This window comes from Metopolophium dirhodum, chromosome 1 (assembly GCF_019925205.1).
Source record: "Metopolophium dirhodum isolate CAU chromosome 1, ASM1992520v1, whole genome shotgun sequence".
NCBI lineage: Eukaryota > Metazoa > Arthropoda > Insecta > Hemiptera > Aphididae > Metopolophium > Metopolophium dirhodum.
Window position 1 is genome coordinate 61324201 of NC_083560.1, and position 242495 is coordinate 61566695.

The following is a 242495-nucleotide window of genomic DNA, read 5'->3' on the forward strand; positions in this document are numbered from 1 at the left end:
ATGTTGTTATTTTTTCTTTCTAAAAAGTATTGTTTTGTGGGACTTAGTTCATATTATCATTTATCATGGATTCTAAAATAAAAACATTTGCCCCCGGCCCAACAGAGTGCAAGTACTGAAAGCGCATGGCTCCACACCCGTGGCATGTCTATAAGCTGCACATTTATGCACAAACGGAAATTAAAGCTTCGAATTTCAGTAGGAGGGGTGATAAAATGTATCTGATTTGAATTGAGGAATATATCGACATTTATGTTTCAAAATGATGAGGTGGGGAGGTTAACCCTTCGCGACGAAACAGTCGCGGCGAATGGTGCGGCGAAACGGTACGGCGGCGAAATGTCTGGCGGCAAAACGGTACGGCGAAGAAACAGTCCGCGGCGAAATGGTCTGCGTCAGCGAAACTGTCTGCGGCGAAATGGTCTGTGGCGAAACGGTCGCGGCGAAATGTCCTAGATTTATGTAATTAGCCTATATTAGTATATTACGGTCGCAACAAATATGTCAAATTACCAGAATTTTATAAATATTTTTAAACTATAATTAAAATACGAATAATAGAACAGATAGTAAGTTATAACCACCGCCGTCCCAAACAAAATTCCATAGAATATAATATTATTCATTGAGAAATAAAGATAAACCAGCCATCTATTCTTTCCGTATTTACAATGCGTCTGAAATTAATGACAATTGATAAGTCTGACGAGCAATACATGAGATGCTATTTATATATTTCGGGTTTTATGTTTTATATTATAAATCTATGGACTATAAACAATCTCAAAACCAATTTTAAATTTTAATTGCACATGACTTATAATAATAATAAACATTATTTCGTATACACAAATACACAACACTCGTAAATATCTTTTCAATGTTGTTAATTAATAATAATAAAAATAGTACGTGACACGAAAAGTGGCCGGTGACCCCACCACCAGCCCGGCAAGAACGGCCGTTAGCCATGGGCTTTCTTGTGTGTGTATTATTTTGCGTACTTACATGACAGTATATATATTTTTTTAAATTAGTTGTTCTAATTATAATTTCTAAAATTATCTGTTATTTAAATATTTAGATAATTATCTAGATAAAATATTTTTATCATTTATCTTTTTGTTATATGAATTTGATTTGTTTATCTTTTATTTGTATCTTAGATAAAATTTAGTGTTGTTATCTTTATCTTTATCTAGATGATTTTTTTGTTATCTGTTCCTAACACTGCTTATAATATATTAATATGTAGGTACTGTTATTTTTATGATAATCATAACAGTTAGGCATCTACCTAATTTTTATTACTAAAAATTAAAACATAATTATAAAAAAGGCGGATAAGTGGATGTCGCTCTGCTGTACAGTAGGTTACAAGTGGGTCACTGTAATGGATGGTGTTAAATTTGAATTCAATGATATAATATCATTGTATAAGAAAAACGATTCTGAGCGAAAACGGTCAGTCAGCCTATGATATTACCAAGTATATTTGATGATATTATTGTGAATAAAGTAATTTATATATAACCTATTTACGTGGAGCCTTGTTTTAAATTTTCAATCCTTGGCCATAAAAGTTAAACATTTTATACATTTTTAACTACATAATAATTAATAAATTATAAATTTGATAAATGTTGTCAACATTTGAACTTTAAATGCTTATAAAAAAAAAATTGTGCCTATGTATTTTTAATATTTTTCAACTGCTATTAGAACGATATATCAGGAGCCTTATATTAAATTTTCACGCTTTTTACTCAACAATAAAATTTTTATTGATATTTATAGAAAAAAAAAACTAAAAAAATTGAAAACTGACAATGCCCGTAAACCGCTCAAAAAGAGACAAAATATTTTCAAAATCTTATGGTGTATAGAAAATGCTAATATAAACATTCAGTGTTGTTTTAGTGTTACACGAAAAACCAAAATCGATTTTCATCATATTACATTCGTTTTTCAATTACAATAAAATAAGAAAATTGTTACATGAGAAATCAAGTGAATATCGAATGTTGTAAAAATATAAATTTCAGACGCTCATAAAAATTTAATTTAAGTTTCTTGTAGACATTTTTTTTTGATAAAGGTAGACAAACTTATGAGTAATCTTATATTACATTTTAAAAAAAAGAAAATTTTTTATGAATTCTCAACTCAAAATAATTTGCTAATTTTCGTGATTTTTCCGTATTTTGTCAAAATTTGAACTTTAAATGCTTATAAATAAAAACTGTGACTAAGGATTTTTAATTTTTTTCATCTGCCTTTGAAACAATAACCTAGAAGCCTTCTATTAAATTGTCAAGCTTTTTTACACAACACATAACATTTTATTGATATTTATTGAAAAAAAAACTAAAAAAATTGAAAACTGACAATGGCCGTAAACAGTTCAAAAAGAGTCAAAATATTTCAAAATTTTATGTTGTATAGAAAATGCTAATATAAACATTCAGTCAAAATTTCATGTCCCTACAGTCATTTGTTTTAGAGTTACACCAAAAACCAAAATCGATTTTCTCGAAAACAGATTTTGCGTAAAAATTCCCGTTTTTTCCTTAATTTTTCTTTGGTTTTTCACGTCGCTTTTGAAAACTACTGGGAAGTTTTTACTTTTGACCCCCCAAAGTACCAACTAGATTCACTTTCCTATCAGAAAAGTTACTGTTGAAGAAAATCCAAGCACTTTTTACTGTCCTAAAAGGTGATGACAGACACAAAAATATAAAAATTAAAAAATTAAAAATTAAAATATTAAAAATTAAAATAAAAAAAAAAACACACATCATTGTAAAATCAATACATTTATCGCTTCGCTCAGAATCTAAAATTATATACAGTTGTACTTATTTACTGGCTACATGCCTACATAATATAATATAAAATAAAATATACCTAAGTATTAAAGATTGGTAGGTAAACAAAATTGTATTTGTATAGTCGAAGTGCATGAAAAATAAAATGGGTTTTTAAATTACAAAATATTGTTTTAAATGTTGGAAAGTGCTATAAGTTATAACTATATTGGACTAAAACATAATTATATTATTGCAATTGTATGCATTTATCTGTCATTAACTATTCAGATTCTTAAAGTTAAATTAATAACAAATACAATTATAATCAATCATAGGTGGGAAAAATCCGTCATAAATATATCAAGGGAGTTATTGTTTATCTATAAAATTAAACTATAGGTATTCAAAAAATTTTAAATAAGTAACTATGTAAGTACCTACATATTATAACAATGTTGATTTCTCTAAACATATTTTTAGTTAATTATTCAAAATTATCCTAATTTGATCAGCCTTGTGAATAAGATGTAATTAGTACCTAAAATTATACTGTTATACACTTTTACTAATACAATAAATTTTTAATATAATTGTACATAATTATGCGTAAAAAAATGTGTCATGTAAAATCCAAAAACAATACAACTCAATGTATGTAAATATTATAATTTATAATTAAATCGAGTGTCAAGAAAATGTTCATTGACACAATGAATTTTATTTTAGCTAGGTAATAAAATGCAATTTATGTATATTTTTCAGATGAGTTGGATGTCATGATTCAAAATTTGATCATTAACCGATGTTTGCCATTCTCCTTAGTAGAAACTCCAGAATTTAAACCTATTTTACAAACAGGATTTCCTAAATTAATAATATTGAGCCGTCCAACATTAATAAAAAGGATTGATTTGAATGTAATTACCATGTTAACAAATTTGAAAAAAAAATTAAGTTTGGTCAATCACATTTCAACTACAGTTGATTGTTGGTCAATTTTTAAAAAGTTAGTATTTAAAAAAAAATAGATATTATAGATCCCTAGGGACCTATAGTACTATAATATATTAAAAATATTTTACTTCAAATTATAGATGTTACAGGAATATACAAATGTAAAAAAAAATGTTTCAGATCATATATAGGTTTAACTGGGCATTGGTTGAACAAAAATGATTTAACAAGAATTTCATGTCTACTTGCAAAAAAGCGCTTAAAAGGAAAGAATACATATGATGTTTTAGCGAAATCCATGGAGTTAGTTTATTCAGAATTTGATATTAGTCATAAAATTACATATTCAACCACAGACAATGGTTCCAATTTTGTTAAAAGTTTCAAGTTAGTTATTTTATTTAATTGTATTTTTTCTAATTTGTTATCAACATTGTATTCTCTAATAATCAATTAAATGTACCAGAATATATTTAAAGTTACAACTTAGAATACCATAAATTATGCCTTATAAGTCAAATTACCTATAAGGCATAATTCCTGCTTTAAAGTCAAACACCTTATGTTACCTATGTTACTATAGATAGGTAATGCTAAGCAAACAGTTAATAGTTTAATAATAATTGTATTTTTCAGAGTCTACAGTAAAAATGATAGTCAAAATATTTTAAATTTGGATACGATTTGTTAATAATATGATTGATGATGATGCTGATGATGAATTTGAAACGCAAATAACAAATGACGAAGATGACTTACGAGTGGATAATGATGAATTGAATGAAAACATATCTGTGATTTCTGTTTTTGATATTTTAGAAGACAATGCTAATATTCAGTATATATATAATTTTTATTGACAAATTTTAAAAAAAATATAAAGATTATTTCCTTATTACAGTTAGTTAATTTTTTCTGAATAGAAATTTAATTTATATTCATATTTGTATAAATGTATAATTTTTGATTTATATGAATGTTAAATTATATTAAGTATAAATATATAATGATGCTAAATTATATATTATTATATTGATAAATTATAAGTATATATTAGGTATAAATATATTATGATACTATATTATATATTGATAAATAGGTACCTAATATGAGCAGTATGTACTACATTTATGGATTAATTTGTAAGTTATTTCATGTTTATTAATAAACATGTTTGCAAACATCTACTATAAGGTGTAAAATTAAAAAAAAAAAAATTAAAAATATTTAGTATTTAAAAAAAATACTTGTATTCAAATACTTTATGAGTATTTGTAAGATACATTTTTATGTAAGTATTTTAAAAGTATTTTTATACTTTCTTATGCGAATACTAGTATTAGTATTTTAATACTTATTCAAAAGTATTTTTTGCAAGACTTCATGACTCTGACCCCCCCCCCCCCCCCCCCCCCCCCCCTATTACCCGTATAATATTACTTTAAAAAGAATATTTATCAAGTTTCAACTGTCAACTATAGTAAGCAAGACGTAAATTTCATATACATCTGACCAGAATGAATTCATTTTTGAAAAAACATTGTATTTGCATACCAATTTTCTTAAAATTATCTGTAATTTTTCGGTAAAAGTATGAACTATTTGTACGAAAGACCTTGTATTAAATTGTCTAGCCATACAAATTAACTGTAGTTTTGACGAAATTTGAACTTTAAATGCTTATAAAAAATAACCATGATACATATGTACCGTTAATATTTTACCTATAATAAAAACTTACATATTACATTTTTAAGCTTTTTGACCGGATAAATAATTTTTTATTGACATTTATAGAGAAAAAATTTAAACTAATCAAATACAAACCAAGCTGGTTACCAAACAATTTTAATAAATTTTCATTTTTTTTCTCCAATTATTTTAAAAAGCACTGATCATTTTCAATTTCAAACTGCTAAAAGTACCAACTAGATCCAATTTGCTTCCAAAAATATACATTTGGCATCGAAGCTTATGATAAGAGCATTTTTTCTACCAGAAAAGTTGAAAAGTTAAAAACATTTTAAAATACCTCGAATAAACGTCTGAAATTATTAGACTGGACAAAACAAAAATAAAATTGTAACTAATTTGAAATGAAATGTAATATAACTTTTTAGATAATTTATATATATTTTGGATAAATTAATTATAGCAAATATAATTAGTATAAATAACTATGTTTGACATTCAACAACTTTTTAGATATTTTATACAATAAATATTTTTTTTAGATATTTTATACACATTTTTGACATAGATACTATAATAAATAAAATAACTTTTATTTACTGATATATAATTTTTTTTTACGTCCAATTGTCCCCCACGTCTAAACAGCCACGTTCAAAAGGCTACGTCAATTTATTTTGTCCTAGATCGAGTTGATGTGTATTTATTGCATATCTCAACTAAATTTTAGGAGTATAATAATTTATTTGTCATATTTAAGTGAATATCAAATGGTTTTAAAATTCTATACAATAAATACAGTTTAACAGACATTGATTTAAAATTAAAATACATTTTTACCATTATATCTATATTATTTGAAGTGGTGTGCTGTTTACTTGGGTTTAGAGGATAAATGTAAATATATGTATTGAACAACGTTGAATTCAAATTTAACCGATAGATTGATAATTTAAGAATATTCTATATTTCAATGGTGTTATGAAAATATAGAAATTAGGAGGACTTCACACCTGAATATGTTGTTTACATCTTTTACCAAATTTATGTTCACTTGTTTCAATAATGTGCTGTCAGTTTTGATACTAGAATGAATTGACCTGTTACTAAACTTTTAGGTAAGAACATTATCTGTGTTCCCTAGTTGGTTTTTTACGGTATTTAAATTTTTTAGTGAGTTATGTGTATGTAAATTGTTTAGGGGATTGAATGCGATGATTTAATAAGGGGTCGCGTATAGGCAATTCGATGTTTTATTCTTGTTACGCAGTGTGGTTGTATTTGAAGTAAATGATCATTAGTGTGTGTAGATACGTTCGAATTCCACCATGTGCCACTCTCGCACGCACACGCTTATGTCAATAAATCGAGAAAAATGAAATATATTCTTCTATGCATTACCTATAAAAACTACGAAAAGTGGTAGTAAATTAACATACTTCCTGAAGTTTGATTGTAATTTCGAAAAAAGGGTTGAATTCGTAAGCATAAACTATGCTTTGTAAAAACTACTTTTTTGATATAAAACCCAACAAGCCCAAAATAAATACAAATGTAATGCAATTATTTCATGAGGATTTTTAAAAAAAATATCCAAATTTAATAGTCCTTTAAAATTGAAAATTGAAAATTGACTTCTTAGAAAGCCTAGTTATTTTTCCAAAGATTTCATACATATATTAAAAATTAAAATCGGACATTCAGAAGTATGTGTAATTTATCACCGCTTCTTGGTCTAAAACGTACGAAAAATACGTGACATGCAGTGATCCCCTTAATATTTGAAAATGCTGATAATTCACTTAAAATTAAAATATCTTAAAAAACCAACGAGAGAACACAGATAATGTTCTTACTTTAAAGTTTGATAACAGGTGAATTCACTCTAATTTTAAACGCACACTATTGAATTTGCTATGTCGTACGTGTGTAAGACGGAAACAGCATATGTTGGGCGACGTCCTCTCAAATAACTCATAAGACTATTTTCGTGAAATTTGTCATTTTAAAATTATAACAGAGTTAGCAAGTACCTAATTCACAAAAGTTTGCAAGGCTATTTTTAAAATTTTAAAGTTGGTCCCTTGGTTAAGACGAGATTTCAAAGTTTTATACCCGGCTTTTCAATGTCGACCCAGAAATTTCAAACCTATTTTAAAGTAGTTCCAACCGAGGGAGATTTAATCCTGCACGCAATTTGTACCTTCTAGATCCTTTCGCTAAGTAAATAACTATATACTATGAGCATTGAAGTATAAAAAGCATTTGAAAAAAAAATTCCGTTTTATGTTATTTACAATGAAAATGTTATACGAGTTTTGCGTTTATCGTTATTCGGAATAGTGTTAATACCTATCAAATTTATTAATATTAAGTAATAACTAATTCAGGCAGGTAATGGGTCTGGATACGGAATATAATATAATCAATTTTAATGCGCCTGTATGCATAAAATAAATATTTCTACGAAACCAATATAACTTAACTAATAAATCGATTTTAAATTATTTCGTTTAGCGTTATTTTTCGTCCAATGATATTCTATAAATTACGTTATGCGTTATGTTTTGTTTAATGATATATAATATATTTTGTTAATCGTTATGTTTTGTTTTGTGGTATTTAATATTTTTGATTATCGCTTTCCGTTATATTTATGTTTACAAATTTCAATCGTTTTTTGTCAAATATAACGTTATGATAATGTTTTCAAGCCCTAATAAAAAGTATTTTGGATAAAACATCCTAGGAACACAGTGAGCACGTGAATCTCTCTCTTTTCCTCCTCCTGAGTTTCCTTTTTGCTTTTAACACTATTTTTTTTTTTTTATACTTAATTAAATAAATACACATTTTTGTGAGTTTTTATTTTATTAGATTCTACCCATATAAGACATTAGAAGGTGACATACATTTAGTATGGATATGGAAAAAGGGAAAAGACATACTTACCAATAGACTGACTAAGCTTATAATTATATAATATGGGAGAGAATAGTCTTAAAAATTTTTATAATTATTGATTTGTATTTAATATGTATTATTGTACTATACATATATTATCACTATTATTATCACCTATTATTTTAGTATTTATATTTTATACTCATCTGATTTCATTATGTGTTATTCTAAGAGTGGACACAAAATCATGTTTCAGAAAAGAAATATCACACACTCAAAATAATATTTAATTACCTATATATTTTCTATTTTCAAAATTATTTCATGTAAATTATAATAGGTATATTGTAATATATTAATTGTATTGTACTGTTGTATATGCAACATAATATACTCAATGCCCAATGGTAGTATTATTATTGATCGACTGATTGTCCATTGACAGTGTATGTGAGGCACAATGGGGCAAAGCCACGAATCACGACGCAATCTAGTGGAGACGCCGGGAAACAAATTTGTATCTGTACAGTGGCCTACTACAGTAGGTGGCGCATGACTTATCGTACACTGTACGACGTTCACACTGGGATCCGCTTTCGACGACTGTTTGGAATTGTTTGGAATCAACGTTCATATAAGGTACGAGTATTACAACTGTTTGGGGAGTATTGAAACATTTAAGACCCATAAACCTGTGTTGTGTTTTTGCTTATTTTCAGTGCATAGTTTGTTTGATAGCAAAATAATTGTGTTGAGCTCAGCGTCATGGCTTTTTGTTATTTTGAAAATGTAGGCCACCAGAATGTCCTATGAAAAGCGGCATTGCACAAAAAAAAATCTGATAAAGTGACAAACCTGAGAAAGAATTTAAGAATCCAAATATTGTTTTGAGGATCGTTAGAACGCAGATGTTATTAATAATAAATTATGTGTGTAGTGTAGTTTTTTCTGGACTTACTAGTGGCTAACCCAGTGTTTTTCAAACTTGGTGCCACGGCACACTGGTGTGTTTTTCAAATTCAAAATAATATTGTTCATCTAATTATTTAGTGCAAAAAAAAAAATAGTTAGTGTGCCGTGAAAATTTGTTGAACAGTTCGCCGTGTTTAATGTAAGTTACCTAACTGAACGAATGTTGCACGTCGGATGTGATAGGATAATGATATATACAGTTATTGTAGGTACATGACTAATGCTCAATTATTACTATTCATACACTGCGTACAAAAAAGTGTAAACATAGGTAACAAGCAATAATAGTTGCCTACTCAATACTCCTTTTGTATTGACTCCCTACAATCCATCCAGTGTCATCTGAAAACTTGAAAGATTATATTATTATATTGTTGTGATTAGGTTATTGTCTTTAATTTTAGTAATCATGCTCTGTTCTTTAACCAATAATATTTTATTATAATTTATAATACAGTACATATTTTGTATTAGTAAAGCTGCTTTGATAATCAATTTTAGAGCGACCTATTGATGTCAGAGATATCTATTGACTGGACCATATTCAACAACCGTGTAATTTTCGAAAGCATATAACTATTATATACCATACATATAACCATCGGAAGGTAGCACAGCGTATTCCGATCCGTGAACGAGTTCTGTATCAAAAATCATAATTCTTGGGAGCGAATCGACCTTTGTCGATCAACTTCCTTTTGCATTCATATTCTTATGATTAATTTACTTTTTTTTTTTCAATTTTATTGGTATTTTTCAGTATAGTTAAGTGACCATGAATTCATGACTAGGTAGGTATAACAAAGGTATTTTTTGAATTTCATTATTAAAAAACTAAGTTGCCTATATGAATTTAAAAAATAATGATGACTGTATTACCTACTTTATAAAACTAGTTTACATTAATGCTTGGTGTGGTAAATTATGGTTATCAAACAACAAATTTAAAGTTTTGAATAGTTAAAGTAGGTTTAGGTACCTATATGTTTTCATAGGTTGAAAATTGATTCCTCTCAATCAAAGTCCAGGAGCGTCACTGACATGCAGTGATTTTATACAATAAAATGCGCAGAAACGTAAACGTTCAATTGTATTTATTTTGTTCATCGTTTTTCGGTTATCAGCTATAATAATATTTCACTTAAAAATCACGATTAGTCTATCATACCACAAAGTACAATACTACATACAATGCTGGATCCAGTGTATTTGTCACCCAGAGAAAAATTGCCGCCCTTCCCCCACCGGTTGAAACCTCTTTTACTATTGCGGCGCGGGTGCACTTAAGTTAACTGTCCAGAGGGGAGAGGGGGCATTAAATTATGTTTCAATAAAGGTCAAATTATATCAGGATTGAAAATGATCAACGTAAAACACTAGAGTAAAATTTTAATGTGTTATTATATCGTAATTTAAATTAATTTTCAACAGGAAAACAAAAAAATAACAGATGGTTTTGAAATGGATCAATGCGTTCTATTAGGAATACCAAAAGTTGATAGCAGGTAGTGTGAAGGGGTCATATCCACCAAACATAATTTATTTGATCTCAGAACAAAAGCAAAAAGTTGTACAAAAACTTAGAACAAAGTACCTAGGTATAGCTTATTAAAAGAATGGTTTAGCGGTCAATGTTTGAAAAAGTCAACAATTCAATTTTTTAGCGGTCACTGCTGATTAAGTTATTAAAAATGTAGAGTTTTTAGTGCGTGAAATGATTAAAACAATTTAGGAGAGGCAAGGATTTTTCTCTAGCCTTTGTGTAATGCAAATAACACCTTGCTAATTAAGAACGTGTGCAATGTGCATGTTTTAAAAATAACATGCAATTTTATATACAATTATTATATTGTATTGCATATTATATTTATATTAAATAGTCGATGTCAATAAAATAATATGTGCTTGAAGTACAATCAATTGTCGAGAAAAAAAATAATAATCTATAAAAAAATAACATAAAAAAAATGTCGACATACTGAAATTGTTTAATGTCTACTTAATAATTATATTCGTGTTTATATTTTATAACGTTCAAATAGTTGGTACAAGTAGATAAATGGGGACATAACATACATTTTTTATAACTTAATATTAATTGAAATAAATTCGTTATTATCAATCTTATTTAACAATAATTCAATTATTAAAAATACAATTGCTAATAATTATTATAAATTATACTATAGTAGGTATATTGTTAATTGTTATACTTTTGTTCATAAAATAATATAGGAAGTTAAAGTTTAAAAATCTTGCCGTAATTTGTTTTACTATAATAATTATACTAAGAATATACAATACAAGTACTTATTGTCGATTACATAAAATAAATATCTATTTCATGTATTTTCGTTAAAATGTACAATCTGCATATTATCCAATCCATGAAAATATTGATTTCACTAATTCACTAAGTGAATGTGTGATGTACATATATTATATATTTTATAGGTAGATAATACGCAACTATGGCACCATAGCCCAATTTCCCATCACAATAACAAATAGTGAATCTTGGTTTTTGACAGTTTTCTATTTGTCACATATTATACATTCTGTAATTTTTTAAAATATTGAACGATAAACTTATATTATGCAGGGGCGTACCTACTGAAGAGGATTTTATTAGGGGGTCAAACGATAAATATTGATCCGGGACAACTTGTTTTTGTCATCTTGTTGGAGTAATTTCATCATTAGGCTGTTAACATGCTATTATTATAAAAGTAAATAACAAATTCAATTTTTAATACTTATCAAGGTCCCACACTGCAGCGGTGGCGATTACCGCTGAACGCCGTAAGATAAAAATGAAGCCGGCCACAATTTACCGCCAAGACAAAATAATTTTCCCATAACCGCCGCAGTGTGTAAATTACTGTGAATACTGTAATAGTGCGTGAATACTCATTAACATTAATTAGGTATAAAAAAAAAGGTGGACAAGTGGGTACCGGTCTGCTATATAATAAGTGTCTGAGTGGGTCACTTTAATGCAGGGATCGATTTTTAGAGGAATAGTGGGGCGTATTAAAAATTAATTATACCAATATCCGTTGATCACGTGCTCAATCATAAAATGTAAGGCTTATAAACACACTTTTACGCTTTATACACAAAGTTAAGTATTTATTAGCGAAGAACAACACAATTTTCCTATGGAGAAATAATAAAAGAATATTATCATGCATACATGCTGCATGTAATAATATAAATAACGATATACTTATTATATACTTGATCATATAGTGGTCGTACACCAGGTATTTGTAACTTTTAAGTTTTAGCTCACTTATTGGAAAAGGTTGGCGACCCCTACTGTAATGGATGTGTTAAATTAGAATGATTTTGATACATTTTTTCAACTTTTGAAATTCAAATGCTTATAAAAAAATTGCACTGATGTAGGTATTTCCGATATTTTTGAATTGGTATATAAATCATTTATGAGGAATTCGTAATAAATTTTCAAACTTTTTGACAAAGCAATACAATTTCTACCGTCATTAATAGAGAAAGAAAAAAAAAATTAAAATTGACTAAAATTCAATTAAGATGTATCGTGGGACTAGGTTTCATTTTTGGTGTTATTAGACATCCCCTGATTATCAAACTCATTAATTGTATAATCAAATCCAAACAGCTAGAAAATACAAATTATATTGAGTCATCCTCGGCTTAGTATGATCAAAAATATTATGATATGATCACAATATTATTTTTTTCCAGCAAAATAAAAAGGTATAGTATTATTTCATTTGTTTTCCATTATATAACAAAATAAGAATATTTCATTTAAATATTTGAGGAACATGCATTTCGAATTCTACAAACGTATAAAGACTAAATGGGCTGGGGCCAATACGTATACAAAATGTAATAAATATAATTTTTGTAGGAAATGCCCATTTCAGGAAATAGGGAACAAAAGTTGATTAGTTTTCGTGCTTATTTTTCGAGTAAACAATTATTTAATTACGACTCTGGCACATTTGTGTGTTATGATGTATACGTACTCCATGAAATATTAATATGGGTAAGTTATTTTTGCTAAAATTGCACTGTAGTTCAGAAATTATAACAATCGAATTGTACCTATTCAGGTTAACAGGTAATGTTTGAATAGACGAAACCCATTTGGGAGAATAAGTATGAATATATGTGTATAGATATTATTTATATATTGTAAGCGATGTACATTCGTAAAACTCATAAATCTTAATATCACTATATACAATTTACGTAGGTACATACCTCCTAATTAATAACTATTTATGAACTCTAACTTTAAAATAATATTTGTACCTATAGTAATATTGTAATAGATACATAATATGTATAATGTTTATTTTATGATGTATAAAATATGTATAATATAGCAAAGTCTAGTAAAATATAATCACATGCGCATCAAAGACCATATCGCTTACGCAGATAAAAGTAATTTAACGACCGCTCTGCCCCGACTGTTTGAACTGTATCCCTTCCGATTATTACATAAAACACTTCTACCTAACGAATATCTGTATTATTTGTAAATGTTTAATATACTTTATTGTAATAATTAGGCACATATCGCTTACAATTTAAATAGATGTTCTTTTTCAAAATTAATGTTTTTAACTGGATAAACGAAAACAATAATAACCGTAGTCCGTATTCCGCGTTCAGCATAGATTGAGAGCTGTACCTACTGTCATACATAACTAGGAATCGTATATTTTCATTTCTTATTAATTAAATTTAAGTTTTTTATTATTACGACACAATAAACATATTACAATTTAAAACGCCACAACTGGAATAATTGCAAAAAAGCAATAAAAAAAAGCCGAAAGAAGCAAAATAAAAAAGTGAATTAGGTATTTTAAGTCAGTATGACATGATAGGAATTTATGTAGGTATACAAGTTAGATTTCTATCTTATATTATAGGAAAAGCTATAAAGTCCTGGCCTTAATAATGGCTGTAACAATTATTTTTTTCAAATTACAATAAAAACTGATGAGCGTCGTAGTTGTTAACAATACCTATATATGGGCTATGACATATGGCATGTGTATGTTATATAACCGATGTAACGCGCAGTAGTAATTTATAATATTATTATTAGTTATAAAATATAAAATCAGAAGCGCGTGCAATCACTGTTTGCAAGATAAGATTTGAGAAACTGGAAGACATATTATTAATATTGATGGATAATAATAGTATTATAAATACCTAACGATATTATTTCGGCGTTGAGTTTTATTCAACGATTAGTGGTCAACAGTGTTCAGTTAAGGCATTACGACAAAAAAAAAAACACACGAGTAGTCACTATGCTGTATAGTAGGTAAGTGTCGAGTGTAACTCGTCAATGAGTAAGTCACTGTAATGAATGTGTTAAATTTGAATTCAATAAAAACCATTGTATACAATGAAAAATGGAGACAGACTACCGTCAGCCTGTATTTCTAAAGATATTTTATTATAATATAATATAATAAATTATATTATTATATGATAGTAATATATTTGTCTATTAGTTATGCAACGGCGCGGCGTAATGAACTATTTTTTTGCTAAAAAAATTGCATATAATATTATGATGTATTATAGAATAGTATTGTCATATAATAGCGCATAACTTCAGTGTATCTAAATAAGTTCTACGTATAGAATATAGTTTAAAAGTATTCTAAATATATTTTTAAATGTATTGCGTAAAGAAAATAACAATATACGATGTGGTGAACAGTTTCAAGACTCTGTGACTATAGCATTTTTGAATTACCTACGTACGAAATAACTAAAATCGTTTTGTTTTCGTTCAAATATCCGATTTAGTCAACATTTGAACTTGAAATCCCTGTTATAACAGCATTTTGTGAATTTGTGTTTGTGTTTGGAAGACTTTCTGGTTTTAGCGAGTAAAACTTATAAGAAATATTGTACAACATTTTCAACCTTTTTTCTTCACAACAAAAAATAAAACTTAAAATATCCAAAATATTATATGATTATACTTAAATATTACAAATTGTAACAAAATCAATATTTTGAAAATTATTTAAACGTATCTTGTCTCATAAATTCTAATATAATTATTATATCAAAAATTCAAGTCTACTGCTTTCATTTTTGAATTAAAACAAAAGAAAATTTCGATTTTGTTCGAATATTGGTTTTGTGTAAAATCATTGTTTTTCCCAAATGTTTTTTTTAATTATTTTGAATAGGTACTACTGGACATTTTTACTTTTGATCCAACTAGATTCAGTTTTTAAAAACACGCTAAAAGTTGAAGGTCAAAGTATTTTTTCTATTCCAAAAGGTTACGACGGAAACAAAAAAAAAACAAGACTACAGATTATTGTAAGACCAATACAATATTCTCGCCACGCATAGAATATAAAAAAATATGAATAAAATATATCAATATCGATAATAAGAGTTTATAATGTCTAATTAATAATTATTATCTAGTTTCTCGTCGGTCCTAATCTGGATTCGGGTTTTTTCTTACCAAATATCGACCCGCGCGTGTTGATTAGATAGTGTACAACTTTGTACAAATAACAACCTCACCATGTTATCATGGGGTTAAGGTCCTCTCCGGATTCCCCTCGTTGGTCTCTCATCGCCATTACACATTTCCAAGGCACAGTTCTCCGAAATGTGGGGTGATGCCGACAATGTATAATAATACTTTTGTCGTATTCGAGTACACGCGCGCTAGTGCCCACACGTGTCGGTAAAAATCGTATACAGTGTGATTCACGTCAATCGTCAGCTGCTATCCATAAAATCATTTATATAATATTACAAAGCACGTGCGTTGCACTCGTTCAGTGACGTTGTTCACACGTCATATTGTTCCGCTCGTTCTCCTACACCCATCCTCAAATAAATATAGCAGGTAACAATATTTAGTAGCCAATGTACATAAAACTGAAACAACTTAGTGTGCGTATAAAAATATATGAAAAATATAATCTCCATTATATTAGAAAAAAAAAATAAAGGAATACATTTTTTTGTTTTCCATATTATTATATTGGAACCCTAGTTTCTGGCGTTTTATTTTTTCTTCAATATAAAAATTTACTGTTAATACAATACACCAAAAATGTCATCGTTTCGAAAACTATGGATGCTATTGCCAGGGGAAACTGCTATATCTTTGTCCATTACACGGCTCGATTTTATAACTCAAGTTTTCCCGAATCTCGATACGTGTTTTACGGATTTATGCGACGTGGGTACTACGAAACAGCCTACATTTATTATTCGCGTCACGGGACGTATTATAATATTATTATATTTTCGTCGTTTTATGTTTTTCCGCGTTTGCATATTATGTCTCAGAATAGAGGACCTCTAAGAGGTCATTGTCCTTTTGAAATATTCGTAAAAGAAAATCATCAGAATAACGTCATAATGTTGTTTACGAAAGCGGACTGAGTTTGTTTTCCTTATATACAGTTATACTTAAATGCTTTTGTCGAGGGAGCTGGTGAGACCCGGCGCGAAAACAAACAGAGGGTATCAATAATTACACGCTTTTGAGTAGAAAAGGCTCAAGATATTATTTAACGATCACAACGCGTGACGTAAGGTATATAGTAGGAGTAATGAGGTAAATACGAGTATACGTAGGGTTATACAGTTGAACAATACAAAAAAAATACAATGTTTGTACACGATGATGGTCTGCACGCGTTGAATTTGGTCACATTTAAAACAGAAATTAAAACATTGAAATAAAAAAAAAATTTAATATTCAAAAAACTGAAAAACCGATACAGCAAAATGAATTGTATCATTGAATAACCTATTATTATGGCTATAGCCAAATTGGCTCCCAATTTGTGATATGTTACTAATATTTGTGTAATTGTATGGTAAGCTATAATAAATTTAAAAGTATGTAAAGGAATACACAATTAATAAAAAATATTCTAAATATACCATTAATATTAAATTAATAATATGAGCTTTATCTTTAAGACAGCGGCCCTTCCTAGGATTTTGAAAACACTAAATATAAACTTTGAAAATTACCTAACCGGATTTTTTTATTACCTGCCATTATTAGGCCAAGCTTACTGTACTCTACTTTTTAGTAGTTTTAAGTTTTGAATATTTTGGTCTTCGCTTTTATGTCCGGATTTCATAACCGAGGATTAAATTACACTGTGTCCACAGCTCTGGGTGGTCGAGTATAAAAAGGATAAGAAAACCTAATTTTATTTTGCATATATATATTCACTTAAGGTTATTATTATATTTTTTTTAAATTTAAATAAATGTTTAATTTTCATTATTATTATAACGCATAATGTAATTGGTAGATTTATTTATCGGTGAGAGCAGGCGTTAATAACTATTTTCCCTTAGGCTGCCAACCTACTATTATAATAACCTATGTAGTACCGATATTTTAATATAATATAATCGATGACGGACAATATTTTGATTACAATATTTAGGTATGCAAATATTTGGGTATTTTAATTTTACATTCACGTGTATATCGTACGACTGAATATTTCAGTGTAATGTGCAAATATATATGAAATATTTTACGTATTTTCAAATAGTATAGAACCTATATACTATTATAATACTCCTATATATAACACAATATATTCCAGTGGTGCAACCAGAATTTCAAGGGGGGGGGGGGGGTCCATACTTGTTAGAACGTTACGAAACGTTTTTCATACACACTATTTGGGTAGTATACCCACCCATTATAGGTATGGCCCAAGAGGGGGAGATCGTTCTAGACTAGACCCTACCTTGGTTGTGTCACTGCAATATACGAACGGGTCCTACTGCGAAATTAAATCAACTTTTGTTCTCCATAAAGGAACATCAATTAAATATTTATATTTTATTTTATGACGTATCCCGTTATAAATCTTTAACCCTACTATAGCATACCAAAAAAAACATTTGTGCAATCGAATTTATACTTTATTTAGGGGGCTATGTGATGTACAAATTAACGTATATAATATTATTATCAATTAAATAAAATTGTTTTGAATCGTCATTGGCTTGGGCCACTCTGTCACAACGGGCTGCGCAATGCGCATGTCTATGAGTTTATAAGGTGCTTATAAGCATTAAGGTGTTCAATATCCGTGGTTTTTCACCATTCTGCGGTTCCATCCATTCCACATATCACCTACGTCCTACCATTATAATAATATGGTACCTAAATTATAAAACTTGGAATTCATTATCACGTCGACATTGTTTCAAAAGAACAGAACAAATACTTCATGACAACATAATAAAATAAAATTGCATTTCATCGCACAGATGTGAAAGTCATGCCGGTCACAATATATATATATATATGTAATTAATGTACTTTTAGAAACGTTCAGAACAGTTTAGCGATGACTAAACAGTATGTTCTCTCTAAGGCAGTGGTCAGCTCAAATATGCCCGCGAACCCTTTCAGTGTGGCCCTCAAAAAACATTTATTCCTTTAACAATTTTTTTAAAATACAAATAAATAGTTATTAAACGAAAAATAAATAAGTACACCCTTGTGATATAGGTATCTAGTATTAAACACAGATAAATTATAATAATAATTATAACCAATAGAAACAATAATAAATGTTGTCTTCATTTAATTTCTTTATTTTAGATTTAGTATTAAGTTGAGGAAAAAAAAAAGGTGTCCTGCCCGTGAACCTTTGATGTAAATATATGGTCCGTTGGTAGTTTAAGTTTTTAGACAACCGGTCTATGCGGTGTACAACTAAATATTTCGGTTAAATATTCTCAGATTGCAACAATACCATTATGAGGTGAAAGGAAGTATAGCTGTTAGGTATAACATGTAGGTACCGATTATACACGTTTTAGGAAAATTTCTAAAAATTTCTTGTTTATCCTTTCAGTACATGAACTCACAAAACTACTAGCTTACTTTATTTAAATAACTAATTACAAGTAGATAACTTTGAGGCACGTGTTCTAGCGTAACGTAACGCTAACACCCGTTTTGGGAAAACGATTTTTAAGTGGTTTAAGTGGTGACTTTTAAATTTGTATTTCGCGAATCGTTACGAATTTGTTACTAAAGCGTAGTATAAATTGCAAAGAAAAAAGTTTTGGTTATGGTGCTAGGGTAAGATTTGAATAGAATATTTTTTTCTAAACAATTGTTTTACCAAAAAGTTTCTAGAATTATTAAATGGACAAAATTATGTAGGTATGTTGAAATTTACAAATTATCTAATAATCTAATTTTTTATTTCTGTTTTGTGTAATTTACTCTAATTTTACTCATTGATACTAGCAATATAGGATAAAAAAAAATCACAAAACGTAATGACAATTATAAAAATTTACACATTCAAAATCTGTTTATTTAAATTTTTAGATTCTGAGCGGAGATTGGAAACTAGTGGTTTTACAATAGTGTTAATTTTTTTTTTTTTTTTTAATTTTTTTTTTTATATCCTGTATACAAAATTTCTACCAGAAGAAGTGCTTCGATTTCAACATAAAGTACCTTATCTTTTAAAAAATTGTATCAAGATGGTACTTTAGAGAGGTAATTTTTCGATTTTATTAATAGTTATTTAATGCCACGGGAAAAACCACCGAACAATTACGAACAACCTCTAAAAATTGGATTTTAATTTCTAACGCTTTGTTTATGAATATAAAATAATAATATTATAATATTAATTCAACTTACATGATATAATAAATAATAACAGTATAAAATATCCAGACTGACAAACCGTCTCCGCTCAGAATCGTTTTTCTTATACAATGATATTATATCATTGAATTCAAGTTTAATATAATGACCCACGTGTAACCTACTGTACAGCAGAGCGACGTCCACTTACCCGCTTTTTTATTAAATAATCATAATGGATTATCAGTTTGTTTACGTCTAATATGTGTACAAATAATACTTTAACAGTGTCGGGGATATCTCATATCTCGATTTCTCGATTATGAAATATAAAATAAACGTGGTTCATATTTTGTAAAAACAGATTATTCGTGAACTCCAATATAATTTGACACGGCTTTCATTTTTTTAAAACTTATTCTTGATTACCATTCCTTTTTTTAGCAAATTATATTTAAAAAAAACACATATGTTTTATATAATATATTGTGTTATGTAAATTCCACAATCAGAGTTTCTATTTTTTATAATGTTTCGTTGATTTTTTGTGAACATGTTATCGCAATGTAATCGATCGGTATAACGATCTCTTAAGAAGTGTTGGTGAGATCAAAGGTCAGAAATTAACGATCTATTATAACATTATATACCTAAATATTGTACCTATATTATAATACACTATAATGACTAAAGTATAGTTATTATAGTTGAACACGTGTTAGAAGTATAACATATACAAATTCATATATTACCACTATGTGCCTATGACCTATGTATGCATTATATAATAATAATGTTATGCAGTATTGTAGTATAATAAAATAAATTCATTGTTCTAAACAAAACCATAAGTATCTACTTATAAAACCTGTTGAAACAAAATAACCACTAGCTTATGACCTTCACCTCTTCCCATTTTAAATGCCCTTGTAGAGTGTGTGTGTGTGTGTGTGTGTGTGTGTGTGTGTGTGTGTGTGTGTGTGTGTGTGTGTGTATACTAGCTGCCTGCCTGATGTCCCAAAATTTGTGTTTTTATAAACAAAAAATGTACTTGCCGTAAAAATACTCTGGGTCAAGCTCCGGTCAGTTTCCGGGCGAGCGTATCGATCTTCAGACAGTTGCAGTGCATATCTTTGGTTGATCTACCAATGTTTGATTTTTAGGTGCCGTTTCAAATAATTTTGTGTACCTAATTAATGTTTGATGGAAGATGAGACGTCCAAAGTGTACAATACATTAGTTAAACAAAAAACTATTATTACACACACACACACACACACATATAATATGTATATATCTCTGCGAATTATGTCTAAATATTTTATAATCAGACGGAAGTTGGATATAGTATTAATATTACGTAGTGAACCGGTCACGTAATACAATATAACTATATATTAAGTATTATATCAGCACCTTTATAGGCGTATGACGTTACCTAAGCCATAAGTCGTTTTTATAACTCGTTTAGCTAGTGCATTAACTATAATAGTCACAGGTCCGGTTATCAGATATTATCTGTTATTGTTACCTAGCCACACAACACGTCGCTGGTAATAATATTGTAATAATATTATATTATGATACCTATGCATAGTTTTTTCGAAATTGAGTGTCGGTTGATTTGGTCAGAGTGTGCTAGCTATGAGGTTATCCCCCCAATAAATGTTGAACACCGATGATAAATCAAGTTTTATGCATTTGCCATGACTTCATGACATTAACCTGTAGATATGTATAAATATATATAATACGATTCAAAATATGCAGAGGAAACGGTATATACGGTAGGAAACGGTTAAAATTAGGAGAAGAAAAACGTGACATCCGAGAATATAATATAATCAAAACAGTCTGTTATAATAATTAATAATCATATTATATTAACAACAAAAACTTGAAAACATAAAAAAAAAAAAATACAAAATCTACACATAATACTATTAATATTATGTCGTTTGTTACAATTTACAACTTATAAACAATAAATAATGATTTTTCGTTTTAACATCTTTATGTTTTCATATTATTCTATTTAATAAATTATCATAAAATTACTATGTTCGGTTAAAATGTAAAACAAAAATGTAAATAGGTCGGTAATATACGAGATTGATTTATTTTAGGCCGGCTACATTTTATACGGAATTGTAATTATTGGATAAAATCGAATGTGGTTAATTTGGAATTGCCCACATGTAAAGTCGTCACCGTCGTCGTGACCACCCAAATAATATTATAATACGCTGTATTAAAGTCGGGAAAATGACATCAAAATATGGGAAAGTTTAAAAATACTTATACGATATTTAGATGTCTTAAACAGGGACCGTCGTCATATGTACGAAAATCGTTTTTAAATAATATTAAGTGCTAAGCAGTGTACTGCCGAACACCATATTATGACACTATAGCCTCCACAGACAAATAATTTTTAACATAAACTATTCCAAAGAGGACGTTTATAATAGATACTCCTGAATTTGTACTGTAAATATACATTGGTACCTACGGAAGATGGCTATTATGGCGTTCGATAGCGGTTTAAAAAAGTAAAATGCAAGTTACACATTTACAATTAATTTTTGTATTATTTAGATAATGAAATACCGTACTACAAAATACAGCGCAGCGCACAAACAAAAGAGTTATTTGAAAAAAAAAAACAAAAAAAAAAACGGACATAGATAGGAATTTTACAATATTTAACAATATTAATGTTTTATAATACGTTGGAGAAAAGTAGTGTGCCGCTGTTGCACAACCGGTCCAATATCTAACTTAATCTATTCGCGTCATTAAATCGTAACCGCGTCAAAATCACATTAGAAGAATCTAGCAGTATGAAATAACCGGTCTGTGTCATCGTCAGTTTAGGTGTAATTTTGTTACCTACATAATAATTTTTGATTTTTATTAGTTATAAAAAATCGTTGAAATTTCCATTTTCAAACCCGTCGAAAGCGTTGGTGAACAATTCCATACACTTCAATCATAATTTTGGTAACTGTCGTATCTTATTATGTGTATTGCAGTTAACTTGCAGGATGGAGACAAAACTGAGCCTCGAAATATGTAAACGATACCTCTCAAACTTCGTAAGTAATATAAAATAATTTATTTAATATGCGAATTTTAGTGTTAAACAAGGGCAAGGCGAATTGCTTGAGTATCCGTAGATCGTAAAGATTTAAACCGTATCACCTATATGACAGTAAAATGTGTACGATTATTAATATAGAATAACTATAATATAATATATGCTATGATATCTATAATATTATCTGTATATTCAAGTATAATTGTACAGAGTGATTCAAAAGTCTTCATCCGACTACACCTCAGTAAACACAAGTCGGAGGTAGACATCACCTTTATACCATTATTTATGATTATTGATTAGACAGTTGAGGTTATTTCGTTAACTTTTTATTTTATTTTTGTGGTCGATTATCATCACTATATGAGCGTTTGTAATGATTGGTGAACTGTTGTCGGTTAGTGCCGAGATAGAGGTACGAGAAAAAAACTTTATCATGTATGTGTACGTAACCTATAACCAGTGAGATCATAATATTGAATAATTAACACTTTATTGAAACTCGATTATTTACTATAAATCAATTATTCATCCTAACATCTTGATTTCTTAAATAAATATTCATTTTTGAAATCGGACGAAGACTTTTGACAGCTGTACAGCTGTTAAATCTGCCTGCGCCTGTATTTTGGACAGAACGTGCAACGGCATAGACTTGGGGCCATATTATATTTCGTGGGGGTGAGAGTGAATATCAAAAAAATAAATAAATAATAATAACAATAATATGTCCCTATACAATCTCATACATCACGCTGCCACACCGACCCAGCCCGTACGATATAAAATAATATGGTTATACCTTTCACCAAAGCCACCCTCAATCTCCACCCCCGCCCCTGTCCTTTATATGGACACCCGCTTCATGGACAGCAGGGGCTGTTCGGTCGGCGGACTGTTGTAGACCACGGCGGCCGCAGCCGCTGCGTTCGCGGCCGCCCTTTCCGCCGGCCGTATGTCCCGGTTGTAGTCGTACTGCACTGGTCCCACGCACGTGCACGAGCAGACGGACACCTGGTCCATGTCGTCACCCGCGTCCCGGCCGACCGTGTGTCCGGCCAACAGTTTTCCGTTGACGGACGTCACCGCTTCGCCGTCAACGGTGATGACGTGCTGTGACACGCCTTGCAGCTCGTTGTCCTCGCGCCTCACCTCCTCTGCGTTCCTGTAAATAAAGAAAAAAATTGAGCCGTTATTGACGCACGTCATATAATAAATTATAATAATGATAATAGTTATAATTATTATGACATGCCTCTGCGTAATGTCATATTACAGCGAGTTCGATGAAATAAATATAGCAATACAATAATAAGTATACAAGAAATTATATAAAAAGTGTTGTACATATTTTTATTTTTCAATATTTCAAATTATATATATCAAATTTCAAAATGTGACGGGGGGTGACCGTTGAACAGCCGGGGCGAAGATTACAAGGGGGTTCGGCATTATATGCGGAAAGCCCCCAAGTATATAAGCATAATAATAATAATACATAGGTATGAGTATTTAATTTTATTAATTTGTTTACGATAAATATATCAATAAATAATAATAATATACTTCTGTTAAGTAAAATAATTTTCTGTCACTTTCTTTATTTTGTGGCGTCATGCTCATTCATGTATAATGCAAATATTACGTAGTTGCCACAACACCGGTACACAAACTTAGAACCAGATAAAGAAATTGAATAAACAACTACAAGTGGCAAGATTATTTTGCTGATGGGATGAAGCATCAATGATCCCCAATCGTGCTTGATAATACTGATAAGACCTTTGGTGACATAATATTTGAGTCAAGTGTTCAGTTTTACACAAAATATTTTATATTTGGAGGGGACAGACGTACGATGACCCGATATATTATCTAGTTGTAGACCCAGAACTGGATTTAAAATACAAACCAAACATAATGACATCAAGATTTATTTTATTATATTTATTTTTCATGTTATAGGTAGGTAGTTGCGTAACCGACATATTGTTTGATATTTCATTTGAATTTCTTACTGTAACACGGTTATAACGTATCATCGACACTTGAGCGAAGCGATGATTTATTTCATGTTCGAAGTCCGTGAGGGGGGGCTGGGGGAGACAGAGCACCTAGTATAATAGTATTCCTAATAATAATATATTAAACATTTTTATACAAGAATAGGTAAACCTAACCATAACACGCTAATCTATATTTTTACTCGACAAGAAAAATCTATGAATCATAAATACGTTTTTGTTAACAAAAATATCCAGCCCATAAACATATTTATGTTAATATAGGAATTCTAATTTCGTTTCGTAAACTTCCAACATGGGAACAATTTCATATTTGTTTACCTATAATTGTAACCATCGGTAGAGTAGATAACCGTGATTGTAACCAAACCGCTTTGGTTTCTCGTGTCAATATTATGTACCTACGTGTAATTATATATTTACTCAATAGACAATTGTTAATACTCATAATATGTATATAATTTAATTTTAACGGAGTCTACATACGAAACGTGTATGTGAGGTACCTAATATCAACAATTTATTGTCTTAGAGTTTGAAATATAGTAGTAACATTATTACTGGTAGGTAAGTACATTATATTAGTCGATTATTAATACAATAATTACTATAACTATACTATAAGACTTGCGGAACGCTCTTTAAACTTTTTTTTTAACTTTTATAAATCACCGCCTCATTAAATATTATATTTTTATGGGTACCTATCTACAAATTATTAAAATATTTTATTATGATTATTATTTATTATAAGTAGTATTATGCGTAGTGTGCTATGATGGACTTAATTATTGTGGAAAATAGATTTTTTTCCAAATGTTCTTTTTTCACAGGCAAAACGATGTTTTACATATTTAAAAATCCTTATATTTTTTACTAACCCGACCCAACCTAATATACCTAATCGAAGTTTTAAAAATATCTCGTTTAGTCATAATATGCTATATTATAACCTTATTTGAAATTGTATACATTTTTAAGAACACGGTCTTTATTTCTATATTATTCAAATATTTTCCCCTACAAAGTAAAAAAATATAAAAAAATCGTATAATATCGGATAAAAAAAAATTCTGGGAGAATAACATTGTATATAATAATATTATATTATAGGTACAATATAATATTAATTTTGAGATTGGGTGAGGTAACTTCGACTACGGTTCTAAATATTTATTAATACATCAGCGGGCTATTATATTCAGAGGGAGTAAAGTTTTTGTTTACATATTATACTAAGTGTATAACATTGTAATAAAAATCTTTCGTTATTATTTTACAATTTTTAACCACTCGGGTATCTCGATAAATAACGAAAAGTGTATGTTATTAAAATGTTTAATTTATTTAACAAAATGTATATGCTTTAGAAGGATTGCCGATCATCACTCTAAAGCCCCATAGATAGCATTAATAATATTAATTTAATTTTAATATTCAAACAACATAGCTGGTCGTATATTTACACCAGCAATACCGGTTGAACCAATATCCATCAGATAAAAAATAACCCTCGAATGAAAATTTAATTTAAAAATGTGCGAAGGGAAGTGCTATTCTTTATGTATTTTGTATTAATTTGTTTTGTTTTTTACATTATATACCAGATACTTAACCAAATGGTGTTCTACCACACCTAATATTTCGCTCGCCATACGCATTATCCGACATCTGCACAGATGACGATTTCCCGAAAACCATTGGTACAATCGTCGGGTTAACAATATTTGTCCAGATACGAGTCTCTTGAACGCCGTATTAATCATTATAATATAATATATAAAGTTCATTATACTAATGAAATATTCCACCGACCAAGACAACTTCGCATTCATCCGACCGTTGAAAGAAGTATAATGTGTATTATGTATATACGAAATATACATTATCTCACTATACTCACTACTTCTATCCACATAATGAAAAAGTTAAAAAAAAATACCCCTACAAATGTTTAATGTGTACGATCCCCACGCTCTCGGTCGTATGCGCAAAGCAACTACATTCTCTAAGCGAACGGAGAATAGTTATTACTCTTCGTCACACACACGTATAATAATACATATATTATATTATGCATCTGGTTTTTTAATTTTTCTCAATGGCTTTCATAATATAATGTGTGTTCAGTTACAATCGTTAATGGGAAAATCATAACTCTTGTAACCAGTATAGACATTGTCATATTCGTATTATAGGTACCTGTAAATATTATAGGCAATTTACAGGTACCGGATGACCCAAGTTGCCCCTAAAATCATTATTATTACTTTTTTTTACTCAAGAAGCCCCCCGGGTTCTGAGGAGAAAATTCAAGTATTGTGAAATATCAGCTTATTTGCGTATAAGTATATTGGATACCTATATGTTATGTAATGTTATGAATTTGGTTTAACACCATTTTAATACTAGTTAAAACGTTTGTTAATGGAATGATAAATATAATAATGAAGAGGAGCATAATAATATAATAATAATTTTTTGTTACGCCTGCACAGGAAGTTTAATTTTCAATGTCGATTGAAGCGTTAGAAAATGACTATTTTACATCCAGCAGACAGTATTTAATTAATACTAAAAGTCATTATTAGTAACCTGATTTGAGATTGATATAAACGCATCTTACGTATCGGTACGATTTATCTAATTACTCTACTATATCATATAGGTACTACTACCTATACCTACTAGTCACTAGTGGGTAGGTGGAATACGTACTGTGCTATGAAAAAATTTGTCAAATATAGATACCGAGTGGATACAGAACGAACAGAATGAACTTTCCATTATAGGTTACCGTAATTTACATAGAAGAGCGACAACAAAAATGTTAGGAACCTATGTGTGGCTCGTGTGGGAAGGTATAATGTCAGATACTCGTGACTGCAGAAATAGCTCACTTCTCGCCTTTATCACACAATAATAAATTATATACTATAGTAGGTACCAATGTATTTCTTTTATTAAAATATCATAAAAATAACATAAATATGTTATCCTATAGGATTATGCGAATTATGTGATATAGGTACATTGCGATAAAAAAATGTTGTATGATGTCGTATGCGACCTGCAGTATATACTAATTTTGTTCATGGTATATAATATTAAAACATATATTGTACATGATTTACAAACCCTTCACGACAAAAACTTACAGGCTAGTAATTTTTCAAGCGATTTCCTTTCCCCGGCAACTATTTCTCGACCAAAACGAAACTATTTTATAGGTAGTATAAGTTTATATTATTAAGCAGGCACCCACGCGAGAGGATATACTATAGGTACGTCCGTCAAAAAAACACGGACGTTTATTTTTTTACCATTATTGACGTAGTTTCAATAGGTATATAGGGAAACGAGAATTTAATTATTTTGGACGTTATCTCGATCGTCACCGGTGCGTGATGGAAATTATAGCGAAATGACAAAGACCGATTAAACGATAGGTACCTAAGCATAATATTATTATTGCTGTAATGGAAATCGATGGGCTGATGGGTGCAAAATTGTCAACAATAATAATTATTGTCGATCAGGGGATGAAATTAAACCTGCCCCGAGTAATACCATCCATACATATTATATAAGCACACACACGTACCGATTTCCTGTAATTATACTATATACCGAGCGTCGCGCCGTGGTCGTCGTTGAGGTCGTCCCTCGATTTAATATTATAATTATTATTTGCTCGAACGCGCAATGGAACGTTGATTGACGACTGGCCAAATTATGTGTGACATCGATTCGATTATAAGGTTGGTCTCGGTCAGGTCCATTATATACAGTTGATAAAATTGTTGTGCAGTTATCTGGACAATAATTATAGACATGAGATTAATATAAATACAATGAAACGCGCGCAGTACATGCCTTCCCTAAACCCATTTGTACAAGAGAGGACAAAAGGAAAAGGTTTAAACTCGGTCTTTCTATTGATGGTTGTAATTTGTAAACTCTACCGATCGCATATTTTTATATGTGAATTCTACTTTATAAATATGTAAATTACATTGGCACTAACTTTTGATCTGTAATATAAACGTATAAACTCCATCAATATGAGTTTTTGCCAAATTTTTTTTATTTTAAATTTTAAGTTAAGACTTAATTTGATTATAATGTCATATTTTCTTCCCAATTTAAGGACTAAATGAAATTATGGAACGCATTCAATGTCAAAATCATGACATGTTTTCCCAACTTAAACCTAATTATATTTTCATTTTTAGTTTTAATCTAATCATTATTATTGTATAAATGTTATATAAGTAAATTATATATTTAAATGTATATAACTGTGAATAAAAACACAAATTTGGATTTACCCTACCATATCTGAATATCGGTAGAATCTACACGCATCCCATTGCACATAGCTTTAAATGTCTTATTAAAAAATAAAAACGTATCTATTTTTATAGGTATGTTTTTAAAGGACTTCATACTCAAATGTGTTGTCTTCGTCTTACTAACGCGTAACTTAGCTACCAATACTTCTAAACACAAGAGCAGTGTGCACATCGTTATGCTATATAATATGTACCAACAATCTCCTGCATAATGTAAACTAACTAAATACTACTTAAATTAATATAATCTGTTCAATGTAAAATATAGTGGTTATTTTTTTGTTTCTTCTGTCGTAGTCCTTACTACAGTTACTAAACGTTAATTCTTGGATACTAAAGGACTAAAGGTCTAAAGGTTTCCCTTTTTTTCATATTCAAAATAATTGATTTTGAAGAAGCTGCACAAGAAAATATTTAGGACAAGTATTCAAATATAGTTTAACTTTTCCCATGAAAGTAATCAGAAATTTTTAAAAACGGATTTGAATTTTACTTTTTCATTTTATATTACGGTCAATTTTAATTTTCCTATATTAGGTCTTGGTACATTAATTTGACACGTTATAATTTTATTAAGACGTATAGCGACGTAATGTTAAGTCAGTATGTTAATAATATATTATAGACGACTTGTATACAAGCAATGTAGGTAATTTTAATTTAAAAATACATTACACAATTTTATTTAACTTTGCATATTTCAAGGAATTAAAAAAAATTTGTTGAAAATTATATATTTTTTTTTGTAGTTTGGGGATTAACCTACTGCTTATAATATAAGGGGGAATTCGCCACTCATACCCTTAAAACACACAATTTAACATTTGGGCTATTATAGAGGCTTGTGGCTATTCGTTTCAAACGATTAATATTTAAAAGTGTTTTTCCAAACAGCTATAACGTAGGTATCATAATATTATAATTTATATTGTAATATTATACACGCAGTACGCACCGGATGTTCATCTTATCAGCAAACCCGAGAAGTCCTATCTCATGTTATGAATCGATAACTTTTTGTTTTTTGAATCGACTTAATTTCATCATCCAACATAAATGTATTATGTTAATCATTTTTTTTAATATATTATATAATATTAAAATACTCAGAATAGTACTTTGTGTACACATACTCATAATACTATATATTATAATATTATAACCGGTCAGACAACCAGCTGCAGGAATGTGCGTGTAATAAATTTTAATAATGGTCCACGTGTAAGGCACTGGCACACGTGTAAACCTAACATAACAAACACTATAACTCCGGTCAATGATCCGTACACGCATAATATATAGGACCAGGAAAAGAGTAGGGGCCGCTCAGTTTACACAAAACACGCAGTGACACGACTTCCGAATAGGTTTATACAGAGTGCGTTATATTATTATACAACACAAAATAAGTGATGTGCGCCTGTATAGAATTATGTTTAAAATGATGAATTATGATGTGCGCGTGCAAAACGTGTAATTATTATTAGCGTATACTATAAGTTTATTATTATTATGATGATGATGTTAACATCCCAATTCAACGGTGATTTTAGAGTCATAGTGGACGGGTGGGAAATCTACATGGGTCGATACATTTTGAGAGGTTGCCACTAATTCCACTATTTATTTTGATAAAATATGTTATACCTACTTTCCTTAACTATGATTTATAGAATTAAGTGTCCCTTCATCCTAATCCATTATAATTGCTATTTTATACGGATTACAGAATACCAGGAATAATATTTTGAGCATTATATTACAAACTGTTGACACGGAGGTATTGATGTGCATAACACTCATAAAAAACACAAACACCAACTATATAATAGTATTTACAAATATGAATTTTGTTATTTTAACTGTTATGGTGTAATCGTAGTTTTTTTGTATTAATATATAATACGTATAAAATTAAAGTATATTGTGCTTATTTTTTTCACGTAATTTATATAAAAAAAAAATAATAATGTCATACAGTTTTAATTGTGTTCATACTGGATTCTGACTTTTTCAATTTTATGTACTCCTATTCAGTAACTGTTAGTTTGTTATAATGAAAACAGTGTTCTGTTGTGAAAACAATTTTACTTCGTAGAATTTACTAAATATGCATAGTATTTATTCAAATCAGTATGAATAAATAAGTGTATGCAATGGATGTCTTAAAATCAAATTTGTGAACATTTTAAAAGTAAACTTTAAATTAGTTTATTTTAAAAATATATGAAATTTGTGTCCATTTCCAATTGATTTAAACTAAATTACTGTGATAAGCATTATATGCTATAAAAATTATATAAATTTCATACAGTTAATGTATTCTATTTCTAAAGCAAAAATAAAACAAGCCAAAAAAAATTGCCCAAATGCAACAATACTTCTGATAAATTACTAAATTATAATTGTTGTATATATTTAGCATGGTATGATGCAATACATATGAATGTATTTGTTTTTAATACTAAACTGATATTATAACTTAGACTTATAATTATTTATAAAAGTCAAAATGTAATCATAATATAATCGCATTAGTAAATATTTAAAATATGTATAATGTAGGTATATAGGTATTAATATTGTCTATTTGTTTGTATTTTTTTTGTAACATCCTTGAAGATTTTAAGCAAAGTAAGAAGTGCAGAAATTAATCGATTAAATGTACGAATCGTTTCAATTTTAGTAAAACTGTCTGCGTCGATGCCCTGATGTTTACCTACCCGATTATAATATATGGGCAACCTGCTAACCTCAACGATATAAGGAGTTGGATGTTTACTTTTTAATATCGTATCTATAGTCTAATCATCATTATTAACAAAGGCTAAGTAAGTAAAATGGTTACTAGTACAACTAAATACAAATTTACTACATAATATACATGGTGATTTAGCAACCATGCACACTGCTTTTGAATGGGTTGACCAATTCTTCTTCAATAATTCAGTTATTCAAAATCTAATTTTTGGAATTATTAAATGGACTATATTTTCGAATTCTTAAGATTTCTGAACTACTTATAGAGTGTGCTGTGGATGTACAAACTTCTATTTTTTCAAATGACAGCCCCCCTCACTTTTACTGTACATTATTTAGCAATTCATTTGTTGGAAAATGTTGACGTATCATAATTAAAATTTAAATAAGTAATTTTTGAGTTACATCTTTGTGTACTAGAGATGATAGATCTAGGATATTGAGTAGCAAGATATGGAGGCTATTATGATTTTAATAAAGTTTTAGTAATTTATATTAATCTATGAATAATGAATATTAATAATTTCAATATTTTATAATGGTTCAAACATCGTAAATACTGGACCCGATATTACATCTATTTTATATTTTTGGTAAAACCATTTTTAAGGATTATTATCCATACTACAAATATTTAAATGACTGAAAAACAACTCATTTAAATTTTGGATTATGCACATCAAAATTATAAATAAAAGTATTGTCCGCTTAATAATTTTAGTAAAAAAGAGGGGTTCCAATGTGAATAACAGAAGTTTGTATCGGAGCAGGGCCAATACCGGATCTAGAGGAGGGCGATCCGGGGCCCGTGCCCCGGGCGCTAATCATAGAGAGATGCAAATTTCAAATTTTAAACTCATAATTTTTATTACGTTTTAATTGACACATACATTTTTTATTGATAACTTTTAGGGGTGCTAATATTATGTTGTGCCCCGGGTTACATAATTTGTAGATCAGGCACTGAGCAGTGCTCTCCCTACATGTAGCATAAGAATTCTCAGGAATTTTAAAACATGCGGTCTTTAAGTATGTTGAAGAATTCCAAAAACCAGAATTTAAATAAATGCATGATTAAATAAAAATATACTTGTATTCACATACAAATAATATGTATATATATATAATATACCGTGACTATGTTACCAGACCATTATCAAAATGTGTATATTTCTACTGTCATAATAATGCCTTTATTACAAATGAAATACAATAACGATATTAAAATTCGAAGATATTATCTCTCAATACCCAACGAGATCCGTTTTGTTAGAAATCGTGTAGGTACCTCAACGATTTAAGCTCTAACTATAGTTATATTACGACAATACAATTTTAGAAACAAGAGTGTTGTAATTTACACTTAAAGGTGCTATAAATTACTACATGTAAATTTATATACAAAATAGTTGTGTCCCAGATAATACATTTTTTTCAGATAGGTAAATTTTATTTAACAAGTTATTTGCGTCCCAGGAATTTGGAGTAAGTACCTACTAATTTAATGATTTTGTTACATATTCTGTTTATGGAATATATTATCGAATAAATTAAAGTGGTTTAATTATTTAATTAATAAAGCTTAATAATTTAATTACAAACTGTCTTAATGGATTCGTGACGATAAAAAAACGAATTATTTAAAATATTATTAATAATATTTGAAAAAAATAAAAATGGAAAAAATACCCAATATAGAGTTTAAAAAAAAATATTAAATTATGTTGTGTATTTTTGCTAATGTTAAAAAATTATCTTTTGTACATTACATTTTGTATAGCCACTGAGTTTAGATGACAAATTCAGGATAACTTTATAATTATTATACATAAAAAATCATATTTTCATGACAATATATAGATTTATTAATATTTTTAATGGGCACTAACTAAGTATTTTTAATAACACAATTTATACAAAATATATCCCTTATAAGTAGCAGTAAATAACCTAGGTATAATAAATTTTTTTTTTGGTCATTTTTGGAAATGCAACTTGTCCCCTGATTGGAATATTAGGACGCAAGTCGTGTTCCCAAAAATTCCGTCCCAAAAATAACAGGTAAAAATTACAAAAATTATATTAGGTAATATTACGTATTTCTAAAGTGTAATTATTGCAAATCAAACGACATTAATAAAATTAACACTTTCGTCTTTGTGGAGTGACTGGACTTAATAGTCCCAGCTAAAATAAAATGCATATTAAGTTACATACTAGTATGCAATAGTTGTTATTTCACGACGGGACTTCTATGTCATTATATAATATGCATAATTTTATTTTAAAAAAATAGTTGGAATTTTTTTATAAGCAAAAAGTAGTAAGTAGTAACTATAGATAGTTTACATTCTGCCATTCTATGAAAGGACTTGATCATATATTATGTAGACAAGCTTTGTTCTTAACGCATTCACAACAAATTCTCTTGTAAACGGCGATACTTTACCGAAATTTACAATAGTATACTTTACTAAATATAATACTAAACTTGAGAACACTTTGCATTCACCAACATTATACTGAAGAATTTTTGGAATGCAATTAACTAACGACCTTCTGTTACCTGTCTATTTCATATGGACCAAATAATATGTCTACAAACAATACTAATAAAATAATATAAGGTACAATGTACATTGGATATGAACTATAAAGTAAAATAACGAGTTTACTTTCCTGGAAAAAAATATATAATTAACTAGAAATACAACGCATAATATAATAGTCATATTATTGAAATTAAAGTAATAATAATAATATAATGATCTCTTGCGCATAGCTTACACCGTGTAGTGAATTCAAGTAATGGAATCGTTGGCCAACCTGCGGTAGATGTAAGTATAATCTATTATTATTTTTTTTATCTCTTTTATCTTTTTCTATCGAGAATTTTATTTTCAGAACCCGTATTAGTCTTTGTATGTGAATTACCGCCATAACTAAACATCATGTTAGCTTTAACGGCTATAAGATGAAATATCTAACTGCCCCAAAACAATGATACTATCAATCATTGTTAAATCTTATTGTATATTATTTTACATTTGTACTAGAATACACCGAACGGCTTACGAGTTGGTCTAAGTTGTCGTGTGAAAAATATTCACGTATGTTCATTTTGAATTTTCCAACCGGCAAAGATAATAATATTATATTATTATTAATAGTAATAATAATAATAATAATAATAATAATAAAATACACCTGCAGTCGGATTGAAAACAATAATTAATTTATATCCGGACTTCCAGAGTATGCACAATAATGGGGTTATTAGGGATTATGCTGCTATTTCTATATATTATTATGTATAAACGTATTAATCAACAAAACATATTTGAGACTTTGAGATCACTCGTTGCATCTGGTTGGTCTACCAAAATCTACCCAACGTTTGACACAAATAAGGGTACGTCCAGAAATTATTATCATAACTACCTATATAATGTATATTAAGCACATTGAAGGTAGTCTGATATGAATAATTTTTACGTTAACTTATATCCGTTTCCACTATTGATCGAAACTTTCAACTTATTTCAATATGAACGTTTCATAAAATTAGCAGTTTAATGAAGTATTTCAAAGAGCTAGAATTAATCTAAATATTTTGAAAATATCAATGTGTACAAAAAAAAAATAACTTACATAATGGAAAACTGTTTTAGAGCTATATGAGTAATGTATTGTGAATTACAAATAATAACAAAAATAACAAAAAATTGTTTGATTAAAAAACATTTTTCGTTTAAATATCCAATTTTTCAATTATTTTATCGTACCTACACTATAGTATATATTATATTTTTACGCTGAAGTAATCACGTATAATTTAAAAATCGTTTATGATAATAACAAATTATAAAATAAAATGTGAATAAATGTTAAAGGGAAAAGTGAAAAGAAATATCAATAATGTTTACTTATTCATTTTTTACTTTCAGGCAAGTAGGTATTCATTTTAATTTAATTTTCCAGGAAGAATAGTATTCCCCTCGTCATAATATTTAAATTATTATTAAAAATAATACAAGGCTATACATTGAGAAAAAAACCCCAAGAAAAATGTGTGTAAAAATAATAATAAAACGTAATGTAGGTAGAGAGTTTTACGATCAGGTATAAAAATCAACAATATGATTGTCCAAAATCGTAAAGGTACTGTAGGTAAATAATACTGCATAATATTATATAAGGGAAATTAATATTTTTATTAAAAAAAAATAACATTTGTACTTGCATAAAACTAATGTAACAACTTTAAAACAATATTTAAATATTGAATATCACGTCCTGATCTCTTAGAATTTTTTGAACAAATATTGCAAGCACAATATGTCATATTGTGTCTATATAATATGTCTATCTATGTGTGTTGTTTTGATATAATAATATAATATAGCAAAAATAATGATAAACTATTTATACTTTTTTAATATTTAATGACCTGAATATTTTAGTTATTACTAGTAGTTCAAATCATATCAATACGAGGCCAGATATTATATAGTTAGTGAAATCATGCGACAACATCATTTGCGTGGAAAATGCTCTTAAAAATAATTATTTAAAAACAGTTGCCGGTTGAACGGTACGAAAAAAATGTATGAAACCATCCAAAATCATAATTGTATTACAAAAACTATAATAATATTAAAACATATTTATTTTTCAATCCTTACCCATGCACAATTGCGTAGGTAAATACGCTAAAAAACAACGAGTGGTCGTTCGGTGAAAAAAATACCACTTTTTCTACATCTTATTGATGTATAAATAATTGTATTTATGCATTGTCGAGATCCGAAAACCATACTGTTTTGAGGGTTAAAATTAATAACGTTCGTCATAAGTACTCGATTTTGATAAAATGTCACTATTATAATGCCTCATTTTAATTGAACGTCTACGTCGTAGACTCTACGATATAAAATATACAACAGTCGAAATATAAAAATAATATGCAAATATGACTCTTATAGGCCTACCTACAAACAATTTCACCCCTGCTGATAGTGCTCGATTGGCGGTGACTTTTATACCAGTGTCACACACATGACACGACTTTATCATAAAGGTCGGTTCAGTCGTATAATAGACCCAAAAATATACAATCCACAGATAAATTTGATTTCATACAATATTATTACCGGTGTAGAACTGTAGTTATAATAATAATAATATTATGTATGGCTTTATATTATAGTATTGTTATCATCAGCACGACCGTTAACGAGTTTTTCGTATAATATTATTATGTGTTATGAACGAATAATAAATTATTAATATTATGCATTCAGAATTTTCGTTGCACACACGTTGTACCTATGCATTATAATAATAATAATAATAATAATAATAATATTATTACCTAAAGGTACCTACCGTATTATAATAATAACGCTCTTCTACACTATAACCTATTGAACACGAGAAGTATAATAATCGTAGTACAAAACATAGGCATATAGGTACCCTACAACCATATACTCGTTTGGGCGGTAGTCAAACCAGTTATACATAATAATAATTATAATACCTACATACTATTTTAAACAAAGATTCATTCATAAAAGAAACACACACACACACACACGTTCACACATGCACTTTCGGAAATCCTTTTTCTTTTATTCCAACACGCGCGCATGATATTTTCTTTTTCCGTCCGAATAGGTAGGTCATACGTACCATTTCTACGTGTTTGTTCATATTATACGACGTCGTCTTCGCCCATGAATAAAACATGACACACATTATACTTACAATTTTTGTAATCGCGAAAAGAGGCGATTTCACACCGAGTGACGTGGACCGTTTCAGTAATATATCGCCGTGTAATGCAAAAAAAAGTATACGAGATTATTATACTGGGATGTGTACGAATCTGATCGTTTTTTACGATTAACGTCGGCGCTCCCCTAGCCAATCGAATGTCCTAAGTTTGGGTACACTCTGTCAGTCTGATTACTGTACAGATCATCAGATTACGGGGGGAAATGAGTTGAATTTTGTTCGGTATTGGATTGAAAATTGATCGAACGGTACCCTAAATTCAAAAACTTGTTGTCAAGCGGTTTTGCTGAATAAACATTAAAACATTTTAATGTTGGTTATTAAATACAATAGATCACGGTAAACTTTTTCAATCCATAGACAAACATTTTGGTGAATCTTAAAATATTAAAGACTCAGAATTATGACAATATTAATTTATCAGACAGAAAATTTAATAATAATTATGCATAGAAAACAGAAATAAAATATTGTATGCGTTTAGAATAAAACAATAATATAATAAAAGCTGTCATTGTTACTATTTTTCCTCTTTCATGACACGGCCCCGCTGACAAAAAACTCGCGATGCCCCTCTGAGCCGTTACGCAGTTTGAATACCCCTGTTAAATAGATGACTATGTGATTTATAAGTTATCTTATTGTTCACACAGCGATAAGCTTAATACATAATATAACCATCGGTTGTACCCGCGCATTCCATCCGAAATTGTATGATGTGGGTTTGATGAGTACATGGTATAGGTAATATTGGACAATAATATGAGTAGGTGTATACAGAAAAATAACTATGAAGAATTTATTAAAATGGAAATGGAACTCAATACTAATATTTAGGTACGAAGATTAGCTTTTCAAAGAAATGAACGTGATTTGGACAGTTATTAAGTTTGAGTGACATTATTTAATCGCATGTAGGTAGAACATTTAAATATATTATAATTATATAAAATAATATATATACTGTAGGTATATAAGAAAAAAATAACAAAAACGAAACATTCCTTCGTATACGAATGAATGATTTTTTTTACTTAAAAACGAACGCACTAGGTACCCGAAATAAACACACAGTCGTTGAACACGCAGACATTTATTTTGGTGGTTCGTGAAGGGTGAAAACAGGTTTAAAACCCCGTCTCTACAGATTACTTTTACAGATTACTTATTATATTATTCATGAATTGTATATAGGTTTATGCCATCGTTCTTGATTTTTTTTTTTTTTTAAAACACGCGTTGTTCATTGTGTTTGATTGTATGTATTGTACAGCATTCTATGATGTTAATATTGTATGAAATATAATAATAGGTATTTAGGTATTATATTTAGGTACTATAATGGTATTATTTTATTTATCATACGGTTCGTTTGCCGCCAGTCTTTATGGTATGGGCGGTGCATCATTTTTAAATGGGTGAATGGATTCGTTCGTTAATATAACATTTTAATAAAGACTACTTTGAACGTTAAGAAAATATTTTTGAACTTTTGAAGATAATGTCAAAAATCTAAACAATTTCACTTGGAATGTAAAATAGCGGACATTTTCGAATCTCCGAGGGATGGTGACTTTTTTGGTTCATCAAAGGCTCAGGGCTTCATAAACAAACTTTGTGCCACGTTTAAAAACTTAAGGATTTAGTTTTACCTCTCATATAAATGAAAACAAGTAAGTACAATATGCATGAAGTTAAATAAGTAATTTTTTTCGGATTTAAAATGTTCTAGGCAGATGAAAATACGAGTGTTCGTTTAGGTACTAGGTATTTATATGTAAGCAGTTAACCTAAATAATAACTAAATATTTAAAAAAATATCACTAATTAAATAAGTATACAATTATTAAAAGATATCTGTATACAGGGTGTTCATGCTAATAGGTACCACTAAATATTTCAGTTCGATTACCTTGTATTGAAATGGAATTTTCGCTGAATGACAGATAGTACTTAAATATACATTTTCCTGATAAATTTCAAATTTTTAACACTTTCGATACGCGCATGCGCGATACAACTTACTTTTTTTTTAAATGGTAACGTCAATTTTTTTTTAAATATTCGGATACAGTATATACCTATTATAATATTTCAATTTTATATTATTATATTGTTATATTATTACTTATTTGTATAATTAAAAAAAATCATTTTAAATTTCAATAATAAATCTGTAAGATTCAAAGAGCATCCATAAGGCTTAAAATTGTACATTAATAAAATTCTTAAAATTCATAAAATACAAAAATATGTTATCGAAACAATTTTTTCAAATCATATAATTAGATAAATTAATATTAAATATAAATTATATATGAAAGTAGCGATATGACAGCTGTTATAAAGCTACACAATATTTTCGGAATACTGTTGAAAAACTATATGTATGATTGACAATAAAAATCTAAAAAAATAATCAAAAGATAAATTTATAATGAAATCAACTTTCACAAAAAAATTTCTCCTGGAGACTAATCACTATCGAAATTGGTAGATTTAAACTAAATAATTTTTAAAATACAAATTGTACCTACACGTATTTAACACATACACTCAAAGTTTGATATTAATAATAGTTGTACATAACTAATTTAATAGGTAAGTATGTGTACTATATTGGTGGTATATAACAAACTAGATTTCATCTTTTATGAAATAATAAAATAAACCAAATATATTGAATAGTGAATACATTAAATGTACAGTTCTGTTTATGAATTATAATATCGTTTCTACCGCCATCCACCATCGTGAATAATAATTCTCATTATAGGTACCTAATAAAAAACACCGAATTACTTTTTTTGTATTTGTTAAACGGCCCCCAAAATATGACACTACTAGGCGTCGTTGGATAAGTCGTTGCTTTGAAGTCTTTGATATATTTCAACCAAACAATACAAATATACGTATTACATTTCCATTGTTAATACTGTTAAAAATGTTCTTATGTAAATTATATTTATTTATACACCATATTCACTATTCACACGAAACAAGTGAATACTACAGTGGATATTATATAATATATCGTGCGTCCGCTAAAACTAGGCACACACCCTAACTCAGTTACAATAATCTATAACTATAACTAATATCTATAACTTCCTAAGTACCCAACACATATTTTAGTCTGCGGTAGATTGATGATCCAATATTCTAGTTTCATATCCCGTAAACAGAATTAAAAAATGTGCACAAGTTACTGAGTAATATGGGTAATTTAAGTATATAAACTATAGTACACCCTGTTTTCGCAGACACGCGGTATACCTAAATATCAAACGATAATGGTGCCTCGTAGCCCGTAGGTCTCAATTATTTTACATTCTGAAGCGAACGCATGCGTAAAATGATCTAAGATTTACATTGTTTATAAATTAGCTAGTTATACAATCTATCAATTTCGTTAGCTTATATATTATGTTTAGCTATATTAGGTACACATCTGCCTATTCCAGTATTTATATATCTTGAATTTATTCACTATAATTTTTTAACTAACGAAGCTAAACGTGATTTTCTGAGTGCAAATTTGGTATGTTACGCACTTGTAAGACGGAGACACCAAATGCCAGTGTTACGTCCTCTTAAGCTATAATGTGTTATGGGAATTATGCATAATGGTAATAACTTTTAAATAATAAAGGCAGGTACTTGGGTACTCGTGTAAACTGGTTACAAAAAAAATTCTTCAGATCCCGTTCTAGGTAGACCTGAGAAATAAAGATGTATTGGTTTAAGATATACATATACACACAAACATACATTATAAATAATAACTGTATATACAGTAGGGTAAACGGCGTGACAATCGACTTCATCCACGTCCATAACAGCGTTCGACGTGGCGGGAGAAATCAATAAAACCGGCCTGAACAACGTCGGCTGTTGTTTAGTGACTTTTGCGTGTGCGCGTCACAAAAGAAGGAGACTTAAAAAAATCAGTGGAAAAGAGTCTGTAAGTCTGATAAGCCCCGAACCCCATACAGGTACCTTACATTGTATTTATGTGAGTATGTTCGCTATAACAATGTATTGTTATTCAAATCGTAAACGTATTGTTGATTGTTCGGGAACTGCGGCGTTACTAATCAAAGCAGTTCAAAGCCTTTATCACGGCCACGTCGGAGACATAAACTCATACAGATACAAATGGTAGTTAGAGCCATAAAAGTGCTCACACTAAAGCGGTCGTACCTACCCTAGTAAAATACCACCCCACATACCGTAAAAATGTGTAAATATATATATTATTCACATGAATGTTTTTAAGAACCTGTTGCGACGTCACATAAAGGACAACGTTTCTAAAATACATAAATTCTTAATTTCTTAGAAAAACCTACATGTCGTATACAATTTGAAATATATATAAAACCAAACTTGTGTGTAAAAATATTTATTATCTTATCTTGTGAATTTCTGAGGTACTAAATAAATAAACGAAACTGCAGGTTTAAAAAATATTTAATTAAAATATTTATTTATTTTTTAATTTCTTATTTTGTTAGTTTACCTATTTGGTGAGATTTCTAAAAACTTCAATGTACAGCTATACATTTTTTATCCTACGTGAAGTTACATTATCATTTTCAAGATTAACGTGTATAAATAAGGTACCTACAGTGTAAACATTTTTTTTTGAAAACTTGAAAGGTTTCACTCTTTTATACAATACCAGTTCATAAAAACGTCAAAACTCTTTTAGTTGATAATACATTTCACATATATAAAAGTATCAACTGGCTGTATAGGGTGTTTAAAATTCTATAACCGTCAATTCATAAACAAATATGGTATTGGTTTTTATCCAAGTCTATATAATATATTGAGTACATCCATAAATCGGGCGTGTGTTGTACTAACTGACCCATTGAAAGCGGCGTAGACGGGACCCCTGTTCAGATTATATTCTAATACTATCTTTGTATACATGTGTACAGATCTCCACGCATGCATCACCCCTGCCCCTCTACACCCCACGATTTTAATCAAACTCGTATATCTCGATCCTTTCTCGTTCCACGGCTTTCAACAGACACATTACTCCACGGACCCTCGACCAGGACGCGACCGAAACAGCCACCTCGGGGGACAGGTGGTTTTGTATGTTCATATTGTATTACAGCCGGAAATGTTAGGGTTGTGGTATGACGAGCCGTCCAGATAAGTGCATGACGCGCCTATAATGTGAGCCATACAAAAGATATTTATGGAGATAGTCGCCGTCGCTATATACGATTATAAACATAATACATTGTATTCTGTAAATCTAAAATAAGTGTTTCCAAATGTCTAAATAATGATTCCCAATATTTCCCACGATCGGTACTATGGGTGTATTGGCTGTAACAATGAACAAATAATAAATAACAATATAAAAATGTTATGTATGTTATAATAAATAATTGAATTAAAAATAAAATAAAACTATAGCCATATTAATTTGATGTAGGAAAAGTTTTCAATTTGTTTTTCAATATTTATCTTCCTTACATAAAATATTCAAAGCTTATACATCTTTATATTACAGGAATAATTGATTGGGTATGGATTTGGTCCAGAGTTAAATATCAAGAATTAATTAGATTTGTCTAGAATTAGGAATTACTCACTCCCACCAGATATTGTTTTTCTTAGGAAAATCCCATAGCTGGTAGTAATAAAAAAAGAGGGGAAAGTAGGTAACTGTTTATCCATTGACCGTTATAGTAGGTGTCAAGTGTACCTCGTCAGTGAAGAGCAAGTCACTGTAATTATGTAGGTATGTGTTAAATTTGAATTTAATGATAAATTATTGCATCATTTGAATAACGATTCTGAGTGAAGACGCGAGATTTGTCACCGAATATATTATTACTAAGTGTATATTATAATATTATATTAATATTGCTAAAGTAGTTTATTTTAATATTAGTAATACGGTAGCTTGAATTATATTTTGTCTAAAATGTTACATTTTAAAATGTTACTGTGTACTTATATAAAATATATTAATATACCTTAAAAATTTCTAGAACCAATGAATGAATTATATTTTTAAATTACAACAATAAATTAACTAAAATTTTTAATGTGTATTTGAATATTTAATTTCGTCCAAAATGTAACTTAAAAAGTCTATATAAAAAAAAATTTGGATGAAAATTGTATGAAGTTTTAATTACAAATCAATAAATACATTTTTGTAATATTGACGAATTTCAAAAAAATTCTAAATATAAACACATAAATATTTTGACTGGTGTATTTTTGATATATTTTTTAATAATATATAATTTATGAGAAACCTTGTATTAAAAACGAAAATGTTCTTATCAACAATTATATACAAAAAAAAAAACAAGAAAAAATCAAAAATGTATATTTTTTTACAAATTTAAAATCATTTCAGATGGATTCAGAAAAAAATATTTTTTTAATGAATAAAACATTACAAAAAAAGTATTTGAAATAAAATTCTAAAACAAAAAAAATATTACATTTTTATTTGTGTAGTATATAAGGCAATAGGTATGAATAGAATATCATATCCAAAGTATTATATTTTATTCTATACAGACATACTAAGAAGGCCGTAGTCAATTCCGATCATCCGAAAACCTGCATTTAAAATATGTATATATTCTAGTATTATACAGGCTCAACAACACATGTGTTCAGAACAAAAACTATACTCTGGAAACATTGTATAGTATTATACTGGTGGTATATTCATACAAGTCGTTTTGTGGAGATCTGATCTACGACCTATGCTCTATGACGTCACCGGATACGGCGTCAGAGTTTTTCGATTGGTGCATAATATTATAACAATTTACTATCAATCTTTATGGTATATTTTTTAATCGATAATTTATGACTTCTGACCTTATAATGTTAATATGCATACTGCATAGGATTATATTTTACACGTGTAGTCACTTTTAACGTCGTTAAATGGTTGAGTGTATTTAACATAATAATAATAGTACCAGCTAGTTTCGTTCAGCGGTCATTTCTGTGGCCACAGTAGCAAAATTAGGGAGAAAAATGAACGGGGAAGGGGGCTAACCCAAAAATAAATTGTGAATCGATTGTGTTCAATCTGTCAAAAATCGAAATATGGAACGTCGTAATAAATTAGATAAGATGGATAACGATTTTTGATATCGCCATATAATGGAGAGTAGTGCATTAAAATATTTCAATAGTTTAGAGACTAGTTTTTATTGCTCGTTCTTCTATTCAGTAATTTAATTTTTATATTATAATTACAATATTATAAAATAATGTAAGATAAAACATTTTTAGTTTAATGTTTTTAAAAAATCATCTGGCAAAAATAATTCACAGCTTTATGATAATTATTGAAACAAAATTTGTATTTAAAACTCACCTATAAATCTACAGAAGAAGTGGATTTATTTGGTTTTTCCAAAATAGCTATAGTTTTTTACAACACAAATTCCTTCCTTTATTCAAAAATGGGTTGGTGTTTTTTTAAATTTTATATTCTACCTATGCAAATATTATAAAAATTATATATTTGATATTGAGAATTAAAAATGATTTAATATTTTAAAATGTGTTTTTTAAATTTTAGTGTTAAAAAATACAAAAATATTGAAAGTTAAAAAATGTACATTGGGTAAATTTGGGTGAAATCTTTTTATGGGAGCCGTTTGAGAATAAGCAAACAATGGATGGGATCATCTCGTCACCTTTCGTATCTTACTGAATTATAGTTAAAATAATACAATATTATATTCTTCATATACTTTTTCAATTATGATATAGAATTAAAAATATATTTTAAAAAAAAAACATTTAAATAAGATTAAATCTTAACAAATCTTTTAAGATGGTTTTAATATATGCAATATCATATAAAAGTATAATGTATTGATTTTGGATTTTTTCATTGCAAAATAATATAGCAGAGCACTAATATAACTATTTTATACTTATATGGCTATATTCATAGCTCATTAGTGTTTATTATTGATTTGTATCGACCTAATTTATTTTTGAACACCAATATTTTACATTTATATGAACAATTGTAAAATCTTTAGATTACGCAACATTTAGGTGGTGTACCATTTGCATTCCTAATAAGTACCGCATTATTTTATTTTAATAAAATATTATATAACCAAGGTCCAAAAACAAACTAAATAGAATGGGTTAAGTATTTATCGATATAAAATCAAAAACATTTAAAAATTATATAGAGAATAAATACAATTTTTTAAACATTTATATATTTATTCGTTGGTTAATTATAATTAATTGACAAATGTTAACAGAAGTACAATAAGCGATTTTTAATAATACAATAATTACAATCGTTTTGATTTATAACAATATGCAGCCTTAGAAAATTACAGTCATCGCAGTATATTAAATAAGATAATATAGAAGATGAAAGAAACCTGGGCAAGTAGTAATTATAATATTATATTATGGCGTAGTTATAAATTATAATAATATACCTATTGTTTGAGGTGAATGAAGGACGTAATCCATTCCCACGTATACCTATAGGGACACGCACATAGGTTGGGGTTCAGAGGTCCGTATATGCGCTATGCATAGGTATAACTTTTCCCCAATCCTGTCACGGGCAATTCACATGTAATTCAATCGTTAAAATACGTCGTGACGAATGTCTTCACAAAACCGTTTTTACTACGGAAAAATGGTACCTTTAGTGATAAATGCATTTGGAACGGAGCAAAGAAGGTAAATTAGTGGACAGATGATTGTGATAACTTGATATTATTATATTAAGTATAATAATAAAAATAATTAATAACACATTTACAAGAACGTCAAAAAAGTTGGATAGTTAGATTCATATACTCGTATATCGACATTTGAAATTTGTTTTTTTAAATAAATAATTAAAACATACGCCCTTTACTGTACTTATATATTAAAAAAGTAACATTGTTTTCACACACACTTTTGTACTGCATCCGCTTATATTGAAAATTATTTACCATTATCACAGCCATAATTTGTTTGTTATTTGTCGATTATGAGTGTAATACATTTAACAGAAAAGTTTTTTTGCATGTATTTTGGAACGTCTGAGTAACATTTTCATCCAATGACTTAGATTAGTCATTTAAATATTATTAATTATTATTTATGTTCTGGATAAAAAACGTTGTTGAAAGTTTTTCGAAATAGATCACCATAAATATTATTATATTTTGGTTTCATTTTAAAGTACATATAAACACTTGAACTCAGCGTGGAGGTTCGTGTAATAAACAACGTCTACAGTCTACAATCATTGCTCGTATGTGCCCAAAAGGTTACTTTACCTTAATCGTTAACAAAAAGAAAAATCTAATTTTACGTCCTGTCTTATGCAAGTGACGCTCTAAGAGTCACTTTGATTTTTCAATAAATCAAAGTAATTTCAATGCCAGTGCGTCGTTTCAAAGACAACATAAACCTATCCAATTAGGTAGTTAGGTACATTATTAAAACGTTTTCCAGTGAATAAAACTTAATTTTGAACAAAAAAATGTCACTTAAATGTCTTTTAAACTTTAATCAAACCGCATTCACGATGTAAAATTACTTATACTAGCGGTTGAAAATAAAAACAATAATATACATACACGCAAACGCTCACATGGAATAGAAAACAATAATTAATGGGAATCCCGAATAGTCGCTTTGTCGTTGATTTCGGTAAAAAGGATAAGCCGTGTACATCGCATACATTGGAGATTATGTAAATCTTACAGATTCAATGAAATACATACAAATCTACGACATAGATACGTACGTCGTACACGTGGTCTGGCCGTATTTTCGGATGGATAACAAAAGGTCTATATTGTAATTATATACCTATCTAGGTAAGTATAACGCACTGTTTTACGACATGAAATACGGCAAAAATAAAACATTTCATTTTATTAAAGGCGTTTATTAAAAATTAAGAAATTCCACATTTTTGTTTTATTAGAAATAAAGTATTAAAAATGCATGTTGTCTTGTAAAAAGAAAGGATAACATTTAGAAAATCTCAACGATAAATAAAAGTAAAAGTGTAATAATTTTATTAAAAATGTTGTTTTTTAAACGACTTAAGGGGTTATGTAAAAATAATATTTTAAAAATATTTAATAGTTTTTGAAATAATCAGTACCTTACATTAAATTGATCACCCGGTATTGTATTTTATATCTATGTGTATGCCATATCGTCTATAGATCAATAATATCGCCCGAGAGACAGGTCGGTGATTACCTATTTGTAATAATTTGTGTATATTATTATTTATTATAGAGCTACAACCACTATAATGAGTCGTTCAAATACTCTCATATACGTTGTAATGCGTACACGCACCGTGTTTATAATGATGTGTGTGCCTGGGGATCTCAAGGGCACTTCTCCGTTTTCTTAAGGATAGGTGAATTGTGTTCACACATATTATACGTATAATGTATAAAATAATCGTTGTTTAGTTGTCTACTGCACGGCCCGATAAAATGCATCGAATCATTATTATTATACATGTACGGAATTTCGGTCTACTTATATGCGAGCAACTAGTTGAGAGTAATCGATAATAATATATCCGAGGCATCATTTCGGGTTGAATATTAAAATCAACTTCATCAAAGGGATTAGATTTTTTTTATCGTGAGATTCACAGTTTTTTTCTTTTATGTCAATGGAAAGATTATGTAAAATCATTTTTCACACTATACCTATAGAATCTATATAAATTGAAAGTAGTGTGGTAGGTATGTGCATAAAACATAAGATAAAAAGATATTACATTAAATGGTTTTACATCATCAATAGGTGTGTCATAGCTGACATTTAACATTAAATTACGGATTCCTTTACTACTGCCTATTTAATATTTATAAATAATAATAATAATTGCTACTCTAGTTTTTGAATACACAATTCTACATTTATGCATAAAATAATTAGGTACTTTAAATAGTTCAATAGTTCAATACCTACACTTTACAACTAAGTACTTAGGTATGTGACAATTTTGTTACTTTTTTTAATATCGATTGTTGGCTAACACTTATTTGTATTAAGTACATTCAAGTATTAAGGTCAATATTTTAAAAATATGATTAACTTTAGTGAATATTTTAATATTGGTGAATTTGATAGTATACCCTTACGATCAATTTGATCTTATATAAACAATTTAAATCTAGTATTTATTTTAAAAAGTATTTAATAAAATATGATCATAGCTTGGAATACATTCCTAACCACAATTCGGGCGCGCACGCGTAAAATTGCAACCAAATGCTAATCCTGCACCGATCGCCGTGCACGATTCGGATAGATTATATTATGGCGCGTGGCCACGACAATGCAGCGTTGGTAAATCTGATATTGACTATTATCATAGGAATAATAATATAGAATATCAGAATATTATTTCTATAGTACGTTGTGTTGAAAAATTTGACAACGCAGAAATACAGTCATAGCTGCGGGCGGTCATAGGTCATATGTCCGACAAGCACCCACACAAACGTTAACGGAATTCGTTTGAGCCTTTTAGCTCTACTTGTCTTTTTTTTTGTTCCCTCTTATTTGAATACCCGTGTGGGTATCCCACCTTACGGCCTCGTGTCGACTCTTTGCCAACACGGGCACATTATTGTTTGACACCTCTATCTTTTCATCGCTTATGCTAGAGTAATAAATCAGTGCAATTCAATCGACACATTCTGTGTTCTTTTTTTTTTGCTTACAATTGCTCATTAATCCATAAGACACGTCAAAACGGATACCCGCTCGCCCGTGTCAAAGTGACGCATTTACTAGTAAGTTGTTATAAATTAGTAGATTTTAATAATATTAACGTAAAAATGTATAAAGTACCAATTATTTTATAAAATAATATCACATAAACATAAAATTGAACAACAATAACGTCGTAAAGTCATCATTAACAGTAAACACAAATATAGTACCTAACCTAACCTAACCTAACCCAGGAACGCTTCAGGTGATAACTTTTTTATTGTTTAGTATACGACGTTTTTATATTGGTTACCTATGTCACACTAGTGTATCTAGGATTTATTGAAGGGGGGGGGGGGATTTACATTTTTAATAGATATTCTGTATACATATAATATTCATATATTATGTTCATATTATTATATACATGTTGTATTGTGTACAAATATTTTGGTCTCCGTAGATACGCCACTGCTATATCATACATACAAAATACGTACAAAATGTAATATATATTACGTTAATTTTATTATTAGGTATAAAATGTTTATACATAATTGTTTTATGGACAGACATTAATTACTATTGTTTATTATACAGTCGGTTTAGTTTCCAAGAATAGCTAGGTACTAAAACACAAATTTAATATTTTAGATAATTATGGAATAAAACGATACCTAGTGGTGTAACAGTTATAGACAACAATTATTGACGACCGACGCCGTTACATCGTTTGGAAATATGTTTTAAATTACGTCTAAAAATTAAAATCTAATGACGTAAAAACAAAAAACGGAAGATATGACATAATATGTTAATAACTTTTTTTTTTAAAGATTATAATAATAATATAATACATGCAAATTATATTCCATTAGGACCTACAACTGTTCACCGTTGACGCATATTTTTTTAAACTATAAGTAGTTCATACCATGTTGAATCTGGTTTTATCTGGACACCTGGCGCTATGTTAATACCGTGTACGCTTTATTATTATTATTACGGTGCATCCTAATCACATTCCGAGAAAATTAACATAATTTAAAGTAGGTACCAGAATCACCAGCCACATCTAAGGTCATATTTTGTTTTCAAAAAATGATTATGAGCGGAGACAGTTTCTCGGAAATATTATCCTATAGTAATTTATTTTTATTTTGGTAGTACAGAAGATTGATGATTTCTTTTCAGAAAACAAATTATAATTTTAGTAGGTAGATACACCTCCTACACATTTTGGACAGACAATGAATGACAGACATGCAATTTGTACAGACCCATCTAAGAGTTGGCCAGCACTATTGTTATTATTATCATTTTGCCTACAGCGTGCACACGATAAGTTCATAACTAAAACGACATGACCCATGTGCGGGTCTGCAGTTAAACGCAGACGCGCTAAGCCAAACCCTCAGCTCAAGCGGCTTTTGGATGTGGGTGATGAACAAAAATGTTAGGATTCGGGGGGGGGGGGGGGGAGGTACGAAAATACCATATTTATATCACACAAACACGCATTGAAGTGTGTAATATAGTGATACTTCCGTATTACAAAGTCTCAAGGTGCATGAAAAATTTTTTTTTTTACTATGGAAAATTTTGTTAAAAAGAATTGAATAAATTTGGTTTTCAAATATATTTCGTTAAACGGAAGTTGGTTTTATACGTTTCACTTGTATAATACATTTGTCGTACGCACGCATACGCTGTGCGATGAGCATGATGATTAGGGGTGGCGGGCGGTGTGTGTTATAATAATACGCGTATGCTATGTGTGCAGACGGCGTCGCCGGTTCTTAAAATTTTGTCCCGCCAGTCGGGCGCCGCGCGCCGGTAACGCGATTGGGTGGCCGCCGAGACCCGAAAATGACACAAAGAAATTTCGAAGGGGTGACGTTTTTAAAACCGTACATCGTATCGCATTACCTGCGATTTATTACACAAAATAACGTATATAATATACTACCTTGTGATGCGTATACATACTTATATATATATAGCATGTGTCGAAATGTAAAAATGTGTTGATATAGGTAATGAATAAAGTAACCTACGTTTCGGTTCTAAGATAGGTACCAGGTACTTAATGGTTTTTCGTTAGCCGAATCTAAACAATAAATCGCATGCATATGGCGTCACACGTCAGTAGCACCATTACCCGTCGCGTGATAAAGAGCGCCATCGCATTCCTTTTACGTCATCGAGTCGACATTTTTCACCGGATCTAAAACGCTTGTAGGTAAGACATATTTTTTTTTGTGTAAATACCGTGTCAGAGATAACCACGTAGTAAAAATATCTCGATTTCTTTTTTATTTATTCCAAGGTTACCTATTATATATCCGTTGTGGTTTTTCATAAAAGTTTTAACATTATTCTTGATTTCAACTGTCCTACTGTGAATGAGGTATTGTGTACCTATGCATCTATTAAAATAGGTGCTACGAAAAAACCTTCTACTTAACGATACATTTACATAAAGTCGCTAATATAATTATCAGGCACTGGAAACTCTATGATTTTTAAATTTCAATTTCAGTTTGGAAATTTAGAAAAATATACATTTTGGTATCTTTTATATTACAGTTTTAGAAAATACAAACATTTTGATTCCAGTTCATCAAAATAAAAAATGTTTATTTTAATCTAACCAGTTAAAATAATATGATAACAATATAACTGTTACTATAAACTCAATCAACGTTGAAAAATTACCTTAGTTAAGTCGAAATGTAGATTATGGTTTCTAAAACTATTATTTAAAGATTCTGGTGAGGTTGGTTCCGTATCCGGTTCCAATAATTTCATAGAGGACGTTCCTGGTATTTATTATAAGGCATTGATATTTAAATATAATTTTGCAGAGGAAATGTCTCTGTTCTAAAAAATATGTAAGCCATCAGTTAAATATTGTATAAGAAGTAATAACATAAAATAATAATACGAAGTATATTTTTCAAGTTTGTTTTCTCAATATTTAATTAAATAAGAACGTTGATATTAAAAGAGCCACAGTTGATAAAACCTAGAAAAACATTGTACCTAAGAATAAAATAATTTTAAAAAATGTTTTCATAAAAATGTAAGTATTAATGTTTTACTATTATGTTTTTACTGCTATATTTATCTTTGCATGTATGTAAATTTGTTTTTTAAAACACGAACATTTACCAAAAATATAGAGTTACAAAACTTCAAAAAAAATTCCAACTGTAAAAGGAATATGATAATGCCCAATTAATGTATAGAAGTTTTTATATATAGTGTAAACATAATATTTTAATCTATAGAGACTGAGTGAGTACTTACATAGTCATGAAACGCAGTACCAACAAGTTGATGCTGGCGGCAACAACGGCGAGTCCAAACAAAATAAACACCAAACTAAGTGCCACATACCCCGGCATTGTCGTCAAGGCTTGATCGTTCTAAAACAAAACATTTTACGTACGTGTAATAGGTAATAATATTAAGTGTCAATATTGGCATGTTATGCTCGTATGGGACAATTGGTACTTTTAGGAAATAATATTATATTGTTATAAAAATACAGTCATGCACTCCTGTGCAATATTCGTAATGTCACAATTTTGAAGTATCAAATCAAATTAGTTGAAAAAAATAAGCGCCTGTATACAATATACACACATCAAAACACCTGTGGATAGCGATATTATATTATTATAATACGTAACAATGTAACATGCATTATAATATTATACATTCAATCGAGAAATGTGTGTTATGTGTACTATTCGCATATAGGACTCACGGGACCACCGATTCAATTCCCCTCAGAATATTGTCTCGAGCTTAAAAAGTAAAATATATAATAATATCATCGATCATCATCATAGATACTTTGCTATAGTGCTATACTACCACGGGAAGTGAGCCCCTCCAACATATTATGTTTTATTAAAAACGTATTCAGCTGTCAAAATCGTATAATATTATATACTATTTATTTTTAATATTTAACAAATAGCAATGCGTTTTTCTAGATACGAAAAACAATTGTTTGCTGCGCGTAAAACTCTACTAACTCTACTATTGATTCTCAAAACATATCTGCTTACAGTATTTTAATTTCATAGCTTACTTTCAAAGTTGTTTCTCTATTTAAGCAGGAATCCGGTTGAAGTTTTCGTCGAAATCGACACATTTTTAAATTTATTTACAGATGGTTATTGGATTTTTAAATAACCAGTGACCATGTTTTAAAAACCAAAAGAAATAGGATATTAATATGTGTATACCGATAAACAAACATTCAACTCCCATTAGTGATCGAATAGTTTTTGGGGGTTTTTTTTAGACACACTCGTTTTTTGATGAAAAAAAAACCCGTTATTCAGATTCAACAGTTTAATTTAACATAAATTATGCACAATTCAATATTATATAATACTGAGGCATAGTGTGGTGCGGTCCGTACGCTCATCTATGGAATCTCTAGCTGTACGTATCGGCTGGTGTTGCTAACTTCCGGATGGGTGACCACCCGGGATTTTTAGCAACAAATCCTTGCCACACATACAAACGTGTTTCAACCAACCGTTCCAACCATTCCTGCCCCCCCCCCCCCCCCTACAAACAAGAAAAGAGCTAATGGCATAGTTGTCGGGCTCAATAATATTTTTAAAAAAAATTATAATATGTCGAAAAGACGATTAGGCCATACCTAATTGTATATATTTCGATGTACAACATATTTTATTTTAGTTTTTAATTTTATCTCAGTGTTGATGGTTTATAATATGCGGTTTTATCGGGAATATATAATTTCGTATATGTCAGGTTCCGAAATCAATGTCTTAATACCTACCTTATATTTTAATTTTTTACTGTAAAATGTTAATCAATGTGATATTATTATACAGTTTTACGATAAATAATTTTATTTATTTTTTTTTTTGATATTTGATGAATTTGCTTCAGCAAAGCGCGTGTGATTAAATCGCGCGAGATCAATACAATATTAATTTTTGGCTATAGTTGATGAGTTAAAAGTATAAATAATATTCGTAATATTATAATATAATATGCAATAAATGACCTATCGAGCAAGACGAATACTTTTTCACGATGCATGTTAAAATAATATAATACTACAGACAACATATTATAATAATATGTCGTAATATAAAATATCATTACAGAAACATTGTACTCGCTCACAAGGCACGTGGCAGCTGAGGTACTAAGACGATCAAAATAAAAATATTATAATGTCCCAGCTGAATCCACTGGTGGATAGGCGGGTGGCACCTACCCATCTGTGGCCGCCGTACGGGGTGACACGCGTCGGGCGGCCGAGAACCAAACTGAAATTATAATAATAATAATAATAATAATAATAATAATATGATACATCAACGTTTGACGTCCAGTGAATAGACACGTGCGCATCTGTATTACTATTTCGTGCTGCATTATTATTCGGTTGTATTATTAAAGGGTCAACTGCAACCCCGATGGTATAGACTATAGATACCATAACATATATAATAATATATATAGGTACTATAAATGTATATTACGGTTCTTCATATATTATTATCATGCCGTGTGGACTTTGAAGTATTTCTCGACGACGGGCTTAAGTGATCGGTCACTGGCATTGGATTTCGGTCCGATACACAATAAACAGTATACGAATACATGTTATTATAGTTACTGTTATGATATTACCGTGTACATTATAATGTACAGAATGACATAATATTATAATAATAATAATACGAATCGTCGATACCTATGTAATATATCATACTATATCACTGACAATGGTCTTTATTTTCATATTTCATTCCCGTGCTGCAAGACGCAACGACAAAGTATCGAGAGATGTGTGTGTGAGAGAGAGAGATAGTTTGATAGTGAGAAAGATAGAGAGAGTGAAAGGGAGAGAGAGAGAGAGAGAGAGACAGAGAGAAAGAGAGAGAGAGTGAGAATGTGTGTGAAAGAATACCGGTCTTAAGCGGTCCATCGATATTTATACATCTAATAAATAAATATTATATTTTACAACGCGTGTCTCTTCTGTCCCGCAGGTCACATTGTATTTCTTAGTTACGAAACGGATGATTTTTTACTGGCCGTCGTCCACGTTATTTTCTACTAATTAAATGATTAAAAGTGTAAAACGATATTATTTACTATACCAATACACCGTAATATAATTATATTAATTATTATTATTATTCACATACATACGTGTTATACATGATGTAACAGATTTGAGGCAAGATTAACCATCATAAACACAGCATCCGAAAACAATTTATTAATTTACATAATTGTATTTGATTGTAAAAATGAAATAAAATACAATATCATACAAATAGAAGTCAAAATTTCAATTTTATAATTTCATATTATTTTGTAATCTTGTAAACTTGTATATAATATTTGTATTTCGTGTGCAACATTATGATTGATATTATTATTGTTTCAAAATAAAAGGACTAAAATTTATTTAGAATCAATATGTGACTGAATTGAAATAAAATCCTTTCGAAATATTTTAAATATTAAATTAGCAAAATAATACCAATACTTACTAGTTACTACATTGCACGAGCCACTTTTTAAGATTATATAGGTACTTACTTCAAATTTTCAATATCTTGCACGCGTAATGCGTCACAGACACAATCAAATTGCTCATATCACAAATATTATACATAATATACGGAGTATTGTATGATAAAAATTAAACAAATGTATAAATACCGATTAACTTAGATGTACAATTTTTTAAGCTATTTTTTCTTTTTTAATGACCGCTAATTTTTTTTATTTAATATTCTGTAGCAAAATATAATAATATATTTATATATACTTAATGATTGATAAATAATATTGAACAAATAGTTCGAGAAATAAGTTATAAAAACGAACTAAGCTTAAGAGACTGAAAAAATATAATCGAGGTTTTTTTTGGTTTCCGAGATGTGGCAAACAATGTTTAATATATGATAAGTGATAACATATGAAGTAGGTGCATATAAGGAATACTAAAAGGAATAAAGAAAAAAATAAGGTGGAACTTTTTATCAAAATATCAAAGTTTTGAAAATAAAAAGAAAACATGGAATATTAATATACGAACCAAATAACGTCCAAATCAAAAAAGGATATTACAAACAAATGGTTTTCGAAGAACTGACTCCGTCGATGAAAATGTATGGAACCATTTCAAATTCGACAATGAGACTATAAATGATTAAATATCAATGAAACTATCTACTCCAAATACTACCAACATAATATACTTCTGAGATTTTGAAATAGTTTGTGTGCATATTATGTAGGTGTTCTATACATTGTATATTAGCATAGAATTATAAAGAAAATTATTATTTTTTAATATTTTCAACCGTTGCTATAATTATAAGATTACATGCATCAATATTTAATGACTATTTTCACAGTCAATGGTGTTATTCAATACTTATTAAATTATTTGAATATTTTTTTATTATGATATAGTACTAGGTATATAGTCTGTAAGTACCTACTGAATAGGCTACAAAAACCGGTTGTAGGTTACCTCACTGCTGTTGTATAGCTTAACTAGGATCCCTCATAAGTTTGGTATGCTGATACCGTAGGAATATCTATACCATTTTAGAATTCTGTAACAACCTTCATACAAATTATTTCACAGAACAGTGAACACATTTAAAATGTTTTGAAGTTTCAGGGAGGACTGCAGCTAAACTTTATTGCTGCTACTCCTATAACTTATTCTGTTATTATTTTAATAAACTCTATCGACTCGTAGTTAATTCTTCTCTTTATTTCACGAATCGATTTCAATGAAAGAGTAAGAAACCCCCCTGATTTTCACAAAATATTAACGAGTCAACCTCGAGGTAGTTAAAAAGCTTCATCGATCCAATTAAAAGTTTGGTAGGTACCTATAATATTTATATTTGTGACGCCAGAGACACTGGAGATAATTTGCTAATGGAAAATAGTACGGCCATTTTAAATAGGTATTTATTATTTCCGTGACGTTTACTTTTTGTCTTGTGACGGCGCGGATATTTGTGCATTTCAAAGAAAATTTTGGTATTATCAAAAATATATTAACTATATATATTTATGTGTATAGTGTTTAAATAATATACACGCCAGACCATGGGGCTATGTCAGAGTCTTATATAAAATACATCAGTAACATTCAGGCACAATAGAAACATCTGCTCAATCTTTGGGCATACCTACGCTATATTGTACAGAATTATACTTGTGCATCGTGCCGGTACAATAGTATTTGAGGACGGCTGAAATGTAGAAAAAAAAGCAAATTCTTTGTATAAGGCACAACCAATAAGGGGCCAGGAGCGTCACCGAGTGAATCTGCAGCTGTAATAATATAGTATATGCCTCGAGCAGATGTTTCGGACATACATACACATTATGAAAAGGACGGAAATCGTTTTTAGGTAGACCCTAAATTTGAATTTATAATATCCGAACTATAGATAGGTATATCATAATAAGCCAAAAATATTCAATAAACCGACTGCGAACAGCAACTACCAACACTGTCGACACGGTAATATGTATTATTAGGTGGTAGGTCATGGGGAGGGGGGGGATGAGAGCCCTGTGAGGTATTTTTTTAAAAAATAATTTGTGTAATATTTCAAACTAAGGTTATTGCGACATGAAGTTGGCACCGAAACCGTGTTGTGCAATAGGTACCGTAAAACGGTGTAAATAGGTTCGTGGTATAAACAGCTTAAATTTAATGTAAATATTTTTGAAAATTTCGATGGGTAAAAAATAATAATAATAAGTTATATTCATACATATTGCCGAAAAGTTTTAAGTATCAATGGATACATTTTTTAAATTTTAATTAAATAACTAAAATTGTTATTGAATGTGTAAATATGAACATATTGTTAGTACTTAGTACAAAATTTGAATTGCAATGTCTATAAAAAAATGTGCGTAAATGTATATAAAATATTTTAATATTACTATAAAAGTAAGTTTTGTGGAACTTAATTTAAATTTTCAAGTTTTAGCTATTAAAATAAAAACTGTTTAACATTTTTAATCACAAATTAGTTTTAAAATTTTCGTAATTCTTACAAAATAGTAAAAATTTTAAAATTTTAAAATTCAAACACATAGGTTTAAACAAAAATGATCTTATGTATCTTTAATCTTTTTTAATGCTATAAGTACAAATAATGAGGAATCTCGTTTTAACTGATTTAAACTTTTCGATAGAGCATCAAAATGTTCATTGTGTACAAATAATTCTAATTTAAGTCGCAATAAAATGCTTCAAGTTTCTATAAGAAATATATTTTTGAAAAATTTTGAAAATGTATTAATGATAATATAAATCATTTGTATTATACGTTTGAATATCAAGTGTCGTAAAAATTGTAACGTCAATCGTTCATAAAACATTTATGTTAGTATATGCCTAGTTATTTTATTTTAATTCCTATATAATAATTGACTTAGCAACTTTGGTATAATCTAAAAAGTAGTTGATAATTATTAATTGAAAGATGTACAAAATATAAAATGTTATTACATGAATAAATATAACTCTAAGAAAAATACCAATTAAAAATGTAAATCAATTCTTCGAACATTTTTTAATGAGGTTGTTTTGTGAATGTTTAGATAGCGTATTATAATAATTATTATTATCGGACACTGTAATAGCTATAATTTATTAACTGTATTTCATTAAGACGTGGGTTCCAGAAAAATAGATTTTTTTTGTTAATACATTTTCTACACGTATAATTGGATATAATATTGCCGTTAATTTATTATTTGTAACTGCATTTTTAGTTACTTATTTATTACAATATGAAAATGAACTCCATTAAACTAAAATTGAAAAATATTCCTAATTTCTATAGAAAACCATTGTGAGCCAAAAATGAAATAAATAACCAATAAAATAACACAATAACGACAATAATAATGCAGAACCCTAATCAAATTCAATATGTTAAAATTAAAATTAATAAAATACAATAACTGAAATAGTTGACTAAATTAAATTGATAAACAAATACTACGTAATTATTATTATGGAGAATAAGAATAAATTAATATGCCAAAATCAAACTACTGAACTTAAAACAACCATTGCAATAATAAAATACAATACTGAATCTACAAGTGTTAATGGGTGAAATTATAATATTACATAACATATTATTTCATATGTATTTCAATGTATATAAAATAACGATGATATTCGAAGATATTATGAAAAACATTTTAACAATTATAAAATTAAATACACATAATACATTAACATACCGAAATAGAAGGATAACACACTATATGCAGGTGCCACATGGATTAATATTGTTATAAATAATTATATATTATATAAATTAAAGAATTAGTTAAAGAATATATATCTTCATAGTATATGTATAATATTAAACAATAAAAAAAAATACAAATGCGAAATTCAAAACAGAAACGAACATTTTATATTATCAATGAAGAATAATAATAAACCAATAACTCTGTGAATCTTGGTGACACTAGCTATACTATAATATAGTACCTACACAATATAATATATTATGGTTTCTGAAGGACAAAGTTCATATTGCCAAATAATATATCTTTTTAAATCAAACATTGTGATAAAATATAGTGGCTATTGACTAGTGACTATAGAAACAAAAATCGTGACAGTTGAACACAACAGAAATAATAAAAGGCGTTTCAGCGTGGGAACGCAAACCTGGGAACCAGGCACCCTGTGTATACCGAAACAGTAAAATCAACATAATGGCCAATAGGGTGTATTATTTTTTCAACCACCTCCAAGAAACTGATGGATAATTTATCTTGTTTCAAATATTTGAATAATTCGTCAAACAAATATTTTCTCTAATATAAGTTATATTTTGTCTGAGTCAGAAAAAAATACACATAATAATATGATAGTAATAAGTAATAACTGATATAATATCTGGCACATGAGTTCTATGCTATATATTATTGTTAGAATTAAAGGGTTTAAAATATTTTTCATGTATTATTATGTTCATATGAAAAAAAAATTGAGTTCTACCATTTACGGTCATTATTATATACTATATTTATGTCCTGCACTCCTGTAGACTTATCTGACTATCTAACCGGGTTTACGTATATTGGACAATGGTTTAGGTTATATATGACATCTCTTGACACGTGCAGTGCATGTTTTTATTGGTTTTGTGTCCATGACTGATTTTTTGTTTCGATTATCACCATAGCTGTATACGACGCTCCCCATATAAAAATACAAACATACGAAATAACAACGATAACATTCATGATGGTACACCATTTAAAAAATAAATAAATAAATAAGTAAAAAAGGTCGAGGGTTACGAGTATAAGCATGGACAGACTGGTAAAAGTTATTTAGCTGTTGCACACCAGGCTCACCAAATATGTCAGCCTGAGCGAGGGGGAAGGGGGCAAAGCTCTTTTTCTAATACTACTCCTTAGTTATTACTTATTAGTTATTACTATTAGTTTATTGTAAAAAAACTCGACCTGATTATACCTCCTAATCCCACCACAGAGAATATGTATTCTGTTCGGGTAGAAGGGAAAGGGGTTAGTTGTTAAAAATGGCCAAGGATCATCCAGGAAGAAATTTAAAACGAAAATGGCCTAGAAAAAAAATTAGTAATACAAGTGGATAACAATTTATTACTTTAGTGACCCTATTTATTGATTAGTATATATCGTTCAAATTAATAATCCTGAGCCATTTATATGTTTTTAAAAAAATATGTAATTAGTAATTTATTATTTAATACTATTATTTTACGTTTCGTGGCATTTCGTAACTACGTATGCATTTTAGCACATTTGTGGCATCGAGATACAATTATTATTGTAGGTGCAATATTATCGTAATTAATTATTATAATACAGATTGTTCTACCACGTCGATTATCTAAAGCTTAGATGAAATATCTAAAATACACTTTTAGTGAAAAACCAGCATAATATTAGGAAACCTAAGGCCTTATCATTATTATTACTCGTTAGCCAGCTAAACGTTTTGATTGTAAGAACAGAAAAATAAATTTTGGACATCTGTAAAATATATTATATGCATTTAATAAAAAAATATAACACCCTACAAGTGTATAAGATTATAAGACGTCGTGTGTGTGAACAGCTGTGTGCGCATATGTCGTTCCACGTACTTGACAAATGTATATGACACTATGGTTGTCATTTTTTCTTTTTTTTGCGTCCTTATATTTTGTATGTTTAGTTCGGCCTTTGAATATTTATCTGCAACTCTTATTTCATAATATCACGGTTTTCATGAACAGGTAGGTAATTTAATTTTGCTACGATCTGGGATTCGGCCACAATATTTAGGATCATTAATAATTATTTAAACGGCCATTTCACCAACAAAACCAGTTGCTTGAACGTAATATTTACACATTTTATTTTATTATAGGCATATTTCACAATTTATTACAATCCGTTAATTATACAATTTTATGTTAAACTTGGAACAGATTGGGTCGTATATCGTTTCCATAAATGTAGCAGTCGCATCATATTTCACGTACACGATAATATCATTAGCAACTTCAAGTGGAGGGTGCAAGTTGTATTTAAATTAGTTTTAGGGTTTGTATAACTTTACCTTTAATAAGAATTCTCTGTGCGCTAATGTTATCTGAGTGTCCACCTTACTATTATGAATTGTGGGGTTATCATAATATTATGCCTGTGAATGGGTGGCAAGCCGGGGCATCATTTCAGTCTTTGAATATGTAGGCAAATATTTATTGAATGAATTAAAAGAATATAGCTGTACGATACACGGCCACTCGGCTCATGGTGGTCCACACTGTACAATTTACGTCGGGCGAGCGCGGCCACGGTGTCGCATAGTAGCAGGACGCAGGTAGAAATGTTACAGGTATACAATGTATACATGTACCCATAGCGTGACTCTTTATCCGAATAATTGGGTATGATTAATTTATGATTTATATTTTAAAATTAATTTGTGTGATTTAGGCTTTAAATATTTGTGCCGTAGAAGTAATTAATGAATTATTATGAGCAAAATTCACGCACAATGACAATAATAAACTAGGAAAATTATTATCATTATTATTAATAACAATTCTTAAATGCCAACACAATTATGTTTTATAATACCGGCAAGGCCGTAATCAAACACATATTCTGGAGAGGGGACTGGACCATTAGTAGGTACAACCTTAGATACAGGAGAAACATAAATATGATAAAAATAGGGAGGCAAAGGTTTATTATAATTCCTTTTAATAATGACCCTAGGCCCTAGGTCTCTGTGTCAACGTTATGAGGGTTTAACTCGACGGCAACGTATTTAAAAAAATGTTTTGATACCTATACTAGAACTTCTAAAATTATTGTGATGTACCTAAGAATTTTTTTTTCATAATCGTTCCGAGTACAAAATATGCCAAGGAGATTGTGATCTCAGTTTTATCTCTAATGCAGCTGTTAAACGCGTATAACATACACTAAACTAACAAGTCATAAACCTTTTAGGACCAAAATCAACATTCAATTTTAAAAGAATAGATAAACGTCAAATATATCTTAAATCTTTTACTTTATTAATAGATAAATTATAACACAAAACCAGATAAAAGTTAACAATAATTGTAGGTAAACTATAGTAGGTGACATACGACTCATACAACCGATTTTAAAATGTTTGTTTTTTTGGTAAATTAAACAATAATCATGCATAGTACAGACATTGTAGGAATTGACTGCCGAAGTTAAAATTATATATGATGCTCCCCTTTAGCAGTTACTAAGAAAAGTATACAGTAAGTTATATAAATATATAGGAACCTTATATGGACAATGAGTTGGAGATTTCTGAATAATTTGTATTTGTATTGCGATCTACAAGAATAATAAATTTTTGTAATGGTTAAAAAAAGGTTTAAGAGATCCCATGGCCCAGTCCCCAAACTGTTGTTATTACCTATTTACTATTGTAAAACCATATTTGACCTATATATGCATCGCAGTGCCGTATACGGAATACGTTTTATATTTTATTTCGATTGTTGGATTTGCGAGGACGTCGCAATAAAACCGACCGTTGGGTTCAAAATGCGAACGCCGATAGCTTGCAACTGCCCAATACGTAATAACATTTAAGTGTAAATAATAATTGAAAACCATATTTTTTATCGTTCTGAAAACGTTTTTATTAATATTTTGTGCAAGATAGATTTATCAAATAGAAATATATATATTATATGACGTGATGTGACGATGAGTGGTGAGTTACGGGCAATGGGGTTGGCACTTATTGTATGAAAGGTAAGGTGGTAGAGTGGAGGCGTTGGCCCGCAATAAAAATATACGACTTTATCAACATAAACAACCTAGCCCGAGTTCAGTGTGGGATTCCTAAATAATAATAAATAAATAAATTGTAACAAAATATAACATAGAAGAAAAGAAAAAAAATGAAAACCTAACCCCCGAGATTAATACAGAGAAAAAACTGATTTTCGTGATCGGAATATATATTAATTCATTATAGGTGGGTATGACATGAATGACCTTAGTAGGTATCAAATATAACTATGTTCAAACTACAAAGGTATCGGCGATAACTGGAAATGTATTCAATAGGAAAATATATAATAATATTATATGCATTGCGTTATGCACATTTGTATATTATAACATGTGATGACGGAGAATAAAAAACTCATTTTGGTAAAATCATATAAATGTATGGTATATACTATATATGACTGAGGAATTCATACTAAAGCTGCAATCTGTATACGTTTGTAGCTTAAAGATAACTGTAATATGCACTCATAATGAAAAATTCAAATATCAATATTCATATCTACTATAATACGTATAAATATTTTATTCATTATTTACAGTCAGATTATTTTTAGAAAAATAGTGATTGTGATACGCGTTTATATTATATAAATTAAAAAATTTAATTTTATAGCAGACAATGAAAATAATAAATATTTTGATGAAAAATTAAAAATGTCAAAATGTATTTATTATTATTTTAATAGGTAACCAAACATGTAAGGAATTATATTCCTTATAACTTATTACGCTCTAAGTATCAACACACATGTTCTTAAAGGAACCAAAATGTATAGGCAACACAAAATAAACGTTATAAATTCAAGTCAAGTTACAAGTTGGTTTTGAATAATTCAAATCTTATAACTTCATGCTGGTAATAATATTGAAACTTATACTGAAGACCGTCTAGTGATTGTTAACAGCTATTTTAAGGGTGGTGCTCAACGGGATCGCTTTTCCCATTATATATTCACAATAAAAAAACGTGAAACCATTATATTTCCATTCTTCAGTTTACTTGGGATATAAAATGTATATATTAATTTTTATATGACGTTACAAATGAAAACAACTAACATTTTCGTTCTGTGTCTCGTTAACGTGTCGACTTCGAAGATATTGACCTAAAAAAACAACTAAACTTCGTCAAACTGTAACAACCCAATGGAGTTTTCAAAAAGATAGGGACCGAGCAGTAGTTTTCCACACGGGGAGAGGGGGCTTAGCACCGAATTCACTTGTGTTCATTTTTATTTTTGTTCGGTAAGAAATTATATACTTTTCATTATCATTTTTGTGCTTGATAAATGTGTGAAATAATAAATTACTGTATAAATAATTCTAAATCCACCCGTGGAACTCTATTATCTAGAAACCCGAGGGCTAATACTTGGCCGGGGATGTACTTGCATTTGAAAAACATAAATCAGTAAATATCTAACTTGAATTCTCTACTGTTATTTATTATTGTTAATAATAAACAATAATATTATTACTGTCATTGGACTTAAATAAAAACACTCAAGTCTAAAACTTTGCTCAAAATTTAAATATAAATACATAAAAATATACCCCAATTCAGTGCTCACATGACTAAAAATATGAAATTAATTAGATAGTAATTACAAATAATAACGAACGTCAAACACAAGATAATCTTTCAAATAATTATATTTAGGTATCTTTAAGCATTTAAAATAGTTTGTATAATAGCTTAATACCGACAAGTTTATAAAATAATATTGTTATAAAAAAAACTCGATGTGATATTTTAGGTTGGCGGTATTACATCTCATCCCTAGCATCCAAAGACCCTCGATTACATATCCCTTCGTTTTAATTCGGCGGGCCATAAGCAATAACGGTTACAACAACTTTGGCGTCCACCGTCTCGTTTTACCCCCATATCAAAAGTTCTTCGTCCGACCTAACCCCGGCCACAGGGCGCACGCACCCTCACGCATGCACACGCGCCGGCGCGATCGCGAGAGCGCAACCGTACGCGACTTGATATTGTGATGTTATTATTATTCTCGCTTATCGGTTTCATCTGTCGTTATTGCTCCGCTGATCTACTACTTCGAAACAATCCTTGTCGCGCGGACATCGCATACCTAACACGATTGTTATTATTTATTATTATTTTTGCATAATATTGTTATACAACATACGTATTCACACAATGATTATTATTATTATTGCAATTATCATTATTGTTATTGTTGTTACTTATTATTGCTAATAATATTATTATTATTATCATCATCAACATCATCGGTATTACACCTATACAGTTTCTGTATTGACTGTGCTTAATGATTCGTATTTATCTTGTCGGTATTTTTCACTTTCAGTTTTCCATTCTTTCGCGTCCCGTCTTAATGTTAAACCAGGTGTACGTAGTTCGTATATCATTATTCCCTCAATATCGTCCCAGCACTTCTGGGAGGCCAGTTAGTCCGGATGACTATGATGGACACCTGTTACATTGTTGTTTTGTAGTACACATCTAACCACCATAATATCAAAAACGGTATCTACGGTAAACATGCTGCTGAGATCACTCTTGTCGTAAGTACCCATGTGACTATGTACCTAATATTCACTATCGTCCCGCGATCATCGCGTGATTGTCATTATTATTATTAACTGCTGTTAATAAGCATATGTTATTTATTTTTTATCGTACGAAAACTCACTGAGTTTACTATATAAATATTTACGAATAATCGTTTTTGTTTTTCGTTTTTAGATCTACAAGCGGCCGAAGTATCGAAATGAAGAGATGTCCGTGATCATGTTTCCACTATGACTCGATCACATTCACCGTCGCTCGGGTATGAAAATTGTTTTGGTTATAACATAATATGAATTAAACCTGAATAGGTTAAGTTAAATATACCAATATTAATATCAATAAAATAATCCTGGGCCCCCACACGAGCTATCTCAGCAGTGAGCCCAGTATTTATATACTTACTATCATTATCATTATTATTATGAAATTATGAAATAAAAAACTCAAATTTTAAATGTAATATTAACATTTCCGTGAAAAATTTTGCTAAAAACTTTGCTCCCCAGCCCGAATTCAGTTTCATCCCCAAATTGATACTACCGATACCTTATAATATATTAAAACACAAAATTATAAAAATAAATTAATGTAACGTACATTATTATGGTGACAATACTAATAAGTATTATAAAAAAAACCAGGACAATCAATTTTGGCGTAATTCTAAAAAAAACCTCCAAAAATTGTAGGTATAATTTATAGAAATATTTTATAGTTTTAATATACTCATATGAGGGTATGGTCGATTGACGACTTTTGTGGGGGTTCACTCTATAATAAATTACAATGTGCAATACGCCAATATAGGTCTCATGCTTATCACTGACGTCACTTGACGCTCGTTACACAAAAACTGTTGTTCACTATTTTTTAATTACCTATAAATTATAACTATTAACTTTAGTTTCAATAACTCAATATAAACAGTAAAAATATTGTTTGAAGTTTGTCTCGACAATAGGACATGATTCTCAAAAAAACGGTCAGCCCGTTTTAAACAGAAAGTATATAGTCGCTGTGATGTACATGGAAGTGTACTTACTACTTAGTTAACTAAACAATTTTAGTGTTTCTTCTATAATATATTAATATATCTATTGGCTAATGTGTATTGAGACTATGGTTTTTGAGTGGAATTATCATTTTAACACCCCCTATAATACTAATTATTGCTTCAGTTAACTATTTTGTTCGTTTGAACAACGTGTTGAATTTTTCTTGCATTTACAATAATACCATGCCAAACAAACTGAATGTTCAAGACATCAAAATGTACAAAAATAATTCACTCACTTTTATTGACAATAATATTATGTAAGTTTATAAAACTGTTATAAAGTATATTGCCTAATTATTATACGCTATATGATAAATATCTATGAAAGCCATTATCTATACACAAGTCTTATCAACGTGTTTGTAAATACCACACAAAATAATCACTTGTATGAACTATCTGAAATTAATATTAGCGCATGGATTGAATTATATTATGGGATTTAAATGTGGAAATAAGATTGAAAATCGTTTCTGCTTAAAGTATTAAGAATATTCTTCGTATTAAACTAATAAAATTAATATTATGCGGTCATGTTTAAACAATTATCGTTTAAAATATTAAATAACTTAATGTCGATGCGATACTTACACTTGTAAGTGAAATACATCTGAAATAAGATCAACTTAATATTATTATTTAATGAAATCTAAATTTTACTAATGTATTAACTTTTTTAAAATGTATCATAATATTTATAATAAATAATAAAAATCTAGTTGAATTATTTATTTTCCTAAACTTCCCCGTATTCAAATTATATTAATTTTTAATTGTCACTGTTATTTATCGTGACTCCGTTTAATTACCACGACACGCAACTGTTCAGTTAAAACTTTCTTGTATAACACGTCAATAGAAATTACATTTTATCTCTCTTCGTTATTTTCTTCTTTGTGGTCGGATGTGTCTTCCAATTAATCTGATCTTCTACCGTCTTCAGTAATTTACTGAGCGGATACATAATAATATTAATGCACGTTATGGTTTATACTTTACCAACCAAATGAGATTATCGATATATGTTGCCATTCTTTAATTAGTGTATTCGTTTCATCAATTAGTAATTAGGTACCCACATATATTTTCGTACTTGTAATTTTAAATGAATAACCATTACAATGTCAAAGTCTAGAATTTAATTTATTTAAAAGAAAATGGTTTCCTGTTTCGGCCATTTTTTTTTAATTTTGTGGCAAAATCAAGCCATTATTTTGTATACTTACCTATTGTATTATTTAGTGGAATATTATGGGGTAGCTCTGAAATTTTAGCCGGATCGAAGCATCTTAAACTCTAAGCCAAAAAATATCTTTCACTTTGGGTCAAAAGTTAGAGAATATGCAGTAGGTAGGTCTTTAGCCCTAACTAGAGAGAAAACCACCACAAATACAGTCTTCTCCGTTCCCCCACGCTTATAATTAGCAAACTCACGAAGACCGCTCCAAATTTCGGAAACAATAAACAATATTATGTCGACGGATGGAATCAATGCATATAAATTTTTTTGTAAGGCGTTAAATATGAATACAAATGTACAATATATTTAACATTTTAATATTATAAATACCTATATAATATGACTATATGAGTATATGACTATAATACTTATATAGTATGCAATTGTCGTTATGATTTTTATTTCACAAGTTTAAAAAAGATGAGTGTTTGTACGTCTATTGCAATACAGAATATAATATAATTTCAATGCGACAATTTATACCTACATTTCGAGTTTGGAGAGATAACATAATTCGCTTTGTAGAAACCTAAACAATATAATATTATCATTAAAAGTTTATTTGTGTATACTATAGTAGTATAGTACGTACTAACCGGTAATTAGACATACGAGAAAAAATAAATATCATACTAATAAATACATATACCGTGGTACATTTGGTTTATTTTTTCATTTACATTTATTCGACGGAAAATACGAAAATATGTTAGATATTTTGTTGAACCTTTTTTTATATTCGGTTTACTCAACTGTATTCTATTTAACTTTTTGTAGGATTTTTATAAACACATAGTATAATACTGATTTTTTTATGTGATTTAAGAAACTAATTCTTTGTTAAAAAAACAAAGTGTATTTTTATTATATTATACTAAACTAATTTTTTATTCATACCTAAATAGCTTGAGAAAAAACTTTTAACATTTTATTGCTAGTTACTCCACATAATTCTCCCACGCGCCGTACCTTTTGACTGTATAGTGTAGTTACGGAGGAGTCCTCCTACCCCTCTATCATCTGGCTTTGTCTTAAATATTTTACCCTTTGTCAACATTTGCAATTTATTAAATATCATTTTAATAAAACGATGTTAGTAAGATTTCACACAATATGTTATTATTAAATTACTAAGTGAAAGATGTCGTGTTTGGTAAGAATCAGAGCATTTCAAGCATTTGATAATAACATTTTTGGTTGACAAGTTACATTAGCTAAGAATAAAGTAAGAATTCCAAGACTACTTTGAACTTTAATCACATTACTTTAAAAAAAACCGTTTTAAAAAGTATAAAATAATCCTCTCTAGTTTAAACTTAAACCAATGGTCCATATTTCTTAATTACTACGCCAAATTAATCTGGTAATGTTATTAAAACACGTTTTTCGTGTGCTTTTCAGAAACAACAAGTCGTATCCATTGAACCGTTTACGTTTCAATAATTTAAAAAAAAATACTCTCAATTCTTCTTAAGACTTTCTTTTATTCGATGGTGTAGGTACCTAATGTTTTATTTGGAATTTATTATGCTCAATAAATTAAAGTCTTCTAGTTTCATATTACTGTTGTTAATATAGGTACGCATGTTTATGTTTTAAGGTTAACATATTTTTGCAATTGTTAAATATATTGTATTTGCTGTGCTGAATTCTCAGAAAATGTTACTCCACATAATATAGTCAGTTTTTCAAAACTTACTAGTCAATAAGAGTGGTGTTTAAATACTTTGAAAACAATTCACATATTTTTTTGCTACGCCGCGACGTTGACAAGGGTACATAAATACTTTTGGGATACTTTTAGATTCAAAAAATTGATTCCAGGATAGGCTAGAAGTTGTAATTAATGTCATCGTTTGAGTACATATTCTTCAATTCTCGATGCTTATTTCTTTAAATGGTTTCTATTACATTATATTATACTATAATATTATTAATTTATACTGTAACTACTATATCTATAACTAATATTATATATTATATCAATTGTTTAAACTATTGGTATAACAATTATTATAGTACAGTGTATACATATTGAAATATACATATGAAAAGTAAATAAAAAATCAGCTAAAAATGTGACATAATTGGTAATCATGACTCCTTTGCTAATGCAACGATAGTGACCAACGAACATTTTCAATAAGTCTTAGTAGAATTAAAACTGATAATTTAGAATATAATAAAATTAACTAAATTGTGTTAGACATAAATAATTTTTATCCCTATCGTATTAATACTAACTACCTACCAAATACTCGAATATAATTATTTTTTATTCCAATACCAAATTATCAGTTATAATTGTATAAAAGAAAGTGAAGTGAATAGTGCAAACAACTGCGGACAAGTTTTTTTATTTGAATAAATAAAAACGTCAACTTGTTTTTTTTTACACAAACTAAGTAAAATTGTATTATGTCATGGTGAAAACTGTTTTGAATTCGTAATACAATTTTCTTTGTAGATACCTACTTAACAAATTGTACATTTTTCTTTTATAAATACCAAAAAGTGGGAAAGTCGGTAACCGCTCTGCTGTATATTAAAAGGGCAGTGTCAAGTGTACCTCATCGTCATTAAATAAGTCATTAAAATGTACATAATATGTGTTAAATTTGAATTCAATGATAAATCATTGCATACGAAAAACGATTGGAATGATGAATGAATGTATTGATTTTACAATGATGTGTGTTTTCTTTTTGTCTATCATATCTTTTGGGCAGAAAAAATCATTTAATTTTCTATTTCAATATCTTTCTTAATTGGAAAGTGAATTAAAATGATACTTTGGGGGATCAAAAGTAAAATATTTCTAGAAGTTTTCAAAAGCGTTGTAAAAAACTGAAAAAAATTCGAAAAAACATTTTAAGTGTACCTAAATCAAAAACTAATGACCGTAAGTACTTTAAATTTGTATTTATGATAGATATTACAATTTTTTGTTCATGATACTGTTTTGCCTATATATTTTGCCTCATTTTGAGCTATTTATAGCAATGAAAATATTTCGAGTTTTTTTTCTATTATTAGCGATAAATAATTTTTTGATCTGTCAAAAAACATAAAAAAAATGTAATACAAGATTCCTTGTAAACTATTATTTGTAAAATTTTTAAAAAAACTGATCGAAAATTCACAATAATTTTTAATCTAAAGTATGAATTTTGACAACTTTTGTCAAAATCATGAACATTTGCGAATTATTTTGTAGTCAGAAATTCATAACAATCTTTCTTTTCATATCTAATACATTTGAAAATGTAATACATGATTCTTTATACGTTTTTTACCTTTGACAAAAAATACATTTTTATGAGTCTTTGAAGTTACAATATTTTTACAATATTGGATATTCACCCGTAAATTAACACTTTCTCATAGAACGATTTTTTTTGATTTTTTCGTACTTCAAAAACAAATCCCCATAGATATGTTTCACATACATAGTTCATATCTATATAAACCATAAAGCAATATGTTTCGTTATAATATATACATTTGAAGTTCAAATTTGGACGAGATTAGATATTTAAAACAAAAAGTCTCTAGAATCTAGAAACTTTTTGAGTGTAACACGCAATGTCTTTTAAAGTGTAAATTACATTATAGTTTAATTTATAGCCATCCCGACTGGGCACTGGCGATGTCCGTGAAATTCGCTTATGATTATAATATTATCAGTGCCACCACTATATTATGAATGCACCTGCGGTAGATCGCGTACCTCACGTAGTGTGCATGTAAGTGTATAATTTATCTCTTAAGTATAAAAAAAATGCAAAAAATTGGTCCACCGAACCATGGTTCAAACTTGATACATTCTGTACTAAAATACACAGACTCATCGCATTAATAATAATAATAATAATTATTATTAAGACCAATAACAACCATTTATAAACAAAAAAAAATAATAATAAGAATCAAAAAATCCTTGTTTGAGAACCTCCCCGGCCTGTACCTCTTATTTAATTTTTTACAAAATGTAGTCTATCTTCTTCTCCGAGGATCTATCTTTGTGCCAAATTTCATCGTAATTGGATGAACGGTTTAGAAATGTATAAAGGACATAGGTAACTTGGTAAGTAAAAACATTTTTTGGGTTTTTTTTCGGAAATACCAACATTATATACAATTAGAAAACATTTTTGTTATATATCATTTTTAACACCTACTTTGGTTGCCGTAATTTTTGTTATTGTAATAGTTAAATATTAAAAATATAACAAATGCAACGTTTTGGAAAAAAATAATTCATCCACTGCAGACAATTGTCACAAAATGTCATTATCTAAGAAAATTGTATCATAACGTACGTTAACACCAAAACGATATGATAAACTAGAAAATTCAATATAACTATTGTTTTATATTTATTCAATGTTATGCATATACCTACATATACAATAACATCAACAATAAAAATTATAATAATTTTATTATGATAATAAATTTATTTCTAAGAAATCAAATTAAAAAAATACATCAATACAAGGGTATTATTAAACTGATAAATGCATTCCGGTTTTATGTTTTGTTTTATTCATATTTTATTAGGTACCTAACCAATTATGCTGTATTGAACCTAAAATATATTTACTGTCTATCTTTCACCCGGGACAGAAATATAATATAATACACATATATTTGAACATTTCTGTTAGTTTATACAGCATATAGCATAAATATATTTAAACATCGAGTAATTATTGTACTGCTGGTTTCCTCGTATTAAAAAAAAAAAAAAAAAATCATAGTTAGGAAAAAGCACAATGTAAAACTAAACACACAAATAAGCTTATTATATGCATAGAAAAAATTTAAAACGAACCAATTCAAATTCAATACATTATATGAAGGAAAATTATACAGAAAACAATTTATAAAATGTATTATCTATTTAATAGATATTATAAAGATTCAAAGCCATAATAGCTATTGATGATAGACTATATTATATACTAGCTAATCCTGTACGGCGTTGCCCGTGACAAATTAAATACCCATGGATTTACCTCTAATTCTTAAACTCTGTTAAATGTAAGCTGCACAGATTCTGTACTAAAATACATAGAAGTGCTACTGCACTAACAGACATATCGCTTTGACAATAATAATTATTAATAAAACCTATAGCAACTATTTCCATCGTAAATCTCAAAATCACTCTGTTTGAGCACTTTACCGGGTCGGACCCCTTATTTAACCTTTAAAAATTAGCCTATGTTACTCAGGGATAATGCAGCATTATAATAGTGAAATAATTTTTGAAATCGGTTAGGTTAGGTTAGGTAACAGAGTTTAACAGATTAGGTTTTGCCACAATTTTAAAACTAATAACAACAGACAAACTTGAAACTGTCTTCAAATAATATTTTAATCGCATTTTCCAATATAAATTTTCGTTAACATCACCGACAATTTTCAAATTATTATATGGTTAAAAATACATGGTTTTCAATTACCTGCCTATAATAACAAAACTTCACGAAACGACTAGAGATACGTCTTTAAATAGTTTCTACTTTTTTTTTAAAATTGAAATGCAATGAAAATATTAATATGATATTATTCTAATAAATAAAAAATAAAAAAAGTTGGAAACTTCAATTTAAGCAGTTTTTGTGAAAATGTGCACTAAACCTACAAGGTAAAACACCTTCAGGTAAACCCCGACCGACAGAGTTCAATAAACATAATTGCTTTAGTTATAATTTATAATTTCATGTTTAAAAAATTCAAATGAAGTACCTACGTAGAGTATTTTTAAGCCCGTTTCATCTACAGAAAATGTTTGCCACTGATATTTTTATTGCCTCTCTCGCAACTGATATTAAAAATCATTATTTTTGTTTATCAGTTAGTGATCCCCAACACTAATCATTCTGTTTATAATTAATATATTATGTTTGAATTGTGTGTTAATTAAATCTGAAAAAAAAAATTATACGAATTATTATAATTGGATGTTTCGATAAAATCATTTTTTACATTTTTACTAGTACAATCATATTACATTTGTTATTGACGAAAATTCCACTACGGTAACGCGTCGGATTTTCTTCACGATTGTTGTATATAAGTTTGCTAGTTTTTTTTTTTGTGGGAAAATATTTAAATACAAACTAGTATACATAAAATAAATAATTGCATTAAGGTTTTATCGTATGGGATAAAATAAAATACAAAACACATTCTTCGTACGTTTCAAATGGGCTTGAAGCTCCTATAAAATTAATTTCTGAATTGAGTTTTTGATTAGTTTTTATTAATTTATAAAGCTAATAAAGCTTTATTTGGTTCATATATTTAAAAAAAAATGTTCAATTGAAATCTCAAGTCTAAGCAATCACGATCTAATTTTATTTCTGATAAAATTATAAAAATAAACAAATTAATTTCTGACACTTAAACATAGAATTCAAAACTTTAATAATATACATAAAAGCTTTTGAGTGATATAATACCGAATTTATAAATGGTCAATTCAATATTATTTTATACGATGTACTTATACAATTTTGATGATCTTCAACTAATATTAAAATTGAGGGGTGAATTTATCGAATCAATAAAATTAGCATATTTACGAAGAAACAATAATTTTAAAATTCCAGTAGGTATTTTACATAATTTTATCATAATTCATCAAATAATATTTTTCGTAACTAAAAAGTTTTAATTTACTTATCTATTTAAAGCTTTAATAAGTAATAATACAACTATTTGGTAAATAATATAAATGGATTTTTTTGTTATATTGACATAATATATATTTACTCTGATATCTTTTGTTGCAAGATAAAAATAACCAGCCAAAATGGCTAAAAATAATTTATAATGCTCTTATCATTAACTTCGATGGACGTTTATTGTAGGATATTGGATCTAGTTGGTATATTTAGAAAGTCAAAATTTAAAATTCTCAGTACTTCTAAAAATTCAACTTTGCTGTAGTCATGTTATTTTAATTAATGTACCACCAAATGGCACTACATTTTACTGTTCATTTTCTGATCAATAATGAACTTGTATGACATTTTGAGAGAGCTATATTATAACTCTGAGTTTCTGACAACTGTTTGGTCAGAAATCGAAACAGAAAACACACTATTCTAAAATAAACATTTTCTTCATTACCGCATAGAATCTTAAAGAAACAATGTAGGTTAATAAACAACTCAAATTCGGTTTTAAAAGCACGAGAAAAATGTATTATTTTAGTATATATCCTCCACGCAAGCATTGTTTTTCCGACAGAAATAAAATACGTGAAACATTAACTAAAATAAACAATTTTAACGCTATGGCGAAAGTTGTATATATATTTTTGTGTAGTGCATACGTTTTTGTTCGGGAAATAAGCAAAACGAATTATAGTTAAATAACTTTTCTAGTTTATTGCTATGATATTTGATACAGGTGTGAAGATAAGTTTTAATGTAATACTAGTTATCAACTCAAATGCTGGACAAAAATTGAAATTCAATTTTCATAAAAATGAATTAACTCGGTTGTTGGTTAATATAGTGAATTAAAACAACAACAAAATAGGGCTTAAATGGGTACTGATCTACCATACAAATAGGTGCTTAGAGGGGTTGCTGTTATAGATGGGTTAAATTTGAATTCAACTATATAAAATCATTATAAACGAAAAAGGATTCTGTGTGAAGACTTTCTGTTTGCCTTAATATCAGTAAGTTTTATGATATTTTTAAATTTTTTTTATTAAACTAATTTATTTTACTATTAGGTATTAGTACTGTATTATTAATATAGGTAGGTAGGTTAAATACATTTTTGCCAAAAAAATTGAGTTTTAAAAGGTAATTGTATGTATACATAATAATATACATACTTAAAGAATTTTAAGTACCTATGAATAATATTTTTAAATTACAATAAACTAATTTAAATCATTATTTATTGTTAAAATATCTGATTTTGTCCAAAATGTTATTGAGTGTATAAAAAAGCTGTTTTTGAATATTTTTTAGATATTTTGTTACAATATGAACTCTTTATGGGAAACCTTGTTTTGAGCTTTCAATCATTAGCTATAAAAACAAAACATTTTATACATTTTTAACTACAAAATAATTTGCACATTTTAGATTTTTTTTAAATGTTGTGAACATATGAACATTAAATGGTTATAATAAAAAATCATGCATAATATGTATCTTATGCAATATCTAAAAGTAAAGACATTTTGAAAATGTTTAAATTTTTGAAAATGATTGAAGTTTTTTACTTTTTAAACCACCAAGAACCAATTATATTTATTACTTTCTTATCAGAAAAGATGCTGCAGGAGAAAATCAAAACTGTTTTACTACCCCAAAAGGTTATGACAGACACATTTAAAAATAAATATAACACACATCATTTTAAATCAATACATTCATATTATTGCTTCGCTCAGAATCTAAAATCTGAGTACAAATCAAAATCACTTGTCTCTATTGACGAATTTACACGTTTACTCGGGAGTGATAAATATAATTTAAAACGTTATTTTAATTTATTAATAAAATCATCGAAAAATGGAATTACTGAAGTAGAACGTAAATATTTTTAGGACAATCAGAACTAATATTTACACGATTTTGTTTACAAACAATTACTATAAGAATTTTTATTTTTTCTAGATCATCAGATTTTAAACGTAGTTTTGCTTTTTAAAAATTGATTTAAAGGTATTGTCTATATTTTCACTTTAACTAACCAGCTCGTTTATTATCTTTTCGTGTACCTTACAGCTTTAACTAAATCACAGTTAATTGATTTTAGATTTTTGCATAGTGGTTAGTCATTGAAAACAGAGTATTAGAGATCACTAAACGTATTACAATTTGAGGGGGGAGGGTATAGTTTAATACAACTGAAGTGCATTCGAAATAGTAGTTATATCTCCAACTAGTTGTAACTCTTCCAAAGTTTCAACAGTTAATTCAGGACCATTATGTTACACTTCACATGAACAGAACACAATTGTCAATAATTCCTGATATAAGTAGAAATTGTAATGGGTCGGCCATATTTATATGTGAATATGCGATATACCTACCCAGATGTATCAATATATCATAAAAATGTTATAATTGAAAACAAAACAAATTTGTGAACAGTAGCGTCTTGTAATAAGTTGAATATAAACGCAAATTGCAGTATATTTTAATATTATGAAACAAAATTTCTGACCTTAACGATCATATTAGATTATTTTAGATTTCAAACAAAGCAAATATACTACAAAGCTATATACTGTGTAGCTGTGTAGGTATATAATGTATCAAATACGCAGTACCTACTTATTTAGTGTGTACGTTTAATGGAAAAATGTCAATCAATTTCAATTTCCGCTTTGAAAAGAATCGATTTTAATTATTTAGTTTTAATTCAAAAACTTATAGGTACTATATATAATGAAAATTCAAATTTTGATTAAGTATTATGTATAATCTTAGTTATTATATAAAAATCTCGTGTCACGGTGTTTGTGGTTGCACTTCTCCGAAACTGCTCAACCGATTTTAATAGATTTTTTTTTTATATTTAGTAGGTACGAGAATAGGTCGTAAAGTATTTTTCATATTTCTACCCACAACCCGGGGAAATGCTCAAACGGGGATTTTGAGATTTTCAGTAGAAATTTTCGCTTATAAATGGTTTCTATTGGTTATAGGAGAAATAGTTAGTAGAAATGAGTATTTATTATTTGGTTACCATTGGTTAATCGGACAGATCAGGTGCAAACGTGCATCAAATCAATTTTTCGCACATTGCCTACTTGATATGCTGTAGCACATAGTCCGCGTTCCGACATTGTCTGATTGTCTACCAGGGAAGCTGAGTTGCACACAAAAGGAGTTGAACAATCACAATTTTTTTTAAAGTTGTAATTTTTTACGGGCAACGAAGTGCGTCGGATCATCTAATATATATTTATTATTCATGTACACTGTGCGTATATATTTTATATTCTTAGAGTATTTTTAATTTATTGGGTTTCGAGGTTACTACAGAACCTATATATTGTTATATTATAATTGGTAGTAAGTAAATACATTAAAGGTTGTTGACATTTTTAACGTCTGATGCTTAAAAATCCTAGTATCTACCTACCTATTAGTTTTCATTAATTTACATATATATTATACCTAAATGTACTTTCAGGTTATGTGTGTAAACATACGATTATTGTTATGTGTTACCCTATTACCCAGGGGTGGATTTACCCATAGGTCACCAAGGCACGTGCCTAGAGCGCAATATTATTTGGGGCGAAATTTTGACTTAATTTTGACTTTTTAGTTTTTCATAATTTCATAATTTTATTATATTTACCTAAATTTATATTTTATATTAATTTATATTTTGTATATAACTTGCATGAAACTGGAGAATGGCTCACGAGGTCACGTCGTAATAATGTTTTAATTTATAAGCTATAATAACCTTGCCGTTTGAGTTTAATCCTGCGACCGGCGCGCGCTGTGCCGCCCCGCCAACGCTAGATGTTCGACATCGACACTCGACGAGGCAGTTGCCGGCGTTGCCTATGTTAATGCACGGGAGGTGGTATACGGGTGTGCGGAAACACATACAATATTGTGAATGGCGCATGCGCAAAACGCCAGCCAAGGCAGTCAAATATACTGCCTTGGGCCGCCGGGTACATGGTATATAGCCGCTCTACTAGCTAGGTGGGGAACAGCTCGCAAGTATTTGATATGGGGAATAGTAAGTTCCTACACGAGAGTAGCAGGTAAACAATTACATACGTTAATGCCTACACGGACATATGTAAGTTCCTATAAGGTAAAAACCAGGTACGTATGTTGGTTCCTACACGGCAGAAAAGGTTAAATATGTATAAACGAATTTAAAAAATAAATATTAGATGATTAAAAAATATAATAAAAATCGCATAATGCAAAATTTTATATTTTATAAGGTTTATTTATATAACTTAAAAATTTAACATAATCGTATTGATTATTTTTTTTTTTTGTGTAATCTGAATTTTTTCATTTATGCCACAGCACCAACAGGCGTATCGTTTTATTAATACTCGGTCCAGCTAACTAATATACACTAAAATACACTTCATTTAAAGCAAAACGTAAACCCACAAAATTACGGGAAAATACGACAAGACTGATAGAGTCCATACGACAAACGCATGTGAAAGTTTTCATTCAGATTTTAACTCAAATTGTTATCACCAATACATCCACATATTTTTAAAATTATTGAAATTCTCAAACTTTTTCAAGTAGGTAAATACATATATTAAAATAAGAACCACAATTAGAAACAAAAAACCGAAAATCAGTAAAAAAAAAAAGATGGTTAAGTGGATATCACTCTGCTGTACAGTAGGTTACAAGTGGGCCACTGTAATGGATGGTGTTAAATTTGAATTCAATGATATAATATCATTGTATAAGAAAAACGATTCTGAGCGAAAACGGTCAGTCAGCATATGATATTACCAAGTATATTTGATGATATTATTGTGAATAAAGTAATTTATATATAACCTATTAACGTGGAGCCTTGTTTTAAATTTTCAATCCTTAGCCATAAAAGTTGAACATTTTATACATTTTTAACTACAAAATAATTAATAAATTATAAATTTGATAAATGTTGTCAACATTTGAACTTTAAATGCTTGTAAAAAAAAATTGTGCCTATGTATTTTTAATATTTTTCAACTTTAATAATTGTAACATTATACCAGGAGCCTTGCATTAAATTTTCACGCTTTTTTACACAACAAATAAAAATTTATTGATATTTATAGAAAAAAAAACTAAAAAAATTGAAAACTGACAATGTTCGTAAACAATTCAAAAAGAGTCAAATTATTTTCAAAATTTTATGGTGTATAGAAAATGCTAATATAAACATTCAGTGAAAATTGCATGTCCCTACGGTCATTTTTTTTAGAGTTACACCAAAAACCGAAATCGATTTTCTCGAAAATAGATTTTGCGCAAAAATTCCCGTTTTCCTTAATTTTTTTTTTGTTTTTCACGTCGCTTTTGAAAACTACTGGGAAATTTTTACTTTGGACCCCCCCGAAGTACCAACTAGATTCACTTTCCTATCAGAAAAGTTACTGTTGAAGAAAATCCAAGCTTTTTTACTGTCCTAAAAGGTTATGACAGACACACAAATAAAAAAAAATAAAAAAATAAAAAAAAAACACACATCATTGTAAAATCAATACATTCATCGCTTCGCTCAGAATCTAATACGCAATTCATACATTTACGCAACATTTATAATTTATATGGTAAAATATAAAAGAAGATTTCATAAATAAACAAATTTCAGATTATACAACGAACAAAATTAATCAATATGATTATGTTAAGTTATAGAAATAAACCTCATAAAGTATAAAATTTCGTATTATACGATGTTTTTATATTTTTTTAATCATATTAGGTATATCTTATTTATCTGTGAAAATGCTCTATAACGATCTTTATTATATTTTTTAATCATCATATATTTATTTTTTTAAATACATATATACATATTTAACCTTTTCCGCCGTGTAGGAACTAACATACGTACCCGGTTTTTACCGTGTAGGAACTTACATATTATGTACCTTTTTCTATAGTGTAGGAACTCACATTCGCCCTTTGATATTAACTGGAATGACCCACCTCACCCCGCACCCGGCACCACAATAAGTGTGCGCAGGTGCGCGGCCACCAAACTAGTCTGTTCTTAGAATACAGGAATTAATTCTGGAAATCAGATATCTTGATAAAGTAATTAATAATAATAAACATTGCGACAAATTGAAACTTCCAATGTTTATAAAAATCAAATGTGACCGCGTATTTTCAATATTTTTTAATAACTGTGAGAAAAACTCATAAGTAACTTTGTATTATACTATCAAGCTTTCTTACTCATATACAAACATTTTATAATACATTTATAAATGAAATAAAAAGACAAATATTTCAAATATGTATAAATAGAAAAAAAAATATCTGAAATATTTTGAAAATTATATGATATTATATTATAGTTATAAATGTTAATATGAAGAATTGTTGAACATTTTAACTTTCAAATTTATTAATTTTTCAAAGTACCAAGTATTTGACCTCCCCACTTAAGTACCACGCTTAAAGTACCAACTACATCTAATTTGCTACTAGAAATCAGTATTTTTACTAATTTTCGGTTTTTCGTTACTAATTGTGGTTCTTATTTTAATATATGTATTTACTTGAAAAAGTTTGAGAATTTCAACAATTTTAAAAATATGTGGATGTATTGGTGATAATAATTTGAGTTAAAATCTGAATGAAAACTTTCACATGCGTTTGTCGTATGGACTCTATCAGTCTTGTTGTATTTTCCCGTAATTTTGTGGGTTTACGTTTTGCTTTAAATGAAGTATATTTTAGTGTATATTATAGTTAGCTACGGCTGGACCGAGGATTAATAAAACGATACGTCTGTTGGTGCTGTGGCATAAATGAAAAAATTCAGATTACACAACAAACAGAATTAATCAATACGATTATGTTAAATTTTTAAGTTATATAAATAAACCTTATAAAGTTATAAAATATAAAATTTTGCATTATGCGATTTTTATTATATTTAAATAACTAAATAAAATAATAAATTAGGAAGGTTTTATATTTCCAAATTAAAGTTTCTTTGATCACATTTTTTTCATGACTGGACCGATTTTAATGAAATTGTTTGTGTGTGTTTGAGTAGGTCTGGATGGTTTAAATTCACAATAATTAGATCTGGTAAATCCATCCTACCATGCTAAAACAAGGATTTTGAGATTTGCGACGGAAATCAAAAGATTTTTTTATTTATAAATGTTTTTTATTGGTTATAGGTGTATAGCTTATATATTATAATAGTAATAGTGAAATAGGTAGAAGTAGAAAATAGTATTTTATTTTGTTTATCTAGATGGTTACCATTAGTTACATATTACATTACTATAATAATTAGAAGAAATGTAGTATATGTATACATTTTTTACAAATATATTTATAAAAAATACAAATCTTTGGCACGGGTAACGCCAGGCGGGCCAGCTAGATTTTTTACGTTATTTCCCCTGGAGAAGTTAACAAAATGTAATTATAGGTATATATAAATTATAAAAATAATAATAATCTTAAGATAATCCAACGTCTTTAGATATTATGGTAACTGTTATTTTTTGTACCTACCATAAAAATGTATAGTTGTACCGAATCTAAAGTATTCAACTTCATAAGCGGCATACCTAAATTTAGTAATTTATTGTAAAATAGCAAGAAGAAAATTATTAGAAAGGTAAAAGTAGACTATTGTAATTTGATTATTCCAAAGACTTATTTCATTTTTTCTGGTGTAATATAATTGTTACTGTGGTCTTACTCCAAATAAAATAAAACAAATATCAATCATATCAATTTATTTTTCAAATCATCACGAAGGTACACATATAATTATTTTTTTATTATAGTAGTATGGACTAGTCATGAGGAACCATCTATTAAATGTTCAAGCCTTTTTAATTAGAATTGTAACAATTTTTAGTCTTAAATGAACAAATGTTCAATATTCAATACTTGGGTATCTTAAAAGTAGCATATCTTATATGAAATTTCTATTATTATTTTTTATAAATATTTAAAAGTTTTAGATTTTAAGTGAAGTGATTAATGTACTAGTTTTACAATGATTAGTATTTTCTTTTCTTGGACTTCTCCTTTAGAAGCAGTAAAAATGCCCCATATGTCCTGAACTTTGAAGACCTATAGCTTTTGATAGAAAATTAGATATGGTTGGCACTTTGGTTGTTAAAAGCAAACAATGACCAGTAAATATTTAATTTAACTGTGGGGAAATATCACAAAAGTGTTAATGGTGTGTGAATTTCTTATTTTTACACTTACGGTTTGACAATAAATTGTATATAAGATTCATCATACATTTTTTACTGACAATTAAAAAAAAGTATTGTTTACGATCTCCACATATATGTGTCATTAAATTAAATTACGACAATAGTGGTTATTCAAACGTATAATAACAATTTCAAATGAGTGTAATTTAAATAAAACTAAGTATAACTAAATTTAATATAACTATATTATACTCAATAGAAGTTATAACTAAGTATTATTGCAATATTATTGTCCACAAAATATGTACTTCTTTGCGTGTGGCCTAACGTGATAATAAATTGATAATAACGGAATAACGGATTTTCAAAAAACATTAACTTTTTTTGTATCAATAATATTTCAAAAAAATATTACAAATTAGCAAATTTTGTGTTGCTTACTAATTATCGGGTATACATTTTATTTCTGAACTATTACTGTACCTAGGTTAAGAGGTTCATATTCACGTGAAACCGTTTTTCTATATGATATCGTTATTCCACAACAACCAACAATGGTACTAGGTGAGGTAGGGACGTGGTTGAAGCCGCTAGGCAGTGTTAGGACTTATCTAGATAAATTATCCAGATAATTATTTTTTTATTTTTTATCTTATCTAGATAGATAGGATAAGTTATCTAAGTATTTCTATTAGATACAAATTTAACTTATCTAGATAAATTTACAAGATAAATTTTTTGGAGAAAATTAGCTAGATCTGTTCGAAAATGTTTTTTTTTTATTCTCATTATCTGAGGCACAACTTGTACGTAAAATAACATCCAGGGCTAAAAATATATGACGTTATTCTAAAAAGACTATAAATTATTCCTATTTAGTACTTATTACTTATTAGTTATTAGTAATTAATATTCTGTATTCGGTTAATAATATATAATATAATTTACTAATTAATTTATGTAATTAGCCTATATTAGTATAATACTGTCGCAACAAATATGTCAAATTCCCAGAATTTTATAAATATTTTTAAACTATAATTAAAATACGAATAATAGAACAGATAGCAAGTTATAATCACCGCCGTACCAAACAAAATTCCATAGAATATAATATTATTCATTGAGAAATAAAGATAAACCAGCCGTCTATTCTTTCCGTATTTACAATGCGTCTGAAATTAATGACAATTGATAAGTCTGACGAGCAATACATGAGATGCTATTTATATATTTCGGATTTTATGTTTTATATTATAAATCTATGGGCTATAAACAATCTCTAAACCAATTTTAAATTTTAATTGCACATGACTTATAATAATAATAAACATTATTTCGTAATTCGTATACACAAATACACAATACTCGTAAATATCTTCTCAATGTTGTTAATTAATAATAATAATAATAATAATAGTACGTGACACGAAAATTGGCCGGTGACCCCACCACCAGCCCGGCAAGAACGGCCGTTAGCCATGGGTTTTCTTGTGTGTGTATTATTTTGTGTACTTACATGACGGTATATATATTATTTAACTGTGGGGAAATATCACAAAAGTGTTAATGGTGTGTGAATTTCTTATTTTTACACTTACGGTTTGACAATAAATTGTATATAAGATTCATCATACATTTTTTACTGACAATTAAAAAAAAGTATTGTTTACGATCTCCACATATATGTGTCATTAAATTAAATTACGACAATAGTGGTTATTCAAACGTATAATAACAATTTCAAATGAGTGTAATTTAAATAAAACTAAGTATAACTAAATTTAATATAACTATATTATACTCAATAGAAGTTATAACTAAGTATTATTGCAATATTATTGTCCACAAAATATGTACTTCTTTGCGTGTGGCCTAACGTGATAATAAATTGATAATCCATAAATTGATACTATATGGTGATATTTGAACTTAAAACGTTATGCAATCATTTGTATAATATTAGAAACTTGGTTATTCTTGATTCTTATTGTTTCTGTTGCGAGTTATGTAGTATATATCCGTTCAAGTATTGAAATGAGTCAATATAATCATTAAACCAATCTGCGTGACTGAGTTGACAAACGTGGTAATTTTAAAATAGGTTTTTAATAGTGTACAATTTGATAGAACAAAAAACATTACAATGTTTGCACTGCATTTTAATTTCAAATATCTCAGTAAAAATACTAAATACATGTGCATAAAATATGTAGGTAAGTGTTGTACACACAAATAGAATCAGCAGTTAAAAATGGAAACTATTAAATAAAACAATTATTTAAGAAATAATAATACTATTACCTATGTAAATTAATCATGATTTTGAGATTATTTTATTAAAATTATAAAAACGTTTTAATAATATTTTGTATTCAAATTTCAAATGTCAGATATAAAATAAATAGCACTAAGTGTGTAAATTTTTTTAAATAAATCTCGTATGTGTAAAATATCCAAGTATAAATTGATAAAACTATTTATTTTTTTCTAACAAAAATACTGCAATTTACCCAAATCAAATAAATTGATGATCGTTATTCCAAGAACAGTAACCTTTAATATGTTAAATTTAAACATAATTACCTAATATGTTTAATTTTTCAACTAAAAAAATAGGTATTGTTCAATGGTCTATGATGGGTAATGTGGGGTCACGGGGACAATGCAATTAATAATGATATAAACTACATTTTTTAATACATTTTGTTTCAAAAATAAACAATACATGATTACACGGCTACACAAGTAAAAAAAAAATTACGATTTGTCATGCAAATTCTAAAAATTAGAGTGAAAATGTCCACGGTTTTAGTCTTGAACCATTTAAATTTTTTTATAAAGCAATATAAAATCTTTCATCCGCGCAGACCCTATAATCAGCTTACACGATTTCAAAAATAAAATAACTTTAGCATACCATCAACTTGTTTGACTACGAGCAAATGACCAAATTAAAGATGTAATAAGCTGGGAGCTTCTCAGACAACGATGTAATGCATGTGATATGTATAAGTAACACGGCACGGACTTCAAACAATTTTTTACAACTTCACTGTTTATCATGTCATGTAGTGTTATAATATGTAGGTATATAATATATTGTATGCATATGTTAAACGAAATATGAAGATTGAATAATTTAGAACTAAGTACATTAATATAATTAATCTAATTTATAGAATTTCTATTGAGTCTCATTATTTTTATTTATGATTAATTTAAAAACATTTAAAAATATTTTTTACAAGATTTTATCGAATCATTATCCTATAATTTTAAGATCGTATACATTTAAGCGTATCGAACAAATCAAATAATTGGTTTTCTTGAAAATTAAATATGTTTACTATTTAATGAAATTAACAAATGAAAAAATAAATAATATAAATAAATAAAATGTTGTACCCACTTGGTAAACTTAAACAACATAATTTTATAAAATATTATAAAATGTGTCATAATATCGATCCTTTTATATTTTTATACTACCAACTAGAAATTGTACTACGTAAAAAAATACTTATGTCTATATCGGAATTATTTGAAAATGTAATGCCTTACTTGTTTGTTAGTATATTAGGTTACCTATAATAATATTTTGTGGATTTTCATCTCATTATTTAGTACATCACTGTAATTCATTACATACGTTTATAAACGTATCAGTGTATATTATATTTTTCATAATCGTGAGTTATAATCATATGATTTGTAATTAAGATTCGGTTATATTCAGAAAACTACTCAGTTACTCAAGGAACATAATCTTTAGATACCTATATACGAACAACTTGAAAAATAACTAGTCTGTACTGCGAGGCCATAACATATATTACTCCGACTTACGTATTACACATTGAAAAGCTCTCCGAAAATCGATAATCACGATTTTTCACGCGACCGCGTGTACAGTTTGAAAAATAACAATATACCTATATATTATACAAGCAAGATGCCTATACCTTCTGCAGTAACCTGAGCATCTCGATCACATTTGTCGTCTGGGGATGGCACACATCCATAAATTGTTTGTGAAAAGTGTTTGTTCAGAAAAATAACCGAAATTAATAAATCTCAGGCTACAGTCACAGTTCAGAAACCAAATTTTACACAATACAGAAGACAATATTTTTTGTATTGAAAGATTTTGTTTTTTATCATAATAATTATACTACAAGATACTTATTTAAGTTTGAAAAACATAAAAATAACGGATTTTCAAAAAACATTAACTTTTTTTGTATCAATAATATTTCAAAAAAATATTACAAATTAGCAAATTTTGTGTTGCTTACTAATTATCGGGTATACATTTTATTTCTGAACTATTACTGTACCTAGGTTAAGAGGTTCATATTCACGTGAAACCGTTTTTCTATATGATATCGTTATTCCACAACAACCAACAATGGTACTAGGTGAGGTAGGGACGTGGTTGAAGCCGCTAGGCAGTGTTAGGACTTATCTAGATAAATTATCCAGATAATTATTTTTTTATTTTTTATCTTATCTAGATAGATAGGATAAGTTATCTAAGTATTTCTATTAGATACAAATTTAACTTATCTAGATAAATTTACAAGATAAATTTTTTGGAGAAAATTAGCTAGATCTGTTCGAAAATGTTTTTTATTTATTCTCATTATCTGAGGCACAACTTGTACGTAAAATAACATCCAGGGCTAAAAATATATGACGTTATTCTAAAAAGACTATAAATTATTCCTATTTAGTACTTATTACTTATTAGTTATTAGTAATTAATATTCTGTATTCGGTTAATAATATATAATATAATTTACTAATTAATTTATGTAATTAGCCTATATTAGTATAATACTGTCGCAACAAATATGTCAAATTCCCAGAATTTTATAAATATTTTTAAACTATAATTAAAATACGAATAATAGAACAGATAGCAAGTTATAATCACCGCCGTACCAAACAAAATTCCATAGAATATAATATTATTCATTGAGAAATAAAGATAAACCAGCCGTCTATTCTTTCCGTATTTACAATGCGTCTGAAATTAATGACAATTGATAAGTCTGACGAGCAATACATGAGATGCTATTTATATATTTCGGGTTTTATGTTTTATATTATAAATCTATGGGCTATAAACAATCTCTAAACCAATTTTAAATTTTAATTGCACATGACTTATAATAATAATAAACATTATTTCGTATACACAAATACACAATACTCGTAAATATCTTCTCAATGTTGTTAATTAATAATAATAATAATAATAATAGTACGTGACACGAAAATTGGCCGGTGACCCCACCACCAGCCCGGCAAGAACGGCCGTTAGCCATGGGTTTTCTTGTGTGTGTATTATTTTGTGTACTTACATGACGGTATATATATTTTTTTTAATTAGTTGTTCTAATTATAATTTCTAAAATTATCTGTTATTTAAATATTTAAATAATTATCTAGATAAAATATTTTTATCTTTTATCTTTATGTTAGATGAATTTGATTTATCTTTTATCTGTATCTTAGATAAAATTTAGTGTTGTTATCTTTATCTTTATCTAGATGATTTTTTTGTTATCTGTTCCTAACACTGCCGCTAGGTACCAAAAACCCGAGAAATCTCGTATCTGATATTTTAAATTAATGTTGAATCACATTTAAGATTTAAATTTTAGTTCTTCTCAAAATAGTATTAAAATTGTATATATGAAGCTCAATAAAAAAGTGTATGTATGGCGTCCTTTTAATAACAGTCGCTTTTGGATATAACGATGTATTATTGTAGGTAGGTTATTAGTCTTTAGTGTGTGGTGTCAGGAGCCAAAATAACCAACTACTTATAATCGCCTGTCCTATAATTTCGATTTAACTATAATAATATGTCTAGTTAACCCTCGTTAAATAGGCCACAGTCAAGATATAGATGCTCATAATTTAAATATTATTTTCTATAATTCATCCCTACACCGGGCATCGAGCATGGCTTCGTCCACTCGCATGCGACGGCGCAGGATGGTTGGTAGAGTATTAAATCAATTTTAAGCCAACGATAAATCATCATCGCGTCCGAAACATGAAACAAAAGATTCCCTTGTTAAATAATATGTTCTTGGGACAAATAAATCATTTTAAGTTCATCGTAAAAATAATTAATAACTTAACATTTTGAACACATAAAGGCGTATTGACAATATAGTAATAAATGTATAATAGAATCCGTTGCACGTAGCAAAATGTCAAGTCTTAATACCTTCCTTTCTCAAACTACGAATTAAAATTATAGAAATTCTAAAAGTAATATCGTAGTAGCCAATAGTCCTGTATAGACTAAGAGAACCCTATGTTTTTAAAACCTAAAATGACTAAAATAAACTTTGGTAAAGTGTTTCAATATTTTTGATTTAATGATATTAATAATTAGAGTGATATTATATTTTCACTACTAAAAAAATCCAAAAGTTGTAACATATACCTACTAACATGCAAGTGCATTTTTTCACAAAATTATGTTATGTGCTCAGTAGGTAAATTTAGGTCGTTTTTACGATTCTGCCAAGTATTAAGGTTCCTATTTAATACTAATGTAAGTAACTTTGTCTTTGATACTTTTTTCAAAATTGTATGAGCTACTTAAAATGTTGCTTTTCAAAATAATTATAATGAGCCATGACATTATCATTAAGCGCAGAAGTATAATGTCCGGATTTGTTATTTTTGTGTATCAGGGAGTTTTATCTTTGGAAAAAAAACCATTTCTCTTCCAGTCTAATTCATTTAAATTTAAATACATTATTGTATTATAATTTATTATTATTTAAATATTTATTTCAATGGAATAACATTATTATTGTCACATTTTGTAATGTCGAGAAACTTCGTGTTGTTAGAAAGTTTTATACTATCATTTTTAATAATTACGTTGTTTAAATTAACCTACGTAATTTTATTATAATTATATATTTATATCTATATATTATGATTAATATTATTGATATGTTAGTAAAAAAACTCATTTCAATCAATTTTATCAATTACCAACCTTTGCGTAAATATTATTGATATCCCAAGATTTTTATTAATTTTTCTAAAAAAAAGATACTAAACATGTCTAAAAAAAAATGCAGGTACAAATATTCAAATGAAAATAAAGTATTAAATTAATAAATCTGTATCAATGTTTCGTGTATTAGAGTAAAGCAAACCTAAAAAAACCAATTCTATTAACCAAATTAGAAGAATAGGAGGAATACCTAATCAGGTTCAAACATTTGAAAGCAATAGACTCAGTAGAGTGTGAATAATATTTTGTATGTTTTTCCTCACCTAACAAAAGTAATTTATGTCATACGGATACAACTGATTCGGGTAGGCTACAACAACTGATTTAATAAATAATTTAAAAGCTACTTTTTAAAAGAACTTTAAAAATACATGTTTTTTATTTGTTTTTCCAATCGTATTTTTTTAATACTGGAAGTTGATCCATATTATAAATAAATTTATTATTTATCTTATCTTATTTTAAACTTGTCAATTGAAACAATCTTTCACTAAAAATATTATTATAATTTTAAAAATAAAACCCAATTTTTTTTTGTTTAACACCATGTGATATTATTTGAATTTTTTTTTTTTAAATTAAAACTAGGTACTTAATATTTTTCACTTCAATAAACGTGAATAAATTATACATTAAAATGGACGGTCTCTTAAAAATATCTTAAACAAATTTACTCAAAATAAAACGGGTTTTAGTAATTTCGTTAAAATAAGTAAAAATATTGGTATTTACCTAAAATACAAATTGTTTTTAATTCATAATTGCTATAATATTATAAGACATTTATAAAAATATTTCAGAGTTAGTTTTTGAGATTATTTAATAATATTAAATAGTGTTATTCCAGAAAAGAACACATCGTTAAAATATTTAGTATAACATCAAATGACACAAACATGTAAGTGCTACAACAGTAATGGGCTAGGTTTTATGGTTAAACCATTCAGAAGCCTATAAGTGGGAAGTTTATAAACTCTCCATGGACATTGACGAGAGGTGAGATGTAAGGGATTCCTTTATTATCTTTGCTTTTATTGTCTAATGCATATAAAATACATGTGTTTACTTATTCAATAGGTAATTAATGAGTTATAAACCATGTTTATCTTTAATATGGTGTTTTTATTAAGAATACATATTCTTTGATATGATTAGCTTGTCGTAAAAACACAATTTACTAATTTGATTTAACGATGGTAAGCACATCCAGTGACATAGTATTCACGGGATGAGTTAAGAGCGTCGGGGCTGTTGCGTTTTTTTGTACAAAAACACGTCTTACAGGAAAAACTCTCACGCACTGTAGAATAGTCAGATTTTGTAAATTTTTTTTTATTTAAAAGAAAAGAATATTTTGTTGGTCAGATCAAAGCCCGATTTTATAAGTTATAATATTATAGAAGCTAAAATATGCATTTGAATAATGCACAATATTTGTTCTTTTTCAAACGTATTTTTCTACCACTATTTAAAGTATAATGAAAATTCAGCCTTTGATATAACCTGAAAAAATGTTCTCTTCTTTTAAATAAAAAATAAATTAACGAAATCCGACTATTTTAAAGGACGTGAGAGTTTTTCCTGTGAAGTCATTTTTGTCGATATAATACACCGTATCAACCCCCCTCCTCTTGGTATCGAGCTGTAGATTAGTGAAAAAGTATTATAATTAAGGTAGTAACTAAAATATAAAATATAATTTTCAAATTTCGTTAAATTGAAAAAACCCAGCACTGACACCCTTAAGAGAGGGTTTGGTCATTATTCTCCATATATTCTATTAGTTCTAATGTATAGGTTTTACATTAAATAATATATTTACAATGTTTGGTGTAAATAAAATATGAGAATAAAGCAGTGGCGTACCCAGAAATTTAGAACTGTGGGTCTGCCTTATTTATGAGAAGGCACTGGAAAGAAACTTCAATCAACTAGGTATTACAAAGCCCAGTGGCGTAGCCAGGATTTTTTTTCTGCGGGGGCTGATCAACTTTTAAACTTTTACACATTAAATACGTACTAGCACAGATAGATAGCTGAAAAGTGTTAATACTTATGGTTCATTTTTAAATATTTTAAATACAATTTAAGACTTTTCGAGCGACTATCATAGACCATTAAAATAACTTTTAAATTTTCTCAACATTTCGGGGGGGCTGCAGCCCCTTCAGTCCCTCCCCTGGCTACGCCACTGACAAAGCCACTCAATGCTCTCGCGATTTACCTTATTAGTTATTTACATCACATTTTGATACCAACATTTAATATAATTATATTACATGAGTCATAACTAATTTTGAAATAAAATGTACAACTTAATTACCTAAAACCTTTAGGTATTATTAATTAATTGTTATTTTTATTTGTTGCATTAGAAATTATATTAAATTAACAAATTTACCAAGAATATTTAAATAATGTTAAGAAGGGATTAATATAGATATTTTATATTTTATTTTTATACGTATATTTGCAGTATATTTATTTTAGTTTTCAATGACTGATTTCATTTTACAAGATATATAGAAGGTGATTCTAAATTCTAATCCAATAGGTAGGTACAAAATTAATACATTTATAAAATGTATATTTCATCATAATATTTCAAGAAAATAAAAGTAAAGAACATAAGAAAAATTGTCTACGATTTTTCACTAGCGCAAATGTACTTATTACAATATTACCTCATTTAAATAATTTGTTTGTGATATGTTACTTTATATTCTCAATACTATAGCCACGCCAACATACGCAGCATATTATACATATTTTATACTCGTGTTTTTCGAACTAGGTACGCCATTTAAGTTGGTGAGTTTAGACACGATTTTGTACGCACTGTTTTACTTCAATACTCGGTCTTCACGTCTGTATGACTGTACATACATTTATATTACATTATAGTATACTTATATATTTATAATTATATAAATATAGAAACATTCTTGAGCAGGTGTACATTTTATAAATTATTATTATTTTATTATTGACTATTACATATATTTTTTTCAAAAAAAAAAGTAGTTCGTCATTTTAAAGGGCCACATTTAACTGAGAAAAAACTGTGGGTCAGCTGGCCTCCCAACCTCCCCCCCTCCTTGGGACCACCCCTAGAATAGAAAATTAAAACAGAACACCAATAAGGAAACTAGAGTTTGCTAAATATATACCGTAGAGTGTAAGTACCTAAATATTTTTAAAAAACCAGCTCGTTTTTGATTTATATTGATTTTATTATTATGTAGGATAATAATATCTCGTGGTACAGTAATTAATAATAATAAAGATAAATAATTGCATTATTGCTAATAACTCAAGGGGAGCCTGTACTCGCTTGTAAAAATAATAATCATACGCCATTACATATTTCTTTCATTAACAACTCAATAAAAATAAAAAATTATATTTTGTGTTAACATCGCCCGATTGCGTTAAAATCGAGCACACTTAATTCGTATATACTCGTACTGGTGCATACCAGCTATTTGAAAGGCGATGTCAACCTAACCTCTGTCGCCTTCCTTCCTACAAATTTTAACGAGTAGGTACACGTTACGGTGCACCATTATACCGCATGTGTTACGACAGATCACACATAAAACTAAAGTACCATTTTATTATTTTATATTATATAGGTGAAATACAAAAGGGTTTGTCTTGTATTTACAGGTAGTACTTTCACAGATACAAAATATAATTTTTTTTGGCTTATAATACAAATATGGGATTCATGCGTAAATTTGTTATATCAAACCATGAAATTTTTAGGGATCACAATTATCAATATTGTAAAAACCATTTATGTATCTGATTACAAAGCTTCAAAAAAAATAATGTGATGCATTTTGGTTTTGAATTAAATAATCAATTTTTATTACAACCTTTGACCGCTTATCATTTCTCATTTTTAATATATTATATTCAATAATCATACTAGTATTTGTTATTTTTCTAAAAAATGTACTAACAAATTATTACCTATACTATATGTTATAGGCTGCTTACGGAATACTGCAGCGTCTCGTTGTGATACAATCACAGATTTTCTCAGGAGCAAATATCACGGTTGAACCAACGTTGACCAGATGATCAAAAAATTGTGAAGTTACATGAGAAGTTGCAGCTGGGAGGAATCTGGTGGTGATATCTCCAATGATGTAGGTATCTAACAACTATCATAATATAACAGATATTACCAATGAATACCTCTACCCTTATTAATCGGTAAACGAACTACGTCCCGTATAGTATTGGGCCCACTTAACAAATTCCTGAGTACCTAAGATACGCCACTGATGTGGTATTAGTGTATATTGGATTATAGTGTATATTTATATTTTATATATCTATATTTTTGAGAAAAATCATTACATAATCACAAATTTTGATTTGCGTTAGAAACGTTAGAAACAAAAACCATCGTAATATCAAGAAAATAATAAAATTCATTAATAAAAACACAATAAACAACTCAATAATCAAATATAATATTATAAATTATAATTACATAATTCTTCACATTAATTGGAATTTTGCGATTTTATTTTATAACTTTAACCCTCCCAATTATCGTGTCATACACAAACAAATGTATACACGAGAGTGATTATTAATTAGTAAGTTTAGTTCAGTCTTAAAATGGTTAATTAGCTTACCAAAAATATTCGTTAATTATTAATTAGTAAGTATAAAGTTCATTAACTACCTCGCGTCAATGAAATACTAATATAATTTAGTTTTACTTAGATACACGTTTGAAAGTCCATTATAATATACTATATATTATTATACTCTACTTTATAATAGGCATTGCGAATACTTATACAAACGTTAAACGAAAATAATATTAGATTTAAATAAATTTAAACTTTTATTTTGAATCTCTATGATAGTATTAGTGACTGGAGATATTAAATAAAATAAAATTACAGACGGTTTATAATTATTTACATCCTTAGTATAGAAAAGTTGTATCAAGTTCTCGAGACATCACTTAATTTGTTTTATTATTTAATTTGTTCACTTATTTAAGCCTTTAATAGTAAAGTTATTATAAATTAGGAAAGAATGAAAAAATATCGTCACATTTGAAAAAAGATTCCTAACGGATCTCTAAGCCACTAAGTTTTCCAATCTTCCTCACACCACAAAAAAAATGTCTAATCACAATAATTATTGTGATTATCTTTATGTACCTGCCTAGTACTTACACATGTCACTTAGTGTATATTATGTCGTTGTACACAATATGGTTTTTTATATTTAAAGATAGTTAAAGTTAAATTTAAAATAAATTAAAAAGATACCTAAATGTTTCTTTATTTGCTACGGTTAATTTATTTTTTTAGATAGTAATTTAAATGTTCTTTTAAATGTTCACACTGAAGCCCTCAAATTTGAACGTAAATTAAGATTAACGTGATCACGTGTTTTAAATTTAAAAATCCGTGAATTAAATTCACGTGTAATTAATTAGTAAATCACGAATATTTATTAAATGTGTATTATTAAAACATAATATTTACAAACGTATTGAGTTATAATAAAATATTTAAAAAAAATGTGATAATAATTTCCCTAATAAACTAAAAACTAAAAATATCTGTACGTTTTTATTTTTATCCATTTTTATGCTATTACAACATTTTTTAAGCAAAAATTATTGTGTTTTAATTGTTTAATAAATTTGATGGTTTTAGATTCTGAGCGGACCGATGAATGTATTGATTTTACAATGATGTGTGTTTTTTTTTATTTTTTTTTTTTTTTGTCTGTCATCACCTTTTAGGACAGTAAAAGTGCTTGGATATTCTTCAACAGTAACTTTACTGATAAAAAATTGAATCTTAGTGGTTTTTTGGGGGGTAAAAATTAAGAATTTCTCAGTAGTTTTCAAAAGCCACATGAAAAACAAAAGAAAAATTAAGGAGAAACGAAAATTTTCACGCAAAACTGTTTTCGAGAAAGTCGATTTTGGTTTTTAATTTAACTCTAAAGCAAATGACCGTAGGTACATGAAATTTTGACTGAATGTTTAAATTAGCATTTTCTATACAACAGGACTTTTTCCAAATATTTTGTTTTATTTTGAGCTGTTTACGGACATTGTCAGTTTTCAATTTTTTTAGTATTTTTTCTACAAATATCAATAAAATTTTATTTGTTGGGTAAAAAAGCTTGAAAATTTAATACAAGGCTCCTACTATATTGTTACAATGACATTTGAAAAATATTAAAAATCCTTAGTCACAGTTTTTATTTATAAACATTTAAAGTTCAAATATTGACAAAATACGAAAAAATCACGAAAATTAGCAAATTATTTTGAGTTGAGAATTCATAAAAATTTTTCTTTTTCAATCTAAGATTTGAAAATGTAATACAAGATTATACATAAGTTTATCTACCTTTATCAAAAAAAAAAAAGTTTACAAGAAAGTCAAATTAAATTTTTATGAGCGTTTGAAATTCATATTTTTACAACATTTGATATTCCTTCGATTTCTCGTGTAACGATTTTCTTATTTTGTTGTAATTAAAAAACGTATGACTGTAGATACTTGAAAATTTCACTGAATGTTTGTATTAGCATTTTCTATATACGTTAAAATTTTGAAAATAATTTAACTCTTTTTGAGCTGTTTACGGACATTGTCAGTTCTCAATTTTAGATTCTGAGCGAAGCGATGAATGTATTAATTTTACAATGATGTGTTTTTTTTTAAATTTTTTTTTTTAATTTTTGTGTCTGTCATCACCTTTTAGGACAGTAAAATGCTTAGATTTTCTTCAACAGTAACTTTTCTGATAGGAAAGTGAATCTAGTTGGTACTTTGGGGGGTCAAAAGTAAAAAATTCCCAGTAGTTTTCAAAAACGACGTGAAAAACAAAAGAAAAATTATGGAAAAAACGGGAATTTTTACACAAAATCTGTTTTTGAGAAAATCGATTTTGCTTTATGGTGTAACTCTAAAACAAATGACCGTAGGGACATGACATTTTGACTGAATGTTTATATTAGCATTTTCTATACACCATACAATTTTGAAATATTTTGACTCTTTTTGAATTGTTTACGGACATTGTCAGTTTTCAATTTTTTTAGTTTTTTTTTCTATAAATATCAATAAAATTTTATCTAAGATTTTAAAATGTTATATAAGATTACTCATAAGTTTGTCTACCTTTATCAAAAAAAAAAAATTTTGAAAATATTTTGACTCTTTTTGAGCTGTTTACGGACATTGTCAGTCTTCAATTTTTTTAGTTTTTTTTTCTATAAATATCAATAAAATGTAATCTGTTGAGTAAAAAAGCTTGAAAATTTATTAGAAATTTCCTAGGTTATTGTTTCATAGGCAGATGAAAAAAATTAAAAATCCTTAGTCACAGTTTTTATTTATAAGCATTTAAAGTTTAAATTTTGACAAAATACGGAAAAATCACGAAAATTAGCAAATTATTTTGAGTTAGAAATTCATAAAAATTTTTCTTTTTAAATCTAATATTTTAAAATGTAATACAAGATTCTTCATAAATATCTTTATCTTTATCAAAACAAAAAAATGTCTACAAGAAAGTCAAATTAAATTTTTATGAGCATTTGAAGTTCATATTTTTACAACATTTGATATTCACTCGATATCTCATGTAACAATTTTCTTATTTTATTGTAATTAAAAAACGAATAACTGTAGATACTTGAAAATTTCACTGAAGGTTTATATTAGCATTTTCTATATACGTTAAAATTTTGAAAACAATTTGATTCTTTTTGAGCTGTTTACGGACATAGTCAGTTTTCAATTATTTTAGTATTTTTTTCTATAAATATCAATAAAATTTTATTTGTTGGGTAAAAAAGCGTGAAAATTTAATGCAAGGCTCCTGATATAATGTTACAATTGAAGTTGAAAAATATTAAAAATACATAGGCACAATTTTTTTTTATAAGCATTTAAAGTTCAAATTTTGACAACATTTATCAAATTTATAATTTATTAATTATTTTGTAGTTAAAAATGTATCAAATATTGAACTTTTATGACTAAGGATTGAAAATTTAAAACAAGACTTCACCTAAATAGGTTATATACAAATTACTTTATTCACAATAATATCATCAAATATACTTAGTAATATCATAGGCTGACTGACCGTTTTTGCTTAGAACCGTTTTTCTTATACAATGATGTTATATCATTGAATTCAAATTTAACACCATCCATTACAATGACCCACTTGTAACCTACTGTACAGCAGAGCGACATCCACTTACCTACCTTTTTATTTTCACTTGTGTATGTGCACATTATAAGTAGTCAAAATAATGCTCCTATTTTCTTCAATAGTATCTTGTTCGATGGGAAAGTGAATCTAGTTGGAGCATTTGGTAGGTAAAAATGTCCAATAATTTTAAAAAGCGCCGGGGAAAACAATAAAAAATTAAGAAAAAACGGGAATTTTTACGCTTAATAAGTTTTTGACAAAATCAATTTTAGTTTTTGGCGTAACTCTAAAAAAAAATGACTGTTAATTCATGAAAATTTCACTGATATTGGCATTTTCTATACACCATAAAATGTTCAAAATTTTTTTGATTGTTTTGAGCATTTTACGAACATTTTTAGTTTTTTTAGGTTTTGTTTTATATAGATGTCAATTAAATTTTATTCGTTGGGTCAAAAAGCTTGAAAATTGAATACAAGATTTCTAATATACTGTAACAATGACAGTTGAAAAATATACAGGGTAGGAGATAAGATGAATGTAGAAGCGATTGTAAAATAATTTAGATGATGGTGGACGATTTTAAATTTGAGATTGAAAGATCTTATATTGATCCATTTTTAACAGCGATTTAGTGCGTACATGACTTCCATTAGGGCGAAGGAATTTTTAAGATTAAGTGAAGCTGTTTGGGCATCAATCGATCCCCGTACGTTATTATTATTTTCTATACACAATTACATTTTTTAAATTACGTCGGTATGGATAAATTACAACATTATAAATTCAATATTTTTTGATAAAATGTGTTCAAGATATCGAATTAAGAAAATAGCAATACCTAATAATTTAAATATATAGTACAATCTATCCTTAGAAATAGGTAGAGTCATTGTTTTGTATAGACAAATGCATCATTAACACATCCATTACAGACTAGTACAAGACCATACGGTAGAAGTACGGTCCATCTGCAGTAATACTTATTTTTAACGTTTTGATAGGGATTAGCAACCACCCTTAGGTAGTTGTATCATAGGCTTATACTTGATACATTCAGCAATTATGTAACCACTAAAAACTAGGTTCAACGTTTGTATTGTTTTTCAAACATTTAACCTACCAAGACCAACTTGGTGAATGCGGTTCAATTTATATATAAACAAACATAATATTATATGCTCAGTACATGTGCATTTCAATCCCGCCCACATAGGCATTTGACACAAGACAGACGTATGTTTTCACTAAACATCCTTAACAAGTAACAGGTTTCCAAGAGTTTTTCGAGTTTTTCAAGAGTTTTCCAAACGCGAATTTCTATTTAAGATTCTGAGTTAAACGATAAATGTATTGGATACCACTTTGATTTACGACTAATTACTCTTTTTTTTTGTATCAACTTCCTCATAGACTGTAGGTAGTATTATTATAAAACGTGTGCAAGACGTGTGTACGTCTTATGACTTATATGAGCGGGTCTTATATTAAAATCGTTTGCTGGAGATCGCTGATCGAATCATCAACCTTATAAATTTGATTAATTTCATTATTAAATTTATTTAATTTTTTTATTTAATTGACTAGGTAATGTAAGCTACATCATAGTCCTATCGGTAAGCTTCTTCAATCATTTACACAAGGCAAGTGGTCCACGACATTCCGGGCTGAATGGCCGTCCTAACAGACGCAGATTACAATAAGGTTGTCCCCATGACGTTTTAAAATAGCTCATTTAACTTTACTTATTATTGTAATTATAATTTATTTTGTATAATTGGTAATTTCTATTGTATGATGTAAAATTTGTTGTTGTACTCTGTTACATTTAAAACCTAGTAATACCTTACTATATATAACCAATGATATCTGATATACAAATATTAAAATTGTAAATCTATATATCTAGGTACCTATGTTTAGATGATTTAATGTCAGGAAAACTTTAAAAATAAATAATAAAAAAAGACTAGGTAGGTAATGTAATAATTGTAGTAAATACGTTAGTACAATTAATTAAAAATATTTTCAAAATTTTTATTATAGATCGGTTTCAAAAAATATATTTAGGATGTTGTCATGTGACTATCCAAATTCTCTTTTTCAAAACTTCTCATTTTTGTACCCAACAACACATATTATAGAAATTATTTTTTCAACATTTTTATATTTCTGTTTTTAAAGGAAGCTTCTTTTGCGCTGTAAACAAATACGTCAAATTATATAATATTAATTATTACTACTCTATAATAACCACTCTATTGGCTGATAACAGATTATTTTTTTTTACGAAAACAATGAAAATTATAATTTAGATTTGTATTTTATTATTTGGTTGTAATTCAGTATATTTAAATGTTGTTAAAATTTAAATTACGTATATTATAGAGTACCAACTAAAAATTTTAAAAAAATTGGATAGTATTTTATAAGACTAAGTTTTATACTTATGTGTGTATCAAACCTTAAAATTGTATAAGTTTTAATGTTTTACCATATTATAATCGTATTTTCTGTTAAAAATTTATTTATGATGTACATAATGGAATTTATAACTAGACAATTTGTTTTTATCCCTAAAATGCTTATTTATAGTTCAAAGTATTTCAAACTAAATATCTCTCTCATATTTATAAATTATAGACGTACCTATATTTTCTAATAATGTTAAAAATGTAATTTACTTTTTATATACCCATTTAAAAATGTAAATAATTCATGTACATTTTTTTAAAGCATTTCAAGACTATCTCCGAGGTGGATGAAACGAGACTAATACCGAATATAAGAATTGGTATCAGTATCACAACGTTGCAAAGAGAAACGCGAAATCCCAACCCCAAGTCTTTTACATCCTGTTATATTTATCGAAATATTTATTATATATTTATATCACATATATTATATTTATTTAAATTTTTAAGTAATTATTGTCAACTAATTTGTATCAAAGTTAACACAGTTTAATGTTACTAAATATTTTAAATGGTAATTTTTTTTTTTAATACCTAATTCATTATTGTAAGCAGTATCGGATCTAAGTTTCTGGAAGTCGGAGTGCAAGTACTAATATTGAAGGCCTTTTAAATTTGATATCTTTAATAGTTAGTCATATCATGCATAATTATATTTTTTTTAATAATAATTGATGATATTGAAAATGGATTTAAAAAAACAATATGACGTATCAATTAAGTATCTATAGGCTCAATTAGTGTTAGATACAATTTAGTCCTTAAGTTACAGTCTAGAATAAACGGGTATTGGTGATTTCATACAAATCGTTTTTTCCTGAATATCTTTCAATGTTCTTAATAATTGATTACTTTACAAAGTTAAAAAATCCCGAGGTCCCTGAAATAACCTTGGTCTTGAGTGTCCGTTATATAGCACCCCCTGCAACCCGATAAATCCGCTACTGATTGTTAGTGCATTAAAACAATATAATACTAAAAAATTTTCGTTAATTGTTGTTCATATTTTATCGATTTGTTACAATTAATGCTCTGATATAATATAATATAATTAAAAAAATTACCTTATTTTAATCAAGATAATCTTAGATAGATAAGTACATAGTAGGTATACAATAGTCTTAGTATCTATAGAGTTATAAATTATAATTAATGAATAAATAGCTTAGAACAATAATCGTCATGGTTAATTTCATAAACCATAATATATTATGTTCTGAATCGTTAATAATTAATTATAATACATTAATTAATCATTATTATTTTTGTTATTTATTTTGTGTTGATCTAATTACGTACTGCTCGTAGCACGAAAATTCGCAAATAAAGATGTAGATATTGCGATAAGATCAAGATTATATATAACATTAAATTATTTAGTGTAAACATTATACAATACAGTTAGATATATTAATTGCAGTTGGTACGAAAAAAAATATCATATTTTATGAATTCTGAAATAATACGTTTTCAAATGTTAAAATTGTATACTTAACTCACAATTAATTCAAGTCTTCATTGATCAATTCAGAATTAGTTTTTTGAAGGTACTCACAATTAAAAATGTAAGTATTGTATAAACTAATAATTATTTTAAAATGTAACTTAATAACAAATTTTAACAGTACATTTTGGTCACATAACAGTTTAAATCAAACCAACATGAAACCCAATCAATGGAAACTTTAGTTAGTTCTTATTTTCGATAAACTTCATTTCATTAAACAATACAATATTCATACACAATATGATAAATACAATCTATTTCATATGTAGAATTTTATCTATTAACTAGTCAATTAAAAATGATCGATATAAATAATTCTTAGTATATAAATTACAAATATTACAAATCACAATAGTCGGATAAATACATATATATTATAGCAAATATCGATGATAAAACATTTAATAACTATAACCATTATTGAACTCAATTATGATTGAAATCCCCGAAATTAACAACATAAACTTCTTGTTATTATAATATACCTATGTTTTTCAAACTGTGTAAAAACCACAATTTATTAAATTAACAAACTTGATAACATATATTACGTATAATATATTTTTAGCGAGCACCTACATAGTTAATTCATTAACTAATTTAATATAGTAAACTATATATTAATAATGCATAAAAATTATAAAACGGTGATATTTGTTTATTTTGATTTGCAAAAAAATTGTTGTACACTACATCAAGACAATGATAAAATTTAAAACTGATACTGGTCCAATATACAGTTGAATTTGGTTATCTCGAACTTCTTTAACTCGGAATCGTTAATACCTCGAACTTTTACTCCGGTCCCTAGAATTTCCTATTTATACAATTTAATTTGGATAACTCGAATTCTTGGATAACTCAAACTTTTTTCCCGGTCACTTCAACTTCGAGTTAACCAAGTTCAACTGTACTAAGTAGGTACAATACAATACGTCTGCTGCATAATTATTTGGTCCCTATGATGTTGTTCAGAACTTATTTAGGTACATTTTGTTCCCATTAGGAAATTATGGGTTATTGATTCTCAACTATTATTTTTTTGTCGAATAGGTACGACAATATTATAATTACCTAAGTTTTAAATTATAAATATAAATCAATAGTAATTACACTTTTAATACAATATTTATTAAAACGTAATAATTTGCAGGTAAAATGTTTTTTTTAAATTATATTATTATTCATTGTTCAGTGAACAAACTAAAAGCTAAATACAGGTTATATACTTATATCGATCATATGCGACAGCCACAATATCTAAATTAAAACTGTGGGTTTGCATTTAATGTAGCGTCTTGTAAAAAACAAATTTGTTAAACTATAGAAATTGGCCATTATTTGAAAAAGTAAATTCCACCAATAACAGTTAAATCAATTTATTCATTGGAAAAATAAATTTCTCGAACATTGGTTGAAAGATAGTTTTATAGTAAGGCGCATTGCATAATATTAAGTATATTATATTATGTTATTTAATGATACATTTATAATATTAATTAGTACTTCAGCTCTCCAGCAGTAAGGTGTTAGGATATTATGGTCTGGAAGAAGATAAATGTAGTCAGACGATAGGAGGCGTATAGGACCAGTATCGAAAACTTATTACGTGAAAAGCATTTGATAAGTACCTGTAGTGCGACGTAATCTCCGAAACCGATGGTGGTGAGCGTAACGAAGCAATAATAAAAACTATCAAAATAGCTCCATCCTTCGTATTTTGAAAACACGGCCGCACCAGTGGTGATGATAACCGACGACAGTAGTCCAGTGGCGAACATTAGATTCATTTCCGTGGCTTCTTCCTTTTTACATTTTAAATACTGTTTGGCCCTGCAGATGAATAATTAAAATATTTTATGTGTTTGTCGAGAACGTTGTTGGATATTGAAATATTGACGTGAAAACATGGTAATATAATATCTGACGCTACTTTAACAAGGCTATCAACCAGAGCCTTGCACCTGAATTGACCCGAACCACTAACACCCCTAAACACCCTTAAAAAACCGGTCAAGTGTGAGTCGGACTCGCGCACGAAGGTTTCCGTACCATCATCAGGTATAAACATGGTGGCAACACTGCTTATATTATATATTTTAAGATTTTTAGTATTTGTTGTTATAGCGACAACAGAAATATATAATCTGTGAAAATGTCAACTTTCTAACTTTCATGGTTCATGATTCATCACAGCCTTATGACAGACGGATGGACGGACGGACAGCGAAGCATTAGTAATAGAGTCCCGTTTTACCGTACGGAACCCTAAAAATCAAACACCCGAATCCCATATAACCTGTATGATTCTGTTTTCAAAACACCCGTCTTAACCAAAACCTGAATAATTCATTCAGGTTAACCCAAAACCCAAATAATTTTGTTAATTAGAAACTTTCATGTGATATATAATTTTATATGTATTTCTTGTGGTGAGTTCTATTCTGTAGTAATTGTTTAATACTAATAATAAATTAACAGGAACAATCTTACAATCAATCACAGATAAATTCCAAAATTATTTTCTTGAATAAAATCTTAATGTACATCTTATGTAACTACCGTACAAACCGAGTTTCGTCTAAAACACATGTTACGAATTCGTGTTAAAAATAAATATTACATTATATATAACATAACAAGTCATAGGTAGCATAAATCATTTTTTTTTTTTTGGGGGGGGGGGGGGGGGAATGTCATAAAAATATATGCTTTTTCCAGACTACTTAACACCCGTATTTAAACCAATTTTACCCGAATGTTTGTTTAAACGTATTATTCCGGTGTTCGAACACTCGAATACATCCAGCACCCGAAACCCAAAACCCGAATAAATGATTCGGGTGCTAAGCCCTGCTATCAATCGGAAATCACTAGAAATTGTGAAGTGCGATAAAATAAACTATTTAAACCGACAGGGTAACGTTCTTAATCGTGAAAAATCTTATAGATAGGTATGCAAAATTTAAATTTCATTAACAATTTGACTGGGCTTAAATAATATATATGATTAAAAATGCAGTCTTGTAAAGCGTACTAATAAAATTATTTTAATACAATTTTTGTATTCAAATACTGAAATACGTACCTGCTTATATATAGACACATTTTTTGATATTTATACCCAAATACTATTTTTAGGCCCATATGTACATAAAGAAAAAATAATAATCCATTTACCTATATATACGATTTATTTTGAATTTTTTCAACTACGAAATATTAAAACGGAACTCGTTTGATCATAATCAACTCCATGATATTTTGATAAAATGATTCAAACCAAAATATAATTTTAGTTTTCGTCCAATTTGATATATGGTTGTACCAGAATCGATTCAAAAATGTTGTGAATATGAGTATAATTCAGTGATTAATTTGTGGTCACACAATTAAAATCTTATGAACAAACACGGAATAGTATTTGATCAACTGAGGGACTCAATAACCAAGAACTTACATTTTATTTGTTCATTAAAAAATGTGTAGGTATTTCTAAAAAAAAATGTCAAAAAAATTTGGAAATTTAGTTTTGGTGACTACGTGTGGTTTAAATGTATGTATAATTTATTTGAATACAAAGTGTAAGTATTCTTCATAAGACTGTATCTATACTGAGTATCCAACTATCTATACTTATGCTTTATTAAAAAGTTAAATGAAAGTTATTTTGGTAAAGATACCCAACCTACTCGAAATAATAATGGAAATACAATCTAAATGGCTTATACAATGCTCAATAAAACTATATTTACAATTGTAATGTGATTTCATAAATTATGGTAAATTAACCATAATAGAAACCAAAATTATTTAATTGATTATGAAAACTATAAGTGATAACGTATTATTTAAATGAAACAGTTTATTGTATAACTGTAATATATTATAATATTATCCATACTCCATAGTGTATATTAAGTATCGTGTTGACGTTCTAATTCGCGACCTACAAATCAATTTTCAGTCTTATATCTACGCTACTACTTTTTAAGGTAAAATTTATGGGATTAAACATTAAAACTATAAGATTTTAACATATATTTCAATTTAGTTCTAAAACTAAGAAATTCGCAAATAATATGTATTTAATAATTAATATTTATTTGTAAAAAGATAGATCTTTATCTTGTCTACTACTTACTAGTAGGTATCTAGATCTACTGGTACTAAATTGAAAATGTAATTTCAATGGTGGAGATCCTGGCACCAAAACGAAACTATTTTTAACGATTTCTTTGTAACTGTGAGAACACGTTTGAAACTATTTGTAGTCAGAAAAGTCAGGTAAATATTTTTAATGACTCATACAATTGTATAGGACTACATTTTTAGGCAACTTTTAATTTTAAATAATATTGTCTCATATTTTTTATATAATACCTATTATTTGTTATGTCTGTGATAAAAGATCTAGACCAAAAATATATTTGTAGGCCACTTGCTAAACCGTTACCTAAGTATCCAATTATACAATCTAAATATTTTTGAAAAAATCCAATTTTTATAACATTTTATGTAAACGATAATATTTTGTATTGTTATCACAAGTATATATTTTTGGGAAAGTTTAAATCGTTACAATTGTTATAAAATATTCGTTTTCCGTTTGCTGAAACAATATCCTCTTGTGAGCACATCTATAAAAAAACGATTTTTAAAAATCCTTTCCTTTTAATGTGAACTTACATTATGGAACAAAGCCACGAAGGTACTGACAAAATTTAAAGTCTCTCCATATTATAGTCTAGGCTCTACATTGATTCAAGTAATTTACGGAGATTTATATTGCTTTTATAGTAATTTTTTTTTTCTTCTAGTAATCAGTAGATCAAATGCTCACAAAAAAAAATTAAAGAAAAACATAAAATATCTATTTTGTGTTTTTGTAGTGATTAAGAAATAATAACTGATAAGGTTTGAAATATTTACAATATATTATTATCAGCATTTGCTAAATTTAATATAGATAATTTTCAAAATATGTCTCTTTTCATGCTATCTATAGATATTAGAAAATATTTACATTTTAAATAAATGCATGATATAAATTTTGTTTTTTAGTAATAAAGCTTGAAAATGTTATAGAAGATTCATCATGTTTTTTTAAAAATAAATTTAAAAAAAATTCAACTTTTGGCACGAATTTAAGTGGTATTAAAATCACAACTGTTGAAAACATGGTAAAATGTTTAGGTGGACAATCGTGTCTTCTTTTTCATGACAATATGTGCACTGTTTTGATAAAATGCTTAATTTTAAATAATTTATTATGTGAATAATAATTTTAGTTGTATATTTTAAATGGCAATAATACGTTTTAATTATATTTTGTTCCATCCTATAGATACGCAACATAAGTACAAACGTATTAATCAAAAATTAAATTATCCTATACCTACGACAAAGGCAAAGCATGTTTTGGACCGAAATTACAATAATACGTTTTTCCTTGATTCTACGATGGCTATGGAAAATTTTGGAAAAAAAGCACATTTTCAAACTCTTTTAACCTATGAAATATTACAGATACAGCAGAATTAGTATATTTTTTTTAGTTTCCACCATTTTTCATAGTATGAAAAGATGTATAACTCGATTTTTATAAAATTTGCAATAGCACGTTTTGGATTATAACCACACACTTTATGGTTTTTTTTGTGTTCAAGCGTAGGTAAAAATGTTTAAGCTCTTTCAAAAACCTTAAAAATATAATATAGGGTCCCTAGGATCTCATATAAGTTTTGCTTAAAACAATTTAAATATATTAAAAAAACAAAGACACAATTTTTTTTAATGAGCGTTTGATGTAAAATTAGTTAAACCTACCATATTACTAATAAAAAAATGAATTTCTACAATAGCAATATAAATATACAATAAAATATCCTTAGAAACATAGGCTGACAGGCCAGCTTTTATAAATTGAACACCGTATAGGTACCTATATAATGTAAAAATAAGACACATGACCTTTAAATGTATTATACCTTCCCACGACCTACATAATCATAAGCCTAATAATTATTATATCTATCAATTGTTATTAACGTTAGTGATGTATAATTTAGAACATGAGTGTAATTTATCAGTTTAGTTTTAGTTTTAATTATTTTACTGATATAATTTGTCTTAGAAATCTTTAATCGTTTTCCATAAAAATGATAATTCTAATATATTATTACAACTTTAAAAAAGTGGAAGTAAAAACATTTTTTAAAACGGTTTATCACCTCCTAATTACTACGGACGCAAATTTATTTAAACGTTCACCAATACTCTGGAACATAATAAGTCCTAATGGTATGCCCACCATAGCGTATGCCATACAAAATGCTTTGCCACCAATTGTCACTGGTGTCGAGTGCCCATAACCTGTGAACAAAAAAATTATAATACTTTTAGAATCCATATAATATTACCTATAGGTACATAAATTGTAATACTAATATTTTATTAAGACATTCACTTTATATTTTTATAATTATTATTATTGAATGTTATAGCAATAGTGTTCTTTTTATAAATATAACATACTTTATAATTTTTGTAAATAAGAAATTAAGAGAAAACATGAACATTCGATACATGCGCTTATAACATCTTCTCTATAATATATTATTTAAGCACAACAATTTTTTTGTGAAAAACACTTAGGTTTAAATTTACATTTAAACACCTATAAGTTTTAGATTCTGAGCGGAGCGATGAATGTATTGGTTTTACAATGATGTGTGTTTTTTATTTTTGTGTCTGTGTACACGATTAGTAGTTAAAATAATACTTTGATTTACAACTTCAGTATTTTGTTCGACGGGAAAGGTGAATCTAGTTGGGACTTTTGGGAGGTCAAAATTCCCAATAGTTTTCAAAAGCACCAGGGAAAACAAAATAAAAATTAAGAAAAAACAGGAATTTTTACGCAAAATCGGTTTTTGACAAAATCGATTTTGGCTTTTGGTGTAACTCTAAAACAAATGACCGTAAATACATAATATTTTCACTGAATGTTTATATTAGCTTTTTCTATACATGAAAACATTTTCAAAATATTTTGAGTTGTTTACGGATATACACAGTTTCCAACTTTTTTAGGTTTTTTTTTCTATGAATGTCAATAAAACTTTATTTGTTGGGTAAAAGAGATTAAAAGTATAATACAAAGCTCCTACTATATTTTTACAATGACATTTAAAAAATATTAAAAACCCTGAGTCACAGTTTTTTTTATAATTATTTAAAGTTCAAATCTTGACAAAATACGGAAAAAACACGAAAATTCACAAATTATTTTGAGTTAGAAATTCATAAAAATTTTTCTTTTTAAATCTAAGATTTTAAAATGTAATACAAGATTCTTCATAAGTATGTTTATCTTTATCAAAACAAAAAAATGTCTACAAGAAAGTCAAATTAAATTTTTATGAGCGTTTGAAGTTCATATTTTTACAACATTTGATATTCACTCGATATCTCATGTAACAATTTTCTTATTTTATTGTAATTAAAAAACGAATAACTGTAGATACTTGGAAATTTCACTGAATGTTTATATTAGCATTTTCTATACACCATAAAATTTTGAAAATAATTTGACTCTATTTGAACTGTTTACGGACATAGTCAGTTTTCAATTTTTTAGTTTTTTTTTCTATAAATATCAATACAATTTTATTTGTTGGGTAAAAAAGCGTGAAAATTTAATGCAAGGCTCCTGATATACAATATCATTTTTACAATAGCCGTTAAAAAATATTAAAAATACATAAGCACAATTTTTTTTATAAGCATTTATCAAATTTTATAATTTATTAATTATTTTGTAGTTAAAAATGTATAAAATGTTTAACTTTTATAGCTAAGGATTGCAAATTTAAAACAAGGTTTCACATAAATAGGATAAATTTAAACTACTTTATTAACAATAATATCATCAAATATACATAGTGATATCATTGGCTGACTGACTGTTGTCGCTCATAATCGTTTTTCTTATACAATGATAATATTACATCATTGAATTCAAATTTAACACCATCCATTACAGTGACCCATTTGTAACTTACTGTACAGCAGAGTGACACCCACTTGCCCACCTTTTTTTATTGTTTTTATTCAGTATTGTATGTAAGTTTTAATCTGATTTTTTTTCAGTATAGGTTAGGTTAGTACCTTAACAGTATTTTATAAATTGAATATCTTATATGCAGAATATTACAGTTTTTATTACAATTTTACTTTATTCAATCAAGTACCTAGGTACCTAAAAGTTACAACTTGTATTGTAAAAAACAACATTATCATCTATTTTTACAAAATTGTAATCGTAAAATCGTGTAAGTACCGATCATAGCCAAAACGACTGTGGAGAAATAAAACGCGCCCGCAAATTTCCATTGTGGTCCCGCTTTGTGAGGCTTGTTTTCGATGATAGCAACCTCCATCATCCTGTAATCATCTTCGCTTATGCTGTATTTTCTCACCAAAGCTGCCTTTAGTTCTACAATCATCGTAAAAATATATATAGGTATGTATCAAATATACATATTAATCAAAACTATCAACCAACCAACAAGATGCTATAAATTTTATGTTACCATCATAATAATTACCTAATAATATACCTATTTATATTTTATATATTATATTGAAGATTGACTTTGAATTAATCTCTGTTTGGCTGTAATTACAATTCAAAAATAAAAATTCAGCTAATTTAAATGGTGATAACATAAATATATTAATATGTAATCCATAAGTAAATAAATAATTTAACATCAATTTATAGTAATAAGTAAAACACCTGGCTGTTAGAATTTGAATTAGAAATAAAACTATTTTAAAAATAAGAGGAATTGAACCCATAATAAGTTATAATATTAATTAAAATGCATTCGAATAACGATTAAGATTATTGATTACACGAATGGCATACCAGTCTATATTCATTTTAGAAACGATTATGATATCTACACGTATACTTATTTGCAAACCATTTTCCCACGTTTAAACTTGGTCTACAGATATAGTCTACAACAAAAAAAGTAATTACATATTACATTTTTTATGAAAAAAAAAATAGCTTAAATTGAGTATACAAATTGGAGAAGCTATATGATATATAACCATCGTTATTTATTTGCTATTAAAATTATTTTTAGTATTAACGTTGAAAATTATTTCGTGTTTAAGAAGACACTACAGACGCATTTGTTGCATCAGTCTTAAAAGTACGTAAATAGAAAATTCACGATCAGCAGTTCATGTTTAGCATCGTTAGCTTAAATATTAGAGTGAATCTACCTGTTAAGATACATAATGGTAAGAATGCCATATCTGTGTTTGTATGTTGATTTTTTACGATGGTGCAGTTTTTAAGTCATCAAGATAATTGGGAGAAAAAAAACGAGAAACATACTCTGCAAATAAATATTGTGCAGTATAGTAAGTGTTGAGTGTACGTCATCATAGAGGGTCATTATAATGGACGTGTTCAATTTTAATTCAATGATAATGCTATAATATTCAGTGGTAACACTATAACGCGTCACGAAAAATGATTCTGATCAATAATTCTGAAAAATGTGTCCTGTCCCCCTATAATTTTAAGGATATTTTTGGTTTATTTGTGTCAGGTACTATTAGTTATGTGTATTTCTATATTAGTTGATATGGTATATTGAGCTAGTTTTTTCCCGAATAAATACAACAAAATCAATATTTTCGTGGTATAAAAAACTTAAAAATGTTTCGAATAAATCAAAATAAATTTAAAATGTTGTGAAAAATTCATTGCATATGTATAATAAATAATAATATAAATAGTAGTGGTATGTATAAAGTTCAAAGTCCCTACAAATTATATTGTTTTTAAACTAAAACTAAAAATCGTTGTTTTTAGTTTAAATATTTTATTTTGTGGAAATTAGAAATTTAAACTTATAAATATAATTATTGTGCATATATGTATTTCTGTTTTTTTTTTTAGAACAACTTATGAGAAACCTTGTATAACATTTTGATCTATTTCACTCAAAAAGTAATAAAAGCTAATATGAATATTCGCTAAGAATTTCAAGTCTCTACGATTATTCATTTTTAAATAACAAAAGAACAAAATCAATTTCGTCAAAAGCTGGTTTCGCGTAAAAGTTCCAGTTTTTTCATCATTTTTTTTTATTTTCCATTATTAAGAAAATTACTGGGAATTGTTCACTTTTGACCACCCAAAATACCAACTAGATTCATTTTTCTACCTACCAGAAAATATATTGAAGTTAAATATCCAAGAATTTTTACTACATCAAAAGATTATAACTAGGGAACGGATGTTTATGCTCCAAAAAATTTAAAAATATGCATGCAATTATGCTCTAAAAAGTATAAAAATATGCATCAATAAAATTTTTATTTAGAACCTATTTTGTTTATTAAAAAATTAAAATATATAGGTATAAAATTGTTATTCTTAAAATTAAAATTTTAAAAAGAACTGTTCGTGAATTGTTTGTTAATCTGAAAATAATATGCATATACATGTGTAGATATTAGAAACCAAGTACTAACTAAGCATTAAATGATTTGAAAACATACCTAGAAATTGGGCATTGGACTAGATAATCAATGTTTTCTTTAAATTATCAAAAGTAAATTTTCTTCTGTTATCCGATAACATGTCTAGAAGAACCCGCGGGTGAAAACCGGCTATTCCCGCCGCCACCGCTGCCGTCGAGACATTTTGAACTATTAATTATGCGTGTCGAGTCCGTTAATATATTAGTATATTACGAAAAACCTCAAATATGCACTAAAAGCATGATGAATATAAAAATATGATCAATCAAGTAAAAATCGAACAAATATGTAAAAATATGCAAAATTAAATTGGTAAATTTGAATTCCTTAGGCGATGAAACAAATTTCTATCTTACTCCGCATTAATTTAGATGTTATTAAAAAATATGATAAATGCATAAACATCCGCTCCCTAATCAATTATTAATAAAATATTGTTAGTAGGTATAATAATAGAGACTGTCACAATGTCTTAGCTTAGAATAGATTATTGTATGCAATTATGTATCATTGAATTCAAATTTAACATTTACATTTTGTAATATTATTATAATATACCTACTCAATGATGAGCATACTCTAAATCGATACTATACGGGATATACAACCAGCAGTGCGACTTTTCCAGTTGTATTTTATGTTCAACTTTTTTATTTTAATTTAACATCATGGTTTAGCCTTCAATCAATTTGTAAATTTAAACTCTTAGATAAACAACGGGTTTTTACCTAGAAGGTGATTCCATCTTTTTCTCTCGGTTTCCGATTCTAATGCATCGAATACCGCAGCACCTACTAGCAAGTATGTGAATGTGCAAACTACTAGGGACAGTGTACGCACGTTCTGCCGCTTCATGTTTTTTGTTTATTCGATTCGTGTCACTGAAATAAACAAAATATAATTAAACTGATATAGATATAGAGTGGATTATTGTGTGTTTTATATGACAGTACACATTAACATTTTAGCTTAATAAAATATGTGGTGGTCGAAGTGAATGTATAATAATATATTCGTGTTTGTTAATAGAGTTGTCCCTTTTTTCTTTTAATTAAACATTTCATTTAAAAACAGAAATTATAATAATTAAAATAATTACGCATGCGCAAACGAAACAAACTTATATTACAATATTATAGTTATTCACGACATGGATTATTCGTCAAGCTATTTGCGGGGTGATAATTTTACTAAATGTCCATTCATCGCCTACTATAATTTAGTACATAATGTAAATTTTATATCACATAATATGTATATTATATTATACTGGCGTTAGTATAGGTACGGTGAATTCTTCACATATATATTATATTATTGCGGTTATCCGTTGTGTTACACAATAATAATATCTATAATATGAAAGAACACGTTTGTCTGAGGACAGACACACGGTCTTGTATTGCATTATATTGCTTTTTATTGTTAAAAGTAATAACGAATTCTCGAATATGTAATCTGAAGTGAGTTAAATATGACGATTACGACTACGACTATATTTAAGACAAAAATGATAATTTTATGATTAGGCGTGCGTATGCCTACTACATATTATTATTATTATTATTATTATTATTATTATTATTATTATTATTACATAATCTGGTATCGTTCTATCGTATTGATATCGGATGCATATAGGGACGTAATATTATGATGTATTCGGCCATCACTTTACGTGAGATATCATGACATCGCTGAATCCCAAATATTCCTCATTATTGAAAACCAGTAGATTTCACAACGCATAATATTATATTTACATAGTACATTATAATATAGTTTGTGCTATAGAGCTGATACATATTATATAAACTACTTATCATTATAATTCGGACCATTCGTACCGTGCCATCATACATAGGTACATTATGCTACGTATTCGTTTAACGCCGTCCATTTTAAATAATTTTAATATTGCGTTACCTACAAGAAGTCTGATGAACTTTTCGACTTTTTGTCCGGACGGCGCTGCACGAAATTATTTATGCGCATTATCGATATACGAATACGACGGTCCCGATAACAATCAATAAATTGACGTGAAACAGAAGAAAGAAAAATACAAAAACAACCGGCACCTGTGTATCTTATGAATAACACATATTATATTATATATTATTATTTGTTATTGAGACACAGATTAGTCATTAGATTCAAAAATAAGCCAGTAGGTACCGAATAAATGTCGTGTACACGGTACTTAAATCAAATTAAATGAATAATTAATACAAAATATATACCTACATAACTTAAATTTCAGGATTGTAGTTTATACATTACTCTGTAGTATAGGTACTTAATTAGGTGCTCAAAGAAAAATGGTTTTGCAAAGAGGGAGTGAGAGATTATTTCCGAGGGACGATAAGTTTACATAATTTTACGGAGTCAGCTGTCATCTGATATGCAACACGGAAATAAAGACGGTATACTAATGTTATGACCGATAACCGGATTATATTGCTACCTACCGATGGTAGATGAATAGTACCAACTAAGTCTTATAGTGCCGTTCTCGTTGATTGGAATTATTGTTCACGATTTTTCCAGAAGTACGTGATTGTGCTCTAAAATGTCTTTAATTTTGCCATTGTTTCTTTGGTGGTCGTTTTGAAGAAGTGGTGCTGAGTATACTCATACCGAGAATGAGCCAAACCCACACTGTATATTTGAATTCAATACCACGTTGTTTGGACACGTGGGCCTCTCCACCACTTCACTGGCGACCAATATATACTGCAAAAACATTAATTTCGTTGTAAACTTAAACACTTGAAAGGAACACTGAACTTGGCTGTCAAAAATAACAATTTTGGTAATCAATTATTTCAAAATATAAGATACATAGTCTATAGACTATAAATAAGTGTAACCAATATTGTTGAAATGCTTGTAAATATCCGGCAAACGTAAAAAACACTTGTTTATAGAAATTAATTGAACAAAATATCACATTTGATTTATAAAACTAATGTGTTTCCATTAGAACAGCAACAAAAATACTATAGACATCGTTCCCCGCGGAGTAGAGCCGTGGAGGTGCCTCTCAAGTCTCAATGAGTTTTATAACCTCGGGCAACTTTCACACAAAAAAAAAACAATATCGTACTTTACTGCAATCGATGCCGAATGTAAGATATTGTATATATAAATTATATATTTATATGACGTATAAAATAGATAGGTACCTACAGACTGAGTTTCAAGACGTTTGAACTCTATAAGTAATAACTATAATAACACTATTCAAAATTATAGTTTATGTATAGAAAATGTTATATAAATAGGTGAGCTCAGATTCTTAAAATTCAGGGAAACTGTCGTTTTACTATTTTTTACTCCGAGTGATATATTATGTGCCAGTAGAACTACAGTAAAAACATCTTAAGACGTGCGCGTCGTGTACCTACGATATAAATTGGTCCGGTGCGTATATTATAATAGGTACATGTTGAAAACACTTTAGCGGGTGCCGGGTAGGTGCTATTTTCTAGACCGCGGTCATTGAATCGGACACGAAAAAAAATATATTATTATTATTTCATTTATTACAGATCAAATCCGAAAGAATGAAAAACGAAAATCATCGACATTCCCGCTGTAATAATTCGCGGTACAGCGCTGTGATCGACAATTTTCTACGAAACGATGATGGAATATTATTTGATTGAACGTGTGTATATCGGACGTGATATTATTAAAATAAATTGTTTACATTCGCTCGTCGTCATATCGCCGTGTCGATACCGTTCGCGGGGCATCAGACGACTCCGACGGATTTGCTGGCCTCGGACGATTCCGTAGTCGTTTACGTAGTACCTACGTCGTGATACGATTAATATAATATTATAATAATATTATTATTATCCGCGCGCCAAACTGTTTCCGCGGAGAACAAACTCACGATCGATTGCCGTGCCATCCTGCTATATAATAGCCGTGCGCGTAATTTCAAAATACTATTATGATATTATTAAACCAGCTCTACATTATATTGTTATATTACAGTATATATTATACGTACCTACTTACGTCCGGCGCGATCTCAAAGCTAACGTCCGTATCGTTTTCCTCGTTTTCTTCGGCTGCTAAAAGCATAATAATATCATAACGACGATAATAATATCATATTCGCTGGGTGTCCGTCAGTCGCAGTGTGCCGGTCGCCGCCACCATCGCCGTGCGAGAGCGCCGCCGCCGCCGCCGCCGGACCGTTTATCGCGCCCACCCCGACGGTAGGACGGAGAAAATAATCGATTTTCCCGCGCGAAGCTGCGGCGCGCAGTGTCGCCGGCCCTGCGACGCGAGATATATACCACGAATGTCCCACCATTGGCTTGTAATAATAATGATAAAGGTATTATTATCGTGTTGTTCGTACGATATTATGCTGTAATCGCTGTGACGTCGTATTAAAAACACCGTTACATAATAAATTATCGGTCGATCCGCGTGCGTTTCGTTCAAAATTCGAATTGTACCTCCCTGCTATGACAATATGTCAATATAATGTTGATTGTCGTAACTTATGGATTCCAATTAATGTCAAAAACGACCGACCAATATGACACTTATACCTACCTACCCTACTTGTTGAGTGACACTCGCAGTCAAGTGTCCACACACGCAAATAATAACATATTATAACGCCGCCAATATAGGAAGGTACGCAAACGACCTTGCCACAGCTACAATGAACACCACACTTGAACCAAACAAAATAATAATCATTTGTCTAAAAAAATACATTTTTACAGTGATATCCTTTTTAGTCGATATGTTAATATTATAAATTATTATGAACAGTAAAACCTAAAAATACAGTTGTTTTATAATGGGGGATGTGAATTTAATGCTCAAAGTATAGTACAACAAGCTGCTGTCGATGCGTACGATCTTGAGTAAAACATATTTTTTAAAACGCGCATTCAAAGTTATGGTTTATGGGGTATAGGAAGACGTCGTACCAGAGACGTCGTAGAAGTTGTCTCTGTGATGTCTTATTAAATATTAACGCATAACAAGACACATTATTCGTTAAAAAAAAATTAATTCTGATAAGTTGTTTTTAAAATTATAGTGAATCAACATTTAACCTATTATAAAATTTAAAGATAAGAATATTAGTTGGGGCCCGGGCCCCTATACCTATAGGATTAAAATTATATTCTAATTTTGAAGCCACTTATGAGCATTTTAAAATTATTGATAATTAAAATATTAACATATCAACAAAATAAGCCAAAATAGAATCTTGGATAATATTCTGACCATTAAATTTTATAATAACAAGTTTGTCTTACTCTAATGTTAAAAATAATAATATAGTAAAATGGAATATTCTTAACGTAAAATTGTCGATGTTAGGCATCAGTATAAGACAGAGTCAACACGTCGACGTCTTCTTAACGATATTTGTGTTGATTGTTATTCATTTTTTTTATCACTGAATTATTCCTGGTATGTTTAATAAGCAAAATTCCGTGCTAAATATTTTTTTATTAGGAATTTTATTCATCCACAAGTGCTGTAATTGACAAAAATAATCTAAAAATAAATTGTCTTCTGTAAATCTACTAATTATTCATTTATTATAATTTTTTTTTATACCTATACGATAAAATGGTAAGCAAATATGTTCCAACTGTTTTAATATTAAATTACTCATCATAATTACGTGGCTACATGCCTATATAAATTATAAATAATAAATCATATATATCATGTTCTTTTTATGGTTCAAAAATATTATTTAAAAGTTATATGTATATAAATAATGAAATAAGTATTTATCTATTAAACCTACTATTAGTAGTAAATTTATAGTACCTACCCACCTAATATACTTAAATAGATATTTTAATTTTTTTAAGTAAACATATTATAATATTTTAATTATATAAGAAAATAAAGCAAGGGAAAAAATATCAGAAAATAAAATTAGTAAAAATATTCAGAATTTTACCAACACTGATTGTAAATTCTAATATTTACCAAATTTCGTTGGTAATAGTCCAAACTAGAAAATGAAGCAGGGTTCGACTAAACTAATTTTTGGACTCTATATAGGTATAGATTTTACCGAAATCAATCTGTAAATGCCCGAAAATTAGCACTAACAACGGTCGGTGAAACCTAGGATTTACCAGGCATTCGTATTTTTACTGTAACATATATAATAAAGGTATATTATAAATTATAATAAATAATAATATGTAGTAAGCTTGTAGCCTGTAGGTAATGAATAATTCTTAAAAGTAAATTTAAATACCTACCTTATTATCGTGTTTAACACATAATATACAATACTTATACACATTTAAATGGACTTAAATGTTTTCACACGCACGCACAGGGTTTGAATTACCTATCACGGCATGCAATTTTCTTCAAGTTCAACCTGTTGGTATAGTTGTGGTTATAATATAATGTGTATATAATATATTAATTCAACTGTGTTGTTACCAGAAATTAAAACCAAATGTGTTTATCGTTAATACCTCCAACATATTTATACAGCGACTAAGATTGGAGTTACTGGAATGTGATTGCACATTGGTAATAATAATAATAATTAGCTGTCTCATGTATTTGATCCGTTTGTATCTTTCATGAAACTGATATAGGTACCTACGTTATTATATATGTTTGAGACGCATGAGTATAACACAAAGATAATCACGCAATAGCCAATAAGATATCCATTGTCTGTTATCACAATCTTAAAACTACTTAACTACTGATAACTTACCAGTAGTTTTAAGGGTGTCGGTTTTTCTAATTATCCGAAATTCTATACGATTTGAAAATTATATTTTATATTTTAGTTACTACCTTAGTTATAATACTTTTCCACTACTCTACAGCTCGATACTTTTTTAGGGGGGGGGGGGGGGCACAAAATATATTGTGCATTATTCAAACGCATATTTTATCTTTTATAATTATAATTTTGAAAATCGGGCTTTGATCCAACCTGAAAAATGTTCTCTTATTTTAAATTAAAAAAACTAACGAAATTTGACTATTCTACATGGCATGCGATAGTTTTTCCTATGTAAGACATGTTTTTGCACTAAAGAACACACCGTGTCGACGCCCTCAATATTATATTAAGTAAGGAGGTATATTTAAGAAAAAAATATTTTTATTTTGTAATTTTGTTAATTTTTAGTTCACATTTATATATGCGATATACGCTTATGAAATTAGTTTTTCAAATCACATTTTAACCAATCATGCATTTATTTTATCAATATTTATTTAATTAACTAAAAACAGAAACATCGAACATTTTTTTATTAATAATAAATTCAAGCAGTGTCAAAATATTAAGTCCAGCGCGTATATAATATAGCGTATGATAATACAACTAGGTACTAACAACTAATTTCATTAATAAAACGATACATGTACTTCATACATATTACATGAAATAAGTAATAACGCGCTGTACAAAGTGAATGACAGCACGTACCTACCTAGCTACTTATATAGGTACCTATAAATGTATAGCAAGCGCCAAGCATTATATTATACATTTATACCTAAATAAATATCAGCATGTATACTATTATTTATTACAGAACGCAGTATTTTTCATTACAATATGCTTGCTAACCTAACTAGGTTAGGTTTACACTTGATGGAAAAAAAAACAACAGTCCCTCGTCCACGTGTGTGGTATTCTTTACTGCCACTGCGTAGTAGTTACATCTACATACTCGGTGTGCATAGTACCATAGGTAGTACAAATATATTTGAATATGTGACTGTGTGCAACTTGTACGCATTAGTTTTTACAATAAAAAATGTATAGGTTAAAATATGTAGGTTGTAGGTAGTAGGTACTAGGTATATTATAATATTGTCATACTAGAGACCTGCAGCGTTCGATGCATTAAACGCCCTTTTGTCGAAAAGAAAAGATTAATGACAGATTTTTGCAGATCGATTATCAATATTACTAAAATACATTTTGTATTGGTATCTTTATCAATATTTTATATACACTATACATAGTTATCGATTGCAAAATTCCAAATTTGATTTTAGATATCTATATAATGCATTGCAGAAAAGGGATTTTGTACACATGGTTTTTGTATGGTCTATTTTTTAAATAAATACTATACGATATTTAGATAAATATGTTCAGTGACGTACCTATAAAAGGAAGGAGATCTGGTTCCATGGCCTATCCCAAATTATCAGGTTAAATTTAGGTACTTGCACATTGCAGGCATTTGTAATATCAACACAATTGTATTTGAATTTATGAGTCTAAATCAAAACTATACGATATTTTATAATACCCAGATAAAGTACTTACTTATTTTAATTAAAGGGTGGTACCTACTACTATATTATGTTATAAAGTAAAATTAAATTAAACTAGTTTATAAAAAATGATTAGATAACTCAATGCACTATAATATTGTATTATTATTAGTCAGTATATTATAGTGCATTGAATTTACTATAGTGACTATATTATTCGCACTTCTCTGTGTATAAGAGACTATCTCGAGACTTATATATTTGTATAACATTTATACAATCAATGATATTCACCGCTGAGTCACTCACTGAAAATTATTAATTGGAAATCAAGAGCAGTAAAGTGTAATAGGGACACGCAGCGTTTATTGCAAAATTTCTACACCCTAAATATAAAACCCTGGAGCTCACATCTGAATTATACTATTGTAATATATAATATCATATTATTATTATTAGTACAGTGTACACAATAAAGCGGTTCCCCGTCGATGTTTTCCGACGGTCTTTTGAAAGCACTCAAATATTTCGAGTATTACTTATAAAACCTATATTATTACACTAAACGAGTGTGTATAATGTGTACAGTGTACATAGTTTGCTAAGTGGTATCGTATTCACTAGAAAAAATATGTGCTCATTTAATAACGTTGAAGGGTCGATAATCAAAACTATAGGTACCTACTAATGCAGCTACAGAGAGGAGCCCCGGAAATAAAAAAAAACATATTATATTACTTATCTGTGCAGGAAAGGGGCTCGCTTTCCGCTGGAGACCGAAAGTCGAGAAATGCGTTAAAACTAAACTTTATAACAGCTATGTATTATAAGTTATAACCATACATTTACTATAGGTAGGAATCGTCGGGGTGTTCTATAAAAAAAATGCTTAAGTATGCAACAAAAAAATCATTTTTGATCAATTTAAAATATTTTTAATTCATTATAGGTACACCTAAGTTGTAAATGATCGGAAGCTTTGGTGAAAATCTTCGATGAATGATTTATTTTATAATTTTACCTTATAACGGCGCAGTTAAGTCAATTCATTAACGATATAGTCTTATATGATACACATCAACGGAAATGCTGTACCTACAGAAAACCAGTAATACGGAATGGTCTCCGTGGCACAATCACTAAGATGAAATTGACACATAATACCACGCAACTTTCCCGGCAACAATCTAAAATAAGGGCTGGTTCGTGCTTTTTTGTATCATGGTTCGTCCCGAAGTATAATATGTATACCACGGTGGTTACGTGCTTTCAGTCCTCAATTCCCTCCAAAAAGACTGTTCACCCTCGTGTCGAAAAGAGGATGTTAAAAACAAAAAATAATAATCATACTAGGCGCATAATCAAATACCTACACAAACACTGCAAGAAGTAGACACTGAATTAGAGATAACCTAAATAAATTCAAATATCTGTCGATATAGTTACATAGTTTTTGTTTTTATTGCAATAATAATAGGTTGTACAATGTACATGCATAATAGGGTGTGAACTGAAAAAATTCGAAAAACCCGTGCTAATTATTATAATATTAGACTACCGGACATCTTGGGTAGTCTACTATTTAATATGATATACAGTATGAAAGTCAATAAAGATTTAATAGTCACTTTTTTCTAAACATTCTGGTGAGCATATATCAGCACATTCTACTGGGCGTTTTGTTCGATCGATAGATGTATATAGAAATCGTATCTTGATAGAACGTTTTGTATAATATTATATTATATTCATTTCAGCGATCATATATATATATATAATATATACCACATTATTATACCTGTTTATTAATTGGCTATCTCCCAATAGTCGGTCCACCAACAAAAATGTGTGGTCCACCGTAATAATAATAAAATTATAGGTGGTAATTTATAATGCAGTTTACAATACACATTCTATAAGATTATTATAAGCGATTTTACGTAAAATAAATAATTGTTAAGGTAAAAATTATGATTTTAATGTTAATAAAATAAAAAAACGTGTAGGTATAATTATTATTTATAACTGTTTGATATTTGATTCCTCGCTTAAAACATATTAAACTTTAAGAATACATTATTTTTTACAGTAATTTTAAAAAGTAGATTGAAAGTAACTCGCAACCATACACCACAAACTACACTAGACCAACAAGACTGTTGTTATCTCTGTAAGTCATAAATATAATATAATATCATTGATTTCATAATATTAACACTACATGAAATGTAAAGACTAAATGTGTATCACTGAGAGATTTAAAAATAAAATGTATTTAGGGTATACTGTATATACCTATATATGTGGTTTAAAATAATAAATAATGTTAAAATCATAATGATGCATGGATATACCAAGTATATAGTCAACTATTATTAGTAGAACACACACCAATACACTAGTACACGAAACGGTGGTAATAGGTACTAGGTAGATCGCATATTGGGATATGTTGGGATATTATGACCAATTTATTTGACAAACTGAAGTGAAAGTCTGCATTCATGCCGTGTCTAATATAGTCGAGTGTGGCCCAACTATGGAATTTCCGGATAGATCATGTATAGTTAATAAACGATACCACGGTTTTGACAGCCAATCAGAATACGATAAAAGGCACACGACATGATATACAGCTTCGTAGCTGTGAACCCAGATTAAGTCGATGATATAGGTGTATAAACGGGGCACTATTGTTATATAATATAGGGTATAGATGATGGGGTACATAGGGTACAAACTGTGAATTGTAAAAAAATGTCTCAGTCGGGTGGAACTGTCACGCGGATCGAGGTCGAAAAAAATAAAACAAAAAAACGGCAATGGATGGGTAGGGTGGTGGTTGTGGTGGTGGATATGAACCACAGGGATCGGACGTCCACGTGCGCGGCTACTGCTGCAAGAACACCGTCAGCTTGACGACGAGCGCGTCACCGGCTGCGTAACGCCTGTACGTCAGCACGTCATGCCGGAACTCCATGGACGCGCAGACGACTTCCGGGGTGGGCTGGTTCTGGCGGTAGTGCTGCGGGTTCTGATGCGATGTCGGCGGCGCCGGTGGTGTGGCGGCGCACCGGACGTCGTCCCAGACGCGGGACATGATGTCCTCGGGCCCGACGTCCGTCTGGTCGAGTACGCTGAGCCGGAGACGGTGCGCGAACGGCCACCTGAGCTGAGCGTCGTACTCGCCGGCGGCCGGCACTGCGGCCACGCGGACGGTCCGGGCCGTCACGTCTGAGTGGACGGTCAGAGAGATCCGGTAGCTGCGGGGCGACACGTAAAACGGCGGGCTGCGGGCCAGGCCGTCCGGTGAGAACGACAGTCGCCAGAACGCGTCCACGCGCCAGTAGTAGACGAACGCGGTGGTCGGGCTCCGTGGCCGACCACCGCCGGCTGCGGGGCCATCTTCGGTGGTGGACACTGTGCCGTTGTACGTACCGATCTCTCGGAGTCTCCCTGTGTCCACCGCGTCACCTTCACCGGTTTTGCTGAAAATATCAAATTTACAGAACATTTATCGACGGGCCGCGATTCAATATAATTAGTATAATCAGTATAATTTATTATTATTAAATATTTTAAATGACAGTTATTATATTTCAAGATATAAAGGGAGACCATGGTTACCAAGGCAAAGCCCAGTGGGGTTAGCGTGGCCCGACAGTACCCCCGGGGGGTTTGGTAAGCGTATAGCCATCAGTGAGCAATGCCCTTTAAGTATTAAATAATATAGCTTCAAATATTTAATAAAAAAAAATATATGTAGGTAATTAAAACAATTGATGGTCAATAAAAAATGATACCAAATTGACCGTAATTTGTTTATGAGTCCGGTACATTTCCGTTGGAAATGTGACATTAAACTGTTAAAGTGACAGCGCTCCTAATTAAATTGTAAAAAAGTGTTGTAAAAATAACGATGAGAAAAAAATGATGCTGTGTTACTGGTAAAAATACGAGTTTGCTTGTAATTTATGTATAGATTTTTTTAATCAAATTCAATATTATTAGTTTGCGTTTGTACGAGCGAGACATGTGTCCAATATCGACCTATGTTAAGACTTATACAAATAACTGTGCCTATAATATATCGTTGTATTTTTTGTCGATATTTAATATTTTGTAATGCACCTTATGGTTTGTCCGTTCAACAAAACACGTTCCATATAAAACAATCGTTGTTTTATATTTTCCGCATCTGCTGTTAACAAAGTTTCGATGCGATGCAGCCTTGCGTTTGTCTCGTCTGAAATTACAATTTATAATCTTTAATCGTCAGTTACAAATGTTATGATATAATATAATCAAATACTATATATGACAATACTGGATAACTAATGTTAAAAATCGAGACACATGTACGCCCCCCGAAAAGGTAAGAAAAGCGCTGTAGGGCTATAGTATACATATGTCGTCTACAATTATAATTATTTGTCCCATATTGTCATACTTAATATTTGATCAAACATGTTTTATAACTATTGCGCGTGCACAAACTTGCATTGTATTTATTTTTACATACAATAAATCTATACGAAAGTATACCTACAATTAAAAGTTAGAAAAAATTGTAATCCAATTGTTGAGCTAGGTACATAATATATGTAAAACTGTTTTTATGCTATAAAATATAATTAATAAACTAATAAAATATAACATTTTTCATGCGAAGGTCAGCCTGCATATTAAAGTATAATATTAGGTATGTTAAGTGGTCAAGGAACTTACTTTTTAAAAATAAATTAACCACACATTATGTTTTCCGTTGAATGTCGAAAGAGAATGTTTAAATACAGTTTTGACTAATATAGTAAGAGAATCGTTTTTTTAAATTTAAAACACAGATTGAGCCGACGTGTGAAGAATATCCGTATGTTTATTTTCATTATATTTAACGTCAAACATAGCTCGACGGTTAGATTACAGTAATTACTATTTTAATTATACGTGCCAGCTTGTACAATAATATAATGATACCTATAATGTTATTTTTCGCTTCGTTTTAACCCCGCAGTAGTGTTACGAAATAATATATAGTGAATATTATTTTAGCAGATAAGGTAAAATAATAATAATAATAATATTAATAGTCGTATTTTTGGTACTGACTTTCTCACTGAAAGCAACTATAGAATTATCGTATTATAAAAATAAATTTAAACTTAAGATAAATTATAATATCGTCGTTCGAATGAAGAGGTATCGAGGTATGTATAATGGATAAAAATTGTGAAGGTTTATATATTATACTTATGTTGCAAATTCCGTGACAAAAACGTGAAAACTTTCCCTCGGCGGTGGCCACGATACGGTCGGTGATTACTTTGCACGACGTGTACTGCACGTCGATGGCGCCATCCGACGTGAAGTTTTCCGGAAGTCCATTCAGAAATGAGACGTTCTGTTGGACTGCGACCGATGTCTTCAATAATAAGCCGACGATAAACCCTACGGTGGCGGCAGTGGTCATCGCGACAAACTTTTTTAAATCATACGCTATGTAAACGTACTATATTATAATGTATTATGGATCGTAGGTGACCAACCTTTGTATTAATATTATGATAATGCTGTTGCAGCGTAACGATGCAGTCGTGTACTGCGTCGGTTATAGTGACCGTCGAGGGTATATAATAGCAGTACTCGCCGTGGTCGATTCGGGACTCTTAACGAGGAACAAAAAATCTCACCCAAAAACAATCTATTTCTATTACGAGTTCGGCGAACAAGAGCGTAATATTATTACCACCTATATACAAGCGATATAGGATGGTTTCTGATTTATTTATTGCTATGTTTAGATAATAATGGACGGTATATATATATACGCGCGTGAGGCACAATATATAGGCCCGGGCAGAAGTTTTTATTTTATACGCGCCACGTCCATCAATGTGGTAAAAATAATAATATACAACACGCGTTGTACACTTGTGAGCTGTCGTGTAACAACATGGACCTCAGATACGGTAGATATATAATAATAAAATAATATAGTCTGCTACAGGAAACAGAGCACGCGGAATATAAAGAGAAAAAACTTTTACGATATTGTAATTCTTCCGCACGTATACACACATAAGTGTATTATAATATAATATGTGTGTGTAAACTATATTATAGAATCGGTCTAAGGCCGTCCTTATACATAATATATGCCGTCTATATGCATTACACTACGAACTTTTAAAATATGAACGAACCGTATTTTCGTGTGTACTATATATAGACCACGGCGGGATCGCGTCGAAATAATATCCTGTCCCCTCGTGTGTCTCGTGACTCGTAAGAATTAAAATCTTTTTTTAAGAATTCTTACTTGACGCGATATCGTGCGTTCGAGACCCTACAGACATTAAGTTGTTCACATATTATGGCCGTCTATATACTCGTATATCCGTATATTTTATTACTACGACGCTACATGTGTGCGCAGAAATTTTAATCAGTGCGCTCAAAACGTAATAGACTATGTAACTTTAATTTCAACTCATCTATTTTATATTTGTCTTCTAGTTTTATATTATATTAGTACAATGTTTATTTATTTGAAGAACGTCCCACAGCGCCTGCCTGCAATATCCTTAAATGATTATTATATTTTATTGTGAAAAATATAATCGTAGACTCGTGTAATAGTTATAATTGGGCCTTATCGTGATTATAAATTTCACAATAATTTATTATATCATCGTATAATATATTATTTATTTTATGTTAATGCATAGTAATCAGATGTTGAAGTACGTCCATAAAATCGTCCGTAGAGCCATAAAATGCGAGTAATTAAATATACGTGTTTATCTATGTTAAACCTACTGTCGCACTCGATGCTCGAATATCTTCTGAATATACAAAACTGTATGATCGTGTGGATGTCTTAGATTATTTTTTAATTTATCGTGGAAATTATTGCAATTTTGAATTTTCTACTAAAAACATTGGTAGAAACTCGGTCATTTTGTACCTAGCCATTTTATTTAGAAATCTCAACTTCCAGCTATACCTAAATCTACGATTTTTTTTCAACTGAATTCCACCGTTGAATCAGATTAATCGTGAAATAAATATTATACTGATTTGCAGTTTGTCATACATTTTTAGATTCTGAGTGAAACGATGAATGTATTGATTTTACAATGATGTGTGTTTTTTTTTTTATTTTTTTTTTTATTTTTTTTTTTATTTTTTTATTTTTGTGTCTGTGTACACGATAAGTAGTCGAAATAATGCTCCGATTTTCGACTTCAGTATCTTGTTCGATGGGAAAGTGAATATCGTTGGTGCATTGGGGAGGTCAAAATTTTAATTTCCCAGTAGTTTTCAAAAGCGATGTGAAAAACAAAAGAAAAATTAAGGAAAAACGGGAATTTTTACGCAAAATCGATTTTTAACAAAATCGATTTTGGTTATTGGTGTAACTCTAAAACAAATGACCGTAGATGCATGAAATTTTCACTGGTTGTTTATATTTGCATTTTCTATACACCATAAAATTTACAAAATATTTTGACTCTTTTTGAGCTGTTTACGGCCATTGTTAGTTTTAAATTTTTTTAGTTTTTTTTTCTATAAATATCAATAAAATTTTATCTGTTGAGTAAAAAAGCTTGAAAATTTAATAGAAGGCTCCCAGGTTATTGTTTCAAAGGCAGATGAAAAAAATTAAAAATCCTTAGTCACAGTTTTTAATTATAAGCATTTAAAGTTCAAATTTTGACAAAATACGGAAAAATCACGAAAAATAGCAAATTATTTTGAGTTGAGAATTCATAAAAATTTTTCTTTTTAAATCTAAGATTTGAAAATGTAATATAAGATTACTCATAAGTTTGTCTACCTTTATCAAAAAAAAAATGTCTAGAAGAAACTTAAATTAAATTTTTATGAGCGTCTGAAATTTATATTTTTACAACATTTGATATTTACTCGATTTCTTATGTAACAATTTTCTTATTTTATTTTAATTAAAAAACGAATGACTGTAGATACTTTAAAATTTCACTGAATGTTTATATTAGCATTTTCTATACACCATAAAATGTTGAAAATATTTTGACTCTTTTTGAGCTGTTTACGGACATTGTCATTTTTCAATTTTTTTAGTTTTTTTTTCTATAAATATCAATAAATTTTTATTTGTTGGGTAAAAAAGCGTGAAAATTTAATATTAGACTCCTGATATATCGTTTTAATAGCAGTTGAAAAATATTAAAAATACATAAGCACAATTTTTTTTTATAAGCATTTAAAGTTCAAATTTTGACAACATTTATCAAATTTATAATTTATTAATTATTTTGTGGTTAAAAATTTATAAAATGTTTAACTTTTATGGCTAAGGATTGAAAATTTAAAACAAGGCTCCACGTAAATAGGTTATATATAAATTACTTTATTCACAATAATATCATCAAATATACTTGGTAATATCATAGGCTGACTGACCGTTTTCGCTCAGAATCGTTTTTCTTATACAATGATATTATATCATTGAATTCAAATTTAACACCATCCATTACAGTGACCCACTTGTAACCTACTGTACAGCAGAGCGACATCCACTTACCCACCTTTTTTTCACTTTTTCGCCTACAGGTTTTTGAAACGATTTGGGCTGTTTTGGATGGATAGAAAAAGAGCTCACGTTCGAACATAATCTAACCGGAGATACTGTACAACAGTATGGTCAAAACTAAGACCCCTATGTAGTGATTGACACCCCCTTCGTAAAATAAACAAAAATCTGTAAACATTTAACCAGTCTTAATTTAAGTTTTCCATTCCTGTGCACCCGTCGCATTAGATGACACTCTTCTTCAGAATGTTAATCCGTAGGAATGTACGTGCTCACTCCCCACACTTTGTCCCTGCACTGATCTTAATCTATAAAGATAATACCTATAAATTGGTACACTACTAGGGCGCTTCACTCAATATGGTTCACCTAGTGTGCGATTACGAAAATAATATTGCAATAATACAATACGCTGTATGAAATTATGTGTTTAGCTTACACCAATGCACCGTTATAATGACGCAAGCCGTTTACGAAAAAACCAATTTCTTATTAAAAACGATAAAACTCGTCCACTAATAGAATATAGAAATAATTATTAATGATGTTATGATATTATTTTAATGATAATATAATATATTATATTAAGTATATTAGGTTTATATCTCAAAAAATAATTAAGAATATACTATTCGGAAAAAATAATATTAAAATCATTCACGCGCTTTGCCGCTTTGGTTGTTTAAAAAAAAAGTTTATCAATCGCTGAACGGCTTTAAAATATGATTAAGACGAATGAAAAAAATAATTATGATGTTCACAAATTATAATGGCTTTACACGCATGTATATACTACAACTCTCGGATAACGTTATTTTATCAATGTATTTATCAAACAAATTCAAAAAAACAAACAACAATATATTATATTATTATAAGATAAATAATTTATTCTATATTATTCATTCCTATAATAATATTATACATAATATATTATTGTACACGTCATCACTTATCAATGAACTCATTAAGCCAGCCAACTGTTGAAGTACGAATGTATGAACCTTTGGCAATATTTCAATTATCACTTCTGAAATTTCTGAAATAAAACGTTGCGAGTTGAACGCTAAATCCAACACGGTCGTTGGATCTAAATATTGATATAATATTCATTAATATCCATTAAAGTAACGATTAACCAATTATTACAATATTGATGATTACGTAGGGTATATTGGCGCAATTAGGTACCTTTGAATTATTATAACATCATAATAATAATACTATTGAACGCATCGACTCAATGTCAATAGGTAACAATAATATAATAATATTATTATTGAACGGGGGTTACGATGAGCAAATAGCCGCGGTTTTTTTGCGATAAATCGATCGGTCGAATTCGCATACATTGCGTAATATTAATATTATATTATGCATATTAGGTGATACGTAAAATATTAATAGATAGATATACCTACCTAGCCGAATCGATATAAATATTCAGTTATTATCGTTTGTTTATTTTTACCGGCTGGTCGGAAAATGTAAATAATAATATTATTGTACAGCACAACGGTTGATGACCTTCCGTGCGTGTGTAAAACAGTGTCATATTATACGTACATACAGCGCGTGTTTTAGTAGTCGTCGTAGATTTAATTTCCTGCGGCAGGAGCGTAGTAAATATTTTAGTTTTAAAGAAACTGTAATAATATGGCTAGCTGCAGGAGTGGCGCGGCGCGGGAGTGACGTGCAGGATGTGGGGTCGCGGTGAGCAGGCGGAGGTGTCTCGATTTAGTCGACTGCAACAGCAGCTGCAGTGCTAGCACAGTAGTAGGTACACAGACCGAACGAATATGTCATTATTGTACACACATAACATAATAATATTAATGCCATAATATATTATGTAGATACGTTTAAGAAAATTATGTTTATTTGGCGATAATATAATAAGTTATCTACATATATTATGGCACGTTTTTTAATAAGAAATTGATAGCTTTATATTATGAGTACAGCGTGTATTTATCATGTCATTATCGCACAATGTCCCTACACAACCATCGGATTCTACAATATAATAGAAACATAAAATCGTATATAATACGTCATAATAATATTATTATTTATTATCATAGTAGTGACCCACACACACATGCCCACGTCTAAAAGCGCATTCGTATTCGAATGTTGATCTCAAAACGTGAGTACCTATCGACACATGTGAAAAGCAAAAAATAACGTTAAGTTAGGACGTCGTCTTCAATGAGTCTATATATTTGTATACTTATAGTGCATTAGTTCATAATCGTTTTCTGCATCTATTTCCTCGAATGTTATTATAATAATATATAATAGCCATATTAAAAGCCCTTGGTACGAAATTGTATACATTATAGATTATATAGGTAGTAATAATGTCTTAGGTATATAGATACTACTATAAGTTATAAGTCACAAAACACAAGTCTTAGGTATATGCATACTAAAGTGTATACAAAAATTACACAACTATATAAATAATAATATAATATTAAGTTAATACAAAGCAGGTGGTAGCATAATATATTTAGATAACAGATAATATTTTAGTATGTATACACCTAAGAATTATGTTTTTTGATTTATAACTTATAACACAGTATATTATCATCATGACGTATACATAATATTGTGTTCATATTTATATTTTTATTTTATACACTTAACAATTAATTATTATTTTCATTATGATATATTAGTATATTTTGTCATAGGTACAAGGTGATTACTAATTAAGAGTAGAGTATACATGTGTTCACATTTGTATTTATATTTATAATTCTGGGCTTTTTTCCGTTAGGTTTTTTTTTCTGGGCTTTTTTCCATGGGCTTTTTTCTTTCTACCAGTAATAATAGTACCGATAAGTTATTATTGCTATTTCCTGAAACTAAGTTTATGTTTTCATGATATTTGTGTCACGCCGGTATTTCGTTACGTCTTAACGTAAAAATTTGCATAATATGTGGGAAAATACTCAAAATAGTTTTCTTCGTGAACATTTTGTGATTTCTCACTGAACAGTTCAAATTAGAGAATATTATATTATAATTTATTATTATAAGCATTCAAATTTACGTAGAGCCTTAATCTATTTTGCAACCCACGTTATTATTTTTTTTGTTAATGATTTGAACTGTCGAGGTTTACAAAAAAAAGAATTACAAACCATCAAATGGTTAAAAAATGTAAATATCGTATAATACCTTTGAATCAAAATAATTAAAAAGGTGGGTAAGTGGATGTCGCTCTGCTGTACAGTAGATTACAAGTGGGTCACTGTAATGGATGGTGTTAAATTTGAATTCAATGATATAATATCATTGTATAAGAAAAACGATTCTGAGTGAAAACGGTCAGTCAGCCTATGATATTACCAAGTATATTTGATGATATTATTGTGAATTAAGTAATTTATAAATAACCTATTTACGTGGAGCCTTGGCAATAAAAGTTGAACATTTTATAAATTTTTAACTACAAAATAATTACTAAATTATAAATTTGATAAATTTTGTCAAAATTTGAATTTTAAATGCTTATAAAAAAAAATTGTGCCTATGTAGTTTTAATATTTTTCAACTATTGTTGTAACAATATATCAGGAGCCTTGCATTAAATGTTCACGTTTTTTTACCCAATAAATAAAATTTTATTGATATTTATAGAAAAAAAACTAAAAAAAATTAAAACTGACAATGTTCGTAAACAGCTCAAAAAGAGTCAAATTATTTTCAAAATTGTATGGTGTATATAAAATTCTAATATAAACATTCAGTGAAATTTTCAAGTATCTATAGTCATACGTTTTTTATGACAACAAAATAAGAAAATCGTTACATGAGAAATCGAGTGAATATCAAATGTTGTAAAAATATGAATTTCAAACGCTCATAAAAATTTAATTTGACTTTCTCGTAGACATTTTTTTTTTAAAGGTAGACAAACTTATGAATAATCTTGTATTACATTTTCAAATCTTAGATTTAAAAAGAAAAATTTTTATGAATTCTCAACTCAAAATAATTTGCTAATTTTCGTGATTTTTCTATATTTTGTCAAGATTTGAACTTTAAATGCTTATAAATAAAAACTTTGACTAAGGATTTTTGATTTTTTCATCTGCCTTTGAAACAATAACCTAAGAGCCTTCTACTAAATTTTCAAGCTTTTTTAACCAACAAATAAAATTTTATTGATATTTATAGAAAAAAAACTAAAAAAAATGGAAACTGAAAATGTCCATAAACAGCTCAAAATAAGTCAAAATATTTGGAATTTGTTATGGTATATAGAAAATGCTTATATAAACATTCAGTCAACATTTCATGTACCTACGATCATTTGTTTTAGAGTTGCACCAAAAACCAAAATCGATTTTCTCAAAAACAGATTTTGCGTAAAAATTCCCGTTTTCCTTAATTTTTCTTTTGTTTTTCACGTCGCTTTTGAAAACTACTGAGAAATTTTTACTTTTGACCCCCCCAAAGTACCAACTTGATTCACTTTCCTATCAGAAAAGTTACTGTTGACGAAAATCCAAGCACTTTTACTGTCCTATAAAAAGTGATGACCGGCACAAAAAAAAAAAAATAAATAAATAAATAAAAATTAAAAAAAAAAAACACACATCATTGTAAAACCAATACATTCATCGCTTCGCTCAGAATCTTAAATGTTGAATTTTTAGCAAACTATGCGTGAAGTCGTGTACATTAATTTACTACCGCGGTGAATTTTTGAATTGATCAAAATACCTACCACAATCTTACAATAAATATATTATGATACATTAAATCCATTATAGTCATCACCCTATAGACGATAATCACGCAAAAAAATTATTATTACACACATTATATATTTTTAGGAATAGTGTATAGAATTATTATGAAGACAATACGCGCATAATCGGTTGAATATACGAGTTCTGAGATGAATGCAATGCATTTTAAGCAAACAATATTAGTTCATCACCGCTATTTCACTTTCGTAAATTTCACTTGAGCACACAAAAGTTCAATTTGTTACTTTTTTTCTTATAGAACGGGTCTTCGATATTAATTTTCTGTTTGGACAGATATATCGACGTTAAATGGTAATTGATTAAGCAATCTTGTATCTAACTATTAGTATTTTTTTTTTATGCATAAATACATGTTAATTCGTAAGTCCGATTTTAAACTATAGGGACATAATGTAGAAAATAGTCAACAGAGATTAAAACATACATAATAATTTATATGCGTTTCAAAATCCGAACACGCGTGTGATGTTGCAGGTATATGCATCAGGTTTATAACCGAACACTGCACGTGTACCGGTATTCACATTTTATATAAACAACCAGAATACCAGATTATATACTATATACATCTACATAGGTGCATAGGTACTTATTAATATTTAAAAACCTCTCTGTGGGATTCAACTGGTGTTTGAGGGGGGGAAACGAGTTTGGCTTATGAAAATATTACCTATACTCAACAGCGTTTTATTATTATAGCAGGCAAGTATAATATATTTGGAAATTATTTTCTATATATTACAATCCAAACACGCGACTGCAAATGGGGACAAATGGGGGCTAGTCGAAATAGATTTTATATCAGTGATCAGTGTTCTGCATAATATGCATATTATACCATAGTAAATTATTATTACAATATTATTATATATCTTGTTGATTAGTCGGCCTAACGTTTCGGAACGACAACCGGTTTAGTCGACGAATTTACACCGTTGCGGTGTGATGTTTGGCATAATATATTATAATTATAATATTATAGTGGACAGTGGTGGCAGGATCAATTTTTTTAGTCCCATTTCGTACGGGGCCGGGAGGACAGGGATGTTTCCCGTAGTATAGTACCATTACACTGCAAGATACCTCTACCGAAGTCAATATTAGGTGCGCGAATGTTAAATTTGTAAGTTTTTCGTACACTAAAATATAAACGACCGACACACAATATAAAAAGGTTTCGAAAGACCGCGCGAGTGTTTCAGCTGCAGGTGCACGTTTTAATAATATATATATATATAGGTCCTCGGCGGCGCAGCGGGGACCGCAACATAATAAAATATAATAGGCATAGCTATAATAATATTAAACATGCTTGTTTCGAAATTTTGTTACGGGGCGAGTACGTTCAAATATTATTATTATTATTTTTTTTTTATATATATATATAAAACAACGCGTATGATATACCATTTGCTGCAGAGTATATATATAATAAAAATCCGATGCGCTCGTCGTTATATACATCACTAAGTACAATATGTAGTATGGTAACAATAGAACGTTTTTGACTGCAGCCAAACGATGTACCTGTACAATATATAAATATATAATATTAATACGTATTATATAATATTATTATGGTGTGTATATATATATATATATATATTATAAATACGCAATTTCGCGTCTTTTTAAAATATCCAGGTAGTCGTTAGACGACGATGACGACGACAGTACACATATGTATGTATTATAATATGTTCACCCTTTGCACGTGTGCCTAAATACTTTATCGCTGGGTGGTATCGTTCGTAGAACTCGCCCTCGACGCGATTGCCGAACTCTCGTCCTGAGGCCTACGTATAACGACCTCGGCTTAGGTACATAAAATATGATCTTATGATATTATCATGTCTTATGTACACACATCGATATACGACGACCGATTCCCTCCACCCCACATAATACTTAGGCCGAATATACGGACACGCATTATATATTGTATTAGTATCATCTGTGTATAGATGTCATTATATATGTATATGATGTATGTTGGGTATATTATTTTTATGTGCACTCGTGGCGATAATTTTTAACGATTTCGAAATCGGTTTTGTATATATATACAAACGCTCAGAGTCCTTATGCCATGTACTCTATCGATAATTTATTAGCGTTATTATGTTTAATATGTATACCATATCGCAGTATGGGGTACCATTGAGGGTAGTTTTCCTGGTATCGAGGCATATATAAGTTATATTCGGAATACACTCGCTACATGTATATGTGGTGCAATATATTATATTGTATCAAATATATAGACACATAAAATAAAACAGAATCATCTGTCGAAATAAATATGAACGTTTTATGTCGGCCATCGGGAGAAAAAATGGTTTTGACCATTAAGATCTCATGGAATATAACGTTAGACAAAAGTGCCAAAATCCCAGATGTCAGATGCTATTATTACCCATAATTATGATATATTTTAGATAAATAGTACTTTCCTATTATTTTAAATATTTTTAAACACATGAAATATAATTTAAATATTAACTGTAGTATTATCATATAAAGTATTAATATTGGTATAAATACCTAATATATATTTTTTTTATATTTGTTATTTTTGACATTATTATAATATATAGTTTTATATGGGGACTTATGTCCTACCAACTGATTTTGAAGCAAATTATATTTACTTTTTACACCTTTGGCCCTTTATAACCAAATATAAACAGATGTAAATAACTAAATAGATTACTACAGAAACTACTGCACTCCTAACCTAATCCAAACTGTTGGAATTACCAAAACAGGTGATGTTTGAACTGCACTCAGGTTCAAAAAAGATAATGTTAGAATTTCACTCTTGTTAAAACCAAGTAATGTTCGAACTGCACTTGATCAAATCATTTCATAGGACTTTTATAAATATTAGTTTTATCTGAATATTGTATGTGTCAACAGTGTTGATTGATATAGTATTGAAACTACGTTATTAAAAGATGTAATTAATTTAGAAATAAACGTGGCTAAATAAATATTTTATATTATTATTTTTGAAAATTGTAACTTACGTTGTAGTATTTAAATATAAGCTATTTACTATTACCTAATTAATTTTTAAAACAAAAGTTATTATTGTTTATTGATTTTGACAAAATTAACATATTTATTATTACTATTTTTAAACTGTAGCTATATAATATTATATCTAATTATTATAATACTAAAAAAACAATTACCTAACTTTAGATATAGAAAATACAAACTATTCTTTTGACCGTTGACTGATATTTTTTTTCAAATAAGATTTTTGTAATTTATTGAGTGAATATTCAAAACATTACCTATTTTGAGCATGTTAGAAATTCTACAAAAAAAGTACAATTCAAACTTATTACTCCTATGAATATGACAATCACTCACTCAATATGCTCAATTGTGTTTTACCGGTGAATACAACCCTATAATAATACAACTATACAAAGTTTTTTCGGACATTTTGAATAGGCCCTATTAAAAGGGTTGAGCTAAATTTAAAATATAAAATAAAGTAACTATAACATTAATGTATAATATAAAATAAAAGCCTTAGGACGGTTTTTTTTTTACACTTACACATCTTGCCCTTATCTGCTTACGAGTTCGTTTCATCGTCGTAATAGGTTAGGTACGGTACACTATATAAATCCATAAATCAAGGTGACGTGTATCCGTGTGTACAATAATAATGTAAAGTTATGCGTGACTTTGTTAGATATATAGTCATTCGGAAAAAATATATGTACATGTCCCCATAGGTATACAGCACGTGACTATACGTCGTCGGAATATCAATGCACAGGGTGTTTGTTGTACACAAAGCGCGTTTAAGTTCGAAACGAAACGGAGATTTACCGTCACCAAAATGCAAAGGAGAACACAATAACACGATACTATTGTTTATTATCCTCAAAGCTGGGCAAGTCAAGCAATTTTTTAACTACCTAGTTATAGTTAAGTTATCCTAAAATAAAAAAAGAACTAAGGAAATTAAAAGAAAAATCTGTTTTTTTTTAAATTGATATACAGACTGGAGAGACTGGACTGGACTTTGAAAAAATCTATTTCTCTATTTTTTTTTTTTTTTGGTAAAATTCACTCAGTGTGTATTGTTTGTACTTTGTAGTTCCTATTCCCTATTCAATTAGAAAATTTAATTTTGGTGGGTGCTGGTTACTGGTTAAACGCTCGGACATATTAGGTGATACTGCAAATACACTGTAAACTATGGTGAACAATTCTCCAAGTATACCCTCACAAGCCATAAATAAAATTGGTCGCTAACTATCACTAGTTACTACGTATACGGCATACACAGAGTTTACATAAATGTTCTTAAGCTTTTTCAAATTTCACAAAATTTAACATTGAGTATGACGTCATGTATACAAGGTTATCTATTTAATTGTCTTCATTTAATATTCCTAAAAGATTTAATTATTTTTACATACTATGATGACATAGCAATTTTTGAAAAAAGTATTTTTACAATTTTTTTATCGTAATATTTTTACATTTTTGGATGTTTTCTTTCAATAAACATTTTAAATTTAATATCCTAAGTAAAATATTTTTTGTTGCACTCCAGCACATTTAAATTGAATTTCAAACGAGTAGTAATTGAGTTATAACTACATATAAAATTATATCTTAGCATTTAAGCATTTAACTAAAAATAATTTCAAAACAGTTGAGACTTTTCGAAATAATGAGTGTAGACACATAATTGAATCACTTTACAAGTATTTATATTATACATATTACGCTTATAACCGTTTTGGTACCGAGCAAAGTATATGATAAGAATATCTTTTATAAGTAATTATAATAAATATTATAATACTTAAAATACCTACTTCAAGGTTTATTACTACATTGGTTCATTTAAATATGTTAAAATATCCATAACATATCACAGAACACAAAAAAATAATAAACACCTTACAAAATTACAATTTTTTTTAAGGAATACCTAAAAACTTATAGATAAAGTATCCAGAATATTATATAAAATACTTTCGAAAAGTGTTAAAAAAGTATTCTAAATACCAACTAGATACCCAAAAATTGAAGTATTTCGCTAATTTATCCCACCAAAAGTATTCAAGCCCCAAAAGATAAAATAGATATTAATGTATTATTAATTTAAATAATATTTAAACATTTTAAATGTAATTTATTAGTTTGATATTAAAAAATAATATATATATTATATTATATGGCTAGAGGTACCGGTAAACTGTTTTTCTATTAACATGATCGATGTGTACGTGCATACTTATCTAAAAAAATATTTCTTGCCAATTATATTTGTATACTTAGTATTAATGTATTATAATTTTAAATTTAAATAGGAATGGTGAAGTCTTATCATTGTTTTCTCATACTATATTATAATCATTCAACGGTTAATTCTAATTAACCATATTTCGTTTGATATTATATAGGTCGACGACGTTGACCTTTCTTATAACTTTCTATTAGAACATTATTCTTAAAGGACATGCAATTTATGAAGTGATATACATTTGGTGTCAGCTGTATAATGTTATAGAATACATTTTTAAATCAAAAGCTTACGTCTTAAGACGATGTCAGAGCAACATTTGTTTTCTCTCTCTGACCCATGCGCAACATATCAAATTCACGTTTAGCAGAACCAACCCTGTGTCGTTACTTTCAGTGTTAGTGTAAATTCAAAAATTATCAAACTTTAAGTTAAGAACATTACCTGTCTCGCTATGTTCGTTTTTTTAACGATATTTTAATTTGTATGCAATTTATAAATATTTTTAAATTGTAATAAATATATTCACCATCATAACTTACATACAAATTAAAATATCATAAAATAGCCAACGTATAGTGATTTTGGTAATGTTCTTAACTTAAAGTTTGATAATAGGTGAATTCACTCTTATATTATTAATGTAGCGACACAGTGTTAGTTCTGCTGAACATAAATTTGGTATGTTGTGCGTGTGTAGGAGAGAGAAAACAATTAGCGTGCTAATATCCTCTTGAATCATTATTGTAATAAATTAAAAATCAACATGAGACGTTCGACAATAATATTACAAAATCGAATACACAATATTGAATATTGTTAACATAAATAATGAAAAAATATGTTGTTTATGTAGTATACTAATTATTTATTAATTATGACCTACTACACAACAAACATTTTCATAGTTTACGAAAGACTTCAATACAATATACGACATTATGTATACCTATTGATTTTTTAACTGCAATCAATTTTCGGCTTTATTTGATTTCCACGTTATGCACAATTAACACCAGCAGGGATATCACGGATCTTTTCTTATCGGATAGTTAAGAGGAAAGAAATATACAAGTAATAATTCTTCTCGTGGTTTCTCCAAAAATCAATAATTATTAGTAAAAAAATTAGTGGGTAAGTACAATATAATTGCGTATAACACATGCGTTAGCGCGTTAGTATACATTAGTTTTTTAAATTCCGAAATTTGTTTGATGTTTTTAATTTTTTTATTAAATACTATTAATGAGTAGGTACTTTTGATCAGATTTTCAAACGATCGAAAACATATTTTCATACAACGCGCGTACAAAATTATTATTTTTAGTAGGTAGGTCGTAACTCGTAGGTGCTTATACTGAAAACAAACAAATATTTTCGTAAAATAGCCAAAATAAATTTATCTACTCGGCAACACCTTATCACAATATTAAAAATATTATTTTATTATAATATTATAGGCATTATTTGTATAGAGATGCACACGCCAATCCGGACGGCGCAATAATCATCAACTTTTCAGGCGTCGAATATAATTATTGTACCATAGTAATATTACATCAAGACGGTTTGATTTCGGCGTACAATATTATAACGCGCGTGCACCGCCGCCGAAAGAAATGTGTAGGCCGCCGTCCGTAATAATATTATTATGTGCGCGCCGCGAGAGTCGTGGTGGCCGCCGTTTTCGTGTCGCTGGCGGCGGAAGTGGAGGAGATGGTGGCCGCCGATATCAGCGTGTCGATGTCTTGCGACGGGGCCGGGCGCGGGGAGTGTTAAAGGGCGAAAGAGCGAGACCTCGGCGGTATAGTGATGTGCGGCTGAGCGAGAGCGGTAACCGGCGTATAGCGAGTGTGCGTAGTGCGTGGTAATGTACGTAGTGCGTATGTGCGTAGTGCGTGTAGCGTGTGCCGTGGATGAGGGGCAAGAGGATGGTCGAAAAGAAGTGAGAGGACGACAAAAAACACGTGCGAGTGGAAAATCAAAAATGCGTACTACAGTCGCGGCGTCATCAACCGGCGATGCGCGTGCGTCCGTCCATGTAGGTACCTATAACAACTTATACTAGTAACAGAGACAGCGCCACAGCGGCAGCCGCCGAGTCTTCAAAACGTTCATCGTATATAGCTTAAAACAACAATATCAACAACAACAACAACAACAATAACAATAACAACAACAAAAATCATAATAGTAATAATAATAATAATAATAATAATATTATAATCGTGTGTTCTTCGTCGGGCATTCACACCCGCCGCTTGCCACCACCACCAAAGCAATAGTACGCGTAGTCGGACCAATGAGAACGGACGGCGTCGTCTCCCCGCCACATCAGGTTTCCCGCGGCCGGGACCCTTCGGCGGCAATATTTAACCAACACTCGCACGAGCCAGGACAATCATTCGGCATTCCGTCGTCGAGACTCCAGCCGCGTGGATGCACATTGCACACTGTCATCTGTTACTTGCAGCGGATCGAATGCAGTCAAGTTATTGACGGACAACTATGATATACACAGACTTAGGAGACAGCCGACAGCCAGCGATGGACGAGGAAGGGCAACAGCGGGGTTTTCAGATACGCGGACACCTGGTGCACGGCATACCGCGAGTCGGCGACTCGAACTACGACCCGGCGTGTCCCACATGCAACCCGGGCTCGATCAACGACATGGACGCGCCAACCGCGGTCGTGGTATCTTCGCCGCCGGCGATCGTGACCACCGCGGTGGCAGTCCCGGGCCCAATCCCGGCGACAAACGACTACAATTATAACGGACCGCTGCAACATGAAATCGGCCCAATGGCTGCTTTACGGCAAAACGGGGTAAATTATTAGAAATATAATATTATACTTTTTTGCATGCGATATTATATATCACTACAAAATTATACTTAGTTACCTATAAGAAAACGCTTATCGCTATAGGGCGCGGATAATTTCTGTTCTGATATTTTATCGTATAGTACGCTATAAGTAAAATGCACATCATGATATATTGTTTCGTTGACATTGAAAATACAAAGGTTTTTTTTAGTTTTCCACTTTATGATTTTTTATGGATTTATTTTACTCGTCTTTCATTGAAAACTGTTGTGGTTTTCTAGAAATATTAAGATAACTTAAAAATAAATGATATTGAAAAAGATAATTATTATTTGAATTTTGGTTCAATATTTTTTGCTTAATATTGAAAATATAAACAAGTCGATATATGCACGTATATACCTACGCGGATATCCTGGATAATATGTCCCGCAGTTACGATAAATTTAATGGTACCTACCTATCTTTTTAGCTGCCGAAAGGTTAAGCACATCATTTTCAGCACGGTTATTTAGTGTAGATAACCACGATAATAAAATAGGAAAACATCGAAAGATCTCTGGCCATTGATATTATTTATTTGTTAATAATCAATGTTTATGATTATAATGATTTCATAGAAATAAATGATTTTGATAATTTTTTAGTGCATATTTGGCCTGTTTTTAGTGTTAGATCCGCGCTCTATTATTCGATATAAACTTGTAAGTTATAAATTATAATATTTCACCGCTTCGTGCGTTTGTCATTGTAATAAGTCGTATTTTATGAACACGGAAGAGACGAGTTATTCACACGCGTTGTTTAGTCCTGTTCGCATAATATTTTATATTCATCTATAACTGTATTACCTGATATTAATTGTTATTATTAATTATTATTTATTTTAGGTGGTTTATTATAATAATTGGTACCTATTTTAATTTTATTTATTAGACATTATTATAAATTATAATTGTTATAATAATATGTTTATTTTTTTTACCGTGGTTTCATTTCACAGCGCGCAGATGTTTTCTTCGTTTTGATTCGTTTATTTCTTAATTTTCGATGTCCACCCATTGTATGGATGACACAGCCGATAACATATTGTCTTATTTCTAAAATGTAGTTTTGGAAAGTTACTATAAGATTATTATAAGTTATAATTATCATTTTCAATATTTCCTTATATTATCGTCGATTAAGATTTTTGATAAGACACAAACATTTTGATTGGTAACTTTTATTATATTCTTGTTTTTGTTTTTACCTAAGCTAAATATGTGATATAGCAACATTTTAGATTATGAGTGGCACGGTAAATGACATAATGGTTTTACAATGATGTGTCTTTTTATATTTTTATGGAACAACGAGAATTTTTTCTCAAAACAAGTTTTAAAAATGACAAATTTCGTTTATTTTTTGTAATTTTAAAATTAATAACTACAGGTAGATATTTCAAGTTGTATAATATATAGGCCATAGGTAAAAATATAGGTGCAAATTGAGTTTTAAATTTGGGGGGGGGGGGGGGGCTGCAAAACGATTTAATCCAACCCGTTGGGCTTCCACACTCCCTTATTAAATTGTACATAGGTGCTAGATATTAATAATATTGTATAACATTTTTTTGTTTTTCAACATACAATTTATCAAACAGTTAATAGAAATAAAATAGCTGTATCAAGGATCCGTAATATATTAATATATATATTATATGTACCTAAATGCTAATACTATAGTTATAAAACCAAAAGGTTCTATCTAGATTATAATAAATTAGCTAGTGAAAAAATACTATTTCATGTTCATTATATCAATTAATAATAATATATACAATAATAATATGATAGTACAATATTACTTATATTATTGTAGGTACCTTGTACCTACATACTCATAAGGACATAATTTATTAACAAAATAAGAATTAATTCTATAAATAATAATAGTACAATAATATTATTTTATTTAACATCACGTGAAAATCGTGAATAATTTTGTTAGTAGATTTTTTATTTGACAACTATTAAAAATAATTCTTTACGAAATATACTGTACACTTTTCTAATGTATAAAAATCGTTTTTTAAATTTTTTGAGGGAGGAGGGGGTGCGATGACACGACCAACTTATAAGTATTGATAATTGGATTTCCATTAATGGTCCAATACGCCGACATAATATTTGTCTTATATAATATTATGTATTTTCATATAATATGAATATTAGTTTTAAAGTATATATACATATTTTTTTTTTATATATTCTCTGTTATATTATATATATTATAATATTTCTTACCGGCCTGCTGGTGGGGTGTATTGATTGCTGCTTATATGAGCTTTTAATTATTTCAGTTATTACTAGCTAATTGAGAAGTACATTGGTCGATATGAATAATAATAGCAATTAGTATTAGGATTATAAAAAGAAAGGAGAGTATAGTAAATTTACTCATCTACATTTATTTATACATAATATTATATACATGTTGAACAGCCCAGTTAAATTTTGAAAATTACTTGTTTCAAAGCTCACATTCCTGAAAAATACTGAAATTCAGTGGCCTCATTTCCGTTTTTGAGAGGGTTGGGCAAAATATTTGACCAGCCCATAATAAAACTTTAAAAAAACCGCTCGCTAACAATTACATTACATTACACTACAATTGAATTTTTATCTCAATACAAATAGCTTTCTTACATAATATTATACTTACTAGTTACTATAGTTAGTATCATGGTTACTTTCATAGGCATAAAATATATCTCACCCATTTTTTTGAGAGATAACAATGACTAAATAATTAATACATAATATAATATAGAGGGACACTTAAATATATATTACCTATTAGCTACTATATGAAGGCCCAAAACTAGCCCATACCCGGCCCGCCAGCGGCCCGCTAATGACAAGGAGGGGGGGGGGGTCAAATGCCCAAATGACCCCACTGGAAACCCCTGATCAAAATTATTACCTATACGCCCACAAATTAATTGTATTAAAATGAAAAGTAAATTTTAATTTTATAAATTTTTCAGGGAATGCTTGCACGTACTGATGATACTTACTCTTTTAGTGGTTTTATCACCGGTATCGCTGTTGTGTTCATATCAGGTGAAATGGCCGGAATCGGAATGCTCGCCGCTCCATGGGCAGTAGTTAACCTAGGTAAGTCTCTAATAGTAATAATTGTACAATTCACTACAATACGTTTCATAATCTACAATTTTATTGTTATTATTTAGAACGATAGTTTGAAAGTAATGGTACAATTTAATACATTTACCTATTACCTATATATATTTAAACTTTGCTACGAAAAAATACGCCATTCTATTGACAAGCCCATAAATATTTTTTCGGTACCTCTACTTTTTATGGTATAACTATAACATAATATTATTAAGTTTGTACGTTTACATTACATTATTAGGTATATAATACTGAAATACTTAGGTACCATATTATTGGAAGTATATTTGTATATGTTAGTACATTTTGAGACTTTTGAATACTAGTAGGCAATACATTTTTAAATTTTGTTTTCTGCAATAGTTTTATTATTACATTACTATATTATATTATATATAAGTACCTATCGATGGGAAACCGAGAAGGCGGTTATTCAAAACTCCAGGTCAAATCTATATAATGCGTATAACCTTCGTTAATTTACTATACACCGATGCTAGTGCAACAATTAGTGTCTATTATTATCGTAATTCAATAGTTTTTTTTTTCAAATACAAGTTAACTTAGTTATTCATTAATGATTAACCCCCCCTCCCCGTTCCACCTAAGAGCGGTGGTGTCTATAAAAACCAGCACGATTTTTACATAGACGTAGATACTATAGATACTCGTTATGACCCGATGGATTATTATGACCTGTGTTCACTGTTTTCAGGATGGATTGGATTTGTTTTATTGGTAACTTTTGGAATTGCAACAGCTTACAGTGCTTGTTGTCTCGGTACCTGTTGGCTAATTCTCGAGGAGAGATATACCCAGTACCGTATCTACCCGATACCAGATCCATATCCAACGATTGCGATGCACGCTGTGGGAAGACGGACTAGGTATTTATATATTAGTATTCACAATCGCCAATAGTAATAATAGGTTATCGCCTTATAAACTGCGATGTACAGCTGATGAACGACGTCTTTCGAATAAATGCATAATTAAAATATATTGCTCTGCTGTACAGTTACTGTACAGTAGGTGTCGAGTGTACCTCGTAATTGAGTAAGTCATTGTAATGTAAGTGTTAAATTATATATATTTATGTATTATGTTACCAGAGTTGAATTTTATTTCACTATTAGTAATACCCACTGCGGTGGTACATTGAATTAATTTGTATATTCTCGTGAATGGAATGTTTGGTTTCAATATATAAATATTCGAATATGCGAAAGTCGTCGTTCCCGGCTGCAGGGTCGTATATATAATTCTTCGACGATATAGTTACTCACACAACTATAATCACAATATTATCACCAAGGCTGGTCATTAACGGAGTTAATTTTATTTAACTTTTAACTTAACTAGTTACTTTCGGCTTTTAATTAACTTAACTGTTAACTTACTAAATTTCTTTTTTAATTAACGTAAAATTAACGAATTAATTTTTCATTTTATGAAGTACCTAAGTTAAGTTAATTTATTTTGTTTCTTATTTTATTATATTTCACTATTTCAGTCAATTTCATTTTCATGTCAAAAAATATTTACCGTGAATTGTTTAAAGTTAAAAATGTATATCATTCGAATCTAACTTATTTGGAAATACTGTATAAAGTACCTATAAACACTATAGTCTATAATTTAGTTATGAGTTGAAAAAAAATTAAGTACGGTAGCGTTGTAAAAAAAAAATTATTATTTTTTAACTTAACCGAGTTAACCTATAGTTAAATCAACTTTAAACTTTTAACTTTTTGTGATTGGTGCATATTAACTTAACTTAACTGAATTAAAAAAAAATCATTAACTTGCACAGCCTTGATTATAACTAATAACTTTTACCAAAAAATGGAGACATTATACATGAATAATTATTATAACTTATTAGCGTCGTTTTTAGCTATGCCACAAGAGCATGTATCAGTATTACACTGTTCGGGTCCGCAACCGTATATTTAATGTTGATTGCCCAGTCAGCCCAGAAATTGTTTTTGGGCTCACATCCGGAAGTGGAATTTTCCACTTGGCTATTTGTTTTTTCAGTGTCCTTAAGTTCACTGATGTTTTTGGAATCTCCTAAAGATTATTGGTAAGCTCCTTTATGCTTCTATAATAGTAAAAAAATATACTAATACATGTGCATTTTAGCGATAAGGTTAACATGTACATCTTATAACTGTCATACTGTACATATTATAGTATATACTATACATAATACATATCTATTAGGTATACAATTACCACATCATACAATGGTTAAGTTTCATAAAACCTTTGTAACTCAGGTGGTACCTAATTAAAACAAATGTACTAACTTTTTTAACTAAATTAATATTACTCTCCGTATAAACTCTAAGATTGTAAAGTTAAATGTATTATTTTTTTGTTACTCTTAACTTTAAATTTAACGTTGTAGCTGTAGGCGTTGAAATAACTCAATTAAATTGTTGTTATTAACTTGCCCGCCTTTAGTTAAGTACCAATATCGGGGATATCGCAGACATGGGTGATATTAAACGCACTAGTATACAGCTGACAGTTATAATGTATCTGTATATTATATTGACTGTACGATGAATGTTAAAATATAAATAAATTATGATTGTTGATCGTGTGATTTGTTTTTGTCTTGAACAGCATTGTTGCCACCGGTGCGTTGCTCACGACAATGACATCCAGTTACTTCATCATAATGCAAATGCTGCTGGACGAACGTATACAAGAAGGCTCGGCGACTGACCAACAAAAAAGTGTGCCAGCCAACCAATTTTTCTTGTCCTTTGGATCAATACTATTCTCTTACGGTGGAGCGGCATCATTCCCAGTGATAAATTTTCAGATGTTCAAACGCGACGAGTTTTCGCACAGCGTGGTAACCTCATTTATCAGTGAGTATAACTGTGGTTATTATTATTAAAAAATGTTATCGTATTTTTGGTGGAGCAAATAGCTGTGGTTGGAAGACTTGACATGGATAGATACTTGCAAACGATTTTGGGGTACCTACACATAAACGTGTATTAGGATTGCTCTGGCAAAGGTACTCGGTTATCGTAACACCCATATAGTCTTTACGATTTTCTGGTAAACTATTCTGTTATTAACACTATGTTAGGTAGGTATTAACTTTTTTTATAGGTACAACATTCTACTTTATTTTCTAAAATAAAATCTGTTTTCTAAATATAATTTGGATTTGTGACCTTCATAATTGTATCTTCGATAAAATATTATGGTCAATACTCTATGCAAAAATCACAAATTTTTGAGGTGAAATTCACGTTACAAGGAATTGGTTTGTTGGAACTTGGCAGTCATAAGTACATTGCTTTTTCTATTGGGCAGGCCTACTTATACTATATTCAATATTGTCTTGTATATATTACAAAATGTTCTTAAAATTATATAAAACAGTGTTGACTACCTGTTAGAAACCACAATAACAGAATATATAGTTTACCGAATAATCGCATAGGTAGGCACGAATGAACGATAACCGATAAGTACTCTGGCAATTTTTAGACAGGGCTATCATCGGATCAACATAGTGCTGGAAAAATTATCTGTAAACCGTGCTTTGTACATGCTATTTTTTAAACACACGCCTCTGTAATATTATTATTTTTCTACAATATCTTAATGTATAGCTAAAACGTAGGTAATATAGGTATCAGTATAACATTGAAATAAATTCACATGTTTATAAATTGCTTTATGATGTTTTACGTATCAATAAAATATGTGATGATACAAATTGTTGTAAATGGGTGAGTTTAGATTTATCTCCCATTTCGATGAATCTATATCTCTATAAACGTGGCTCACATCAGCTCCCGAAGAACTGTTTGACATAGGTATAATAAACTATATATACTAGACCTATATATATACGTATTGGTATTTGTTGCGCCAAACATGACTGATTAAACAAAGTATATACTATTCTGTGTGTGTTTGGTTATTCATTTTTTTATTTTTATCCATGTTCCAGTTTTGACTATTCTGTTCGGGTCAGTTGTTGTTGGAGGATACATCGTATATGGTCATACAATTAATCCAAACATCCTCATGTCCCTCGGTGACTCGTGGCTATCGTGCGCAGCGATTGTTTTGATGGCGGGACATTTAGTTTTAGGATTCGTCATCATGGCTAAACCGGTGACTGAACAAGTGGAATCGTTCTTTAGCTCAACACACGGTAAGCACTTATATAAATTATTGTTGTTAAATCATAATTTATTACGCCGTATTAAAACTATAAAATACGTGTCATTATAATATTCATCACGGCCCACCGCATTTCAACCCCTTTTCCTAGCGGTGATTTTATCAGGGCTTGAAAACGATATAACCCAGTTAAAACTCGTTAAGTTAAGTTAGTATACGAATAATGAGAGTTTACCTTAAAGTTATAAGTTACTTTTCATTGTAACAACTTGTAATTACACATGTTAAATAGAAAAAAACGGGGGGAAGTAGGTAACCGCTCTGCTGTACAGTTGGTGTCGAGTATGTCTCGTCATTGAGCAGTATAAGTCACTGTAATATATGTACTTTGTGTCAAATTTATAAATTATTGCACACGAAAAACGGTTCTGAACGAAGACGGTCTGTCAGCCTATATTAGGTACTAAGTACATTTAATGATATATTAATTGTACTTATTCCTATTAAAATAATTTATTTAACTGTTTGTAAAACAGTAGATTTAATTCATTTTTTCCGAAAACATTTTAATTTGTAAATGTCATTGTGTGTCATCACTGTCATTATAATAAAACAACTAAGATTGTTATTCTTCTTTTAAATATCAAATTTCGATTAAGTATAAACTATTAAAATATTTTTAAAAAACTGTATTTATATATTTTTTAGATTTTTTGGTTACAGTATGGATCTGCTTTTAAAAAACATTGTTTTAAATTTTTAATTCTTCGCTATAAAATTAAAATATTTATAATTTTTGAACTTAAAATTATTTGCCAATTTTCGTGATTTTGATAAATGTTGTTAACATTTGAATTTTAAATGCTTATTAAAAAAAAACTGCTATAAAACTTATGACAACCTAACATAGGAATCTTGTATTACATTTTTTAATTTTTTGACCAAGCGAACACATTTTATCGACATTTAAAGAGAAAAAAATCCAACATGTCAAATGCCAAATGTCTATAAATATCTCAAAATGCGTTTGGTATGTATCTTAGTTAAAAATAATTTAACTTTTTAACTTGCGAATACCCTGCCTTGATAAGTTGAATTTATTTAGTCGATAATATCCATATAATATTATCGAATACGTATTTTGTTTTTTACGAGATAACAGTTATTTTTGTTCAGTTAGTTTGTATAAAGGTGTGAGCCAATCTATACCTACTAACACCGCTTATCAGCACACACTCAAAATGTCAATATTATTTTCAGGTTTTGGTTTTCAACGGTTCCTCGTCCGCATATGCCTATTACTTGCCATGATTGGTGTGGGCGAGTGCATGCCCAACTTCATTAACTTAGTTGCTCTGATCGGATGTTCAACTGTTATACTTGCCACTTTTGTGCTGCCGTCGGTATTCTACTTGAGGTTGTGTGCACAGCAAAGCGCCACTTGGCCTGACAGGTATATTTTATTGTACATGGTATTTTTAATTCAATACAATTATCCTATAACCGCTAGCCAACAATATATTGTCACCATACCATTGTTTAATGGTCAACAGCTATTAAATAATCACACATTTAAACTGAAGTATCGATATAAACGGACATGTAACTTAAGAAGATTTTATACAGTGTTTTAAATTAATTTACCGTTTTTGTTCTTAAAACTGGATAAGCCACTTTTTTATACAGTAGGTCCGAGGTCGACTCTACCCTCATTATTCAGTAATATCACAACGTCACTGTAATGAATAATGTTCAATTTGATTGAAAGATAGATCATTGCTTACTAAAAACGATTCTGAGCGAAAACGATCTGTCAGCTTATAAATATACATATTTTTATTGAATTTTTATTAAATATTTTTATTAGCTTATAAATCAATACTGACATAAAGTATAAGTAAACATGGATACATCTAGTATATGTAAATACATTTTTTTTATTTTTTTTTTTTTATTGGTCTTAAGCCTGGCAAATGAGGCCATTAGCCGGATGGTAGGATGGTACTGTAGAGTTTTTGGGACGGTAGGGAACGGTTGGAGGAACACGTTTTTGTGTTTGGCACAATTTTAAAATGGGCACCCGTAGGTAACTGATATGCCCTGGCGGCCTCTCTCTCCAGACACCGTGACTACTCGAAGTGTCGCCCGTGACCGAGGTTCGAACCGGAGACGGTGCGCGTCGCAACCGACGCCTTAGTCCGCTCGGCCACTCCGTCCCCCGTAAATAAATTGACAGACTCGTAACGTAAATATCTAAAAAAAACTCGTTATTTCTCGTTAAAATATCTAATTTTCTCAACATTTGAACTTAAATTGTTTATAAAAAAAATGATGAATTGTATTTAAGATAGGTAATTATGGTAAATTTTTAAGAATAACTTATGAAGTTTTTCTTATATTTTTTCTTATATATTTTCTTAAACTTTCAAGCGTTACATATTAAATTGAAAATCTCATGAATAACTAAAATAACAACGTAATTTGGACATTTTCGTGATTGTGAACATTTCAGAAGCTTAGAAAAAGAGTAACTGGATTTTAAAAATATTTTGTTGCAATAAGAACAACTAACGAGGAATTATGAACACTGTATAAAATTCAAAGGCTTTTGACTAAGAAAAAATTTGAATTTAAAACGATTTAAAAAAATTAAAGTGACTTAAGACTTTAAGAGTAACTTTTTTTGTTAATTCCAGTAAGAACATTTTATGAAAAATCGTGTTAATTGTATTTGTATTTTTTAGGAGCCTGCCGTGGAAATCCAAATTGTACATGTATGCAATTATTATTCTTGGACTTTCCAGTGGTTTAGGAGCTATGCTTACAGCTCTTTCTGAGTTATTCGACCTGCGATCTCTCATTCCTCATTACTATTACTATTATTTCTATGATTTAGACTATCCTAGTCTTAGCTAATTAATGGTAAGCATCAGTGTAGACATAGATGTTAAATACATTTACTAGTATACTTAGATAACACATTGTTTTATTATGCAAAAAAGGTGAACCTACTTATATATTATATTATATTAAGTTGAGTTAAATATTTATATAAGTTATTTTTATTTCTTAAATTGTTTTCCCGACATTTTTTTTTTGTAATTTACATATTATTGTAATTTAAACAATGTTAATAATAAACATTTTAAAGTTAATTTAAATGCAGGAACTTAGAACGGCATCATTAAGAATATAATGTACATTTTTTTTACATACATTTTTCCTAAATCTTGTTTTTAACACCTTCCAAAAAGAAGCACGATTTTATTTATTTTAATGGAATATCAAATTCCTTAATATCTGTAATCATTAAAAAAAAAAAAAAACTTTGTGGGACTATGGGAATAAGCTAAACAATAGTATTCAGTACACAGTGTATGGTATACTATACATTATAATAAAATACAAATCATTTATTCTGAATATAATATTACTAGCTGTACCAACTGGCTATGGGAAGGATTTTTTTTTTTTTATGTATAATAATATGCAATATTCATACGGCGGATTTAATGCTTTTTGGTCCGTCGCATAACCAGTGTTATACTGTACGTGAAAAGTATAAAATCAAAAACCTGGTTTGACTGTCTTGCTAGATCACCTAAAATGAACATCGATTTACGTGCAGTTTAATCACTTAAGAAGGCACTCCAAGGACAATAACTGTGGAACTATACATTATTTTACTGGAAATAAATAGCCTACTTAAATGAATAAATTTCATGTAAATCGATTGGGGATAATTTTAAGCCTGTATAATATTACATTTTGATCAAAACAACCCAAATAATTGCGTTAAATATCTTTGGAGCTTAAGTTTAAAGGGGCTTAAGAAGGGGTAAGTCCTCTGGCATTTAATTTGTCACGGTTAACGCGTTTGGATTATATATATTATATTTATTATAAATAATTCTATTATTTAACATATAATATTATAATAGTATAAGTTTTTTAATTAAAGGTAATACCTTATAATATATAGTACCTACCACAAATTACCTATGTAATATATTAGTAGTACACTTCTTAGTAGTTTTTTTTATAGATTGATACTTATTTTGTAAATATATCAATAATGCACAACTAGAAATATTATCAAATGCCAAAAAAATTTAACTTTTACATACACAAAATTCAAATTTTAGTTTAATAGGTACTCCGTACTTTAGCAATTTTTGTACTAGTTATTTGAATTTACTTATAAAGTTATTAAAAGTAAAAATATCGTTGTTAAATCTACATTTTATTAAACTAAAATATCATAATTAATATTATTTTTTTCAGTGCACTGCACACAATCAGACTGGTTTAGGATGCACCGGCTGTTGTTTCACCCAGACTACGTGCAAACACAGCTCAACACATCCGTCAACTTTAAAGACTAATATATCCTCCAAAAGCGGCTGCAACTGTAGCCCAAAACATTCTTTAGTGGCCGATCACCGCAGTGATTAGTGCAACTCTTGCTATCACTGTCAACTATTCGTCGTCCGGTGGCAGCCACTAAACCCTCATAAACGGCATCCTAGCAGTTGCATTTGACTGCGGTCACCATAATATTTAGTTTCCATGGATGACTCATAAATTAATTTTGTACACTGGTGCCATAGAATATCACGCCCTTATCGATAAACAATTAAGTTCTAATTGTATAGAACAGGCATACTTTTCCGTTTTTACTCATTGTGGCAGCTAGTGCGATTTCCTTTGTTTCAAATAACAATAATAAATAATAAGTAATAACTAGTGCTCAAATGCCTAATGTTGATTCTGAAAAGATATACATGAGGACTTGTAATTATAAATATACTATATATTATATTATTATTAAGTATACAATAATTGTGGATATTATATTATATTATAATACATTAATACCTATAGCCTTTTATTTTAGTAGCCGTTTTACTATTAATGTTTAAATATAAAACGGAACTTATATTTGTATATTATAAATTTAGTATAACTTAAATAAATTAAAATTAAAACCTAATACATTTATGATCATTAGAAGGTACTTATTTTTATATTCCGAGTGGACCAATGAACATATTTAATTTATAATGATGTGCACTTGTTTTTTTTTTTGTGTTTGGAGACATTTTTTTATATCTAGTAGAAAAAATGCTCCAATCTTACACTTCAATATAATATGTTCTGGTAGAAAATTAAAACAAAAAAATAAAAATTTTTAACAAACCTTGTTTTAGACAAAATCAATCTTGTATTTTCTTGTATCTAATTTACAAAAGAATAACCGCAGATATTAAAAAAAATTGATCGTAAATCCACAATACAAGCGTTTAAATAAAATTCGTGTAAATTGCAAAAAATTTCAAATTATTTTGTAATTAAAAATATTCATCAAATTTGAAATATTCATACCTAAAATTTAAAAATGCAATTTTAAATTTTTTACCAGGTTCTACATACGTATTGCTTAGAATAATATTATTAAAAAAAGTTGAGTACAATTTTACTAATATTTTTTATTAGCGATAAAAAGCTAAAATTTTTACGAAATTGGATATTAATACTAATAATATTAGTTATTTTTGTTGTAATTAAATAAGTATAATTCCTATAATTTTTAAACATTTCACTGTTATATAAATTTTAATTTTTTGAACTCAATGAAATTATCAAAATATTTATTACTTGTAGTTTTTAATTATTTATTTACCTGTAAGCATTTAAAATGTTGAATTTTTTTTAGATTTTTTTTATTTTAAAGTGTTCATTAAAATTTTTAGGCTTGGACTCAAGGCTGTTATGTTTAAAATACAATGTTTTAAACAACTTGATTTAAGCATGTTTAAAACATAAATTTAAAACATTTGTTTTAAACGTTTTGTTAATTATTTAAAATGAATAAAACATATGTTTAAAACGGTGTAAAATCCAAGATGTGTTTTTTTTTTTAAATAAATTATAAAACTGTATTTTTTGTTTTAAATTATCATAATTTATAGTTCTTACTAAAATATAAAAATCCAAACAATTTATAAGTACAATTTGTTTTATACATATTTGAATTAAATATTTTATGAAATTAAATGTTTAAACGAAGATAAATATTATTTTACATTAATTAAACTGTAATATATTTATATAACAAACATATAAATATTCATTAAATTCACGCCGTTATATGGTATATATAATAAATGCCATTTTTTTGGGCAACTATTAATTCCACCTATTGGCTACTGTACTACTAATATTGTAAAATATATTACTATAATAATAATATCAATATAATAAACATACTTAATAACGATAGTGACTGATTGTTTTTCGTGTACATTGATTATGGATATTGTTAAATTGACCATTTCATAGTGACTATTACTGATCGACAATATGAACTCGACACCAGCAAAGCGTACTTGCCCATTTATTTTTTTTTTATTTTACTTGTGTAGCATTTAATTGAATAATATACAAATATGTAATATGTGTGTATAAATTGACAGAGATTTTTTGATATTTCTAACATAAATAACTTAACGTGTGACATGCATATAATTGTATGTAACCATGCTTAAACATTTGAAATTTCGTTCATGTTTAGTAGAATTATTAACTAGGACTATACTAGGTATTTTAAAAACGATCAGACAATGTTTGTTAAATTATTGAATTGCTATAAAAATAATTATGTAGGTACTTAAACATGTTATTATTTAAGTACCTGTAACATAGGTTCCAAAATTATAAACGTTACAGTCTAACGTTTAGTCATTGATTATAAATATTTTGTGGTCTACACCGATAAACTCAGAAGTACCTACACAAATAAGCACACACAATAATAGTTAAAATATAACACATTATTACTGTTTTGTCCAACATTGGCACAGTGACCGTATCAGGCAATCACCCCTGAAGGACCAACATTAAATTATTGTCTACTCATATCATTAATAAAATATTATCGCTTAACCTATAGTTTCTATTTTGCTTTATCTGATAAAGTGTACTAACTAATACTAAATTTTGTTACGCGTTACATACCTACATGTGTACTTAACTTAGTTAATAGTTTTTATATTAATATTTTTTATGTTTATAGTCATAATATTATGCATAATAGAACTATTTATAATCAATTATTCTCGTTATTAAAAACGTATTTCAGTTATCTAAAAATGATGGAATACAACAATAGTTAAAATAAAATGTAGGACGTAGCTATTATAATTATATATTACAGTTTATGACTTATTGTATTTTATTTAAATAAATGTAGTTTTCGATTTAAAATTTTAATATTGGTTGCGCATAAAAACCTTGGTAAAATCTTTTGTAAGTATTGTGGTCTAAATAATAGACGTTATTATGTTGACATTAACTATAATATTATTATTATCATCAGTGGCGTATTTATATGCAGGCACTATAGGCACGTGTCTATACAGCGCCAAATTGTTTAAGGTTTTTCTTATACGTTTTCTGCTATTGTTATTATTATAGTTATTTAGGGCGGCAATTTTCCACAGGCCTACACGTGAGAAACATAATATAAATATGCCCCGGATTATTATTATTAGATACGAATGTTCTTATTAACATTAATATTTTGACTACTGTTATTATAATTAATATCATGTACTATGTCATCAATACAATAATCAATGTAGAATACCAAAAATGTTTGTACTTTGTAGGGAGGCTCATGATAATATACAAACGTTACTAACGCAACGAAACAATTCTGTGGTATTATTTATCAGTTTATCACCTTATATAAATATGACTAAAATCAACTTATTAATCAACAATTCACAGGTTAAAATAACAAAAGTTATACATAATTCTAAATCGACAATTATTGTATTACCTATATTATAAAAATAAAGGTATTGTTAAATGTATTTATATTTTTGTTGAAAGTATATTAATTGATCCAGGGATGCAGCTTTTCTTTTAACTATTTCACATTCACGGTAAAGAAAACCACAACGTCTTATCCGCTGATGGTATTATTAATCAGCCATTCTTACCATTATGCACATTAGTTTGCCTATAGCGTATGTCCCAGGCATTGTTATTTTTATCATAACAATAATAATATATTAGAATGACTAGACTTATCTAATTAGAAAATACATTCGGTTGCTTGAAATAAAATAATATACATAAAAAATATCCAGTCCCTTCTTCAAAACAGTAACAATTTAAAATATATTATTATAAATGTGACAAGCACATTAATTTTTACGATCACAACCAGTTTCGCAGTTACACCTTTTGGACCGTTGATGACCAGCTACTCCTTGTCCTGCTGCAGCCTCACGAAGAATAATTTATTTGTCTTTGATTGTATCCGTGTCATAATCTTATACTAGTTGTTCTATAAACTTCTTTTTACATGACGTGTAATACTGTAATCAGCTAGGTCCTTGTTTATATTTTGTGTTTAAACACACTATACAACACTGAACACGCTCAATATTATGAACCGGATTCATACGATTAATGACCAACTGTGCCCGGTGTTTAGAAGTTTCACTGTTTCAATTAATAGTTAAGACATGCTAGCCTCCATGTCCAACTAACGTATACGTTCTGACTTCTAAGTATAATTTTTAATCAAGACTACAATACTATGGAATGACAATATTGGTGAATCGTAAACATTTATAAAATAATAACATTTAACATATACCACCTAAGTTAATAAATTATACCTAACTCTATAATCTTATTAGGTTATTTGTATTAGTTTATTTTAAGGCACATCCTAAAATAACGATGATTTCCCATGCTTATTTAAACTTGTTTTCAAGGCTGGGCATTAACGAGTTAAAAAGTTAAAGTTAAGTTAAAAAGTTAATTTTATTTTAACTTTTTAACTTAACTAGTTACTTTTGTCTTTTCATTAACTTAACTGTTAACTTACTAAATTTATTTATTAACTAACGTGAAATTAACGAATTAATTTTTCATTTTAAGAAGTATGTTAAGTTAATTTATTTTGTTTTTAATTTTACATTTCACTATTTCAGACTATTTTGTTTTCATGTTAAAAAATATTTACCGTGAATTGTTTAAAGTTAAAAATTTATATCATTTGAATTTAACTTATATGGAAATACTGTATACAGTATAAACACTATGTCTATAATTTAGTTTTAGGTTGGAAAAAAATTAAGTTAACTTTTAACTTTTTGTTATTGAGGCATATTAGCTTAACTTAACTGAGTTAAAAAAAATCATTAACTGGCCCAGCCTTGCTTGTATTGCATTTAACATTTTTAGTAGGTATCTTTACTACGATGATACAATATTACAATAGCAATGATACTATATTAACTAGGCAGGTATATATAAGTACTACATTACATTGTATATTCATTTCATATGGACTATTATGAGTATTGAATAATCATAATATCAACATAAGGCACACAATAGTGTCTTGAAGTCATTGAGGTGATAAGTTAATTGCATTAATAAAATCTGACCCTTACTCTTACGTCTCTCTCCTTATAAAAACCTATCTTTACAAAAAAACATACCAAACGTGGACATAACAAAAATGATTAATGGTTTGTGTCTGTTGTATACTTCAATACTTGTACTGTTTTCATATTTGATTTGATAAATATTTAAACTTAAAATCATTAAAATAGAATACGTATTCTACGTATTTTATAATATTATACATATTATATAATGTAATAAATAACAATTATTAATATACACATTATACACGTCATATAATATTATTATAGGTATAGATACAAATGGCATACAGCATACACTAGTAGACATACTAATTTTTTTCTCGTGTCAGGCCCATCATTATGTAGGTACAATCTTTAAACATAAAATGCATAATATACTTTGTCAGTTATATTATATTATAATACATTATGAGATCTATTTGTCAGTTATATTATAATATAACTGACAAAGAATGCATATGAACGAAAACTGCAAATATAAATATAAAATAGACAAACAAATAAATAAAATAAATAAACAGATTAAAATAATTCAAAGTCAAATAAATGATAACTAATAAATTGTCGTTTTCTGGTTCATATGGTTTCAGTCCAAAAACTAGCTACGTCTTTGTCGTTGTAATTTGCATTTATAGCATCGTATTGTGTGCATGAGTAAGGACAGATTGGAAATTGCATAATATGTTTCATTGCCTGTTCCTTCCCACATTCACAAGTTGTAGATGTTCCTTTTAAGTAGTCCCCATTTCTTCATGTTATCCTTAGTGTGTCCAACTCCTGTTCTCATTCGGTTTAATGTTCTCCAGTTGGACCATTCTAATTAATTTCCTGATTATAACACTTCTATTATACATACTATAATCTACCTACTATATTATATTATGCTGTAAAAAGTAACCACATTTATTTATTATAATTTATACTTTAATATCAAATGAATATGGACATATTATGGTCTATATGTTAGTATACAATATACAATATTGTTTTAACTTAAATACAATTTTTTATAAATCAGATATTTTCTTTTAATTATTAGTATTATTATATATTATAAGAAATATATCGGCAGCTGTGGCCATTATTAGTATAGATACAGTGACAAACAACATTTTTCGAATAACTGATAGGTATTTGAAAACTAAATAACTTCAACAAATACGATAACATTTATTAATTATTTATATATTATTTTATTATTTTATTGATTGAGGGCCTAAAAATATTTAGTATTGGTAGAAAAAAATGTTTTTGAAATAATATGTACATAATACTATCACAGTATTATACCTAATATTATGTAAAAATAATAATATAGGCAAATACCTAATAACCTTAATTATTTATGATTGTATTTTCAAAAAATATCTACTTTGAAAATACACACCACCGAAGAAATGGTTTGTCTCTAAAAGCTTACTTAAGATAAAAATAGATACATTTAATATCACTCATCGACTGGAGTTCTTTAAATCTTAAATGTATAAGTCATATGAAGTGAATCTAGGTACCTATATCAATGCATCGGACGCATCGTAGTGCGGCGGAACAACATGATCAGAATTTATAGAAATCGCTCGCACACGTAGCACACCGTGTAAGTATATTTAAGTACTATACTATTTACCATAGATTTTGCAGATATGTATAATGTCAGTATGCCATGACTTCTCAAGCAAAAGTTGAATAAAATATCGAAGAAAACATATAACTGAGGCTGCAATTGATGTTCATCCGGTCGTTGTCCGCAGAAAAAAAAGCAGCCAAAAATGTTTAATGATACTAACCAGTTTTTATATTAATATGCTCAGTGTTAAGTGTACACGCGTTAATATTATAAAATCTATAATAATATTGCTATAATGCTGACGATCGTAAAAATTATCACTTGCATCATTATATTAGTATGTTATTAGTATGCAAATATAACTAGAAAACAAAATGTATTGCTTAAAATTATAGTATACAACTTAAAATGTTGAATTTCGACACTTTTCACACATTTCGTATATTATGTATTAATATATCGAGTTTATTAGCATTAAGACAATTATTGTAAAAACCAATTACACATATTATTATATAACGAATAAATAATTTTTGTATAATATACATAATTTGTTTTAAACAAATGTATGGGAGTATATTATATATATATGGTGTTGGTGTATACATTTAATATGATAATATGCTATTAATCATTTACATATTTTATAATCACGTATAAGGCGCACTCTATACCATGTGTATAATCAATTGAATCGGCGGAGCGTAAAAACCTGTCCTGAATCTTTGACATATAAAATGCCTACTATAATTATTTATTTATAAATACTGCCTATTGGTATAACAGTAAAATAAACTTTATTCATTTCTTAGGAAGACTTCACACCAGCATGCGTGTTGTCTCCGTCTAGCAAATACGGATAGCAACGAATTTTACGTTCGGAATAATCCATTTAACTCTGCTATTTTGAATATTGGAATGAATTTATAATTTCATCTACTATGATCATATTTAAAGGTTTTAACTAGGTATATGACTAAATCTATAGTGCACCACTTATGGTTTTTTAAATTTTTACGCAAGGTATGACGAGCATTTTAAAATTATAATTTTTTTGTAAATTTTCAATTGGAGCCCTAAAACATAACTACCAAAATTTGATTACAGATCAATTTCTTTTAACATTAAAAATAAAAAAGTTAAATGGATTATTCTGAACGTAAAATTGGCCATGTTATACGGGTATGCTGTGCTCTTAATTTGCTGGTACCGGGAGATATAATCATCATCTTATCCACTTGTCCTTCATTAAAGCACGGTTGAAAACTAAGGGCATTAAATTAATTAAATGTGTGCTGCATTTGTAATGTATTATATTATTAATCAGACAATGGAATTTTCTCTAAAATGGAACAATTTATTTACTAGAACTGCACTAGGCACATATTATATTATATTATACGATGTTTATTTATATAGGTACCTATTATAACCTATTACCTAATATTATAATGTTTTATTAATTGTGTTTGAATTACTAAGGTATTTACACGGAATATTATAATTTTGAGGTTAATTGCGTAACTACATATTAGGTGGAACAGCGCAAGGTGTACTAGATGTAAATCATAATCCCTTGAAAATTTAACTTTTAAATTTAAATTCATTTAGTTAAGTGCTGACTATTTATATTTTACTTAATATATTAATTACGTTTTACGCATTTTAGTATCCATTACATATACGTTTATAATATTATCTAGGTAAATATTATATAATAATTTATTATTCGTTTATTTTATTCCGTATTCAAACACCCACAGGGAAAATATTACATAATGTATAATACACAATTAATAGTAATTTAGATCAACACGTTTTGACTTATTTTTACAGAAGAATAAATCAAACTCATATTTAAAAATACATTTAGTGCAATAATTCGTTACACGATTAATTGGATATTGGGAAAGAAATGTCTAGTCTAAGGCGTAACATAAAATCAAAACCTACGATTAAATCAAGTATTTTTGTATTGGTAGTACATTTAAACCGATTCGTACGAGTAATAATTGAGAGCAATCAATATACTTCCATTTAAAATTGCTTACAAAAAATATACATCAATTTAAATCTTTTTTATATGTCAATGTGGAATGCAACACTGACATCAGTAAGTGGCCTGTCAACCATGTTAAATATTTAACAGTATAATCAGTCGGAATCGCAACTATATTTATTACTCGGTTTGATTTTTATTAGCTCATACCAATTCTACCATACGATCTTTATATACTGCAACCACAAGTAGGTACCTACGTTATTAGCTCATACCCACTCATTTATAAATATTAAAACAATTTCTGAACTAAAATGTAAAATTTAAGTAATTACCAATTTATACTTCTAACTTATAAGTAATACTTAACATATTTTTATGATTGGAATGGGTATCGTTATTTATTCGATATCACCAACATATACCGTGGGTGCAGCACCATGCCGCCGTGGATCTGTCATCTGTATATATTGAGTAGGTATAGTTATCTATATGGCTATATGATGTAGATGCATTTACCCATTGGCCATTGGTCATTGGTAAAACTTTTTAATTTATTAAGTTATTTGTACCTACTAATTTAAATTGCTATTTCAAAATGTATGTGAAGTTCATTTGCTGTTGAACAAAAAAATGAAATTTGTAATTTAAAGCCAAACCCTATAGCTCGATATTTTAATTTTTTCAATTTATAAAAAGTGTTATTGGATTTTGGTTTGTATTTTTTTTTTCGATATGAAGAATTACTGACTTCTAGTTGTATAATGAATACATTGTTGTTATAATGATTACATTTAGAATTGGCATTTAGGGAACCGATGTGATGCGGTATTCATGTAGTTGACGGCTGTCAATCAATATAATAGACGAAATTTCCGGAAAATATCACAACTTTAAATATTTCATTCGTTCTTATATTTTAAATTCATGTGTTGATATTACAATGATATATTATGTCAGTCATCAGATTTTTGATCAATAAAAGTGCTTTGATTTTCAACTTAGAATGTGGTTTCTGCATGGTAACAAATTGGATCTAGTTGGTAGGTACACCGAAGTGTCAAAACTACTCAGAAGTGAAAAATTCTCACCATATTTAAAAATAATCAGGAAAAACAAAACAATAAAAATGATGAAAAATGACAATTTTTACGAAAACCCAGTTATCAACAAAATCTATTTAGTTTGTTTTGGTTCAATACAAAATTGAATATCTGTAGAAACTTGATATTTTCATCAAATGTTTATATCATTATTTCAGTACCTATATTTATTAAATATTTTGGGTCTTTTTGTGCTATTTCTAAAGCATTTAAAACTTTCAGTTTTAATAGGTTTTCTTCTGTGAATGTCGATAAGAATTCTTTTGCTCAGTCAAAAACCTTGAAAATTTAAGAAGCGCTTCATATAAGTTGTTATTAAAGCAATTCAAAATATTAAAGATAAAAAGGCAAAGTTTTTTTGCAAAGTATTTGAAATTAAAATGTTGACTACCTAAATACGTTAAAATCAATACAATTATTATATAGTTAGAAGTTTATAAAATGTTAAATTTTTATAGCTTAAGTTAGACAATTTAACACAAGTTTTATCATAACTCATTTATGAGTTATAAGCTTTTCATACACTGAAATAAAAAATATATAAGCTTTTAAAGTTCAAATTTGAATCAAATTATATATTTAAACGAAGAATATTTCGATTTTAGTTATTTTGTTGTAATTATCAGGTTCTAACAATCTAACGTGTATTATTATATTTATAACTATACACACAATTCAATGTAGTCGTCAAAAATTAATTCAACCTACTGTATTACTAATAGTTGAATAGATTACTACGATATTAATATAATTTTCAATAAAGTAATAATAATTAGTAGGGTTCGAGACTGTTCTTGCATTTGAATTTTTTTTCGTTGATTACTTTAGTTAAGATTTGTTTTATCAAATGGCAAAATTGAATAAGTACAACAATTTTAATTTTAATATTTTTGTATATTTCGCATTTTTTTTATTGGGTTTGGATTGGAAATAAATTAAGTACGCTAGCGTTGTATAAACAAATTAACTTTTTTTTAACTTAATAAAAAGTTAACAAAAAGTGTGTAGGTATTAACTTTTAACTTAACTGAGTTAACTTGTAGTTAAATTAACTTTTAACTTTTAACTTTTTGTTAATAACTTAACTTTACTGAGTTGAAACAAATTATTAACTTGCCCAGCCTTGATAACATGCATCATGTATTCAGACACACAAGCCCACAAAGGTATTCTAGTAAAATCAATACATTTATCGCTCCGTTCTGAATCTAAAAAAGAGGCTTCCTTTAATATGTCCTTTAAAAATATCACTTAGCCGTATCCCTAATTGGTGTCGACTGTGTAGGTAACTGAAGTGGACATGCTAAATTTGAATACGAAAAACAATTCTGAGTGGAGACAGTGTGTCAGCCATAGTTGAAAAATATTTTATCGTACATTTATAGGTAATTAGTAATATAATGATAAAATATAATATTATATTATATAATATAATAATAAATACATTTTTTTATATATATAACGTAAGTACAATATAATACATTAGTTACCTACAGTAATATTATTGCATATATAATATAGTAAAAATATCCGTTATTAACATATAGCTGTACAATCAATAATAGAGTTATACCATAGAACGAAATGAATAGTTTCATCGTATAAATAGTTTAAAACCAAACCAAACTTTTTGAAAATGTCATTGTGTAAACTGTAAAGTAAATAACAAAATACATAGTGGTGAATAGTTTCATGTCTCTACGACTTTATTCATTTAAATTTTTAGGGAAAAAAATGTATGAGGAATCTGGTATTTATTAAATATTAAGGCCTTGGGTCTTCCAATAAATTACGAGTTTTATGAATATTAAATAACAAAATAATTTGCAAATCGTCGTAATTTTAACGAGTTTTTTCAAAACTGTACAATTTGTAGTACCTACCTAAATTATGTTTATAAAATTTGGTGGAACATCAAAAAGAACAAATCAATTTTGACCCCCTTAAAAAAATATATTAACTATATAAAATTGACTACCATAAACCATCTCCAAGGTTAATGATTACAGTATATTTCTGCTCCAGAGTATGATGGCTAAAAAAATAATAATATAAAAACACACATGATAAAACAAATACGTACCTAAGTAATAAATCATGGCCATACTCAGAATATAAAATACAAAGATACCAAAAAAAAATATTACTAAATGAAATAGAGTGTCAAGAAAAGTAAGAGAGGGGAGGTTTCAAAATATGTTTTACCTCAGTGGAAATAGTAAATGTAGCACTGCTGGAAGGCAATTTGAAGTGAGATGGTAATTACAAACAGAAGCACGATCTCTGGATTTCTATGTAATTCAATTTCCACAGTTTTTTGAAGACATCTGTATTTAATGAGAGTCGCTTAAAATGTTTATAAACCGGTATGGTGATAATAGCAGTATAGAAAGGATTAAAAACATGCACTCAAATACACAGTTGATAGTACCCGATACCACGAATGGTTATAACTTATAGCTGGACTGTATCACAGAAAAATAAATTACTAAAATATTATATAGTTCAATAAAATATAGTAAGAATAACTACTATAGGCACTTCAGTAGTACTATTATACGTAGGTTTAATGATTAAAATAATTGAGTTGTTTTGATTACGTACATGCATGTATTTGCTATTTGTATATCATAATATAGGCAATAGGCATATCGATAAGTTTTTAGTATAATGTATTAATGTATATGTTATATTTATTATGTTAATACGTGGTTGAATTATATTCTAAATACGATAGTTGAATATTAGTTGGGGCGTAACCGTTTTCCGCAAAAATGACCCTCACCCGTTATCACCATGACCGTTTTCTGCCTAAAAAGTAATTTTAGTTTCTATAATTAAATTTATTAACTGGACGAGAAACTTGTGATGTTTCTAATTATTAATATTTTACATTTATACTGTTTATACCCACTACTTGTTTAATTTTATATGCATTTAATATTTTAATATGACCAATATCTGTCGCATAACCTGAGATAGAAGGTGAGGCGCGTACATCGTAATAATTACTATTTGAGGGATTTATCCTCATGGGTTCTAAAAAAAATATCTCAAATAATTTACATAACCTTTGGCAGAAAAAGGTCATAGTGATAACTAGGGCTTGAAATTCATAACCTAAAAATCTATAAAAAAATTTTACACAAAAAAATTTTAAAAATGACTTATAAACATAAAAAAATGACTTAAGAAATGACGACAAAAATACTAAAAATAACTTTATAATGACTTAACATTTTTAAAAATTTACGTTTTACAAAATTTACGTTATAATTAACTCTGTAAAAATGTTTAGTCTCGAAGGAGCCTTCAAAAAAAAGTTTTTACAGTTTTAAATAAGTTGATAGACTTTTGGCAATTTTGTTCTGATTAACTGTAGGCAGATTGCGACAACAAACGATAAAGAAAATGAACGTCGATAATCGACAAGCTATACAATAGAAACTGAATGTGTTACAATAAACTATAAAGTTTATATTTCAACAAGAAAAATGCAAATAATATATGTACAAAAAAAGTACAAAAATGAATAAAATGCACCAAGCGTATTAAAAGTTACCGTAAAGCAATAAACCCAAATGGAAATTCAGGTTTTGGGTTATTTCGGGTGTTTTTTTGGGTATTATTTTTTTTAATCGGTTTTGTATATACGGGTTTTGGGTTATACTATTTATTTGGTTGCATCCTAAAACCGCACACTTTTGATTTTAGCCCTAAAAAGGTCGATAGTCAATAACCGCACAGCTTATCGGTCATTGTATAATAAATTACCGTACATTTATAGTGGGTTAAAACCACACACTATTTTTAGTGAAAATAGTGAAAAGATAAGATTATATGATATGTACTATATGTACTATTGTTTCAATTTTGGGAAGAATTTTTACGTGACGGACATCGTATAAAGTTTTTAAAAAACGTCGGCAGTCGGTTTCAGCCAATCAAACTTTGAAAGTTTTAATTATTTTTTAAATTAATATTTAAAATTTTTGAATATACCTATATACATTTTTCGTTTTACATTTTTTTTAAATTGTTTAATTTAAAATTATTGAATATATACATTTTTAAGTTGACATTTTTTTAAAATTGATATTTAAAATGTTTAAATGTATACATTTTTTTTGATGAACTGTGAGAATAATGAGAACAAATAATTAATTATACATATACATATGCGTTTTTTGTTTATCGACCTTTTTGGGGTCAAAATCATAACTGTGCGGTTTTTGGTTACGACAATTTTTTAAAATTGTGCGGTTTTAACTTATTAAATGTGTGCGGTTTCAACCTACCAAAAGTGTGCGGTTCTATCCTGTATTTTATTAAAAGTGTGCGGTTTTTGGAGTCAACGATTTATCTGGGGTTTCGGGTTTCTGGTTGCGTTCGGGTGCAAAGCCCTGAATTATTATAATATTTAGTATACAGTCGGCAGATTTATCCTTGAAAGTCTGCAATATTCACTCTAAACCCCTCTAAAAATAAACTCTAGGATAGGCCCTGAGTACCTACCATTTATATTTGGTAAAACATTTAAAATAGTTATATTTAGTTATAGTTATTATTATATAATTAGTTATGAGAATTAGTATATTATAATATATTAATATGTATGATGTATCAGAAAAAAAAACAACTTAACATGTATACAAAAATATGCGTTTTATAATTTCCCCCCCCCCCAAAAAAAAAAAAAAATCATCATAGGTTAGTGAGTCTGAACTCTTCAGCCCCTAAATTCTAAATCCTTGTTAGTTCTTGTTAGCTTTGTTTATGCTGGTATAATAAACAATCATAATATAGTATGATACCAATTAAAGTTGTCACAACGACTTACGCGGTTTACTATGTGGACTATCTACAAGCCAACAAACAACGATTAGAGGTAGGTATAGTGTTCTCATTCGTCATTCCTTTAAACCAAAACGAACGAAATTGTAAGTAAAATAAAATCTTACGATGAAATCACATTTTCCGTAAGTACATCATAAGTCCTAATACGGGTTGATTATTAACTCGTAACTCAATGTTGATTGTTGGTGAATAAAAAAAGCTTTTAGATTTAAAAAAAAAATATGTAGGTAATAAAAATTGAAATGAAAGAAACAATATAGATGTATAGTTATTAACTCAGTTTTTTAAATTATAAGTATAACAAAATTCTAGCATAGATATGCAAAACATATAATATAGATACCTTGTTGATAAAAATGAATTATGTATTTACAGGCGCATTATAATTGTATAAACTCTTAATAATAATATATTAAAGAAAATCCAAATTTCTATCTAAGCTTAAACATTCATTTTGCTTTTGTTTCCAGATAGTATACCTATACCTATACTACCTATATATTATAATATACTATATCCTAATATCTCCTTCCTATCAAAAATTCTGAAAGGCACAACAGAAACGTTCAATATTATACCTACCGATAATGTTAATTTTTGACGTCGGAACAACGGGCGAAGAGGATACAAAAAAAATTTAAAAACAAAATTCGTGCAAAAATATGGTTGTGCGACAGCTGCGCGGGGAGCAACGTCCCGCGGCGCACGCACGCGCACAGCTGGTGACTTTTCTCGGGCCTAATTAATTATTATAGACAATAATAATAACAACAATAATAAGTAATAACGTACGTGTGTTTACAATAATACAAAATAATAAGTGTTGTACGTGTTCATAATGTACGCCACTCGTCCGTACCAACGCGCAGCACGTCGGCGGTGAGAAGAAGGGCTTCGGCGGACTTTTTATTTTGTTTCATTATTATTATTATTATTTTCGTCGGCGGCGCGTCGCGTGCAGCTGCTGCAGTAGTCCACAGGTACGCAACGCGTTCGGGCGACTGGCTGTCTGTGCATGTGCGCGCGCGCGATAGTGAGTGTACCTATATAATATATATAATATTATTATTACTATTATTATTAGAATTATTATTGTTGTTATAATATTATAATTACACGAGATCGTCTGTAATAGCGTCGTATTCGATTGTCGTCGACGATATCAAAGTCACGCGCACTCATATAAGGTGATTTGAGCAGGTAACTGTTTTTCCCCCGTATAGTAGTGGAAAAACGCAGTTATCTTTATATTATCAATATCATAATAATATTATTATCATCACACCGCGATCACCGGCAGACGTCATCGTCACCCGCGGTTTTGAAGCATAAATCTTCGGCGCCGGTCGGCATATACCGCGGTTCAGAGCGAGCAAACCGCCTACCTAGCAACGATATCTAAACACTAATACTTCGGAAATCGACAGCCGCGACCAACGTGGGGACGATCGCTTAGTATAAAACTATACCTATCGGAAAAATCGGACGAGTCGCAGCGGAATAGACTGAACAGGAGAACATTCGGCACCGAACCGGCGACTAACGTTGTCAATAGGCATCCCCCGTCACGTCATATATGGTAAGCACTAAGCCAAAAAGTAAAAAAATACAAAAAATGATTGACGTAAACGTGGTCGTAAACAATAGGTAGGTCCTGTGCATGCTTTACCTCTATACGAAAGCCCGAAATTGATTACGACGACGGGTGGCAGGAGACGACGGTCGCGGCTCGTGCGATGGTATGTCGGAAAACGAGTTTTTGCGTTTTTTTGTTTTAATTTTTCCATGCCCGATTAAATTTTACGACGTTTGCCCGACTTAATAGGTAGATGGGTACTATAAAATATATATTATATACACCTATAATATCCACTGTTAACAGCAAATTTATGATTGTTTTTATTTTTCAAACCGGTAGGAAATCAAAGCGGAGCCCCGGTCGTACACTCGTACGATCTTGAACTTACATAATATTATGTTATGACGTTGTAATCGTTTGCGATCAGTATTTATTCAGTCCACGAGTAGTGTAATATATAACTTTTAAATGTACCTACAATGAATGTATAATATTATTATATAGGTTTACTCTGGTTTAGTCTGATTCGCAGTTAGTAGCTTTTCGCGGAAAAAAAATTCACGGCGAGTGCACTTGGGCGTATTTATTATATTATTTGCTGAATTATGTGGTTATAAATCGTGTCGCTCGGGGTGAATACATTTATGCAAAACGTGTATATACATGCGTGGACAAATGTCGTAGTTATCAAAGTTAACGATTTATTTGATATTATGGCCGTAGGTATGTAACTTTTTATTTCCGGTCGTATTCCTATTGTAGCCTTGTAAGTACTTAGGTACCTACCTCTTTACGCGGAAAATACATGCATTGTCGTAACTAATGTATATCCGTTATACAATAAGGATTTTATCGAAAAACTCGTCTTGTAAAAAAACCATAGAATTTAATCACGATGATATTATTATACGAATAATCGTGAAAATATTGTAAATCATCAAACAAAGTGGTGTTTACTTTTCTTAAAACCACCACAGAGTTATTTAATGAAAATATAATGTTCAAATTTACCATAATTGTGTAGTTGTGTCTTGTGTGGATATGCCGGATTGTACTTGTGCATAGTCTATTCAAATTAATAGAATGAGAAAATGTTTACGATCAATACGTATCGCATTACTTAAGCGTCTGTAATTTGTAACCGTCTCTATTGTTATAAACTAGTAACAAATCAATTTAACTTAATTTCGCAACAAAAATATTTGCTCCAATACCTTTTATTAAAAACTAACGTTATCTAAAAAAGAAAAAAGGAACTATAATCACGTTCTCCACTTAAATAATACAATGAAATAAAAAGTATACACAATATTTTCGATAATATAATATGTAGGTAATAACTAATATTAAACCATTATTACTAAAAAAAAACGTACATTAGATTATTTTAAAATAATACAATTTCGGTTAAACAGTAATTTTTTTATTGTGATTCATATATTACCATATTATATTTATATTATATAGGTTGCAATAGATCATTTTGTAACAATTTTGTTATTGATAGATACGTTTCATGTAAACAAAATAAAACTGATCATTTATTACGTGTCTTACTACTTATTTATAGTAGGTACTCGCCCAATACTTTACACCATGTTGTCAGGTATTAATGGTTGCAACTTACTATTCTATTCATTTTATTATTAATTAGAATATTATCATGTAAAAATGATTATAAATTAAATAACCATGAGTCAATTAAGACTATGTATTTTGATCAATGACTGTATTATATATCTTATCAGATCGTGTACCGGATCAATAAATAATAATATCCCAAGAATACCTGTAGGAAATTTATTATTTGTTAAGATCTTATATTATGTATTTTCTCCATAGTTATTAGGTAGGTACAACAAATTGTTGTTAATCTAAATGTAAACACCGACTTTAAATAATAAATAGGTACAGTAAGTTGTATAGTATCCTTATAATAAAGGATTCGATATAGAATACTGAATAGCTCTCTGCTATCTACTATAGTTGGTAAATATGTATCCTTGGCTATAATATTTTTATGAACTCACGAATATACTATATTACTATGAGTAGTAGATAAAAATTTAGTAAGTTCAGAGTGTAAATGGGATCAATAGGTTAGGTCATTCGACTTCAATCGAGAATTAATGATGAAATCTCCTACCCGAGTGTACCTTTATATTTACGCATGTTTTCGTTCGGCGATTAATGAATTTTTTGTCAGTAACCAACCCAACACGCACACGACGAACACCACTTGTTTATACATAGAAAATATGCAATAAAAAACGTATACCTTTATAGGTACCTATTACATATTATAGTGATTCCGTTTGATAACGGACTTGTTACACCTATTACATTCTAGCTAGATTAATTATTATACTTTTCAATACATTTTTGATTAATACACGTTTTTTAGGTTTTATCCTAAGTAATGCAAAGTATAGTTCAGTAGGTACAAAATATTTATTTTTACATGGTTTTTCTGCATTTTAACTCTTTATAATATGGTATTATACTATTATGTGTATTATTAGTTGTACAAAACAATTTTTATAACTTTTTGTTGTATCCAGACCAGTATCCGCAAACTATATATATATAGGTAAAATAATTTAATTATTTTATATTTTGATGATGGAAGTAAATAATAATGACGATGTCATTTTTGAAATACTTTAGCCTTGTCATACCTTAAATATAGCATTAGGCACCTGGAATACTAATTTAACGTACACCATATCGATTGTTGTCATAGTCTTCCGGATTATAAATAGTTGATTATTTTTATGATTAATATTTCACTCACAATCATAAAATGTTATTGTGGCAAACTTATCGTATAATGTGCAAATATATCACGACAAAATTAATGAAATGACAACACTCATAGATTTTAAATGAGCTATAATTTAATTTTACATATTTTTTATTATCCTTCGAAAAATTTCGCTTCTAAACCGTTTTATAATTTCATTAAATGTACAAACATATTTGAATAATAGACGAATCGTTTTTTTTCGAAAGTCTATAAGTAAAACCGTATTATATTTAATTATTAATTACATTAGATTTCGTTTGTCTTTTTTGCACCTCTGCTTCAATTGTTATTCATTTAGGATATGGTTCATTTGTCAAAGTAACCACATGATATTTCATAGATATAATCTGAACATTCTTAACTGTCAAATGGTAAGACTTATATATATTTAAAGTTTAAAATTTAAATAGTACCTTCTCAATTTTTTCTGTCGCTATACCTTTATGCGTGTTGTTATATACATACTTATTATAATTATTAATAATATGTTGTACCCCATAACCCGTATCATGATATAAAGTTAAATAGATATTTCCTCTGAAGATGTATTTGACCATAACTTGGTTTCACTTTGTACAGCATAAATACATGTATGAGAGCATAAATAATTGAGCTATAAAGTTATTATTTCGAAATTAATTTAGAATTATTAATAGTTTTCATTTGAAATATGATTAATTTAAATCATCTTACGAACTACCTGAAAACATATTAATCAATTTTAATTACAAAATTGCATAAAATCATTTAATAGTATATTCATTATGATTTACTATTTAAAATACCATATTATTTAAACCAACTATATGACAGTTAAAAAATAATTTTGCTTTTTTCATATATATAATGAAGAAATGCATATAATGTATAATATGTTATTTACTTAATAGAGTATAACCATCTAGTATCTAGATTAGTTACAATTAAAATTAAAATATTTCATTTAATTAGGTAGGTAGGTAATACTTAAATGCAAAATGTATAAACCTTATGAATATTTTTGTTTTTATGATAAATTTAATACATTCGTAATATTTTTTTTTTAAAATAGACGCAAGGAAGTGTATTATATTGGTATGTATTCAAACTCTTAAAAATTGCATTTATTTTATTTAGTTTATTTTATTAGTACAATGTGTAGTTAATATGTATAATACACATATTTAATTCTAGCTAGATTTTCTTGCAATTTGTATTACATGATGCGCTAACTTGGTTATCGTGGTTAGATTATATTATAAAATATTAAATAAAATCTCCAAGGTTCAAGATCACCACACGTTTAATTTATTTATTATAGTTTTGTACATTGTTACGTAGGTATATTATGTTTTGTATGATAAAAACTTTTGGTACAGCATAATGAATTGTACCTACTGTAATTGAAATAGTTTGATTAACATATTTTGCTTAATAATGTATTGTTCTGTAGACGATAGGTACCATGGAATTGTATAACAAACATCGTAAAATAATACTACGTACTTATAGGTATGTAATGTGTAAAAACTTTTCACAGATTTATTTTTAATCGCACATGTTTATCATGGGGGCTTATAGGACTTATGTTCTCGGTAACTCATAATATTTATGGATGTTTACATTATAAGCATGTTTAGGAATCATAAAATTGGATTTTTATAGTAAATCTATCTACATAAAATATAATTGGTAATTTAAATTATGGTTTTATTTTACTAGTTCAACCTTAAGATTTTTACGATTTGACTTATTTTATGAATTCCAATAGTCTCTACCGAGTAATTATTGAAGTTCCCGATCTTCTTCACTTACTTTATAGTTCGGATTGAAATATTTGTTAAGATTATTATAGTTGCAAGGTGAAATGAAACAAAAATGTATGGATTAATAGTAATTGTGATTAAATATAAATTTTTCTTTTTATTTACAACTAAAACTAATGCATCGGTATGATACATCACCTATGATCAGGTGTCTGCTATCCTTCACGCTTTGTTGATTTTGGAAAAAGATAGCAGAGCGTATAGTTTTGTTGATTCCAAACCAATGAAAAACCATCACATTTTAAACAACTCTGAGCTTTGTTGAACTATGTTTATTTCTAAGATTTCTTAAAAACTGTTCTACAGATAGTTGTTGGTAATTTCCAGGTACTCTTATAGAATGCTATACCACTACTTCGTTGGTGTAGTATGCTACCACCAAAAAACTTAATGGGTGTTTACCGTATTTTACCTACTGATTATTGATTAATAACAATTTATTACACTAAAATTCACTTAATATATTGCTGACGATCATGAAGTATTTTAATACGTTATATATTGTGATGTTTTTTTTTTACGTCATCTTAAAAAACTTTAAATTAATTGTCGTGTTGTGTATTAATGAGCCGCCATCACTCCTATTTTAGTTGGCGGTTTAACAAATCGGTTACTTAACACAGCGAGGTGGAAGTACTCAACACAGACTAACATAATATAATATATAAAAGCAAGTTATTGTGGGTCTTGGTGGATATTTACCAGCTATCACGATGGCTATTATCGTGATAATACTATAATACTATAATAGCTAAATAGCCTATTTAGCTATTATAGTATTGTATCACTGTTATAATATGTTGTTTATCTTAAGAACTCAAGTCACAGGTAGGTACTTTCCCCTAATAATATGAAACAAAAATATAACATTTATAAGAGTACGTATGACAGGTTACTTGTATAACATTATACGTGCATTCAGTTTTTTAGTAGGTAGCATACTATTACATGAATACCAATTTTTAATCGGCATATTGGAAATTAACACTTTAAAATACCAGATAATTTATTTCCAGTTAATAACTTTTATAATTAATTGAAACGTTTTTTTTTTCAAACTTTGAGAATAATTAATAACAAGTATGAGTTTTAGACACTTACTATAATACACAATTATAGTTATAATAGACTGTAGTTATTATGGGTTAATAAAATTGGCTTATTGTTTAATTGAATATCGAAATATTAAAAAAAAAATGTTTATCAAATTATTCTTAGGTTAGGTATACCTATATAGATGAACTGTTTCATCATTAATGAAGTTACTGTTAACCTGACCATTTTTAATTTGATTTCTTACAATAGTTAATATTTAAAATAAATATGTTTATCAATGTAACAGTTCAAAAATATTTATCTTTGAAACATTTATTTATGTACAGTTGATAAATCAATTGCCAATTGATGTTGTACCGCTACAGCAGACAACCGCAGTATTGTTATACCTAACTTATAACTTATAACATTTCAATTATAACTTATATAAGAGTTGAAAAATGTATTATAAAATTCATTAAAATACGTACTGATGATCACACAAGAATAATTTCTTGACGATAACGAGTAATTTGAACTTGTATGTGAGACCTTGAATTGGCATATTATATTACTACTCAATCATGAACATGAATGACTCTAGAGCTGACCCAAGACATTAGTAATAATTTAAAAACAATAATGTTTCCATTAAATTGAGTCAAAATAAATTAATTTACTAACTCAATTTTTTTTTTATTCAATATAGGTATACGTTTGGAATGAGTTACTAATTTGGGAAATGCAAAAAATGTATAAATATTCGTTATAAAAAATATCAAATACAAACCAAACCATGGTCAAACAGTGTTTGAAAAAAATTTTGAAGTAGGCATACCTAAACTTATAAGTATTTTGTTTTTAAATATGTCCAGTTCTTATATCGAAACTACATTATGTTTTCATAATTTCTGAGTTGTAGTGAGAACTGTTTAACGTGTCCAATCTATCTTATAATAAATTCTATTTTCGTGATTCATATTCTAAAATCTCAACATTTTGAAAACACAATTGAATAGGTAGATACCACTTAACTTTTTCAAACTAATTCTTTATTTTATGTGTAGAAAATTTAATATGCCCGGACAACTCTCTGTGTGGCCCGTATGCCTTTTCAGTGTCAATAAACCAGAAATTGGACGCATCAAGAATTCTCATACTTCCTCAAAAAGGTATTTTTTTTTCAATTTTTGTCTACACTTCATTGTTTTTGGAATGTAATATTTCTCTGTTCAGATAATAATTATTCTTGTTAATGCTTGAAATCAAACACAAAGTTAAATTTTTCGGATTTATATTTTAAATAGCCGAAAAGTAAATTTAAATAATGCTTTTTAACACAGCGTGCATGGTATTTAAATTGATCAAAATACTAAATTAAAACAATGCAGTGATTAAGATATTTGTTTTTAACCGCTTAATAAAAAAAAAAAAACATGCCAACAAAATCATACAGTTGTTGCATATAATTAAATAATACTAATTCTTTACTTTTAAACATATAAAAACATTCTAGTTTTGGGACGTGTTTTTGGTTTGAAGTTTAGTAATTTTTTAATGTTTAGGTACCTTGTCAGTTTTAACTTATTATAACAGTTTATTACATATTTTTACGTTATAAAATAAAAATTTAAAAATGTATATCATGTATGGGCTCATGGTTTTGTGTATAGGTACTTGGATCAATTATTAACTTAATTTTGAGTAGGTCCCTGGTTGCCGATTATTTAATATTCATCGTATTTAGCATTATTTTATTTATTTTTTCATTAGATTTTCACTGATGCAATCAGATATGTACATTATTCAGCGGGTTATATTAATATATTCAAGAAACACGTGAATTAAATGTGATACGAACATTCATTTATGTATATTTATGTTAAGGTTTGTATGTAGGTACATGCGTATAATATAATATATACACACTATCTAATTTATGAATATAGATATTATATTGATGTCAGATATGTATACTATTACTCCCTTACCGAGCCACAACTCACGTCTACTACATTCTAATCATTGCTTTGTGATATTTTTTCTTAATGTTTTTTTATTTTTATATTTTATAAGCTTCCTGCTTGAAGCAAAACACGATTTCTGTGTAAAATAGTGAATATATTTAAAGCTTTTAACATCAGTAAATGTGTATAATGTGTATAAAATACTTATAAATATGTAATAGATATTTTGACTCTCGTCTCTTGAGTATAAATTGTCTTAAATTTGGTAACAGGTAGCCTATAGAGTATATACTATATTATATTATATTATATAACGTTACTATGGTCTCGTGAGTCGTGTATGGACTACAGTTAACTCAAAAAACATTGCAAAACTGGCATAATCATACGACAGCTTGCTACTAAGTAAACCAAATTTAATGTATAGTAATTAATATAATATAGGTACCCACAAGTTATTGTTTCAGTTAGGTAATCAGTAATCGCATACATTCACAAAATTTAATATTAATTGTTTATTATAGGTATTATGTACCGAAAAAATATTTCACAATATTTGACTGGGGTTGAGCTGTTATTTTTCATGTTACAGTTAAAATTATTATTTATTCTGTTGATAATTTGTTCTATTTATTAAATACTGATTTATAGTAGGTAGGTAGTATTATTAAAATTAACAACCGTTAAAATATGATGACTTTTAAGTTATAACTTATATAGTTATACCTATGCAACGCAACAAAATTAATATTTTATTTACAATCAGATTGTCTCGATCTAGATAAAAACTGAAATAAACATTAGTTTGCATTTTTAATAATATATAGTTTTATCTGTACATTTGATCTAGTAGGTACCTACAGTAAAAGTACTTAATATCCCAAATAAAATAAATAATAGTGACTTTGGTCCATTGACCATTTTAAAAATTGTTTTACTACCTAGGTATAAGTATTGTTAATGATATTTGTAAAAATTATTGATGATTATCTTTACTGCCGTTCGTGGTTTTAAAATTAGATTATACATTTATTCCACAACGATTTTTCTTAAAGTATTATCTCCATTGTTGTTCTCCTATTATCGATAAACCGGTGCTATGAAAAAACTGCTATGAACAATGCAAGTTGGTAATAATATATTACACTGTGTAGGCTGAACGAGTGTAAATTGATATTAAATGCCAACAAATCAACTAGGTACTTTATTAATAGTTTACGATAAAAAATGCTTTATGGGAACACATCCGGAGGACATGTTGTTTGAACATTTGTTGTACCTAAATAATTGTTTTTCTCTATAATATATATATATTTTTTATTTTATCGTCAAAATATAGTTTCTACTTTTGCCATTATTTTGCGAGTTTAACAGCACTATTATTTTTACTGTGACATGAAACTAGCCTAGAAATTTACATATAGAAGTTATAATATATACCTAACCTTACGTAATACTACGTTTACCTATTACTTAAATTAGACATTGATATGTTTATCGGGCTCCATGCATATTAACTGGATCTATTATGTGCATAATTTATATGCACATAGTCATACAACAATAATATATTATAGTTTGAAAAATGTTTACGTAGCAAATCTTCCATCTTGCAGCACGGTTATAACTAAGGAATGTAAACAAATATTAGTTACACAGCCAGCAAATTTAGTTTAAAAGTTTATTCATTTCTTTATTGAATTACTTTATTACTAATTAGTATACAATATAAATATAATTTAAAAACTAAATGCCCATTCCTCACAAATTCATAAAAATAACTTACTCACACAAGCTATAATATCTATGCATTTATTGGCTGCCAAACAATAAGTGCAAGAGTATTGTTGTTTTGTATGAATTTTCTGTTGAAATGTTTAATATATTTTACTATGCATAACTAAAAGATGAATGAGAAAATTATTTTCAAATTTTAACGAAATTTTGTTTAGTAGAGTATTAGAAAATTGGTACACGATTCCGCATGATTTTCATTGCAACGTTGACACAACATTCATTGGCTCTCGTTATTATAAAATATAAATTGTAATAATAATAATATGCATACACGTCAGAGCTAATTAATTTTAGGCAGGGCTTGCGAACGTTATAAAAAGTTATATTTAACAAAAAAAAAGATTGAAATTTGTAAACGTAATTATAGCGGAAAGCGATAATCAAAAACAATTAAAAACTGCTAAACAAAACATAACGATTAACAAAATATATTATATATCATTAAACAAAACATAACGCGAAACGAAAAATAACGCCAAAACGAAATTATTTAAAATCCATTTATTTAAAAGTTATATTGGTTTCGTAGAAATAATTATTTCATGCACACGGACATTAGAAATAATTATATTATATTCCGTATCTGGGCCATTACCTACCCGCATTAGTTATTATTAATACATTTAATAGGCATTAACACTATTGTAAATAACAATAAACGCAAAACTTGTATAACGTTTTAATTCTAAATAACGATAAACGTAAAACTTGTATAACGTTTTAATTCTGAATAACGATAAACGAAAAATTGTGTAACGTTTTAATTGTAAATAACATAAAACGGAATTTTTTTTCAAATGTAAGACCTGATTTTAGGTATACATGAATAGATCATTTTTTAATATTCTCACACTCTATACGGCCATACGGGTCACGGATAAACTATATCCCTATACGTACATCTTATTTTTATGTAAGTATTTATTTGTCACGGGCAAAGTTGAAGCCAAAGTAATACTTTAATCTGCCTACATTATGGCATTATGTTCGTACGACAAACACAATTGTTGCAATAATTTGTCGTTTCTCGTAATTAAAACCATGATTTCCGCGTTTGTTAAACACAACCGGACGTGTCTAGATATGCCTGGTCACGTGCCGAAATAATAGGTTTTGGCATTTCGCCTACATGAATATTGGTCACTTGGCGATTAGTCCAGACACACATTGCAAGAAACGTCCGTATCGACTTGCTATTCGTGAGCCATATTCATGAGATAATTTGAAAATTAGTCCGAAATATTTAATTTGTATATTCGTATAATATGGCTCTATATACCTAAATTAAGTTTGACACATAAATATTGAGTAATTTATGGACATGTAGTCCTTAAATATATTTTATTATTTTATAAATTAAATAGTTAGGTACACTTCGTACAACTGTAAATAGTAATAACTAATTAATAGGTAGCTGTTAGCTGTATATATTATTATATTTAGGGTATATATAGCTACATTTTACAATATACTATATAATAATATCATGTGAAAACTCATCATGATTATTTAAGCTATCTTAATTGTACATTTTTATGGAAAAAAAAATTCTTTTTTAGTTTTAAATAAATCTCGTACTGTATACTTATTAGTTATTATGAATATAGGCACTTGTAAAAGGTATACAATATACATTATTGGTACCTACATTTGTTCATAATATGTGTCATACAAATCTAAGATATATTAATTATTAATCAAAGCCAACCTATACAGGATGATTCACCAAGCACCCCTTTAATAATGCATTTATTCAAAATCGAATTTTTTGTACCTAGACTTAAAGACCATATTTTTAACCAGTTATATTTATGTATATAATTTATGGAGTATTATGTTTATGTGGCGATGCAAACTTCTATTTTTCAAAAATTACTTTTACCACAGTCTGCAAGTTGTTGATTAGATTGTTTTGAAAACGTCTACGCATTTAAATCGACATTCGTATTACGAGTAGTTTTTGAGTTATTAAACTTTACGTACTAGGGATAATTTGAGTATACAATATAATATACCTACCCAATAATTATATACCCAGAGCTTAGTCTATAGCTCTAGTAGTACCTTACTTGAAATATTTTATAAATTACTGTAGCCCCCGTATCTTCTAAAGTCGAATGCATTTTTATCCTTAGTACGCAAAAGTTAGATATCTCAGAAGTCAGGAAGTAGTGGGTACTCGTTTGAATTTTGATTTATAGGTACATCGACATTTTCAAAAAAATCATCTTCTTAACAATTTTTGAGAAAACAAAAAAAGATGGTTTAAATTATAAAAAAAAGAAATTTGTATTTGATTATGATTATAATCCTTAATCTTTCGATAAGCTTGAGAATTTAAAAATCAGAATTTGAATAAATCAATAGTATTAAAAGAAAATGGGGGTGATCAATGAGCATGCTTGGTGAATCATTAACTGTATTGTGGAAATATAATCAATCCGTCTGTGAATTGTGCTTTAACAGAAGTCTTATTTTATTCATTTAAATAATAAAGTATAGTAACATAATCATGATAAAATAGAACCGGGGCTTTAGCCCCTCCAAATAAAATATGTATCACCTTCCGCTGCAATTATACATAGGTACCTAAATATTATACTCGTGTTGCAGTAGTAGATACGCATAATGGTAAACTCGATGTTTTGTCTCTTAAGAGTAATATCCGCAAAAACGGAGATAATATTTTAATATTATGTAAAATTACGTATATGTACACACTGCAGACGAGCGACGGCACCACCATGACGTCCATGACCGCAGGACGTTTATAATATGTATATCATTATTATTGCGGGTCAGCGGCGGCGGCGGCGGCGGTCGTATATTATACGCGAGTCTTCCGTACTACGTAAGTCCGTCGGCCCTCCCTGGCACTCCGCCGTCATAAACCACCACCCACCCCCTCACCACACCTCAACCCTAACCCGACCGCGTATATTATGCAGACAACTATACAGATAGGTACACGAAAACGCGGTATACGGAACGTTATTACGACGAAAAAACACTGCGGGCTTGCACAACCGCGAGTTATTGCACATTATTTATGCCGGTGCTAAATAATAATATATTGTACGTAATATACCTCTACATACACGGCTACATATAAATAAATAAATAAATATGTATATATATACATGCAATATTGGTATTATTAGGCACATTATAGGTACCTACCACAGTCTGTTATAATAATATTATATACACTGTACAGTAATATAATTATTGTTAGACTGTTCGGGTTATACGCGTATAATAATATTATGATGGCGTACAGGGTGAAGCACCGAGAATGCTCACCCCAATCTCACTCTCTCTCTCTCTGTCTCTGAATATTTATTCAAACTCCGATTGTTATAATTTGTATTTAAATATTTATAAAGACCATATTTTAAATTGTATAGATATTTTGTTTATACCATTTAGTGTCCGGTGGTGATTTCAAATGAGAACCAACCTCTTTTAATGTAAATGATAGAGCAGATGATTTTCTTGAAAATATTTATGTATCCAAATTCTAAATCATGAAAATTTAAACTAGTAGTTTCTGAATTATTAAAATGTATATACTAAGGATAATACCTAGGTACTCCTTAAAAAACTGCTTTTAAAATATAAAAATAAATATTATATTAGATTTAGTATTCACCTACTATTGTCGGGAAAATGTTTAGAAAATGTAAAATGTTGATAGATTATAATAATAATAAATATACGATTTTAAAATCATCATAGCCCTCACTCCTCATCGGCCATGGCCCGTTATATCTTCCAAAACCATTATCAGTTATCCCGGTCATATTATCCTTAGTATACAAAATTAAAGAACTCAAAAAGTGACAAAAACTACCTACTCAAACGAATTTTTATTTAGATACATCAACATTTTCGAAAAAATAATATGATTACGACCAATTTATTGGAAAAAAGAGTGGGTCTAATTTGAAAAATGAAGTTCGTATCGCTAAAGAACTACACGTACACTCCTTAAATAGTATAAAAAATGTATGTATTTGAAAATATGATCCATAAGTATACTTAAGAGTTCCAAAAATCCTAGTTTGAATAAATTTATTATCTAGGGAATTAATGGGGGGGATGAGTATGCTTGATGAATCACTCTGTTCATTATAATATAAAATATTTAACCGTATATAATAAACCAACGTATATTATATAGGAACTTAAAATCATGATAATTTTTTCGATCGTAAAATTGACGAAGTTTTATTGGTTTTTTCCTTCGGTGCAGCCGTCGTTGAACCCGAACCGCCTCGCGGAAATAAACGCGTAACGCGTACTACACCTGTAATAATATGTATGATTATTTATTATTATGATAAATCACATGTATTATTAATTCGTCTCGCAATTCGTAGTTCGTAACAATAATACAATATAATATTGTATAGTAACGTAACAACTGAAATTTTATGACGCACAAAGGTCAGACGAAATGTTAACAATAATTTGTTGTCTGTTGATGTATTATAATATAGTATAAGGCATAATATACTTATGCATCATATTATTATTAATTTGCCATCGAGGCCTGCAGCTCACACATCGCAGCTAGTAATAATAATAATAATAATAATAATAATAATACCTATAACATACCTAGACGATCTCTCGGAACCGAAGCGCCGCGTAAATCTCATCATATCCGTAAACGAAAAACTACCGGCCGGGTATTGGTATATCGCCGTAGAGAATATTAATATTATTATAATATACAGTATAGGTATACGAAACCGGTTGCGCCCGCCCCGGTAGTCGTTAGTATATTATATATTTTCGTTATTAGCGGTGAAGACGAAGACGGTGTAACTACATCATACAAGGTGATTCATTTGAGTGTCTAAGAGTAGGTAATTAGCTATAAACTTATAACTTCAAACTCGTGGTGAGTCTTTTAAGTTTTGACGAGTGAAATAATGGACCAACATTTCGGATACCCCCATGCCACCTACTCTGCTCTCCTAAACTTTAATCCTCAACAATTATATAACTAATACCCGTTCAAAATACGTTTTTTATACAAAAACACTCCAAAAAATATTCAGCTTTGGAATATGAAATTAAACATGTAATTATATTGTAGTTCAGATATATAAGAATACTTGAAAAATGTTAACGATAAAAATGTGGTTTCTCAATGACATAAAATTGAGTAGGAAAAAATATATTTTCAAAAAAGTAAAAATTTAAAATTGTGTGTGGACACCTATAAATGGATCACCTTGTATGGGTGTAGGTAACTGTGTATATATATACCTAATACCGTTCAACGCAAACACACACGCACGTGAAATCTATACCACAAAACCATAAAACGAAAATGCATAAAATAATAAATAATAATAATAATATTATTTTAGGTACCTATGGAGGTGGGTACCCATGCATTATAATAATATATGTTATTTAACGCGCGTCGCGCAGGTAATAATTATAACAACGTGAACACACGTACGAGTGCTCTACATAATATTTTTATCAATATTATTACTCGTTTGACTATATATTATTATTAATGTGTGTGTGTGTTAGTATAAGTTATAATCAAACTTAACACTCACACACGCGCGCGCACACACAGTCCGCCGGCGGCGCCGCGTTCCTTCCGTTAATTAAAAGTCCGCCGCCGCGGCCAATAGCCAATCAATTCGCATCAATTAATTTATCATTGTTTAATCATCGTAGTCGCCGTGTCCGCCGTGTCCGTCGCCGGCTGTTGCTCTCTGCGCAAATTGATATTAAAACGTTATTATAATGTACATACGCGCGTATACACATTGTATAATATTATATATTAATTTAATCTGTTGTAATAATAATAATAATAATAATAATAATGTGGATCGTGCTAGGGCCGGACGAGCGCGCGCGCCGAATTAACATGCATACGCGAGCGCGGCCGTCTTTGCTATTATTATATTTTTAATGTTACACTTATTGCCGCGTTATTATTGGAGCAATTTCATATGCGGCTATAGAATTTTTTATGAAATGTGCATCGTTCGATTCGTTGAAATGGGTACGCAGGGCAATAAGAAAAGTGGGTTGTTGATAATAATAACTTATCGTAACTCGTCGGCATTTGAACATAAACGATGATGGATTATAGGTATAATAATATTTTAATCGCTTATGAGTTATGATTCGGTTAATTAATTTTAGTCAGGTATTTAATTTGTCGCAGTTTCGTATATATAGATAGATAAGGAAAAAATACTGGACCGCATATTATTATTTATATTGTTATTATTTTTTAACTATATTCCCGTTATGCGTTTACCTATATATACTATACCTATTATATACTGTAGATACTACCCATCATAATTCGTCCGCGAGCATAACAAAAAATACGCGATCAAACACACGGTTTCTGACGAATAGAAAACGTTAAGAACATGTACACTTTTTTTCTGCGGGATAGCCATCGAAACACGCAAAATCATATTCGCGGAACGAATTCGTTTATCTGTCGGTAGTCCGCGAATCGTTTGAAAAATAATATTTCCGATTGCGATTTATTGTACCTATCGCAATAATATATTATAGGTACCACCTACGCACGGTATTTTTCTAGTAACACTTGCGGCACTCATCGTCGCGTCTATATTATGACTGACCATTATCAACCAGACAAACTGTGGTAAGCCGAAAGCATCTAACCGGTAGGTATGCGTAGTTCAGCACCCGCCGTGGTGTTCAGTTACATAAATTAAATATTCGTACATGTATAAATTTATTAAAATAAATAATATGTATACACTGTTATAATGTCGTGTATTCTATATGCAATATTACGCCGCAACTACACCGGTTGCACCCAAGTATCTATCTGTAAACTGGTATTCTTGATTTATTTTGAACATATTATATACAAGCTCTTCGTACTTGTAGTTATTCATTGCCAATTGTCGCGTACTAAAATTGTCTATTTGTCAAATCCCAGTTGTCCATTTTCCGAAATTTAAAATGATTTTTTTAACATACTATCCATCAAACAAATTGTAATTCGTTCAATGTCATGAAGAAAGCTGAACGTGTGTTTTTGTTTTACACATAGCATATCGACGAATACAAATCGTAAAAAAATGACACGATTTGATGTCAATTTAATGATTTTGTACTCGTATTTCATGAAATGCAATGAAAAAATGGTGTCCATTTCATAATGGGAAAAAAACGATTTCACTAAGTAGCCGCGGTAGGTGTATGACAGGTAGATATGAATATTATATTGTAACTTGTAATACAATAATTATTGTATGTGACGATACGATCAATGGTAGTGCTAAATGGCGATCATCGTAATATTATTTCGTAAAAGATTTATCGGCGAAGGTGTGGCGGTGTATCTCCTATCGGCATTCGGTGCTGCAGCAACATCAAACGCAGATTTCTCCTACAACGAAATCAGGTTGACGTCAATGCGTTCTGTTGGACATCCAACATTATCATATTATTGCAGTTAGATAAAATTAATATAAACTTACCAACAGCTTTCTTCGTGCAGATCGTATCGACCATATTATTATATATCGTTATTCATTCCGATCGAATGTTACGGAATAGGTATACAATATTTTTATTGTTATTATACTTGCCTAGGTATATACCGTATACCACTAAAACAACATCTGATAGTGGAACGTAAGAAAACAAAAATATTCGTAGGTATATGATCAATTTTCTCACAATATAATTCATGAGGCAATTCAAGGAACATTTTGCGTATCATGTGCTGACATTTTGTAAACAAATTCTTGAAAAAATTCACTTGACAGTAATAACACTATGTTCATATTGTAAGTAGGTACCTTTAAACAATTTTTTTTAATATCGGGTTACCTATGTTTTTTGTTAGTTTTAAGAGTTAATGAATAACAAGCTGCATTAGCTTCATCCATATTATATCAACGTATTATTCCTGTTTTCATTTGATTGTATTCTTTGTGGAAATAAACTTTCACAACTATATATTATGTTGCAAATATTGAGTGTATTTGGACTTCGCAACTTTTTTCAAAGTATAAAATATTATGTCTGGAAACGAGTTTCAAAATTTCAAAATTTTATTATGTTGAATTGTATTATTAAGAAATAATAGAGAACATTTTTCACTATCTTTTTCGTTTCATTAAATGCAATAATACGAAAATAAAAATACTTAAAGTAGGTCCCTGGTTATTTGTTAAAATTTGTACAACGTGCATCTTTTAGCACGCATGCCATAGGTTTGTAACCTCATGCTATATATAGGTGTAAAGTACCTATACATGGGAAAACATATATAACAACAACTGCATGATGCTGCAACGTGCAGGAAGTATCTTATACCTTTTGATCTTTGTTAATTGTACCTAGTATCCAGATAATTGTTTCCATATTATAGCTGATGGACGGAATCATAAAATTAAAATCGTAAAAAAAGTTTGAAAATCTCTGCAATAGTATCTGTACTAATTCATAATAGTAATCACTAATAATCCGTGTATTGTACAAATTATTTTAGAATTATAAAAAAACTATATTAATATTAAACACAGATAATGGTATAATACTCGTATGTATGTGTAGGAAGTTTGCGAAATTTTTTTCACAATTCAAATTTCGGACAATGTTATAGGTACTGCTATCGTGTCTACTATCTCTCTTTGTTGTACATATTTAATATTATTATAACTTATTCCTCGGTAAGTACATATCAGTATATAACTAAAAGGCTTAATATCAAACAAAATAAAATAAATAGTATTTCACATTTTAAGTCTTAACAGTTTTACTTATATGTAGGTACCTACACGCTGGTACCTATCTACTTATATCTATTGACAGTATTCATTCAAATGTTGAATGTATCTTGTATCCAGAGGTAAACAGTGATGTATGTATACACTATTTTTCAAGTAGGTATATTTTCCAGTAAAACTTTATTAATTAATAATACCCACTACTATAATGGTTTAGTATCCATTAAAACTTATTTAAATTACACACAAGTACTTCTTAAAAGTAGGAATTGATTAGTTTGTTTTATTATTACTAGGTATTCAAATAATAATATGAAACCGACCTCAGTAGTATATTGACTTTCCAGGTGTATATAATGATATAATATTATATACCTACGATATTATGTTAATTTATTTATTAACTATGGCACTGTATATCCCTTGCACATTTTTATCATTCGGATTATTTAGAAACGTTTTAGTCCCAATAATCACATAAAAAATTTAATTTATTAATTTCCATTTAAATTAAATAGTGTCATAAAATATGACAAAACTCAAATTTAATTATATGATTTAACTTTTTGTTGAGGTAATGCAAAATGGCTACCTCAAACTTCGTAATCACCCGATAAATAAAACAATATATTAAGCATATTATCTGCTGGGGCAAACACGATGAGATACACTGAATATATTTTACATTATATTATACATTCTACATTTCTATAAACAACCTACCTCTTATATTCCTAATTAGATAGCATATTATCTAGAATCTCCCCTAGCCATATATTTTGTTTTAACCTGTGTAATTATTTTAAACATTTAAAGTGGGTCCAAATGTCAAGTAATTATAATATCAGTTAATAGTTATTTAAAGTAGTCCACAATTGAGCACTATTATTTATTATTAATAAATACATTTGATTAAATTAATTATTATTTAGCATATACAAATCCCAAATGGATATAAATCAACAATATCACCCTATCCCTAAATCTTGTTCTTATTACTCTGGTAGACGTCCAATATATATTATAGGTACATATTAGTATATAATTATAAGAATATATTTTACGATTGAAATGTTATTAGCCCGTATTTAAGCGGTTTAAACCATAATTTAAAGTATATTTATGGTAGGTATATAGGTGCGTTTATTCACCAACATATGGCAATAAACCTAATAACAAGGTACAGTTATATATAATACATGTAATATAAAATGTATTATATACTTATATATGAATAACGAATATGCTTAAAATACTTTATATTATATATATATAACATGTTTATGTTATATTTAAGATATTATTGAACATTCTGGACCTATCTTTTTTATATATCTCTCTCTCTAGGAAGTATATTATTATAAATTGTATGCTTATAAACGTCTATTAACTCAATCAAAGCCAATTTAGTTCACATCAAAAATATATATAATATAAATATGCCACCATGCATATTATTCGTATACTCTATACCGTCATCATTCGTAGTTTTCAGTTGTGGCATGTATTAATTTCTAAATGGCGTACAGATAAAAGTTTGAATTTTTAATTACATTTTGGGCTTTAACATAACAATTTTTCTTAAACAATTTTGACATATTTGCATTTAATAAATATAATAAATATAATACCTTTAATTGATACGAATTACGAGTCTTAACCTCATGGTTAGATTTTAGTATTTTGTATTACAAAATATAATATAATATATAAATATATTATCCCTTATAATTTTTAAATCCGATATAACAAACAATATTTTTTAGAATGGCATAAAAAATAATTATTATTTGTATGCGGTGTACCTACGTGCCAGTCTGTGCGATGGTACTACGAAATTTATTGTCAACACAAAACAATGATAAATCATATTTTTTGATATTTGATATTTAAAATTAATTACTAGTGCAAGACAGTTATATAACTACCTACGTATATATTTAAACCTGAAAATATTTTAGTTTAACAACCAATTTTGGAAAAGCTCTGCTTTTAATCAAAAAATGTCTGAATTTTATTAAAAACGGGTTGTTTGATTTAATTTTTTAACAGTTTTTCTTAATTTCTCTATAAATTAATAATTGTCTTAACGTCAGAATCTAAATAGTTCTTATAATTATAACCACTTTTAAGGTTGCTATAGAATATTTTATATTATTTTATATGAGTATATTTTAATGAAACATATTATATGCCATTAGATGTATGATTTGTTCGGATTCGATATATTATATTTGAATATATATTAGTATATTAGAAACTTTTTTTGACCGGAAATTATACATACGAATCAAACTAAATATGGAAATCAGAAATATTAATTCACAAATTAATTTATTGAAACCTTATTTCTCTTTTGGAATTGAGTATATAATAATAATTATATTTTTTCAAGTGATAAATTAAATTGTTTAATCTTTATTGTATGCATAATACATTTATCATAAACCTGTCATCATTAATGTCAAAGTAATGTGTAAATTAATATTGACAATATTGACAAGTCCTTTAACAACGAGTAAATTTGATGGCTGATAATTACAAAATAAATATTTTATGTATTTAAAATTTCAATCAATCAAATTTCAAAATTATGAATTTATGTAATTAAATAATTATTTTAAACTTATTTAATATCTAATTTTTCTTATTTTTATCTGGAAAACGTAATCAAAACTCAATATATTTACTAAACATAATAATATGTTAAAATATATAGTATTATTTAAACGCTCGAAAGTGATTTAAATATTATTTTTAAGCAAATCTCTCTAAACAATTATCTTGACATAAATACATATATTTAATATAATTCGTTTCATTATAAAATAGAGTCATACAAACATTTTAAAACTAGTATATAACATCGGCTAAACAAGTTATTTAAATTTATGAAGTTTTAGGTTTTATTGATCATGTATTCAAATCAATCAAATTAAAAAAAAAAAGAATTCAGCAAAGAATTTCAACGGCGCATTGAATTAGGCAAAATTATAACTCCGATGTAAATTTAGAATTAAATTGTAAATGTTATGAAGCAGGTAGTTAGTAATATCGTTTATAAACAATAATAACGTATAATAATTTTTAATGTATTATTTTAGATAATTATTGTCTATAATTACAAGAGTATTAAAAATGAGAAAGCGTGTTGTATAATTAAACACTAAAAAAAGATTATTTTTAAATTACAAAATCGATAAAAAAAATTAATTATATTTAATTTTATGTTTCTTTTTTCTAGAGCATCAATTCTAACCATCAGTAATCAGTATTTTTTCTCCTGAAATCGAAATCAAAATTACACTTATTATATTCTAATATTTTTTGATATAAACTTATATATAGTTGTATGTTATATAGTTTAAAAAATGTAATTAAAATATTAAAAAAAAACTGAAATTACCAACATCTCGAGATTCAATATCGTTTGGATCGATGATAAAACTCCTATCGGTTATAAATTGATCGACCAATATGATGTTAATGAGGTTTGGTATCCTATTGATCGATATATTTTTGATCAGCTACGCGTGCAGATGGTTAGTAGAATCGTTTTTCGAGTGTGATGATTTCTCACTTTTTTAAATTTATAATACAAATATAACACATTCGTTTTGCCCAAAAGTATTTTTAGCTGTTCTTTCAACTCTCATGTTATACTTATGATTTTTAATCTATGAGTATTACTATTGGCTGTGCAAAATCTGAGTTAGTTGGTTGATTCGATTAACTGGCAGATATAATAAATACTAATCGAATATTTAAATTTAATTATGTGTTTACAGTGTCTTTACGCTGAAAGATTTCAAGGTCTATTTTGTCATTGAATATTTAGTTCAAACATAGTTTAATGGAATAGGAATATATTTGTACCTATATATTATTTGTATTAAACACTACCTATACTCAATATATTATGACATTTTCATTTAGTTGATTTCGGGAATTCACACTACTTAAAAATATAATATAATTCATTTCCAATTGTAATTGGACCTAGTTCGTTTATTATTCTTATTTTTTTTTAATAAGATAATACAAAATAATATGTCAGTTTGATAATTTATATTAAACATAGTATTATGGTTCAATATTAACGTTACGAAAGGTGTGGCAATGGCAAATATATTGCACGTGGATCAGAGGTTGATCAAGCCAGGTTAACCAATTATTTCAACTGCAGAAAAATATTTAAATAAATGTAATTTTCTTCAAAAAATGCAATGTCATTGTTAATTCTGTGTACAATAAACAAAATAAACTGTATAGATACCTACATTTTTTTTAAGCATTTATAGGTAGGTATGGCTGACGTATATTATACCTATTAGGTATGTTAAATAAATAGTTACAAAATATACAACATTAAATAACATAGTTTATTTGCGTTCGATATGAGCACGAAGGAGGTACATAATAATATTATTAGTGTTTACGATATTATGCGCGACGGGCATTATTGCAACAGACCGCCATCATATAGAATACTTTATCCATTGACTTATCGTTGGATATAGGTACATCAAAATCAAGTTCCTAATCGGATACGCCTTCTATAGTTTTATATTATACTCAACACGTGTAATATTTTATATTCAACTCGCTGCCTGCGTACTTTGCGTACAAATTATGAATAAAATATTCCTCACAAAAAATTCGCAAACTCTAATATCGCAATAATCGATACATTCAACCGTTTCCAGAGTACATGAGTTCGTGTGAGAATGCAATAGCTTTATAGGTAGTCTGTAAATCCGAGTGCAGTAGGTATATGTTGCCTTAATGTCTTATACCTATCGTGTCGTGACTCGTTTTCATTTCACACGTTTTTTTTTTTAATGTTACAACAATAACGATGATTGTTGGTAATCGCGTGTGTCGAATGTGTGTTGGTAAATACTGTAATTCGTTAATCATCTGCCTTGTTGACAATCGGTGCTATGTCTGTTTTTTTATTATACTCTCTCTCTCTCTCTCTCTCTCTCTCTCTCACCCTTTGCAAAATATTAATACTACCTATATTACCACAACAATACATACATGGCTATATTATGTTTATTTTGTATATTAATGTGCAAACGAATTTTAATATTTAAATGATGGTATAATAATTTAATCGACTTCCGAAACTTAAATAGGTACAAATAAAAGAAAAGATATGACCTTTTAATTATCTATTCAATCGAGACTGTTAGTATACACTAATATAGATAATACCTACTAGTATAGATGCTTGGAAGATGCCATAGTTTACAAACTTAATTTAATTTTGTCCTCTGACTAGTTCCAATAATATTTTTTTCTCGTAAGAGTGTTGTCAGATAGGGACAAAAAATAAAATTATCGAAAATTATTTTGAAAAAACAATGTAACATGGCACAACAACGTAAAAAACATTTAACATTAACCTCGGGCAGTTGTTCTTTGCCACCTCAACTCTGATAGTCGGATAATATTAAATTAGAAAACATGCTGCTGCAATAGCCGTATATATAAGAAATCGCCACTGTTCACTCATGTTAGCCACGAATATTATCTTAGTAGATACATACTACTTACAATATTATATCGAATTCTCTTTGTCTTTTAATCGTCCTACCGCGGCGAGTACAACTCCGCGTCGTCTACGTATAGTCTCGGATTTCTTAGGTAGATACTGCTGCAGATCACTGTTAGTGCTGCCGCCTGCCACCGTCCGTGGTTAATTAATTATCATAATAATAACAAAAATAATATGAGTTCAACGTTCAACCTTTAAACTATAGAAAAATTGTTTTTAATATCTATAGGCTAGGCTATACAACCTGCAGAAACGCGAATATATTTCCCTATATTATATTGCACTTTTAGTCTTTAAGATATTACATTTTATAGAATGCACCGTTGAGCGTTATTTTTATAGTTGGACTATACATTCATTTAGACCATTTCGATATGAATTGTTTCAATCAGACGTTGTACGAACTGCGAAGATACGGAGTTATTAATTTTATTTATGTATTTATTTATTTATTTATTTATTTATTAATGCTTATTATGATTTATTTTATGAAGTTAAAAAGAAATGTGGTTAAAACAAAATATAAAGTCGAAGCTATGAACATTTTACTTGAAAACATTGAACTTTGACACGCGACTGTAAAATTGTAATAGGCACATGCAACCCTTCGTTGGCACGTACGGTACCTCACTCGGCTGACTGCAATCGTTTGATTTATATACAGTTTTTCTTACGAAAATTACTATTCTCGACAAGTAATTGAGTTTGTTTAGTTAGCGATTAGTTCGTGGACTAGGGATAGTTTCAAACTTTCAAAGATAGTATAGATAGTAGTTGAAACCTTCAAGATAATATTACATCCATAAACATTAGGTAGGACGCTGAACATAGCCGGCCGGAGTGAAAAAAGATAGATTTATTTCAACTTTCGAAATGTGCTCCGCCAATTAGTCATGTTTTATATATGTGGGTACAGCATGGCCTATTATTGATTGTTTATTATTTTATCTAAATGGTAAAACTTATGAATGACAAATAATAATGCTACTAATTTAGACCACTTTAATCACAGAGTTCGGCGTCTTTTCTCTAATGTTCATATTATAAAAATTATAAAATATGATTCATATTTTAATCATGAATATTTATTACCCACTACTGTTCTACCTACTTATTAAACTTTTCTTTCGTATAGCGGGTCTGCTAAACACTTATAAATGCATCATAATACTGTCATCTTAACATATAGTGTAGGTAAGATTTAATTGAACGCCTATCGTAACGTACCTACTAGGGAGTTACAATCCAAAAGTCACCCAAGGATACCGTTTTAACTTTTTTATTAGAATAATAGAAATTATAATATATAACTGATTAATGATTTGACACAAGCAAATTATCGATAAAGTTATAGTAATTGTTTTCGTTAAAGCTGTAAGAATTTTATAGTCTAGATATTTTTTAACACATCTCGTAGTAATTACTTATGATACATTTATGCGCATTCAGTAGAACGCAGTTTACATGTTAATATGATAGTACTTATTACGATGTACCTAAATTTAACTAATTAAGTATCTAACTTCATAAAATAAAACATAATTGGGTAGAAATAACGTAGCACCCGTGTCTGGTGTGTTTACACTCCACAGATATATTATATCGTATAATTCACCAATTTTCGTTATTTTCTAAGCCCCACTAAAAAAAAAATGATTTACCAAACCTAACATATAACATTAAAAAATATCGAAGTACATACGAAAAATTTTTTTTTAAAAGGGTTCGAAGTTCAGTTTTTGATTAATTTGTCTAAATCACAAAAATTATGAAAACATGTAAATTTATTTTTTAGTTAAAAATTCATGAAAAGGATTTTAGAAATGTAAAATTAATTTAACGTGGAATGTTAAAAAATTTCCATTTTATGTTATTTACAATTAAAACGTTACACAATTTTTGCGTTTATCGTTATTCAGAATTAAAACGTTATACAAGTTTTACGTTTATCGTTATTTAGAATTAAAACGTTATACAAGTTTTGCGTTTATCGTTATTTAGAATTAAAACGTTATACAAGTTTTACGTTTATCGTTATTTAGAATTAAAACGTTATACAAGTTTTGCGTTTATTGTTATTTACAATAGTGTTAATGCCTATTAAATGTATTAATAATAACTAATGCGGGGTAGGCAATGGCCCGGTTACGAAATATAATATATTATATAATCATTTCTGATGTCCGTATGCATGAAATAATTATTTCTACGAAACCAATATAACTTTTAAATATATGGATTTTACATAATTTCGTTTTACGTTATTTTTCATTCAATGATATTCTATAAATTACGTTTTGTGTTATGTTTTGTTTTTCAGTATTTAATTATTTTTGATTATCGCTTTCCTTGTAATTACGTTTATAAATTTCAATATTTTTTGCCAAATACAACGTTATTATTACGTTTGAAGCCTTGGTCGCACCTATTAAATATTAATAGGGATCACATCGGTGAACTATAACTTTAGGTTAAATAATGACTATACCTAGTGAAATCATTTAACCTAAACAAGCCTATTCATTTGATGAATAAAAGTGCAGTTCACCATAATTTAACACGACGTGTTAAAGCCCAACTTGGCAGAACGCTATATGGTTGTCTTTTGGATATAGGTACCTATACCATATTAACCATGTTACCCGGTTTTAAGGGTTATAAAGGCAGATTTCCACTATACACGAAAAATGTTCAGCCATGTATAGAACATGGTATCGTGTGGTATCCTAACCAACCAATCACAGGGTTTACGTGAACGTGTATAGTGGAGACCCACCTTTATCGTGTATTTGAATATAGCTCAATATTTTTCGTACACACGGCATAACATTGTTCAGAACACAACTGATAAGGAGATTACAAAATATGTAATTATTAACCACAGTATTGTTAGGTACCTAGAAATGCAACTTTGGGGGACCGATCGTATATAGCAAACGGACTAGGTCATTAAATGCACGTACACGCGAACGTTACGTAGTGGAAAAGAACATTAAAAGTCTTCAAATATAATATTCAACTTGTCGTCGTGCGGTTACGGGCTTACAGTGGTCAAACGGTTATTAATTATACTATAGGTAGGACCTACTGGAGAAAATGTTTAAAATATGAAATGTTATACCGACAATACGAACACGAATCACGGGGACGTAATAGTCATAAAAATCGACCACCTGTATAATAATATCATATTAATATACCTACGAGCCGTTATCTCGCGTTATTATTCGTAATGTTTTTATGTTAGAAGCGCGTACCAGTCGAACTACTGCAGTGCGGACTGCGGCGGCGGCGGCGGCGTCGCGTCGTCGTCGTCGTCGTCACAACAATAACGTGGTGAGCGGTCGCGTAGGTATGGCGCACGAGTCGGTTGATTTACCACCATCGGGAGCGCGCGCGTTATGATATTATATACCGTGCGCGTCCGATGACTGAACGCAACGGTCGGTGTTCGCCGGCGGTGAAAATCGCCGACAGTTCTTCCGGCCGGTAAGTATATTATGTCCATCACTATATTATCATAATATAATATTATAATTTATAATACAATATAAAACATGCGTACCTATCGCTACAAATTATAATATTATAAACCGCTGCTATTATTCATATTATTAATAAATCATGGGTGGTACCGTCAAACGCCGCGGCTCGGGGCGGTTTTAAAATTTAATTAGAAATTATGGAAAAACGAGTATATTATAGTTGCCTCCCATGCAATCTTACAGAGTTACAAATAACATGGGTCTCAATTAGTTCTAGAAGAATATATTATGTATAATGTTAAAATCAAATGTACACCACAACTAACAAAGTCACAAGTCCTTCATATTTTTCATTTTACTTTTTTTCATTACTGCCCCAAGTAACCCTATAGGTCACACGCTTGGACCGTCAACATTTATGTCGATATAAAATCTAATTTCCCACTATTAAGGGCTACCGTGGGGCATACATTTTTATTTTTCCAATATTTCAATGTACAAGACAGCTATGGCGGCTGAAGATGCATACCATTCCAAGGATACCTTTTTTTGTTTATTTACGTAGAAAATGTCTTATAATTATTGGTGTCATTTTGTTATCTCTCTGTACTTAGATACCAGTATTTTATGTTTATTGGTTTTTAAAACCACGCATATTTAATTCATATGAACCTATCTATCTAGCATATACATATTATGTAGGTGCATATTTTGTGTCTATCCTACCTCCCTTTTTCCTTTCTTAGATCGACTAATGAATAATATTATTAAATTGGAACTCGGTATGCATAATCACTAAATTTAAACGAACCGTATATTTAAATTTAAATCCTAAGAAAATTATCTGCCTAATGCATTGGAAATATAATAAGCTGTACAATCCTCGTCCTAAACCCATGATTAATCGTCGAGCACAAACGCACAGTGGTGTTGAATACATTCTTACATAGCGATATTATTATTTATGGCGTACGATTGCTAATTCAATAACATTTTTTATTGATTAAAATACACGATCTAGCGCTTTTTACAATATGTAGGTATATAGTTAATTTTTTACTAGATTTATATTTTTATAGGTAACCCATAGGTACTTAGGTAGGTACAGTGACGGATTTAAGGCATACCTAGATAATAAATAAATGTATGGGCCCGAAGAGAACTCTAGATACCACAGTGGGTTTCAGTGGTTATTATAACTTATGAGTTGATAATATTGTTCTATGATAATATGTAATTTATAAATGATAACAAAAAAAATTAATTTTCATAATAATATAGTCCAACAATAATTTTAAATTGATTTAATTCATAGGTTTTGAAACAATAATAGTTTAGTATACTTAGATCTTATTTTTATTTGATCATTTTTCTTTTGATATTGATTACTCATAACTATATTTCAATAACTACTGTTATATTATGCCTTATGGTAACATGCTCTCTATTCGTGCAAACACTATTAATGGTAAGGTCCGTCCATTTTTTACTATCTATGATTTTAGGATGACAGAGAGGTTTAGTTATGACAAAACTTATGAGTAACTTATACTAATAGGTACTTTTAAACTTTTATCCTTATAAGTAGGACGTAGGTACATTTACTATTTTACTGTACATAATAATTAACAATATAAAATTCCTTTATACTAATAAAAATGTTTTTTTATAAATATGTATATGAATATATTATTATATATGCCTACCACAGTACCACCTACATGCTACATATAATTTCTCGCAGGCCCCCAACAAACCAGTCTTGTAAAAAATACTTTTGAAATTATATTTATAATTGTTTATGAACAAATACAAATACTTGAAATGTAGGTACATATTTAGACACTGTTCAAATACTTTTTAGTTTTTATTATTCACCGCATACAATTAGGTAAAAAATTAATTTGGTAATTACTAATTCGCTTTTACGGCCAAGACAGTACCTATTTATAAAATACTTTCCAAATACTTTACAAGACTGCAACGCACATAACATATTGTTATATAGGTAGGGGGGCCTGAATAATTGGGCACCGCACTCGAACGATATTTTACATAATATTATATTGTAATAAATGTATTCGCTTGCCGTTTTCGCATCTGTGGTTCGAATATCATAATATATTATAATATTACGTACGCACTCGGCGGAATGATCGATTCGCACAGACCGCGTATTTCTGCGTGTAATAGGTATCGTAAGTATGCCCGACGCACACGATTCCGCAATAAAACATTGCTGTAATGTAACTGCTGCAGTTATAAATTATAATAATATATAGGTATACCACTGTTATTTTCCGCAAAAGTTTGAAAAAAATTATTTAAAAATAACACGCGTCCAAGACCACCGTAGCTGAAACGTATGTATAATATAATATTATCATATTATACGGGACATACTATTCGTTTTCGGTGAAACACGCTCCTCGGAAATGTAACTCCATATAAGCCCCTAAAATATGAATAAAATGTATATAGTCGTGTATATAGGAATAGTACGCCTCGCTTGTATTTATAATTGGAAAATTTTATTTTTCCATGTTACCCGCAGGGGGTGCTACTTATAAACTGAGATGCCCTAAAATCGTGTAATGCATATTACCTACTACAATAATTATAACGTGTGTATATACACACCACGCGCACACACTCACACTCACATACACTACACACACATAGACAAAATTATATTGGCGTACCTATTATTAAACTAATAAGGCAATTTACTCTATTATGAAATATAATATACACCGTTGTGCGTTCAATAATTGAAAGAAGTATTATATACATAATTAAGACAATTTTTTTTTAGTTCTTGGTTTTTAATTATTTTGAACAGATTTATAATATTATAAACTGTTTTTAAACTTTAAGAATCTCGACAAACCACTTTGGACGATTTTAAATTATTGTTTATTGGTTGTACCTACATTTTTTCGACCGTCCTGAACTCGATTGAACTTGATTACTTCAGATAAGCTCGAGTTTATAATATAGTCGTTAAATATAAAAATAAAAATAAAAAAATAAAAATAATAACTATATATGTATATTTGGCGTCCATAAATATCGCTATGTTAGGTGCTAGGTATATAGGACATCTAGGTGTATTCTAGTAGGTAATAGGTATTATAACATAGGTGGTACCTACATATTAATATAATATTATTACACGAGCGTATACCACACGATTCAACCATTACTTATCGGCGCATAAGAAAACCCAAGGCACATACCGAGTTTCTACACGACTACACGAGATCAGGTTTCAATTTGTATTTTTCACACTTTATTATTATAGCTCCACGTTGTTGTAGGTATTCTGTAGGTAGGTAATTCATAGGTATATAGTTTAACGATTGTTCATATTTGTGGACACAGTGTGGTGCGCAATTTTTACGCGGCAATTTATCACTGTATATAGTTTTAATCACGCGATTTTGCTATAAATGTGGCTGTAGACATCTACACACCTCTACATAATTCAATATATTTGATATTTTACATTCGAACACGCTTAGTCAACAAAACTTGAAAACCGTGTAGGTAGTACATGTTTATAATTTACGACTAAATTATATTATATTATGCTATCCACGAAACAATTATTTTACCATTGCATTTTCGTGTACCTATAGATATGGTGTTTTTGAAGGGCTTATTAATAATTCACTATTAACACATTATTATTAACCTGGTGTGTAATAATCGGGGTTTAAGAACATTTGCCTCGTTAAATAAATCGTTTACCATTTAAAAAAGTTCCACACGCGACACGGCTAATGATTATTATACCGTGTAAGTATTTTAGTATTGGGTATAATTAGATAAGTAGTATGTCTTTTATGTCGGCGGTGTTGTGTCGAAATAATATGTAAAGAAAATGTATATGTTTTTAATAATATTATTTTCTCAATATGTCAATAACTGTACAGTGTAAGTACATTTTACCTATAATATAGTGTATGTATACGCTCAATTAAATCAAATGCAATTGTATGAGCTGCATAATGGGTCCCAACGCCGATCGTTACTGAAGAAAATTTTACTTTGGTATTTTTTTTTATATCAGTTTCTAAGCGCAGCGAATAGCGATGAATGTATTGGTTTAACAATGATGTGTTTTTTTTATTATAATAATTTTTTTATATGGCTGTTAAAGACAGTTTTCATAGTAGAAAAATCGATTTTATCTTTAACTTCGATGGGTTTTTGTAGCAACTATGATCTAATTGATACTTTTGACAGTCAAAAGAGAAAAATGTTCCCTACCAAAATAACGCTTACTCCAATTTCGTTATGACATACATTGTAGTAAATAATTAAAAAATGAATAGTCGTTGATATTTTAAATTATCATCAATAGTTTAAAAATAATTTTCTAGTGATGCTAAAATGTTGGCACTTTTTGTAGTATAAATTGATATTTGAAATTTTTGATTTTTTTAAAAAAGTTGTTTAATAAAATATAATAAGTACAAGATCCTACAATTTTTGTCTTATACCAATTTAAATATCAAAAATCCCTGGCACAATATTTTTAATAAACAACTTGAAGTTCATATTTTGATAAACTAGGTTATAGGTCTATAGGTACTAAAATTGCAATGTTATCATATTATAATAACGTATCCTTGGGAATATATGCTGACAGACAGTCTCCGCTCAAAATCGTTTTTTGTAAGCGCAATGATGCATTATTGAATTTAAATAAAATTCAATTTAAGTATAGGTAATATAACAAATCCATAGTAATCTACTCTGATCTAATGACGAGAAATCTTCGATGCAGCAGAGTGACTTTCCCAGTTATTTTATTTGACTTACATAGTAATTTTACTAAGAAAATTAGTATCAAATATTTTAACGGTTGACACGAGCTTAATACAAATTAAAACATTTAATTCAATCGATTTCAATAATTTTACCATTTTACTTAAAATGCTAGAGGCCAAAGCAAAAATGAAATTTGTTTTTAAATTGTCTCTTAATATGATATAGGTTCTTACACTGTTTTAATTTTCATATATTATGAACCAAATAATTGTTCTAAGGTAAAATGATTTGTCATACAAAACTCTGAAGTATATTCAAAAGTTAATTGTATATCATTGAATTTAAAAATAACAATAATTATTACATGGATTTCTTAGAGAAATTGTATTATATATATTTTTTTTAGATAATTCACCTTAAAACGTTGGTTATAATAAAACATAACATTTGAATAACTTTATGACCTTGACTCCATATACCGATGTACCTAGGTCCAATATCTATTGTATTTTCGACTATGCATTATTGAAAATGAATAAATTAAAATTATTACGAATGTTCGTGCGTTAAATATCGTTTTACTCTAATTAGTTACAGATACTTTAAAACTGTCAAAAATAAATTATAATAGCTAATTTCGTAACTCATGTGTTATATAGATCATACATGTAAGTTTTGATATTTTATTAAAAAAATTCTTGTTCAGTACCTATATAAGTAGTAAAATGCTAAATAAATGTATTATCTTTTATTCGTATAAGTAAATATTAGAATATTACGATAATCTGAATTCAGTTTTTTCAATTGTTACGAACTTATAATATATTATATTATTATGTCTATATGCTATTATAGGAAATACAGAATTGGTTCCTAGGTAAAAATAATGTGTATCCGAATAGGTTTCCGATAAAAATTATTAATCATCGTAACTGACACACAAGATAGGTACAACTGTTCGAATTAGTTCCTATAATAGGAAAATTCTGAAATGACTGTGATTTTCCATCAAACATGTGAGCAGAATTTTAATCTACTCCAGAACGTACGTTATATATTGCTCCGAAATGCCAATCGTTCGACGGAAAACTTAACTCAGAATTTTATTTCTCCAATCCAAATATTTTTATTAATTGAGAAAAATATCCAATGTGAAACATATCTAAAACAAAGAAGCACACTTAAAGTTAACAAAAATAGCTGAAAAGAAAAAATTAATTGAGAAACAAAATAAATGCAAAAATTGAATGACTGCCACATTTTGAGCTTACAATTTGTAAAATGTATATTATAATAATTATTAACTTTTTTTTATTATCATTTATTTTAACGTCGACCTATTTGATTTCGGGTTAGACTATTATACACCTATTTTAATATTAGTAAAATAATAACGTATACCAGATACCTACCTCATTGCCTATTGTAATACTTATATACGGGGATGATTCATTAAACGTACGACACTCATTATTTCAAAAAACAATAACGTTTTAGAAAATTCTTTTCGATTATTGTAAGTCATTACAAACAACATTTTGTAAAAAAATAAATATATTTTTACTATAATTTGTAGTTATAATTTTCGATTCTAAACGTAGCGATTAATGTATTGATTTTACAATGATGTGTTTTTTTCCTATTTTAGGAAAAATGCTTTGATTATTTACATCAACATCTTTTCAGGAAGGAAAGTTAATACTAAGGAAGGTCAAAAGTAGAAAATTCCTTCGGGAAAAACCAAAAAAGGGGATTTTTACGCAAAACCAGTTTTTGACAAAATTTTGTTCTTTTTTTTTGTGTAATTCGAAACCTCTGCAGAAACTTGACATTTTCACCAAATATTTATATTATTATTTTCTGTATAGGTAAAAATAAAAATAAAAATAAAAACTTGAACATTTTATACAAGATTCCTCATAAGTTGTTATTAGTGTAATTTAAAAAAAAAGTTTTGCGTTAACTTACAATAATTTTGTATGACCATCTAAAGTTAGAATTTTGACAACAATTGTATTTATTTTGAGTTGAACATTTAAAATATAAAAATTTTATTTTTATATCTAAGATTAGAAAATTGTATACAAGATTTCTCATAAGTTTGTCTAACTTTACCAAAAAATAAAATTTACCGTAAAGTAAAGTTAATTTCTTATGAGCGTTAGAAGTTAAATTTTTTTTGACATTTGTTAACTAATGATTTCTCATGGAAATGGAACAATTTCCTTATTGTTGTAATTCAAAAACAAATAACCGAAGATACTTGAAATATTGTCATCGAATGTTTATTTTATTATATTTTATACACTATACAATTTTCAAAATATTTTAACTATTTTAGCTCAAAAACAGCTCAGTTTATAGGCATAAGACAATTTCGATTTTATTAGTTTTTTCGATAATAATTGATATTTTTTTTTACTATACAACAGTTTATTTTTTTTTCGTCTTAAATATATTATATTATTAAATATATCATATTGTTACCTTTAACAGCACTATTTTTTCGCTCGATTTTTAATCTACCCTCGCACTATTGCTTGAGAATAATGTTAAACACATGGTCAATGGACACTATTATAATTTATAATACTATCATTTAGTATGCATACATCATACGATACCTTTGCTTCTTTACATATTTCGTGATAGTAAGCTAATTATTATTCACTGTCATGTTAATAGAACATAACTGTACACTTTACACATTACTCGATTATCTATGAAATATAAAATTATAATATTCTATAATTATCTTAACATTGCAAACTACACTTTTATGAAATAAATGTGAACAGATTATAAGTACCTAATTAATTTTTTAAGATTTATCAAAAATATTTACTAAAATTCTTTGTAAAAATCAGCTGCAGCTATGTGTTTCAAATAATTTAATGCTAACTGTAGGTACCCCCAAAAAATATCAATGCATTTCTCACCAAGCAAGTTTAACTAGAATTAAAATTTTCTACATTCCATTCGTTGGCACTCATATTTACCATTTAAATATTAACGAAATCTTCAACAGTATTTTTTAAAGATCATAATACGTTAATAAATTATTGTTATTTTTTTTTATATTGCGTCACCACTACATAAAATATTGTTGCAACAGTATAAATATTGCATATCATTAAAATGTAAAATCGCCTCATAAAAATATTTACAGGGTAAAAGTAAATTGATAAAATTACTCAACTTGCATCAGTTGCATACCCAGTAAAACCTTGTTTTACGTGCGGTGCACACACACACAAATACACAATAGCTTTAACAATATAATATTATATAAAAGACAACATTTGTGGTTGTGGTACACTCAAAAATTACTCCACTGATTTTGCCTTGGCGAAGTCGGGCAATAAAACTAGTAGGTATACATAATAATATATTAATATATATTAAATATTGTTGTGTCCACTCAAATAAATTAAATAATTATTTGTGATTCTTGGATATCCACTACATGAGAAGTATAAACATCATGAATAATTTATTATTGATTTATTTTTTTTACATTTTTACGCCAAACGGCATTATACAATATAGCATATTATAAAAATTTATAAAAATTTGAAAGTTTATATACCTAGGCAAACAAAATACTTTTTTTAGTGAATATTGAAATACGTATTATAAATACCTTTCAAACAAAGTATCTGTACTTGAATATCTACTTTTAAAAAGTATATTTTACAATACTGCCTATGTTACGCATTTAAATGACCTCGGTTGAAACATTTGCCAACATTTTGAAAATTTCAGTGACCATTTTTTTATCATATTGTTGAGTTACAATGATTGAGGGCCCCCTCATTGTTTTTCCTCTGGTCCCGAAAAACTTTTGGATGACTCTAAACATAGGTACCTAATGCAGTAGAACTTTGTTTGTCGCCATATGCACGGTTAACACCCATTAAATAACGACAAGCGGCGCCGAGAAGGTATATATTACAATATTTTTATATTAAGCATGCGAAAACATCACGGACACGGCTACGACACCGAGCTATAAATTATTTATATTATAACTGCAAATTACGTAAAATAATGAAGTCTTGAACCACATTATACCGACGTCCATCGGTCGCAATTGAGACCGCCACGGTATAGTTATATTATATTATTCTACATAACATAATAATAGGAACACATGTGTGACACGTATCGGCTACGGATATGTACGTGCATAAAAAATATGCTTTTATTCTCATCGTAATAATATAATGTCGTTAATAAAGTGTTTTAAATTTTTAAAATGTTTTCAAAATAGTGTACGTCTCAACCGTATCGTTTACATCCCGGTATTATTGCTCGGTCGCGGTACCTACACGTTATTATGGTATTATTTTCAATTTTGTAATGTATACCATAATACACGGTTTATCGACATGCGTATAATATTGTATTATATTTTAGTTGAAAGTAGGAACAAAGAACTAAAAATAAATTACGCACCCAAACAGTACATTGTCGATACAACAATATATTTAAGGACTCGGAAAGATTATAATTTATATGAGGCCCTTGCGTAAAATGTGGAGCGTATATCATCATCTTAAGTTCTTATGTTATACGATTTACGGTGATATAATTGATACAGCGTGCATGTCCTCTACCAACGAAAAATGTCATTTTTCCATGCGATTACTTGGCACGTAATCATCAAGAATTTGCACGAAACATTTCACAATTTGCACGCATTCGGTTTAGGCGTAAATCAAAGATTAGTACCTGAGGGCGAGGGTAGCGATGTGTGTCACCAACCCCACCAGCGTATCACAAATTAAATTTATTGCAATTTTTCCAACTCCAATATTTAGCACGTAATTAGCATGTTATTTGCACGACTGGTCTTCAAACTTTAAATTTGCCTGTTGACATCCCAAATTTAAATATTTGGATCTCTGCATGTTTCCCAATGAGCACATTTTTCCTGCGTCATTATTAAGCTCATAATTAGCACGCATTTGCACGACCAAATCTGTAATTTGCTGGTCCATCCACATCTAGCCAAAACATATTTTATCCTGCAATCACGTGCTAAATATCGGAGTTGGAAAAACTGCAATAAATGTAGTTTATGATATACGGGTGGAGTTAGGGCTGATGTCGCTGACCCCGCCCTAACTATCCTGTGACTTGGGCCTATACCAAATGCGTGCAAATTATGAACTGTTTCGTGAAAACTCTTGCTAATTACATGGTAAATAATGGCATAAAAAAATACACGTCTTTCGTTGCGATGGAATTTGGAACAGGCGCGTATTGGTACAAACAAATCAAAATCAAAAATTGCCAGATAAACGTGCACGACATAAAAAAATCATGTCTTACGCTATTTATTGGTTCAAAACGACAAAACACATTTAGAGACTGTAGGTATTGAATCTTTTATGGTACTATATGCATAGAGAAATCCATTTTTTTTATCCATACCTGCAGCCGAATTGCGGACATCCCCCCCCCCATTTTTTTTTATAGTTTACTATTTTATAATTAATATGAAATTATTATTTTGGTATTGTCTAATATTTTCAAATGTTTTCATAAATATAATAAATTATAGATATATATTTTTAATCAACTGAACTACTTGAATCAAATTCAAAAGCAATTATTAAATTGTTAAATACTGGTACAGTTTTAACAAAAAAAAAATAATATGTGTTTAAAAATAACAAAAGAATCAGTAATCTAATGTTTTTTACAAAATGCATAATTTTTATGTCGGAATTTTTAGCCATTATTATTAATTATTAATTATATTTTATTTTATACTTAAAATATATTTTTTTAAATTTCATTCTTTTTAGTACTTAGATCAGTGGATCAAACATATACAGTTATAATCTAATATATTTATGAAAATAAAAAATGTTAATATATTCTATATTTTATTTAAAAAAAATAAAATATATATTGTATTATTAAATTCAATATTATTGTTAGTCAATTTTAAACTTTAAAAAAAGAGGGGAGGGAACTGTCCACATCAAAAATATATCGGGGGTAAATATCCTACTAGACCAAAAATGGTCGGGGGGAATGTCCGGGGGGAAATGTAATTTACCCTGCAGCCCTAGTATTATGCAGAAATGAAGAATGTCGATTGTGGATTATGCATTTTAGGTTTTTTTAACAAACTTAAACACCCAAATAAATAAAATATGTTGTTTCAAACTTTTAAATATAACAAAAAAAAATAAAAATTTTAGCACTATAAAATATCGACATATGTACCTAGTTTAAAACATTTATATTTTTCAACAAAGTAAACTCAAAATCTATAAAACCCGAGTTCCGTTAAAAGCTTTTAACGCATTAGTGAATAATATTATAGACAATAGATGAAGGAAAAAATATAATATTTATTTTTCAGACTCACCGCCGCTGTTGTCATCATGATCAGACAATCGAAATTGAGTTTGTTGGTTTTTATTAGAGTGGCGACGGCGAGGGTATTATATTTATAGTGTCTGCACAAAATAACACGATATAGGTAGGTAGTTTAACCGCGTCACGTCCATAACTAAACGATGAAATTACATCGATCGAATTTGTTGATCGACCATTAACGGCATTACACGTATGCGGTTGACACCAATTTATTGTGTTGGGTTTACAACTATTATAGTTATGAGACTGTGCATGTGGATAGTTTTCAGTGGCGTTTAGTTTAGATTGGGCTATAATAATAAAAGTAACGACTGCTTCTGGCAGAAAATGTATTTTCATATATATAACGCTTAATAGAGTTGTAGTCTAAAGTATCCATTTAAAATTTAAAAAAAAAATTGTAGGTATATATCTACATAACATGATAATGTGTATTAAAATTATAGCATTTAATTTTTATTATATAATCACGACGTTCGGTATTATTATTTTATGTAATATCCAAAACTTGTTTTCTAAAATGTATTATTCTCGACAATATTGAGACAAACAAAAAAATGTTTACTAAAATGTTTAAAATTCTTATCCATTTATACGTCAGACAAAGATTAAGCTTTTACAGAAACGTTCAACAAAATAGCATAATAATATAATACTAATATTATAATATTATAATAACAATGTAATAAAAAAAATAATTAACCGCATAATTAATATAGTACATACTATAATATTAAAATTACTTGTCACACACAGGTGTAATGAAGCACGGCGCATGTCCGAAGGTGGTCTCGTCATGTCTTCATGCGCGGCTGCCAACTTCAACAACAACAACAACAACAACACCACAAACACAAACAACAACAACCACAACGGCGGCAGCAGGACGACGGCCGCTGTGCCCAGGCGCAAGTTCAGCTTCCCGGCGGTGTTGCAGTCGCACAGCCTTCAATCTGAACTGGGCGGCGTCGACTTCGGCGGTGGGCCGTCGCTCACTGTTGCCACAGCCCGTCGGCGGTTCAGCAACGTCAGCGACGTCGTGTCCAGGAAACTGTCGCACACCATCGGGTGGCGGACGGCCGTGCCGACGGAGCAGATCGCGCGACAGGGCAAGGCGCTGTGTGTGCAGTACGTCCGTTGGAAGCTGAAGCGGGCTGGCGCGTACACGAAAAAATGCGCTGCTGTGTTGCGAGCGGCTAGCGCGGCCGCTAACCCCACGGCTTCGGTGGACGGAAATGGCGGTGGCGGAAGTGGTGGCTACTTCATACCGCCACTACAGGCGATGGCAGCTGCGGCCGATCACATCGATGGGGTGCGTCGTGACGTGTTTCCTGCCGTGCTCCGGGTCGGGCTCCAATTGGAGCGGCTCGACCCGAAACTGTACGCGACAGGGACCGTGGCCACTGAAACTGCGGCCGTCACTGCTGCGTCCACAGCCGGTGCTGCAGGCAACCCATCGGCGGCCGCGGCAATGACCGGGCCGGCTGCTCCGCCTCAGCGCCTGTTCCAGCGGCACCGGCCCGCGTACAGGAGAAACACGGCCGCGGCTTCTGTCGTCCTGGTGTCCGTATCCCGTGAACTGTTCCGGGCCGGCGCCCAGGTCACGTGGGCCAAAGTCGTGTCGCTTGTGTGCGTGGCCGCCGGGCTTGCTGTCGACTGCGCGCGCCGTGGCCGTGCCGATCAGCTGCCCGACCTGATCGAGGCCGTCGGCGAAGTAATCGAGGACGATCTGGCCGCTTGGATACATTACAACGGCGGATGGGTTAGTAAAATATACGCTCTCAAACGAGTCCATAATTCCATCGAATAAAAATGCCACATCAATAAGCTGTCCCTTATGACACAATAATAGTTAGTGATGTGCCACTATGAATACTTCCTAAGGATAATAATTGTAATTTTCCCTATAAATTTCCGGTCTTGGGAACATTTCAGAGAATTTGAATAATAGTTATATAGCATCTAGCATATTATTAGGTACTTATAATATATCGCATATATAGTTTTAAATATCGCATTAAACCTAGTTTACTATAGAACTTGAACTAATCTCTATTCACATCTCTATACACTATAATACTATAATGTTATGTATACTAATAACAGTTATAAGTACCTACAATTTTGCGGTAAAGATAAATATTATTAATAGCTTCAGCGCTCTATTTTGTTTCCTTTCCCCGATCGACGCAACATGGCAAATTTGCGTTCAGCAGAACCAACCTTGTGCGACAGCTTTATATTATTAGAGTGCACTGTGTTTGTAGATTGAATTTTTCCAATATTTATATTTTTAAGCAATACCTAAGTTTTAATTTTTAGTTGTGTGAAAAATATAACAAATTATAAAATCCACGAATCTCGGTATAAAATTTAAACATTGTAAAAAAGCCAACGTACATAAACATTATAAACACAGATGATGTTCTTAACAATAAGTTTATTCATTCGAATACCTCCAAAACAGGATTCACAGCTACGTCCTGTGTCGTGTCGTGTCAATCAAATCGTATTGTGCATATTAATTTGTTGGTATCATGTAATAACCAAGTTGCAACCAAGTATACCAATAAATAACTACAGCTCATCTTTTAAACCGTATTGGTTACCAGTTGTAATCATAATAATCAAGCCATCGCATGAACGACACACACCGTAGATGTGAATCCGGCTTCACACTAAAGCTAACGACACAAGGTTGGTTCTGAACACAAATTCGGTTGTAATGCGCTGGTCAGAAAGATAAAACAAAATATAGTGTACTCACATAATCTTAACAATAAGATTAAATATCAATTGGCTATTGTCAATTAGGTAATAATCATATTATCAACTGACTTGAAGCAGCAACAGTCATGACATTTAAAATTATATATATGATATTAACATATTATTGCATACACGCGACTACGTGTAAGTAGTGTTTTTGTTGTCTTTCGACGCCCCTGTTCCGCCACGCCGTATAGAGTACATAGCTACAATACGATAAATAATAAATAATTAAGTGTTTTCCAAAAACCGTGAATAACAAAATGTCCCAAGCGATTTATTTTCGAGATGTCATTATACGAGCCTATTGAGATGAACGCTGCCGGTGGCCTAACCTTCGTAGGTATATTTCACTGATAGTAAGTGTTTGGCCTGTAGTTACACGCTAAGCGTGTCATTTTAAATGGGTCATTTGTGGATTTTGTATAATTTAAACCAATTCCTGCGTCAAAACGGAATTTGACTAATATATGACATTCATGGTTCATTTTTTCAAAATGGTACTTATGATGTACAGACTCGAGTCAAATAAAAACGTTATCATACTCTGTAAATTCGGGTACGAGTACAATGGTGTAGGACCTGCAACACAGTGTTTAGGTATTGCACAATAACACCTGTTTTCAAAAAATAGCACGTAGATACCAGGTACTTATATCTCAGCTAAACCATTAAATATCTAAAAACTGTTTTTGTTTTCGGTAATTTGCATAACACGGGTCTAAATGGTTTTACTTTTGCAGTAGAACAAAAAATAAATATTTTATGTAATTCTATGCAAATCGTTTTTCATAAACTGTACCATAAGCCGTACAGGTACAACAATAGTAGAATACAATAGATGGTTAAATAATATAGAGTTTATTATTGCATATGATCTCGGATTGTTATCATTAGATACAAAATGGCTGCTTAAAATATTAATATTGTCCCTATCATGAAAAATAGCTGTCTCCCTTTACGCTGCCATTTTTTTCATCAAAAATTTCATATGCAATAACCTTGTATGTTTCAACTTTCAACCATGATAAAATATAAATTCTACTCGTCAGATTTAAACAGCAGATAATTTTTTAGGTACAGACATTTTACAATAAGTAATCGTTATTAAACTCATGCAAAAAATTATAACAAGTTTCTTTTTTCTATTATACAAATCGTAAGAAACGAATAAAAAAGTGCCGTTCTTTTCCCGTGGACCGTGGTATTATTTTCTTGTAATTACCCACTTCAAGTAAATAAATTGTGTATAATAATGTACCTAATCTAATATTATGATTAATAATTATTAATTAGATATATACTTAATACTTGCTAACTTTATTTTATTTTGAACCATATAATATAATACACACTTATTATTATATATTATAACAGAAATGTCCTAAAAAAAAGTATAATAGTAGGTAATACATAGGTTACATATTAATAATAAATAATAATATTTGGTTGTAAACGACATGGACAATATAGAATATAACATAATACATTCAACCAGTATACCTACATTCACAGGCCACTGATAATTATATTAAATAGGACAATAATAAATAGTCCAGTTAAAAACTATAAAATTCCAAACTAAATCGTAAGACATCATTTCTAATTATATAGTTTAACGAAATCTAAAATATAACTTTCCACCTTTATAAGATGTTATAAATATTTTGAAAAGAACAACCATATACTTACTTATAATTTATAAAATATACATGATCTAAAATTTTTTTTTTTGAACTTGACTCCGCCAACCATGGCCATTAGCTATTGCAGGGATTATGGACTATGATGGTTGGTAGGGTTGGCACGGAGGGGTGTTACGGTAGGTAAGCAACACATATAATATGTGTGGCAAGGTTTTTGCTACTACGAACCCGGGTGGTCATCCATCAGGAAACTAGTAGCAGTGGACGTTACTTACTCTCAGTCATATTCCGTGACTGATAGCAGCCAACGCGCCGCGCCAAGCCACGATCATTAAATTATATGGTGAAAAAAGGTACATGTAAATTCCACCCGAAAAAAAAATTATAATTAATAAACAGATCCTACCTATAAGTAAGACATTCTTCTTAATAAAGTTTAAAAGTTAAAAGTTAGTTTTTTTTGTAATTTTCAATCAAAATCATCCGTAGTTTTGAATATTTATTTATTTGTTTATATATTTGAATGGGCTTACCCATAGGCGCCGACCTTGTTGCCAGGAGGGACCGCCATAATGTAACAAATAAAATATAATAGGTTTAAATAGAATATATTAATTACTTACTGTTAGTATACAAATTTGTGAATGTGTCATATTATTAATATTAATAAAGACATGAGTCTTAATATAACTTAATCATTATAAGTATTTAAATAAATTTATATTTCACATATTAAGTCAATATAATGATAAAGACGAGTCAAAATATAATCATCTAAAATCCAAATACCTACAGTTTTTTTTCTCAAAACACCCAAAATAATGAGTCACGTTTTCTACATAATCATCCAGAGATATTTTATTATTCTTATATTTTGCGTACAGTACAATCACGTTGTACAGTCACGGAACGCTTGGTTTAAAAATATTTATTTCAGGCGGACTTTACAAATCCATTTTTGTACCTGTTTATTTTTGCGGGAGTAATTTACATGTATGTTTTTCACCAGGATATTTTCCCGGGCGGAATTTGCCATAATCCTAATTTTTACCTGTTCACTTTGGGCGGAGTTTACAATCGCCCAATTGTGATGAGAGATGTGTATGATGTGTCGATGTATTGATATACTTCAGATTTCGTAAAAAAAAAATGGTTTAGTCATAAATCATAATATATATATTAGAAAACACACAAAATATTAAAATGGATATTAGGAATTTGTATACGTTTCATTCATTTTTAAAATCTAGTTCATTTTAGCTGCAGTCATAAACTATGGTATTATCTATTAACAGTTACTATCATACGCGGCACTCGGCTCTAATTTTTTGGGGAAGGAGGCGAAAATTAATCACAATTTATTGACCCATGTATAATGATAAGATTGCCCTCTCAAAATTGTTTTTGGTGGAGGAAACTTCCCCCTCCCCCTCATCTAATTCTGCCTAAGGCTACTATAGTTACTTAGTTCGCTATTATCAGTTGTACGCGCCAATATACATTGATAATCAGCTTTTAAATTCTAGATGGTCTATTGGGTCTATACATAGTAATAAGTTGTATTCAAAATTCGTTGCATTATAAAAGAAATTATTTGTTTTTTTGTCTGATAAATAGAGAGTGTTATCTTTTAAAAACGTTCACACCTCTCAGCCAAGATGGCTAGTACCACCTATGAGTAATATTATTGTACTTTAAAACAATAGTGCGTTCATATTTTCTACCAGTTTCATCAAAACCGCAAATACCATCTTGAGATTATTGATTCTCACGAACAAGCCTCTTATTATCTTATAATCTTCCGTTTGGCCCTGAACCGAACTCTTTGCTATGTCAACATAATATATCCATCAATCATTATGATATATATATATACCATTACAATCGTAATAGGTAAAGCCAGCTTTATAATCATCTCGAATGAAAAATCTTTTTTTGTTTGGACATCGGAATCTAACCTAATTTGTTTATTAACAAGTCGGAAGTCTTAACTTATAAGCCGTACATAACTATTAAAGTAGCATTATGGTATTACCTTTGTACAAATGTTTTACTAGATGCAACATTACACAGATGTTAAAACTGTTTCCAGTCCGAATATTAATACCTAAATAATTGTTACAGTATAATATGTTCAACTTGCACAGTAACATCGGCATGTCTAATTCACGATAACTTTATACTATATATAGGCACATAAATATTAATAACATATTAATTCACACTTGTACAAAAAAAAATTATAATTTCAGTACCCGTATTATATTTTAAGTATTACCTATATAATTTGTAATATTATTATTATACATAACATATATATGATATGCATACGCCCGTGTACCTACTTCCGGGAGAAAATTAATCGACGGCATTGGACAACATGAGTGTACCCGTGCCATATAGGTATGCACTAGCTATGTAGATTGTTTAGGTATACTACCTCCATAAAACCACTGGCTAATGATACTGATCTCTTTATTATTATTATTATTCTTTATTACCATTATTAATTATTATTACCGATGATTACAATATTTATTAAAGAACATAGCTACCTTACACGCTTCGACTGTTAGTTGTATTTATTATAGTACATAATTTGTTACATACACATATTTTACTGCGTCTCCATAGAGTTGTTTTTTAGGTACCAGGTACCTACTTACAAAATTAAAACATAGGTACACTGTACACCTGTCACGTGACACATTTTCCAAGCGTGATTCATAAGTCGTTCATAAGCCTGCACCTAAAACTGAAAATATTAAATTTCAAATATGTCAGACAGTCAGTTGACTTGTTATTATAAATATTAAAATATACTGGAATAATATTATATAGAAATATCATAGGACATAATTTTAACTTGTACTCAAATACTTTTAAAAATGTAGTAATAAGTATTTAGAACTGTTGATACACGCCACTCAATAAGTCGTGAGATGTTCTGTATTTGCTAATAGAAAAATACATTTTATAAATTATGTTTATTGTTTGTACACTGATTATACAAACCGTTGATACAAATATGAAACATATAGATTATATAAGCATTTAGATGTTAAGTTTTTGTTTAGCCAAGTGATATTAAAGACTAAAATATTTTCGCCCCCCCCCCCCTTCACAGAAATGACCTGGAGACACCCCTGTTGCAAATCCTCTAATCCGTCAATGTTCAATACTTCAACCTATTAACCTATCTGAATGGCATATTTCTGTTACATCTATATTTATATAAGTTAAAACTTTAGAACTCCAACAATAATAATCTACCTATACCTTTATTCTTTTCATTTAAGTCATTATTTTATTACATCTATATATTTATATCGATACTTTTACAGTGAAACCTCCTAACGAATACCACCAAATAGTGGACGTTTTTTATGAACGAACTACAAACTAAACCCTCTAAATAGCAGATAAAATTTTACTGACCTAGTTTTTGACATCTAAACCGGTAGGTAACATAGGAAGAACAACTACATTAGTACTATCGGCGAAAAAACTACCGATTTATTTTCTGATGAAGTTATATGAAACCACTACCTCCATTATGACTATATTTATAGGAGAAAACTCAACAATTCCATAGTGGCCATTTTCAAATACTCAAAAATAATATAATATACCATATTTTTAAAATTGTAAATTATTATTATAATGTTACCCTGGAGTATTAAACACCATTCAATATTATCATTATAATCATAATATTAAAGTCAACCGACCTACCATTAAATGTAAAGGTAACAACATTATCTACCTATGTAGGTACACTAAAACGATTTTTCAACATATTCCTGAAAATCAGTTAGTTATAAGGTTGTAGAATATTATGTGAATATAAGAAAAAAATATTAAAATAACTAAACATTTCATAAAAAGTATTTAATTTTGTTCATAACTCACATCAAAATAAAAATAAATAAAAAGTCTCTGAAAGAACATGGATAACATTTTTACCTGTAAATTTTACTATAGGTCGATTCATTTTTGTATTTAAACTAACAAAACTAAACGTGAACCGTTGAACAAAGACTTTTGAAGTTATGTGCTTGTAAGATGGATACTACAACCGCGGATGTGACCCGTACTCATAATTTGTATTTGTCTTTCAATTCGTTGTAAGTTATATGCCGATAAGCAGTTAGTCACAATTCATAACCACAAGTTGTGGCCTGTGCTCTGTTGGTAGTATCCGTACTCTGTGGCTATAGCGTATTAAAATATTTATAAGACACACGGTTATAACTTATGACAATATATGTCAAGATATAATCACTTGTATGATCGTCATTCCTCAGCTACTATATATCATTGTATTATAAATCTAAAAATATATAATTTTAAATTAAAAATAATTAATAGTTTAGTGAAGATTGTCAACACCCGACCACCCACGACCACAATTTAGCGCGACACTGCCTAATAATTAATGATGGACAACAATATCGATAATTTGAATCGATAATATCGGAAAAATCGGACCGATATCGATACATAATATTATATTGTTGGCCGTTGCCAATCATTACAGTAATGATATATGTATTACCATTGATTTTATTTCATATTATAACATTATAAAACCTGCAATGTTATTGCTGAAGTAAATTCAAATGCATTATTCGGACGACGGATTATATTTAAATACAGATAATGTACGTAAACATCCTTCCATCACAAACACTCACCAACACAATTTTATTATAATTTAGTTGGCTCTAGAATCAATGTGGTGAACGAAATTAAAGATCTCGGTATAATTTTATCGTCGGATTTGAGTTTCAAAGCCATATAGAATCGATTTGCAAAGGCTTTTGAAACTAAGGTTTTATTAAACGCAACTGTGCGGATATTATAGCTACACGTGTCTAAAAGTCCTGTACTTTGCTCTGGTTTGTTCCATCTTAAATTTTAGTTCACTGATTTGGAACCCTCGACCAATAGGCTTAATCGATAAAATTGATAAAATCCAAAAAAGTTTTATTAAAATGGTTGTATTTATACTAAATTGATGTAGTCTACCTATTGCCTAAGTCAAGCACCAATGTAAAATATCCCCTCTAGGTAGAAGGCGTGATTACTTGACAGTTTATTTTTATATAAATTATTATTGAATGGGACTGTCAACTGTCCTGAGCTTTTGAGTCTTATTGGCCTTAGAGCCCTCTCAGTCAATATTAGACATAATTTCCTATTTTATATTGTACCAGATCAGTGGCGTATCGACGGGGGATATGGTGGTCGTATCCTTTTCCCCTGGAGGCGAAATTGTGTACAAAATGTTGTCTCCATATAATAATATGAATATAATATGGGTATACTGAATGTCTATATTAAAAATAGTATATCCCCCCCCCCCCCATTGAAAAAATTCTAGATACGCTACTGCACCTCGTAATTTGGTTCTCCATTGTCCTATCAGTGGAATTTCACATTATTGTAACGATAATCTATCTGATTTTGATTTATTTTTCATGATAATCGTTAGTAGGAAAATTATTACTTTGTTTTTAGTTTATACTATTATGTTACTAGTTTTAAGTTATTCATATAATGTTACTTCCAACTTATATTATACTGTACTCTCTGGCCTCGCGGGCATTACTATCAATAAATAAAATAAAATGAAAATAAGAATTATACAACTGTGCACATGCAAATAATATTATCAAATAGGTAAAACGATTATATTAATTGTACGGACGATTATATTAATAAACACGTACGGACGTGTTGTTTACAACAATGTCTACGTTCTGTAATGTTGATGTTTCCCCGAACTACCTGATGTTGAAAATGGAATACATTGGAACAATCAAGATTAATGTTTGTTATATCCTATACCTACGTACCGTACGCTCGCGGAAAAATACGTTTTCTATACGTAATTGTCGTTTTTATTTTCAATGATATTCTGTAAACTATAATATAAATTATAAACTGTTTAGTTTCTAAAAAATATATCAAATAGTTGGTATTGAGTTAAACAATGTATAGAAACATTTTTAAATAATTTTATAACCACCATTATAATTCATAGAGGGGGGGACAAGCTGCTGGGATATTTGCCTCCTGACTTTTCGGAAATTTTTTTCAAATTGAGTATGATAAATTACTATACCTATAGTAAATTGAAAGTGGTTAAACAAAAGAAAGGTTACTGTTATAAAAATCCCTGTTAACAGTTAGGTAATCATTAATCGAATAAGAAAAGAAACAGGGATCTCTGGTAGACAGGTACAATAATTTATTACATAAAACAGACGTGATAGAGATGGATGTAGGTATTCTAAAATTCCAAAATGCACTGACAGAACGCATAGCACTCTTAAATATAATTTTAACCCTGTACGCTTACGAAACAGAAAATTTGGTTAATATCGTTAATTCAGCACTTTTAGGTCATATTCATCCAAGTCTATTCAAGAGAATTCAACCAACAATTAAAAAAAATAAAAATTCAATTACCAATAGGATTAGGCTTACCAATTGGCCTAGCAGAGAAAGGGATATCGGAACTACTACGGATAGTGGAAATTAATGTAGTGTACGTAAAAGGCATCCTAATGTTTATTATGGAAATTCCATTAATTAACAACTACGATCTTATGCTGTATAAATCTATTCCTTTCCCTGTAAACGTACGAAGTAATGTGTACGCTATTATAGAACCAAATTCTGATTATATAGCAATAGATAAATCACTTTTATATTATATAGAAATAAGTAATTATCAACTTTCAAAATGTAAAACAACCACAAACACTATTATTTGTAATCATGAGCAACCTATACAACACGTAAGAGATTCATGCGAAACAATGTTATTCCGAAATCATAAAACACTTTCAAACGTAAGCTATAAATACATTAAGTTTAGCCACAATGTATGGCATAAGTTAGAAAATAAGAATTCGTGGTTATATGTAACGAGTAAAGAAAATATTATAATTACATGTATAAATGTAACAGCACCATTAATAATAAGTGTAAACGGCACTGGAATATTTAGTTTAGATAATCATTGTGAGGCTTACACTGCGGATAATGAAATTAAATTAGTACCTAAAAGGAAAATAAGTACAGACATTTATAAAAATTACACTCCAAAACTTAACTTATCTATAAATTTCGATATATTAAAAACTGTATCTAATAACGATTTGGATAACACTTTGTTTTCAAAAGAAAATTTAAGAATAAAGGATAATCTGAATAAACTAACTGAAAATTCCAAATCATTGGATGAACTACAAAGTTACCTTAAAAGAAATGTTGTCGATACGATTTATGACTCAAATCATTATCTACTAATCGGTGTAATAGTTATGGGCAGCAGTGAGGGCTAATTATTATTAGTAGTATTATTATTTTTAATGTATAAGAATAAGCAAAACAAAGGAATTGTATCTAAAACATATGAAGGCTTAGAAGCTACTCATTCCCATGAAAGTCCATTACCTAGAGTAATTTAGATATTTTTAAATGGGAAATGAACTTTCATTTTACCCTGGGAGTGTTACGAACCCCTGTTTATAATTTATTAGTAATTAGCACAATAAGCACCTTTTTTCCTAACCTACCGAATGGCAGTCGTATTTTATATCACACACAGGACTTATGTGAATTCGTATTCAGTAAAAGTATTTAGTTAAGTAAATCAAAGACTATTTATTTATTACCTATTAAGATCCTCCGGGAATCAATCTTAAAATTATAATATAGTTGTTTCCTCATCGAAGACGAACTTACAAACCACAACGGATATAACCGAAAAGGGAATACAACAATATTATATATTTCATGTACTATCAAATTTACCCCTCCCCCAACAAATTTCTGAGGGCGCCTTTCTAGCTGTCATTAATATTTTTTTAAGCTACTACTGGGTACTTTCCTACTTTAGGATTTAAATAAATATAAGTTTATGTCAAGATTTGAGGATTAAACTTGGAATGATTGCACAACAATAAACGAGTTTTCCAGGTATTATAATATTTATACTGATTTAGTGATGTATTTTTCACTATTTGCAGCACATCCTCCCCCTTCACACCTTTCTCCCAATACAATTATACCTAATTATGCATATATATATTTTTCACAATCACACCATAGTACCATATGCATCAATTACAATGAGTGTGTGATTCTGTAATTAAAAATAATAACGCGGAAACGCTTCATGGTTTTAATTATTTCAGATGGGGCTCCAGTCATACTGCAAACCGGTGGTCGTCAACATCGAAAATCCTGTATCCACTCAAATCTTGTATCTAGTGTCATTGCTCATAGTTGTCATATTTTTCTTGTTATTGTTGAGGTGGTTTGACTTCATATCCGTTTTCCGATGAACCTGCCACGGCAGATGACATCCAACAATTATATTATATAAATATATTTTATTACTACAATATACGTTATATATATAAATATATCTCTGCCTATTATATTATACAGTTTTATATAGATATATCGTCTGTTACTTTATGCACAAATTATACTATATACATATAAATAGGTATAATATATATCTAATATCTATTATAATACCTATATTAATATACGTGCAGCAAAATGTCTAAATAATATAATATATAAAATGGTATTAATATTATTTTTATCATTATTATAACTGTTATTTTTATTTTTACACAACGTAAAATAAAATGTTGAATGTACAAATAGGTAAATGCTATAATACTATTAGAATTCGTATTTATTTATCCATTCATCTTATCCTGAACTCCTTTTCATTGAATAATATATTATTATATATGCATATTGTATATAGACTGTTGACTAGGTATTTACTATACAACCATTAGCCATTGGCGTGGTAAAGAAGGTATAATCGAGAAACTGACACTACTGAGTTTTTTAACTGGTTGTAGTAGTGGTTGGCTTGGTAATAGTTCATAGGTAAAAATTTAGTATTTTAGAATATTTACTACGACAGGTATAGTTAAGAACAAAGATATCAGATCAGTGGCGTATTTACGCGGGGGGGGAGGTCACTTAAACATCAAATACCAAAACGGCAATACTATAGTAACGACAAAATATGTCAAATTCAAAAATGTTTATTTATTGATGTAATGTTTCATTTTAAATTATAAATGTAGGTATAATCTTTATACTATTTAATAATCTGTTAATCATATATTTGTTTTATTATTATTATTATTAATTAACCAGTGGCAACTTAGGCCATTGGGTGATTTTTAACTGTGGGGGAGGTACTGTAGATTTTTGCAAACACGTGTGTTTTAGTTTGGCAGAATTTCAAATTGGGCACCCGTAAGGTTTTTTTCCATACCCGGTCGGGGAATGGCGGACTCTCTCCAGACAGATGTCTGGCCGGAGAGAAGTGCCGCCCGTGACCGAGGTTCGTGCCCGTATTACAATAGTTAAACTAAGGTTAAACCGCCGAATGCGGCTGGTAAAATCAGTGGGTTAGGCATAACCGAGGTTTGAACTATGATTGTAAAACAGGCCCTAAGTCCACTCCACCCCCCCCCCCCCCCCACGGCCCATCTATAGTTTGTTCAGCCTGGTTAAGCTATACCTAGACACCCGGTGCTATAACTTACCTACCTATTATACACTATTGTACGCCTTAGCAATTAAAATAAAGATATTATGTAGAACAGTCCCAAACGAACCCGTAACGTTGTAATAGATATAAATATTATTTCTCAATATAAATCATATAAAATCATCTAAGACTTACGGTCGTGTGACGGGGGTTTTTTTTTTTAAAAAGTTTCATTAACGTCGACCATAAAACAATTTTAAAAGGAAAAAATAAGAATAACTAAACATAATAATTAATATACTACCTACACGTACGTATTAAAAGTGATAACCGATAACCCGCCAACTGCGATAATGTCCACCTATAGTAAGGAAACCGTTTCCTGGAAACGTATACGGACAATGCGTTTGATATAGGTACCAGCAGTATATTATATATAGCTCATATTATAATGTAGTCAAAACGATAATTTGTAGGCCGGGAGGGGCGGTTATTTTATCATCAGAGTTTATCACTTCGCCAGAGGCGTGTAAAAATAAGTACCTAATGATAAAAAATAACGAAAACGAAAAACGCCGTAATATTTTGCATATATAACGATCGACGGTAAATTCACGATATATATAGACATAATATTTATTTTTTTGTGTCTGTCATCACCTTTAATGGTAGGTGTATACTTACCTATAAAACATGGACAATTTTTCTTCGGACAAGGCACGATGTCCGGAGAACAAGTGCCGCCTTCCCCCACCCGGGCATGGCAGATACTTACGGGTGCCCACTTGAAAATCTGCCAAACTACACACACGTGCTTACCAACCAACAGTATCCTCCCTACAAATAAAACAAAAACAAACAGCTAATGGCCATAGTTGCCGGGCTTAATGACCAATTAAAAAAAAAAATAAAAATAATTCAAATATCAAAATAAAATAAAAATGTAATAATAAAATAGTAATATAAATATAAATAATAGATACATATCAAATTTGAAGTTTATAAAAATAATTTTTTAACATTCCGAATAATTTTTAGTTTAAGTAATACATAATACTATATTATGTATTAAGTAAAATCGATATATTATATTATAAAGATATGTATTTAAATAAAAAAAATGGGGGACGGAGTGGCCGAGCGGACTAAGGGCCAGTTGTACCATCTCCGATTAAAGTTAACCAGAGTTTAATTGGCCGAATTTGCCTGGTTAAATATCTGTTATCAACTGATGAAATTCTGCTCAACCCGAAACACATGTGTTTACCAAAACCTACAGAATCCTCCCTATAGTTTAAAACAACCACCAACTAATGACCATAGTTTCCGGGCTTAACTCAAAAAAAAAATGTTATCTTGTATATAATATTATAATATAGGTAATATACGATAAACATAATCGTGTAGCCATACAACACTATGTACTATATTATTTTAGATTCTGAGCGAAGCGATGAATGTATTGATTTTATAATGATGTGTGTTTTTTTTTTAATTTTTTATTATTGTGTCTGTCACCTTTTAGGACAGTAAAAATGCTTGAATTTTCTTCAACAGTAACTTTTCTGATAGGAAAGTGAATCTAGTTGGTACTTTGGGGTAAAAATTCACAGTAGTTTTCAAAAGCGACGTGAAAAACAAAAGAAAAATTAAGGAAAAACGGGAATTTTTACGCAAAATCTGTTTTCGAGAAAATCTTGGTTTTTGGTGCAACTCTAAAACAAATGATCGTAGGTACATGAAATTTTGACTGAATGTTTATACAATCATTTTTTATACACCATAACATTTTACAAATATGTTGACTTATTTTGAGCTGTTTACAAACATTTTCAGTTTCCATTTTTTTTAGTTTTTTTTCTATAAATATAAATAAAATTTTATTTGTTGGTTAAAAAAGCTTGAAAATTTAATAGAAGGCTCCTAGGTTATTATTTCAAAGGCAGATGAAAAAAATTAAAAATCCTTAGCATTTAAAGTTCAAATATTGACAAAATACCGAAAAATCACGAAAATTAGCAAATTATTTTAAGTTGAGAATTCATAAAAATTTTTCTTTTTAAATCTAAGATTTGAAAATGTAATACAAGATTGTCCATAAGTTTGTCTACTTTTATCAAAAAAAAATGTCTACAAGAAAGTCAAATTAAATTTTTATGAGCGTTTGATATTCACTTGATTTCTCATGTAACGATTTTCTTATTTTGTTGTAATTAAAAAACGTATGACTGCAGATACTTGAAAATTTCACTGAATGTTTATATTAGCATTTTCTATACACGATAAAATGTTGAAAATAATTTGACTCTTTATGAGCTGTTAACGAACATTGTCAGTTTTAAATTTTTTTAGTTTTTTTTTCTATAAATATCAATAAAATTTTATTTGATGGGTGAAAACCCGTGAAAATTTAATGCAAGACTCCTGATATATTGTTACAACAACAGTTGAAAAATATTAAAAATACATAGGCACAATTTTTTTTTATAACCATTTAAAGTTCAAATTTTGACAAAATTTATCAAATTTATAATTTAATAATTATTTTGTAGTTAAAAATTTATCAAATGTTCAACTTTTATAACTAAGGATTGAAAGTTTAAAACAAGGCTCCGCGTAAATAGGTTATTTATAAATAAATAAACTTTATTTACAATAATATCAGCAAATATACTTGGTAATATCATAGGCTGACTGACCGTTTTCGCTCAGAATCGTTTTTCTTATACAATGATATTATATCATTGACTTCAAATTTAACACCATCCATTACAGTAACCCACTTGTAACCTACTGTACAGCAGAGCGACATCCACTTACCCGCATTTTTTATAACGTTATGATGCCAAAATAATAAAATATGAACGTTTTTTTAGCTTCATAACATTTTAATTATTATTCAATTTTTTTTTCTTTTACCTAACATAATATTTTGTTTTTACTATTTTTTTTTTTTGTGAGGTAACTTGAAAATAACGTATTTAATCGTTTGGATCCTTGTGTTTTAGGCCTATACAAATAAATAAATTTTTGGTAGTGATTTTGTAAACAGAAAATTGTGTTTTGCATGAAAATCCTCACAACTGTTAGCGGTTTACTCTGAACTAATAGAAAAAGAAGATCCGAAAATTTGGCGGAAATCTCAAAAACTCATCAAGTTTGTTTTAAAGAATTTTTCATTTTGATAATCAACTAAATTATTTAGTCGTTTATCTGCGATTTTCACGATTGAAAATGTCTTATTGCTTTATAATAATTTATTTATATAATAATTTATTGATAATATATACGCCCTGACGGGCTCAGTACAGTACGAATAATGATACAATTATACTTATTGACTATACCTAATTGATAATGATAAGTTAAATTAAATTAAATTAACAATATTTTAACAAATTAAAGAGTGTAATATGTTAAAAATTAAATTAAATTAAACTAGACGCTTTGATTTGGTTGTCATCATAAAAAAAAATCAAAATTATTTAACGAGTTTGCTGTTGTCAGCATTCTATTGATTGGAGCAAAAAGACTGCAATTCTGACTGTAGGTAGGGCAGTAAAATGTGTGTGGAGCGAGAGTATTAACACAGGGGAGATTAAAAAGTATGAGGCTCAATAATTCAGGACAGTCAATTTTAGAATTAATAATTTATAGAGCCAAAGTACATCATTAAGTTTCCTACGATTGACTAGAGGCTAAATATCAAATTCCAAAGTTAATTGTTCAATAGATAAGTTTAATTTATTTGTTTTGTATGCAAAAAAAGTACCCGTAATAACCTGTTTTGAATACGTTCAATTCTGGATATTAGATTAGCTTGGTGAGGGTTTCATAATTGAGCTATATTCTAAGATCGAACGGACCAGAGAAAAATTGAAAACTTTAATACACTTTGGATATTTAAATTCTGAACAGTTCCGACGTATGAAGCCGAATACCCGCTATGCTTTATTCCATATCATGTTTATATGGTTATTGAAAGACATTCGATAGCAATATGCCCAAGTCTTTTATTTGCATAACTACTATCAGTTTAGACTTTTAAAGTTTTGTTTTCGACGTGAAAAGGTTATCACTGAACATTTTTCAGCATTAACACTAAGACCGTTTTTTATGCACCATGAATAAGACTGATTCAGATCATACTGAAATTTAACACAATCATCAGTTGAATAAATTGGTAGATATAATTTTAGATCATCGGCAAATATTAAGAATTTACAGTTTTTAAAGATACTAGTAACGTCATTAATAAATATTAAAAATATTGTGTATATATTGACACGATAAGAAATCGAGGCTAACCTGATTAGTACAACAAATATATTAGTCGTCTTACGCGTCGTTCCTTACGTTAGATTTTCATCAATTAGAGATATTAAGTCAATATTTCAGATCTCTATAAAACACTATAAATTTTATAGTATAAAACGTTACACGACACCGATATTTCATACCTCATATACCTATTTATAATATAGCTATGTTCCTATGTACCTACCTAACTGTGTAAGTAAAATTAAATTAGAATTATTATTCGAGAAAATTATTTTTTCCGTGGTTTGGTGGTGGAATCGGGATTTCACCAATAATTAAACTAAAATATTTTAACGTTGATAAACCAATTGCACTAAATTATTTTAAATGTTGATAGAGACCGATGTTGGTATAAAAATGTTAGGGGTTGGTGGAACAACTGCGTTCAGTTAAATCAATTAGATCAATTGGCTATATAGCAACCATTGGTAATTTAAATAACTATAGGTAATTACTTAGTAGTGTGTGAACCACTAAACGTATGAAACTCATTATTTCAAAAAGTATTAATGTTTTTGAATATATTTTTAACTAAAAACCAAATAAATATTAATATTTTTTTGAAATAATGAGTGGTACATGATAAAATAAACAGCTGGTACATAATATATACACCAAGGAAAACTTTTTAGTTAGCCATAAATGAAAACACTCACCAGATTTCTATAAATGCATCATTGTGATTTATAGTATATACATATATATATTATTTGTATCCTATATTTAATAAGATTATCTAGGTAATTCATATAACAATATATATGAACATAATTATATAATTAAAATTGTATAAATTACCGTTATAAAAACTTTTGTTAGTTAATTGGCACACAATTAATGTACATTCATCTATACTTTTTACTTTATTATTCATAGTTTATACTTAATGTATATTATTATATACTATTAACTACTAACTGTGGGACGGAGTGGCCGAGCAGATTAAGGCGTTGGTTGCGACACACACCAGCTCCGATTCGAACCCGGCCGCGGGCGGCATTTTTCTTCGGGCAAGTCTCGGTGACCGGAGAGAAGTGCCGCCATGCCCCACCCGGGTATGACAGATACCTACGGATGCCCACTAAAAAATCTGCCAAACACACACGTGTTCACACAAAACCACAGTTCCATCCCCCACAGTTCCAAAGGCTAATGACCTCTGTAGTTGAAACCTCAACCACCCAAAAAAAAATTAAAAAAATTACTAACTTTTTCATTTTTACCATTATGGTTATGTATTAGTTTTAATTTTTAATGTAAATGTATGTTATTTTTCTAAATCAGCGTTTAATTATTTCTAACTGATCCGACCTCCAGGTTGAGAAACGCTGCATTACAGTATCAACATTTTTGTCATACGTTTAAGTACCTGAATAAGGCTGAGGATAAAATAATTTGAATGCAAGCGCAATTGATATATTGATCGTACAAAATAAGAATCCCGATATTGGTATACTAACTATAGTATACATAGGGTACACCTACCTAAATTTTGTTTTAGGTAAAACTGGACTATGTCTACTATAAAAAGGTCTGACAAAATATGGTATATTCAAAAAATTCGTTTAGATCCCAAACGACTCCCATCCATCGATAATTACCAAAAATACCGTACAACTGGTAATGCCGTAAATACCGGATACTGGTATCAAAATTTGAAATACCACCAGCCAATGTATGTATTAAATTTGAATTAAATGATAAATAATTGAATACGAATATCAGAAAATCCTTTCTTATTGCGCATTTAGATCATTAGAGGAACCACTATACCAATTTCAAGTTCATACATTTTGTAGTTTTTAGATGTAGCGATGAATGAATGAGTGAGTAAATAAGTGGTAATTGGCTTACCTATATATTTATATAGATTATAATATAGCGACAGTATATAGTTATAATACGGTAACTATTTTCGGAAATCTATATATTTCAACGAGTTAAGTACTACGGTGCAATCAGAATTTGTTGGTCGGACTTAATTCCTAGGTTATACCCTTTAGAAGATTGCAATTTTGAGTATTTTACGTCTACGCAGATTATTCCACGAATCAACACAAAAGTACATTTAAATCTTTATTAAATAGTATGTAATTATTTATTTTCATGTATGCATGCATTTATACATGTACAGATTACAAATATATTACAGCGTACAAATTACAGATCACAATGGTAGGACTGAGAGGTTATTGTGATATAAACAAACATAACAAATAACGCCACTGCCGCACTCTCCGGCCACACCTGCCCACAGTCCAATGTTTAGTTAATATTTATTATTAGTATTACCCATAGAGTAATAATAAAAAGAGTTGAACTAACGTATAGTTGCTGGGTTGTGAAAATGAAGCAATCAAAAGGACAAATGATAACGTGACTAAAAAGTAAAAATTGAGCGGTCTCGGGACGCAGCTGGTAAATGTAAAATATCGAAACCATTTTCTATATAAAATATGCATAAAAGGATGATTTATTAAAAGAAATAGTAAGCAATAATAATAAACTATAAGAATAATCAAAAACAAAATATTCAGATTTTTTTTAAGAAAAATTATTAATTGTTTAAAAATCATATATTAATTTAATTTCAAAGTTAAAAATTGAAACGGCTCAATTTATCTTGCATTGTATTTTATTATTTCTATTATTATGTTGTTTTTAAAAAATAAAAAATATTTTATATATAAATCATTTTACATTTAATATTTTATTTTACCATTAAAAACGATGTTATTCCTAGCACATTTTGTATAATGAATGAAATGTTTTGCCCCCCGAGAAAATGGCAGCCATCCACAGCTTAGCTTCACTTGATAACAATATAACTTTTATATAGGAGTACCTTATCTAAGTTTAGTATAGATATCTGGAGTGGCGGCTCGTGGGTGCTGGTGGTTGGGGTGCGACTTTAAATATAATAGTGGTAATCATAGGTATAACAAATTATTTAAATATACGAAATAGATCTATTTTGTTATGCATCTTACTATTTAGTATTTATATAGTCACAGGTCGCAGTAGAAAATGGATATTAAAATAATAATAATATCGATTAGCAACCGACGACGCTGTTCATTTTAAAAATAAATTACCCAATATAGTATTATATAAAAATATTTTACTGTATGGATGACACTGCCAGTCGTCCAACCCGTAACGATGGCTAAGAGGCCAAAAGTTGTATGTCCCAAACATCAAATTTTACAGGAGAGCAGTTTTAAGATTTTAAATTATTCTACACCAAAACATTTGTGTTGTAGATTTTTGTTTTTTCGGTGTTGCAACTGATTTATTTGTAAAATATTCTGTAGATTACATAAATTATCACTTTTAGGTCTTAAAATTTTTTTTCAACGTAATTATAATGTTTCTTTTAAATTTAAATGGGACTTGTTATGAATGGCAATTATAATATATTTTTACCATGGACATATTAACAGTTGTTAATTTAATATAAACTCTAATTAATTTAATATATAAATAGTTAAAATGTACGTAAGACTAATTTTTTTGATATAAAAATTATATTTGTTTATATAATTGCAGTAAAAAATTTAAAAAATATTGCAATTTTTTATTGAATGTAAAAAATAATAAAGTAGCATTTTTCATCAAATTTTTAGTCAAATAAAACCCTTGTTTAATGATATTTTATGCTAATTGAAAATATCATATTATTTAGTGTAATTTAAAATTAAAAAATTTTATTATTTAAAATAATACGTCCGGACAAATTCATTTTTTATAAATAGATAAACAAATTCAATATTATCTAAAACATTACACGTCAAAAATTGAATGTATTGTTTTTGACAAAAGTAACAAGTCCGGACTTGTTATATTTGTCCGCTTGATATTTAGATCATGTTAAAATATTTATTGTATGTCTCATTAAATTAGGACTTGTTATATGTGTTCACTAAAAAAACTAAAAACACAAAAATTAAAGTATAAATAAAACACGTTTTAATTATGATATTGACTTGTAATGTTTTACCGAATCAAAAAGACGACCAAGATAAACCCTATGGACTAATAAAACGATTTTGAGAAAAATTGGACTTACAACTTTTGGCCTCTTAGCCATCGATATAACATCACAGCAACAATAAACGTACCCACACGCACACGATTGCGGCCGTCGCTTATAAGTTGATATATGAATTCTGAATATTGCTTGTACGACACTGCCGGTCGTCCAATAACCGTATAATATAACAACGCAGCTTAAACGTACCCGCACGCACACGATTGCCGCCCGTCGTTTGTACATGCGTAATACGAATATAGTTCGGACGACGCTTCCGGTCGCCCAAACACTGCTCGTGTGTAAATTCGTACGGCGTACCCATATGCTCCTGGTATCTGAGAGAAATAACCAGTTCGCACACGACAATTAATGTAATAGACAAATGTAACTAGTAGGTAATTTATAACTATTTTATTATTTAAAAATTTGCAATATTTTTGAAAAATGGAAAATTAAGAATATTATACAATTAATATTCTTCATTTAATTAATTTTAGTAGGGGGTGCGATCGTCCCGTCGTCCAAAATACAAGCCGCTACTGGATATTTGTGTATAATATATAAATTGATACCAGAAAGGGATTGATACGATAACCCAGCAGCAATGTCTAGTTATCAGTCATGAGTTCATGACCGGTGTAAGTCGATAACTGACTGGGCAATCCAATTCGATGGTTTATGCCTTATGGTGTGTTTAAAAGTTTAAAGTCAAATATCGTCAGCTACATTTAAAATTAAATTACGTTATGGAAAAAGCTTGAAAAGATGATGGTTTATTTAATAAAAACATACTGTATTTCTATATTTTCTTATTACTTAATTCTTACATAAAATGGATTTTTTTCCGAAGTCCATAAGTCATAACGTTATAAATATAATGTATAATATAGGTACGATATACCTAATGTTATTATTTATAGTTATTAGATATATATATTTATTTTTAAATGTATCACACTGTGTGTCTGTATATTAATTAGAGTTTATAAAAAAAATAATAACTAAAGGCATATACACACAAATATAACATAATAAATGAGTACCTTGAATTGTACAAAAAATATATTATAATAGTATATACCTACTAAATAGTATTATAATTTATAGAAATATTTCAATGTAGTAATTCTATAACACTATGCTCAAAGATCAAACAGTCAAACACAACGATGAATAGTGAATATAATACAAGATAAAGAGAACGTGTCGTGTCATATTGTTATTAGTTGAAGTTGACAGTTAAACAGTTATCACGAATAGGAAAACAGGCTTTCATTTTACCCTTAGATCATTATACTATGGATGGAGTTACAGCGTATTATCCCAATACAAAAAAAAAAATTGCCAATATCAACGACAAGTCACCGAATTAGGTATTCATATGCGCATGCACGACGCTACTTCTTGCATATTTATCCACAGATAATTTGTTATCAAATCAGCATATTATGTTGAAAAAAATATAATATTGAAAAAATAGTATAATGCTTACTATAATAATATAATATTTACTATAAAATATAATTAAACACGGACTATGATTTAGAATAATTCTGTGATAGTAATTTATGGATAATTATACGAGGAGTTGCATCGCCCTTGTGCACATCGATCACCTAATTCGGAAACTCGTCGCTGATATTGGCAACAAAACAATACGCTATGGATAATATTATGATAATAGATTAAATTCTGTTATCATGATGGATTACGATGGCATATCGCATAAGGCAAATGACAATGAATAAATACATTTTGATTAATCAATTATATTTTTTTTTCTATAGTTAATCTTTTTAAAATGTTATACTTTTCAATTTTCTTGAAAAAATAACTCTTACAAATTAAAATGCCTTTTTGATAATATTTATCAAATTAATTTACAAAATACCAAGGAAGGTATTGCCCCGTTAAATTCTCTCGCCCCTCCTAGTTTACACCTATGGTTAGCTATCAGTATCTGCAAATAATTTACGTGCAACTAATAACTATTAAGTCACCTAGGTAGGCACAATATTATCATGGATAATTGCGAGCAGTATCTATATTATCAGGTAGTGTCTCAACATTGGGACCAACCATTTTAATAAACGGAACATCCCGGTGGGATGCGGGTGGGTGGTGCGGTATTTCCTAGGGAGTAGGGTGACACCAGTGATGCCATTCCTTGCGAACTAAAGCATTGTAATTAACGGTAGTATATTAACTGTACAGTAAAATGTATAATGCATGGATCTATTAACTTTTTTAATAGTATATTGTATAATGTACCTATACATTATAATTACATTCTGACGATGTTTGATGGATTTAGTAGAAACAGTAAAACCCTAAACCCTTAATAATAAAATAACGCGCACGGTAAAATTTAAAATTATTGTAATATTCCATAGTTGTTGAGCGCATGACGTAAGGTACCTTGATCAGTGGAGCCACGCGAGGCCGCTGGAACTAATACCATTTAGCCTTATTAGTATAAAGTATAAACCTTATACTAAAACGTGAGACCAACCCAATATTGACCCCCCGACCGTATCTCTGTTATAAGTCCAATTCTTTATAGGTCAATGGTTTAAAACGCACGTTTTTATCATGGAAAAAATATTGTCAAGCCCAGTGATGCGCTCTACATGACTACACATTTAAAATTCTGTGCGGAACGATGATTGTACTAATTTTATATCATTAAACTCAAATTTAACACATCCATTTTCTTTCAACAGTTATAATAAACTTTAATATTTAAAACCAGTATAAACAAAAATTTCATGGAATAAGTTGTTTGTTGTCAAAATATGCGTCCTAGATAAATGATAGATAATGTGTGATAATAATTGTTATGAAATTCAAAATTCAAATTAATAATTATTAATATTTTATTATATTAACTTTGTTAAAATGCCCGTGGATTTACATAATCTCTTACAAGGATGGTTGGAATTAGAAAGCGATCCTGGTTTGTTTACTTTGCTTTTAGAAGATTTTGGAGTGAATGGAGTTCAGTTGGAAGAAATTTATGATCTTCAGCAATCATTGGACAGTCATGTTTATGGTTTTGTATTTTTATTCCGATGGACTGAGGAGCGACGTAGCCGCAAAAAAAATGTAAACAAAAAAGACATATTTGTCAAAGATGACGTAACTATTAACAGTATATTTTTCGCTCAACAAATGATACCCAATAGTTGTGCTACTCATGCACTTCTGTCAATTTTACTTAACTGTTCAAATATACATCTTGGAGAGACATTGGAACGTCTTAAAGAAGAAACTCAAGGAATGAATCCAGAAAATAAAGGATGGGCCATTGGAAACACTCCTGAATTAGCACGAGCACACAATTCACATGCTACACCAATAAGTAATCTACATATAGATGAAACACAGGGTGAAAAAACTGGACGGTTTACCAGTGAGGCATATCACTTTGTCAGTTATGTGCCCATAAATGGTCATTTATATGAATTGGATGGATTGAAACCATATCCCATGGACCATGGACCGTGGGCTGAAAATGAAAATTGGACTGAAAAATGTATAAAAGTGATAAGCGATAGACTTGCAACGCCTCACTCACAATACGGTGATATATGTTTCAATTTGATGGCTGTTATTCCAGATAAACGTTTAGCTATTAGCCACAAATTAAGTTTGCTCAAAACAAATAGAGAAGTTGTATTAGAAGCTTTAAGCAATGTGGAGTTAGATGAAAAAATAAAAAAAGAGGAAGATAATGATCAATCGCCAAGTAAATGCGTTAAAAAAGAAATTTCACCCATTCCTAGCACATCAAAAGACAATAATAAAGAAAAGGTAATATGATTTATTTAAATTTTGAAAAAAAAAAATTTAACCTTGTTAGAGTATATTGTAAAGTTTAAAATTATTATACAGAATAATTTATTTGTTACTATGTGATTTTGATGTCAATTAATTTTTCACAAAAATGTACAATAGATTTAATCATAACATTATATAAATCATCTTAAATTCAGCCTTCGAGGTAATTTATTTTTATTCAAAAATCTAACCATCAAGTTAAATCAAATTTAAAAATGTACATTTCAAAGGCAGTATAAAGTATTGTATAATATAACTAAAACAAAGAAACAAAATACCTACCATACATTTAAAAGCATAAAAATGTTTGATTCAGTATCTCAAACAAATTCTACATTTTATAAAGAAACCTAACACTGCTGAAACATACATAAATTGCCTTAAAAATCAATGATAATATTGAAATTATATTTAAAGTTAATTTATATTTGTTTCCTCGTTTAATATTTAAGTTTTATAATTTTTCAGACGAGTCCAGAATCAAATAATATTGTAAAAATCGGTGTACAATCATCAAGTGATGTGTCAGAAGGTAAAAAAAGTCCAATAGACAAGAAAAGTGTATGTCTAGAAGCAGGACTTATGTCTAAAGGATGTGAAATATCTCCAAGTCAATCTTCAGATAAAGAAAAAAATATTGATCAACAATTGGAAAACAAAATAAAATTTTATCCTTTTTCTCATCAAGACCTAATTGATTTAGTTAAAAATTTAGAATTGGAAATAAATAACAATGAAGGTAATTTAATTTAACATACTAAAATATTCTCCAAGCTATATATGTGTTTAATATTTTTAGGTATCTTGCGAGAGGAGAATGAACAACGTAATAAATATAAAATTGATGATTGTCGACGTACACATAATTACAATCAGTTTATAAGTACGTTTTTAGCAATGTTAGCTGAGCAACGTATATTACCTAATTTAATACAACAATATTTGGACACACAAAAACAAAATACAAGTACGCATCTTTCACTTTCTGTACAATCTCAACCTACAAATCAATCACAGGTGAAATTAAAATCTAATAAAAAGACTTCAAAAAGTAACAAAACATTGACAAAACGCAAGACAACTACTAAAAAATGACGTAAATCATGACAGGTCATTATTGTTACTCGATAATATTTCACTTGAGTATCTCCTTCATGTTTTCATGTTATGTTGCTATACTCTGTTCCATCTAAGAGTCAACCACTTGGATAACCAAAACATGTTTTTTCCGCTCATTTCTCAATTAGTCAGGCACTGTTCAGCGGCTCAGTCTGCGGGCACGAAAGCGGTTCACTCTTAGATGGAACAGAGCATAGAAGTAAATCTTTACACCAATTGTGGGTATTTTTTCATCTTTAGTTGTTCTAATACATTCTATTAACATTATTAACAATCTAAAGTTTTTAAATATAATTAGTAATTTATTACATGTTTAATGATGTTGTTGTTAAAACAAAAAGTACTGACTTCTTTTAAATTTAAGTCATAAATAGTATACATGTACCTACTTCATTTGAAATAATTTGAAAGTTAACTAAAGTACCTACATAAGACTAACGTGTGCTAATATAATATTGCTAAATTAACATGGGGGTTAATTATTAAAATTATAAATGAATTATCAGATTCAGTATAATAAATTCAAAGAGTTGAATAAAGATCTCAAAGATCAAATAATCTGAATTTAAATTTTGCTATTAGTACATGTGGTATTAAAATGTGATAAAGTACTTATGGTATTTTAAATTCTTCCAATTTTTTTTTCCATGATAACAGAAATACAAGTACTAACTAAAAACAAATGTTTCATTTGAAACATTATCTCAAATACTATTATTACTTTATTAAAAACATGTTTCTTATTTAGAATATTTGGGTTAAGAAAAATTCAATTTATTTTCTTTAAAATATAATATGGACATTAATTCTTTGTATTTTAAATTTTAAGTGAGACTGAATTTGGTGGTTTTATTTTTCGAATTTATTTTAAGACAATAAAATAGGATTATTGAAATCTTTAACAATAAAAAATAATATTTCAATTATAATTATCAATAACTGGTGTTTTTAGAAAAATTCAAAAGAATAAAAAATATAATATTTTTATTAAACTTGTTATGAAGTTAATACAATTAATTGAAAACTTTATAAATGCTTAAAAGTTTATGTGAATCACAAATTATTTAATAAGAAATATTGTTGTACATTGTATTTCTAATTACAAAGTTACAAAATTGTCATTAGTTAACAATCATTATAAAATTAATCTTAAAAATGTCATTAGTTATTTATTTACAGTTATTGTATTAACCTAACCATTTGTTAACAATTAATTAAGTTAGGTAACTTCAATAATATGTAGTGTACCCCAAAGGACTATCCATCGCCTACACTGTTTATTATGCATATAAGCCAAATAAATTATTTGAATACACACAGAAAACTAGTTTGCTACACAGATGATGCAGTACTTTTTGTTGAAGGCCAGTCCTTAAATGATGAGGTATTTGCTAGCATACATTCCAACTTGAGTAAAACCCAAAAGTGGCTGTGTGAAAATAAATTATACCTTAACTTAGAAAAAACCTACATTAATTTTAATTAAAATAAGTTAATATTATGGAAGTATGAAATTTTAGTATAAATGTATATCTTTTCCTAAGTTGTATAATTTAAAATAAAACGTATAGCTACTAAAATTGAACAAGCCTCATTTGAAAATCTTTCCTCAGAATATTATTTTATAAATTCAATAACAATTGTTGTCAGTGACATTCTATTACATTTAATATAATATTATCATGCCCGCCTCTATTACATAACCCACCTAAAATAGAAGCAATTAATCTACTTTAATAAGTTATAATTATTTGTTGATTGTTAACTTTATTTTATTTTTATATTAATTTGTATCTTATAATATTTCATTTATATATATTTTTAAGAAAACGTACAATCTGAATAAACAAATACAATAGTCAATAAGTAAAATATGTATAAAAAAATGTGCAAGACTGATAGCTTTATTGAAGGGCCAGTAATGCTACTACCAAATATTTAATATTTATGTGTTTATAAAATATTTGTACTGTGATTGAATTTTTTGACAAAAATACAAAATATAAACTTATAGTATTATAGTGATAAGACAAAGAACTGTACAATTAATAAAATGTATATACCTACTTACTTGGCTTGCATTATTCAGTTGTCCATCTCATATTTACACTCAATAATACTTTTATAAATAAATAAATACTTCTAGATGAATAATAAATAACAATGAATATGAGTAGGTAATGTGTAACTGTGTAAGTATAAAGCAAACACCAACTAAAACTTAAGTATGGGGAGATGTAGGTACCGATAGAAATACTTGGTACCTACCTAATAATATAAATAATATAATATTTTTAGAATAATAATTATAACGGCATTTTACGCAAAGATAATTAAATTAATTTATTGATAACGTTTAGATTTTTATCTAATTGAGTCTCTACTCCGATTTATGATATTATAGGTTATTCTAAATGTGCCACTGTCAGTGTTCAGACTTATCTAGATAATTATTTGTTTATATTTTATCTTATCTAGATAAATAGTTACAGGGTATCTAAACGTTCATCTTAGATAATTTTTTTACTAATCTAAATAAATTCATTTAGATACATTTTTTATTGATAAAAATCGCGAAATTGTACAATTTAAATATACCATATAGGTATATCTTAAACCGTGCTTTACCCCCATGTAGCGTCGTTCAAAAGGACGCCACACCCGCATATATTTTGTGGTCCCCGTATTATACAAGTGTGTAACATTGACAATTTTACGATCAGCATATCACGTTTAGCTCTGCTGGTTTAAAAATTACAGTGAATTGACCTGTTGTCAAATTTACAAGTAAGAATATTATCTAGGCAATCGCATTGGCTTTTTATTATATTTTAATTCTAAGACAAGTTATGACTATTTTAAAAATTATAAATTGATGTATAATAAGTCAATTTATTCTAATTTTTAAACCAAAGGTGCTAAGCGTGATCAGCTGAGCGTAAGAGCGTAAAATTTGCTATGTTACGCACTTGTAAGACAGAGACCACACATGCGAGTGTGGCGTCCTTTTAACACAAATCCCAATAGTCAATAATATATACAACGTTAAAAATAATACAAACAAAATGCTGAACGCCGTTAATACTCATTACTCATTAAACATAATATTAAAAAAAAATATTTTTTTCTTAACATAATATCAACAACGGTGATGTATCCTTAGTTGCCTATCTACAACGCCGTTTGATTACAATTTGTTATAAATTCATATTGCGGCATTGAGCATTGAAATGCATTTTTTTTTAATGTCAATTACCTATCACATTTTGCAAATCTATTATAAGTTCCTGCACCCACTAACTGAAATTAATCCAAATTTAGTTTACTTGGTCGGAAGATTCAGCCTAAAATTGTATAGTTTAGTGCTATGTAGTATATTGTAATAAATAATGTACACCATATTAAAATAAATAGATTTGTTTCTGACCAAGTAAGCTAAATTTGGTTTAATTTCAGTTAAAATAATATTCATATAATTAATTAATTATACTTCTATTTAATTTGGATATATTTGGAAACCATTTACTTAGATTTTACCTTCTATCGACTATCACACATATCAAAGCAATTATTATTATAATGTATTTTAGATTTTGAGCGGAGCATAAAAATGTATTGTATTTACAATGTGTGTTTTTTTCTGTTCTTCATCAACATTTGGGTTGGTAAAAATGCTCCAGTTTTCGAGATCAGCATATTTTTTGATAGAAAAGTTAATTTATTTGGTACTTTTAAGAGGTCAAATTCGATAATTTCAAGTAGTTTTAAAAAACGTAAAAAAAAATAGGAAAGTGAAAAAAGTGTAACTTAAAAACTAATAAGTAATAACCGTAGACTCTCCAAAAGACGCTAAATCTCTATAATTGCATTTTACACGAATGGTAACATTTTCGAAATATTTTGACTCCGAGCTTTTTTTAGTAATGAGAAAATTTTCAAATTTTGTGAATTAATTTTTAGTTAGAAATTCATAAAAGTTTTTATTTTCATAGCTAAAATTAGAAATTGTAATAGAAAATTCCCAACAAGTTTTTCTACTTCTATCAAAAAAAAAAATTCACCTGAAAGTTATGCTATTTATAGCCATGAGATTTTTCGATTTATATTACTTTTTTTTTAACTATTAAATTTTATTATTTATATAAGTATGTTAGGATCCACTCAGAATCGTTTTTCGTATGTAATGATTGATCATTGAATTCAAATATAACACATTCATTATAACGACAGCTCGATAACTATACTGTACAGCAGAGCGGTGCCCACTTGTCCATCTTTTTTACTTTTACTATTTAGTGTTATAAAAAAATTGTACTTAAATATTATTAAATTATTTTTTCATTTTTATTTATGATAATGTTGACATATTTAGCAGTACAGCACCACAAGGCCAGCGCTTAAAATGTAAAAACGCATCATTATATCTTACCTATTTATTTTGTTATTTAACTATCTATAGAAGTATAATGGGCAACTATATATTTCAAAATACAGAGTATATTTTGCTAATAACTGATTAATAACTTTTAAAATAACAAAAGCATGTAGCTAATGGGCTATGACTTTCTTGATTCATCGATACCCCATTCTAACGATTTGGACGATTCTAACATTGGACTTGTAGGCGTACATAAATAAAACCAAAATATATACACGGTTTAAATGGGAATGATTGGTTTCAAGTATATACACATGGCAGTGTTGCTACACTTCTTTTTTTCTTAGCTTTGCTTTACTGATGTGTCACTGGATTGCTTTTATGTATTATCACGTCTTTTATTTATTGTATTCATCGAGATAAAGAATAATCTGAAGTAATTACTTCCAATCACAGCCACACGGAAAAAATGAGCCATCTCAATGGTTCATTACCTCCACTCCGGGTAAATTATAACTATCTTAAGGTATTTTTAAATTGCACCAAATTAGAGTTGTTATTTGAGCCACCTGTCCTCTAGCTCTTATAGAACAAAAAAAAGTTCCATGTGATCTGAGACATTTTATAAGTCAATACAAATGTTAATGGGTTTTTATTTGGGATTTATTAAATAATTGGTATGCTACATTTAATATTTAAATAGACAATAAATAACCTCTACATTCTTAACTTTTATAACAGAGTATGCATAGTGTCAAACCTATGAAAGTGTAGAGTACAGGCTTTTGAATATCTGTTGGTACATCCAAACGCAGAACATGAATTTACTATTTTACTCATTCAGTTGAACGTAAAAATATTAAAAGTGAATACAGTAGAATTTGCTTTATGGGGACAACAATTACAGGGGATATTATG

General features: G+C 28.9%; 5 protein-coding genes across 13 annotated transcripts; 3 read left to right on the top strand and 2 right to left on the bottom strand.

Moving 5' to 3' along the window:
• Window positions 1-21858: 21858 nt before the first annotated feature.
• LOC132934951 (two pore potassium channel protein sup-9-like) lies at window positions 21859-118050 on the bottom strand. 3 transcript variants are annotated; one of them, XM_061001386.1, is made up of 8 exons: window positions 117856-118048; window positions 116299-116563; window positions 114556-114708; window positions 111597-111752; window positions 109486-109627; window positions 104884-105085; window positions 53094-53212; window positions 21859-24263 (listed from the first exon to the last, which is right to left on the bottom strand). In XM_061001386.1, exons 3-8 carry the CDS (start codon window positions 114680-114682, stop codon window positions 23945-23947), a joined length of 1065 nt encoding a protein of 354 aa, XP_060857369.1. In that variant the 5' UTR covers window positions 114683-114708; window positions 116299-116563; window positions 117856-118048; the 3' UTR covers window positions 21859-23944. The 3 variants fall into 3 exon arrangements, with proteins under 3 accessions (XP_060857369.1, XP_060857368.1, XP_060857370.1); XM_061001385.1 differs by having other exon boundaries at window positions 117852-118048; XM_061001387.1 differs by lacking the exon at window positions 111597-111752 and having other exon boundaries at window positions 117852-118050.
• A 5527-nt stretch (window positions 118051-123577) lies between these two features.
• LOC132934967 (uncharacterized) lies at window positions 123578-127734 on the bottom strand. The gene is made up of 3 exons (XM_061001406.1): window positions 127358-127734; window positions 126239-126353; window positions 123578-125595 (listed from the first exon to the last, which is right to left on the bottom strand). Exons 1-3 carry the CDS (start codon window positions 127575-127577, stop codon window positions 124998-125000), a joined length of 933 nt encoding a protein of 310 aa, XP_060857389.1. The 5' UTR covers window positions 127578-127734; the 3' UTR covers window positions 123578-124997.
• Window positions 127735-142719: 14985 nt separating this feature from the next.
• LOC132935636 (uncharacterized) lies at window positions 142720-156357 on the top strand. 2 transcript variants are annotated; one of them, XM_061002227.1, is made up of 9 exons: window positions 142720-143591; window positions 146623-146752; window positions 147492-147663; window positions 148662-148862; window positions 149411-149661; window positions 150765-150971; window positions 152201-152393; window positions 153685-153862; window positions 155225-156357. In XM_061002227.1, the coding sequence occupies exons 1-8, from the start codon at window positions 143271-143273 to the stop codon at window positions 153854-153856; spliced, it is 1647 nt and encodes a 548-aa protein (XP_060858210.1). In that variant the 5' UTR covers window positions 142720-143270; the 3' UTR covers window positions 153857-153862; window positions 155225-156357. The 2 variants fall into 2 exon arrangements, with proteins under 2 accessions (XP_060858210.1, XP_060858212.1); XM_061002229.1 differs by having other exon boundaries at window positions 142751-143591; window positions 148674-148862.
• Window positions 156358-170898: 14541 nt separating this feature from the next.
• LOC132935916 (protein suppressor 2 of zeste) lies at window positions 170899-223032 on the top strand. Of its 6 annotated transcripts, XM_061002557.1 has the most exons (6): window positions 170899-171518; window positions 175376-175398; window positions 177874-177992; window positions 178232-178336; window positions 210682-211687; window positions 222554-223032. In XM_061002557.1, the coding sequence occupies exons 3-6, from the start codon at window positions 177961-177963 to the stop codon at window positions 222701-222703; spliced, it is 1293 nt and encodes a 430-aa protein (XP_060858540.1). In that variant the 5' UTR covers window positions 170899-171518; window positions 175376-175398; window positions 177874-177960; the 3' UTR covers window positions 222704-223032. The 6 variants fall into 6 exon arrangements, with proteins under 6 accessions (XP_060858540.1, XP_060858539.1, XP_060858543.1 ...); XM_061002556.1 differs by lacking the exon at window positions 175376-175398; XM_061002560.1 differs by lacking the exons at window positions 177874-177992; window positions 178232-178336.
• A 12092-nt stretch (window positions 223033-235124) lies between these two features.
• On the top strand, window positions 235125-237175 carry LOC132936298 (ubiquitin carboxyl-terminal hydrolase calypso-like). Its single transcript, XM_061002993.1, has 3 exons — window positions 235125-236053; window positions 236549-236819; window positions 236880-237175. The coding sequence occupies exons 1-3, from the start codon at window positions 235139-235141 to the stop codon at window positions 237173-237175; spliced, it is 1482 nt and encodes a 493-aa protein (XP_060858976.1). The 5' UTR covers window positions 235125-235138.
• The last annotated feature ends 5320 nt before the right edge of the window (window positions 237176-242495 follow it).

What these genes read in the sequence shown, in the direction of transcription:
- LOC132934951 (XM_061001386.1), bottom strand. Translation starts at nt 114,682, where the DNA reads ATGAAGCGGCAGAACGTGCGTACACTGTCCCTAGTAGTTTGCACATTC. An exon ending in AAGATGGAATCACCTTCTAG is followed by an intron (nt 111,753 to 114,555) that starts GTAAAAACCCGT and finishes CGATGATTGTAG; the next exon opens with AACTAAAGGCAGCTTTGGTG. An exon ending in GAGATTACGTCGCACTACAG is followed by an intron (nt 53,213 to 104,883) that starts GTACTTATCAAA and finishes GTTTTGTTTTAG; the next exon opens with AACGATCAAGCCTTGACGAC.
- LOC132934967 (XM_061001406.1), bottom strand. Translation starts at nt 127,577, where the DNA reads ATGACCACTGCCGCCACCGTAGGGTTTATCGTCGGCTTATTATTGAAG. An exon ending in TCACGGAATTTGCAACATAA is followed by an intron (nt 126,354 to 127,357) that starts GTATAATATATA and finishes TTGTAATTTCAG; the next exon opens with ACGAGACAAACGCAAGGCTG. An exon ending in TTGAACGGACAAACCATAAG is followed by an intron (nt 125,596 to 126,238) that starts GTGCATTACAAA and finishes TGATATTTTCAG; the next exon opens with CAAAACCGGTGAAGGTGACG.
- LOC132935636 (XM_061002227.1), top strand. Translation starts at nt 143,271, where the DNA reads ATGATATACACAGACTTAGGAGACAGCCGACAGCCAGCGATGGACGAG. An exon ending in CTGCTTTACGGCAAAACGGG is followed by an intron (nt 143,592 to 146,622) that starts GTAAATTATTAG and finishes TAAATTTTTCAG; the next exon opens with GGAATGCTTGCACGTACTGA. An exon ending in ATGGGCAGTAGTTAACCTAG is followed by an intron (nt 146,753 to 147,491) that starts GTAAGTCTCTAA and finishes CACTGTTTTCAG; the next exon opens with GATGGATTGGATTTGTTTTA.
- LOC132935916 (XM_061002557.1), top strand. Translation starts at nt 177,961, where the DNA reads ATGGTCAAACAGTGTTTGAAAAAAATTTTGAA. An exon ending in TGTTTGAAAAAAATTTTGAA is followed by an intron (nt 177,993 to 178,231) that starts GTAGGCATACCT and finishes TTTTATGTGTAG; the next exon opens with AAAATTTAATATGCCCGGAC. An exon ending in TACATTACAACGGCGGATGG is followed by an intron (nt 211,688 to 222,553) that starts GTTAGTAAAATA and finishes TAATTATTTCAG; the next exon opens with ATGGGGCTCCAGTCATACTG.
- LOC132936298 (XM_061002993.1), top strand. Translation starts at nt 235,139, where the DNA reads ATGCCCGTGGATTTACATAATCTCTTACAAGGATGGTTGGAATTAGAA. An exon ending in AAGACAATAATAAAGAAAAG is followed by an intron (nt 236,054 to 236,548) that starts GTAATATGATTT and finishes ATAATTTTTCAG; the next exon opens with ACGAGTCCAGAATCAAATAA. An exon ending in GGAAATAAATAACAATGAAG is followed by an intron (nt 236,820 to 236,879) that starts GTAATTTAATTT and finishes TAATATTTTTAG; the next exon opens with GTATCTTGCGAGAGGAGAAT.